The sequence below is a fragment of the Loxodonta africana genome, chromosome 6, assembly GCF_030014295.1.
Source record: "Loxodonta africana isolate mLoxAfr1 chromosome 6, mLoxAfr1.hap2, whole genome shotgun sequence".
Classification (NCBI taxonomy): domain Eukaryota; kingdom Metazoa; phylum Chordata; class Mammalia; order Proboscidea; family Elephantidae; genus Loxodonta; species Loxodonta africana.
Window position 1 is genome coordinate 35,677,598 of NC_087347.1, and position 277,657 is coordinate 35,955,254.

At 37.9% G+C, this 277,657-nt stretch overlaps 1 protein-coding gene across 1 annotated transcript; it reads right to left on the reverse strand.

The window, feature by feature from the left end:
- Positions 1 to 77,974: 77,974 nt before the first annotated feature.
- On the reverse strand, positions 77,975 to 211,455 carry CPS1 (carbamoyl-phosphate synthase 1). Its single transcript, XM_003406084.4, has 38 exons — positions 211,008 to 211,455; positions 186,683 to 186,792; positions 183,097 to 183,241; positions 181,881 to 181,970; positions 179,929 to 179,985; positions 175,947 to 176,039; positions 170,356 to 170,445; positions 168,362 to 168,490; positions 167,403 to 167,509; positions 166,411 to 166,549; positions 165,444 to 165,521; positions 163,499 to 163,597; positions 162,476 to 162,571; positions 158,794 to 158,983; positions 157,581 to 157,738; positions 155,962 to 156,090; positions 152,276 to 152,420; positions 150,363 to 150,573; positions 148,791 to 148,989; positions 145,056 to 145,232; positions 139,653 to 139,771; positions 117,197 to 117,338; positions 115,611 to 115,676; positions 115,092 to 115,155; positions 113,177 to 113,358; positions 108,778 to 108,972; positions 108,296 to 108,363; positions 106,565 to 106,640; positions 101,402 to 101,479; positions 98,594 to 98,701; positions 96,858 to 96,947; positions 95,210 to 95,380; positions 92,474 to 92,548; positions 89,592 to 89,690; positions 82,152 to 82,211; positions 81,285 to 81,397; positions 79,442 to 79,571; positions 77,975 to 78,710 (listed from the first exon to the last, which is right to left on the reverse strand). The coding sequence occupies exons 1-38, from the start codon at positions 211,131 to 211,133 to the stop codon at positions 78,612 to 78,614; spliced, it is 4,503 nt and encodes a 1,500-aa protein (XP_003406132.2). The 5' UTR covers positions 211,134 to 211,455; the 3' UTR covers positions 77,975 to 78,611.
- Positions 211,456 to 277,657: the final 66,202 nt, after the last annotated feature.

The following is a 277,657-nucleotide window of genomic DNA, read 5'->3' on the forward strand; positions in this document are numbered from 1 at the left end:
ACTTCTGAAAGGTCACAGGCTTAAAAACCCTATGGAGCACAGTTCTACTCTGAACCACATGAGACTGTCGTGAGTTGGAATCCACTCAACAGCAACTAGTAATAAAAATATCTCTTCAAATATGGTCCTATTATATAGCACATATCACAAGTCTTGCCTTGTTTTTAAATCACAAGTATATGTGTTTGTTTCACTGACTTGTGTTGGGTACCTGTTGAGTATCTGATTTTATTTATCTTTTACAGTTTATCCACAGAGGACCACCCCCTCAAAGGGCTTTACACAGGGTAGATACTCAACAGATGTTTGTAAATTAATTGAAATATAAAAAGCTGGAGTTATGGAGATATGAAAGGAAATCATCCTTTCTGATGTACTTTTTGGTTGTTTTTCAGTTGGTACCTCCTCCCTGGTTGCAGTTTTTACCACCCTGTGAACTATTTTACAAGATCAACATTATTTTGCTGTTGAATTACACAGGATACATTTTGACTATTCCATTCACCAGTATATCTCTTAAGAATATGAGGATGAGACATATATGTATACTGATGCTTTAAATAGAACATGGGAAGTTGTAAGATAAAAGCAATAACCACATTATATTAAAATTACCATGTAGTCTTTTTCCCTCATATATAATATCTGATTATATCACAGTATCTTCACACTTCCAACACCGACCATACCACAGAGCTTGACACTTAAGAGATACTCTTAAATATTAACAATTTCTTAATATACTAACAATCAGTAATAAGTCAATTGGAGTAAAAAACTGAACAAAAGATTGGATAGAAAACCAACACCTTCAAAATCATATTCAATAAAATATTTATCAAAAAGACTTCCAGGTAACCAAGATCATGGTGGCTGCCTAAATCCAAATCTCTTCATCCATTCTCCAAAAACTGTACAGATCAACAAAAATAACAAACAAAATCATACAAATTCCATGTCTTTGGCATAACCACTAGACAAAGAAAATAACAAACTCAGATTACCTGGAAGTAGAAGAATGAATACCAATTTCCATCAGAACTATTTCTTGACTTCATGCTACTACTTTTTGCTGAGAGGGGTATTTGGACAGACTGGGCAAAAGACAGTAGACAGAATTAGGATAAAACATATTCTCACAAGTAAAAAATCCTACAGATTTCAGACTTGCCAGCCCCACAATGGCATGAGTCAGTTTCATCAAATACATAAATGTATATTTGTTCTTGTTGGCTGTCAAGGTGATTCTGATTCATGATTACCTCATGTGTGTCAGAACAGAACTGAGCTCCGTAAGGTTTTCAGTATCTGATATTTCAGAAGTAGATTTTCAGGACTTTCTTTCAAGGTGCCTCTGGGTGAGCTTGTACCTCCAAACTTTCTGTTAGCACGCTAGCACATTAACCATTGCACCATCCAGGAACTGACTGACACTCAAGCACTCTCTTCTCTCTCTATATATATACATGCACACACATATTATTTATTGGTCCTGTTTATCTGGAGAAACCTGACTGATACAGGTGTCATAAAGAAAACATCAATGAACTCCATACATTAGAAATATTACAAACAACACTCTTTTATGAAAATAAAACTGAAAATTAATAGAAGTTTTTAAAGGCTCTTTGAAATAGAAAAGAACAACATATTAAAATAACTCTTACCTGATAGAGGAAATGTAAACCAAAAATATAGAATATCTAAAAAGCGTGATAATGAAATTTTTACATATCATAATCTATGGGCTACATTTAAAGGAGTAACCAAATGAAAATTCATAAACTGAAATGCATATCAATTAAAATGAAAAAAAATGAACTAAATGAATTCCCCAATTAAAAACCAGAAGACAACCATAAAGTATGCCAAAAGAAGCCACAGGAAGGAAATAAAAAGTAAAAATTGAGTAAGATTAGTGCTATCCAACATAAATTTTGAGTGTCGGTATACATGAAATGTAACAGAAACCAATAAAAAGGAACAAACTACTCATGTATGCAAACAGTATGGCTGAATGTCAAAAACATTAGGCTGCCAGCCACTAAAGAATAGGCAAATCTAATCTTTGGAGACAGAAAGTAGACCAGTGTTTGCCTGTGGCTGGGGTGATACAAAGGGACTGACTGCAGAAGGCATGAGGAAACAGTCTGGCGTGATGAAATTGTTCTATAAAATAATAATGGCGGTTGTTACTTAGGTATATACATTTGTCAAAACTCATTGAACTGCAACCTTAAAATGGGTGAATTTATATATGGAAATTATTCTTCAATTTTGTTTAATAAAAGAATGTATTAATCAGCTAATATAAATAAATAAACAAATAATTATGGTTCAATGAAAGCTTTTCCTTACAATAGACTCCAACTAACGTAGAACCGAAAATAAAATTAGAAAATTAACATTGGCATCATTATAATAATAATTGATGCAGGCAAGAAACATTGGATGATAATACCAATGGTTGAAAATTTTATGAAAAGCAAGCTATTTACATAGCTCTAAAGTTTCTTCTCACAAATTACCTAGTAATTACAAAGAGGGAAAGAATAACTTTCTAGGAGAGAAGCCTGGCAGGCACCATCTTAACCAAGTGATCAAAGTCATCATCACTGATAACGGTACAACCACTATCATGTGCTTTCTGACGTGATGCACTGAGGACGCATCACCTTTGTGGTGCTCCTGCCAAAAACCTATCTAAATCAAATAAAACATGATCTTTTTAAGATCATGATTTTGTATAAAATCATACAAAAATATTTTAAAAGATAAAAAGACATGTTTTTAGAAAAATTGCCTAAAACCAAAAGGTTGATATAAAAGCTGACATAAAGTGCTAAAGCATATTGAAATAGGAATTTAATAAAAAGGGAATTAATACACTGTCTTCCTTGCCAGGTACATCTCATTTAAATAAGCACACATGCCTCCTTGCGCTAAAGACCTTTAAACTTTGCTCATAAACTGAATCTAATGATGTGGAAACATCAGACAAACTCAAATTGAGAGCAATTCTACAAAGTAACTAGCTTGTACTCTTAAGAAAAAAAATCAGGTTAATGAAAAACCCATTGCTGTCAAGTTGATTGTGATTTATAGCCACCCTATAGGAGGGGAGTAGAGCTGCCCCATGGGGATCCCAAGGAGCAGCTGGTAGATTGGAATTGTCAACCTTATATGATTAGCAACCAAGCTCTTAACCATAGCACCACCAGGGCTCCAAGGTCACGAAAGACAAAGAAATACAGCTACTCCTTACTTATCAACTAACTTGTTATCCAGCATTTCGTATTTATAACAATAATAAAAAATTTACTATCTGACTATTTTACACATTAGCAATGTACATCTGGCAGAAACAAACACCAAGGTATGAGGCAAGAGTAACGCTGACTATGATGATCAAGGTTATGTGTCAGCTCAGTTGGGCCATGATTTTCAGTGGTTTGGTAGTTAAGTAATAATGTAGCCAACCTCCATTTGTGCATAACGCCAATTTTCACATTACAACTTGGGTTTTGGAACCTAACCATGGCAATAAATGAGGAGTTGGTATACTGAGAAACTGCTCTATATTAAGGACATATAACTACTAAACTCAGTGTGTAATCTTGGATGGGATCCCAGACCAGAAAAAAAAATATACCTGTAAATTATGTTTATTAGAAAAGACATAAATTAAAAGATTTTCTTGAGCTTCAGTGAAAGGGACCTTACCTGGCCCTTCTTACTAATCCTTGTGCCATTAAATTATAGGGAGTTAAAACTTAGATTCATTTCTCCCAATTAAAGAGAACCGTAGCACCTACCTGGAACGTCCAACCTCCTAAAGGACTCAAATTACAGTTTAAACGCCCTACTGACCAGACCCCCACGTGTCTGTCAGTTTGTCATACTGCAGGGGCTTGCGTGCGGTATTCAGACACAAGCAGCGTCACCCATGGAGGACAGGTTTCAGCTGAGCTTCCACACTAGGACAGACTAGGAAGAAGGACCCGGCAGTCTACTTCTGAAAAGCAGCCAGTGAAAACCTTATGAATAGCAGTGGAACATTGTCTGATATAGTGCTGGGAGATGAGCCCCCCAGGTTGGAAGGCACTCAAAAGACGACTGGGGAAGAGCTGCCTCGTCAAAGTAGAGTCGACCTTAATGACATGGATGGAGTAAAGCTTTCGGGACCTTCACTTGCTGATGTGGCATGACTCAAAATGAGAAGAAACAGCTGCGAACATCCATTAATAATCAGAACCTGGAATGTACGAAGCATGAATCTAGGAAAATTGGAAATCATCAAAAACGAAATGGAACACATAAACATTGATATCCTAGGCATTAGTGAGCTGAAATGGACTGGTATTGGCCATTTTGAATCGGACAATCATACAGTCTACTATTCTGGGAATGACAGCTCAAAGAGGAATGGTGGTGCATTCATCCTCAAAAAGAACATTTCAACATGTATCCTGAAGTACAATGCTATCAGTGACAGGATAATATCCATATGCCTACAAGGAAGACCAGTTAATATGACTGTTATTCAAATTTACGCACGAACCACCAGGGCCAAAGATGAAGAAATAGAAGATTTTTATCAGCTGCTACAGTCTGAAGTTGATCGAACATGCAATCAAGATGCATTGATAATTACTGGCGATTAGAATGTGAAAGTTGGAAACAAGAAGGATCAGTAGTTGGAAAATACGGCCTTGGTGATAGAAACAATGCCAGAGATCAAATGATAGAATTTTTTTTTTAATGACTTCTTCATTGCAAATACCTTCTTTCACCAACATAAAAGGCAACTATACACATGGACCTCGCCAGATGGAACACACAGAAATCAAATCGACTACATCTGTGGAAAGAGATGATGGAAAAGTTCAATATCATCAGTCAGAACAAGGCCAGGGGCCAACTGTGGAACAGACCATCAATTGCTCATGTGCAAGTTCAAGTTGAAACCTGAAGAAAATCAGAGCAAGTCCACGAGAGCCAAAATATGACCTTGAGTATACCCCGCCTGAATTCAGAGACCATCTGAAGAATAGATTTGATTCACTGAACACTAGTGACCGAAGACCAGACAAGTTGTGGAATGACATCAAGGACATCATCCATGAAGAAAGCAAGAGGTCATTGAAAAGACAGGGAAGAAAGAAAAGACCGAGATGGGTGTCAGAGGAGACTCTGAAACTTGCTCTTGAATGTCAAGAGGAAGAAATGATGAAGTAAAAGAACTGAACAGAAGATTTCAAAGGGCAGCTTGGGAAGACAAAGTAAAGTATTATAACGACATGTGCAAAGAGCTGGAGATGGGAAACCAAAAGGGAAGAACACACTTGGCATTCCTCAAGCTGAAAGAGCTGAAGAAAAAATTCAAGCCTCAAGTTGCAATAGTGAAGGATTCTATGGGGAAAATGTTAAGTGACGCAGGAATCATCAAAAGAAGATGGAAAGAATACGCAGAGTCATTATACCAAAAAGAATTAGTTGATGTTCAACCATTTCAAGAGGTGGCACATGATCAGGAACCGATGGTACTGAAGGAAGAAGTCCAAGCTGCTCTGAAGGGATTGGTGAAAACAAGGCTCCAGGAATTGATGGAATATCAGTTGAGATGTTTCAACAAACAGATGCAGCGCTGGAGGTGCTCACTCATTTATACCAAGAAATATGGGAGATAGCTTCCTGGCCAACTGACTGGAAGAGATCCATATTTATGCCTATTCCCAAGAAAGGTGATCCAACCGAATGTGGAAATTATAGAACAATATCATTAATATCACACGAAACCAAAATTTTGCTGAAGATCATTCAAAAATGGCTGCAGCAGTATATCGACAAGGAACTGCCAGAAATTCGGGCCGGTTTCAGAAGAGGACGTGGAACCAGGGATATCATTCCTGATGTCAGATGGATCCGGGCTTAGAGCAGAGAATACCAGAAGGATGTTTACCTGTGTTTTATTGACTATGCAAAGGCATTTGACTGTGTGGATCATAACAAACTATGGATAACACTGAGAAGAATAAGAATTCCAGAACACTTAATTGTGCTCATGAGGAACCTTTACATAGATCGAGAGGTGGTTGTTTGGACAGAACAAGGGGATACTGATTGGTTTAAAGTCAGGAAAGGTGTGCATCAGGGTTGTATTCTTTCACCATACTTATTCAATCTGTATGCTAAGCAAATAATACAAGAAGCTGGACTATATGATGAGGAACGGGGCATCAGGATTGGAGGAAAATTCATTAACAACCTGTGTTAGGCAGGTGACACAGCCATGCTTGCTGAAAGTGAAGAGGACTTGAAACACTTACTGATGAAGATCAAAGGCCACAGCCTTCAGTATGGATTGAACCTCAACATAAAGAAAACAAAAATCCTCACAACTGGACCAATGAGCAACATCATGATAAACAGAGAAAAGAGTGAAGTTGTCAAGGATTTCGTTTTACTTGCATCCACAATCAACAGTCATGGAAGCAGCAGTCAAGAAATCAAAAGACGCATTGCATTGGGTAAATCCGCCACTTCAAAGTGTTGAAGAGCAAAGATGTCACCTTGAATACTAAGGTGTGCCTGACCCAAGCCATGGTATATTCAATCACATCATATGCATGTGAAAGCTGGACAATGAATAAGGAAGACAAGAGAAGAATTGACGCCTTTGAATTGTGGTGTTGGTGAAGAATATTGAATATACCATGGACTGCCAAAAGAATGAAAAATCTTTGTTAGAAGAAGTACAGCCAGAATGCTCCTTAGAGGCAAGGATGGCAAGACTCCATCTTACATACTTTGTACATGTTGTCAGGACGGATCAATCCCTGGAAAAGGGCATCATGCTTGGCAGAGTACAGGGTCAGCAGAAAAGAGGAAGACCCTCAACAAGGTGGATTGACACAGTGGCAACAACAATGAGCTCAAGCATAACAACGATTTTTTTTTTTTTATTAACTTTTATTGTGCTTCAAGTGAACGTTTACAAATCAAGTCAGACTGTCACATATAACTTTATATACACCTTACTCCGTACTCCCACTTGCTCTCCCTCTAATGAGTTAGCCCTTCCAGTCTCTCCTTTCGTGACAATTTTGCCAGCTTCCAACTCTCTCTATCCTCCCATCCCCCCTCCAGACAGGAGATGCCAACACAGTCTCAAGTGACCACTTGATATAATTAGCTCATTCTTCATCAGCATCTCTCACCTACCCACTGTCCAGTCCCTTTCATGTCTGATGAGTTGTCTTCGGGGATGGTTCCTGTCCTGTGCCAACAGAAGGTTTGGGGACTGTGACCGCCAGGATTCCTCTAGTCTCAGTCAGACCATTAAGTATGGTCTTTTTATGTGAATTTGGGGTCTGCATCCCACTGATCTCCTGCTCTCTCAGGGGTTCTCTGTTGTGCTCCCTGTCAGGGCAGTCGTCGATTGTGGCCAGGCACCAACTAGTTCTTCTGGTCTCAGAATGATGTAGGTCTCTGGTTCATGTGGCCCTTTCTGTCTCTTGGGCTCTTAGTTGTCGTGTGGCCTTGGTGTTCTTCATTCTCCTTTGCTCCAGGTGGATTAAGACCAATTGATGCATCTTAGATGGCCGCTTGTTAGCATTTAAGACCCCAGACGCCACATTTCAAAGTGGGATGCAGAATGTTTTCATAATAGAATTATTTTGCCAATTGACTTGGAAGTCCCCTTAAACCATGGTCCCAAAACCCCCGCCCTTGCTCTGCTGACCTTTGAAGCATTCATTTTATCCCGGAAACTTCTTTGCTTTTGGTCCAGTGCAGTTGAGCTGACCTTCCATGCATTGAGTATTGTCCTTCCCTTCACCTAAAGCAGTTCTTATCTAATTAATCAGTAAAAAACCCTCTCCCACCCTCCCTCCCTTCCCCCCCCCCTCATAACCACAGAAGTATGTGTTCTTCTCAGTTTATACTATTTCTCAAGATCTTATATTAGTGGTCTTATACAATATTTGTCCTTTTGCCTCTGACTCATTTCGCTCAGCATAATGCCTTCCAGGTTCCTCCATGTTATGAAATGTTTCATAGAATCGTCACTATTCTTTATCGATGCGTAGTATTTCATTGTGTGAATATACCACAATTTATTTAGCCATTCATCCGTTGATGGACACCTTGGTTGCTTCCAGCTTTTTGCTATTGTAAACAGAGCTGCAATAAACATGGGTGTGCATATATCTGCATAACAATGATTTTAAGAATGGCTCAGGACTGGGCAGTGTTTTGTTCTGTTGTGCATAGGTTTCACCATGAGTCAGAACCGAGTCGACAGCACCTAACAACAACAACTGACCAGAAGTTGACAACTGCACAGATATGGACAGCTGAATCCAAGATTGTAGAACAAGATTCAGGCAGAATGCTACAAAGTTTGGGCTTTTAATACTTGATTTTCTAATCTTCAGTTTCCTTGTCCTTTTTCATCTATTACACACTTGCAAAATCATCTCATGGTAATTTTAATCACACTCTGTGTCAACTCTTAAGGTTATTTCATTCTGCTTCATACTTAATAGCCTTTAAAGTAGCTCTGTTTTCTAAGTTGGACTTTATTGACTAGTAAGAAGTTTCTTATTGTCCTATTTCTCATCTTTATGTCGTGTATAAATGTAGAAAACCTTATATACTTCTTTGCCTTTAGTATTACAACCATTTTCTGTTTTCCCTCTTAGCAACCACTGTATCATCCTTTATGTCAACAACTAAAGAAACCTACTTCCTTATTGCTGTAATTTTTATACTTTTTGCTCTTATACAATTTTTTTTAACAGATTTCTTTTTCATTGTGATATTTTTCTCAAAGTACCTCTTTCTTATATTCATAATTCCCATTGAGGCCTGGCCTGAAAATGTCTTTTTTGAACTTACTCAATTAGTGGCAAGTGCAGGTAATTTAATGCTGCACGCTGGGCCTGTCACCCTTCCCCACGAACTGCACATAAGAATTCTGATTCTTTAGCATTACCCATTTTCAACTATAACCTCATACCTGCGGCCACTGTGAATACCAGTGCCATAGCCAGACAAGCCATCCGCATCAAGTTATGGCATCCCTCTAATTCCACTTATCTTTCTGTACCTTTTTTTTTTTTAATCTTACCCTTGTATTCACCTATCCTGGTATAGTTTATGTTAATGAACATCCTATTCCTTTTCTCGATAACAATAGATATATTGCTTTAGTAGATTTTTGTAATGATCAGAATTCAGAGGCCTCATTTTTCTCCCAACTTAAAGAAAAATCAGAATTAGGAAACTTGGCCATTTGTAATAACTCCCATACTGAAAACGAGCTTAAAAAAGCAAATTGGACTATTTCCTTTCCCATTTTTCCAATAGGAATGGCAGTAAAGTATGCCCTTTATGGGTACATGTTCCTGTGTGGAGGATCAAGTTGTCTAGGAAAAAGATCCTAATGTTAAACCTTTTACTTGGGCCTTACCCTGTTTAGATGGATGGAGTATGAGTGGCCAATGTACCCTGGGGACCCTTGGAGTCCCATTAACTCTCCATTCCTATAATGAAAGTATACAATGGATTGACAAATGATTTAAAACTCTTCTCCCAATCCCAAAGAAAAATTATTGGGTCTAATAGAAATCCTATAGTAGAAAAGTCAGGAAATGGATGGGTATTCCTCTAAGCCCTCCCTATAGGTTTAAGGTATCCCCAAACGTGAAAGAACCTGTCAGCCACCATGGAGAAAATAGCTAATAATATCACTAATGGAATGGCCACTCAACAGAAATCTTGAAATCCCCTAGCCAAAGAGGTACTAGATGGTGGAATAATTCTTGATTTCCTCCTGGCACAGCAAGGAGACGTCTGTGCCATCGCTAACACCTCCTGATGTACATAAATAAATACCTCAGGAGAGATGGAAACAGACGTTAAACAAATACACCAGCAAACTGCTTAGCTCCATGTGCCTCCTACGCCTGAAGTTCCCTTTTTTTAACATCTTTGAGGAGTAAGATCTTGGATTTGCTGTATTTTACTCACTGGTTTACTGGTACTTATTGCAAATTTTATTGTTCTAGAAGTAATTAAATGTTATATGAAATCCTTTACAAATGCTATAACTCAAGAACTCAATTTAATGCCTATAAAAAACTAATGCATATTGAAATTAACCACCTTTCAGACAGAAGCAAGCTCAACCTCTGAGTTGGTCTCTCAGATGCCAGGCTATTCCTCCAACGTGGCCTTACCCTTTGCAACCCCTAACATACAAGCAGAGACTAAAGCTATGGCATGGTGAAGGCATTGGATGGTGCCCAGCTACAATTCCACATCTTATTATGTGGGGTCTTAAGAGCTTACCAAAGTAAGCAACCACCTAAAGAACGAGAAGAGACCAGGTGGTAGCCAACTACTTGAATAGTAATAGCCGGAGTTGTTACTGTATGACAACATACAAAAATGTAAATAAATAGATATGGCTATAAAAGACATTGTAGGAAATGGCAAAATTTGAATAAAGTCTATAGATTAAATAATATTGTATCAAAATTAATTTCCTTAGTTTGGTCATTATTACATGTTGTATAAGAATGTCCTTGTTCTTAGGTTATACACATTGACATATTTAGGGACAAAGGGATATTGTGTCTGCAGCATACCCTCAAAAGACCCAGAAAAAAATAATTTTGTGTGCATGTATTCAAAGAATGATAAAGCAAATGTGGTAAATGTTAGCAACTGGGAGTCTACTGAGTAAAGTGTACATGAAAGTTGTCTGCATTTTTTCAATTTTTATGTAAGTTTGAAATTATTTCAAAATAAAAAGTTATAAAAATATTTTTAAAACATATATTAAGTATACAGTGATAAATGGTATGACGTTAGGTGCTGCTGAATAAGGATATGGAATAAAAATATCAATAAAACTATTTCCTTGGTTAGAAGTAAAAAAAAGAAGAAAAAGTACTAGAACTGACCCTTTTCCATTGCCTACTCTTCTCTAAGATTCACCGAAATGCAATTTTCTAAGCATTTCAAGGTAGTGACCTTTCTTCTTTTCTCTTCCTCATTAATCTCTCCTGAAAACCATGTCGCTACATTGTTTCATAAGATTTTCTTGAGGGTTAAGTTACTGCACTTTCTCCTACTGACATCAATTTGTGGTAAAATATAGGACCATGGACACTCTAAGCATACAACCCCTTACTTAAAACTTAATTGGTTCCTGAATGGACATCTCAATTTGTGGCACCTCAAGTAAAACATTTATATTGTTATTTTAGTATTACAAGTGGGGTTTCTGATATAAGCCTATTTAAATCATGTAAAAACATGAAACATTAAAAAAGACAACAGATAAAATTTTAGAAACATTAATTGCCTAAAACTAAACAATTGATTAAAAAAAAAAGCTGTCATAAAGCACCAAAGCATACTCAAATAGTTTACTGAAGGGAATTTTCTCCTCAGCAGGTACATCTCACTTGAATAAGTAGGGATTCCTCATTGCTATAAGGCCCTTCAAACTGTGTTCAAAAGTATCATCATCTGTCTTAAAAATGTCATTGTCAATTTGATTTTCATGAATGTCTCTAAAATTATTTGAATGATAAATTCTAGGGTAGGGAAGTTTTCATGGCTGTTATTATTTATCTTAAATAATTCCTTCCTCCTATTTTATAGACATTAAATACCTAAAATAAGCAATAGCATGCCATTAATGATTTCAACTAAATTTTGCAGAAATAACTTTGGTGCTGCGATATAACTATGTGTAGCTTCTCAGTAGACTTTGTCACTATTCCACTCAGGATTTTTAAAGTCATCAAACACTCATTCCCTTCTCCAGCTGTTAGTTTCATAACAAAGCAAAAGACATTGATGTGTCAAAAGTGTATGGATTCAGTGAGTCTGAAGTCCACAAAAAATTAACGTTTTCACATGATGAATTATCCCGTCTTATTTTTTTTTATTATTATCTTATCACCATTGACTTAATTGATCAGGACCAATCAACTTCATTAGATACAGGTTTAGTGTCCACACTGGCCAATTTCTTTGGCAGTTGAAACTACAGGTTTTGAATATTACTGAAGAGGGTTCCAGAACCAATTGTGTAACAGTTTCCTGCTCTGAAACACTGGAAATTATCAATAGTGAGATAAGAACTCATAGCAACTCTATGAGTCAGAATCAACTCAATGGCAATGGGTTTGGCTTTTGGTTTGGTTTTTAAGATAAGAAAGTTGACTTTAAAAATGAATATGTATGGAGAAAACTTATATTGCAATAGGCAGAAAATCTACCAGTGTTGGCACTGATTGGTCCTCGTGTCACTTGTAGTCTTTAAATAAGAAGTAGAATGCTACCAAGTTTTAAAAAAAAAAATGAAGAGTGTTTTAGTTATCTAGTGCTGCTATAAAAGAAATGCCAAAAGTGGACGGCTTTAACAAAGAGAAGTTTATTTCCTCACAATAAAGTAGACTAAAAGTCAAACTGGCAATGACATTTTTGAGACAGATGATGATACTTTTGAACACAGTTTGAAGGGCCTTATAGCAATGAGGAATGCACACTTATTTAAGTGAGATGTAATTGGTGAGGAGACAATGTGTTGATTCCCTCTTTAGTAAACTCCTATTTTAGCAAGCTTCAGCGCTTTTTGACAGCTTTTATATCAACCATTTAGTTTTAGGCAATTAATGTTTCTAAAACATTTGCCAGGGTGTCAAGCTCCAGGGGAAGGCTTTCTGTCTCTGTCGGCCTTCTCATCAGTGTTCCCCCGAATCTGGTGCTTCTCCACTCAGGGGCCCTGGATCCAAAGGATATGCTCTGCTCCCGGCATTGCTTTCTTGGTGGTATGAGGTCTCCCATGTCTCTCTGTTAGCTTCTCTCTTTTATATCTCAAAAGAGACTGGCTTAAGACACTATCTATCTTGTAAATATCATCAACATAACTGCCACTAATCCATTTCATTAGATCATAGTGATAGGATTTACAACTTATAGGGAAATCATGTCAGATGACAAAATGGTAGACAATCATACAATACTGGGAATCAAGACCCAGCCAAGTTGACAGATATTTTGGGGGGACACAGTTCAATCCATGACAAAAAGCATTATATTATTCAAACAGACCCTGCACTTTCAAAAGGTTCCCATTTTGTCATTAATTTTCCAGCAATATCTGAGATTTTTATCAAAACAATGTAGGAGAGAGAGAAAATGGGTAGTGGTATAAACGAAAAAAACTGGCTGTAGCTTATCGTTGAAGCTGGGTGATGAGTTCATTTTAATATTTTTTCTACTTTTGTATATATTTGAAATTATCAATAATATTTTTAAATGAGGCAGTTCTGCATGTACTGATATGAAACTACATGCAAAATATATTTTTTGGTTAAAAAAGGGAAGGTAGAAAACATGGATAGTATGTTAACCTTTGTGCTAAAAAGGAGAGTGTAGGGGGAAGACACACAGATTTGTTTACATGTAAAAAAAAAATTATTCTCAAAAAATAAAGCTTAAAAACTGAATTGTCCCCCTTTGTGGTCCAATAAAAATAACTGGTTTTAAATCTCGTTTAAAAAAAATTTACATGTAAGACATTGGACCGGAACTACGTGACCACATATACAGTTTCTCCATAGATGACATATCAGAGCTTACCTCAACTCATTTTTACTGTTAAGAATCATGTACATAAATAACAGATATAAATAACAGTCCAATTATTTGCTGATATTAAGATCAAAGTAAAGCTAAGAATTTATCACTTATGGTAGAAGCTTATAGAAAATGGAGACCATGACCAAAGAACTGAGCACTTCATAGGTCAATACAGAGGCAATTCTGAACGGTTTGCATTTCAGCCAGTGGTTAAAAGCATGAAACCAGGCTGTCTCATTTCATTATCTGCCTCCATCTCTTAAGAGCTGTGTGGTCCTTGGTCTCTTTCCCTAACCTCACTGAAGCTCAGTTTCTTCATCTGTGTAATGGAGATATCATATCTCAGAGTTCTTGTGTGCTACATGAGTTAAGTCCCATGTAACTATTTTCTTTTTTTTTTTTTTTTTTAGTTTTCTTTTAATTTTTACCACAAAAGCAATAAACAGGAAGAGAAGAAAAATAATATAGTAAAAGTCAATATAAAGTCTTCGCTGAGAGCTCAGGTTCTAGACTTAGAAGGACCTGACTTTAAAATCTTGCTCGGATAGTTATTAATGACAGATCTGGGGCAAATTATTAAATTCAGTCTCTAATCTGTAGCCCTGGTGGCACAGTGATCAAGAGATTAGCTGCTAAACAACTGTCTGACACTTTGAATCCACCAGCTGCTCCTTGGAAACCCAATGGGGCAGTTCGACTAGATGGCAGCAGGTTTGGTTTCTTTTTTTTAGTAATCTGTAATGTACACATAAAAAACACTTAGTGGAACCCAGCGCATAATAAATACTCAATAGAAAGCTACTTCCAAAATGTATATCTTACTCATGCCAAGTTTGTCTGCCAAACAAATCAATCATAATATGAAATCGATATGCTGTAAAAAATAAGTACCAAAGAACTGATTATAGAGCCTTTTGCCAAATGACAACAATAGTGGTAGCACAGTTCCGCAGTCCAATATCTGAAACCCTTCAGCCACATGCCTTTCAGAATTCATAATCGTTCAGATCTAAGAAAGATGTTGTTCTTGTTGTTAGGTGCCATCAAGTCTGTTCCGACTCATAATGATGTTATTCGCAACAGAACGAAACACTGCCCGGTCCTGAGTCATCCTTACAATTGTTGTTATGCTTGAGCTCACTGTTGCAGCCACTGTGTCAATCCCCCTCGTTGAGGGTCTTCCTCTTTTCTGCTGAGCCTGTATTCTGTCAAGCATGATGTCCTTCTCCAGGGACTGATCCCTCCTGACAACATGTCCAAATTATGTAAGAACCAGTCTCGCCATACTTGCTTCTAAGGAACATTCTAGTTGTACTTCTTCCAAGACAGATTTGTTCATTCTTTTGGCAGTCCATGGGATATTCAACATTCTTCACCAACACAACAATTCAAAGGCGTCAGTTCTTCTTCGGTCTTCCTTATTCATTGTCCAGCTTTCACATGCATATGATGCTATTGAAAATACCATGGCTGGGGTCAGGTGCACCTTAGTCTTCAAGGTGACAGCTTTGCTCTTCAACATTTTCAAGAGATCTTTTGCAGCAGATTTACCCAATGCAATGCATCTTTCGATTTCTTGACTGCTGCTTCCATGACGGTTGATTGTGGATCCAAGTAAAATGAAATCTTTGACAACTTCACTCTTTTCTCCATTTATCACGATGTTGCTCATTGGTCCAGCTATGAAGATTTTTGTTTTCTTTACTTTGAGGTTCAATCCATACTGAAGGCTGTTGTCTTTGATCTTCATTAGTAAGTGCTTCAAGTTCTCTTCACTTTGAGCAAGCAAGGTTGTGTCATCTGCATAACGCAGGTTGTTAATGAGTCTTCCTCCAATCCTGATGTCCATTCTTCATCAGATAGTCCAGTTTCTCATATTATTTGCTCAGCATACAGATTAAATAGGCATGGTGAAAAATACAACCCTGACACACACCTTTCCTGACATTAAACCAATCAGTATCCCCTTGTTCTGTCAGAACAACTGCCTCTTGATCTATGTAAAGGTTCCTTGTGAGCACAATTAAGTGTTCTGGAATTCCCATTCTTCGCAATGTTATCCAAAATTTGTTATGATCCACACAGCCAAATGCCTTTGCATAGTCAATAAAACACAGGTAAACATCCTTCTGGTATTCTCTGCTTTCAGCCAGGATCCATTTGACATCACCAACGATATCCCTGGTTCCACTTCCTCTTCTGAAACTGGTCTGAATTTCTGGCAGTTCCCTGTCGATATACTGCTGCAGCCTTTTTTGAATGATCTTCAGCAAAATTTTGCTTGCGTGTGATATTAATGATATTGTTCTATAATTTCCACACATTCGATTGGGTCACCTTTCTTGGGAATAGGCATAAATATGGATCTCTTCCAGTCAGTTGGCCAGGAAGCTGTCTTCCATATTTCTTGGCATAGATGAGTGAGCACCTCCAGCGCTGCATCTGTTTGTTGAAGCATCTCAATTGATATTCCATCAATTCCTGGAGCCTTGTTTTTCACCAGTGCCTTCAGAGCAGCTTGGACTTCTTCCTTCAGTACCGTTGGTTCCTGATCATATGCCACCTCTTGAAATGGTTGAATATTGACTAATTCTTTTTGGTATAATGACTCTATGTATTCCTTCCATCTTCTTTTGATGCTTCCTGCGTCACTTAACATTTTCCCCATAGATTCCTTCACTATTGCAACTCGAGGCTTGAATTTTTTCTTCAGTTCTTTCAGCTTGAGAAATGCCAAGTGTGTTCTTCCCTTTTGGTTTCCCATCTCCAGCTCTTTGCACGTGTCATTATAATACTTTATTTTGTCTTCTTGGGACGCGCTTTGAAATCTTCTGTTCAGTTCTTTTACTTCATCAATTTTTCCTTTTGCTTTAGCTGCTCAACGTTCGAAGGCAATTTTCAGAGTCTCCTCTGACACCCTTCTGGGTCTTTTCTTTCTTTCCTCTCTTTTCAATGACCTCTTGCTTTCTTCATGGGTGATATCCTCGATGTCATTCAACAACTCACCTGGTCTTCGGTTACTAGTGTTCAATGCGTCAAATCTATTCTTCAGATGGTCTCTAAATTCAGGTAGGATATACTCAAGGTCATATTTTGGCTCTTGTGGACTTGCTCTGATTTTCTTCAGTTTCAGCTTGAACTTGCACATGAGCAATTGATGGTCTGCTCCACAGTCAGCCCCTGGCCTTATGTTGACTGATGATATTGAGCTTTTCCATCGTCTCTTTCCACAGATGTAGTCAATTTGATTTCTGTGTGTTCCATCTGGCGAGATCCATGTGTATAGTCGCCTTTTATGTTGGTGAAAGAAGGTATTTGCAGAGAAGAATTCGTTGGTCTTGCAAAATTCTATCATTTGATCTCCGGCTTTGTTTCTATCACCAAGGCCATGTTTTCCAACTACTGATCCTTCTTCTTTGTTTCCAACTTTCACATTCCAATCGCCAGTAATTATCAATGCATCTTGATTGCATGTTCGATCAATTTCAGACTGTAGCAGCTGATAAAAACTTCTATTTCTTCATCTTTGGCCCTGGTGGTTGGTGCGTAAATTTGAATAATAGTCGTATTAACTGGTCTTCCTTGTAGGTATACACATATTATCCTATCACTGACTGCGCTGTACTTCAGGATAGATCTTGAAACGTTCTTTTTGATAATGAATGCAATGTCATTCCTCTTCAAGTTGTCATTCCCAGCATAGTAGACTATATGATTGTCCAATTCAAAATGGCCAATGCGAGTCCATTTCAGCTCACTAATGCCTAGAATATCAATGTTTATGTGTTCCATTTCATTTTTGATGATTTCCAATTTTCCTAGATTCATGTTTCGTACATTCCAGGTTCTGATTATTAGTGGGTGTTTGCAGCTGTCTTTTCTCATTTTGAGTCATGCCACATCAACAAATGAAGGTCCTGAAAGCTTTACTCCATCAACGTCATTAAGGTCAACTCTACTTTGAGGAGGCAGCTCTTTCCCAGTCATCTTTTGAGTGCCTTTGAACCTGGGGGGCTCATCTTCCAACACTGTATCAGACAATGTTCCACTGCTATTCATAAGGTTTTCACCAGCTAAAGATTTTCAGAAATAGGCTGCCAGGTCCTTCTTCCTAGTCTGTCTTAGTCTGGAAGCTCAGCTGAAACCTGTCCTCCATGGGTGACCTTGCTGGTATCTGAATACAGGTGGCATAGCTTCCAGCATCACAGCAACACGCAAGCCCCCACAGTATGGCAAACTGACAGACACATAGAAAGATAGCACATAGAAAAGGCTGCATGTTGTACACCTCCAGTGAGTGTAATTCCACCTTGCTACCTAATACAACCTAAGTTTTCTCAAGTAACACCTCAAAAACACATGGATACTCTGTAGTGAGATGTATAAATGCTCAGGGTGAATGAGTCTGTAAAAAGATAAGTCACCTCAGCTCATTTGAGGCCAGGTTTCGTAGCAAATGACTCAAAAGAAATTTTTTATTTTTCTGATATTTAGGATTTCAGAGTTGTAGGTAAGGAAACATGGATCTGTATTTGCATATGCTACTAACAGGGCTGGGCACGCAGATAAGTCTTTATGTACCTGTTAACTGAGAGGGTGCCTGACATGAGAATATTTTCATCAAACATTCTTGTCTCTTTCAAAAGGTCAAATGTGCACATCACCCACATTAGATGGAACGAGTCAGCTATGAACTTCTGTGCTTTCCCAGACAAAAAGGTCTGGTAGGGCTATGAAACGGGGCTACTTATTCAGTAGGTTGCTTTACTAGGAGATCTGTAATAGTTTCTGTGTCTGGAGTGGATTCTCTTTAGGATACTCAGTAGTTTTGCTTCAGCTCTTCCCAGGTTCTTAAAATGCCAATGAAAAAAAGAAATAAAAAGGATTTCATTGAAGAAGAAAGAGAAAGCCCGTCATTCATCCTGTCTCATTGAGACTTTTTGCAGTTCTGATTTCACTCCTGAAATGAGAATTTTCTAAAGATATTGTCCTGTTTAAACTTTTTTTTAATGCTGTTAACATCAAAGACTATGTAAATTTTACCTTTGTCCAAGAAACACATGTCCAAATAATTGCCTAAATGTTTTTGCCTTGTAGTGTCTTGAGGAAATGAGTGATTGTTTTAAGTTAATAATCACGTATTGAGTTTTGCTGTTTCTCTAAATTTATACTAACTACTTAATTTTCCATGTATTTAATTAATAGGAGTAATCAGTATAATTCTTTGATTGTCTTGGGTGAAAGGTTTTATAACTATGCTGACAATTATTGTTAATAATCATGACAACAATTCAGTATAGTTTAATTTTACGTGTACTAAAATCAATAAGGAAAATCACATACTGAGCCTGCAAAAAACATTAATTATAATCAATTGTAATTTCTGTCACAGCAAATTCAATTTTTATTTTTTGGCATATATCAAAAGCTATGGATGTTTAAAGACCAGAAGTCCAGCAATAAAATCAAACAACTCAACAGGCATTTTTTAAGTGAGAAACATTTCTATACATAAGTAGAAATCTTATCCCTATCTCAAATTCCAGGTATTCTAGTCCAAATTCACTTTTAGGAAGATAACCAATAAGGAAAGCTTAATGTTGGGGGAAATTATTATTTTCCAAACATTAAAAAAGTTCTAGTAACAAATGTCATGTAGTACTCCTGTCAATATATCTATATGGGATTTTATCATCTTCCAGGCTACACCAATCAGCACTTAACATTAATATCAAGGAAGACTGGTAAATTTTAAACTTGACCTTTCTCTGTCTAATGACTGTACTAAAGATCTATGAGACAGATAATGAAAAAGTGGAAGTGTATTATCAGCAAACTACTGCTTAGGAAAAAAAGAAAGCAGTGTTTTTCAGAGCCTCATGCTTTACCCACTAAGCCTGATGGAAGGGATTACTAGGAACTGTACCCTGTGTTCCATCACTTAAATAGGTCTTTCAAGAGTAAAGTTACAAATTCAAAGAGAGAACAAGCCTGGTACTAGCTCTCTGACCAGGCTGGAAAGCACTTCTTTATCATGCTCAAAGCCCAGCAACGAAGCTTATCTTTGCCCAAACCAAAATAAATCACTCAATGCCCTGTTTGACACTAACTACAAAAGATTTTATAAAAGGAGTCAAGAGTTTCTTTGGGTTTGCTGAAGGAAAGGAAGCGGCATCTAATTCTTGTGAGTGCCAATTGCAAATGATTAATGAATCAACAGAAACTAGCAAGAAGCAGAGTAAATCAAGACAGAGTCAAGTGGGCCAGATGCCAAAAGGCCAAGCAAATAGGCAATTTGTTGTGATGTTTATGGAAGATTTGCCCAGGGAAGGTTACAAAGTACAGTGACTGCAAATACAAGGGGTGTGGAAAAGCCACTGGGGAGGCGCTGTCTGCCTTCCTCATGGACACACATGAGAAATATCTGTTTTTATGTGCTTGCTGGTTTTCCCGATAGAGAAGCAGACATCTAGAGAATGTCTTCTGTACACTATAGAGTTCTGCAGTAGATGAACAGATCCTAGAGAGTACAAGATGAATATTTAAAGAATGATGGAGAAAGCAAGTAGGAGGAATTCTGGGAGTGAAACAGAATCTAAGCCATTGTAAGCTGGTTAGTGAAGAGAAAATAAAAAGAAAATCTACATCTCTATCAAAAATTCAGACCTTTGCAAAAATGTTAATAAAATCATGAGATCTTAGTGTCCACCAAATATAAAGAGGGAGCCCTTAGGCCCTAGCATGAGAAAGTCTCTGCTTTATGCCTAGGGGTGAAGCTCTTTTGAGAAGAGGGGAGGCTGCATTTTGACCACTCATTACTAGACATTATTACTGTCCTGCTAACCACTGTGAGCAGTAGACCACTCTCCACTCAGATAGGAGTACGAACCACTTACCCATCATGCAACCTATCTGTTCTTCTAACTCAAGAAAATAAAAAAGATCCCTCAAAAAGAAACTTGAATTGGCTCTTTAATGTAAGATTTGATCTAGGATCCACAAACTCTAATCAGGAAATCCAAAAATCCTCCTGCCACCCAACAGACTCAATATAGTACACTAATTGGTATATCCATGAGCATTGTTCTGAGAATTGTTTCTCAAGCAGATTCCCATGAATCTATGACCTCTAAAGAGTGGTGGTTGTAGTTGTAGTTGTTGTTGTTAGGTGCTGTCAATTTTTGACTCATAGCAACCCTATGGAAACCCTGGTGGCATAGTGGTTAAGTGCTATGGCTGCTAACCAAAGGGTCAGCAGTTTGAATCCGCCAGGTGCACCTTGGAAACTCTACGGGGCAGCTCTACTCTGTCCTATAGGGTCGCTATGAGTCGGAATTGACTCAACGGCACTGGGTTTGATTTTTTCAGTTTAGCAACCCTATGTGACAGAGTAGAACTACCCGATTGGGTTTTCTAGGCTGTAATCTTTACAGAAGCAGATCACGAGGTCTTTCTCCCAGGAAGCCACTGGGCAGCTTAGAACCACCAAACTAGGTTAGCAGCTTAACTCTTGTACCATCAACCAAAAAAACTAAACCCGTTGCCATTGATTCAATTCCAACTCATAGTGACACTATGGGACAGAGAAGAATTGCCCCATAGGATTTCCAAGGAGTGGCTGGTGGATTTGAACTGCTGACCTTTTGGTTAGCAGTTAAGCTCTTAACCACTGTACAACCAGGGCTCTGTTATACCACCTGTGCTTCTTTAAAGGGACGTGTTATCAGGAGGGACCAGTCCCTGGAGAAGGACATCATGCTTGGTAAAGGATCATCAAAAAAGAAGAAGACCCTCTACGAGATGGATTGTCACAGTGGCTGCAACAATGGGCTCAAACACAACAATCATGAGGATGGCACAGGACAGGGCAGTGTTTCATTCTGTTGTACATAGGGTCACTATGAGTCAAAATCAACTCCACCTACCACTACCACCACTATTTAATATCTTTAAGGCCAGGATGAGGGGGGCTGAGGGGGCAGGAGTAGGAGTAGCACAGGACTGAAAGGAAAAAATGAGCAATGATCATTTAGGTAGCTCATCCCCAAATTTTTTTTGTTTCAATTTTATATGGTATGTGTGTTAGGGGGAAAAAATCGAGGCAAGGGTCAAAACTGCTGGTACTATATTGTTAGTATTAATAATCACACTGTTTTTTTTTTTTTTTTAATCAATTTTATAGCTGGGCAAAGAATTTTAGCAAGCAATAGGAAGAATTTCAAAGAACAGGGAGAATATATTAGGCAAGGCAGTTGTCGATCAATTAAAATGTCTTTTAATCAAAATTGAAAGGAAGAACAAAAAATGTTGACAACTCTATAGCAAACACAAGCACAGCATCAGATAAGAAACTGAAAGAGCATTGTGGTGATGACTAGTAACTCAAAAGAGATAATCATCGAGCAAATGCCCTTCAGATTTCATTGGTTTAAATAAAGAAATAACACGATGGATGCAATATTTTAGCTGCTAAGGAGCATATAGTTTGTATATTGTGCTCCCTTTTTATTCCGCTGGATACACCAGGAGCTAAATGACTTGAAATCAGATGTTTTCTCATGAAGTGTCTATATCAAAATCTTCTGTGGGTATGCTAAGTGGACAGTAACTCTTGCATTGAAAAGATTCCTGGGTTTTAAAACACTTAAGAAAAACAATGTTCATTTGAGAGAGAAAGTAAAATTATCTTGCTTTTGTCTTTCAAAAGTGAAAAACGAACGTTAAAATGGAAAGAATAGGGATAAACATATTTCAGAGGTAACTAAAGCCAAATATAATATTAGGTAGAAGAAACCGGTTATCTAGCTTCATTTACTGAGTCATTTGAGCCTGAGAAAATGGTAACTCATTAAATATTTCTCATCATACTTCCATAATGCTAACAGATATTATTCTCTCTGTATGATAATTAAAACAAAAAGAAGAGGGGAGAAAAAAAAACTTGAGGTAAAACTGATAGTAAAACTCAAACAAAATTTTATAGAGACCAAGAAAAGAGACCAAGCATCACTTACAAATTGGCATAAGGAATTTTGGGTGATACATTCTTTCTCTCTTTAATGCCCAGAGAATTTCATACTTGGCATTAGGAAGAGAGTAAGAGACTTTTTTCCTTAGGCTAGGTTTACAAACTCAGCACAGAGGCTCTTCTCCAGAATTTGGTAAAGCAGTCCAACATAACTATATAATCCAGCAGTTTCCATTACTGTATATATTATCACTGTTCGGGGCCAAACAACAAAAACCAGCTCTTGATAATTTAAGAAAAAAGTAGAAACTATTGAAAGGACATCAGAAGGCTCTCAAAATCAAAGGAAAGGCTAGAAAATCAGGCTTAGAAACAAACAGGAACCAGTATGTTCAGGTGTTTGGGGAACAGACAGTTCACCATAGTCTCTTCTCGAAAGGAGGAGCTGGAATATTCTTCTGTCTTCATGTCACTCAACTCAACATTCACATTTATGGAGAAAAGCCCTGTGAAACTACTTGGCCTCACAGTCAGAGAGGCCAGGGCACCTTAAGTAATATATCGCATGGAGCTGTATGTACTGAGACACAAGTAATCTCTCCCTGATAATTTGGGATTCTACAACTAAAAATTGAATGCCACACAATAAAAAAAAAAAAATTATATAAAGTAAAATCCACTGCCACTACTAGAAGTCTGAATCGGGTTTTAGGTGACAAGAATAATGTTAATGTTACCATTCTCTTGTTTTAAGTTTCAAATCTTTTTTCTATCTTCATTGATCATAAAAGCACTTAAATCATTCCTCAGAGCAGAGAAAGAAAGATCCTTGTAACTTTATTTGTAGGTAAGCTAAAGTCTGTACTACAAGTTAACATTAATATGAGTGCAAGCAACAGTTGGATCTACTTTATAGCGATAATTACTACTGTAAAAAATGGGAGAATCTTACACCATTTTAACTTTAGATTTCTTATCACTGATGGACCCAGGGCTCATTGTCAAGCTTTTCCTATGTAGATTAATTTGAATTGTGTGGTAAGTTCATAGATTTTATAATAGAAAGATGGCAAGATCTACTGTGAGACTGTGAAAAGAAAGGCTATTAACACCACAATATAAACCACTAAGAAGGGAAGTGGCTTTCTAGCTTTCTGCTGCCCTTACCTGGTGGTTGACTAGCAATTATAGTTTGCTATGGCGGAGGACAATTTTACGGCAGAGGACAGGAAAGGTGGGAGATATCCATCACTTACAAATGGAGGCTGTGGGGTTTTTTTAACAGAGCAGGGGAAACCCTGGTGGCGTAGTGGTTAGGTGCTACGGCTGCTAACCAAGAGATCAGTGGTTCAAATCCGCCAGGTGCTCCTTGGAAACTCTATGGGGCAGTTCTACTCTGTCCTCTAGGGTCACTATGAGTCGGAATCGACTCGACGGCAGTGGGTATCAGAGCAGAAACTGTTAGTAGTCCCCCAATGTGTGTTTCCCTTTCCTTCCTTAATAATACACCAAAATGATAGCCAAGTACATAGCTGGTCAGAATAAAGACTGTGTATCACAATCTTCTTTGGAAAGGTCATATGCCTAAATTCTGGCCAATAAAATGAAGCTTCATGAGGCATCTTGGGAACTCTCTTAAAAAGACATTTGCCAAAACTCTTTGCTCTTTTTTCTATGGCTTTTCTTTCCTACTAGCTGGGATATAAATATGTAAACATGAAGGTTGGAGCTGGAGCAGCTATCTAGGACCATGAGATGATTTTGAAAATGGAGTTCACTCACATCATAGCATCAAGATAGAACAAACTTGGGTCCCTGAAAACACTAAGAAGCAGGGTTGCAAATGAACTTCTATTGTTTAAGCCACTGTTGTAGTTCGGTCTCTGTTATTCACAGCCAAACCTAATCCTACTGTATACTTACCAACCAAGCCTAGCACATGGCTACATAACCCAGATTTGGCCCATTATAGTAGCCTCTTTCCCACACTGGTGGCTGGTCTAGTAATGAGCACATATTCCAAGTTGAACCAATCATAGGCTTTCCCTGGAATTTTATGTATATACTCCTAGAGAGAGAATTTCCCTTCTTCCTCTGGGTTTACTAATCTATGATGATGTAAGTATACCATTTGTGCAGTCTCTTAACTTGTCCTACCACACAAAGAGAATGTTTGCAGTAAGAAAGAATGAGGACAATCACAGCAAGAAACAAAGACAAGTGAGAAGAGTTAGCAAAATATCTGACGTCATGTAAGTTTCTGATACCTTCTATACCCAAAGACTTTCCCAGCTCTTTGAAGCACCCACTTAGGAGGTATTTTGAGTTGAATTTCTGTCGCTTAACCAGATAATAGATCTGACTAACAATCCATTTTACATAAAATGTTTAATCCCAACTACCAGTTGTTGTCAGGCACGCTACTTATTCCAATCCTCCTAGTTTATACAGATGATCTTAATACCTAAGTTATTGTTAGGAGAGGGTCCAGGTGGAGGTCATTGTGTAGAATCTTCCTCAAATTTTTGGACAAGCCTAATAGCACATGGTCAAGAATATTTCTATTCGCGATTATCCTTCCACCCTTTGGTATAATCACAGGAGAAAAGTTGCCCAACCTCCTTTCCCAAACAAATGTTCAATCTTTTTTCATTCATTTCTTTAATAAACATGTATTGAACACCTGTTACTGTGCACCAGGCGCTGGATTTGGCTCTGGAGACATAAGGAGGATTAAGACACAGCTCCTATTTTAAGACACTCACACTATAGTAGAGGACACAGATTTAAAAAAATGGGTAAGTGACAAATACTGTGTTAAGTATTTAAGTGCAAAGAAGACAGCTCTCTAATCAAATATGCAAGGGAGGGGAAAAGGAATGGGAGAAGAGTAGTATCTGAGAAGCCATAACAGAAAAGAGATATTTTAAAGGTAGAAGTTACACAAATAGGAAGAGAGAATGTTCCGAGCAGAGAAACCCACTATAGGGGACAGAAAGGCAAGAAACATCATGGTGTGTGCAGTGAACCAGATAATCCTGAGTTGGTAACAAAGTAAAGTTGAGTCAGAGAAAGCCATGAAATGAGGCTCTTTACGATCATTGTTCAAAAGACGTATGCATTGGGTATCTGCTGCTAAAGATTTCTTTAAAATGTTAAAAAGCAAAGATGTCACTTTGAAGACTAAGGTGCACCTGACCCAAACCGTGAGATTTTCAATCTTCTCATATGCATGCAAAAATTGAACAATGAATAAGGAAGACCGAAGAAGAATTGATACCTTGGGATTATGATGTTGGCAAAGAATACTCAGTGTACCATGGACTTCCAGAAAAACGAACAAGTCTGTCTTGGAAGAAATACAGCCAAAGTGCTCCTTGGAAGCAAGGATGGCAAGATTTAGTCTCATGTACTTTGGAAATGTTATCAGGAGAGACCAGTGCCTGGAGAAGGACACCATGCTTGGTAGAGGATCAGAAAAAAGGGGAAGATCCTTGATGAGATGGATTGACACAGTAGCTGCAAGAATGTACTCAAGCAAAACAATGATTGTGAGGATGGCACAGGACTAGGCAGTGTTTTGTTCTGTTGTACATAGGGTGTCTATGAGTCAGAACTGACTCAACAGCACCTAAAAGAACAGCAAAAACATGAGCATTGTAATAAATATAACAGGTATACTGTGTGAAGGGACACCACAGGGTGAAGTTGAGCAGAAAAGTGACACGATCATATTTATGTTTTAAAAGATCTCTCTGTATAGTGAAGAAAGAGTATAGAGGGTTGAAGCAGAAAAATTAGTTATAAGCCTCTTTCAGTGAAAGACAATATAACTTGGACAAGAGTGGAAGTAGTGAGAAATCTTCTGAAGGTAGGGTTCATCAGATTTGTCAATGGATTCAAAGTATAAGAGAGGAAACTAAAATGACACCACTTTTTGACCTGAGCAACTGGGGAAATGAAAATACAATTTAATGGAATGGAAAACACTGGGAGAGGAACAATTTCAAGAGAAACACAAAAACAATGGTTATGAGCATGTTATAATAAAGGTGGTAATTAGACATTCAAATAGAGAGAGAATATGGCAGTTGGATATGGGAGTCTGGAGTTGACAGGAGTAGTCAGGACTGTAGATGTAAATTTGGTATACATAGACTATAAATAATATTTGAAGATATGAAACTGGGTAAGATCATCCAAGGAGTGAGTAAAATTAGTAAAGAGGTCTGAGGACTGAGCACTAAAGCATTTCAACATTCAGAGGTTTGGGAGAAGGGCTTACCAAGAAGACTGAGGAAAGAGCTGCCTAGGAGGTAGGAAGAGTTTCAGAAAGAAAGGTGTCTCAGAAGCCAAGTGAGAACATACTTCCAGGAGCAATTAATCAAACCCTGCTGAGCGCTTTATTTCCAAATTTAGGTTGAAAATTTTTCCCAGTAATTCCATCCTACTCTTGTTCTGTGTCACCTTATTCTTAATGCCTGTTCTGTCCTATGGCATAGTTCTGACACCTGACAACAACTGGTCCTCTCCTAGAGCTAGGAAAGTAGCCCTTTTAATCCTTAGCTTTTGTTCCTGCAGATATAGTAACTAAATCATGTTTAATATGCATCGAGGGGCAATGGTTTAATAGTGCAAGAGATAGCAGAAGCAAAGAAAAACAGACTCAAAAAGCAATTACCTTGGACATAAAATTGGAAGTTGTTTAAATCAGGTGAAACACTTTGCAATCCTTTATGCTGTTCTAATTTTCTTGGCTCCACAATTCACTGCGGCAGCATCACATACAGCTCAGGGATTACCCCAATTTGGGAGTTTCAGTTCCTTCAATTTTGAAAGTAATTCTGATTGATAGTATTAATATTATAATATTGCATTGGAAAAGCTATCAAATATTCATTTTTACAAATGTGTACACCAGTTTTCATTACGTGGAACAACAATAAAAATTGCCTAGTACAGTACTGGTAATTTTGCAAACAAATTCTAAGATTGAACTAAAGTTTTGTTGGTTTTGCTTTTGGAAGCAAAGACCCAGTCATCCTGTCAATTAAAGAAGTGGTTCTCAAAGTATGGTGCCAGGAGCAGTAGCAGCACCTGAGAAATTGCTAGAAGGACAAATTATTGGGCTCTAAGCCAGACCTACTGAGTCAGACACTCTGGGTGTGGGAGCCAGCAACTTGGGTTTTAATGAGCTCTGCAGATAATTCTGATGTCCAGTAAAGCTTGAGAAACACTGAGTTAAAGGATTGGAAAGAGTAAGGACAAGGAATAAAGAGGAGAAGGACGAGAAGAAGGGGGTAAGAGAAAGAAAGGGGAGAGAAGTAAGCCAGGGAAGAGAAAAACCAGAGGGGGAACAGAACTAGAGAGAGGTAGGGAAATAAGGAGGGGTAATGGAGAGAGGAAGTGAAGACAAGACAGGAGAAAAAGGAAGAGAGGATTGGCGAAGAAGGGAGAAGAGTAGAAGGGAATCATAGGTACCCTTCAATAGTACCAAGCAATTAGAAGTCTACCAATTTGAAGCAGGTAATAATTACCTCACAGTACTGTTGTTAAAAGTTAATTGAGAAAATTAAAGTAAAACACTTATCCAAGTGCCCTGGCACAGAATGTTGGGAATAGCTAGGTAAAATTAAATAAAATTTATTGCCTATAAAATACCTCAGTATTAAATTAGCTCAATGCAGTTACTTTAATAATCCTCATTTTCCTCCACTATTAAAAATTAATCTATTCCCTCCAAGGCAAACACCTCCCAGAAGTTCTATTTTCCATTGAATTCACGTCTTAGATTTCTCCTTTTATTCAAGGTCCCTCACTGCTTCCTTGTAACTCCCACACAGCCTATACCTCTGCCAGCTGATTTCCAACTAATAGAAAACATTGAAAAAGGTACCAGTTGAGGAACGGTGAGACTTACACTACCATGTGTTCAAGTTCATCAGTGTGCTATGATCTTGGGAAAGAATAAGAGATGAGATGGAAATTGTTTCAAACTGGAACAGGAATGTCCTCAGTTTAAAAGAGAGCCTAAAAGAAGCCAAGCCAAATGTTCTTTAGTACCATTTGACTTCCTTATGGAGACCTGAACATTTCCTGGAGTTTTACTGCTAACAGAAGGCACCCGAGAGGCCAACTAATTCCAAATATTCAGCTCTTATTTGTTGTTTAATAAAAACCATCAAATCTGCCTGGCTAGGAGTTCTAGAGATTAAAAAAAAAAACAACTAATTAAACTTAATTGGGTCAGTCTGAGTAGCCTGATTACCCTGTTTGATTGGCCTCAGGAGAACACGATCATGGATTTACCAAGAGCAAGTTGGCAAAGGAAAGCCTGAAGTCAGGACAGGTGTTATATTTCTGTCTGACTGGAGATGTGATGTTTAGCAAGAAATCCGAAAAGAGGTTAAAAAAGGAAAGAATGTACTGAGGTATAATAAAATTAACCACAAACAAGTTACTCTAGACCCATTCTATTTTCTCAGAGTGGAGCAAAGGAAATCGTTTTGATAATTCAGACAACGGGCTTATTTTACAGGAGGCCTTGGATTTCTTTCATCTGACTTAACCAAATATATTTCATAAGTTTTCTTTGCAAGTTTTCTGTTGCTTGCCATCCAGAAGACCATCTGAGGAGAGCAATGTGAAGTGAATTGAACACATGAAAGAGTGAAATATGTCTGAGGGACCCAAATCACAATTTATCAAAACTAAGAGCACTAACCACTAGATTTTAACAACAATCTTGTTCCACCAACAAACATGTTTATGATAATTTCTTCTGGAAACCTTTATTTTGAATACAATAATAATTAATCTAGTAGACTATACTGATTTTGATTGTATCTGCATAAAAATGATTTTGCAAGCATAAAATGATCTGGCACCTAGAAAACCACTTTAGAATCTGAGTTTTATGTTTTAACAAAATACTTAAAGGACTGATTGAATTTTCCTTAAAGATATATAGACCCATGTTTCTTAGTCTGTGGAACACCTTCATGAAAATCATGGGTTAAAAATAGATATTTCTAAGCCCTAACCCAGGCTACTAAGTCAGAATCTCTAGCAGTGGGCCCAGGGAACCTGTACTTCCAAAACGGCTTCCCAGGTGACCCCTGGGCCATCCTCACAATTGTTTTGCTTGAGCCCATTGTTGCAGCCACTGCATCAGTCTGTCTCATTGAGGGTCTTCCTCTTTTTCACTGACCCTCTATTCTACCAAGCATGATGCCCTTTTCCAAGGACTGGTCCCTCCTAATAATATGTCCAAAGTATGGGAGACAAAGTCTCACCATCCTTGCTTCGAATAGCATTCTGGCTGTACATCTTCCAAGATATTTGTTTGTTCTTCTGGAAGTCCACAGTATATTCAATATTCTTCACCAATAGCTTAATTCAAAGGCATCAATTCTTCTTCAGTCTTCACATGCATACGAGGCAATTGAAAAGACCATGGATTGGGTCAGGCACACCTTGGTCCTTAAATTGACATCTTTGCTGTTCAACGCTTTAAAGAGATCATTTGTAGCAGATTTTTTCAATGCAATGTATCATTTGATTTCTTGACTACTGCTTCCATGGGTGTTGATTATGAATCCAAGTAAAATGAAAACCTTTGCAATTTCAATCTTTTCTCCATTTATCATGATGTTGCTTATGGTCCAGTTGTGAGGATTTTTGTTTTCTTTATGTTGAGGCATAATCCATACTGAAGGCTGTGGCCTTTGATCATCGTCAGTAAGTCCTTCAAGTCCTCTTCACTTTCAGCAACCAAGGTTGTGTCATCTGCATATCACAGGTTATTAACAAGTCTTTTTCCATTCCTGATGCCCTGTTCTTCTTCATATGGTTCAGCATCTTGGTTATTTGCTCAGCATACAGATTGCATAAGTATGGTGAAAGGATACAAACCTGACACACACATTTCCTGACTTTAAACCATGCAGTATCCCCTTGTTCTGTTTGAATGACTGCCTCTTGTTCTAAGTACAGGTTCTTTGCAATGTTATCCATAATTTGTTATGATTCACACAGTCGAATGCCTTTGCATAGTCAATAAAACACACGTAAACATCCTTCTGTTATTTTCTGCTTTCAGCCAGGATCCATCTGACATCAGCAATGATATAACCTGTTCCATGTCTTCCTCTGAATCCAGTTTGAATTTCTGGCGGTTACCTGTCAATGTAGTGCTGCAATCACTTTTGAATGATCTTCAGCAAAATTTTACTTGTGTGTGATATTAATGATATTGTTCAATAATTTCTGTATTCTGTTGGATCACCTTTGTTTGGAATGCGTACAAATATGGGTCTCTTCCGGTAGGTTGGCCAGGTGGCTGTCTTCCGAATTTCTTGGCACAGAGGAGTGAGCACTTCCAGCGCTGCGTTCTTTTTCAGAAACATCTCAATTAGTATTCCATCAGTTCCTGGAGTCTTGTTGTTCACCCATGCTTTTAGTGCAGTTTGTACCTCTTCCTTTAGTACTATTGGTTCTTAGTCGTATGTTACCTCCTGAAATGGATGAAACAATTCATTCTGGTACAATGACTCTGTGTATTCCTTCCATCTTCTTTTGAAGCTTCCTGCATTGTTTAGTATTTTCCCTGTAGAATCTTTCAATATTGCAACTCAAGGCATGAATTCCTTCTTCAGTTCTTTCAGCTTCAGAAATGCCAAGCATGTTCTCCCCTTTTGGTTTTCTATCTCCAGCTCTTTGCATATTTCATTACAATACTTTGTCTTCTTGAGCTGCCCTTTCAAATCTTCTGTTCAGCTCTTTTACTTTATCATTTCTTCCTTTTGTTTTAGCTACTCGATATTCAAGAGCAGGTTTCAGAGTTTCTTTTGACACCCATTTTGGTCTTTTTTTTTTTTTCTTTCCTGTCTTTTTAGTGACCTGTTGCTTTCTTCACATATGATGTCCCTAATGTCATTCCACAACTCATCTGGTCTTCGGTCATTAGTGTTCAGTGCATCAAATCTATTCCTGAGATGGTCTCTAAATGCAGGTGGGATATACTCAAGGCCATACTTTGGCTCTCATGGGCTTTTTCTGATTTTCTTCAACTTCAACTTGAACTTACATATGAGCAGTTGATGATCTGTTCCACGAGCGGCCCCTGGCCTTGTTCTGACTGATAATATTGAGCTTTTCCATCCTTTCTTTCCACAGTTGTACTCAATTTGATTCCTGTGTGTTCCAACCAGTGAGGTCCACGTGTAGAGTCACCATTTATGTTGCTAAGAAAAGGTATTTGCAATAAAGAAGTTGTTGGTATTGCCAAATTCTATCAGGCAATCTCTAGCTTTGTTTCTATCCCCAAGGCCATAGTTTTCAACTAACAATCCTCTTTTTTTTTAACTTTTGTATTCCAATATCCAGTAATTATCAATGCATCCTGATTGCATGTTTGATCAATTTCAGACTGCAGAAGTTGGTAAAAATCTTCAATTTCTTCATCTTTGACATTAGTGGTTGGCACATAAATTTGAGTAACAGTCTTCCTTGTGGGCATATGGGTACTATCCTATCACTGGCAGTGTTTACTTCAGGATAGATCTTGAAATGTTCTTTTTGATGATGAATGCAACACCATTCCTCTTCAATCTGTCATTCCCAGCATAGTAGACCATATAATTGTCCAATCCAAAATGGCCAATACCAGTCCATTTCAGCTCACTAATGCCTAGGATAATGATGTTTATGTGTTCCATTTCATTTTTGATGACTTCCTGCTTTCCTAGATTCATACTTCATATGTTCCATGTTCCAATTATTAATGAATGTTTGCAGTTGTTTCTTCTCATTTTCAGTCATGCCACATCAGCAAATGAAGGTTCCGAAAGCTTGACCCCATCCACATCATTAAGGTCAACTCTGAGGAGGCAGCTCTTCCCCAGTCATATTTTGAGTGCCTTCCAACCTGAAGGACTTATCTATCTTCTGGCTCTGTATCAGGGAATGTTCCACTGCTGTTCATAAGGTTTTCACTGGCCAATTTTTTTTCAGAAGTAGACCACCAGGTCCTTCTTCCTAGGTGACTGTTAGCCACTATAAGATCTGAAAACTGTACATACAGTATCTTGCAGAGTGCTACAGTCATTAAGCCCTTAAATGCCACCTCTATCATATCATGTGAACTTGGGCAAGTTCTTACATCTCTTTGTGCCTTTTTTCCTTGTTTCTAAAATGGGAATGGTAGGAGTCCCTACCTAAATTTTTGTTGCAAAGATTAATACATGGTAAGCATTCAGTACAGAACTTGGCTAAACAAATCTTGGCTCTTGCTGTTGTTATTAATAGTCACATTTGTTATTGTTGCATGCCACTGAGTTGATTCCAACTCATGGCAGCCCTATATGGCACAGTAGAGCTGACCCATAGGGTTTCTTATGCTGTAATCTTTATGGGACCAAATTTGCCAGGCCTTTATTATCTACATAAAAATACTAAGTCAATAAGAAAAGTGGTGTCTGAAAAAAATCCATGTGGTGAGACTGTTACACTGTTACATATTTGCAGTTCCTACAACATGCTAAACATTCTTCATTAAAAGCTGAGTATTGAAACTTCTCTTTTTTTCTCTTTTATTATATTCCTAACCCATAGTTAGCAATCAATTTCTTGATTGATTGAATGAATGAATTAATGGGAAAGGGTGCTTTCTACAGCATAGGGACATAACAAGAATAACATAAGAGATCTAACCTTTTTTAAGTGCCTACTATGTGGCAGGAATCTCCATACATAAGTGCAGGAGGAAGTAGGGATAGGTTCTATGCCCCCCCCCCACAATTACCCAACATAAAGGCTGATGGCTCAGAGAAGATAAAAGAAATTCTCAGATACAAGTCAAAACTGTATACATTAAATGGATTAAATAAAAATACACTAAAACAAAAATGCATTAAATTAGCTATGTATATGATGAAATACAAGAAGTCCTGGTGGTGCAATGGTTAAGAGCTTAGCTGCTGGCAAGGTCAGTGATTCGAGCCCACTAGTGGCTCCATGGGAGGAGAGACCTGGCAATCTGCTCCTTTAAAGATAACAGCTTAGAAATCATTATGGGAACTGTTCTACTCTGTCATACAGGGTCACTATGAGTCAGAATTGACTCGATGGCACACGATAAGGATAATATCATTACATATAAATTATGTTTCTCAGTCTTGGACGTGTAAATTTTTTCATCAAGAGAACAAAAACAAAGGAAGGTGATGAGTTCAATACAAAAGACCATATCCAAATTATCTGTGTTTCATCAGTCATGGTTTTTATGGTGCTCCTACAGGTTCACAAGCATTTAATTTAATTCTCAGAAAATTGTGCAAGGAAGCTATCCCTTTTCACAAGGAAGGAATCTAACGTTCAGTGAGATTAAGTAACTTGCTCATAGTCACACTGTGCACTCAAAGATTGGCTGGATGTTTCTGGCTCAAAGTCCTGCTCTTCATCACTTTGCCAGAATAGTAGTTACAAAGAAGCCTGTTGGGTACCCAGCACTGACCTAGGAGCTGGGGACACAGGGGTAACATCCACTAATAGAGTTTTCCACCTAGCAGAGAAGGCAGACAAAAAATACATCCTGATAGTACAGTAAGTGCTATGAATCAGGAAGTATATGGAGTTCTAGGAGCACAGAAGAGTGCCCTGCAGGCATAACAGTTAAGCACTCAGCTGCTATCTGCAAGGCTGGCAATTCTAACCCACCCAATGAGCCTGTGGGAGAAAGACCTGATGATCTGCTTCCATAAAGATTACAACTGAGAAAACCCTATGGAGCTCTACTAGGTCATACAGGGTTTCTACAAGTCAAAAATTGACTTGATGGCACCTGACAAGAAAGACAGGAGCATATTAACAGGGGGATTAATTTTACTGTGATGATGAGGGAAGGCATTCTTAAGGAAGGGACATTTAACCTGAGATGTGAAAAACTAGTCAGATCAGTAAAAGAAAGAGAAATGTAGAGTATTGGTGGTGGAGAGAGCATGCAGGAAAACTTGAAGCAAGAATAATAAGTGAGATACTTTGAAGGAAACGAATGATGTCCAGGAAGGCCAGAGCTCCCAAAGTAAGGCCTGGAATGGTGGTCAGGGGTAAAACAATGGGGACCTAGTAGGTCGTATAAGACTTTGGGAAGTCATCCTAACAGCAACAGTAATTCAACAAAGAGACTAAGCAGATAATGGGCATGAGGGGATTTTCCGATTTGAAAGGATCTCTCAAATCAGTTACTGACACAGACATATTCAAAGATCGGCTGGAATCAGGAGTTAGCGATATCTGCTCAACATTTTGAGCATTAGATCTATGGCTCTCTTAATCTTATACTCTTGCCAATTCAGCTAATGCACCCCACAAATACAATACGTACAATAAATACTTCGCAATTTCTACTAAGCTATAGCTCCAACCACTACCTCTTATCTTGATCTCAAGATATATATCAGCTGCTCCTCTCTTGGCTTATTGTCTGCAGCTGTGTAATGACAACACCCCGAACACCCATTAGAGTCAATTTTATTGGTAACTTCTGCTTACTTTGGAAGACCATCATCAATAAGCTTCTAGAATTCAAACCCAACCCGTCTTCCCGCTGACATATACTTGCAATACACGGAGTACTCGAACCATGAGGAAAGAGAGATAGAACTTTTTTTTTTTTTTAATCAGTACAGAGAGAGAAATAGCTTTTTTGTGCGTGTCATATTGATAAGCCACTGGCTGCCTTAATAATTTTTAGTTGGAGTCACTGCTGACTGTAGAATGAAATTCATTGTGTTAATCCCGAGTAATGCCTTAGCCATAAATGTTCCTTACAGCCTCTAAACTTTTCTTTTTAAAACTTTTCCTTAACTGATTAGTTAGAGATTAAGAAACAAGTATGTGAGTAAGCAACTAAACTGATTTTCTTTTTATCTGCTACTAAACTGTAAATAAAATTGCAAAGCCTGCCATTCTGTACCCTTGCTATTCCTGTTCTCCTTTATCTTATGCATGTATCTGTTTACTCAGATCTTCCCCTTGCTAACCCAGTCCTGCTTCTTCACACCTTCCCTGTTCCAAAGTCCTTCTTCTATAAAGATTAAGTTTAGAGCTAAAAGTTTTTAAGGATGTACCCAACTCATTGGAGAAAGAAATCACAGAATGTAAAAGCAGAAATGGAAACTAAATAATGCGAATCATAATTTAATGTTGTGAATCCCGTCAGAGCCTACCAAGCAAATACATAAGGATTGGGGCACTGCCCTAAACAAAGAGATTCTACATCTGGAAGTTTTAGAAGAAAAATGCTCAGCATGCTCTTCTCCATAAACTGAATCCACCAGACACTCCCTGGTAACCCTATGGTGCAGTTCTACTCTGTTCTACAGGGTCACCATGAGTCGGAATCAACTTGATGGCACGTGTGTGTGTGTGTATATTATGTAATTATATGAAACCCTGGTGGCCTGGTGGTTAAGTGCTACAGCTGCTATCCAAGAGGTTGGCAGTTCAAATCTGCCAGGCGCTCCTTGAAAACTCTGTTGGGCAATTCTACCCTGTCCTAGAGGGTCGCTATGAGTCAGAATTGACTCAACGGCAGTGGGTTTGGTTTTTTTATTTTATATATTATATACATATACATATGTAATACACATGTATGTACATACCTACATGTGTGTATATATTCTGGCAATGTAGTTATCACCTTCTTAATGGACTAATATTGTATTTTCTCCATTAGGATTTTATCTACTATTTAATTTTTGCCCCAGAATTTTTAAAGTATCTCTTTGGTTGGACGATAGACAGAGGGGAAATTTTTAATTACTTGGCCTCTTCATAGATATTTCTTTTTTCAATAATGCAGTAAATGATGCTAAAAACAAACACACAGGCAGGCACTGAGAAGTTCAATACAGCTTAGCAATATGGGATTTGCCCCCAAAGATTATGAGGCTTAGTAAATAGAGTCCATATTGCCCCTTCTGTGTCCAAATCAGTGATTAGCTCAATTCATTGTATTGGTTCTATTCATGCATGGAGCCCTGGTAGCATAGTGGTTAAGTGTTCAGCTGCTAAGGAAAGGTCAGCAGTTTGAATCCGCCAGACTCTCCCTGAAAACCCTATGGTGCAGTTCTACTCTGTCCTACAGGGTCACTATGAATTGTAATTGACTTGACGGCAATGGGTTGGGTTGGGTTGGCTTGGGTTGGGTTGGCTTGGGTTGGGTTGGCTTGGGTTGGGTTGGCTTGGGTTGGGTTGGCTTGGGTTGGGTTGGCTTGGGTTGGGTTGGCTTGGGTTGGGTTGGGTTGGGTTAGGTTGGGTTGGGTTTTATTGAGGCATACAACATGCCTCCATGCTGTGAGTTTACTTTAAGAGAGCCAATCTTTAAAATTAGGCTTATTCACCACTTAAAAACATTAGACCTGCGTTGTAGACTCACCACACCACATCTGTGCTTTTTAAGAAGAAAGAGGTTAGTCATTTATATTTAGAAAAAGAGATTGGAATATTTATTTTGTTATTGAAGCATTACGCTGTATTAAAGCAAGTAAATATAAAGAACACACTCAGCATTTCTCAAGCTGAAAGAACTAAAGAAAAAATTCAAGCCTTGAGTAGCAAAATTGAAGGATTCTGTGGGCAAAATACCGAACAACACAGGAAGTATCAAGAGAAGATAGAAGGAATACACAGAATCACTATACCAAAAAGAATTGGATGACATTCAATCATTTCAGGAGGTAGCATATGATCAGGAACCAATGGTACTAAATGAAGAAGTCCAAGCAGCACTGAAGACATTGTTGAAAAACAAGGCTCCAGGAGTGGACAGAATACCAATTAAGGTGTTTCAACAAATGGATTCAGCACTGTAAGTGCTCACCCATGTATGCCAAGAAATTTGGAAGACAGTTGGCCAACTGACTGAAAAAGATCCACATTTATGCCTATTCCAAAGAAAGGTGATCCAACCAAATGCAGAAATTATCAAACAATATCATTAATATCACATCCAAATAAAAATTTGCAGATCATTCAAGAGCAGTTAAAGCAGTCCATCAGCAAGGAACTGACAGAAATTCAACCCAGATTCAGAAGAGCTTGTGAACGAGGAATATCATTGCTGACGTCAGATGGATCCTGGCTGAAAGCAGAGAATACCAGAAAGATGGTTACCTGTGCTTTTATTGACTATGCAAAGGCATTTGACTGTGTGGATCGTAACAAACTATGGGTAACATTGCGAAGAACGGGAATTCCAGAACACTTAACTGTGCTCCTGAGGAACCTGTACTTAGATCAAGAGGCAGTCATTCAAACAGAACAAGGGGAAAATGCATGGTTCCAAGTCAGGAAAGGTATGATTAGGTTTGTACCCTTTCACCAATCTTATTCAATCTGTATGTTGAGCAAATAATCAGAGAAGCTGGACGATATGAAGAAGAATGGGGCATCAGGATGCAGGAAGACTCATTAACAACTTGTACTATGCAGATAACACAACCTTGCTTGCTGAAAGTAAAGAGAACTTGGAGCACTAATTGATGAAGATCAAAGACTACAGACTTCAGTATGGATTACACCTCAATATAAAGAAGACAAAAATCCACACAGCTGGACCAATAAGCAACTTCATGATAAGTGGAGAAAAGATTGTTGTCAAGGACTTTATTTTACTTGGATCCACAATCAACACTCATGGAAGGAGCAGTCAAGAAATCAAATGATGCATTTTATTGGGCGAATCTGCTACAAAAGACCTCTTTAAAGTTTTAACAAGCAAAGAAGTCACCTTGAAGACTAAGGTGCACCTGACACAAGCCATGATGTTTTCAATTGCCTCATGCGCATGCAAACACTGGGCAATCAATAAGGAAGACCAAAGAATTGACAGCTTTGAGTTATGGTGTTGGCATAGGATGTTGAATATACCACAGGCTGCCAAAAGAACAAACAAATCTGTTTCAGAAGAAATACAGCCAGAATGCTCCTGGGAAGTGAATGGTGAGACTTTGTCTGATGTATTTTGAACATGTTATCAGGACAGACCAGTCCCTGGAGAAAGACATCATGCTTGATAAAGTAGAGCATCGGCGAAAAAGAAGAATACCTTCAATAAGATGGACTGACATAGTGCTGCAACAATGGGCTCAAGCATAACAATGATTCTGAGGACGGCACTGGACCAGGCAGTGTTTCGTTCTGTTTGTACGTAGGGTCACTATGAGTTGGAACCAACTCGATGGCACCTAACAACAACAACAAAATATAAATAATATTAACCAATAAGACATAATTCCCTTAAAAAAATGTTCTTTAAGTAATAAATACCTAGGATGTATTTATCAGTAATTACTTTAAAAAACTAAAACGTGACCTAAGATTTTTTTTTTTTTTTAACACACATTATCAATATCAGCTTTTGGTTAAATTCCTGTCCAGAAATTTATTCTCAACCATCTGACTTTCTCAGTATTGGAGGGTCCAAGAGTCTGGTGAACTTTTCTGTTACAGACACATGCTCTTTATTTATCTTTCAGAGTGTTTATGTTAATTGAGGGGGGAAGTTTGCCTTTGTAACCTCCTCAAGTTTAGAGCCTCTGTATCCTTCCCTGCATATAGGAGTAGTGAAAGAGAAAATTTTACACTTTACCTTACATCTTATACTTAATCATAGTCATTCCCAGTGAGCTTACTTTCTCAAGTAGCAGGGTAGTCCTTTCTTTTTCCTTTACCATTTTTACCACCTCCCTCCCAACAGTTATTTGATATTTTACCTGGAACTAAAACTCAAAACCAAACCCGTTGCCATCGAGTCGATGCCGACTCATAGTGACTCTATGGGACAGAGTAGAACTGCCCCATAGGGTTTCCAAAGAGTGGCTGGTGGATTTGAACTGCTGACCTTTTTTGGTTAGTAGCCAAATTCTTAACCACTTCAGCACCAGGGATCCTACCTGGACCTAGATGTAACTTAATTGTTATGTATCCGTTTACATTTTGAAAATAACCTAAGATTTGTTGTTAGCTGATGATGTGATGACCACACGCAGAACTAAAGGAAACACTGCCTGGTTCTGTGGCATCACCATGATTGGTTATGTATCAGACCATTGAGATCTATAACGTTTCCTCTGGCTGATTTTTGGAAGTAGATTGCCAGGCCTTTCTTCTTAGTCCATCTTATTCTGGAAGCTCCACTGAAGCCTGTTCAGCATCATAGCTACATGCAAACCACCACTGATAGACAGATGGTGACTACACATGAAGTGTATTAGCCAGGAATCAAACCTGGGTCTCTAATGCCCAGCAAAATACTGCAGAAAAATTTTTAAAGCACCTATATTCCTTGGAAACTTTGTGGGGCAGTTCTACTCTGTCCTATAGGGTCGCTATGAGTTGGAATCGACTCGACGGCACTGGGCTATATTCCCCAAATGGGTCATAGTATCATGAGAACAATTTAAACAAGACTTTTAAATAGAAATACTGCTTGTCAAGTATGGCAAAATGCTGATGCTTATTGGACGTCAGAAAGATTCCTCGGCTTAGCCAACCACATCCAATGAAGGAATCAGACCCTCTCCCAGCTGATGGCAGTAGCGACAAATTGATGACAAGGCTGGATCATTAAATTCTGCTAATTAGTGGGATATTAGCCCTTCTATCAAATTGAAGTATAATTGATAAACCACTTAACTTTGAGATATGTCACATCAATTTATTTTTCAAGTCTTAATAAGTCTTTTCATGTTCTTAACACAGTTATTCCAAGATTGCAGATCAAGCAATTTATCAATGCATATTTCCTGAGGTCCAAAAAGGTGTGAGTTATTATGCTGGACTTTATGGGAGACACAAGGGAAGATAAAAATATCCTTTGTAACCAAAACCTGCCTTGCCATCAAGTCGATTCCTACCCATAGTGACCCTGTAGGACGGAGTAGAATTGCCTCATAGGGTTCCAAGGAGCAGCTGGTGGATTGTAACTGCTGACCTTTTTTGGTTAGCAGCCATAGCGCTTAAACACTGTGTAATCAGGGCTCCTTTATAACCAAGGTACTTAAATATTTGTTGGACTGTTGATGACTAAATATTTTTTTTTTAATTTAAGCAACATAACATGTAATAAAAACATCAACTGAGTGATTTGAATTTTTTTAGCAATGGTTGTCATATTTAGTACACACTGGGTTTATTACTCATAATGATCATGTTGGCTGCTCAAGCCTCCATTATCCTTAATGATAGAAATAAGAATGTTCTTATGTCTTTCAAAAATGAAAACTGCAAAACAGCCCAATTTCTAGCGACAGGGCATTTTCATTTTGACTTGTCACTATTTAAAAAAAAAAAAAAAAAGGCTTCTAAATTAGTCATGGAAATGTTCTTAAAGCATTTTTATAAGCAATTATTATTTTCTGCATTAGGCTGTCATTTTTAATTAGTGAATATTCTGATGACTATCATATAGACACATTTTTTTAAAATTTAGTCTGCTAAACCCACTAATCTACAAATTACAGAGTTGCCTGTACATCAAAACACCAGGGAGTAAAATGGTCACAATCTGGAAAAGAATTTTAAATATTAGACAATAAAAAAATATCTACTTGAGACCTAATGGTCAACATTTACTCTAAAGCAAAGATGAGAAGGTAATGTGGGGGGAGGTGGCAGAGAAACTAGATTAATGGAAACAGAGCAACCAGAATGGAAATAACCAGAATGTTGACACATTGTGAAAAATGTACCCAACATTACTGAACAATTGGTACAGAAATTGTTAAATGGGAGCCTAATTTGCTGTGTAAACTTCCACCAAAAACACAATAAAATATTGTAAATATATATATATGCAAATCTTTGCCTGCATATTCATGGCTTGATTATTTTTACTGCTCCTTTAAAACGAGGAAAATTTTTATACCAGGTTATTTAACTGATGGTGGGTTTGTGACCCTGTGTACATTTCGGTCTACTGTTATGCTTCTCTCCGCACGGTACTCATAGCCAGGGAACTGCTCCTATCTGGGAAGGGAGACACTGACCTAGACCTCCATTATCAGTTTCATCTCTACCCAGCATCTCTAGTAGGTGTCATATTATAATTCCTTCTTCAACCTCCTTTTAAATTTGAGTAAACAAAGAGCAAATATGTTGCTGCTGTGTAAGGGTGACACATTCATTAATCACAACACAATTTACAATTATGAGCTACATTTGTTTATTATACTGAAATAATAGCTGCCATATGAATAACTAATCTGATAATTAATATTCTATTAAGAGAATTCATTATAAATCTAAACTACAAAGAGGGTTTAGAGTGATTGGAGAAAGTTACTTTGTTCTGTACTAGGTGTTATACACCAACTATTGTCAGGAGACAGTCAACAGAAAATGCATAAGGCACCAGTTCCAGCTCGGAGATACCTGTTAAGTAAACCCAGAAAAGAAATCCTGCCTTTTATCTTTACAGCTCTTCATTTCAGTTATAAAAGCTGTTAAAGGGTACATGAAGGCTTAGGGCTATTAAAGCAATATGTTTTATGATATATGTGTAAAGATAAAAGTAACTACCGATGTCTGACTTCTAACTGTTGCTGATAGTTGGGGATTTTCTCTTTCTCAGGAATTCATGTTTCTTGTAGATAACAAGCTGCCCTGGGGAAAAGAGCCCTAGAGAGAGAAGGGTGATAGCTATTACTGGAAATTTACAAAGTGCTAGCCTATTAACATTTCTCATTGCCTTGAAGCTTGTCTCTGACAGTTTCCAAAACTCAGCACTAATGGAAAGGCTTAAGCAGGCGGATGGTGGGAGATTCTATGTTGCATTCCGGAAATAACACAAGTTTGAAGTCAGAGAAATCTGGGTTCAAGTCACTGCTCTGCCACCTACTGCCATGTGACACTAGGCAGATCACAAACCAACCCCTGAGTTTCAAGTTTCTTGTAAAATGAATGGAGTATTATTTACCATCAAGAGAAATTAATAGTGTATGTAAATACCTGATAAATCATAGGTATTCAATTAATTGTACCTAATATTCATTGCAGAAACCCTGGTGGCGTAGTAGTTAATTGCTACAGCTGCTAACCAAGAGGTCGGCAGTTCAAATCTGCCAGGCGTTCCGTGGGAACTCTATGGGGCAGTTCTACTCTGTCCTATAGAGTCGCTATGAGTCGGAATTGACTCGACAGCAGTGGGTTCGGTTTTGGTTTTTTAATATTCATTGCCACCACCCATCTATAAGCTTTCTTGTACTGTGGTGGCTTACATGTTTCTATGATGCTGGAAGCTTTGCCACCAGAATTTCAAATGTCAGCAGGGTCACCCATAGTGGACAGATTTCAGTAGAGCTTCCAGACTGAGACAGACTAGGAAGAAAAGTCTAGTGATCTATTTCTTAAAATAAGCCAATGAAAACCTCATAGATCACAATAGAATACTGTCCAATAGAGTTCTAGAATATGAGTCTTCTAAGTTAGAAGGCACTCAAAACACACAGTAGCTGCAACAATGGACTCAAGCATGCCAATTATCTGGAAGATAGCACAGAACCAAGCAATTATTTCGTTCTGTTATACATGGGGTCACCATGAGTTGGAGCTGACTCACTGGCAAATAACAACAGTGTTCATTGAAATATTTAATGCCTACTCTGGAGGCATAGTGGTTAAGAGTTTGGCTGCTAACCAAAAGGTCATCAGTTCAAACCCACCAGGCAGGCACTCCTTGGAAACCCTGCGGGGCAGTTCTCCTGTGTCCTACAGGGTTGCTATGAGTCAAAATCAACTCAATGGCAACGGATTAATGGGATGTGGCAGGCACTGTGCTGGGAAACAAGCACACCGTGTAATATACAAAACAGACAGAGTAACACATTGACCAACTGTCCCACTTTGCCCTGGACTTTCTCAGTTTTGGCACAAGAAGTTCCACCTCTCAGGAACTCCTCGGTCCCAGGCCAACTGGGAAAGTTGGTCATCCTACCAGAGCATTCAACATAGCAGACCACATCTAGATGCCATCAAGGATTTAGACTATAGTTTCAAAGGGCAAAGGGAAAGCAAAATTATCGTCAACAGTCCTGGGTTGAAGTGAACATAAAAATTAAAGAATGGATTTCAGCTCATAGCAACTCTATAGGACAAAGTAGAACTGCCCCATAGGGTTTCCTAGGTGTGGCTGGTAGATTGGAACTGCCAACCTTTCAATTAGCAGTTGAGCTTCTAACCGCTGCACCACCAGGGCTCTGTGATAAAGAAACTGATGAGAGAATCGAGAACTAGATAACAAACAGGGATCACCATGGAAATCAGGAGAGAAAACAGCTGACAGAGCCAAACAAGACTCATGTAAACTCTAAAATGTCCTTGATGGAACTTTTCATAGGGCATTTGTGGCTCATCTGCAGACAGGCAGACATCTAATGGAAAAAAAAAAAAAAATGGAAGAGGAAGGTAAAAATGGAGCCACTAGACTCTGAAGGTAACCAAACCACTTGGGGAAAAGCCAAGGTATAGAGCATTTTTGTTGAAGTTCTCAGTGTATCTATAGATAAAGCCTGACTAGACTACAGACTCAAAAACCAAAAAGAAAAAAAAAAAATTGCCTTTGAGTTGATTTTGACTCATAGCAATCCTACAGATCTGAAGTATCACATAATCTTGGATATACCACTGCGTTTAGGAATCGTGTGAAATAATGCTGTAGTCACTACCCTCAGCCTCATCTTCTAAATGCAAGCCTGCCTGTTTTTCCTTCCTTGCCTACCCTGTTATCCCAATACTGCTACAAGCTTTCTTCCCCCACTGCTTTCTCGCTCTCCTGACCTCCAACCAACCCTTCCCTAAGAAGTCTCTGAAACCCTCTTTATATTGTGGACTCTTGTCTGATTCTACTTCATCAGTACTACTCTTACTCATCCTCACCTCCCCATTTCATTGCTGCTGTGTTCATTCAGTCCTTTGTTGCTGCTCCCCTGAAATACCATGGCAGCTTCTAATTAGTCTTCTGCCTCTAGTCTACCCCTTTTTAAAGTAGCATCTGAAGCTGGTAAAGCCAGCAGCTTCCAAAGCTGCCAAAGAGAGTGTTTAAAATGAAAATCTGATCATGTCTGTTCCCTGCTTTAAAATCGTTGAACTGTTCCCCAGTATGTTCAGATGAAGCCCAAAGTCCTTAGTTTGCCCTCATAAGGCCTTTTCTACCATGCTAGCTCCCTGTTTCTGAAAGTGTACACTATGGAGCGCTATTTCTGTGTACTGGAAATGTCATATTAAAATAAAGGGTTCTAAGGTATATTTTTTTAAGGTATACCAATAAGTAGAGTATTAAGCAAAACTTAAACCTATAGGATTTCTGAAACTTTAAATATGATAATATCTTTATGAATCTCCACAGGAAGGTAAACTTTACTATTTCCCAAAATTAATTGACTCCAGAAACATTTTTGCATTGTTTTCGGAAGGACTAATATTCATCAGAACATTATTTTGGGGAGTGTTGCTCTAACCTCTTACCAACCCCCTACTGGTAATAGCCTTTACCCAATGCATACAGAACTCCTCGAACACATCACGCTCTTGACACCCTCACATCTTTCCATATACAGTTTCGTCTTCCTTAAATGTTCTGTTTTCACTTGTTGTCTGAGCTAATTTACACTGCATCTTCAAGACTCAGTTCTTATGCAATTTCTTAGGCCCCCTCCATTTGGTTTAGATACCCTTCCCCAGTCTCCAGAGAGCCCAGTTTATTCTACTTAAGTGCTCTGTATTTCACAGACTGGAGAGGTACTCTCTTATTTACTTTCGAGTCTTTGACTAGTCTAGTGTCTAGTAGGTATTTTCTAATTGTTGAATAAATGGGATGTTGAAGATGATAGAGGTAAAGTTACGGGACCAAAATTTTACGAGGGAAATTGGACCAGCAACTATAGCAACAGCCTGTCTGCAGAATTAATAAGAGGAAACAAAGCTGTCTTGCTCAAATGCTCTAAGTGCAGGAAAATAAACTGGACAACCTCTGGGGTTTCCTACTTGCCTTTGTGAAGTTCTGGAAAAATAATGCCTATCTCTATGAGTTTGATCTAGACCTTTCAAATGGATTTATTATTCTCTTTTTTAAATAATGCATGACTTACCCTTCTAGCTGAATAGCAATAGGAAAAACAAATCTGATCTCAGGATTCCTGACATCTCCAACTTAGAATTGCGTTCAAACTCAATGAGATTAGAAGATGTTAGATAAAAATTATTGGGGATGTTTCCTCACTCCTTTAACTGTCACTTATATGCTGTCTTTTTCATGTTTATTTTGACTTTCTAAATCCTCTTACAGAGATTCTAAATTATCCTTTCTCGACATGTTTAGTGAAAACATTTGAATCTACAGGATATATTTGTTGCATTTATAACTTTTTTCCCTGACAGATACATTTTTTTTTTTTCTTTTCCCATTCTTTTGACTTCTTTTTTCACTAATCCACTCTACCAGGGATTTTGGCAGCTGAAATATGTGATTAGTGCCATGTTATATCTCAATGTATGGATTTAAATTTAGTCACAGTGGTTCTAAGTTTTGATTCGTCAAAACATTTTAGTCACAAATGAAAGCCACCCACACGTGCGTTTTACAGGAACAATTCTTTCACATCCAAAAAACCAAAACCCATTGCTTTCGAGTCGATTCCAACTCATAGGAACCCTATATGTATTCTTTCACATACTTAAGCCAAAAAAAGATCTACATTACCTCTCCTTCTTAAAAATCCTGAATAGGTCACCTAGAGCTGCTGAAAACAATAGATTTCTTTTCATTCTCTATATTTCAGGCCTGGGTATATACACTAAAAATTTTCATGCAAACTGGTACTGACTCCACTAATTTTCTTACATCCTGCAAAGAGTTGTCTGCCCTCCATGTTTCTATGTTCTTATTCACTCTTCAACACACTCCAGTGTGACTTCCACTCCACCAATGCATGGGAATACTTTTTAAAATGTTTTTTAACCTTCATGACGTTCTCTAGCATTAATTGAGAGGTAGAGAAAGATAAATTAGTTAAAATTCTTTTGCAGGTAAGAAAAAAGAGAATTTTGGAAAAGTGGGACTTAGTCTCCAGTAATTTTTTTTTAAATATCTCTATATTGACCCCTTTACCTAAAACCCAGTGCCCCTTTACCTATGTCCTGCAATTTTTCCTTGACCAAAGCACATGAAGTATGTTGTCAACTCTTTTTAAAAGGAAATGTTACCAGAATACCGCAAAGCCAGAAATTGCTGAGTCTAATTTGTCATAGAGACAGTACATTGTAAAATATATTGCCCTAGAAATTATTTGTTTTTTAGTCTAAGCAGATTTGTATCTGTGAGGTTAATATTTGAAGAGTTAACACATTTTAAAAGGTTTAATGTAAATATGTGGAAACTAGCCCCTTGAAACTAAACTTAGAATATCATAAATTCTTTGCTAGCTGTGTACTACATTTCTTTTTATACTGTGTCTCCCACACAACTAGGCACATTTTAATATATAATAAGCACTTTAAATTGAATTTGAAGTGAAGAATTGAGGCAAATGATTGCATAAGTAATGAAAAAAAAGCAGGTATTAATTCCGCTCCCCCCCCCCTTTTTTTTTTTTTAAAAAATCTCCTTGCTGGCCTTCCCAGTCATTATTGCAGGGGAGATTTTGTTTAGAAAAATAAAATTACCTCAAATGGAACATCTAGCAGAAGAGATTCTTCAATAAACAGAGGGGGTTGAGCTGCTCTACAGAGATCAAACGAGCTTCCCTATTGTTGTTGCCATTGTTAGCTGTTCCTGAGATGGCCCCTGACTCATGGAAACCCCACGCACAACTGAACAAAGTGCTACCTAGTCTTGAACCATTCCCGTGATCAGTTGTGGATTGGACAATTGTGATCCACAGGGTTTTCGTTAGTTGATTTTTGGAAGTAGGTCACCAGGTCTTTTCTTCCTAATCCATGCTAGTCTGGAAGTTCCTCTGAAACCTGTTCATTATCATAGCAATATGCAAGCCTCCACTGACAGACAGGTGGTGGCTGCACATGAGATGTGTTGGCTGGGAATGGAACCAGGCCACCCACATGGAAGGCGAGAAGGCCAGAATTCTATGGACAAATGTTAATTACATTGAGAGAGACAACACAGAAGCTATTTCTGACAGGCTAAGAGGCAAGGGTTGTGCTTTAATCTTTCTTTTTCAAACAACTCCAAATTGCTGGGGAAAAAATAATGCAATTGGGCATACTTACAGTCTCCCAACTCATCAGAGTACCCAGTATTGCCTGGCTTACTTTCTCACCCTCTACAATGGTCATTTCAATCTTTCTACTTTCTCCTCAAACCTTTCCTCTTTTCTATCCCTGAGTATTTCAGAGGATGATCCTTTCTCTGATTATATTGAGAAATTAGATCCATCCTATAGTAACTTCTACAACTCCCATCAACAAATCAATATGCAGACCTACTCACGTAGGTACCAGGGTTTGCTTTGCCCCGTCTGTGACAGTGGAGAAAACATTCTTCCCCCTAAAAAGGGTCAGCTGTCTCTCTCTCACCCACAAACTTCTCATGACCCCATGGATATATGTTACGGATTGAATTGTGCCGCCCAAAAGTATGTGTTGTAAATCCTGCTATACCTGTGGTTATAATCCCATTTGGGAACAGGGTTTTCCTTCTTATGTTAATGAGGCAGTATTAGTGTAGGATGTATTTTAAGTCAATCTCTTTAACATATAAAAGAGCAGATTAACCAAGCAGCAAGAAAGCATGGATGGGGAAAGATAGATGTCATGCTACACGAGGTCTCCAAGGAACCAAAAAAGAGAAGCTGAAAAGAGACAAGGACATCTCCCTAAAGCAAACAGAGAAAGAAAGCCTTGCCCTAGAGCCAGTGCCTGATTCAAACTTCTAGCCTCCCAAACTGTGAGAAAATAAATTTTTGCTTGTTAAAGCCACTCACTTGTAGTATTTCTGTTATAGCAGCACTAGATAACTAAGGCAAAAAAAAAAAAAAGGCAGTAGAGATTATTTATTCTTATTCTATGCTTAATCTCCCCCTCTGCTAGATCCTATCCCTTAGCAATTAAACATGTTTTAATTGTCTTAGTTATCTAGTGCTGCTATGACAGAAATACCACAAATGGATGGCTTTAACAAAGTGAAACTTATTCTCTCACAGTCTAGGAGCCTAGAAGTCTGAATTCAGGGTGCCAGCTCTAAGGGAAGGCTTTCTCTTTCTGTCGGCTCTTGGGGAAGATTCTTTTCATCAACCTTCCCCGGTCCAGGAGCTTCTCAGCACAGAGATCCTGGGTTTAAAGTACACACTATTCTCCTGGCTCTTGTTTCTTGGTGGTGTGAGGTCCACCAGTCTTGCTTCTCCCTTCTCCCTTTTATATCTCAACAGAGATTGACATAAAACACAACCTAATCTTGTAGATTGAGTCCTGCCTCATCAGCATAACTGGGGAATCACGGCCTAGCCAAGTTGACACATATTTTTGGGGGGCACAATTCAATCCATGACAATTGTTCCATTAAAAAGTTACAAAGATAAGTATGCCCTGGACCCCACGTTCTTCCAAGCTACTCTTTTCTTTCCTTTCCTTAACTCTTGGAAAGAGTTCACTTTTCTATTCACTTTTCAATCCTTTCCAGTATGGCTTCTGCTATGCCACCTATTATGAAAATAAAAAAGAAAAAACTTCCCATAAAGTCAAAAACTTTTGTGACTCAGGGAAAGTTTTTATTCTTCATTTTACATGGCTTCTTACTGACATAATTGTCCCCTCTCTCCTTTTTAAAACACTTTCTTCCTTGGATTCTGTGACCCCACACTTAGTTTTCCTCCCACTTCCCTCTGACCAGCCTATCTCGGTTTCCTTTGATAAGTCATCCTCCTCTCCCCAGGGGGATCCTAGGGTGCAGGGATATTCTCATCTCCCTTGGACTCTGTCCCTAGCCAATCTCCTCCATTCCTACAGCTTCAATTACCTTCGATGTAATTATAATACCCACTATTAATACCTCCACCTCAGACTTCTCCTCTGAGACAGATATTCTACCCCACTGTTTAGCTGATATCTCTACACTGATGTGTTGTAGATACTTGAAACTCAATATGCCAAAACTGAACATACAATTTTCACCCCCAAACCTGCTTTTAGTCAAATATCTTCTATGTAACTTGAGCACTGTATCCTTTATTTTCCATGGGGTTGCCACATGTTATGGATTGAATTATGTTCCCCAAAAATGTGTATCAACTTGGCTAGGCCATGATTCCCAGTATTGTGTGATTGTCCACCATTTTGTCATCTGATGTGATTTTCCTATGTGTTGTAAATCCTGCCCGTATGGTGTTAATGAGGCAGGACTTAATCTACAAGATTAGATTCTGTTTTATGTCAATCTCTTTTGAGATATAAAAGAGAGAAGTGAGCATAGAGACTGGTAGACCTCATACCACCAAGAAACCAGTGCCAGGAGCAGATCACTAGTCCAGGGGAAGAGTGATGACAAGGACCTTCCCCCAGAGCTGACAGAAAGAAAGCCTTCCCCTGGAGCTGGCACCCTAAATTCAGACTTCTAGCCTCCTAGACTCTGAGAGAATAAATTTCTCTTTGTTAAAGCCATCCACTTGTGGTATTTCTGTCATAGCAGCCCTAGATAACGAAGACAGAATCTGGTACCAGGAGTGGGATGCAACTCTAACAGATTCTTAAAATATGGAAGCAGCTTTGAAACTGTAAATAAAGGCAGGAAGAGTTTCAAAGTGCCTGATAGTAAAAGCCTAGGTTGCCTTGAAGAGACTGTTGGTGGAATTAGAGACGTCAGACAATTCTGGTGAGGACTCAGAAGGAAATGAGGAGAGCCGTTACACTGGTAATGGCACAGATGGTGAGAAATGGCAGCAGCAGAGAAACAGCAGCAACAGCACCAGGAGATCAGCATGAGATGGCATTGAAACTGACCCATGGAGTGAGAGAGCCAAGTGCCTATCATGGATTAAATTGTGTCCCCAAGAAAATATGTGTCAACTTGGCTAAACCATGATTCCCAGTATTGTGTGGCTGTCCTCCATTTTGTGATTTTCTTATGTGCTAAAAATCATAATCTCTGCCTGTGGTTAAAGAGGATTAGGGTGGAATGTAACACCCTTGCTCAGGTCATATCCCTGATCTGATGTAAAGACAGTTTCCCTGGGGTGCGGTCTGCACCACCTTTTATCTTACAAGAGATAAACGGAAAGGGAAGCAAGCAGAGAGTTGGGGACCTCATGCCACCAAGAAAAAAGCACTGGGAGAAAACCATATCCTTTGGACCCAAGGTTCCTACATGGAAGAGCTCCTAGTCCAGGGGAAGATTGACGAGAAGGATCTTCATCCAGAGCAGACAAAGAGAGAAAGCCTTCGCCTGGAGCTGATGCTCTGAATTTGGACTTCAGGCCTACTGGACTGTGAGAAAATAAATTCCTCTTTGTTAAAGCTATCCACTTGTGGTGTTTCTGTTATAGCAGCACTAGATGACTAAGACAGTGCTTTGCACAGGAGGCTTCTTGGTAGAGTGGGGTGCCTATGGGCACTTATTGGTGGAGCTAGAGTTTTGGAACACTTGCCCCAGCAGGGCAGATGCAAGTGGTGAGGTCCAAAGGACTAAGGGGCCAAGGAATCATGAAGAAGAAACTTAAGAGATAAGGAACACAGGAAGCCTAGCCACATCAGTCTCAAACTGTGGAGCTGCCACTCAGATGGCCTAGGGGAATCAGGTGGCCCAAATTGTAGGGAAGAGAATTACTGTCTCAGTGGGAAGGCAGAGCTGAAGCTCAGGGCTGAGAGACCTCCACCCAGAATCAGGAGAGCATGGCCAACACCCAGAGTCTGGAGGGCAGGGCCATCACCTAAATGGTCTCAGAGAACAGAGGATTATTTTCAAGTCTTGAGAGTTAATGTAATATGCTCTGCTGACTTGGTGGCTGTTATGCTTTCTTTCCCTCCAATTTCTCCCATTTGTAATGGAAATGTCTACCTTGCACCTGTTCCACCTCTGTACTTTGGAAGCAGGTAACTTGTATTCTAGATTTCACAGATGAAGAGGAATTTTTGGATTTTGGACTTGGAGTTGGAGTTGATGTAAAAACTTTCGCTATGATATGACATGATGAATGTGTTTCACATATGGCAAGGACATGAATTTTGGGGGCCAAAGGGTGGAATGTTGTGGATTGAATTGTGTCCCCCCAAAATGTGTATCAACTTGGCTAGGGCATGAGTCCTGGTTTTGTGTGACTGTCCACCATTTTGTCATCTGATGTGATTTTCCTATGTGTTGTAAATCCTGCCTGTATGATGTTAATGAGGTAGGATTAGAGGCAGTTATGTTAATGAGACAGGATTCAATCTACAAGATTAGGTTGTGTCTTAATCTTTTTGAGATATAAAAGAGAGAAGTAAGAAGAGAGACTGGCGGACCTCATACCACCAAGAAAGCAGTGCTAGGAGCAGACTGCATCCTTTGGACCTAAGGTTCCAGCACTGAGAAGCTCCTTGACTGGGAAAGATTGATGACAAGGACCTTCCCCCAAAGTTGACAGAGAGAGAAAGCCCTCTCCTAGAGCTGGCACCCTGAATTCAGACTTCTAGCCTCCTGTCAGAGAATAAATTTCTCTTTGTAAGAGCCATCCACTTGTGGTATTTATGTCACGGCAGCCCTAGATAACTAAGATGTCATGATTGGGAATTGACTGGATGGCAGCATAACAACAACAGCCTAGGGAGAGGATAGGATAGTAAGGACCAAGAAGCAGTCTCACTGAACGAGTAATTATTTTTTCCCCACTGGCAATATATATATATATATATATATATATATATATATATATATATATATGCTGGTGATGGGGTCTAGGGTATGAAGTAAAATCTACCCTCTTCCTCAAATTGCCAAATCTATGCATAAAAGAAAATGCTAAATATACACATATAAACAAATAGCCCCCAAATTTCCAAAAAGTTTCTAACTTCAGGCTCAAATAAGGATTGAAAAATGGTGTATATTGTCTGTCTTCCCAAGTGCCGTGTAGGACATCACACCCAAAATCTTAGAGGTGAACAACAAGACCACATCCCTTCATCTGCATAGAGAACATATCATTTTAAAAATGCTTAAGGATGAAAGGAACAGGAAAAATAAGTGGCAGACCAGAAATACCATAACTAGAAAAAAAAAAAAAAAAAACGTTGCCACCAAGCAGATGAAAATCTTGGCCAGGCATATTGCCATGGATTCAAAATAACTAACTGAACTAATCAAAGAAGAACTACAAGAACTGAGAAAAATACATAATGAGACAACACAGGGACATGAAACAGAAGATTGCAGAGCTAAGAAATGAAAAAGAATCACAGAAATGAAAACTATCAGAGAGGCAATAAAAAAGACCAGACTGCTAAAAGCAAAGTAAGAGATACGAAGAAGAGGTTTGAGGAAAGCAATTAAAATGAAGTGGAAATGATATAAAGGAATAATAGAAATGATAGTTGGGAAGAGGAGAGAAGCATATAATACTAATTTCCTCAAATTTCATATACAGAATACAAAATATTCTTTAAATTTAATAAATCAAGTAAGGAGTATATGTTTATTTCAAGGAGGCAAACGAAGGAAATGGAAAAAATGTGATCAATAAAAATGATAGAGGGGGTAAAGGAAGGATATACATAATAATTTTCATTATGGTTCATTTTGAAGAGTCAATAAAACTAAAGTAGTAGAGGATAATGATATTTATGTCTATACATGATACAAATATATCTGTTTCTCTATACACGTAGAAATAGATACATAGATTTAATAGATATATTAAAGTAAAAAGAAAAAAAAAACAACCAACTCGAAACTGAAAACCGCCGTTTAACTTTTGAGTTAAAGACAAAATTAAGGTCCAAACTGCAGAACGCTTAGTAGATAACTAATATAATAGAAACAGGTGTATCCCATGGTAAAGGTCCACACTAGAACATCATAAAACAGAATTAAATCTTCCAAATCATTATACGGAGCTAGCACTAAAAAAAAAAAAAAAAGCACAGATCACATAAAAACCCAAAACAAACAAACAAACAACAAAAAAAAGCCAAACTACTGCCAAGTCACTTCCAACTCATAGCAACCCTCCAAGACAGAGTAGAACTGCCCCATAGGGTTTCCAAGACTGTCAGTCTTTATGGAAGCAGACTGCCACATCTTTCTTTCGAAACAGATTGTATAGTGAAATATAAATAATGAAAACAGCAACAAAGCCAAGAACATAACATACCACATAAAGACAAAACTAAGACCAAACTTATCTTTCAAATCAATAAATTTAAATGAGCTACACCCATGTATTAAACAGACTCCTGGTTTTGGCTGCAGTTTAGTAGTCTTCATTCCCATAACATCAAGAAAAAACTAAAAATTATTTTTCTTGGACCCATAAGAGAACTAAGGTCACAACCAAACTGCCACTTCAAAATTTAGAGACAAACACTTATAGAGATGTGCTTACCTGGAGCAGAAGTTGCTAGAACTATAAATTGTTTTGTTGTTGTTAGTTGCAGTACAGTTTATTCATATTACAGCTTCCAAACGGGGTTCCTTCTGATTTCAACCCCTGCTGAAATTTACATTTCTAACAAGTTTGGAGGTTATGTTAATGCTGCCAGTTAGGGACCAATTCTGAGAACGACTAGTAGAGTTGTTGTTCTTCTTCTTAGGTGCCATTGAGTTGGTTCCGACTCATAGCGACCCTCTGCACAACAGAACGAAACACTGCCCGGTCCTGCACCATCCTCACAACCATTGTTATGCTTACTAAGCCCAGTGTTGCAGTCACTATCTCAATCCATCTCACTGAGGGCCTTCCTCTTTTTCGCTGACCCTCTACTTTACCCAGCATGATGTCCTTCTCCAAGAACTGATCCCTCCTGACAACATGTCCAAATTATGTGAGATGTAGTCTCGCCATCCTTGCTTCTAAGGAGCATTCTGGTTGTACTTCTTCCAAGTCAGATCTGTACATTCTTCTGGCAGTCCATGGTATATTCAATATTGTCCAACTCCACAATTCAAAGGCATCAATTCTTCTTTGGTCTTCCTTATTCATGATACAGCTTTCATTGAAAACACCATGGCTTGGGTCAGGTGCACCTTGTCTTCAAGGTCACGCCTTTGCTTTTCAACACTTTCAAGAGGGCTTTTGCAGCATATTTGCCCAATGCAATGCATCTTTTGATTTCTTGACTGCTGCTGCCATGGGTGTTGATTGTGGACCCAAGTCAAATGAAATCCTTGACAACTTCAATCTTTACCCCATTTATCATGATGTTGCTTATTTGTCCAGTTGTGAGGATTTTTGTTTTCTTTATGTTGAGGTGTAATCCATACTGAAGACTGTAGTTCTCAAAATTTATTATATGTAAGAATCACCTGGGGATCTTGTTAAACTGTAGATTCTGATTAAGTATATCTGGGGTGGAAATGCAAATTATCAGCAGGGGTTCAAAGTGGAACAAACTGGTTCAAAGCCCTTATTTGGAATTATGTAGACCCCATGTGGTAGAAACACTTAAATGGTAAATTTGACAAATAGCTGCAGGCTGAATGTGAACTTGTTTAGAGTGAGAAATTCCTGGAGACCCCAGTCTTAGGGGGGACCCACTCAGGTTGATGAGTTGTACCTCCAGAAACCCTGCCATGTTCTCACAGTGAAAAGTCGAGAAAGATCCCCCCCTGGATCTGGCAGGGGGAGGGAAAAAGCAACAATTTTGAAATCAACCTAGAGCACTTTCCACAACAAAGGCCTATTCTTCAAGGGGGAAAAAAACTTTATCAGAGATTTATCCCACCTGGGGCAAATGCATTTAGCCCATAACAGCCTTTAGGTATAATTTATCCAGGGCCATGGCTTTTTAATTACCTCATATGCACACTAAAGCTGAACAATGAAAAAGGAAGACAGAATAGATGCATTCAAACTGTGGTGTCAGCAAAGAATATAAAAAAAAGACCAAATCAGTTTTAGAAGAAACACAACTAGAATGCTTCTGAGAAGTGAAGACAGCAGTATTTGACTTGCTTACTTTGGACATATCATCAGGAAAAGACGAATTGCTAGAAAAGGACAAAGTAGAAGGTCAGTAAAAATGAAGGAAACCCTCAGTGAGATGGACCAACACAATAGCTACACAATGGATTCAAACATGGCAATGAGCATGAAGATGGCACTTCTTGTCCACTCAAGGGGCTTGCTGGGACTGTCAGGAGCTCAAGTCCTCTTCTTTGTTGAAAACCCTTATCTGAACTAGAAAAAATTATATAACTCTTCCTCTTAAGGCAGCCTCTATATCAAAAACCAAGGACCCAGGATGTAGAAAGAAGACTTCTCCACGGGCTGACTTATGAGAAAATGAAGTCCTCTCTTTTACCCCAATGAAAAGACCAGTGAGATGGGGAGTATGTATATGCAGATCGTGTGTTTCAGTCATCATCTAAGAGTGGCCTCAGTGGATAACTGATCCTGTCACCTAATTACTGTCAGAAAGTGTGGCTTAATAATACCCAGTCTAAAGCTTTAATAATCATTTTGGCCAACCTCCAAAGCTTAATTGACTTATAGTGAACAACTTTATATCATAGGTCAATTCATTTAATTACCTAGGGGTATATTTTGTAACCAGTTTACCTTGGAAATACACCAGAAAATGCCTTTGAATAATGCTAGGCATTCTGTCATTACCTTATTGATATTTTTTTATGGGTACCATAAACAATTGAGAACGCCTGCTTTGATTTTTTTTTCTTTTTTCACAATAAAATTCTTATGAACGTGTTATATGGTTTCTGGCATAGAATTTTGGGAACTTGAATGCCCTTTTCTCTATTTTTTGTAATAGACCTGACACAGAGAAAATGCTTTGGAATCATAGGGCTTGTCAAATATTTTATCCAAATGCAGATGGTAATCAACTGTAAGAAGTGTCCCTGACTTTAACTGACTTTCTGACTTCCAGGTTTGTGCCAGATAATATATTCTTCTAACTATCTGGTGTTCAATTATTTTTAAAATGTTTAACCAGAAATAAAACTCAAAGAAGATCTCAGTTACCCAATTTAAGATATCCCAGATTGTCCGCCCTGCTTCCCATTGCCCTTAAAATACAATCCACATGTTTTACCATAGGTTACTGTGCCCATTTCTAATCTCATTTTCTCATTTCCTATGCTCCAGCCACACAAGCATCCTTGTTGTTTCTCAAATTCACCAAGATTGTTTCCTCTTTGGGGACTTTGTGGTTGTGGTTCTCAATGCCTGTGATATCGTTCATTGTCTGGTTCTTATCATTTAAGTGCATCTCAGATGTCATCTGCTCAGGGAGGCCTTCCTCATACTCCTAGTTATTCTCAATTGCATATCTCTATTGTATCATCTTCATAACAGTTATCACTATTGGAAATTAGGTTAGTTACTTGTTACTTATCACCCATTTTCCAAACAGTATGTCAGCTCTGAAAGTAGGATCATTCGTAAGTCTACGATATCTCCAGTACCTAGAACAGTGTCTCCTGCATGTTGTTCTTGTTGTGTACCATCAAGTTGATTCCAACTCATGTTGTTGTTAGATGCTGTCAAGTTGGTTCCAACTCACAGGGACCTAAGTACAACAGAACAAAACAGTGCCAGGTCCTGCGCCATCCTCACAGTCGTTGCTATGTTTGAGCCCGTTGTTGTAACCACTGTGTCAATTCATCTTGTCAAGGGTCTTCCTCTTTTTTGTTGACCCTCTACTTTACCAAGCTTGATGTCCTTATCCAGAGACTAATCCCTCCTGTTAACACGTCCAAAGTATGTGAGATGAATTCTCACCATCCTTGCTCTAAGGAGCATTTTGCCTATACTTCTTCCAAGACAGATTTGTTTGTTCTTCTGGCAGTCCATGGTATATTCCATATTCTGCACCAACACCATAATTCAAATGCAGCAATTTCTGCTTTGGTCTTCCTTATTCGTTGCCGAGCTTTCACATGCATCTGAGGCAACTGAAAATACTATGGCTTGGATCAGTCACATGTTAGTATTAAGTGACATCTTTGCTTCTAAACACTGTAAAGAGGTCTTTTGCAGCAGATTTGCCCAATGCAATACACTGTTTGATTTCTTGACTGTTGCTTCCATGGGCATTGATTGTGAAGCCGAGTAAGAGGAAATCCTTGACAAATTCAATATTTTCTCTGTTTATCATGATCTTACTTATTGGTCCAGTTGTGAGGATTTTTGTTTTCTTTGTTGTGATGTAATCCATACTGAAGACTGTGGCCTTTGATCTTCATCACCAAGTGCTTTAAGTCCTCCTCACTTTTAGCAAGGAAAGTTGTGTCATCTGCATATTGCAGATTGTTATTGAGTCTTGCTGCATTCCTGATGCCCCATTCTTCGTCATATAGCCCAACTTCTCAGATTATTTGCTCGGCATACAGATTTAATAAGTATGGTGAAAGGATATAGTACCTGACACACACTCAAAGTTCAAACTTGAGTATATCCCACTTGAATTTAGACACCATCTCAAGAATAGATTTGATGCATTGAACACTAGTGACTAAAGACCAGATGAATTGTGAGATGACATCAAGGACATCATACATGAAGGAAGCAAAAGGTCATTAAAAAGATAGAAAACACCAGAATGGATGTCAGAAGAGACTCTGAAACTTGCTCTTGAATGTAGACTAGCTAAAGCAAATGGAAGAAATGATGAAGTAAAAGAGCTGAACAGAAGATTTGAAAGGGTAACCTGAGAAGATAAAGTATTAAAATGAAATGTGCAAAGACCTAGAGTTAGTAAACCTAAAGGAAAGAACATGCCTGGCATTTTTTAAGCTGAAAGAACTGAAGAAAAAAATTCAAGCTACATGTTGCAATATTGAAGGATTCTACGGGCAAAATATTGAACAACACAGGAAGCATCAAAGGAAGATGGAAGAAATACAGAGTCACTGTACCAAAAAGAATTGGTGGAAGTTCAATCATTTCAGGAAGTAGCATAAGATCAAGAACCTATGGTATTGAAAGAAGAAGTCCAAGCTTCACTAAAGGCATTGGCAAAAAACAAGGCTCCAGGAATTGGTGGAATACCAGTTGAGATGTTCCAACAAAACGATGCAGTGCTGGAGGTGCTCACTTGTCTACGCCAAGAAATTTAAGACATCTACCTGGTCAACCAACTGGAAGAGATCCATATTTGTACCCATTCCAAAGAAAGGTGATCTAACAGAATGTGGAAATTATCTAACAGTATTACACACTAGTAAAATTTCACTGAAGATAATTCAAACACTATTGCAGTGGTACATGAGCAGGGAACTGCCAGAAGTTCAAGCCAGATACAGAAAAGGATATGGAAAGAGGGATATCACTGCTAATGTCAGAAGTATCTTGGCTGAAAGCAGAGAAAACCAGAAAGATGTTTACCTGTGTTTTAGTGACTATGCAAAGGCATTCAACTGTGTGGGTCATAACAAATTATGGATAACATTGTGAAGAATGGGAATTCCAGAACACTTAATTGTGCTCATGCAGAACCTTCCAACTCATAGCGACCCAATATGACAGAATAGAACTGACCCATAGGACATTCTAGGCTTTAGTCTTTATGGGAACATATTGTCACATCATTCTCCTTTGGAGCAACTGGTGAGTTCAAACCACCTACATTTCAGTTAGTGGCCAAGCACTTGACCACTGAGCCACCAGGGCTCTTTGTCTGGTGCACAGCAGTTGATTAATAAATATTTTAAATATTTCTTAATTGAGTAAATAAATGAAGCCAGATTACCAGAGTAGTGAACCTCATTGAGGGACACGTAGCCATAAAACCTGAATTTTGTATTATAGATATATTTTTGAGGACTTAATCCTTTATATCTGACACTATTCTTCTGAAGGATTTACAGGAGATATATTTTGTGCATATTTATATTCAAGAGCAACTTGGCTTCATGTCTCTTGAACTAATCTTATTTCTCCCTCTGGCTACAAAAACACTCAGGGCCAAATCTGAGATCTACCTCCAAAGGCCAGACAGAAATTTGTGATGCACACTTGGAGTCTTGGACTCATCCCCGAGGATCACTGCACAGTACTTTATCTGTTCTGTCATTTATTTTTAGCATGTTGTACTGTATGTGCAATTTTGTAAGTTATATCAAGTCCTATTTGGAATGAGGCAGGTTGGAAAAAAAAATAACAAATACATAAAATATGCCTAATTACCCAATATGTGTAGGTAGCCTAGCTCAGGGTTCCTTCCTTTGAAAATCCTTCAAGTGCCTTCCCTCCTGAGTGCTAAGGTGACAAAGTTCACTGCTTGCAATTTAGCATTTGATCATATACTCTGTTATAGCATGCTCTAGTTGTTTCATAATGTAGAGTCCCAGAGATTTTAAGTCCTTTGAAGTTTTGAGCTAGTTTATTTATTTATATACATTCTCTATAGCACACAGAATAGTGCCTGTCGTATATCATGTGGCTCAATGAAGGGATAAAACTGTTTTTAAAGCCTCTAGGAAAGGGCAAGATCAGTTCAAGCCTCTTAATGTTCTGGAATTATACTTATCAAAGCAATGGGAAATGAGGGAATTATTTTGTCTAACAGGTTTCTTGCAAGAACAAAGAAAGCACAGACAATATTCAGCTACATAAAAGACAGTCTATTCCATGCTTTCAATATGCAGAATTTTACTGAACAGAGATTCGTCAACTATGAGATGCTTGTGTATTGATTCTAAAGTGCTTTTTGGATGAACTTTGAAAGCCATTTGCTGAGTGTGGGATTTTGTAGGCTTTGGGTTGTCAATAAATGTGTTTGGCTGTAATTAATAACTATATGTTCTTGCACCTGTGGGGAAGATGAAACGCCTTTCTAATTTCATGTTCAGCAATAAACAGGAGAAACAGTCTTCATGATTCCTCTCTTGATTCCAGCTGCCAACAGTTTGGAATGCTTTGAGTCCAGCTAACTCTACATTTCCTCATTAGCTGGTGCCCCCATTTATTTTTCTGCCTAAATGGGTAGAGGAGTCATTTTATTCATCCAGACCTGTTGTGAAAAAAAAAAAAAAAAACCAGCAAATCAACACCTGTCACTTTTCAGTAAATCCTAAGAGAAACTGGGCTTTGTAGCAGATTTGCCTTGGCAGGAATTGTAATGCTGGAGGATTGCGGTAAATGACTGGATTCTATGAAAGTGCCATCTCCTCCTTTAAAGAGGGAAATAAGCACCAGCCTATTGTGGCAGTAATTATCCAAATCACTTATAAGACAATAAAATTTAATTATGGGTTCTTATAGCAACTGAAAAATCACCAATTATTGTTAATAGGCTTTTTTTTTTTTTTTTGATCATAGCTTGTGAGTCAAATTTGTTGCCAGCTATTTTTCCAATACTTATTTTTTTTTTTTTTAATTACTATATTGTTAAGTAGCTTTGGTTGATCATTGAACATGACCCTGTAGTGGGAGATACAATACATTCACTGACCTCAGTTTAGCTCCTGTATTTTGGAAAGCAATTTTAAGAACTAAATTCCTGGATGTGTCTTTACATAACTGGCTTTCTTTGTGCCTTAACCCAAAACCTACTTCAGTCAAGTCCATTCCTACTCATAATGACCCTATGGACAGGGTAAAACTGCCCCATAGGGTTTCCAAGGCTATAAATCTTACAGAAGCAGACTGCCATATCATTCTCCTGTGGAGTGACCGGTAGATTGAAACCACTGACCTTTCGGTTAACAGCCAAGCGCTTAGCCAGTGTGCCACCAGGCTCCTGCTCTTTGTGCTTTAGAGACCTTCCATCTTTATCACCTGTTCATAAAAGTATTTACCTTTCATCTCTGAACAGCTGGATATCTGTCTCTGCATTGATTTTTAGCTACCTTTGTGCTTGAGAGTGCAAACACAGCAAAACATTTCAAAATTCATTCTGATTTTGTCAGATCCAATAGTAGGTCAACTGTTCATTGAGAGTAAGATATTTATTACTTGAAAGTATACTAACAAAATCATCATGGAGCCAATGATCCTTCTATCTACAAAAGGTTAAACTTTCCTCAGAAATCAGTAGTTTATTCTTAAAAACTATTTATGAAAACTAGTATTCATTGTGGAAACACTGGTGGCATAGTGGTTAAGTGTTACAGCTGCTAACCAAAACGGTTGGCAGTTCATATCTACCAGGCACTCCTTGGAAACTCTACGGGGCAGTTCTACTCTGACCTATAGGGTTGCTATGAGTCAGAATCGTCTAGATGGCAACAGGTTTGGTTTTTGGTTTTAGTATTCATTGAGTTTTTGTTATGTGGCAGACACTTTTCCATAGTGCTTCACATGGATTATCTTACCTGCATTACAATCCTATGAGCTAGGTACGATTATTGCTCCCACTTTACCAAACAAGAAGGAGCCCTGGTGGAGCAGTGGATAAGGTGCTTGACTGCTAACCAAAAGGTTGATGGTTTGAAACCACCAGTGGTCCTGTGGGAAAAGATGTGGCAGTCTGCTTCCATAGAGATTTACAGCCTTGGAAACCCTATGGGGTCACTAAGAATCACAATCAACTCAACGGCAGTGGGTTTCATTTTTGAATTTACCAGTCAAGAAACTGAGGCACAAGGAGTTTACATAACTTGCCCAAAGTTATGCAGCAAGTGAGTGGTGCAGCCAGACCTTGCATCCAAGAATTCTGGGCTCTTAACAATTACATGCCAGTATTTTATTCTCACCTGACTAGAGAGTAAGATGAATGTGGACACATATACGTGCAGTTGTTGTTTTAACTTTTATCGTGTGTTTTATGTTAAAGCACTGTGATGATACCAAACAATCCTATGTGCATGAACAATTGAGGTAGGTGTCTCTTCCAAGAGCATATCCATAGTAATGGATAGAACCAAGCAGACAGAGTCTGTTCCCTCGTTCTAGCTATGCAACTGCTTCATAGTCTCCCACCTCTCTCTCTTCCAAACCTCGTCAAGATAAATCTTCCCAGCAACGATTCTCTGTTTTGCTTTTGAGCCATTCAAAATTACTATCATTACAGACCTTAATCCCAGTCCCTACTTTAAAGTACCACCTAGCCTACAAAAGCAACATATTACTTTGTGTTGTGGGGGAGCTAGGGATGCTTCCTTCAAATGAGAAGAAAATGCTGGTCATGCACTGCTGATGAGGCTTGTGCTGTGAATGTTGACTATGACGTCAATGTTGCTGTGATGGTGGCTGTGCACACAGAACTTTCAGGCCTTTGAAAGTATTTGCAAGTTTTTTAATTGGAGTTAGGGGCATGTAGTTGGTTAAATATGGTTTTAAATGCTTTGCTACTCCTCCTATTGAAAGGTGGAGTCTAATTCCTCTCCGCTTGAATCTGAGCTGGTCTTAGTGATTTGACCAATAGAATGTAGTGCTAATGTTATCAGTTGCCTTCAAGTTGATTCTGACTCATGGAAACCCCATGTGTACAATGTAGAACTGTGCTCCATAGGGTTTGCAAGTCTGTGACCTTTTGGAAGCAGATTGCCAGGCCTGTCTCCCAAGGTGCCTCTGAGTGGGTTCAAACCACCAACCTTTCAGCTAGTAGTTGAGCATTTACCCATTTGCACCACCCAGGGCTTCCCAATAGAATGCAGAGAAAATGGTATTCTGGGACTTCCAAAGTTAGGTCATAAGAAGACTTTCAGCTTCTACCTAGGTCTTTTGAAATGCTCATTCTAGGGGCAGTCAGCTGCCATGTAAGAAGTTTAGCTACTGAGTCTGCCATGTTAGAAAGGCCAAATGTAGGCACTCTGTTAAGTAGCCTCAGCTGGCCCCAGGCTTCCAGTCATTCTTCCCAAGGTCCTACACATGTGAGTAGAGCAGTATTAGAGCTTCTAGGCCCTCCTAACTGCCAGCTTAGAACCACAAAATGACCTCAGTAAATGCCAGAAGAGCAGAAGAATCATTGAATTCTTGTCCAAATTTCCAACCCACGTAAGTACAAGATATAATAAAAAATATTTTACGCCACTAAGCTTTGGAGTAGTGTGTTATGCAACAGTGGATAAGCACAACAGAGTATGAATTATGGCTCTGCCAAAAGGGAATCAAACCTGATATTTTAATTCTATCATCGCATAACCCCAAGTCCATGGACCCTAAAGAAGTTACTTATCATTTATAAGTAGGTTTCACTCCCACATGGGTCTCCACCTAAATAAGCATGGGCCCCCAACTCTCCTCAGACGGCGTCTTCTATGTATCCAGGAATGAGCCCTTGCAAGCCGGCTGTTCTCTGGGCAGACTTCTTTATCCTCTGGGTCCACTGAAAGGCCACCAGCTCCCATAGCTTCTGACTGCAACTTATATTTTGATTCACAAAAATCAGTTCACATGATTGAATGAGTATTCAGAAAACATCCAACTCTTCTTGCATCCATTTGTCCCTCTACGTTGCTTTCCTCTCTCAACACTTTTGATCTCCCTTAAGGGCTTGATCATTTTTTCCTTTGCCACTCACCCTCCCTCCTGGTCTCTCCACACCTCTATGTGACCTTGGGCAGTCATTTTTTTGAGGGGGGAGGGTTTAAGATTAAGCTTCACATCTGTAAATCAGGGATGTTGTGTGCATTAAAATGAGATCAAGTAATTAAAATGCTTAGCATAGTCCATGATACAGAGTGAGTGCTCTAAACATGTTTGCCATTATTAATATCATCACTAATATCCTTCAGTGGCCCTGCCAATCAATTCATGTCAATAAGCACCTATCTGACTACCTCCTACAACACATCATCACACCTTCTCAGAAAAATCTGAATTCCCTTTGGGCTCAATCAAGACCACCTCTGCCACAGTCAAAACCTTCAAGTCAATGTAACTCACTGCCCAGAAAACCCCAGCATGTCATAGTGTGAAGGATAATGTCTAGCATCATCATGCAGAGAAATCTTCTGCCAAACTGTCACTTCGGCCGTTCAAGAACTCCAAATTTGTGCCAACTAAATTAGTCTTTATAATTCTAAGATTTTGTTCAATAAAATTGTTATTTCTCACGAACATACCAAAGTTATTTTAAATTGGGTTAATCTGATCTTACAAAACATTAAAATTTTTGTCAATAACACAATGCTGAAATACCTTTTCTTATATATGAACCAAGAGCAATGATAATTTGTAATTTTGTCTCCTTAGAATAATTTTTATACAGGGATCTCTGAACATTTTAACACTGTTTCCATTTCACTTTTACATTGCTAAGAGGTCAGTGGTAACTATTTGGATTTCCCTTTTTAGGAATCTTTTATTTTTTTTTCAGAAGGTAACATATTCAACATAATACATACTTGCTAATAACCAATCTCCCTTTCCAATCTTTAAAACTAAATACACAACTGCCTACTAGATATCTGTATTTGGATGTTCCATAGCAATAACAATAATAATAGTGGCTAATACTTACCATAACGGATACTCTGTACCTAGCACTATTTGAAGTGCCTAATTTACATCTTCTCAGCCTAACTCTCACAACAACCCTATGAGATATTACTGTTAGACCCATTTCACAGAGGAGACTGAAGTATGGAAAATTTAGATAACTTACTCAAGGTCACATAGCCGCTCAGTGTCAGAACCTAGATTTAAACCCAAGAAGACAGGCTGCAGAGCCTGGCTTTGAACCACTGGCTATATACCATTCTACTCTGTCACTCACGGGTACCCGAAACTCCTGTGCATAAAACAGAACTTATCATTTTTAGCCATAAACCTGCTCTAACTACTGAGCCCAAAGGACCCAAAAAAAAAGAAATTGTGTCACCTGTCTCCTATTTGGCCACGCTAGAATGAGGAGCTCAATTTTCGTCTCCTCATCTCAGTCTCACGCACCACAACACATTGTGACAGTTCTTCCTCCCCAAAACTTCACTGGTGTCTCTTCCCTGCTGTAGCCCAGGACATCTCTTTCTCTCTCTCCCCTGGATCATTGCAATAGCCAGCTAATTAATCTCCTTGAATTTAATTCACTCTTCATTCCGCAATCAAAGTGAGATTTTCCAAAATGCAAAGGGAATTACTTTACCTTTTAACTTAAAAAACTTCAAAGCTTCCTATTATCCTTAACAAAGTATTCAAGTGCCTTAGCATGGCTTAAAAAGTTCTTATGATTTGTTGTTGTTAGGTACCATTGAGTCAGTTCTGAATCCTAGAGACCGTATGTACAACAGAACGAAACACTGCCCAGTCCTGCACCATCCTCACAATTGTTGCTATGTTTGAGCCCATTGTAAAGCCACTGTGTTAATCCACCTAATTGAAGGTCTTCTTCTTTTTACCTGACCCTCTCCTTTACCAAGCATGATGTCCTTCTCCAGGGACTGGTCTCTTCTGATAACATGCCCAAAGTATGTGAGACGAATTTTCTCCATCCTCATTTCTAAGGAGCATTCTGGCTGTGTTTCTTCCAAGACAGACTTGTTCCTTCTTCTGGCAGTCTGTGGTATATTCAGTATTCTTCAGCAAAACGGTAATTCAAATGCATAAATTCTTCTTTGTTCTTCCTTATCCATTGTCCAGATTTTGCACACACATGAAGTGATTGAAAATACCACGGCTTGGGTCAGGTGCACCTCAGTTCTCAAAGTGATATCTTTGCTTCTGAACACTTTAAAGAGGTCTTTTGCGACAGATTCGCCCAATGCAATACATCATTTGATTTTTTGACTGCTACTTCCATAGGCACTGACTGTGAATCCAAGTAAAATGAAACCGTTGACAAATTCAATATTTTCTATGTTTATCATGATGTTGCTTATTGGTCCAGTTGTGAGGATTTTTGTTTTCTTTATGTTGCCATGTAATCCATACTGAAGACTGTAGTCTTCGATCTTCATTACTAAGTGCTTTAAGTCGTCCTCACTTTTAGCAAGCAAAGTTGTGTCATCTGCATAGTGCAGATTGTTACTGAGTCTTGCTCCATTCCTGTTGCCCCATTCTTCTTCATATAGTCAAACTTCTCAGATTATCTGCTCAGTATACAGATAGAATAAGTACAGTGAAAGGATACAACCCTGACACACATGTTTCCTGATTTTAAACCATGCAGTATCCCCTTGTTTGTTCAAATGACTGCCTCTTGGTCTATGTACAGGTTCCTTATGAGCACACAATTCCTATTCTTCACAACGTTATCCATAATTTGTTATGATCCACACAGTTGAATGCCTTTGCATAATTAATAAAACACAGGTAAACATATTTCTAGTATTCTCTGTTTTAGCCATGATCCATCTGGCATCAGCAATGATATCTGTTATTCCACGTCCTCTTCTGAATCTGGCTCGAACGCCTGGCAGTTCTCTGTCTATGTATTGCTGCAACTGTTTTTGAATTATCTTCAGAAAATTTTACTTGTGTGTGATACTAATGATATCATTCAATAATTTCTGCATTTTGTTGGATGATCTTTCTTTGGTATGAGCACGAATATGGATCTCTTCCAGTCAGTTGCCAGGTAGCTGTCTTCCAAATTTCTTGGAACCAACCACTAATGCCTTTGATGCCAAAGATGAAGAAATTTAAGATTGTTACCAACTTCTGCAGCCTGAAACTGATCAAACATGCAAACAAGATGTGTTCATAATTACTGATAATTGGAACGCAAATTTGGAAACAAAGAAGAAGGATCAGTAGTTGGAAAATATGGTCTTGGTGAAAGAAATGATGCCAGAGATTGCAAGTAGAATTTTGCGAGACCAAGAAGCTATTCTTTGGAAATACCTTTTTTCAACTACACAAATGGTGACTACACATATGGACTTCACCAGAAGGAATACACAGGAATCAAATTGACTACATCTGTGGAAGGAGATGATGGACAAGCTCAATATCATCAGTCAGAACAAGGCCAGGGGCCGACTGTGGAACAGACCATCAATTTCTCTCATGCAAGTTCAAGGTGAAGCTGAAGAAAATTAAACAAGTCCATGAGAGTCAAAGTATGACTTCAAGTATATCCTACTTGAATTTAGAGACCATCTCAAGAACAGTTTTGAGGCGTTGAACACTAGTGACTGAAATCCAGAGAAGTTGTGGAGCAATATCAAGGATATCATACATTAAAAAAAAAGCAAGAGGTCAATAAAAAGATAGGAAAGAAAGAAAAGAAGAAAATGCATGTCAGATGAGACTTTGAAAGTTGCTCTTAAACGTAGAGTAGCTAAAGCAAAACGAAGAAATGATGAAGTAAAATAGCTGAACATAAGATTTCAAAGGGTTCCTTAGGAAGACAAAGTATTATAACAAAATGTGCAAAGATCTGGGGTTAGAAACCCAAAACAGAAGACCACGGTTGGCATTTCTCAAGCTAAAAGAACTGAAGAAAAAATTCAAGCCTTGAGCTGCAATATTGAAGGATTTTCTGGGCAAAATATTGAACAACACAGGAAGCATCAAAAGAAGCTGGAAGTAATACACAGAGTCACTAGTCCCAAAATAATCGGTCGCTGTTCAACCATTTCAGGAGATAGCATATGATCAAGAATAGGTAGTACTGAAGGAAGAAGTCCAGGCTACACTGAAAGCACTGGCAAAAAACAGGAATTTAATATTCTTTCAATTTAGTCCCTACTATTTCCCTAAATTCACCATCAACCTTCCCTCTATGCTCAATGCTCCAGTTATACTCAGCTTCTTGCAATTCTTCAAATACAATATGTTTTTCTTCTTCCTTTGTCAGGGTCCCCATGTGCATTGTTTCAACTGCCTAAAACACCACACTTCTTCACCTGGCACATTCTTACTTATCCCTCATTTCAGCCTATATTTTATTTCCTCTTGAAAGCCTGCTCTGATCTGCCCTTTCATGTGTTCATACAGCCTCCTAAGTTCCCCTTACTACAACATTGTTATAGGGTGCCAAAGAGACAATTCCAACTCATAGCAATCTCAGGTAACAGAGTAGAACAACTGCCATAATCATGGCCATAATCTTTACAGAAACAGATCACCAATGTCTTTCTTCTGCAGAGCCACCAGCTGAGTTGAAACTGCCAATCTTTTGGTTAATAGCCAAGAGCTTATCCTTTGCATCACCAGGGCTCCTTATAGCATTAATTAAGCTCTATTATATTATTATATTATAATATATTATAGTGTGTAAGCTTCATAACTCCGAAACTATTCTATTTTATTTAAAGTTGGTACTCAATAAATGTTTTGAAATTGATAAAATTTAGAATACAAAAAGACTAAAGAAAAGCAATATATAGATATATGTGTATGTAACTATATACTTCTAAATTAAATTGTCTATATTCTTTCTAAAAATGATAGATTTATTTGCATAAATATTATTTGTCCAATACTGCACAACAGGGAATTAAAAAAAGAACGGTAAGTGACCTTGAACAGACTACAGTGGAGAAAGAAGGAATAAATTCATGGATAAAGCAGAAATTTTTGAGGCCTGTATTTAATTGATACCACAGGTATACCACAGGTATACAGACATACATAATCATTTATTACATTACTAGAGCAATAACTAAGATCGGAGGTAACATATGTTGATCTAGAATAGCCTTGAAAAGAAAATTGTTTGAAGATTTGGAAAAGAATGTTTATTGGTATCTTCTTTATAAAGACATACGACCTGCCCCAGCCTCCTGAATAGATAAAGAAGTTGATAATGGAGGTCCAGTATGAATTCTGCTTCGAGGTACTTGTGACCAAGAGAGGAGATCAAAACCTGTAACTAAGAAGGGAGAGAACACAATCACTCTGATAAAGATTTTCTCACCACAATCGTTTAGGATTAAACTTTCATGGATTCAATTGTTTTGAACACCTACTATAATTTCGGTTCTGAGAATACAACTGTCAATAAAACAAATATGTCCCTACTTTTCCATACACGTGGGTAAGTACCTGAGACTCACAATTGGCTTTCACCTCTAGGATTCAGGTTGAAGAGAAGGGAAGCTGAAATGATCTTGAATTATTTATAGTGAACTCACCTTAATGGATCAGAGAAAACCATCATTGATTAGGACCAATCCCCTCATATCAACAGAAGTGATTACAATGAGTACAGTAAATGAAAGGCTTTGTAGCTCACATAATTCTGAGAATATCAATATAAAATCAGTCTTCCATAGCGACTAATAAAGCCAATTCAAAGAAGGTAAACCAGGGACTACTCCCAGATGTGCAGTCCACAAAGCACCATCTGTTTGAATTAAGAAGTCTCTAGGGCTTTTTTTTTTTTTTTTTTTTCAGGGCCTTAGGGCCTTACAGAGCCACAGATTTCAGTAGAAACATGCACTAGAGTTAGTGAGTCACTTCTGAAGCAAATGAGTCTATCAGGTAATACAGATTTACTAATAGGTGGATTTTTGCTCTGGAGGCTTGCTTCCCTAATGTTGGAAAAGTCAATTCAGTACAGTATTGCTTTGTCTTATTCTGACATGGTGAATAAAATGTGGGCCTAATTTACATCAGATAGGTATGCCTCATGGTTTTAAAATTCTCCAAACTCCTACTCACTCACATTTTAACTGCAATGTCATTTTTTTCCCCTCCAGATCCCAATATATTTTAATTATGAGTGGGAAAGAAAGTGCATCGAGCCTGGTGAATGATAATGACATTATGTCCTCAATTTAACTAGAAAACATTAAAAACAAAAGATCCTTATGTAAATTCTCTTGAATAGAGATATTAAAATAAATGTTACAGTCTAATTAAATTATTTCATATAAATTACAACTGCAGTATTCTATGCAGAAATTTGCAAGGAGCTAAGGAAAACCCTTAGCAGGATATTTCTGCTATGCTAAAGACCTCAAAACCCTGCCATATTTCAACCTCCAGGGTCTTGCATAGGCAGGTAGAAGAAAGACTACTACAGAAAATACTGAATGCCTTTCAATTTCAGAAAAGAAAGCTTTGTCACCTGGGCACTGGATATTAGAAATTGTCCTTTATTAATATAATAAAGTATATTTTTCAGGTTATTTCTCACTTTAATAGCAATGTTTCAAGTGTGTTTGATCCTATCCTCTCTGCAGGTTTATAATATCTGGTCTGTCTTCATTATGTACTAAGATTTGGGTGGGATATTGTCAGTTGGGGACACAAGCGTCTTTGAATTTTTCATGAGACTGCTGGTACTGCTTCCTTTAATAACAAAAGCTCCTCTCTGAGGTTTGTGTATTTCTTCTAGGGAACACCTTCAAGAAATAATTACCTAGACTAGTAGTTCCAAGAGAGAGAAAGTGGACCTTTCCTGCTACCAGATAATTCCACTTTTCCTTTTGGTCAATAGTCAATCGTTTTCTTTGTCAATATGAGTCCTTTAAAAAATATGTGTTTTAAAGACTTAAAAATTATCTTAAAGCAACAAGAAGCATGCACAAATGATACTAATTTTGACTTGCTGAGTTTTTTTAATCACTGCTTTGATCCCAACAGCTGTAGGTACTTAAACTTTCTGGAACCCTTGCACCCTACATTATGCGCAAGAGAAGAAGTGGGGACAATTACTACCAATTTTTCATAGAGCCCTGGGGAGCCACTCAGAAGGAGGATAGACGTTCTTCCTCCTGCCACGTTACCTTCACACTCAGTGACTGCAGCAGCCTCTCATGAAATGGCACAGTAAAATTCAGTAGGAAAAATAGCAATTTTAGATATAAGAACAAAAGGAAAAGAAACAGTAAGAGAAAGGAAGAGGAGAAATAGTTTAGCTAGTCCTTTTCAAGCTAAGGGTGTCTCAAATAATACGTAATGAAAGTTCTTTGTGGGTTTGATTGGGGGTGTGTGAGCATTTATGGCACCTGTGTCTGTAGGGGGCCCGCACCAGCAGCCAAATGGTAACATTGGTGTGTAATTACAGAGCACTTAACTGTATTCAGCCATGGCTTGTTTCTCTGATAATTTCCACTTTCATTGTTTAAGGGGATGTGGACACCATAGAAGCTGAGGTTCAAGTACCTGCAGCTGTTGAGATAAATGAATGTTGTAGCTGTGTTTTAAAAGTTTCCAGTAGGAATGCTGTTTAAGAGGAAAATTTGACAGAGGTACAGTTAAAATATTCTGCTTACCTTTCCAAACCCATAAAATCCTAAATCTGTAAATGGATCATTCTTTATTCCTCTTCATTTTTCAGCATGGCTGAGATTCTTCTCTCCCCACCTGGTAAAGCTGGCCCTTCTTGCCTGCTACTAAATTCTCAGTATGGAAGAGGCTACTTTGATTTTCTATCCAGGTCTACAGACATCTACAGGGTTGTCTGCCCTTGTGGTGTATAGCAGATGCAGATATTTTAAGAAGTGTTAACCTGTTTATATAAAAGGATAAAAATGTTCCAAAAGGATAAAACTCTGTCAATTCTGAACACACATCTTTTTTTTTCATTTTCTTGCAGTTCCTTCCTCTAAACTTGCATTCTTTGTGTTTAAGTCTTTTTAAAGTTTTTAACATTAAAAAGCAAAAAGATAATCACAGAAATTAATGAAATTCAATTTCAGCACCACAAAGAGAGTGTATCTTGTCTTTTGGCTTCCCAGAGATATTTTATTTCACCAATAAAAACAAAAGATTTATTTAGAAACAATGTTACTTGATTAATTATCATCACTTATCTCCTTGGACTGTATTTTGCAAATAGCCTATTCAAATTAGTATAAAATTTTGAAGTCTTTATTAAATTCTCACAATGCAAAAATTGAACAATTATCCCTCTAAATTTTTAGTAGTTTCAACAACCAATTATGTTTATTTTAAACTATGAATGACATTTTTAAATTAGCCACTAACAGCCTGCTCCTTTTGGTCAGTTTACTTTTTGTGTGTGTGAATACGTGTTTTGATAGACAGACAGACAGACAGATAGAGACAGGGCAATAATAAATAAAATGGGGATAAATATTAAAAATAGATTAATTTAGGTAAATGCTATGCCCTGGTGGCATAGTGGTTAAGTGCTACGGCTGCTAATCAAAGGGTCGGCAGTTTGAATCTGCCAGGTGCTCCTTGGAAACTCTGTGGGGCAATTCTACTCTGTCCTATAGGGTCGCTATGAGTCAGAATTGACTCAACAGCACTGGGTTTGGTTTTTTTGGTTTATACTGTTTTTATTTTTTTACTGTTTTAATTTTCTCAAATTTTTGTAAGTCTGAAACTGTTTCCAAAAAAAACGTTGAAAAACTTCCATCTAGTTTAAATATACAACTAAGAGTCCAGGCGTATCTTCTCCCCCTAGTCCTTTCTCTCCACACATATCTGAATTCCAGTCATACCAAGCCACCCAGTCATACCAAGTAACTTGTAGTCTCCTCAAATGAATGCCCTTACCCCCTAGTCTACCTGGGGAACTACAACAACAAAAGTCTGCCTCCTCAGGAAAGCCCTTCCCTGATTTCTGTTGTCGTTATTATTAGGTGTCTTCCTGTCCATTCCGACTCATAGCAACACTGTGTACAACAGAAATACTGCCTGGTCCTGCACCATCCTCGCAATCATTACTATACTTGAGCCCAGTGTTGCAGCCACTGTGTCAATCCATCTCTTTGAGGGTCTTCCTCTTTTTCTCTGACCCTCCACTTTACCAAGCATGATGTCCTTCTCCAGGGACTGGTCCCTCCTGATAACACGTCCAAAGTATCTGAGACAAAGTCTCACCACCCTTGCTTCTAAGGAGCATTCTGGTGGTACTTCTTCCAAGAAAGATATATTCGTTCTCCTGGCATTCCATGATATATGCAATATTCTTCACCAACACCATAATTCAGAGGCATCAATTCTTCTTCAGTCTTCCTTATGCACTCTCCAGCTTTTGGATGCATATGAGGCAATAGAAAACACCGTGGCTCAGATCAGGCATACCATAATCCTTAAAGTGAAATATTTGCTTTTTAATACCTTAAAGTGGTCTTTTGCAACAGATTTGTCCAGTGCAATGTGTCATATGATTTCTTGACTGCTGTTTCCATGGGCAGCCCTGGTGGTACATGGTTAAAAGACTGGCTGCTAACCAAAAGGTCTGCAGTAAGAATCCACCAGCCTCTCCTTTTAAACCCTATGGGGGCAGTTCTACTTGGTCTCATAGGGTCACTATGAGTCGGACTTGACTCAATGGCAATGGGTTTGTGGTTTTTTGGGATGGGTTTCCATGGGCGTTGATTTTGGATCCAAGTAAAATGGAATCCTTGACAACTTCAGGATTTCCTCCATTTGTCATGATGTTGCTTATTGATTCGGTTGTAAGGATTTTTGTTTTATTTTGAGGTGTAATTCATACTGAAGGCTGTAGTCTTTGATTTCATCACTAAGTGCGTCAAGTCCTCTTCACTTTCAGCTAGCAAGGTTGTGTCATCTGCATGTCACAGATTGTTAATGAGTCTTCCTCCAGTCCTGACGACGTTTACTTCTTCATATAATCCAGCTTCTCAGATTGTTTGCTCAGCATACACATTGAATAAGCATGCTGAAAAGATACAATCCTGATACACACCTTTCCTGATTTTAAACCATGCAGTATTCCCTTGTTCTGTTCAAATAACTGCCTCTTGATCTACGTACAGGATCTTCACGAGCACAATTAAGTGTTCTGGAATTCCCATCCTTAGCAATGTTATCCATAATTTTTTATGATCCACACAGTTGATTGCCTTTGCATAGTCAACAAAACACAGGTAAACATCTTTCTGGTATTCTCTGCTTTCAGCCAAAATCCATCTGACATCAGCGATGATACCCGTCATTCTAGATCCTCTTCTGAATCCAGTTTGAATTTCTGGCCCTTGTCTTTTGATGTACAGCTTCAACTCCTTTTGAATGATCTTCAGAAAATTTTGCTTGAGTGTGATATTAATGACATTGTTTGATAATTTCCATATTCTGTTGGATCACCTTTCTTTGGAATGGGTACAAATACGGATCTCTTCTAGTCAGTTGGCCAGGTAGCTGTCTTCCAAATTTCTTGGCAAAGATGAGTGAGGACTTCCAGTGCAACATGTTTGTTGAAACATCTCAGTTGGTATTCTGTCAATTCCTGGAGACTTGTTTCTCACCAATGCCTTCAGTGCAGCTTGGATTTCTTCTGTACCATTGGTTCTTGATCGTATGCTGCCTCCTGAAATGGTTAAATGTCGACTAATTGTTTTTGGTACAGTGACTCTGTGTATTCCTTTCGTCTTCTTTTGATGTTTCCTGCATCATTTAATATTTTCCCTGTAGGATTCTTCAGTATTGCAATTTGAGGCTTGAATTTGCTCTTCATTTCTTTCAGTTTGAGAAATGCTGAGCTTGTCTTCCCTTTTGGTTTTCTAACTCCAGGTCTTTGCACAATTCATTATAATACTTTACTTTGTCTTCTATAGCCACCCTTTGAAATATTCCGTTCAGCTCTTTTACTTCATCATTTTTTCCTTTTCCTTTAGCTACTCTAAGTTCAAAAGCAAGTTTCAGAGTCTCTTCTGACATCCATTTTGGTCTTTTCTTTCTTTCCTATCTTTTTATTGACCTTTTGCTTTCTCCATGTGTGATGTCTTTGATGTCATTCCACAACTTGTCTGGTTCTCGGTCATTAGTGCTCAATGCATCAAATCTATTCTTGAGATGGTTTCTAAATTTAGGGGAGTTATACTCCAGTTCATACCTTGGCTCTGTGGACTTATTCTAATTTTCTCAGTTTCAACATAAACTTACGTAAGAGCAATTGACGGTCTGTTCACAATTGGCCCCTGGCCTTGTTCTGACTGATATTGAGCTTTTCCATCATCTGTTTCCACAGATGTAGTTGGTTTGATTCCTGTGTATTCCATCTGGTGAGATCCACATGCATGGTCTCCATTTTTTTTTTTTTTTAAAAAAGGCATCTGCAACGAAGAAGTTATTTTTCCTGCAAAATTCTATAATGTGATCTCTGGCATCATTTCAATCACCAAGGCCATATTTTCCAACTACTAATCCTTCTTCTTTGTTTCCGACTTTCACATTTCAATCACCAGTAATTATTAGTGCATCTTGATTACGTGTTTGATCAATTTTAGACTGCAGAACTTGGTAAAAATCTTCAATTTCTTCATCTTTGGCCTTAGTGGTTGGTACATAAATTTGAATAATGGTTGTATTAACTGGTCTTCCTTGTAGGCTTATGGATTTTATCCTGTCACTGACAGTATTTACTTCAGGATAGATCTTGAAATGTTCTTTTTGACAATGAATGCAATGCCATTCCTCTTCAATTTGTCATTTCTGGCATAGTAGACCATGTGATTGCCCAATTCAAAATGGTTAATACCAGTCCATTTCAGCTCACTAATACCTAGGACTTCGATGTTTATGTATTCCATTTCATTTTTGACAACTTCCAATTTCCCCAGACTCAAACTTCTTACAACTCATGTTCCAATTATTAATGGATGTTGGCCACTGTTTTTTCTCATTCTGAGTCATGCCACATCAGCAAATTAAGATCTAGAAAGCTTCATTCCATCTACGTCATTAAGGTCAACTCTACTTTGAGGGGCAGCTCTTCCCCAGTCATATTTTGAGTGTCTTCCAACTTCAGGGGCTCATTTTCTGGCACTATATCAATGTTCTGCTGCAATTTTTTTCAAGTTTTTACTAATTTTTCAGAAATAGACCTCCAGGTCCTTCTTTCTTGTCTGTGTTATTCTGGAAGCTCAGCTGAAACCTGTCCACCATAGATGACCCTGCTGGTATTTGAAATAACAGCGACATAGCTTCCAGATCACAGCAACATGCAAGCCACCAGGATGACAAACTGAGAAACACGTGGGGTTAATATCTTTAGGCAAGTAAAATATTTTCTCCACTATGAGAAATATTTTTTTACATTGCTTTTATTAGAATATCAGCTATAAAAAATGAGCCTACATGTTGTGTGAACTTGAGTATATTACAGGATTTCTTCCTCCTGCCACATTACCTTCACTCATTGATTGCAATGGTATTTGGAGGTTACGGTATATACTAACAGGGATGTTTGAGGATTAAATGGATTAATTCATGTAAACTACTTAGAACTGCCTGAGGAATAGTAAGCACTCTGTAATCTAATGATGGTGGTGACTGTGGTGGCACAGGTGGTGGTGGCGTTAAGTAGCATAGTAGCAGAAAGAGACTAGACTCATAAGAATAGAAGTAATCATGGTATATCTACCTCCAAACATTGTAGCAACTCATTAGATATTTGCAGGTAAATGAATGTGTTAACAGGGTGGATGCTATTATAATACAGCATGGAAGAACTAATAAAGGTCTCAACCACATTGGTAATAATCGGGAAAGAAGGAGGAAATGCATTTGAAAGACTTTTGTGTAGATATATACTAAGTGGTAATCACTTGACTGGACTAAAATCTTTATGATATTATGATCTTCACAAAGATACATTTCAGTAGATATTTCCAGGATATGGCATCACCGTGACCAATGGTATTATCTTCATCAGGCCATATGGGTCAGCCTCTGATTGGGTTCAATTACTTTGCTCTGTGTTATACAAGACATTTGTTTAAAATTTTAAGTTTGTGGCAATCTTTAGTCAATGTGTGATTGTAGCTATGTACTTCAAAAGAATCCAGGTCAAAGGTGGTATATATCCACATAACCACACAATAAATTTTATACTGGGACTTATGAACAAGGAGGAACAAGAAAAAAAAGGTAAGAAATGTAACAGTCAAAGTTTTATTATTTTTCAAATTAATCTTCACATATCTTATATGAGATGATCCTTGCCCCAAACCCTGCTTTATCATAGAAGTTAATAGATTTATGTATACCAAGGTAAAAAAAAAAAAAAAATGCAACAATACAACTGTATTGTCTCATAACAGTATTTTATTGAAAAGTTCACAATTAAAGCACTTGTAATGACACAAAATGTTTAAAAGCAACGAAGGCTGCCATGTATAAAGAAGGAATGGGATACAAGTAGACAAAATGGGAACCTTGAGTTTAAAGCATATGGCATTCATTGTGTGTTGCAGGACTCAGTAGATAAACAAAATCTATAATATGTGAAGGGAGTAAACATAACTTCCAAGTTATTCTAAAGTTGGGGGAAAATTGAGATGGCAAAAATCTGAAGATTTCACTTAGCCCAGGTTGAGAATGAAGGATCAATGAACAACATGAACTAAAACACCTCAGTAGCTGAATGTCTGCCATCTGTTGTTATACTCAAAAAAAAAAAAGCTTGCAAACCAGTCCTTTGAAGAAATCAATACTTTAAGGACTTCTGTCACACTTCCCAAATTTAGTACCTTGGGAAGGGATAATGATATTCTTGGATGTACCTGACAGGTGAGAATGATTGCCAAAAAGAAGCAATACAGAAACATCATGATGGAGGGGGTTGTAATTTAAATCTATATTTCATTTTAATAAATGTTTATAATGTTCAGTCCTGTTAAAGTGTCCTGAGTGTGGCAGATGCTATTTAAGACCAATGACAGCAGTGTTTGTAAAGTATATACAGAGTTTAGAAGATAGAACAGCTTTTTCCACATTGATCATCAGTAATCAGCACCATAAAATGTTAGCTGCAAAAGGCATGTAGGTAAGCTGAAAAGTCTACCAAAAACAAGACATTAGTACATGGAGGAATTCTAATGAAAAACAAGTTACTTAGGAAGGACTCTTTGAGTGAGGTCTTGAAAGAGTGACTGACAAGAATTTAATTGTGAAAGATACAGAATATTAAGGCATAACAGAGTAACTAAAATAAAGTTTGGTAATGATATTCGTTTCTGGGAAACAAAGTTGGGAATCTCTTCCTTTAGATAAAACATGGCTTAGGCTGATTTAAGACAGAGCTGGTAGTGATGCTTCTAGGCCGCCTTCCCAGCACCGTACTGCCTGTAGTGGAAAAGACTCTTGGAGTCCACGTTGCGAGATTTCTGCACAGCTTCAGCAAAAAGTTTGGTCACCTGAAAATGTAATGGTAAGGACCTTAGTAACCCACATGACATAAAAGTGACTGTTTATGAAACAAGAATGAAAAGTCAGGGTTTCTGTTCCCAGAATGAAAAGAACAGAAATTTTAACTTAAAAATCCTATATCTCAGAACTCACCATGAATAAGCTTATTTCTCCATACCGCCATCCCCCAGTGGGAATTAAAACTGATTGGGGGAAAAAAATTATGATGGGCAGAAAGTTAATGATTATCAAAGAGGAGTTCTCCCTGTGATAAATACAGTGGGCTATGTCCAAGTGAAACTGAACGTACTCCATGCAATCATTTTCCGTGAATTGGACAAGTTGCTTGTATGGCATCTGGATTTTCAATTATCATTAACCTGTTGCTTTCGTATGGTGGCTTTCATTTAGAAACAATGGGATAGAAGTTCGTATCTCCATTCTGTGCCATGCCATCACTTTTTTATTTCAAGAATATCTGTATGGGTAATGAGATAGCCATGGCTATCGATGTGGCTTTTTGGTGATCTCCATTGCTTGATCATCAACTGTTCCATTTTGGGCTATAGCCTACCATGTCAGCATCATTATTTGGAGTCTATTTAAAAATTCCTCTCTATTCAGAATGCTAAGAGGAGGTGAAAGAGAGGTTTGCATTTACTAAAAAGCACTCTTAAGAAAGGCAGAGACATAAAAGACCCATGGAGCCTGTATCTGGGGAAAAAAAAAATGCACATACCTGGAAATTAGTGAGGAGAGCAATTCCACTGTCAACAGCTGTCCTCCGAATCACATAATTATCATGGACAAACTTCGTATTATTATTGGGGAGGTTAATCACTAGGTCAATGCTCCCATCTCTAATCAACCTGGAAGGATAAACAAAATAAATAAAAACTTGCAGTTGATTGTGTATATTTTATAATTAGTGTAAAAAATACTAACATAAGTCACCTTCTTAGCCATTCAAATCAAGCCCATACCGAGTTGGCTGCCACCCGCTCTCCTCTATTCCTAACTAGACTTTCAAATTACACTCATTTGGGGATTATAATTTTTTTTTAATTGTGTTCTTAAAAGCATTCTGGGGAAAGTCTGACTAATAGAATGAAAACCTTTGTTTTCTCTTTAAAGTGCTATCTATCCATGGAAAGAATTGGTAATTTGATAGGTATTTACTTATTTCACAAGGAGATGACCCCTCCAGGATTGAAGGCCATTCCACCCCCACGCCTACTGCCCTACATTAACTTTACTTCATTGCCAGCTTCTTAGCAGGTGGTATGAAAATCAAAGTCACCTAATTTTGAATTAAACCATTTCTTTTGCTGGGCTGCTACACATATTAGGAGACATTTACATGTCAAAGATCATGATGTTGTGCTCATTACTGGTTTGCAAAGACCTAAGCAAGGGACTTATATCATCCTTGGGAGCCTGCTGAGGTCTGAACACAATGCCATTCTTTTATTAATTTGATAATGATTTATATATTGACTTCTTAAGAGCCCTAAAAAAAATAGTATACGCATAGAATATGGAGCCCTGGTGGCACAGTGATTAAGGGCTTGGTTGCTAACCAAAAGGTCGGCAGTTTGAATCCACCAGCTGCTCCTCGGAAACCCTATGGGGTAGTTCTACTCTGTCCTATAGGGACGCTATGAGTTGGAATTGACTCATTAGCCATTCAGTAGACTGTAATATACTGGAGCAACTGAGGATTCTCTCCTAGTTACAAAAATGCCCTGGTGGCATAGTAGTTAAGAGCTGGGCTGCTAACCAAAAGGTCAGCTGTTCAAATCCAACAGCTACTCCTTGGAAACCCTATTGGGTGGTTCTACTTCTGTCCTATAAGGGTTGCTATGAGTCCAACTTGATGGCAATGGGTTTGCTTTTTTTGGTTTAAGGTATAAAAAGGAGCCCTGGTGGTTAAGTGGTTAAAGAAATCAACTGCTAACCACAAGGTCAGTGGTTTGAAACCACCAGCGGCTCTGCGGGAGAAAGATGTGGCAATCTCCTTCCACAGAGACTTACAGCCTTGGAAGCCCAATGGGTTGCTATGAATAGGAACCAGTTTAATGGCAGTGGGTTTGTTTTTTAATTTTTTGTATAAGGCATAATAACAAATATGATTTAGAAATGGAAAATTAGGAAATCCAACGAATACAATTATCAAAGTGCCACTATAGTCCACCATGTGCTCAATGACTTGACTCACTGATGCACAGCCTCAGTGAAATGCAGCTGATAAATCTTATACTTGATAAACATACACACACAATATGTTTAACATGAGATATGAAGTACTACATTACATTCTCACACCCTCACTAAGATCCTGGCATCCATCAAGGAAGTATTTTGAAAGATGTTATGTATCACCACGTACACCTGGGCATGGTGTGTTCTATAGTGATGGCAAGGTGCACAAGAGTGAAACGTTACTTGAATCCACAAAAATGTATTCATTTTAAGGGACTTAAAAAATTAGACTTGGGCTAAGGTGAACTATTCGTATCATATACTAGTTCCAATCCACTGCCTATTTTGTTATCTCAGAAAACAATCAATCCAGTTCTTACTTTCTGATGGAAGACAGGCTGGGGTTCCGTCCTTCCTGAGATGGCCAAGCCACCGGGGTGGCAGGAACATTGTTGGCATTGAGCCAGTCTGACGTGGCTTCTGTGGCGAAGAGCTGTGTTTAAAATGGAAAAAACTGGTTACTTTTTCATGGAGCAAAGGAGTCACCATTGAAACAAGAGGAGGAAGCTGGTAAATACAAGAAGTAATAGGGTGGCATGAGTAGAGATTTGGACTCAGAATCCAGAGACATAGGCACTTTCAATATTTTCAAAATATTTGCAGTGAGGAAAAATCTGAGCACCTTGATTGTAACTGCTTTTGTAGAGTAGAAAAATGTTAAATTATTTATGGTTGAGAATTCACTGTTATCAGGTCAGCAAAGACCCCTGGCCACAGGCCTACCCTCAGCCTTAGGAATACATAATTTTGTTTGACTGAACCAAGCTTTGTGTGGAGAGATTCATTGCAAAGAAGTTTTGCCTGTCACCATACCAGCTGGAAACTATGACCTCATATGGAAACAGGAAAAGAAAAAAGGAAAAATATATGGAAATGCACTGGAACCTTGTCACAATTCTGCTTGAATAAACTTTCTAAGTTTTTAGTAGGCAACTTCTATTGAGTTTGTGGCAATTTTTGTTAAAACTTAAAACCAGTCTTTCTAATTACTTTATTCCATTTAAGTTTTGAACCTACTAAGTTGGTTATACCTTTCAGGCGAAACGACACATTTAGAGCTATTTCTTTCCCTAAGTTTCTTGAATATTCAGGGCTTTTTTGTTTGTTCATTTGTTTTGTTTTTCTTTTTTTTGGACAGATTTCAATGTTGAGAGAAAACAACTTGGGAAAAAAAACATATAACATACCTTGAAACCTTCGTTATGTAATTGTTCAGCCACACCAAGGAATTTTGCACGGAATGATTGCTGAAAATAATTTAACAAAATTTACTTTCTAGATATGCATGCTCTTTATTTAGTCATAATAAACAATAAGGTGTTCCCTCAGACCATTAAAAAAGGCAACGCCATGTGTTGTTGGTTGCTTTATATTCAATGACAAGTTTTACCTTCCTATAGGGAGTATGAGTTCTTAGTTATTTTCCAATATAGATGATATTCCACCCATATTACCGTGACCTGTAATTATATTGTCTTACTCTTCACCCTGCCCCTAAATTCCTTCACTCCCTATTTAGTACACTTTGTCTGATACATGGGGTTGCCGTGAGTCATAATTGTCTCAAAAGCAACTAACAATAGTCTCTGTCTACAAGTGCAGACCCACCCAGGTTTTGCACATTTCCTTTTCCTAATAGTGGAGAATTTAAAAACACCTGGTTAGGAGCTCAACACCAAGTCAGCTTTGCTAGCTGTTCAACCTGCTTTAATTGCTTGGTTCTAACTTTGTACTGCCCTTCAATAACTAAGTCTAGCAGGTCATACGCAAGTCCCTATGATAAGTTAATATTTGGAACTCAGTTTTCCATCTACTCTAAGATAATGAAGTGTTATAGTTACGGGAACACTTTCTGAAGTCACTAAGTTACATTTCCAATTCTGGCTTTAAATCTCACTTGTTTTGTGTGCTTAGAAAATTTAATGCCTTTGAACCTCAGTTTTCTTAATTTTTAAAACAGGGATGAAGATAATTGTAGTATCTACTTCTTGGGGATCCAAAACTTATTAAACTATTTGACCTTGCACAACTTATTTAACCTCTCTCTAAAAAAGTTTTTTTTTTCTATGATAGTTGCCTCATCTGTTAATGCTACATCATAGCATTGTGAGCATTCAATGAGCTAATTTATAAGTAAGCACTATTTAAGTATTAGTACAATAACTTAGCACAGCTACTGGCCCATTAATTGTTCTCAATAAATATTTACTATTACTATAATTAAAACAATTGTATTTCAGTCTCCCAGAGTCTACATTCCTGCCCTGAACCCTAGTTTCTAAGCCTGGGTTCCTCTACCAACTGTCACACAACACAAACCACTTTCCTGCTCATATGTATGCATTTTACTTCTGGCCAGGCTCCCTTCATGTTCCATCTCGCTGTTCAGATATTTTCTTGTAGCCCATTGCTGTGACCTTCCTAGGGCGTCAACTGGACCCATCTGGTTGGCAGGTCCTGCCTGCCGTGAACTCCTGCCCATTGCCATTTGGGTTCCCCAGTTCTGAATATACCTCCTGTGATCAAGAGCCAGTATTTGTAAGACAGTGGTCAGGACAGAAAGAAAACAAAACTAACTGACCCACCCAAAGGTGAAACTCCTGACCTTGACCTAATTAACATGTTTGGATACCTGACCTAAAAGAAAGAAAGTCATACACAGTTAAAAATATATACATTCTTCTTTAAATGGGAACATTTTTGCTATTTTTCTTGGTAAAAAGTTTGCAAATAGGTGGCATAATTTGTTATTTTGGTAAATGTTTTTTAATCTTTCTATTTAGAAACCGTATTAGTGATAGTGGGAAAAAAATCGTGGATAATATCTTTCAGAGTCAGAAACTAAGAATTGTGATAACAAAACATATCAAGATCTTTGCACAATTGTGATCATGTTCAGCCCATAAAACCCCCTAATATTTATTTGCAGAACCTTTCGGAGAACAGGTCTAAATCCTAGGAAAAGACCTCAAAGACTAGGTTCAAATATAAAATTCTTTCAGATTCTGACCCTCTCAATCCCAGTACTGCAGTTTTATGAGAGGAAACTATTGGCAAATAGAAAAGATAAATGCAACTGGATGAGTCTCAGCTAAGGAAGGCTTAGGGGTTATTCATGGCAGTCTTCTAGTACATGAATTGCAACCATGCCCAGGATAGTAGCTTTCCATTTCCATTTAGCTCCAAACAGGAAAAAAGTGAACTCGGATGCAAGAAACTCATGGCTAGTCATAAAAAACAAAACAAAACTCAGAGAGTAACTTTAGTGACATTAGGACAATGTAATGAGGTATTTGGCAGTTTCTTTAAGAATAGGCCAGGCAAAGAGGACAATCATTTGGTCAAGGTTGATTTTGCTTGGAAAGCAAAGAGCTGAATTAGATGGCATAATAGGCTCTCTTCATGTTTTAAAGTACCTGGAAATCTAGCAAATATACCTGACATATTCAAAATAAACTATAGAATTTTGTTAAAATCCCTTTTATATGAAATAATACATTGAGACCTACTGGTAAACGCAGACCAGATTTAAGTAAGCACCACAGTAGAATTCTCAACATAAAAGGTATTCTATAAACACTTATTAATTGATACATTAATTATATACTGAACTAACTATTCTTAATCTCTTCAACTTTCCTCTAGCAAAAATTCACTGATTGTATATGACCATTGGTAAGATAACTTTTAACCAGGTTTCTAAAATAATAGCATTTTACAAGTATAGTGGTTCTCAGAGGGTGGTCCCTGGACCAACAGCAGTGTCAGCATCACCTGGAAACTTGTTAAACATAAAAATTTGGGGGCCCCACACCCAGTCTGCTGAAGCAGAAAGTATGGGAGTGGGGCTCAGGAATCTGTCTTTTAATAAACCTTCCAGTTGATTCTGATAGGCACTCAAGTTTAGGAATAGGAGGGAAGAGAAGATAGAAGGACCATCCTTCACTCATTTTGTAATTTGAGGTTTAGACGCTTTAACCTTGGCCAAAATCACAATGCCTCATACACATGTGAAAGCTGGACAATGAATAAGGAAGACTGAAAAGGAACTGATGCCTTTGAATTATGGTGTTGAAGAATATTGAATATACCATAGAATGCCAGAAGAATGAACAAATCTGTCTTGGAAGAAGTACAGCCAGAATATTTCTTAGAAGCAAGGATGGTGAGACATCGTCTCACGTACTTTGGACATGTTATCAGGAGGGATCAGTCCCTGGAGAAGGAAATCATACTTGGTGAAGTAGAGGGTCAGCGAAAAAGAGGAAGATCCTCAAAGAGATGGGTTGACACACTGGCTGCAACAATGTGCTCAAACACAGCAATGATTGTGAGGATGGTGCCGGGCCAGACAGTATTTTGTTCTGTTGTACATATAGGGTCACTGTGAATTGGAACCAACTTGATGGCACTTAATAACAACAACAACAAAGTCACAATGAAAAATGTTGAGGGAGGAGAACTAGAGTGGAACCCTTTTTCTTTACCATTTTAAAGTAAAATAAGTCAGCAAGTCCTCTGAGACCTGCAGACACCAGTCAGAACCTCATTATGGAGCTGTTTCAGTGCTGTCCCCCAAGTGGAAAAGATAAATATCTGACATGACAGTATTGGCAGTTCCCAGCCAAGGCACCACTCTGCCTTCTGGTCTGTGGTGTTGGCTTTCATAGCCAGATAGCCAGATTATAAACTTCTATCAAACACGTATTGAACACTTATGACATATAAAACAGCCTCTCTATAAAAAGAAATTACAGCTGTCAGCTTGCATCTGAGTAGCTGAAGATTCAAAAGCTGATTGAAAATACCTGCGTAAGAAATCATACGTTACGAAAGGTGAAAAGTACAAGCTGATTTATTTTCTAGGAAATGTTTATAAGGAAGAAAGTCCCTTCAGAAAGGAAAATATATATATTTTCTCCAATTATCATTTTCATATTAATACAACTTCTGGCTGCAGGAAAGAAAGCCAAGTTATGACTGTGTGATGCACGTGGACTCTTCTGGAATGTCTGGATTGACAACTCTGTGGTCATTCCTAACGATTCGGTATTGAAGATAAAAGGTTATTCATGTCATCTGGAGTTGTCTTTTTCAAATAAAATGCTTTGCTTCTGTGTTTCTGAGCAATTGCTGACGTGCAGATATCAGATGGTGCTCACCACTCCACGAGCATCACTGAATAGCCCAATCAGAGGGAAAAAAGAGTGAGAGCTCTTGATCTACTTTGGAGTAAATCGTTTATTGTTAGAAGGTGTTCCAGAAAACTTCAAAACAAGGCAGATTGCCTACTCACAGCAACTAAAATAAGTCCTGATGGGATGAAAGGTGGCTGGAAATATTGCAGAAAAATCAAAGATGATTTTGTTTCCATATAAACCTGCATTACGCTTCTTATATTAGGATCTATGCCCTGGTATATGGAAAGCCTCTTGGTAGAAACACAGTGCATGTAATAGTTAGCTTGACAAGGATCCTTTTGCAAAATCTAAATCTTGCTTATTTTTTCTAAGCCCTACTTAACAAAAGAAAAAAGTACTTAACAGATAAGGAATAATACAGGAAGAACTAATAGAGCAAATTAACTATAGCAGTGCTGGCTTTCAATGTTCTTCACTGAGTGAAAACTACATCCCAAAACCCAAACCCATTGCTGTCAGGTCAATTCCAACTCTTAGTGACCCTATAGGACAGAGTAGAACTGCCTCCATACGGTTTCGAGGCTATGTCTTTCTGGAAGCAGACTGTCACATACTTCTCTCTCGGAGCTGGTAAGTTCCAACCACCGACCTTTTGGTTAGCAGCTGAGTGCTTAACCACTGTGCCGCTAGGGCTCCTGAAGTCTACACAGCATCCTACTAAATGAATGAATGATTTAAGAAGTCTAAATGCAATTGTAGATTTTTTTCTCTTAGAACTTCATTATACAGTTCACCCTCAATTAGATGCTCTTCATGGTATTTAGTGGCCCCAACCCCTATAGGTATATAGACAGTAAAATTTTATGTCCATTTCAGTTCCGACTTCATATATTCAAATGAGTTTCTATGAATTCTTCTGACCAAGTGGAATCATGTGAAATAAAATGATAAAAAAAAATACGATGTATCCTGAAATGTGGGATGCTGGATACTTTTTCTACAATTGCTATGAAGCTTGGGTAAAAAGTTGAGATTAGACTTGGTCCCATTCTAACCAAGAAGATGTCCAGCAAGTTTTGAAGCTATTAGTTCTGTAGTTAGTATATTCTGTTCTATTTGCCAGTTTTATTTATAAGCCTAAGCATTTTTTAGTCACTGTGAATGAAAGTCCTCTATAAAGTAATGAAGAGACTACACATTAACTTCCATATAAAGTTGTTGTTGTTGTGTGCCGTTGAGTCCATTCTGACTCATAGGGACCCTATGGGACAGAGTAGAACTGCTCCATGGGGTTTCTAAGGAGCGATTGGTGGATTCAAACTGCCGACCTTTTGGCTAGCAGCCTGAGCTCTTACCCACTTCGCCACCAGGGCTCCTATATAAAGTAGGTCTAAAAAATGATTCGATTCTTCTTTTAGAAGGTTGAGAGTCCTGCTAATCAATTTTGCCAAAATTAAAATATTTTATTTACATTTAACATAACCACTAAAAACCCACTGCCATCACATATAACATAGACTTATGTTAAGTACCATTTTTATAAAATATTTCCTGTAAATATACTTTATTTTGTAATTAAAAAATATATTTTTTAAATCTCTAACATTGTATACTCATACACAGGGAGGAGGTTCTTTGTAATAACTCATGGAGCGGCTGGAACATTGATTTCTGTAAAAAGAATGCATCGATAGGCAGAATTTCAATGGGCAGAACCACATTGCTCTTTAGAGTCTAAGAACATACCACACTTTTTCTTCCTACCGAGCAATATTCTGTTCACTGGTGCCAAAATCACACAAATACTTCATAGGGATCAAATTAATTTTTGCTTCACATTCCCCTGAAGCATGGAACCAAACAAGGCACAATTTTATACATCACTGCCTTCTTAAACTGGTATTTGAAAATGTTAGCACTATTATGACTAGTTGTGAAGATAAGGACTAAGGGCATGGTCTCCTCTGAATGCCCCCAGGTCTCACATTAAACTTTAAGCCATAACTGAAGTTGGGCAAATGCTCTCATACTTGGGACTTAATAATTGTTAAAACCCATTTATAACATGATGAGCCTCTCATATGGTGTGATTTGTCTCTAAACTGCCATTAAGCTTCACAATTGCAAGTCATCTTGTTAGCCTCTGCTCTAACTGTTCACCATTGTCCTTCTGGCACCTTTATGAAGTAAAATTCCAAGTTACTGTCTGCAGAAACTTCTCCAAAGCCACTACCCATTCAGTCTCCTGAGTCTAATCTGCTGATATTAAGACACCCTAATGAGAAGGTATCTATAATAATCACCCACTGGCTTGAGAATACCTGGTACTGTTTTAATTATATTTGTATTGATTTTTCTGTAACCACACAGGGTTTGAGCTTATTAAAAGCACAACAGGGTGTTCTATAAGACCATCCATTGTTTTTATAGGACCCAAGAAGTACTAATCTCAAATGAAAGTAGATGACCAGTTGGGAAGCATCTAGTACTTTTTCAGGAAAATTATAAACAGAAATTTTTACACTCTTAAAATAATTATTCCAAGGAGTAATAGAATTTCCCTGGCTACCATTTTGCCCTGAGATTTACATTCTACTTGCAATAATAAGCTAATAATATTTTTTCATTTTATAAAGATAGTATTTTATAATTATTTCATCCTGCTTTGTCCTGGAAGACTTACGAACTAATTAAACTTCAAGAACCTCTATTGTATACAGTGGGATATGCTAAAAATTTTCTTATACCCATTAAATCACTGCCCTTCAGGAATTTTCAATTATTTGTAGAATGTCAGACTGAGAAAATTTCTAAAATAATGCCATGTCTTCTTCAATTTTGAATCCTTGGCATTTAGTAGAAATTGAAATTTGAAGGAATGAATTAATGGATTAAAAGAAGGAACAGAGGTCAAGAGGAGACAGATATGACTTCAGCCTGGGACATGCTGGGTTTGAGACATCCAATGGAGGTAACAAGCAGATTACTGGAAACATGGGATCCTGAGAATAAAGACTTAGAGGTGATGAGTATAGATAGGACAGTGGACACTACAGACATGGATGAGCAGGCAAGGGGGAAAGTCAAGATAGAGAGAGAGAGATGGAGAGACCAAGTCTTGCAGAAAATTTATATTCAGGGACTGAGGAGGAGGAGCTAACACCAAAATGTGTAGAAAAGTCAACAGGAATAGAAGAGATTCTTTTCAGGTAGGCTGAATTCTTTTCAGAACAAATAACCCTTTCACTAGAGACTTTTTCTTTTCGTCTGTCTGTCTGTCTGATTTTTTGTATTAGTTGCTACAATGACGAAGGCAAGAATCAGGGAAAAAAGAACAAATGTCCATTCTGTCTATAAGTTGCTGTTTTCTTCAGTGGAACTTAAAACAAGCACCGCCCCCCTTCTTTACCACAGTTAGTATTCCACCCCCCAGCCACCCACGTGTGCACATAAAGACACACACATACAGAACCACATACCACCTACCTGGATTCCAATCAGGATGCCTTTCTTGGGTATCTTAAACCCTGTCGAAAGCATTGCCTTCAGGAAGGCTGTATGAATACCTTCACCAAAGCACGCTACCTGTGTAGGAATAAATGAAAAAATAAAACAAAATGAAGCAAATAATAGTAACCACACTTTTCCCCAAAAAACAAATACAAGCAGAAAGCACTTTACCCACAGACGCCTTTCCTAGATTTTATCCATGTTGCCCAAAGACCATACAATTTGAATCCAGAGATTAAAAGGCAGGCTAGGGCAGATGTATCTTATGTTTTTAATTAAGCATAACGAATGAATAAGCAATTCTTTATCCAACAACACTCCACGGAGCAACATAACTGGATTCTACTGTGAGTTATCTGGATACAAACCAGAGCTTCTGGTCCATAATGTGGGGAGTTACCAAATGTTAATATGACTTAATGTTGAAATAACAGTGTATGTCCTGAATGCTATGCAGGAGTGCACAAATACACAGTCAGAAGCAGGAATGTGTAAGTGTTGATCGATCAGTTAGGAGCCATTTCAATCAGCTTATGAGAAATACTTCTGAGAAATGTAATAACTCCAGGAAAATCTCAAAGAACTTTTTAAAAATAATTTTCATAAAATGCACCAAAATACCCTGCTCCTAGTGCAGAATATCACAGCTATATGTAAAAAACTATATAATGCGAAGGTATACAGCATATAATGGTAAGGTTTACAGAAGCTTCATTGAGGGTAATTGTGCTACAATATAACTGCAAGTCAAATGGTCTCCGTAACTACAGAGCGAGTGGTTCCTATTTGAACATGGTGAGAGTAGGCTGTACCAGGTACATGATCATTTGGCACAAGTACACATCCACCATTATAGTAAATAACATTGATGACTAAAATTCGGTTTCTAAGCAAAGGACTCTCTTACTGTGAAGGGAAAGCTCTCATAATCATGACCTTCAGTCAACCAGCAACACAGGTTGCTTTTCATTCCACACTGAGCATTTTAATCAGTCAAGGACTGGCCAACTAACTTAATAGGACCCACATTCTACTGAGAGACACTGGGTAACCCTATCATAAATGCAAATACAACACATAAGAGGTTTCACTCGTTTTCTATGGAAAAAAAATAGAAAATAGTCGGAAACCCATTAAAAATTAGGATGAGCATTGCCACCTTATCACTAGGAGAATAAAACAGCTTCTACTTGGATCAAGAGTCAAAAGTTGATTGAATCCCAGAGCAGACCATTTGGACGCTGAGAATGACTCTTTGAAACATAGCTGGGATGTCATTAAGGTGGAATTATTACTCTGATTTCAGTTATGAGACAGATCTTGTAGCATCATACTTTATGACACTTGGGAATATGACTCTTTTAGCAGAAGAAATATTTTTCTTCATACTTTCAAACAGATACAACACAGAAGAAAGTGAATTTCTAAATCCTTCATATTTTAACAACTCCAGAAATGTACATCTGGGAGCAGAATGGACATAAGCACTAAAAACAGATTACCACACTAGAGAAAACGGCAGAGATCTCCCCCTGCTCAGAATTCTCTACCAACCGAAAATAGCCCCGCAATTGTAGTAACCATGGAATCAAGGTGGACTTGAAGGAAAAAGTAACATAGTGCCTTCATTTTCGAGTTAGATTTTCCCACCTATTTTATTAAAAGAAGCAGCTAGAGACTAAGAGGAGGCAATTATCAGTCCAAATACACACAGGTTAGCTATTTATTCCTCACTGCTCACCTTCCTGTCTCACTTGACTTCTCATCACAGATCTTGCTTGTAACCAGGCAACCATATAAAACATCATGTATTTGTTGCAATTAAATATCTTCCCTGTTCAGGGTTTCTTTATTACCAAGAGGAAACTCTGATGCCTTACAATCTGATGCTGCCACTCCAATGTGCACCGACGGGAATCGGAAGGTTGTATCTAGTAAGTCTGTCAAGGGCGAGGTGATTCATAAAATGTCCTGACACTGACATGTAGAGAACTTTCTAGAATCTGACAGTTCTCTACAAGAAACACATTTCACATTCTTAAAGAAACCTTCAGCTGACAGTGGCTAAGCACTTGGCAGCTAACTGAAACGTTGGAGGTTCAAACCTACCAGCTGCTCAGAGGAAGAAGATGTGGCAGCCTGTTTCCATAAAGATTTACAGCCTTGGAATACCTACAGGGCAGTTCTACTCTGTCCTGTAGGGTCACTACGAGGCAGAATCGACACAACAGTAGTGGGATTGGTTTTTGGTTTTTTGGTTCCAGCTGACAGAGTCCCAAGTGAAGAAGGACATCCAGTGGCCAATTCCGTTATAATTTTTAGATAATCACCAGAAAAGTAAGGTTGCTTTGAAACCGGCCCTAGGATTTTGTATATATCTGCAGAGTCTACAATATTTAGATTCATGATCTGTCTAATGCTATCATTCTACATTTTACTAGTAAAAATACAATAATCTAATCTCATGGCAGCAAAAGGTGGGGAAAAGGGGTAGGAGGGAGGTTGATGCGAAGAGACTGGAGAACCCCAACATAAAAAGAGACCCAGAAGGTATTTATTCGGGTATCTAGAGAAATGTTTCAAAGCTGTTGTCAGTGTGAAATGTATAAATGAATTACGAACACATGTATCACATTGATATGTTGAAATATAAGTAGGTGAGAAGACAGACACAAGCCCAAAAAAAGTAAAAGATTTTCTTCTGGTTCAAAATTCTTAAGACATTTGAGATTTATTCTGATAGCAGAAGAGGTTTGTGTTCGCCTTACTAACTTACTTACTTTGCTATATTCAGATCATAAACCCATATATTTTACAGTAGATTTAATGGAAGAGTTCATAGATCATCAACGAGTTACCTCTCCAGTGGAAGCCATCTCACATCGTAGAATGGGGTCAGCATCCCTCAGCCGGGGCCAGGAAAACATTGGAGCCTGTCAGAAATAACGGAGGGAAAAATCATGTGAAAGGTATAAAAGAATACGAATGGATAAAAATATTTAGTGAATCATCTCTCACAGGATTCATTTAGGTGATGGTAGACAAGTAAAAAATCTCTTTGATCCAGGCATTCGACTTAAAAAAAAAAAAGCTTTAAAATGCTGTTCCAAGAATTTCTTGAGTTCCTGGCCAAAACCTTGGGTGAAATAATCACAAATTATTTCTGTAAATAGGGCCCCTGTGACCAGTCTAGGCCAGTATTTCTAATCTGGCCTACACAAACTCTTGCTGGAGTGATTTCAGACAAAGTCCATTGGGCACTGCTCTTCCAAAACACAGAGTTCAAACACATTTTTTTTCATGGTAGGCTTTGAAACATTTCTCTTCTTGTTCTGATCATTTGAACTTGCAGCAAACCACCTTGCCAGAAATGGCTGTCTGTAAGTTGACTTCTGAGACATTAAACTGTTGTTGACACCTCTTAAAAAAGCCTTGAAAAACATTCTGCTTGGAAACGTTTTTGCCAAGAGCTTTCATAGGAACTGGAACATATGAGTGCTTCCTTTTCATTTATTTTATTAGTGCAGTTCACGAAAAACAAATCTCTTGTTTCTTGTATATATCCATTTATCTCGTCTAGACTATTCCTAATTTGACTCTGGCACCCTTCAGAATTACATGGGAATTGATTTGTCTTAGTTATGTTATTATATATTCCTGCACCTCAACATTCCTGTACCCCCATCTGTTGATACCCACCCACCTCACTAAAGTTGTATTAGGATTTGCTGTGAATAAGTAATTTGAAAAAAAAAAAATCAAGATTTACGTACAATGATAACTAAGGAAGCTGGAAAATACAGCACATTCTGAAAAATACGTACCTATCCATCAATATTGTATTTAGTCAGAAGCTGTTTCCTACACACATATGTATAAATATTATCTATAAACATAAAGAGAAACAAAAACACAGTTTTCTACGTCTATGGATAAAAAGACACATGAATTTTTAAAAATTCATATGTAGACTCTCAAGTGGAAAAATTTACCTCAGGGCCTACTAATTGTTGGTCTCAAACAAACAAACAAAAAACTCTATATACATATTCCCACTGAAAGCTTCAACAACTTATGTTTTTGCCACAGTCTCCAGTAATGAAATGCCACCACCCTCCAACATAAAATGTGACGTTTCATCCCAACCCATTATAAATTCCAAGACATCCCAAATTATTAAATGAAAGAAGGTGATTTATATTTTCCACTTATAACTTCTACCATAAAAGTCAGAAGTCAGGGTCTCAGCTGCAACACAATTATAGTTGAGATCACTAGGACATATAGCAACAGAAACCTTTTGAAGTCATCCACCCAAACCAAACCCACTGCCATCAAGTTGATTCTGACTTGTAGTGACCCTATAGACATAGTGTTCCCAAGGCTGTAAATCTTTACAGAAACAGACTGCCCCATCTTTATTCCATGGAATGGCTGGTGGGTTTCAATCTCACTGACCTTTCAGTTAGCAGCTAAGTGCTTAATCACTGCACTACCAGCACTCCTTTTGAAGTCATTCAGGATATGTAAATGTCACACAAAAATATTATAATATTTCACTGTGTCCTTCATCTAAAAAGTTCAGATATATTTATATAATATCTCATTTATCTTCATGTCTGTCCAGTCAAGTAGTTAAAGGACATAATTATAAATACTCTGTGTATAGGCACACTGAGGTAGCTAGAGGAACACAATGATTTTATTATTACAGTCTTATTTTTTTTTTAAGTATTAAAATTAGTGAAAAAACAATAAATTTTCCTAATCACTCTTCCTAAAGGTGCCTTCAGGGCCAACACCCTCAATCTACCACTGCGAACTGCAATTGCTATCGTAAGTTTTCAAGTGGAAAAATTGTGCCACTAGAGGAAATAGGAACCAAGCAAAGGTGGCCAGGGTGATAAGAATTCAACCAACACCACAGGGTGACGACTTTTATGAAAGTCATGCATTCCTAAAGACTTGGCACAATTCAAAAGGGGCCTAAGTCAAGCCGTATCCTAACAAAATATGCCTAACAAGCTGAACTGGCTCCGTCATGCGTCAAGTCCATAAACATGGTTTAATTTACTCAGCTGGCCAGTTTTGAACGTACCATATTTTTACCCAAATAACTCATGCCTTCTACATATGTTTGCTAACTGCAACTTCCCCTCATGAGGTATTTTCATAAGTGCACTATACTTATTTTTTTTTAACAGCAACACTTAAAAAAAAATGGCATAGAGGCACTTATGTAAATACCTCACAGAAGGAGGGTGTGGTTGACAACCAAACATAGGTGCTCATTATTTGCATAAAAATGTAGTACATAATTCTAGATTATTTTTATTTTCACTTTTAAAATATATGAGAGTTCATATTTTGTGCATAAAGTGATGCTTTGTTAATAGTTTTATTGCACTATTTAAAATTCATGTAATTCAAATTTGCCTGTAGTGCAACCACAGTGTGTTATTGAAAGGAAACATCATAAATCTCCAGTCTAGCACTTTAGTAGGAAGGCTCATAAAGTACTGAGATTCTTTCTGATGACAAATTTTTCCTCTAATTTCCTTGGCACTCACAAAATAGATTTTTTAAAATGTTACCTTAATTGCAACATAGTCAGCAGGAATTATGGGATTGTCCAGTGTTGGAAGAGGTTTCTCATCAATATTTTCTCCAATCATCACCTTGGTGGCCACATCAATGAAGTCTACCCCAAGAGTCTTGGACACGAAGGGGAAGGATCGGGAAGCTCTCAAGTTGCACTCTATCACCTGAAGAGATAACAAAGTTCAAAAGGAGAAAGAGGATGGTGAGAGCCAATGACAATATTAATATTCTCTCCACCACCTGGTTTCCAACTGTTATTCACTGGGGACAGCCCTTGTTTGCTCATCTTCTCCCCTTTCTTCCCCCTGCTTGGACTTTTTCTAACTGGTTTCCTTTTGGTCAGTATCTCTTAACTTTGACCTTCATCCATCTTCTCTTCCCAAATTCATTCCCACACACTAATGACAGATTTATTTTAATGTAGAGCTCAGATAACTCCACACCCTTACTACAAAGTCTTCATTTGATTTGGTGGCCATCATATTAAAGTCCAGTCATTGACTCTGATTAAAGTCTATCTTCTTGTCTCAACCAACCTCTCTAGACTTATTTTATACCACTTTTGCGGCCCCAATATTCCTTTCCAAGGTTACCTTCCACAATTTCCCAAGAAAAACAATCTCACAAAGCTGAACTATTCACTATCTCCTAAGAAATGCTGAGTTTTGAAGATGACATCCTACCTATGTGTCATGTCCTCTCCATCTTCCTCTACTTATCGAAATACCAGCCATTCCTTAAGGTCCATTTCACAATACAAAATCCTCCTCGAAGTCTTTTATGATCCACGCCAAACTAGGCATGTCACACTCATGTACTTGCTTGTGCACACATACGCTAAGAGATATTCTCTCCCTATTCCATGACTCCAATACTATTTTATTTGTGCATTTATCCCAGCAGCTATTAGACTTAATCTTATGTTATAGTTGTAGCTCTGATGGTGCAGTGATTAAGAACTTGGTTGCTAACTAAAAGGTCGGTAGTTCAAATCGACCAGCTGCTCCTTGGAAACCCTACGGGGCAGTACTACCCTGTCCTACGTTGTAGTTATCTACAAACTAACCTTACTCCCAGTTCTCACTAAATCTCAAGATCTTTGCAAGCAGGAACTGTGTCTTATGTATCTTTGCAGCAACCATAATACTTTGCATAGAAGGTACTCAATCAGTACTGATTACTGATTGGTTAAATCAGGAAACTAAACTAATTAAAAATAACCTAGTTCATTCAAGATGTTTTTTGTTTTAGTTTTAGTATATGGTATTCAAAACAGCACTATTTGCTAGGAAAAGAGTTAAGCAAAACTTCAGTGCATATAATTTATGACACGTTCAGATTACTTTATGGTATTCACTGTATCCATCTATGTGCTACAGATGGCATACAGTGATCTTCTTTCCAGTGTATCAGAGTGCTTTACAAAGCTGTGACTGACATATCAGTGGCACAAAGAGCCTGTGCCTTCAAACAAGGCAGTCATTATATGCTATGCAACACCCACACTCAGACACTAGCAGCTGCAGGGGTCTCAGTTGCACTTTGTCTTGTGTTCATAGAGAAGGAGATTACCAGAGGGACACAAACCAACATGACCTAACACAGCAGCTGTGTCCTCTCAAACACCTTGGCATTGCTTACCAAGACATCATTTCCCTTGACAAGAAATTGAACATTGAATGGTCCAGAGATGGCAAAAGCCTTGGCGATCTTTCGGGTCACATCCTTCACCTAGAAAAAAAAAAGGAAAATAGCATCTTAAATTTAGATTTCTGTAGTCTCCCTCTACAGAGAACTACATCTCCATTAATCATTTTTCTCTTCTCCATTATTAGCCTCCTATTAACAAAATAATAATATGCACTAAATATTCACAACAAGACAGTGTGGAAAAGAATGGATCATTTTGCAGGATGATCTCTCTGCCAAATGTCCCTATCTAGCCACAATTATATTATCTGGTTTTACTTTGAAGGTTAAATAGAATCTTTTCAGTCTAGTTGCTTCAGCACCAGAAACCACCATCCAAACTCTCTATCATTCTAATGACTTACCTGCTGAGAGGTGCAGACCCTGAAATTACATGGTACTGCAAAAAGACCAGAGAGATTTCTTTTATGTTGCTTTTCTGATGCCCTAGACTCTACAAGGGTAGATATTACAGTCAGAAGGAAAGAGTATTTCCCTGCAGGGAAGCCCTGCATGTTACATATAGGAATCCCTATACCCACCAGAGACAGAAGGTACCCAGGCCCAGAGGAGGGAGGCACTGATTAAAAGAAGCAAGAGCTCCTCATGCACTGCCCGTACAAGAGTGGCTCGGCAACTTAGTTGTTTATAAAAGGAAATGGAGTCTGTGGCACACTGAGCTCTGAGAGACTTGAAAAAATCTGAGTTCTTGAGGTCATTTATTCTGACATGAAACACTGAAGCACATTTGAAATCCAGGGACGTTTTCTTTTATGCTACTGGTATTATAAAGTATCCTGCTACCTCCATGTTCCAGAACAAAGTAAGACCCTCAGAATCCAGGCAATCTATGGCCAGACAGACAGGTCTGCATGGATTCTGATGGCAGTATCATTGGAATAGCTCACTAAAAACAAAAACAGAAAAAACAAGGCTGATCCAACATACCTAAAGACTAACAGAATATCCACTGAGTTATTTAAGATGAGAGTCTCTAAGTAGACATCACTTAGCATTGCATAGGGAGTATATAGGCACAGTTATCATTCCTGGGAAGCTCTTAAAGCAGAGGTTCTCAAAAAGGGAAACAAAGAGACAGATGAGAAAGTGCTGGTTTGAGGCACAGGTAGGAGGTAAGGGTAGAGATGGACAGTAAAAGCACAGTTTCCACCAGGTCCAGAGTGACTGCTGCACACCTGTCCCACATTCCTGCAAAACATTGCTTATATGCACCCTTCCTATAAGTGGGTCTCAAACATTAGAATCACCTGGAGCTGTAGTTCTCAAATTGTGGTTTCAGGTCAGCAGCAATATCACCCCCTGGGGCTTGTTAAAAATGTAAATACTGTCCATCCTGCCCCATCCACCCCCACCTCCCAGAATTACAGAATCAGAAACCAAGGATGGAGCCCAGAAATCTGTATTCTAACAAGCTCCCCAGGTGGTTCTGATGCACACCAAAGTTTGAGAACAACACTGCACTAGCGTACAACCAAGTAAGGCTTTAAAGGGTAACAAAGGAAATTATTTTCTTTAAAATACCCAGCTAATTCAGACCAAGGAAGTTCTCTTCATCATTAAATTTGACTTAGGACACATCCTACATTGCTACCTAGCTTTTTCGTTTTTATATATATTTTTTCCATCATTTGCTTTTTCCTCTCCTACATTTATTTATAAATGATGACCTTTTCAATGGCTCCTTGGCTGACACTTTGTGTGGGCAGCATCAAAGTAGCATCTCCTGAGTGGACGCCTGCATCTTCCACATGTTCAGAGATGGCATGAGAGATTACCTGTTCAAAAGAAAAATTTAAGAAGAGTTGTTAGGCGCTTGCTTCCATGAAGCTATTGCATTGCCCACCCCTTTGAGTCTGTCTCACCAAGGGTTGAGCTAAGTCAGTCCCTGATGAGAGGAGTAGAAAGACTGAATACAGGCCTACCAGGCACCCTGCACAGTGGCTGATTGCCTCTAGGAGCAATGGAGAGTGGTTGAGAGCTTGCCTCCCTCTTCCCCCGCTCCCCCCCCCTGCAAAAAATCTGTTGCCATACAGTGGATTCCATCTCATAGAGACCCTATAGGACAGGGTAGAACTGCCCCATAGAGTTTCCAAGGATCGCCTGGTAGATTTGAACTGCTGGCCTTTTGATTAGCAGACCTAGCATTTACCCAGGGTCTCCATGGATGAATAGTGGAATAAATAACAGAAAAAGAAGAAAACTAAACTAATTGTTATTGATCTATATAAACAGGACAGGAAACTGAAGCATTTGGGAGCAATGGAGGATATATTTGTCTTTCCTTCCAGATTAAGTTTTTGACGTTGGAAAAGAAAAGATGAAAGAAGTGAATATATAGCTAGGTAAATGGCATAACTTAGGTGGACTTGAAAAGAGACTTAAGGATCTGATCAAGAGAACATTAAATTAACAGCTGGGAAAAGAAGAAAACATTCTATTCTCTTTCACAGGGAAGGTAATGTGAGAACAAAGAACCGAAGTGCATGTGACTAGTATGTGGCTGAGTCAGGATTTTGGACCCTTATCTGTCAAAATTTTTTTTTTTTTTTTTATCTGTCAGATTCCCAAGTCTATGGTCTCAATCACTGTAACCCATATATCAATTAGATATGAGTCTTTGGGAAATAGGTAAAGTTGAGAGTGAGGGAGAATAATTGTGTGGCTATAAAAGACTTAAGTAAATTACGTAGAAGATTTGCTTATCAGCCTTATCAATGACTTAGAGCAGAGTGACATTTGAGTCCCCTCCCTCCTGCTGCTACTTATGAGCTCTGTGACCTGGGTAAGGTACTTTACCCACTTAGGAGCTCATTTTTTTCAGGGGGAAGTATACAGTGTCCTGAAAGGGGAAGACAATTGTCCCACTGAGTTCTGGACAAATCATAATATACTTAAAGTATTATCTCCATTTCTGAATGTGACAGTTTAAAAATTATGTGAATAATATGGAACATTTCCAAAAGAGGGAGTCCAGGGTGATAAGTAATGGCTGCTGTCGGAGAGAAGCTTAGGGCCAGGCCATATCTTGGCAAGCTGGAGCCCCAAATCAGGCCAGCAGACTAGTTTTACTTTGGCAGCACAACATCTGGAAAAAATATGGATGTCTCTAGGCCAGTCGTACATTCTCCACTTCCACAAACATATGATCACATTCTTCTTTTATATCTGTCTTCAAATACTTAAAATATTGAAAAAGGAGAGGGATTGCATTTATGCTTTGCAACTCTGGAGGCCAGGAGGTCAGGGTATGAGTGTTTCAGGGAATTAAACCTTAGTTCAAGATAAGGAATAACCAAGATGTCCAAAAACATAATGCTTTATCTTACAACTTTTTGTGCTCCATTTAAACAGAAAACAGATGATCCAGGGAAGCTGGGAAAGAAAATTCCTGCATTTGGTGTTGAGGTAGAGAAGACTGGAATAAATAATCTCTAAGGGTGCTTCAGGAAACTCTGGTGGTGTAGTGGTTAAGAGCTATGGCTGCTAGCCAAAAAAAGGTCAGCAGTTTGAATCCACCAGGTGCTCCTTGGAAACTCTATGGGGCAGTTCTACTCTGTCTTATAGGGTCGCTATGAGTCGGAATCGCCTCGATGGCAACGGGTTTGGTTTGGTTTTAAGGGTGCGTCAATTCAAGGATTACATAATTCTCTGGTAATAAAATACCATTACTACCAAAAAAAAAGGTACTTTGAACTGCTACTCTGGAAGATCAAAAAGGAATTTTTTTTTAACACTTTCTGTAGTGTTTTGAAGTATTTACAAAGTAGAAGATGAAGGCTTTTTATTTTTCTTTAAAGCATATGAAACAACAGCCTCCTAAAACATAACTTTCAATATTTCAAGATAATCACAAATGTCTTATTAATAGAACTAGCAAAATAAGAAAAGCATTCTTCACGTTTTCACTTCTCCTCAAGTTACAGGCATTCTTTGTATTAACAATACAAGATGTGATATGGCAAGCCAATTTTATTATCCTTATCCACCCTACTGTTCGGTTTTGCCTTTATTAACCCAATAAAAAGGAGAATGGTGGGAAATTAAAAAGAAGAAAAACCAAGGATTCAATTAGGAACTTCAGAAAGAAAAGAATTGGATGTTTTTATAATACCCATTGAAACATAAAAGGAAAACCACAGACAAAAGGAAATGAAGGAGAAAATTTACTCAAAAAGAATTATGAGTTCAGGATGATAATTAATTTGGAATATCATCAAAGACAAATTCTAACAGTATGAAACATAGGAAATATGATACCCATGATACATCAACAGAATTGTCAGTAAATTTTATATATATATATATACATATATATATTTTTTTTTTTTTTTAAACTAAGCAGCTTCTGCACTATGATTAGAGCCTGGTTCATACAAATCATGAATTCTAACCTGTGTTATGTTTCAAAATGGCTAAGGAAAAAAAAAACATTGAAGGGAAGGTAGGATGGAGGAGATCGGGCATAAAACACTTACTCTTCCATCTTTGCCAACAGCATCCATTTCCACTTCCCGAGCACCCTCAATAAATTTTGTCAGCACCACTGGGTGTTCCTGTCACCAAGGAAAATAGAAGAGAGGAAACTTTAGCTGAAATTACGTGTATGGTGTCAAGTGAGTCATGTAGCCTTAGTAAACACTGGGGCAATACTTGTAAAACCTTAATGCTAAACACACTACAGAAACCCATTAGCCAATCTCTTTCGTAAGAACAAGGTTTTTCCTGGTTACAGCGAGGCAGAGGATCTTTTTCCAAATTTGAGTGTTCAGTGAGCTGAATATAAATTCTGAAATCTCAAGTGTAGGCTTCTAGGCGATTTAGCAAAAAGAGAGGTTACGCATGGGGAAGAATATGGGTTTCCCCACTGCTTCCACAATCGTGACTATCTCTCTGTTGTCAGCTGCTGTCAACTCAGTACCAACTGCTGGTGGCCCATGTGTGCAAAGGAGAACTGTGCATCATAGGGTTTTCAAGGCTGTAACCTTTCGGAAGCAGGTCGCAAGACCTGACTCTGGATGGTTTAAACCAACTTTTCAGTTTGTAGTCCAGTGCTTAATCACTTGTACCACCCAGGGACTTGAATATCTCTCTACATTATCTATAGTTATATTATTGTTATTGATTCAGTGTCTTTCTTTTTACCCTCATCTTTTCAGAGCACTGCAACTTCCTAAATCAGTTCTATACTGATTTAGGAGACATGAGAATTGTGAAAGATTTGAGAAGGAGGGTGGCATTTTGTTTCCATTTTATTAGGCTGAAGATGAAATCTTTTACCTGGAATTAATATGTCTTATGTCACTTCTAATGAGCATACCAATTGCAATTGTAAAATCAGGGTTTTTTTTTTAATTTATTTATTGTGCTTTAGGTGAAAGTTTACAAATCAAGTCAGTCTCTCATACAAAAAGCCGTACACATCCCACTGTGTACTCCCAGCTGCTCTCCCCTTAATGAGACAGCACATTCCTCCTCTCCACCCCATATTCCCCGTGTCCATTCACCCAGCTCCTGTCCCCCTCTTCCTTCTCATCTTGCCACCAGACAGGAGTTGCCCACATAGTCTCATGTGTCTACTTGAGCCACGAAGTCCACTCCTCACCAGCATCATTGTCTGTCTCATAGTCCAGGTCAATCCCTGTCTGTAGAGTTGGTTTTGGGAATGTCAAATGCTTTTCTTTATTAATCTTAGGATGCTGCTCCTTTATCTGTTGTTACAAATCCCTTCTTGAAGTGCCTTCTATACTCACTGTCTGCATGACAATATTGTGATGTCCTATACAACCTGACCACAATTGCTTTTTCCAGACTAAATGAAGGGGTTGACTGAGGGTCTCCAGTATTTATATATCTCTTCTCTGCTATGCTTTAGACTCCAGCAATCTGGACCACTTGCTGTTTTCTGACTGGGCCTGCATTTTTCACCTGTAGCCATGCCTCCATTTCTTGTGTACACTCTGACTTTCCTCCCAGCTTCATCTTTCAACTCATACTTTAAGACCTAGTTCAAATACTACCTCTTCCCTAAAGCCTTTTGGCCACTACCATGCAATTCAGCATCTTTTATCTACATGTTATATTTAATATATCTTATCTTCTTTAAAAAACATCTTAATAGAACTTCATTTTGTGGAAAAGTCAAAATAAACAATGTTTTATGCCATTTATAAGCTTCTTTCTTCCTCAATTTTATTACTAAATGAGGCAAATTGCACACATCCTTTTCGTCAAAAGCAACAGTTGCAAGAGACATGCAACTGTTTATTAGCCTAAAAATAATTTGCTCCATCTCTGGTCCTTCTCTTTTGAATATTGGATATTTCTCATGACAGGTCTATTTCTATATAACGATGATAACAGCACAGCTTCAGAAAAAGGTAACATTTACCAGCTGTCCTAGGCAGTTTCCCCAGCCAAGCCTGAGATGGGGATTCTTGTTCAAGTCGTTTATCGATAGAACTGGAGAAGCAGGATAGGGCAGCAAGGGAAAAACTAACAAGTATGTGGCCTCAGATAGAGACTGGCTTCAGCCTGAGACCGGCTTCAGCCTGAGGGGAGCTCTGGAGCATGAACTGCACCACAGCGTTAGTCTCAACTTGAGATAAAGATCAGTCATTGGCTGGGGTTTTGAGGGTGGGAATGGAGTGAGAGGGCCTGCTTTCTAATTGAAAAGGCTCCCATTAGGCTAATGATAGTTATCCAGAGAAGACAGCAGCTGTGAGGCACTACTAGCTCTCACAACAGTTGGGGATAGGTGTTCCCACAGGTGATGGGATCTGGGTGGGGCAACTACAGCATCCACATCCTGGCCAACTGAATAAGCAAATAGTCTTTAGTGAGGGGGAAAAAAATCTCTTACTAAACGTTAGTCTTTCAGGATCATACTATGCTGACTCTGCCCTTCTTAAAACACTTTCTTCTTTTGGCATCTGTGAACCACATTTTCACACTTTTATTCTTGTAAATTTCGGCTCTTTCTCAGGCTCCTTTATGGTTCCATCTTCTCTATTCAGCCCTTAAATGCTGGTATTCCTCTGGTCTGTGTCTTAGATGCTTTTTTTCCTCTAGACTTTTCCCTCCATGATTGCTTCCACTCTCAAGCCTTCAGTTAAAATAGCAGGCTGTTTATTTCTATCTATATTTACATCTGTGTCTCAATCCATGATCTTGACCCTCAATTCCAGATCTATCTAGCCCTCTGCCTTCAAAGCATCTCCACTTGGACTCCTCACAAGAATCTCACATTCAAAAGGCCAAAAACTAAACATACGATTTCCCCCTTCCAAATGACCTCCTTCTCCAGAGTTCCCTATCTCAATAAGTGGCACCACCACCCATCCAACTGCCCAAGGCAGAAATTCAAGAGTCATTCTTCATCCTCTTTCACCCTCTACATCCTTTCATTCACCAATCCCTTCAATTTAGAATATCTCAGGGATGCATGAACTCCTCTCCACCTTAATGTCATTACCATGATCCAAGGCACTGTCATCTCTGCCTTACGTTGCAGCAACAGTTCCTAACCTCTTTCCCGTCTTGCCCTCATAACCCACTCTCTATGCTACAGTAGCATTAGCTTTGTAAAATAGAAAATATGATGAAAACTTAAGCCCATTACAATGGCTGACAAGACCCTCCTTTATCTTGTCCTTGTCTACTCCATTTATTTCTAATCAACACCCCCCACCATGTTTGGTGCCATAGGGACTCTTTATCAGTTCCCAGAAACCCCATGTTCTTTCTCACCACCAGGTCTTTACAAATGCTGTGTTTCCTTCCTACTCACACCCATAATGTAAGACTTTCACCCAATTAACTCTGAGTCAACCACCAAATGTCAATTTGGAAGTCCTTTCCTCAAGGACTGGGCCTCAAGACTTTTATATTCTCCCTTAGCTTCTTGTATTTTCCCTATTACAATACTTGGCAGGCTTAATTGTAATTGATAGCTGATGTCCCTGCCAAAGAAAGAGTTCTGTGAGGTCAGAGACTTGTGTCTACCTTTGGTATAAGTATAACCCTTGGTACTGAAATCAGTGCTATTATATAGCAGATGGTATATATGAATGAGAGGAGCTCTGGTGGTGCAGTGGTTGAGCACTCAGCTGCTAAATTAAATGTTGGTGGTATAAACCCATCAGCACCTCCAGGGAAGAAAGATGTGGCAGTCTGCTTCTGTAAAGATTTGCAGTCTTGAAAACCCTATGGGGCAGTTTTACTCTGTCCTACAGGGTTGCTAGGACTCGATGGCAATGAGTTTTGTTTTTTTGGGTTTTTTTAATATGAAGGAATACATAAGTAGATGAATGATTGACAGGGGGCTGGCTTTACTCTAGATTCATTGTACTGTATATCCCAGATTCTGCTGTAGTTTGATGTAGAGATTTGAACCAGAAAATATTCAATCAGAACAACCTATTATAAAACTTTGATACCATACAGCTTCTATCCATAGGCTAGGAAAAAAAAAATTCTTAAAGATATTCTACTGAGTGAACACCCTACAAAGCCCAGTGCTCCATGCAGACAAGAGAGGACACCTGCCTCATCACTCAGATGAGGCCAGCTGGGTCTAGCTGTTTGCTTCTCAAATAGGGAGCATTGCAGGACCTATGGCCAGGAATAAGAGGGAGTGATGGTTGGTGTCTCGCTCCAGAATGCATTAACAAAAACTATCCCCTTGAAGAGATTCCTCCTCATTTAACTGACTTTCAACGTGAATTCAAAACATACTTGGTTTTCTTTTTTTACACACATTGCCTTTTCTCTACCTTTATCCACTCTCTTCACTGCCCAGCCATCCACGGGGAGCAACTGCTATACAGAACAGGAATCTGGCTTCACGTGTGTGGGAACAATCCACGCTCTTTATTCCTCTTTGAAATGTCTCTGAATTCACTCTTTAGCTCCCTCCAAGCTCCACTCACTCAACATCAAACTCTTCTCTATGAGTTGTTCCTTTTTTTTCCTACCCCAGCTAGCTTTTGAAAGCTTTTAAAAGAAAAACATTACTTTCATCCTCTACAGTACAAGGTCTGCAGATCAATAACCCCACTGCGTAAGCCTTAAACGGATCACACTGAGGTAACACCAAATGAGAAAATAAAAGCTGGGGGTAGTGGAGGAAGGTGGATGAGTTGCCACAAAATTATAAACATTTTTATTAACTCACAAATGGAATGCACCAAAAAAAAAAAAAAAAAAAATCAATAGCTGAGTAAGGCAAGGGGACTTAGTGCTAAAGCTACACAGTTGAGTCAGGCAAAGTCCCTAGGTGTGAGAATTAAAAACGCTTTCACTTTCTGAAGATGAGCATGCTTGGGTAACCCTCAAGGCTGGGAATCCCAGGGATAACTTGACTAGTATCTAACTCACAGGCAAAGAAAGGAGTCTAAAAACATATAAATCTCTATTTTGATCAAATGTGCACTGGTCTTCCCTTTCTTCCAATAACCCTAAGGGTCTAAATATAATTAAATGCTTTTGAGTTTTCTCAGTCTCATAAGTAAAAGACTAGTGGGTTGATGAAAAAAAAGGAAAGCTTCCCTAACAATATAGTGTGAGAAGAACAACAGCACACAAATAAGGTAGCAATTAACAGTAGAGGTAAATGTTGCCACAAGGATGTCGGACACTACCTGAGAGACTCTAGTGGCCTCCTCCAGGAATTTTTTCATCTCATCTTCAGAGAATACCACATTCATGGCAGACCCACTGGGAAAAAAAGGAAACCAACAGGTCAGTTTCTTTTACGGCTTCAGAAGAAAAACATGTTAGACATGATTGATTCTCAGAATGGTTCCAGGTAACCGCTAGTTTCAGTCCAGCTGAGTAAGGCAGTGCCTTTTTCTAAACTGAGATTTTACTCCATTTAATCACCACGACAATCGACCTAAGTCAAAAATTGTTGGAGTTGGGGGTGAGAGTTGGGAACTAGACTCGTGATAATGCCCCCAAGAGAACTCTGGTAGCTCTAGATACTGTACTTCCCCAAGGTTTATCCTTTCTGGTTTGTTGTTTTAACTCTCTAGTTCCAGGTAATTCTTAAACCGTAATAGAATCCAGCCTAGGACCTAGTTTCTCTAATCCTGTTTCTTCAGAGTTCCTTACCAACTGTCGATCTTAAGCCACTGGTAAACTGTCAAAGCAGGCCATTCTACCACCTCAACCAGGTTACGAAATAATCAAATCTTCAGCAACATTGGCAAATGTAATGTAAAGTAGCTGACTGGAACTTGCTCAATTCTGTCATTCCGTCTAAGTACTTGAGAGAGAATGCTATCTGAAATAATTTACTCTGAATTCTGACATTTTCAAAATGAGATGAGAGAGGAAGAAAGGAGGAACAATGAGAGAAGAATAGGGGAAGAAATAAAGGGAAAAATATTACTTTTCACTCCTTTTAAAATGTAGTATTTTCTTGACCTTTTCTATTTTATTACAAATTTCTGCATAAAGTGCTTTCAATTGCTTCATCTGTTTAAAAGAGGCCAGCTAGAGCAATAACGTTGATAATTCACACTATAGGAAACTAGGACAAAGATATAAAGGAGAAAGGAAGCCCAATAGTCAAAGCCGTTTTCTGCGGTCCTTCCTTAAATGTGTGGGTTGTTTAAATTAACTTACATTAATATTTCAAAGAAGTCACGTTATTAGACCGTGGTTTACATAAAATGTCATTTAGATAAAAAGGAGAGTTTTCCACCTCATTTGAAATTTTTCATGATTTTAAAAGATCCCATCTCGAATTCTATTTATACTTCCAAATTGTGCACAGCTAATTGTGTTTCTCTTATTATCCCCTGTTCAGTGAAGAAGTTCCTTACATGTGGTAACATCTGAAGAGAATAAATGGTAATTCACAACTTCTCCTTTGATGACACAACTTAGTTTCAAAGTTTAATATAAAAGACCCTCACTGTCCATGTCCCTCACCATTATAATCCATCTACTTAAAAATATGACCTCGAATGGCTCAGAATTTTAAACCAGAGGCACCATCAGAAGGTGCTAGCAACAGTCAAAAAGATAAGCTGTCATTTCTGGGTAGCAGAAAATAGATGGCAAGAGAGATACCTCAAGTTGTTTTATACCTTGTCCTGTTGTCTAATATAAAACCACCCTCCCTCAGCTTGGCAAAGAGATGCCCTAAACCATGTGTCTAGATGTAGGACTGCAGTATCTTCATATCGTCACCCCCCTGATGGGAAAGTCTTACCCTGAAGGAAGATTCTCAATCTGGATGTGATGATTTGGACTTTGCTTTATGGATTTACAAATTATTACACATCAGAGCCTACTGCTATTAGCATACAACATACATGTCTATGTCATCAGATTTTTAAATCATTGTTTTGGAAAACAGTTACCTCAGAACATAGGAAGGCCTCAGCAAGCAAGGGTACCCCACAGAGTTTGCAAATTCCAGTGCCTCATTCTAATTAAGGGAAACAACAACAAAATGTATTAATACCTTAAAATATGCTGTAAAAGTGCAGAATAGTATCATTAGATCAAGTGGTAACCCAACTCTTTTTATTCTTTCTCTCAAAAAAGACACCATTAAAATGTAAATTGGACATCAAAATACATAAAGTCCCTAGTTTCTAATTCTAAATATCTAGTTCAAAAATAGTTTGAACTTCTTTTTCATCGTCTGAATCTCAATGAGAATACTCCTATCAATTTATAACCAGCATTTAACTACAATCATGGAAATACAGCAGCTTTAAAGTGAATTCACTGCGTACAATGCATTCGAGTTGCCCTGTAGTTAACATCCCCAGTAGTTAACATTCAGGTTACATCTCTGCAAAAATGAACACTAACAAACTTGTGTTTCTCTCCTTACCAAAGTATTAACAGCTTTCCATGGTGCCTGAGCCACCTTCAGCTCATCTAAGACAGCAGAGAACATGGAGCGATCCTCAGCCCTGTCAATCTGAAGAGGGCTTGTGCCCATGATCTTGACACCATTCTTGTACAGAGGCACTGCCAGGTTGTTTGGAATCTGTCCTCCAACTGATATGATGCAACCGCCACATGCCTGCAAAAGACATCCATAATATAGGCCACTGGGGTAACATTGTTGTGAACAGACAACTGTACTAATATTGGCTCCATTCCCTTTTTTGATAATGTTTAACATGGTTACGGTATTTTCATCAGTCTCATCAACGGATAACATTAAGTTATGCCACAAAGAGATAAAGAGACATAGCTCTGGCTTTCTAGACATTTACATACTAAAACATACGCAAGGCTTCCATACAGCTACACACAAGCACCATTTGTGACATTTGCAGACTTGGCCATTAGAAAAAGCCAGTAAAGCCAATTAATATTTTACCATGCACTCTACACTATAATCAATTAATTTCTGGACGACTGTTGTAATCTCCTAAATGGATACAAATCCCTTCCTCCAACACTCACTTCTCCTGTCCCCCTCAACCCCAGCACTTCGCATTCAGATTAATCAACTTAAAATTTCTTCACCAAATTACTCCTACACTCAGCATTCTCCAAAGGCTCTCGTTGTCTAAAGAATAAAATGTAAACTATTTGTGTTGAGATAAAGACCTCTGGAAAATTAAAACTTTCCAGTCTCATCTATCATCACATCTCTCTGCTCTGGGATGACCACTCTACTCACTGTCTCCAACTACATACATTCCCACTAGCAAGCTTTCTGCTGTTGTTGTTGTGTGCCATTGAGTCTATCTTCGGCTCATGGAAAATCCATGTGTTACAGAGTAGAACTGCTCCACAGGGTTTTTTTGGCTGTAATCTTCAGAGGAGAAGATTGCCAGGTCTTGCTCCTACAGAGCCACTGAGTGAGTTTGAGCTGCCAACCTTTTAGTTAGTAGCCCAGTGCTCAAAAGTTGTTCCAGCAGGGCTCCCTTCTGTACACCCTTCTTAACCTTTCCCCATCATTGTTTCCTTTCTTCTTCTCTCCTCTCCCTTATCTAAACTCTCACCAGTCCAGTTTATACTCCGCCTTCCATTTCAACAATCTAATTCACAGTTCTCGTTCCTTTACTGCTACCCCAGCGCTTGTCTATAGCACCCAGTAACTGATTTTCCTTTCTATTATCTAACTACTTGCTTTAAAAGCAGTCCTCGGATGTTAAGCCTGAATTTGGATGTTTGGTCAGTGTAATAACTCCTTACTCAAAATTGAATCTCCTATTATTGGCTGGGAGCCCTGCTGGTGTAGTGGTTAAGAGCTCCGCTGTTAACCAAAAGGTCAGCAGTTCAAATCCACCAGCCGCTAAGGGGCAGTTCTACTCTGTCCTATAAGGTCACTATGAGTTGGAATTGACTCAATGGCAATGACTGTTATTGGCTAAGATTAAAACAAAAACAAAGCCTATCAAATCTCAAAATCTCTTGAAACTGGTTATAGTAGTGTTGGTAAGCCAGTGTGGGATACTGGGGATTTGGATTTGGAGGTAGAATTCCTTTCCCATCTTGGTTCCCTCTGTGAACCTCCTTGAGGTTCTGTTTTCTTGTCTGTAAACTTAGGATAATAATACCTGCCTACTTCACAAGGTTGGAGCCCTGGTGGTGCAGTGGTTAAGAGCTCAGGCTGCTAACCAAAAAGCTGACGTTCGAATCCACCAGCTGCTCCTTGGAAACCCTATGGGGCAGTTCTACTCTGTCCTAGAGGGTCGTTGAATTGGAACTGACTCAACAGCAATGGGTTTTTTTTTGTTGTTGTTTTTTTATTTTTTTGGTTTTTCACAAGGTCACTGTGTAGATTAAATACAATGAAAAGATTAAAGGTCCTACAGACTATACAAACTTCACATTATTATTGGGAAATATAATGTTTGACGCAATTCGTGTTTGCCAGAAAGATCCACTAGTGAATTTTAGTGTAATAACTAAAGTGACTGTTACACGCCAAACGTATTTTATCATTATTTGGAATCATTCTGAAACACTCTTTAAGGGACAGAAATCATACTACTGCCTAAACAATTGAATATTTACATGTATTGTAAACAGTGCTGAAAATAATTCACCATTCTGCATTTTTATAAGTACACTTATGCTACTTTTATCAGCATTTTAAAATATGTTCTATACACATTTTCTCCAAAACCTTTAAAAAGAATTATTCTCATTACTACAATAATCTTTTTATTTGCTTATTATTTTTAGTTTATTACCAGCATTGCTCATATTTTAGAGGCTTAAAAACAAATTCTATGGTTCAATGTATACAAAATTCTCTTATGTGAAATACTTCAAAGTAATTTTTAAAAACTAAGGGGGAAGTAGCAACTGATGAGAAAAAGTTGGAATCGATTGCATTAAACAGGAGTTTACAGGTGACTAAAAAGGACTTTAATTAATAAATACATCAATGCTTTTCAAAATAGCTTTATGAAACTGATTTCTATTTTTTTAAGACTACCAATTTTCAAAACAATAATAATATAATAAAAAAATATATAGCTGTTACTATTTACTGAGGACTTTACTGTATATTCTGGACTATCTGGTTTGCCCTTCACAGTATCCCTATGAGGTGGTCATTACTACCCCCATTTTACAGAGAAGGAAACTTAGGCTCAATGAAAATGAAGTGACTTTACCATATCACTTATCTAGCAAATGCAGGGCCAGTGTCTGAACTTAATTCTACAGATTTTAAAGCAGTTACACTTAACTAATTTTAATGTACAAGTATTCTAATCTTCAGCTAACTGTACATTATTCTGACTGGTTTCAAAGGCAGCTAGTGTTTGAGGATAAGAGAAGAGCTATTTTTAAAAAATTGGTTTTGATAACGTGGAATTCAATTATAGTTAAAGAACCTCATTAATGTCCATGGGCGAATTCATCTAAAAGCAGCCATAGAAGTTTTTAATCTTTCCTTAAACCATTTCACGGGAAAACAATTATGTGTAAAACACCTGTGCCGCTGTTGCTTATAATGCTAGTTAATATGTTTTAAACAATTTTTCGTGTTTCACATATTTGTTATAGATCTCAATTTTGTTGTTAGTGTCTTGAAGGTAAGGACCTGGTTTTATAACTCTTTAGCCTGCCCAGCCAGGCATTTACCAGATGCTGAGGAAATATTTATAGCATGTATTTGCTTTGATTTCCAACTATCTATCTGAAATGAATATTAAGGAGGGTGATTAGAAAAACCACACCAGAGAAAGAACTGAAAAAATGTATAAATTCTACCTGTGGATAAATTTCATTATACTGAAAGATTAGTAGGCCAGGCCTAAATAGACAACTGATTTATATGGCCATCCTAAATCTCTCTACTCTTTCTTAATAATAGTATAATCATCACATTGTTCTGACACTATATACTTTACAATGTAATTTCAACCACAAATCTCATTTTACCTTCACAGTACTTGTGTGTAGGGTGCTTTAACACTCATATGATTCATTAAATAAATAAAACACAGAGAGTCAATGAGTTGTTAAGTCAAAACTAGAATTTAAGTATTGTGGCTCCAAGTCCATATTTTTTTTTTTCCTCTAAATGACCATATTTTATATATAAGGATGATTCTTTATGGTAGAGAATTAATTGTAAGACATGAAAAGGCACCACTACTGGACATTACTCTGAAATTGTCCAGTAGTTAGTTTTGTTTGTAAGATAATTTAAATTGTTCCACAGATTTAGGGTAATCTGGGATGATATGAATCCACAGTGAAGATACACTCAACAATATCAGAGTGGGGGCAGAGCAGCAACTATAAGAGAAAGCTATAAAGGAACCAGAATCATGCAGAATGAACTCATTGATCTTAAAGTGAAGACTAATGGCTTCATCGGATGGAACAGAGAATTAACTGGTCCTTTTGAACAACTGACTTCTCTCCTCTGGGAACTGTTCATCATTAAACAGCAATATCATAGTAACTAGAAAGAGGCTGTTGATTGTATGTCTAAGTGAGCAATTAAATCATTCGGCAATAAATTTATAAAGGGCCATCTTATACTAGTTAATAAGTGCCTGGCACATGTTACCAAGTTTCCAAGCTGGAACACTTAGAAAGAAAAAGTGAGTTGCATATAAAAATTAATCACTCTGTGCCAGGGCCTCAAAAATAAAAGGCTGGGGAGATTTTTTAGTTTCACTACAAAATTAGACAATGGAAGACATTGGCAGCTCTTTCTCCTAAGGGGAATTACAATATAAATCTACATACACGAATACATATATATAAAGTGTGCACTGCATATATTCTTTTTTTTTTTTTACCTCCTGATGGTAGATGTCTAGGATTCTCTCTAAAGACAACTCTTCAAAGTACAGTTTGTCACATTCATCAAAGTCTGTGCTCACAGTCTCAGGATTGCAATTCACCACCACAGTCTTCTTGCCAAGTTGACGCAGTGTGCGAATACTGGAGACAGCACACCAATCAAATTCCACGCTGCTGCCTGCAGAGACAATGAGATTGGGAAAAGAGGTAGGAGAAACATAAAGTTACAACACAAAGAAAAGCAGAAATACATCACCTGTTAGTCCAGCCTGAGGAAGTTAATACTCCTTCAATTCAATTTTTAAAACACCAAAATATAAATTTCAGACCCATGATGAACACTATATGAAGAATAGGGAAAACAGGGACTAATTAAGCAACGATTACATGCTATGTTCTGCACTAGGGAATTCTCATTTTTGAAGCATTGTAAACCTCAAAGTTAATGGGAGGTCATTTTAATGATAAAAATAACTCTCATTTACTGAAAAGAAACTCAGAGTGAACCTCTCTATACAAGCAAAAATAGTTAAAGTCAGTGATCACAGTACTTGAGCTCTTGTTTCAGTCCTTCCACTTCCTCTGCTGTCTGAGGGCTAAACCAAATGATCGCTGAGGCACCTTGTAAAAACCTGATTGATTGGAAAGTCCTGACCTTCCCAAGCATATCCTTCTAAGCTTGGCAAAGGCACCCCATGCAGAGTCAGTGACCTTCTATGGAGTAATTTGAAGTACAATAATGACCTAAATATCTGAAAATATCACCTCTATAGGGATGCCATCATAACTGAAAATCTTGGGACTTATATTAATCCTGTGAATCAAGACATTTTCTCCTAAAAGTTCATGTCAAAATAACATGTTAATTTCTATTATCAAGTATGCATATGTTTGATAATCAGCTCCACTAGCCCTCCCTGGGCTCAAAAGTAATGCAGATTTGTGTCATAAATTAGGTAAAATTTGAGGAGTTAGGAAGAAAGGTCCAGAGAGAAGGGTAGATGCTGGTGACGGTGTTCAGGGCATTTAGCCATGAGGTAACTAAGGTGGTAGGTGGTAAAGGTATCAATGCTTTTGGCCCACTTCGAGGTTTGGCCAAAGATTGGTAAACTAGCACATCCTGAAGTACTTATTTAATTAAATAAATAAATAAATAAATAAACTTTGCTTCAAAGCAATCAAGATTAGCCAAAAAAAAAAAAAAAACCCAAACCCAGTGCTGTCGAGTTGATTCCGACTCTTAGCGATGCTACAGATTACATGCATTTAAATCATATAATATTTTAGCATTTCCATGTTAGAATACTTTATAGAAACTAAATATTAAATAGACTTGTGGACTAATATTGTCCATTTAAATACATACCTTATAACCGTATTAAATCTTAATTCATTATTAAGTATCAAATTTTTAAGCGTCCTTATAATTTCTTGTAAGTATGTTTTAATTAGGTTATATAAAGCTTCGCCTTGGCATTAATGAGATGAGCTCTTTGCATTTGATATAAGCAGAAGTCATTGTGTTAGGTCAGAGATTGTATCTCTAAATGTAATTTCTGGCTGATGTATAAAGTCCATCTGCAAATGTAGATCTTTGTGAAAAATATGTTAGAAGAAAAAAAGTTAAAGTCCAATTTATTTTACAACCTCAGCAAGAGGCTCAATTCAGTTCCTGAGGATGTAAATGATAAAGGGATGACATGATGAAATTAAAGGAGATAGAATTTGTAGTTGAAAGCCAAGTTAGAGTCCCACCTCCAAGTTTCGGCTTTCTCTCTCTGAACCTCAGTTTCCTAATTTGGAAAATATGTAACACAACACCCACTTTGCATAGTTCTTGGAATAATGGAATTAACACATGTGAAAAGTACTATATAAACTCTAAAGTACTCTGTAAATATATCATTTTACCAATGTGATATGGACCACAGCCCAGCACCATCATTCCATGGTCATCAAAATTGATATCATGCTCCTGAGGGAGAAAAACAGAAGAAGTGGAAATTATTGTGTTATTCTTTCTTCTATTTCTCCTGTCTTTGAATGTGTCTTTCTCATTCTTCTTCATGCTGGCATGCACCCTCTTTTAGACTCTGGGAACCCCTAAGTATAATGTGTTATACAAGCTCTGCTTATTTGGAAAAAACAGATCTAGTTCGCTATTCTTTTAATTAAATAGTCATGAGAGAATTGTACGTTCATGTAACCATTCTCCTTATCATTTTTTTACTTGTTTGATTTCACCTTAAGGCAATTCTTAAAGGAGTGAATATAAAAACACATCATCACATCTGACCTGCATGAGGCCATTTTTATTACCAAGATCACTAGATAAGCAAAAATATATATATATACACATATTTACACACCCCAGGCAGACCATGTACTAAATCTAGAGATTTCTGCATATGACAGTTTGACAGTTCCTACCTGACCATTGTAGGTAACATAGAGATAGTTTGTTACTGATGGGTATTCTGCAGCCAGGGTATCAATCTGCAAGAAAAAATAAACAAGTAAATACATAGGAATGTCCCTCCCTTTCTCACTGTAACATTGTTCAAGATTGATTGTGCATCTTTTGTGCTGCATTCATATTCCTTTAACACCTGTTACTGTCAAATATAAAGACAGGAAAAAGGTAGGTACAACCCACCTGCTTTCTAATTCTGAAAAAGGGAGGGGAAAAAAACAACAAATAGTGATATTGTCTAGTTACCGCCTGAGCAATAAATGGCCACGCAGAGTAGTGGGCATCAGTGCACTGCTACACTCTACCTTTCATGAACACTACAAGTGGTCATGTAGTCAACGGGTTACCTGGAGAGCTCACCCAGCCAGACGTCTAAACAAAGCAGCTGCATAAAAAATTGGAATAAAATAACCTATATAAGGGTGTCTATAAATGTGTAAGATTTAAGTTACCTACGGCAAATAAATGTGTAAGATTTAAGTTACCTATGGCACTGAACGGAAACTCTGGTGGCGTAGTGGTTAAGTGCTACGGCTGCTAGCCAGAAGGCTGACAGCTCTAATCCACCAGGCGCTCCTTGGAAACTCTATGGGGCAGTTCTACTCTGTCCCATAGGGTCGCTGAGTCAGAATCGCCTTGACGGCAAGGGGTTATGGCACTGAACAATGATATGACACAAATACCATAAAACATGGGCAGGGAGCTGGGGAGCAGTAACTCATTAAATATATTTGGGACAAGTAAATCAATTCAGCTCTCTAGGGCCAGGAGCTCAGCGTAGTGAGCAAGCATGTGAGGCTGACAGGGCAAGTTAGTGCAAGTCAGGTGAAAAGGAAGAAAGATAATAATTGCTGAGTAGAAAATATTCAGCATCCAGCCTGGGACCTAAAGGTATGCATGTACCCCCTAGGGACCCAGGAAAAAGTCAATGCTTTTAAAGGACAAAAGCCAGCTGGTGGTACTTTAAGCTAAGGCATCTCTTACACTAATGGACAAAAAGAAAAAAGAAAAAATTACAAAGGCACACCTATGAATGTGCATGTGTGATTGTAATAAATACTAGAGGAGCTCATTACTTCCAGCCCTATCACAATGAATACTAAATGAACCATAACGACGGGGCACTTAAAATAAAGTATTATCCTGTAAAAAGTTAGTGCCAAAGGAGATAACTAGTCTTTTCAAGAGGGTCAGCCACCATGCTGGGGTATTTCAAGTCCCTCTATTACACTAAAGATTTCTCTTACTACAGCTATATTTGGACACAGGTCAAAAAGCAGAGGAGAGGTCATTTTGATTTTTTACTTCCACTTAGGTCCAGAAAAGCAGGTACCCACTCTCATATCTACCTCCCAGGGAGCCTGTGTCCTCTTTCTTTAAAGCATAAATCAATCCCATGCCGAATAAAGTTGGTGAGATCATAGCATCAATTGGACAAGTAAAGCCACTTTCTAATTTCACTCATCTTTTTGTTGGCAATCGCTTCTTGAGTTGGTGGCTATATTTCACCTGAGGAACACTGGGAAGAAAGAACCTTCTTTACCTGTTTAACCCAAGGGTGGATGTTTTTCTTCAACCTCAGCTCCCTGGTCTGGGCCTCAGTCAGCCCAAGGCATTTTGAAATCTGTTTGTCTGAGAACCCAATCTCCTTTGCCTTTTTCAGAGTTTCTTCTGTGATGGACTCACTAGAATTTAATGGAAAAAAGAGTCTCAAGGTTAGATCAAACACAGAAAGAACGAAGGAACTGTTCCATTTCAGAAACACCAAAAGCCAAAAAAAAAAACCAAACCTGTTGCCATCGAGTTGATGCCGATTCATAGTGACCCTATAGAACAGAGTAGAACTGCCCCATAGAGTTTCCAAGGAGTGTCTAGTGGATTTGAACTACCGACCTTTTGGTTAGCAGCCGTAGTACTTAACCACTACACCACCAGGGTTTCCAAAAACACCAAAGGCTCCTTATGTCTCATCTTCAAACATGTTTAGGTTGCCTTACCTTAGACAAAATATACAAATAAGTACGCCACTAAGTCCTCCAGCCTTGATGAAGTCTTCTACCTTTCGTAACGCTGAGCTTCTCAAACCCGTAGTCTGCTACTTACACACCATATGCATCCTCTTCCCTTCTCATTTCCTGATAAATGGCTTCTACATTGACTGTTCCAATGAATTTGCCCTTTCAAAAATAATCAGGGACCTCCTTCTTGCTAAATCCAGAAGGTTTTTCTCCATATTTATCTTCCTCAATGTCTGAGAAATGCAACCTCATAACATATGTCAGCATATGAAGCCTTTCGATGTTTGTTCTTTATGTAGTATCTTCTGAATTCCAAGAAACTGTTTCTTTCCCTACTTTATTACACACTACAACCATTTATTGTTTGTTTGTTTGTTTGTTTGTTTGTTTTCCAGAGGTTCTACCCTCTGTTATCTGCCTTTGTCTTCCTACCATCTCAATCTCTCTTAATTCATTCACTCTCATGGGCTCAAGGTTCTTAATTAGTTGATGATTCCCAAATCTGTGGCCCCTTTCCAGTGTCTGACCTGTGCTCTAGGCCTCTAGGTCTATGAGCTTTGAGAATCATCTTCACCTTGGAGTCCCAGTGTTGCATCAGACTGGGTATCCCCTTCATAAAATGCCTCTCTTTCCTAAGACCATATATCTGTCGATGTCGAGAAGACAGTTTTATGGCTTTGTGACTATTTTCCACTCAAGTTAGATCTGCCTCCTCATTTTCCCTATGTTTATTTCCATAGTGCAGACGTTGTTCATGCTGTCCTTCTCATCTGTAATGCCTCTGCTATTCCTTTTACCTACCCAAGTTCTAACTCCCAGCCACTCCCAAAAGGTCAACTAAAGCCAACCCTCATCCATGCAGCTGTCTCGGTCAGCTCTCACCACACTAATCTTGTCATCCTCTTAGTTCCTCTTTTGCTTAGAGCTATGGTCAAATTGGAACCATATGGTAGAGCATGTCATTATCACTTGATATTTTTAATATTTCATAGATTTCATTCACCAATCAGACTTTTTCTCTGCTAGGCTTAAGTTCCATGAGGTCAAAGAAGGCACTTGGCTCACTGACCAGACTATTCCCAAAGCCTAGCACAGTGGCCATCCCATAGACAGCACTCAATAAATACTCATGAATAAGACTATAATTCTCTAGGTTCTTTTTTAATAGTTAGAATTTAAAATGCACAGAAAAATGACTTGTAAAGAGCTAAGGTACAGAAGAACAAAACGCTACTGTAAAAGCATGTCTAATCAAACGCCTGTTGGCCCGCTACTTCAAGTCATAGTCAGTGTGATAAAATTTAATTATAATATTTTGATAGTCAACACAATGAAGGTAAAATATAACAGTGTCTTGTCAGAAGATCTAATTCATACAAAGTAAAACATTTTCAGTGAAATCCTGATAGAATGGAATTGAATTAAATCTACTGAATTTTGCTCATTCTAATCTTCAATCTATAGGGTCACTGTGAGTTGAAATTCATTCAACAGCAATGGGTTTGGGTTTTTTTTTTTTTTTTTTTTTGGTAATCTTCAATCTTCTTTATTTAATTAATTCATATTCTGAGGTTGGAGAAAAGAGATTCGAGCTAAGGTAGACAATGGCCTCCTCCAGCTTTCTGATGTTACTGTTAGTTTGGATTTTGCAGCTACAGCTCTTCCTAGTCAACTCAATTTTCTATGGCACCTAAATACCCCTCTGTCTCCCAAATCAATGTGCTATTTCTCCCAATGAATTGAATTCCTTCTTTTTTATTCCCATTTTGAATTTTTAATCTTCTCAAGTATTCTGTAAGTTGTCCTTCAAAGCAACACATTTCCCTGTCAAACTCTTGAGTACAACCTGATTATCAAGTATTATTAATTACTTGCTACGTGTGCCAAGCACTGTGCCACATGCTGTAGAATTGCACTCATCAATATGACAGCCACAATTGAAATATTAATTCAAATTGTTAAAAAAAATTAATTACTTAGATCTCCAGTCATACTAACCACATTTCAAGTGTTTAATAGCCACACATGCAGTGCAGATCATAGAATATTTCCATCCCTGCAGAAATTCTAGGGGAGGGTGCTACTTGAACAGATACAAAACATATTTGAGTCAAGACATACTCATGGAATGATAGTGAGTGATTCAAAACAGTTTATGGAGGGATAAACTATGTGGTAGTAACGATGAGTACAAGGTGAGGTCAGAGAAGAGAGATAACAGTGTGAGTAGCCGTACTTAAGAAATACTATGGTAGCGAGGGACAAGAACAAAACCATAAAGAAAGTTCAGCTTTATATAGATGAAAGAGTTGAAGGATGTACTATAGTCAAGGGCAACTGCATTTGCAACAATTCGAGGGCAGCAATAGATGTTGCATGTATAGGAAGCATGCAGAGGATTTACAGTCGGAAAGAGTTAACAGGAAAATGGGCGGTGGGGGTGGAGCAGTATCTATTGAGATTCTATCACAAGTGCTTTAACTAGTGCAGTGCATTTGGCCCTGCGCTAAGTATTTTCTAAGTATGCTAATGATGGACAGACATTACGTCAACTTCCGGCATTCTCGGAGGTTACAGTATATGGGATGCAAACAAATATCCACCGACATGTCTGTTCTGTGAGAGCTGCCAAGAGATGCACACAAGGCTTCAGTTGGTGGCTTAGAGAAGAGGCTCCCAGCTCCCACTGGGATGTCTGGAAAGGCTTTACCCAAGAAGTGACTGCTGAGATCGTGAGGGACTTTGAAACACCCAAGTTTATGGTTATATTTAATTCTGCAAACAAAAGAAAAAAATTGGAAAAAAAATAGTGGAAGGATTTTTTGCTGTTGCTGTTTGTTTTGGAAATGTATGTTTCTACTTTCCTTGCCAAGAACATGCTTCTAAGCAATTGCCCATTTGTCTACATGCAAGTGTGTATTCAGCCTCAAGGTGGAAGGAAGTGCTTGACAAAGAAGCTACTTTTCTAAATTAGAACTTTGGATGATGCTCTTTTAAAATAAATATCTCAAATGGTGACTTTTGTAGAACATCTAAAATCATGTTAACATTTCAGTCTTGGAGAAGGGCGACATATTTTCCCTGTGATCTGTGATTTTATTAAAAACGTTGGTATGAAGCTTAAGTGGAGAAATACTGTACACATAATATTCTTGCCTACGGAAAAATGCTACTTGCTTGAACAGTTTCTTATCGTCATGAGGTAGCAGTAAAAGAAAATAGAAGCAAAGAATAAATCTTCAATAAGACATTTCTTAATGCAAAAACTACCTGAGGCAAAACCCACACTACGTCATTGCATGGACAACCACATTAACTTAACATAACTCAGACCCTAACCCTGAACAACAGCTGCCCAGGCACACTTGAGAAATATCCCTCAAAAAGAACTATCACATCGGTAACTATGAATATGGAATAAAACCAAAAATCCAAACCTGATGCCATTGAGTCAAGTCTGACTCATGGCAACCCACGTGTTTTTGAGTAGATCTGAGTTCCATAGCACTTCCAGTGGTTATGATCTTTCTGAAGTAGATTGCCGGGACTTTCTTGAGAGGCAACACTGGGTAGATCTGAACCACCAACCATTAGATTAATACCAACAAAAACTAAACTAGTCGTTGTGTAGTCTATTCTGACTCATGGTGACTCTACATGTGCAGCGTAGAAGTGAACTCTATTAGGGTTTTCATGGCTGTGACTTTTTGGAAGCAGATTGCCAGGCCTCTCTTCTGAGGTGCCTCTGGGTGGATTTAAACCATCTATCTTTGGGTTAGTATCTTTGGGTTAGTAGCCAAGCTGTCAACCATTTGTGCCAACCAAGGACTCCATGAATATGAACTAAAAAGAAACAAACAAACAAACTCGCTGTCGCAGAGTTGATTCCAACTCATAAAGACTCTATAGGACAGAGTAGAACTGCCCCATAGCGTTTCCAAGGAGTGCCTGGTGGATTCAAACTGCCAACCCTTTGGTTAGCAGCCATAGCATCTAACCACTACACCACCAGGGTTTCCTTGAATATGGGCTAGGGCACCATAAACGCAAGTTTATTTAAGTCCAAAACTAAGTGAAAGCCATATATTTATCTTTAGCTACTTGGGATAAATTTTTTAATTTGTTTTTTTGGCCTTGAATGATTTGTTTTTATTTCTTCTCATATGGAATACCAGTCAACATTTCAAAGATTCCTATGTTGCTTTAAATGAAAATTAAAATGAATGGTTTAAACTAACAAACAAAAAAGAAACTACTTAGATTCCTCACATTTCTATTAGGGATGCAACAAGTTTGCATTTGTCTTGTCCACATTCAGTACTGCAGTCTTTGGCTGGAAAATGCAAAATTTCTTACTGTTTTCCACCAAAAGAGTCCCAATAGAGTATATTTAGACACCTCTAACAAATACACGAAGTCTCCCTCTTCTTCCCCCAGATAAAACTGAACTCTTACAAACAAAAGATAAGTAAAATAAATAAGAAAAAAAAAAAAAAGCTGATTGATATAATTGGCCTTGTACATAAAAACCCACTGCCCACAGCCCTCAAGTTGATTTCGACTCATAGAGACCCCGTAGGGTTTCCAGTGCCGTAAATCTCTATGGGGAAACCCTGGGTGGCATAGTGGATAAGTGCTATAACTGCTAATCAAGAGGTCGCCAGTTTGGATCCGCCAGGCGCTCCTTGGAAACTCTATGGGGCAGTTCTACTCTGTCCTATAGGGTCGCTATGAGTTGGAATCGACTTGATGGCTGTGGGGTATTTCCGGGTTAAATCTCTACGGAAGCAGGCTGCCACATCTTTCTCCCATGGAGCCGCTGGTGATTTTGAACTACCAAACTTTCAGTTAGCAGTCGATCGCTTTAACCACTGCACTACAAGGGCTCCTATGCATAAAAAAGTGAAGTGAGTTAACTTTGCTCTAAGTTCTGATGGAAAAAAAAATTGCTATCCATCATTAAGACGAATTCAACTGTTACTGCTCCCTTATAGCCTTCCCCCACCCCAGAGAGATTTTAGTGTTTAAGGGATGTCTGAGAAGAGCAATTAAAAAAAAAAAAAATGGAATCATTAATGAGAGAATTTCAGAGCGAGGGCAAAAGCTGTATTTCTACATAGTCTCCACCTCAAACCATACAAGGCAAGAGTTCTGAAACAGATGCTTCAAGCTAGATCTGCAGAGTAAAGGCTTAAAGCTCCCTAGCTCATTCTAGAACATCTTGCTGGTGAGCCAGGAGTCGCTTTAATGTTTGCTCACTATTCAAATAATTAGATCAGTAGCATGTTAAGATATATGAAATGCCTTGAAAAATAAGTTCATAATAAACTAGAAGAGCATACGAACACACCCATGTTCACTCACCTTAGCTTGAATGCAAACATTGGGCAGATGTCTTTATATGAGTCCCTTGGTGGTACAAACAGCTAACGCACTTGGCTGCTAACTGAAAGATTGGCAGTTCAAATCCACCCTGAGGCTCCTCAGAAGAAAGGCTTGGTGATCTACTTCTCAAAATATCAGCCATTGAAAGCTCTATGGAGCACAGTTCTACTCTGACACACACGCGGTAGCCATGAGTCCGAGTTGACTGGATGACAGCTAGATTTTTTTGTTGTTTATTTGTTTTTGGTGTTTATATAAAGTTGAAAGTGACATCTCTACTATTTCTTTCATGGCCTCTTTGATTATTAAATCCCATTCTTTAGACATGTCCATGAAATAGTGCAAAGCACTTTATAATCTCCCTTACTGGAAAAACAGATGCTGATGCTGACCCACCATGGCAATTAGCAAAGACAGACAAGTTAGATCCCTTCCTATATTCAGTTTTGCCTAATTCTCCAGGGTACCCTACTCCAAGACAGGGAGCAGACTACCTCTCTGTGTATTTCCCTCGCTAGCTCTCTCCCTGCTTCCGCATAACACAGGGCTGACTGGCATGCCATTACACATAGAGGAAAAAATCTACTTTATTCCCAACTTGTTCTAATACAAGATTTTATTTTATTTTTCCCATTACAATAAAATAAAAGAGGAGACAGTTTGAATACACGATTCATTAGTTTTGGGCCGGTGATTCAGACAAGGTTAAATCTCGTCAGAGTCAAATGTAAGATGGATAATCTTCGGTGAGCATAAATGAGTTCGTTTAACAACGCGGAGGTTCAGATACATCCTCCTGACCTTTACCTGCTCGTATTGGGCCGCCCTCCTTTTTGTCTGCTAAAAAAGAGTTTCTATCACGGTGAGTTTTTCAAAAACCAAGGTAGGTAAAAGCTCATTTTAACAACAGACTGTAATATTTCTACTTTTCTAAAGGAAAATGAAAGCCTTAATTTGGAACAGATTGAAAACAGAATAATTACTAAAAGAAACATAAATGCTGAATTTGTGATTCAGAAATGCTTTTTGAAGTCTCAATAGGGAATCCTCTGTTTACATTATACCGTAAATCAAGGGAACATTAACCCAAGCTATAAATGAGATCAGCTGACTGCAGCATATTGCCCTAAAGCACACAGTTTTGAAATATGTATTGTAAGACATTCTTCTGTAATTTAATGTACTTATTTTTTTTTATGTGTACTTGTATGTCTATCTGTACTTGTTTGAACATGTACACATTAAATACATACTTTATGGCTATACCCTCTAAGCTATGCTATATATACCACTTTTTTTCCCCCTATTTTTTTTTTTTATCAGCCTTCCTTGCTCTCAGAGTTCAAGGGCAAACTGCAGAGGTTACGCTTCATCATTCCATAACACAATCTAAACAAGAAAACAAAGAAACACCAAAAGACTGTGAGGCTGGCCTTTTCATAATTTTTAGCTTCTTTTTTCTCTACTTAGCAGTACAAAATGACAGCTTGAAGCCTGAGAGGGGGAAAAACATCTTAACACCAGACAGTCAGACTTTTACACACTCTACCATAATCTTTTAATGGTTAGCATTGCTCAGCTTCTATGGAGGGAAGTCTCTTGTGTGTTTTCTGGTTTATAAACAATGCAAGCCTTTCTCGCCTGTCTCCTTGACTTCCAATGTAGATTTTGTTGTTGTTGTTTAAAATTCTACCCTGTCATCTCTGCAACTTCCTCCACTCACACTTAGTCTTCAGTAATAAAGGATAAAAGGAAATGGAATAAATTTCCTTTAATGAGGAAATTTTCACCTGGCACAGAGGAGCTAGGGAAATCTAGGAACGACTGCAGCATCGCAATTACCAGGGGAGCCAGCTCACTGCTCACAGTCCTTTCTTCTACTTGTCTGACTTTTATCTGATCCACCAACTCGCCAATAATACTAAACAAATTTCCCTCCAGATTGCAGAAGCTCTCATATGAAAATGAGCACTCCATTTTGCCTGCAATTATGGGATGGGCTTTCAATTTTATTATTATCCTCTTTTTAAAAAAATTCCCCAAAAGTCAAAGGCTGAGAAAATACTAGGCCTGATGTTCAGTAATGACACCTGCTTTTATAAGAGGTCTGAGTACGAAGCATTTCTTTGCCTCGCAACCCTCCCTAGACTCCCCTGAGTTTCTCACCAACCAAATTTCTCAATTACCTGAGGTTTCTCAAAGAACACATATAAATGCACATGAATGCCCATTATGGCAAGAATTCTCATCTACTTGATACTGATGGCTATGTGTTGGAAGGACAAATTGAGTAGCTCACTCTTCAAGCTACCTGGAACAAAAGACGAGCAATTAAAACAATTCATCAGCTTAGGTAGGCAAGTATCACTGGACAAAATCTAGAATCAGCCTCCAACTATCCTGGAAAAACAACTCATCAGTCAGGTGATACTTGTCCAAGTATCACTGGACAAAATCTAGAATCAGCCTCCAACTATCCTGGAAAAACAACTCATCAGTCAGGTGAAATGAAGTGCTTCATAAATGAAAATACCAGAGGAAAAGGAACAATGGGAGAAGCAGGACCAGGAGAAGAAGACAAGGAGGAGGAGGAGGAGGAGAAGGGGCAAGAGGAGGAATTAAGCAGAAAGAAACTGGCCAGTCACTATATTTGCCTCCAGAAAACAGCTGCTCTCAAACTCTTCCCTTTCTTCTGTGGCATTCTTGCATCCACGCCTTGAATGCTGAGGGTAACCATACTTTTTACTCCCTACAAATCAAAACTGATCTTCTGGAAAGAATGTGCTCCCAAGTATTTATACTGTGGTCAAGAGGTATGGCCACTGTCTTACTGTCATGTGGCTAGACATAACATATTTCACCTCCAGGGACAGGCCCAGCTGCTTCACACCCCTGTAAAGGCATCCCAGGTATGAATTCCCAAAACCCAGTGCCGTCAAGTCAATTCCAACTCATAGCATAATTCATAGGTATGAATTAGCAGGTGAAAAAATTCTGGGGTTAGCAACTTATTACCTCCGCCTGTAATTACAGCACCGACACCCCATTTTTTTCAGATGTAATCTCAATTCTACACTCAGGACTTAAGTTTTACTCACAGCTGCAATGGCAAGGAAGATAAGACATTTACCTTTCAAAAACAAATATATATACACATGTATAAAAAAAAAAAATTTTTTTTTTATATAAAGAGTTTTTAAAATAAATAATGCAAAATTTTAAAAGAAAGTCTTTATCCTATGTCTCTGTATCCTTGAAAATCCTGTTTATCTCTTTAAAGATGACTTTCCAGGGCTTTCTTCCCATCAGACCTTGGTGTTTTCCCCACAACGGTTCTGGGAAGGGCACGTTCCTTACAACCCTTCCTCTCTTAGTGGGGTCAACAACTCAGGCAGGAAAGCCACGCAGCTCACAACTTTACAACTAAGGGGGAACTAATCTCCCACTGTCTGATTTAAAAGTCATATCTCTAAAAAGAAGCTTTTGAAAAGGGTTAGTGACTAGAATCAAAGGCAGAAGCCAGGGGCTAGATTCCCTGCTTTCCTCTGACTGGCGTGACATAAAGTACTCCACACACTCAGTGTGACTGTTTCACCATCCATAAAAGTAATGATATTTCCCACCTATATTTATAGTAGAGTTGCACCATAAGCTCACCAGAAAATATAGACACCTGTATTATAAATACTTCAAGTATATACATATATATATTTTTTTTATTTTTATACTTTGTATATTTATAGTTTATATATTTACATATATATATATTTTTTCCCCCATGTGTCTGTCAGTTTGTTGTACGGTGGGGGCTTGCGTGTTGCTGTGATGCTGGAAGCTATGCCACCGGTATTCAGTTACCGGCAGGACCACTCGTGGAGGACAGGTTTCAGCTGAGCTTCCAGACTAAGACAGACTAGGAAGAAGGACCCGGCAGTCTACTTCTGAAAAGCGTTAGCCAGTGAAAACCTTATGAATAGCAGCAGAACATTGACTGATATAGTGCTGAAAGATGAGCCCCCCAGGTTGAAGGCACACAAAAGATGACTGAGGAAGAGCTGCCTCCTCAAAGTAGAGTTGACCTTAATGATGTGGATGGAGTAAAGCTTTCAGGACCTTCATTCACTGATGTGGCATGACTCAAAATGAGAAGAAACAGCTGCAAATATCCATTAATAATCAGAACCTGGAATGTATGAAGTATGAATCTAGGAAAACTGAAAATCATCAAAAATGAAATAGAATGTATAAACATTGACATCCTAGGCATTAGTGAGCTGAAATGGACTGGTATTGGCCATTTTGATTTGGACAATCATATAGTCTACTACGCTGGGAATAACAACTTGAAGAGGAATGGTGTTGCATTCATCATCAAAAAGAATGTTTCAAGGTTTTTCCTGAAGTACAACGTTGTCAATCATAGGATAATATCCATACGATTACAAGGAAGACCAGTCAATATGACTATTCAAATTTATGCAACAACCACTAGGACCAAAGATGAAGAAATAGAAGATTTTTATCAGCTCCTGCAGTCTGAAATTGATCGAACATGCAATCAAGATGCATTGATAATTACTGGCGATTGGAATGTGAAAGTTAGAAACGAAGAAGGATCAGTAGTTGGGAAATATGGCCTTGGTGATACAAACAATGCCAGAGATCAAATGATAGAATTTTGCAAGACCAATGGCTTCTTCATTCCAAATACCTTCTTTCACCAACATAAACGGCAATTATACACATGGACCTCGCCAGATGGAGCACGCAGAAATCAAATTGACTACATCTATGGAAAGAGATGATGGAAAAGTTTGATATCATCAGTCAGAACAAGGCCAGGGGCCGACTGTGGAACAGACCATCAATTGCTCGTATGCAAGTTCAAGCAGAAACTAAAGAAAATCAGAACAAGTCCACGAGAGCCAAAATATGACCTTGAGTACATCCCACCTGAATTCAGAGACCATCTGAAGAACAGATTTGATGCATTGAACACTAGTGACTGAAGACCAGATGAGTTGTGGAATGACATCAAGGACATCATCCATGAAGAAAGCAAGAGGTCATTGAAAAGACAGGAAAGAAGAAAAGACCAAGATGGATGTCAGAGGAGACTCTGAAACTTGCTCTCGAACATCAAGCAGCTAAAGCAAAAGGAAGAATTGATGAAGTAAAAGAACTCAACAGAAGATTTCAAAGAGGGGCTCGAGAAGACAAAGTATTATAATGACATGTGCACAGAGCTAGAAATGGAAAACCAAAAGGGAAGAACACGCTCAGCATTTCTCAAGCTGAAAAAAGCTGAAGAAAAAATTCAAGCCTTGAGTTGTAATAGTGAAGGATTCTATGGGGAAAATATTAAATGACATAGGAAGCATCAAAAGAAGATGGAAGGAATACACAGAGTCATTATACCAAAAAGAATTAGTCGATGTTCAACCATTTCAAGAAGTGGCATATGATCAGGAACCGATGGTACTGAAGGAAGAAGTCCAAGCTGCCCTGAAGGCACTGGCAAAAAAACAAGGCTCCAGGAATTAATGGAATATCAATTGAGATATTTCAACAAACAGATGCAGTGCTGGAGGTGCTCACTCATCTATGCCAAGAAATATGGAAGACAGCTTCCTGGCCAACTGACTGGAAGATGTCCATATTTATCCCTATTTCCAAGAAAGGTGATCCATCTGAATGTGGAAATTATAGAACAATTTTATCATTAATATCACACACAAGCAAAATTTTGCTGAAGATCATTCAAAAACAGCTGCAGCAGTATATTGACAGGGAACTGCCAGAAATTCAGGCTGGGTTCAGAAGAGGACGTGGAACCAAGGATATCATTGCTGATGTCAGATGGATCCTGGCTGAAAGCAGAGAATACCAGAAGGATGTTTACCTGTGTTTTATTGACTATGCAAAAGCATTCGACTGTGTGGATCATAACAAATTATGGATAACATTGTTAAGAATGGGGATTCCGGAACACTTAATTGTGCTCATGAGAAACCTTTACATAGATCAAGAGGCAGTTGTTTGGACAGAACAAGGGGATACTGTTTGGTTTAAAGTCAGGAAAGGTGTGTGTCAGGGTTGTATTCTTTCACCATACCTATTCAATCTGTATGCTGAGCAAATAATCCAAGAAGCTGGACTATATGAAGAAGAACAGGGCATCAGGATTGGAGGAAGACTCATTAACAACCTGTGTTATGCAGATGACACTAACTTGCTTGCTGAAAGTGAAGAGGACTTGCACTTACTAATGAAGATCAAAGACCACAGCCTTCAGTATGGATTACACTTCAACATAAAGAAAACAAAAATCCTCACAACTGGGCCAATAAGCAACACCATGATAAAGAGAGAAAAGACTGAAGTTTTCAAGGATTTCATCTGGACCCACAACCAACAGCCATGGAAGCAGCAGTCAAGAAATCAAAAGATGCATTGTATTGGGTAAATCTGCTGCAAAGGACCTCTTCAAAGTGTTGAAGAGCAAAGATGTCACCTTGAAGACTAAGGTGCGCCTGACCCAAGTCATGGTATTTTCAATCACATCATATGCATGTGAAAGCTGGACAATGAATAAGGAAGACCAAAGAAGAACTGATGCCTTTGAATTGTGGTGTTGGTGAAGAATATTGAATATACCATGGACTGCCAAAAGAATGAACAAATCTGTCTTAGAAGAAGTACAACCAGAGTGCTCCTTAGAAGCAAGGATGGTGAGACTGCTTCTTACATACTTTGGACTTGTTGTCAGGAGGGATCAGTCCCTGGAGAAGGACATCATGCTTGGCATAGTGCAGGGTGGGCGGAAAAGAGGAAGACCGTCTGCAAGGTGGATTAACACAGTGGCTACAACAATGAGCTCAAGCACAACAATGATTGTGAGGATGGCTCAGGACCAGGCAGTGTTTCGTTCTGTTGTGCATAAGGTCGCTATTAGTTGGAACCGACTCAGCAGCACCTAACAACAACAATATATATATTTTTACCTCAACCTTCTCGGCTGGGTTAATTAAATTACATCCTTCACTACAGTTGTAAATATGGATGAATATTTCTCATGAAAACTTTTCAGAAAATTCACAGTTTTCAAAACCTAGAAAATTTTTTTTCCTAAGGTATATAAATTCTGCCTTGTTTTCAAGAGGCTATAGCGACATTATGATGTCCACGTAAGTATTACAATGCCATAGCATATGAAGTCTGTATTTGAGGGTACAAAACAATTAGAAAAAACTCCTTTTTATTATAAAATAGTTTATTCAGAGCCTTCCTAACAATTAGTAGAAATACAGCCACTTACTAAAAAAAAAAATAAAACCTACTACAGATGCTGATATACAATGTGTCCCAACACACAGTAGATTTATATCTTGGACTATATATTTTTTTCAATTAACAGTGCTGTGGATCCCTTTGACCAATCAAGAAACAATGCGTTTCTTACCAGGAACTACTCTTTATTTATTTCATTATTAAATTTTCATTCAAATTTTGTTGAGCGTTGACGCTATCCAAGGCACTGTATTCTGATTCCCAAGAAAATATATGGTAAATAAAGAATTGGAAGCTAATCATATTTGTTTCAGAATTGATTGCATTCCTTAGGATGGTGAACTCTATTCTGTACACACAAATCAACAAAAGCTCTTACTAAGAGAGTCCTATATTAAAAGTATATTAAGACACCATGGTATTTGCCCTAATGGAATTTATAATTTCATTGGGGGATGATACTATCATACGTGTAATAATTACAGAACAATGAAGTGAAACTCTATGGGTGCAACTATTGCACACAATGAGCAAACAGGTAACTTATCTCCACCTTAATTTATGTTCTTCAACTCATAGCGACCCTATAGGACAGAGTAGAACTGCCCCTTACGGTTTCCAAGGAGCAGCTCTGGATTGGAACTGCCAACCTTTTGGTTAGCAAACAAGCTCTTAACCACTGCATCACCAGGGTCCAATTTATGTTCTTAGACTAGCTCATAGTAAGATTGTTATTTTATTAAATAAAGCATAAATATGACAAACTAAGAGCAAACACAATTTGTCACTTCCTAAGAATTCATATACTTACCTACTTCTTCTTTCTCACTGTGCATTGGGTCCTTATAGTTTAGCTTCCACTCCTGCTACCCTATCATTAAAGTTGGTGGATTTGCCCAGTTCTCTATCTCTCTGCACCCCTTAAGCCATGAAAAACTGCTAAAAGTGTCCTCCTGTTTTATTCTGTTTTAAATTCTCCCTTCCTTTAGCTCCAGTAACACTGGAATATATTGAGGGAAGAGAATACTGTCCTTGGACTCAGAAAGTCTTGAACTCAAGTCCTGGCTCCAACATAAGCTAGCTGTTAAACCCTGGAGCATTTACTTAAACATTCTGAGTCATGGTTTCTTCTTGGAAGTATAGGTCAGGTGTGCCTACCTCCTGGAAAGTATTATATTGTGACTTACATTTGCTAACTTGTGCAAAGGTCTTAGGGCTTTTGCTTTTAACATCTTTTGAACTTTCATGGCCTTGCGTATCTGCCTCTCATAGAGCCCTTAAGCATCCTTTCTTGTGTGTATGTATGTATATATTTCATCTCCGAAAATAGATTACAAACTCACTGAAGGCAGTTTAATGACTGATAATTATTCATCTGCAAATAGCATTGAAGCTAGCATAATGCCTTGAACATAGTAGGTATGCAATAAATACTTAATGACTGAATAGATAAGCAAATACCATCTGGTCTAATGACAGTCCTAACACAGAGAAAAGCCATCAAGTAAACAACATAACTCATCATGCTGAGAACAGAACAATTGACTTAGGGATAATCTATTAATTCTTTACTATTAATAGAGGCATACACAGAAATTCTGTGCATGTGTTATTTTAAATCTATTTAAGATTTTTAGAATTTTCGAATATATTAGAATTAATATACAGAAAATACATAACACAATTTTTACTTTATGAGTGGTCTGAAAATCACTTCTGAAAACCTTTTAAGTAAAATATGCATCTTGTCCACGCCAGAGTCATAAGTACTACCTCACACTTTCAAAGATGCACAATTATTTTCAAAACAATAAAAATACCATTTTGTTAGTTAAAAAAAGCTGGTGGTGTCATGTCAAATCGATGACATCAGCTAAAAATCTCTACCTTATCACATGGAAGCTAAAGGCAAATTAAAAATGAAATGTATTTTCTGCATTAATTCACAGAGGCAAAGAAGTTCTCACAGTAATATTCCCCTTTTACAGAGAAAAAATAGAGCCTTTTCATGTAAGCCTCAATGTTTAGTATTTATGAAAAGATTTATTAGATGAACAGTTTAGGGTATGAAGACTAAAACCATTGAATGGCAATATGCAGTAACTTATAAAATTATTTTTCACTTGACACATAATATATACCCATTTAGCTGCATGGCCGTTTAGTTAAGAAAAAAAAATTTTTTTTTTAACTGGGATGAAGCTGAGTCTCAGAAGCTCAGTGGGAGTTAGTAGTGATGGCAGAGAACATAAGACCATTTCCTGCCAATCAAATCAGTGGGTTCCTCTAAAGTGTCCAACAAACTCCAGTCTCATTCTGTACCAAAATAATTAATGTTATCACAAATATACAGCATTGTAAAGTATCATAAATAACATATGGTTATATGTTATAATCATACATTTCTTTCTCTAAATTACTTCTATATTTAATATTTTAAGGCTGAAGTTATTTTTTTCCTACCAGAAAATATAAATTATCATCAAAAGATAAAGTCCTGACCTTTCTCTTCCTTATATCTAGCTTCTAACAACCTTTAGGTAATAGTCTTCTCCAGAAAACTTCAATCAAATATAAGCACAAAATGTTCTTTTCTAGTTTTTTCATGCCTTGTGAGCAAGTTAAATAAAAAATCAGTGGAAGCTAACACATGTAGGAGAGGACATTTGAATGTTCCAGCTAAGGTGACACCTGCATTATTACGTCTGCCCAGAAGTTTGTGGCTGCAGGGAAATGACCAACTTCACTGAGCTCAATTTAGCACTTGAATGCCCAGGCGGAACTCACCAGGCTTGCCCTAGATTGTTTTCCTAAGCAATAGGCACACCTATGATTTTTAGCACTCACCAATGGGTATAGTTTATTACATTGAACATAGCGATGTTCAGATGGAAACTGGGTCTCCGTGAGAAGAGCATTTTTTTTTTTCACTACATTGACCGTAGCAGCAAGTGGCATTGAAAGGGGAAGAGAATATTGATATTACCAGAATTGGGATGGCAAAAAGTACATGAAGCCCATAGAATACTGGGGGAAAAAAAATTACTGGAAAATTTATGTATAAATCCATAGTAAATTAAGATTATGTCAATAATTAATAGAGAAATGGATCCAGTTCTCAGCTTCCTATATTTATGTACTATAAACTATCACAATGATCATATCTTCTGCTTTTGGACATCTACAATCAATGAAACCAATTTTTTTTAATAGTATTTCTGCAATGGTGCTAATGTAAACAGCAGCATTCTGCATAAAGACTAGAAAGCAAAATGGACCATTCAAGGAAAATTGCCCAAATTGGATGAAATGCAAAAGAACAAGCGATCGTAAGTGGTGGAAACCCTTCTATTCGGTACTTCAGCATGATATATATAACGTATCCAAAGGCTGACTGTCTTCTTTAAGCTTCTCACTTGCAGGGAGGATTCTACACATAATTCAGCTTCGTTTTAGCCATTGAAAGAACAGATTTTTATAATTTAGGCAAGTTTAATAAAATTTTGGAGCTGAATAGGTCTGTCAGAAACAGCTAAAGAACCCAAAAACCAAAATAAGTAAATAAAATATTTGAAAAGAGGAAAAGCAGATGCTCAAAGACAGTAATTAGTACTCCCACATTTCCTCTTGCTTGTAGGTTTTTTTTTTTTTTTTCCCTGATGTATCATGGTTGTCTTTCAACCTAAAATTCCTAATTAAAATTGATATTATAAATAAAAATGGATGTGGTATAATATTCTGAAATAGTTCCTGATCACAAACAAGCCTTATCACAGCCAGCTTCCTTCTGTACTTATAACAAAAGGGGTTCAACTGAGGATCCTTGTACCAGTGCCTGTCTATTAATCCCTAACAAGTTGAAATCTTCAGTCTAAGGGATAGGCCTATCACCTCCTCATTAAACCAAAAGCGAAACACCAAATCTGTTCCCGTCAAGTCAATACCGACTCACAGTGAACCTAGAAGACAGAGTAGAACGAACCGACCTATTGGATTTCCAAGGAGCACCTGGAGGATTTGAACTGCTGACCTTTTGGTTGGCAGCCATAGCTTTTAACCACTATACCACTAGGGTTTCTACCCCCTCACTGGCTACTGCAATTGACTCAAGGGCACCTAGTAACAACTATAATGAAAATATCTATTATATGTAATTTTATTTCTTCCAGATGTTATCTCATTCACCTTTCCACATCTTTAAACATAGACATTTGAGGTGCTCTGCACTATTGAATTCAATCAAAATTCAAATCTCCGTGTTAAAAGATAGCATTCTATACTTGTATCAGGTGGACACTTGAGACTGTGATGGCATCTCCTGTCTGGAGGGGAGATAGGAGGGTAGAGAGGGTTAGAAACTGGCAAAACCGTCACAAAAGGAGAGACTGGAAGGAGGGAGCGGGCTGACTCATTAGGGGGAGAGTAAGTGGGAGTATGGAGTAAGGTGTATATAAGCTTATATGTGACAGACTGACTTGACTGGTAAACTTTCACTTAAAGCACAAGAAAATTATTTAAAAAAAAAAAAAAGAGCATTCTAAATCTATTCTTTTGTTACTTTAGGGGAATTAGCTATATTAGGAATACCTAATTGATGAAGATATTTGACATGTTTCTCTATTTGATTTATGGTTCTTGTACTTCTATACTCCAGGTCAGATTTCTTTGCATGACCAAAACTGAATGTTTCCATGTACCAATGGAGGGAAGGACTAGGAGTGAGAATTTTGTAATTTTCAATAAATAAAAAAAAAAGTATGACTTCCTTTTAGTGACCATTCAGGAAAATGCTACATGGGAGGAGTATACCATATTAAAAAGTCAGTGCTGGTAGGATGAGTGAGTATGGGAAAAACCCACATACTAACTAACATCTGGATACCTCAGTAGTGAAGGTCAATGGATAGAGTTTATACAAATTTTTCAGTTCCACTAAAAATTCTGACTTAACTTTTCTCAAACTCCTCGCAGAGTGATCTGAAGTTAATAAATCTTTTGTGACTTTCATACACCTAATTTTCAAAGCATATGCAAAATAGGCATCGGAAATCCTACAGGACCTAACTCCATCACATTGAGTAAAGAGAAGCTTTTCAAAACCAAAAGAAATATGTTATCACTCTAGATCAGTAAATGCCTCTACACCAGCTTATAAATTTGGGGAACTGCCATTAAGGCTAACTTACCTAGCATGCCCTTGAGCAGCAATAAACAATTAAAGAGAAAAAGGAGAAAGTCAGTGAACTCAACAGGAAAGAGAGATTTTTTGCTGAAGCTGTCTGAATAATGGTTATCACTTCGGTTGGTAAAACTGGATGTTGTTCTGGAAGTATCGTGAGGGTTGCCATTACTCCACCCATGTACTGGAGACTGCACACTGAGTTCTGATGGGCGCAAGCACTCAGAGCAAGGATGCTGGGTCGATTACTATTCTAAGACCTGTCTACCTTGCCTCATCACCCTGCAGAAGCCTGGGATTTCATCCATCATCCTGAGCATGATACATGGTTATCTCCACCCTTGAAGGAAAGTGTTTCTTATTATAATTTCCACTTTCTCACAGGCATGGAAAACTCATCAGTTATTTCGTAATGCCTTGTTATAATCTCCGCCCCCCATCCCACTCTGTAGATACTTGGGCATGTATTAAATATATGAGTATATTCCATTTGAGAGTCAAATTTTGGACTTTTTTTCGGATGACTACGTATATGTAAATACAAGTCACAAACTGGCCATCGATTTGAATACTTTCATTTTTTGCTACCAAGTGTATTTATTGGATTTTAGAAGAATTTTAGCATGATTAACAACTGTAGGAGTGGGAATTTTTATTCATTATCATAATGGTGTACTATTGATCTTTTGATAAGAATAGCATTTGCATCATTAGCTATCATTGCTTCCTTTAAAAAAAAAGGTCTTCTATTAAAATAAGTGACAATGTGTCATACAGAAAATTAAGAAATGATGCACTGCAAAATATATAAGCAAATGCAAATTGTGACTCTGAAAATGAGTCTCTCTATATATACATCTAAAATCATGAAATGCCCTTTATTAAAACAGGTGATTATTTTTACTTTCAGGGCAAAAGTGAGCAGAACTTCTTGAGCACCTACCATGTGCCAGGTCTCCTTTACACCTGTATCATTTAAGTTTCATAATAAAGCCATGAAGCAGACATTATCAGGAAGAATGTGAGGCTAGAAAAGTGAGGGAGGGAGTGTGCTCGTGACTCCATGGCAGGTAAGACTGGCATGGCAGTCATACTTAGCTTCATTGACTGCTTCTTCCAATGTACAAGGAGGAAATCAGATGAAACTTACCCCATGTCCTAATATTCCATATCTTATTCTCTCTTTAAGTTTCTCCTCTTCTTCCAAGTGAGGTACCCATTGCCTTTTTCCCCACAAGACTACATGGAAGTGTAAAGGGACTGGGGCACTTTGGGCTAGAAATATCCTGAGGCAGGAAAGCTTGGGGATCACCTCAAATCACAACAAACCTCAAAAGTCAGCCTTCCCAACACTGCAGTAGTTGAAATCTTGAAACAAAGTGAACCACAAATAAATACAAATGAAAAAGAAAAACTTATTTTCTTAACTTTCTCCAAACCTGCAATACATTATTCAGCTATATGCCAGCCCTGGTGGTACAGGGGTTAAGTTGGGGTGCCCTGGGGACCCCTGAACTTATGACTGGAATCCTAAAAGGGTAGAAGGAACCCCCAAAGTTGTACCCAACAGGACACAAAGGAAGGGACCCCTGGGAAACTCCTGAGTTTATGGCTGGCACCCTGAAAGGGTAATGGGAAAACACCAAGCTCGTAGCCCGCGGGTCAGCAGTGAGGATGTAGTGGGGAGTCCCAAGCTTGGACTGGCATCTGAGGTCCTGGGAAGACATGGCAGTGTGGAGGGCTGTGCCCTTTAATGCGTGAGATCTGACCTAGATCTGGGTGGTTAGGGCCAGAGGAAGAAGTGAAGTGCTGCATGTGCAGCTGGTGTCCGAACAGAAGGGCCAGAGAAGTGGGGATCTGATTTTTCCACACTCCTACACGCTGACGCCCCCTCCACACTGACGACCCCTCAGCTAGGCTATTCTTTCAACTTTAGACCTCCGTGTGCTACACAGAATGACTGATACAGGTAGCTTTAGCGCCATCTATTCTTGTTTGTTTTTTATTCTTTTTTTACGTCTATAACACCTCTTTTTTTTTTATAACACCTCTAAATAACAATAATTATTGAATTGCTGCATGTGCCTCTATGATATTCAAAAAGAAATGAACAACACAATTAAATGTCACTCGGAAAATAAAATGAGTTCAGGGGTCAGGTTTACTAACGTCTTGGATCATCCATTAAGCCTTTCATTCTGAGCTTACTTTAGCTTTCACTCAATAATAAAAAAAAAACCACTATCTTCCTGGATCAACAAAAACTATAAGGAAGATATATAGTTGGAACTGTATTTCTTAAACACTTTAAAAATATTAAAAGCTTTATACAAAGTGTCTTATAACGTAGATCATTGCCAACAATAGAAAATATCTCTATCTACAAATACGTTTTCCCAGAAAATGGAGACTGAAAGTATCAAATAATCAGTAAATAAATTCAACACAATGTGGAAGTCAGAAAGATATTATAAGAAAGCTAGATAAGAGATCTGTAACTGAGTCGTTCTAATCCTCCAGGGACCTTTTTCACTATTAATATACAAAATACCAATACTTAATTAGCATCTCAAAACCTGCTTTCTGTTGTAGCAAAAACTACTTAATTAAATCATCAAATTCACTCCAAAAACAGAATGTATATCAAGTGGAAATTTAAATCACAATGCCACCTGATATTTTTCACCCCCTGTCTCCCACACTGCTACACTGGGCAGACCGTAAGTTTCTAGCACCCTCATGTGGTCTAACTGGTGTGGTTTCATTCGCTTTTGAAATCACTTGCCTGAAACTGAAAACAGGCTATAATTCAGCAAAGAAGTTCTGCAGGCATCATAAACCAAGAAAGGAAATCTCAAGTCAGCAAAATTCTTAAGATAAATGTAGAAGCTCAATTCCCAACTCACCACTATCTAGTGTTCATTTATTTGATCACTAAGAAGGATGAGTTCTAGATAACTGTGGCTAGTTTCATCCTGGGCAGAAAGGGAATCCTGAATTTTCAAAGCTCAACATTTGTCTTGGGCAGTTATCAAACAGATTAAAAGAACCTAAATTTGCTTAAAAAGAAAGTCAGGTTTCTTTTATTACCCAGTTTGTGTACATCTTGATTAGGCAAATACGGCATCTCAGTTATCTATTAGAGTCCTCAAACCCTTGAGAAGTCCAGGCTTTGAGGTCTTTCCACAGTCCTCAACAACATTTGAAGTGATTTTTCCACATCCTCTCAAGCCATTTAAAAACAATTTATACAAACAAAATCCCTGCCCTTCCTAAACATATCCACAGGCTTGTAAGAGAGATATCTTCCAATGGTAGTGTATTTCCGACTCTTTGAAGGGGGGAAGGTAAAGGGGACTATGCTGTCTCCCTCAAATTACTAATAAATGCTCCTGTTATTAAAGATACCTCTTTTAAATCGATCTGGAACCTCACTAGCCTAAGGTGCCCCAACAAATGATCTTCTCATGAAAAATAAAAAGGTAGATGTTAAAGCACCAACATTATTGAGATATTCTGAACATGAAATGAAATTTTAAAAACAATTGGCTGTGAAGGAGATAAAAATGTAAATGACTGAGAGGTAAAGAATCTATTAGCAGAAACCCGAATGTGGCTTATCCGCATGCAGAACTGGAAGTACCAGTGTTAAAAATATCAGTAGAATGCGAGCCGAGTGCCTTTGCTCATCAATATATGGCAAAGTGCTGGCTGATATTATAGAGGAAAAAGAGGTTTCAGAACGTAGGAGAAAGTCTGTGGGAACAGGAGTCTTATTCATTTAATTATTGGTATATAAAATTAAAATCCAGGTAATGTTTGAAAATCAAATAACACAATATATCCATAAATATACACATACTTTTGTAAATTTAAAAGACAGTTCTAATAAAACCATCATTATGTTTGATGGTAAGGACAGTGGTAGAAAAGGATTAGAAGTATTAATAAATTCCTTTCATAAAATAAACATCTGAAAACTACCATTTGTCTTGTGACCATGACTACTGTTTTAGAACTTTGGCACTATTTACCTCATTGAAGCAGAATTTTAATCAAGAGCTTAAGGGTGAGAGGGAAAGTTGCACAGAAGATGTCTGGAGTTAATCAGAGCAGTATTGACTTACCTGTTGAGTCCTTTAAGTGTCTTTTCCATACTTAAAATGTCACGCATCTTATACAAAAACCACTTATCAATGGATGTGAGCTTCTCAATCTCATCGAGGGACATGTTGTCTTCTATAGCCTGCCAAAAGGTGAAGAGATACTATCTTTTACAAACATTTTATAAATGTCTTATTTGGCTGAAAACATATAGCAGTCTTTCCTTTCCATGTTATTTAGAGCCCTAGTGGAGCAAAGGTTAAGAGCTTGGCTACTAACCAAAGGTTGGCAGTTTGAATCCACCAGCCGCTCCTTGGAAACCCTATGGGGTAGTTCTACTCTGTCCTATAGTGTCAACAATTAGGAGTTAGAATTGACTTGGCAGCAGGTTTGGTTTTTGGTTTGGTTTGAGGCTATATAGACTGAGGTATGAAACATGAAATAAAAAACTGATATCATTGAGGTTCCTTCCAATAAGCCTAAAGATGCATCCAAACACACCCACAAATGGCATACAGAGGTGTGCTGAGTTCATCAGAGAGAGATGTGCTCAGAAAAATATCCCTAACAGGGTCTGTGTCCCTGGTTTGTATGTAACTGAGTTACCATTTATATCCTAAATTAAGCACATCTTTGAGAAATTAAAGAGACTCTCTTAAAACTATGTTTAAGCCAAATGGGTAAGAAAATTCGAATCAATGTAATGATCATTTGGCTTATATTTTGGATAATAGAATTATCCTTTAGAAAATAGCATATTTTATTACCCCATTCCACATTCACACAAATATCCATTCATAATTTTATTTCACTTATCTAATGTTGGGAAGACCGAGAAAATGAGTGTTGAGATATAGCATAGCTCATAATTTTGTTGACAAGAGTAAGATGACATCTAGCAGAGATACTCAAAACCATGTTCATTTCATAAGCCTATTAATGTTTCTTTTATTTAATTTTCCTTGTAATTATAGGCAGATTTCCAAAGACTTAATATTCTGTCCTATTTTCCAAGTGACTAAAGGTAGAATTATATGTTAGCTATCAACACTGTGAGGTGGATAGAACGTTGAGTTAGTGACTCTTTTGACAGACCAAATGATCTTTTCACACAGTCACACAATCACAATCACACACAATCATACACACAATCAATGGAGGGAGGTGGGGGCTAGAATCCTACAGTCCTTTGACTATGATGAAGGGCAACTACAATCACATTCACAGTTTCTAATAAAAACAAGATCCTGCCAGAGTCTTAGGACTTCATCATCACTGCAGCCTTGCTATCTCACAACATTGTCATGAAGTCCATAATGACCCCAAACAAATATGAGGTCACTTTAATGCTCCCCAAATCAAAAACAATGCCCTGGATTCTCCCCAAATCAAAAGAGGTGATGATCCAGTCATACTGAAATAAGACTGCTACAAAAATCAGACCTCAGAGAAAGTTGCCCTTTTCTAAGAATCATGAAAGCAAGTGAAGATTTACACTCCCTTCATTCTTTTTCCCGTTCAGCCTTCCACAGTTTTATACTCTTTGTCAAAATCACCAAGATCCCAGTTGCTGTGGAAATGAATAGTAATGATGACCTCTAACAAACAGAAATCAGTTCCTTCTCCTGGCATTCTGGCAGACAATAATTTATACCTCAGACTCAGCACTTCCTGTTTGTACATAGGATACTATGTGCAAGAAAGGCCTCCACACATTTTCCCTGAATTCTCATCCTTTATAAGTGTGTTAGAAAAGAATGAAAGATTTCCTTGAGTTTTACAGCCCAGCTGGGAACTTGGAAATGCTTCCCTTTTTCATCCTTCTCAAAATGGCAGAAGCATGATTACTAGACTTAAGAAAAAATCCATTTACTGCCCTTTGCCTGGGGAAAAGATATATATATAACAGATATGTGGGGATATATATATATATACATACACACACATATATGTATATATATATATATATATATACACACACACACATACACACACAGACCTAGCCTGATGGAATACCAAGGAATCAAACTGACTACATCTGTGGAAAGAGACAATGGAAAAGCTCAATATTATCAGTCAGAACAAGGCCAGGGGATGACTGTAGAACAGAAAATTGCTCAGGTGCAAGTTCAAGTTGGAGCTAAAGAAAATTAAAATAAGTCCACGAGAGCCAAAGTATGACCTTGAGCATATCTCATCTGAATTTAGAGACCATCTCAAGAATAGATCTCATGCATTGAACACTAATGACTGAAGATCAGACCATCTGTGGAATGACATCAAGAATACCATACATGAAGAAAGTAATAGATCATTAAAAAGACAAGAAAGAAAGAAAAAAACAAAATGGAGGTCAGAAGGGACTCTGAAACTTGCTCTTGAATGTAGAGTAGCTAAAACAAAAGAAAGAAATGATGAAGTAAAAGAGCTGAACACAAGATTTCGAAGGGTAGCTCCAGAAAACAAGTTATTATAATGAAATGTGCAAAGACCTGGAGTTAGAAAATCAAAAGGGAAGAACAGGCTCCATGTTTCTCAAGCTGAAAGACCTGAAGAAAATATTCAAGCCTCAAGTTGCAATATTGAAGGACTCTATGGGGGAAAATATTAAACGTCGCAGGAAGCATCAAAAGAAATTGAAAGGGTACACAGAGTCAGTGTATCAAAAAGAATTGGTTGACATCCAGCCATTTCAGGAAGTAGCATATGATCTGGAACTGATGACACTGAAGCTGCCCCAGTCCAAGCTGCACCGAAGGCACTGGGAAAACAAGGATCCAGGAATTGATGGAATATCAACTGAGATGTTTCAACAAACAGAAGCAGCACTGGAGGTGTTCATTCACCTATGCCAAGAAATTTGGAAGACCACTACCTGGCCAACGAACTGGAAGGGATCCATATTTTTAACCATTCCAAAGGAAGGTAATCTGGGAGGATGCAAAAATTATCAAACACTATCATTAATATCACACACAAGTTAAATCTTGCTGAAGATCATTCAAAAGCGATTGCAGCAGTACATTGACAGGGACCTACCAGAATTTCAAACTGGGTTCAAAAGAGGGCACAGAATGAGGGATATCATTGCTGATGTCAGATGGATCTTGGCTGAAAGCAGAGAATACCAGAAAGATGTTTACCTGTGTTTTATTGACTATGCAAACACTTTGGACTGTGCGGATCATAACAAACTATGGATAACATTCTGAAGAATGTTATTTGTGCTGAGAAGGAACCTGTACGTAGATCAAGAGGCAGTTGCTTGAAGAGAACAAGGGGATACGGCATGGTTTAAAGTCAAGAAAGGTGTGCTTCAGGGTTGTGTCCTTTCACCATACTTATTCAATTTGTATGCTGAGTGAATAATCTGAGAAGCTGGAGTATATGAAGAAGAATGCCATATCAGGATTGGAGGAAGACTCACTAACAACCTGCATTTCGCAAATGACACAACCTTACTTGCTGAAAGTGAAGAGGACTTGAAGCACTTACTGATGAAGATCAAGGACTATAACCTTCAGTATGGATTACATCTCAATATAAAGAAAACAAAAATCCTCACAACTAGACCAATGAGCAACAACATGATAAACGGAGAAAATACTGAAGTTGTCAAGAATTTCCTTTTACTTGGACCCACAATCAACGCCCATGGAAGCAGCAGTCAAGAAATCAAACAGCACATTGCACTGGGCAAATCTGCTGCAAAAGATCTCTTTAAAGTGTTCAAGAGCAAAGACGTCACTTTAAGGACTAAGTTGTGCCTGATCTAAGCTGTGGTGTTTCCAACCGCCTCATACACATGTGAAAGCTGGACAATGAATAAGGAAGATCGAAGAAGAATTGATAGCTTTGAATTACAGTGCTGGAGAAGAATATTGAATATACTACGGACTGCCAGAAGAACAAACAAATCTGTCCTGGAAGAAGTCCAACCAGAATGCTCCTTAGAAGCAAGGATGGGGAGACTTTGTCTCACATACTTTGGACATGTTATCCAGAGGGACCAGTCCCCGGAGAAGGACATCATACTTGGTAAAGCAGAGGGTCAACAAAAAAGAAGAAGACCCTCAGGGAGAAGGACTGACACAGTGGCTGCAACAACGGGCTCAAGCATAGCAAGGGGTGTAAGGATGGCACAGGACTGGGCAGTGTTTCATTCCGTTATACGTAGGGTTGCTATGAGTTGGAACCAACTGGATGGCATCTAACACTAACAACATATATATGGTGCTGATTTTTTTTAAAATGAAAGACTGAAAATAAAAACAGTAACAGGGTGAAATGACTTCCTTGCATAGTTGTTCATCACTAAAAATGTTATTTTCTATTACCTTGAAACGTAATGTACATCAAAACATACTAGTATCTCCCAGAATTTCAATGGGACTTAAACATTCTGCATTTAGAAACCCTTCTTGTGAGGAGAGTATATATTATATGCAATCCCCTTCCTCCTCCCCCTCTCTCCAGGACTCTCGATATATGGGCAGAAAAGTTTCAATGAGTTCAAAATTACTAACAGCCTTTTTCTGTTGCTACAAAGGTAAATTCCAAAGATGGCCTCTGGCTTTAAAGATAAAATTCACATTATCATACACTCATCCGTATACACATGCAAACACATAAAATGGTCAGCAGGACTTTGTAGCCCCAGCATGGCTTGATTCTGTTGGAGGATTAACTCCTGTACTTTCTTAAATGTCAAAGAGCCATTCACGGATTTCTGGCCAGACAGATCCCAGATGCCCAAGTCACCTTTTATAAAATCAGATGAGCGGAAGCTTCAAAACTCTAAGCACAGTAAACATGAAAGAAGATTAATATGGCATTAATTTGCATAAAAAGGAACTAGTGGGCGGAAGTGAGAAATTTGGGCTTTTTTATTCTAAAAGTAAGACCAATAAAATAACTACATGAAAAGGCCTATAATCACTGAGGTTCTTTATAGTCTGTTGTTGTTTAGCACAAAGAAACAAGCAAAGAAAGAAAGATTGTTCTGGAATCTTAAGTAGTAATACTATTTTATGCATGTTCCATTCTAAAACACGATTCCACACATTTTTAAGGAGCAAATAATGAGGGTGATAGGAAATGACAAATCAAGGTAATCAAATCTATTTAACAGTACTGATACCACTTCACAAAAAGGGAAGGGACATTTTATGTATGTGATCATCCTTTAAAACCATCATGTGTCCTAAGGCTAGGCCAAAAGTCAAATGAAAAAGGATAATTTTTCATCAAATATAGAATTATTTGATGAAATCTTTAGAAGTCTCTAGTTTATCACCATTGAAGAGTGTTTAAGAAATTCTAAAATTTTCTGAATTGAAGAGAGTTTTGTAATTCAGTTTTACTTAAAAGTCCGGGCTGACTATTCTGAAAAAAGCAGTAGCTCTGGGCCCCTTGTTGAATATTACCTTGGCAATGGCATAGATACGGATGCTGGATGGTTCAGCCAGCTCTCTTCTGAGATCTAGGTTGGATGGCCAGTCTTTGTTCATGGGCAGACGGGGAGTGAAACCATCCACAGACGGGTGGCACATTCGTAAAGCCTTCTGGAAACTCTCCTCAAAGGTACGACCAATAGCCATGACCTGTAACACACATTTAATATCTCATATTTAAAGAAAGATCTTACATATATTTTTAATCTGTAGCAGAATGGGGAGTGAATTTTTTTTTTCCTAAAAGACTTAAGAACAAAAATATAAGAATTCTACTCAAGTTTTAGACTTTTTTTCCCTTTCTCTTCTCCATAGTTTTGGCATAATCAGAGTCATTAACGTTAGTTCTGTTTTTTACCATTTAGGGAATTCAATTGTTTTTACTGAGATTGATGAGGAAATCACCTGTATCTGCTAGGGACCATAGTATTAAAATAAGGATATATAAACCCTTCTTTAGAAAGATCCTGCTTTCACGCTTTTAGGTAGATGTCCTTTAGAGAAGAAAGCAAATGAAGAGAAACAAGACATATATTAACACAAAATCAGAACTATTTCTAAATGAGCATCAGTTGGTATTCAAGTCAGTTCAGCTTTTTTTATAGCTAAGCATTAATATTAATAGAACCTTGAGAATCATGACAAGTACTGACAGATTCAGATTTTGAATGTAGGCGGAGACTAAATTCTCCATGACAAATTCCTTGTGTCTTCCCGCAATCTTTACAGCTGACTGTACACTAATCAATTAGAAAAACCATGTGGTGGTTTAGTTTAGACAAGACGCAAGTCAGTACTAGGACTGACCTTGCAGCCTACCTCGTTATTTTCCTTGGATAAACATTGTCTTTGAATCTTCCCGTGAAATGATAGATTACTATGCATTTTTGGTCTCCAATTCAAAATAACAGTCATAATCCTACCTTCGATAAACTTCCAGGATTTCTTAAAGAGACCCAAGCTCCCATTAGTGTCAGTTTAGGAAATCTTCATGTCAATTGTGTGACATGATTCATATTCAAAGATCACTAAACCCAAACAATAACCTTTTCACGCTGCTCCAAATTTAATTAGAAATAAGGAAAGATTCACAAAAGCAGGGATAAACAAAATGTTAGTCCAATTCAGATACGCAATTTGACAGTCACAGTGGCAACTTGAAAAGTTAGACATGTTTACAGATTTTTTAGCCTAGGCTGGGAGACACTGCCAAAAATAAGTTACCGTGCTATGCAATTAAGAAATACTTATGGGATATATAATAAAATTTGCATGTGACCCTTGTTCTGTCTCCAAATTATCTTTGAACTGTGATCCCAAAGTAAGTACTTCTACAAGTTGCTCACCATAAACCTTTATTAATTTTAAGCACATAGTACCTTAAAAAAACCTGTTGCCGTGGAGTCGATTCCGACTCATAGCAACCCTACAGGCCAGAGTAGAACGGCCCCATAGAGTTTCCAAGGAGCACCAGGTGGATTCAAACTGCCGACTTTTGGTTGGCAGCCGTAGCACTCAACCACTATGCCACCCGGGTTTCCATAGTACCTAAAGGTCCATTTAATAAAAGAGAAGTAGACATAAAAAAAAATAATAAAAAAAATGCTTAACTTAAAGTGCTCAAAATTTGTGTTTTTTTTTTAATATTATTTAATCTCACATTAATTTAATGAAAATTTTATCATTTTTCAGTGGAATAGCAATCATAGCCTTCCCTGGACCTACTCCACTTACTACATCCTCATAGCATCTATACGTAAAATGTTGTATTTTAGCTTTTACCACCATTTAACTCACATTTATTTGGTTCTGTTTATATATTCTAAACTCACCAGCTGCAGCTAATGTGTCACAATTATCCACAACTAAGTCTTTGTTTTATCCTCCAGTGTCTTGCACATAGTAAGAATTCAGGAAATGTTTCCTAACTTGATTTGAACTAAATGTAAGGTATTAAATATTCACTGATGACAAAAACCCCTCAGACAATAAGCCCCAAATGAAAACATTATAAAAGTCTCTCATTTTCTTTGGCCTATACATGTTTCTGTGAACATTACAAAAAGGGACATTTCCTATGAAATGTAAACCAAATTGCAGTGGTTTACCTGATTGAAACCCTACCAACACAGCTTTCTATGGCATTTGAGCTCCCATTCCACTATGAATAAAAAGGGATGATTGAAAAATTAAGATTTAACAACACATGAAGGAGGAAAAAATAGTACCTGGTGTTTTACAACTAGTAAGACATTTTAATTTAAAAGGTCAAGTTGTTTCTTATCTGTCATTACTTTAAAATCTTCCATTAATATCTTGGAAACTAAGGAAACCAATATAATAATAATTCTGCCTTTTATGTGTGAGTATGATTGACCAGTAAAGTGTTTTCTTTTTTTCCCTGTGTATTTCTTGTGATTAGTGGCACAGATTTCTGTAATGGCTGGTCTGAGTTTAGTCTGTAATCTCTGTCATAGGACAAATGAAGGACAAAATAAAAATTGAATCTATAGTCTTTTGTTCTGTGTTCTAACCACTTTAGATACCTAGACACAGACTAAGAGCTCCTATATTGGCCATCAGAGATAAAGATGAGATAAAGTAAGACAGATGATGGCTGGATAGACAGATGAATAGATACAGAGAGATAGATTCATGCATACTGGTACTCAGAAACTCAACACTTGAACCACATTGACGAATATAAATACATTAACAATACTGATGATGAATTACACTTATTGGAGGCATGCTATGAATTTACCTAAAGACATTACTTAACACTGCATGTATTAATGTTATGCCTTATAAGAACCTTGCTACATAAGTATTATTATCTCCATTTTGCGGATGGGGAACCTGAGGTGCAAAGTGTTGCCCAGGAGTTTCTAGCTAATACATGGCAAGGCCAAGTGTAAAACCCAAGTTCATCTGGTTCCAAAGCTCATGCTTTCTTCATTACACCAAAGCTCCTCAGTGAAAAGAGAGATAAGCCCCTTGGTGGAGGGTGGTAGGGGAGTGAATCTCAGAGGCAAGGATCTGAATTTCTTTCTTTTCTCCCACACAGAGACTTACTGAATCTTTGAAGGTGGAATAATCAAAAGTTAACTTTAGTTTCATGTAATATGAAATAGAATAGTATGAAAATCATCTAAAGAGGCTAAATGCTTAGAGGTTTTCAGTATAATAAAAGGGGGTTTAATATTCCACCGTGTTTTTTCCATTTAGAACTTAAAGCTAAAAGAGTCCTGAGAGGTCTTCTAATCCAGCCCCTTTCTTTAATAGATATGGAAAGTGAGGTTTAAGGAGGTTGAAGCCAAATCTTGCCTGAATGGACTAGAATTCTTAACCTCAGTTCAATGGCCTTTTTGGTATATCTTATATTATTCTACTTTTGTGATTTGTTTATAAAACACATGATAACTCAGTTATATTTATATGAATATCTGTTTTCATATATGTGCATATACTACATACCTGTATGCATGGCCTCTCCTTTTAAACAGAAGCTCTTAGAATCCAATGAAGTGATGACATAACATTAATAGTCAAATAGATGTTGAAACACCAGGGAAGAAATAAAATTACTATTTATCCTCCAATCAAAAACCCTATGTCCAGGCAACTTTAAGACATTCAATGGTGTTAAGGATTTGACAAAGTAAACTGAGGACAAGGACTAAATAGAAGAATAAATTACAGACTCACCTCTCCTACACTTTTCATAGAGCTACCAATTCGGCTAGAGGTTCCATGAAAACGGTCAAGATCCCAGCGAGGAATTTTGGTAACCATGTAGTCCAGACTAGGCTCAAAGCAGGCTGATGTTTTCCCTGATACAACATTCTTGATTTCTGGAAGTGGGATGCCTAGGGCAATCTTTGCCGCAATAAAGGCCAATGGGTAACTAAAAGGAAGAGACAAATTTTAACTTTCTCTTTGAGCAGCAAGTATTAAAAACAGCCTAAAACATAAATTGGTCTTACTTAGAATTTCTGGTATTATTCCACTTCAGGGTACAAGACACACCTGATTCTCTGTTCTATATGAATATTTAATACCCACTTAAAAAATAATGTGAGTCATGATAAAATTCTGGAGGTGTAGGTCAAGGAGAAATTTGCTCTCTATGCCTGGCAGGCATGGTTACAACTCCTAACCTTCACCTCTATAACCACAAATCAATAACTGCCTTGATAAATAAAGTGCTCACTTATTCAACTTCCACTAAGGTAAGAATCTGCAAAATATTTTTTTGAAAAAATATATACATGTGTGAACCTAGAAAGACAGTTGAGTTAGCTGGTACTGTGCGGGAAAACGCAGACACTGCAAATATGGTCCTTCCTGTGTCTCCAAATTATCTTTGATCTTTGGGCTCCAGGAACTTGACTCTTCTCATCTGGAGTGTCAGTTTTAATACTTGTATTTGATAAAATAATTCATAAAACTATAGAATTACAGATGAATCCTTTTAATCCCACTCCCTCATCCTACAGATGAGGTGACTGATAGAGACGATAAGTAATTCACCCAAAGCCACACAGTCAGTGGAAGAACCAGAATGAGACTCAGTTTTCCTGATTCCTGGTAGGGCAACATGTCTACCACCACTCCATGAAACACTTTGTAGCTACATAAAGTATCTATAGAGGTAAATATTTTATTAATTTGAATGCGATGTAATTTAAATACCAGATGCTAAATATAATAAAAGGAAATACATTACTTAAGCTTCTCTCCAATATCGTTTGCTAAGAGTTGTTCAAATAGATGGCAAATTTATTTATTGGGTTGCAACATTTATCTGTAGAAAAGTCCTACATTGTTTAGTCTTGCAAAGTTTTAGTAAAATAAAAATAACATGTACTGAATGCTTGAGCTTGAATCAAACCCAAAAAAAGGGAACTGTTAATTTGCTATAGGGCTACGCACCTGAAGAAGCCTGATGGAAGCTAAAATTAAGGATTAATTTTCACTTTTTAGCAACATCTGCAAAGTGCAGTTAAGAAGGAGATTTTTCACAGCCTGCTTTGACTAGCCAGATTTTGGTTAGTTTATGATTAGCCAGCAAACAAAGCCAACTAGCAAGACCATTTGCCTCAATCTGGCAGCAAGCTCATTAATAACCATGTCCTTAGGGTCCCACAAATGATTTGGAGCCAGCATACAGAAGTGGGGAGTATAGTTGTAAACACAGCACAGCTTTCCACTAGCTGTCAATTTTCTACTTCTATTTGCAAGGAATTCACCAACCCATAATCAATCTTCTGGTCTTACCCAGTAGCCTTTGAAGCCAGGGCAGAGCTTCGGGACAGTCTGGCATTCACTTCAATGATGCAATATTCCATTGAGGTAGGATGAAGGGCAAACTGAATGTTGCATTCACCCACAATGCCCAAGTGACGAACAACATTGATTGAAACACGCCTCAACATCTGAAACTCTGCATTGGAGAGCGTCTGGGCAGGGGCCACGACAACTGAATCACCTATAAAGCCAAGCAACACTACTTATTCGATGGTATAGCTCAATAACCCACTTTGGTGAATTAATCTATTTACATGATACAAAAAAAGACACGGAACAGTCTATGGGTTTGTTGGGAAAACATTATCTTAAGGAAACACATATAAGGCACGTAGGGTATTATTCCCCCTGATCCTTGTTTTGTCCATATCATCCTAACACATTACTTACAGAAACCACTCCAATCTTCCCACTTTCATCTAGCTACCAAGACTTCAGTCATCTACTCACTGGATTAACATAAACTTCTTCATCTTCCCTCCTCTTCATCTCAAATTCTCTCTCAAGTTCTTCCCTCCATAAAATGATATCTCCTCTTGGCCCAGACTGGCTCTTCCACTTGTTCTTTGAGTTTCATCCCTTCCCATTCCTTCACCCTTCCCCCAGTCACAGCCTCTTATATATCCAGTCTCTTAATCCATCTCCTCTGCCTACAAGCATGTTCATATCTCCACTGGCTCAAGAAGTCCCTCCTCAGCAATGCCAGGCAATCACGCAAACCTTCTCTCTCTCTTTGCATTACTAAACTTCTCAGAAGTTTGCCAATTCTGCTCATCACTCATTACCACATGTTGTGTTGTTAGATGCCGTTGTGTCGATTCCAACTCACAGGGACCCCATAGGACAGAGTAGAACTGCCCCATATGGTTTCCAAGGAGCAGCTGGTGGATTTGAACTGCGAGCCTTTTGGTTAGCAGCCGAGCTCTTAATCGCTGCACCACCAGGACTCCCATTATCACATAAGTCCTTTCAATTTGGTTCACCTAAGCAACTTTGAAGCATTGAACCTTCCCTCTTAAAAAAAAAAAAAAGTAGATATCTAAAAATTCAAGTTAAATCCTCATTCTTGACCTCTTAAAGTATTTGATACAGCCCAAAATAAAGTTCCTTTATAAAATATTTTCTTGCATTGGCTCATTTGACACTGCACTACTCTGGTTTTCCCCCTCACCCTCTATCACTCTCTTCTTTGTGCTCAGTACTAAAGCTTCTTATCATGCCTATAAACCTAAATGCTTTCCAAGATTCAGTCCTTGACCCTGTTCTCTTCTCTTTGTATACCTGTGTCCTTGAGTAGTTTGTCTATGCCTCCTGCTTCAATTATTTCCTTTGCGCCCATGATTTCCAACTCTTTATTTCTATCCTCTATTTCTTGAACTCCAGTGCCATTTTATTAACTCTTTTTCTTGAGAGTTCCACCCACACCTCAAATTTAGCATTTCTAAAACTAAGTCATCATCCTTGCCCTCTCCCTCTGAATAGGTTCCCTTCCTGAAACTCCTATTTCTATCACTTGTAGCTATTTTCTCACTCACTTGATGACTAACAGGCTTGCTTTAAGCCTCCCTCAACTTCACTCCTGACTTCTCATCACCAAGTCTTATAGATTTTACTTCCATTATATCACTTATATTTGACCCCTTCCCTCAAATAAGATCAGGATAAAAATATCTGCCTTATTTCATAGGTATTTTGTGAAGTTAAATATTTGTGAGAGTACTTTCAATACTGTAAAATATACTATCCTTGTGTAAAGTTTTGTCAATAATTTGTTAGCTAAGAATAGCAACTTAAAGGAAAAAAACTTTAAGAAGTCTGCTATGGACCATCAAAGATGTGAGTTGAAGGTATATTATTATCATTCTTGAAGATTCTTTACCTACCTGTATGAACGCCCATGGCATCAACATTTTCCATGCTACAGACTGTGACACAATTGTCATCAGAATCTCGAACCACTTCATATTCTATTTCTTTCCAACCTGTCACTGACCTCTCCACCAGAATCTGGTTGGTCATTGCAAAGGCCTGGAAATGGGTGACAAAAGACATCAAAGAGTAAGGAAGGGCATTGGTTGAAACCTGGATATTTGGCATGAATCCTGGTCAGCACTGAAGTCTCAAGTCCCGTCTGCATCCTCCCCTACACTCCAGAAGGCCCAATGTGTCAGGAAATCAGTGAGGTACTAGGAATAGCATCCTGCAGTGAATACGCTTGATTTACATTATTGAGGCTTGCCATTCAAAGTGCTGAAATGACATTAAAATCAAACTAATTTAGGAAAAAGAGAAAATAATTGAGCAATCAGGCAGAGGGAAATGAAATTATTTCAGCAGCTAGGCTTCTCTGAAACCAGAAAATATGATAAGTGTGAGTAAATGTGGAAAAATAGGTCTAAAGACTCTGGCTTTCTCTAAAATAGCTGAGGGTGCTTTGTACAGTGACACACACAATAAAAGTTAGTTGATGTTGATGAGGAGAAGAAAGGCGATGATGATGGTTGTAAACAGTTAGCCAAGATGGTGTACGAAACTTGGGAATTAAAAGAATCACATGCAACTATTATTATGGTTAATCATTGCCTAAGTGCTTAAACACTCTGAGCCATATATCATGTGTGCCTGATTAGACAGATATGAATTAGTACAATTATCATTTCGTATTTCACGAATACCCATGGAGGATAGAATACTGAACCCAAAATATGAAACAGGCATTCTCTGACCTGAAGACATTTAGTGGCTAAAAATCCAAGACAGAAATGTCCCTTTGTCTCATAATATATTTGATTTGGGATCACAGTGAAAGGAAGAAAAAGTAACTGGGGAAAGTAGTTTGAAAAAATTCAAATTATTAGCAGGCATTATAATAAAATAAAAACTTTTTTAATATTGCATCTCAACAATATTTTTTTAACTTCAGTCATCACTACAGATTGGGAGGCTTCAATGTGGCACCTTTGTTCCCTTGGAAAGCCTAGTGGAACAGTGGTTAAAAGCCAAAAGGTCCACAGTTCAAATCCACCAGGCGCTCCTTGGAAACTCCGTGGGGCAGTTCTACTTTGTCCTATAGGGTCACTATGAGTTGGAATCAACTTGATGGCAATAGGTTTTTTCTTTTTTTCTTGCCTAGCTGCCCATGATGAGGTTTTCAAAGTGGTTAGGAAACTGTGTAGCCAGTAACAACAATTTAATAATGATTAATTTGTATTAGGACTACTAAAAAAAAGAAATCTGGAAAACAAAGTGTACGAATTCTGGAAACCTTTTTTGTTTTGTAAAGAGTAGAATGGATGTTTGAGTAGAAAGACAATTGAGATCATCTAGAGAGACAACTGAGATCATCTTTACACATTTCCTCAGAAGTTTTTTTCTTTCAAGGCTCAGATTTTATTCAAAAAGTTAGGGACCTGAAAGAGTTAATGTATCTTCTAATGGTTTTAAATGCAATCTCAAGAGAATAAGGGAGTTGCTTTAGGACATAATAATATAACTAAATAATCACACCAGCAAAGCTAGGTTGTCATCAGCTACTGTCAGTAGGTAAACTATTCAATGGTCAATTGATTTTAGGAAATACAAACAATTGAAAACTATCACATCCCAAAATTATCTTCATTGTGTTAAAAGTAAAAATTTTCAGATTAAAAACTCAGTATTCAGAATAGATTTGTATACAGTAAAAAACATATAGAGGAAATGGAGGAGCCCCTGGTTGCCCAGTGGTTAAGCACTTGACTGATAACCAAAACGTTGGAGGTTTGAACCTACCAGCCACTCCACAGGAGAAAGATGTGGCAGTCTGCTTCTGTAAAAAGACAACGGTCTAGGAAACCCTACTGGGCAGTTCTGCTCTGTCTTACAGTCTCTCTATGAGTCAGAATTGACTCGATGGCAATGGATTAGTTTGAAAATATTTGAACTACTAGTGGGCAGTTTAATATATTATTCAATATATTAAATATATTTTTATTCAATATACTGAATATACTATTCAGTATAATATATTATTCAAAGTATATTTTGAATAGAGAAAATGTACACATTATCACTATTAGCAGTAAAAAAAAAATTGCTAATATTAAAAACATTTGGAACATCTAAAATGCCAGAGGAAATAAATTTTTATACCTCTATAAATATATTTTTATAACATTTTTGCTTTAAACACATGATTCAGAAAAGGAACACAAAATGTTTATATTAGATATGCTTCCCTTCTTTTTTCGCAACTTTAGAAAACCTGTCTTCAAGTTGTTGACATGTAAATCTGTCAGTATAGCCATTTAAATAGGTTTAACTGGATTTATCTGTTCTCGAAATGCTTTGTCAATAATTCAAAGGCCTAATTTTGTTTCACTCAAAAAGTCAGTCATGTAAAACTATAGCCTGTGCTTGGGTTATCTATTAAGCTCTCCCCAAAATAACTCTCACAGTAATTTTGTCAGATCTACTTCCATGGCTGTCATGTATGTGTGCCTCCTGGCTGCATATGTACCCATTTACTCAACAAGGGGTTCTTGAGCCCCTGGTATAACCAGACACTACTTTCGGCTGCGGGAAGGGAGAGAGAATAATCATTAATTTGAGAATGAGAACCATATTGAATTTTTAAATTCAGTTTAAAAATCTTTATCTCAAGTGAAATAAAGTTCTTTAGTACTGAATCTAACTTGGTATTACTTTGCTTTCCTAGAGCTTGCCTTCCACGATAATCTTTCGTTGTTTGAAGCATATCTTAGTTTTCTCAAGATTTTATCCCTGAAGAAAAGAACTGTTTATTAACATGTTAAACTTATTTTGATGTAAATAAATTATAAACACTCAAATCTGACCTTCATTTATATGTGCGTAGGGCAGTTAGCTAAAAGTTCACTCATTTTTGATACTAAGAGGTCTGTATGTATATATTTTAGACATACAAGTTTTGAGTAAAGTGAAAGCAGTCGATATATTTTGTTTTACTTTCTGGATATCATCCCTTTCATATTATCTCAGAAAAATGATGAAAAAATTAAACCTTATATTTTGTTTGTTTTTTTAACCATGAAAATATATTTTAACATTGTGAGCATCTTGGAGCAGATTTTGAAGCAAAGGAAGATGGAATTGGATTAAATTTACATCACTGAAGACATGAGAAGGCACAATAAAGGTGGACTTTTAGAAGGACTGACCATTGGTTTACCCAGGACAGTCCTGCTTAATGCCTGCATCCTGGCATACATAATTGCACCGTATGGTGGCACAGTGATTAAGAGCTCAGTTACTAACCAAAAGGTCGGCAGTGCAAAACCACTGGCTGCTCCTTGGAAACTCTATGGTGCAGTTCTACTCTTTCCTATAAGGTCGCTGTGTGTCAGCATCGACTCAGCGCCAAGGGGTATGGTTTTTTGGTTTCTTTCCCTCTTTTAGAGTATCATCTTTTGGACACACTTTTAGAGAGCATGATAGTGATTTAATAAATGGAGAAAAAGGTAACAATTTCTCATCTACATAACTTTCTCTAAACAAAAGGGTATATCAAGCTTTCCTGGTTGATAAGGACTCTGTGTATAAAAATGTATACCTTTGTGCTGAGGTCCAGTAAGATCTCCTTATTAGGGCAGATGCCTGAGCCTAACCCGCCCAGTGCATAGGCAGAACGGATCATCACTGGGTAGCCAATGGTGTCCGCCGCCTTCAGCGCATCTTCAGTCTGTCAACAAGAACAAGGATTCAAAGTTTTAAAAACTGACTACCCCAGTAGAAAAGACCACACCAAAAGAGTCTGTCAATACTGGTACATTAATTTAGCTGGGAAGAGTGAGTATGGAAATATTATTCCCTCATCTCCTTCTAGAAAAAAAAAGTTTTACAAATTTTAATTAAAACTCTAGGATTGTTGTTCCTTTAATTTTTTTAATATACCAAAAGGTCCTGCTACCAGCCCCAAGCTTTTGTGACAAATTTTTCTTGTTTTTATCTTGTCATCTAAAAATAAAACACGGCCAAATCAGAGAGAATAATCATTAATTTGAGAATGAGAACCATATTGAATTTTTAAATTCAGTTTAAAAATCTTTTTCTCAAGTGAAATAAAGTTCTTTAGTACTGAATCTAACTTGGTATTACTTCAATAAGCCATTACGAACACTATATAGAAAGAGAGTTTTCATTTTTCAAGTTCAGTCAGAGAGTAGTCCCAGAAGCTTGGATTTTTTTTTTTTTTAACCTTACAGAATACAACATATGGTGGCTATATTTTTTTGTCATGGAATATTATTACACTACCAATGGGAATGTAATTACACCTTTCCCATATGCCTGTTTCTCATCCTGAGGAAGCATGGACATAATTAAATCTGGCAATAAAAGAATAAACGTATGGCAGGAGCTTCCCAAAGTGTTCAGCAGAGCTATCCCGGGATTATTCCTGATTGGCAGCTTTGTAACGTGTAATGTACTTGGCAACATTCTTTTATGAAAAATACACAGCCCATTTTTAGTTGTTCCAGGAGTACTTGCCTTATCCCTAGGGATTTGCCTATTCCTATAATGGGAAATTTGCTTTAACAACTGCCTCCATCACTCCCACTCCACTGATTATATGTCTGAATTCAGAAATCAAGTAGGGGCAAAAGTTGTACAGCAAATTGACTTTTTCCTGGTGCCTAGCACTAGCATGTCAGTAGGCACAGGATACTATGGGAAATGAGTAATAGGGAAGCTAACAATCTATTATCTTTAAATATCTAAGCAACTGGTTTCTACTCATGAGTCTTACTGATTACATCCAAAGGCTCCTTTCCTAGATAATTCCATTCTAAAAAGTTTATTCCATTCTAAAATTTTTAATCCAATCAGTTGCTGTTTGCAGGCATTTGCACACTCAGGATGTGTGGCTGATCCCAGACAGCAGATCAAAAGCACTTCGGAGCTGCAGGTTGATGTGGTCCTTATTTTCAATTGAACAGATTTGAGATTTAGTGGCACTTCAACCACTGATAACCCACTGCATTTTTGAACTTATGTTTCTCTTTTCTTAACATAAGATGTTAATGCCTTTCGCTAGCATTTCAGCCTTGAATACTACAATTAATACATAATATCTCAAAGGTATAAGAGTTTTAATCATTATTATAGGGCATAACAAATCATTCCCAAAACAAGTAATGGCCTTGTTTCTCCAGAATAAAGATTCCTTACCGATTCTACTGCAAAACTTGGAGCAATCTTTTCACTAATCTCATTTAGCTTGTCTGAGAACAGTTGCCTATCTTCTGTGGCCATAATGGATTCAACTGAGGTTCCCAGGACTTTGACACCATATTCCTTGAGCACACCTCTCTTGAATAGTTCCACTCCTGCAGAAGTACAAAATACAATCAGTTTTGAAAATCTCAAACTCTTGATTCTTCTCTAACATATACCTGAATACAACTTGATTTGTTTTGTTTTTTTACTTTAAATTTGAATTGAAGAAGTCACCACAGTCCACAGTACAGTGGTACTTAGGGGAAAACAATTTTGGAAAAAAAAAAATTCTGAAGACATTCTAAAAAAATATGCTATCAATGGTGCTATTGGTATATCACCACCTTCTGCAAGTCATGTTTATTATCTTTATTAATAAAAATCACTATTATACAGAGCCTTAAGATTTCAGTATATTCTCCTTTCCTTCTAAGACCCATTCCTAAAATAAGATCCTAAGGAAACTCTGTGGGGCAGTTCTACTCTGTCCTATAGGGTCGCTATGAGTTGGAATCGACTCAACCGCACTGGGTTTGGTTTGGTTTTTTTATTATTTAAATAATCCCAGAGAAATGAATACCTATCTGGTATAAGAATTATCAAAATTGTGTGTCCACTAGCTTGCCATATAGCTTTGGCTAAGTTTTTTTTTTTTTTACATACAGTTTACATTACCAACTGTTTACTCCAACTAGTTAAAGAGATTCTCATTCACGATCTGAATAGTGTGAAAGCATGATAAAGAGGACAGAACAGTGAACTTAGCAGATACATGAAAGAATGGTAAAGAAACTGATCCATGTTACCATGAAAATATACGTGAAAGTAAGAGCATTCAATAAATGCTAATACTTGTTTTTCACTCATAAGGATTCTCAGGGTTTCCAAAATAAGCAGAGAAAAGCAATAGCCTGGGGTGGAGGACAGAGGCCGTAGAAACCTACTTGGCCACCCTGTGGCAATATGCTTTTTTGCCCCTCAGTTCTTCTGTGAAATAAACCAATAATATTCATCATACTTCATTTTTAGGTGGCTGTTTGCTAGCTGCTTCCTCACACACTATAAGAAAAGTTTTATGAATGCACCAAGAACAACTGTTAGATGAGTTCAAACAAGAAACAGGTGTATGGGTCAAAAATACGTAATTAAATTTCAAATAACTCACCACAGTTCAGAGCTGTCTGGCCACCCATGCCTAAAATTAATCCATCTGGCCGCTCTGCCTTGATGACCTCTGTGACAAACTGAGGGGTGATGGGAAGGAAGTAGACAGTATCTGCTTGCTTTAAGCCCACTTCATTGGTCTGGACAGAAGCAATGTTTGGGTTCATCAGGACAGTTTTGACATTTTCTTCCTGAAAGAAACAAAAGGATCAAGGTTCTGAATATATGGCATAAAAAGAGAATACTAAAAAAACCAAACCCACTGCTTTCGAGTCGATTCTGACTCTAAAGGACAGAGTAAAACCGTCCCATAGGGTTTCCAAGGCTATAAATCATTATGGAAGCAGACTGCCACATCTTTCTCCCATGGAGCAGCTGGTAGGTTCAAACTGCTGACCTTTGGTCAGTTAGCAGCTGAGCACTTTAACCACTGCACCATCAGGGCTCCCTAAGAAGAGAATAACCACGTTCAAGAAAAAACAAACCCATTGCTGTCAAGTTGATTCCGACTCATAGTGACCCTACAGGACAGAGTAGAACTGCCCCATAGAGTTTTCAAGGAGTGGCTGTTGGATTCGAACTGCTGACCTTTTGGTTAGCAGCTGTAGCTCTTAACCACTAAGCCACCAGGATTTCCAACCACATTCAAATGAAGATGTATTGAATAATAAAGCATTTACATTATTACTTGGTGGGCTGCGGCGATCAGAAATAAGACTAATGAATGAAAGTTAAAGGGAGACAAACTTTTAGTCACAGGAGAACAGAAACTGTATGAAAGTATCCACAAAAGAGACCCATGGTGAATTCCTTGTACTGGAGCTATCAAGCCTAGCTGGAGACCATTTCTACAGAATTTGATTAGAGGTCTGCAAATATTTCTTAGTTTTTTTTATATCTCAATCTACCTAAGAAGAATCAAATATGTCAAATTTATAAAATGAGTGAAACAGAAAATGGAACTAGAAATAACATAAAAGCTGCTTTGCTATCTACTGTTTGTCAGAGAACAACATAGAGAGGGCATTTAAAAGACAGGATAAGGTGTTCTCTTCTTGTTGAAAGCACTGAGAGCCTAGTGTTCATTTCCATTTTTCTAGGTTTTCATGCCTCCTGTAGTGCTTTCAGAAAAAGCATTATGCAGCTGTTTACACATATTATATATAAAAAAAGTGACCATATGGAACAAAAGTATTTATATATACATGTGTGTGTGTATATATATATATATACATACACACACACACATTTATACAAAGGTTCGTAGCCCTATCACTCTCTTAACATCTAGAGGGACCTTCAAAATAATTTTTCATGTAGGCTAGTAAGGATAATAGTTTTATAAACCAGGATGAGGGTGGCACGTGGCAAAATAATTATTATGAAATATGGCCAGATGTTTCTTATTATTTCATAGATTAGCATGTCAATTTTAAACTCCTATAAAAGTCAACAAAATATTCAGATGAAAGTATAGAAATCATCCTTGAAAGCCCTACATTTCCTTGGGGGAGGACATGAATGAAAAAAATAAATATATTTCAATGCTACTTTAAATTCAAATAGTACTTTAAGGCCTGTAATGTACTTTTTTATTAATTTATTTGATTTTTATACAAAGACTATAAGAGATATTTCCATCCTTCAGATGAAGAAATCGAGATTCAAAAATATTAAATGACTCGCCGGAGGTCATGTAGTAGACAAGTAGCAAAATTAGGATTCTAATTCAAGTTTTATGATTCAAGTCTTATGCCCTTTCCTCATCTCTCAAGACTTTAAGAAATTGTTCAGAATAAGCATATTATTATTAATGAAATATTTTTTAACAAATATATACAGATAAGCAAATGTATTTAAAATGTGGCTTGAAATTTAAATACTTGAGTCCAAAATGAGAATACATCACAAGAGAAGTTATAAAAAGTCTCACTGCTAAAGTACCAACAAACTTAAGAATATTTGTATTTTCAAGAATGTGCTATACATATATTTTTATAAATAAATTATATGAGAAAAGATCCCATAAATGCATATCACAAAAATCTGTTAAATTTAAACTTAAAAATAATTCTGAACCACTTTAACCAATCTTTAAATCTTTTTTATAATAATTGTTCTGATCACAAACATGCATCTAGTTTTTTTTACCTTCTTAGTTCATAAATTCATCTCTATAAATCTCCAAATGAATCCCAATCACACAATTAACACACAATTGCAAAAATTACCTGGTAATTCCTATTCTTCAGTTAAACTATGTAACTTAACCCAATCAATGCTAAAAAACCAAACCCATTGCCATCGAGTCGATTCTTACTCATAAAGCGCTTAAAAAATTCAAACTACAAAAATGAGAGTTAATTCTTTATAAACTACCATATAGGATAAAAATAATATGCTAGTTAAATGTACTGTAAACTCTGAACACACTTGTGTTCAGGGTGGAAATCCACTAATTTATCTATCTAAAGAGAACTTAAAACATAATACAATGAAGTAAAGAAGTATTTTGAGTGTATGTACAAAAAACTATTTGTGCACGTGTGTGTACACCCATGCATGTATAGGGAAGAACATTACAAATAAAAACAAATGGGAAGAGTAATATAATTGGGGACTATGTTCTACTCTTTTCAATAGATATCTACCAGAATAAAATACTGAAAAAAAGAACACTGGCCAACTATTTTCCATGTTTGCTGTCCTAGTCTTCTGTTGCCTTCTCTATGCTGTTCTCTTCTAGCTGGGTCTCTGGTGAACAGCACAGCCCAAGGTAAGGTCACAGAGACTCACACTGCCTCTGGATGGCCTGATTAGCATCAAGATGGGGCCTTCCAGTGAAATAGGACACCAAGGAGAAGCCAAGTTAGCGCTTCATCAGTATAGTAATATACAATAGAATTTTCCTTAAATCTTATTTTAATACAATAAGGACTGTAGAAATGCTAGAGAATTTAAAGAAACAGGGAAGATTCCTTTCCAACTTGGGTTCATATTTTCTTTTCTACTTGAAAATCCAGCCATACTATTCTGGTGTCCTATCACTAATGGGAAGGGGGTTTCCTAATGACAGTAAGAATTTCTAACGCTTCAACAAAATGCATCATTGCCCTAGCTTCCCCATTTCAGCTCAAGAGATGCCAGAAAGGTCCTGTAGAGCACGTTTCAACTACGTTAGAGCACCCAGGATGTTCCATATCCTCTCTTTCACACAAGAGACAAAGATATCTTCAAAGCTTACTGTCTCAAAAGGCTTTATATATTTTCAATATAAATAAACTGTAACTTAGATAATTTGGGAGACCAAGCGCACCTCCTTAATTTGCAGACGTGCACATTTAAGAAAGTTAACAATCTTGTCTGTGATCAAACTTCTTTTAATACAAGATGCGTAAGGAATAGTTGGAGCCCTGGTGGCACAGTGGTTAAAAACTCAGCTGCTAACCAAAAGGTCAGCTGTTCGAATCCAACAGCCACTTCTTGAAATCCTTATGGGGCAGTTCTACTCTGTCCTACAGGGTCTCTATGAGTTGGAATTGACTGGATGGCAACAGGTTAAGGAATAGTTAAAGAAAATAATTATAATGACTTTGAAAAGAGATGGGGTCATAAATCTATATTATGAAATACTAATTAGACTCATTAAAGGGAGCATATTAGCAAAAACCATAGCCTCTCACCTTCATGGCTTTTACAGCTTGAGATCCCGAGTAATCGAATTCGCCTGCCTGACCAATGGACAGACCTCCCGATCCTAGGATAAGGACTTTGGAAACCTACAAGCAATAAGTGAAAATACATTGCCTTTACTATTATGATGGTGAAAATAAGACATTTTCAACAGTGGGGGAAAAACTAAATTGTCTGTGTTTATATGATGATTTAAAACACAATGTTTTGAAAAATTTATAATATTTAGGGGAAAATACAATTTAAACATCTTTAATTTAAATGTAGTTTCCAAAGTTTTTGAAGTTTTCTAAATAAAAAATTTTTGGAAATGGTTTATATTTTATTTAAATATGAATTAATTATCTAAAATATAAATATATACATATATGTAATAATATACATTTATATGTATAAATGTATATATTTTAAAATACACTTATATTCTTCTAAAATTTTACATAACAATTGTATTTGTGTGCCCGATTTAACTATGAAGGAAATAGGTAGAACCTTACCACATTAACATACATATTCAAACAAATCAGAATTCAAGTTTTGTGATATGCTACTCCTTATCCATTTGTTCTTTAGAGGTTAAATAATATATTCAGCTCATGATGTTGAATAATAATAATTCTTGTATTTGAAACAGAAAAAAATTATATCATCTATAATGATTCTCCAGCCTTAATTGTATCTCAGGCATACACAGGACTATGGCTTATTCAGTAACAGAATGTATCAAATTCTAAACTAAATTAGACTTTAATCTTTATCAAATTATTTTATTGCAAATATTCTAGGATAAGTAAAATTTTGAAAATGTAATTTTAAATGAAAATATAAAAATTCCAGTGAACATCAAGAACAAGCCAGATAATTACATGCTAAAGTGGTGGGTGATTACAATAATTCAGTCATCTTTCACAGACATTGGTATGGTTCACATGGTTCACTTAAAAAAAAAAAATCATCACATGACAGAGAAAATCCAAAGTATATGAACAAAAATCAAGCTCACACATACTAACCTCAACTCGAGACGCAACCAGGGCCGGCTTTGGCAGAACTGACGTAATGGTGGTACCTTTCCCCTTTTTCATCAGTGAGAAAAAAGAATCAAACAGGTACTAGAAAAAATATAACCAACTAGTTAGAAGCTTCAAAACTCATAAGGTTGCCAGATAAAATAGAGGATGTTCAGTTAAATTAGAACTTCAGATAAACAATACGTAAAGTTTTTAGTATAAGTATTCCCATGCAATATTTGTTTTCGGGGTTGTTTATTTGTTTGTTTACCAAATCTAGCAAAACTAAGTATCTGCTGGTATAAGAATTAGATCAAATAAACACATCTAACTGTTCACTTCAAGTCCTATAAAAAGAACATCTTCAGCAGACAATCAGAATTTCAAATAGTGCCTTCTGTATAGCAAGAATTTTCTTGCCTCTTAACTATCATTTTATTCTTTTAAATCAAACTCTAGTTACACAAAAAACTGAAGTGATATCATCTATGCACCTTAAAGTTAAAAGTAACTGGATTTTTACATTTTTTACCAGCTCTAAAAAGATCTCTAAATATTATTCTTAAGCTTTATCATGACTTCTGTTTTGCCACTATAAAAACCAAACAAACCCATCACTGTCGAGTTGATTCCAACTCATAGCGACCCTAAAAGACAGAGTAGAACTGCCCCATAAGGTTTCCAAGGAGCGCCTGGTGGATTTGAACTGCCGAGTTTTGGGTTAACAGCCGCCACAGCACTTAACCAATACGCCACCAGGGTTTCCACCACAGATGTGAAATATTTCAGAGAAGGATATTCATTTTGCAACTAACTGGCAGGACAAAAGATGATAAAGTGATAATGGATATTATTACATATCTTAATTGGAATGTTCCTAATCTGAAGTACTGATAGAAGTTAACAAATTTAATTTTAAATAAAAAAAAACCTAGCACATATGAGATGATACATATACCAAACATTTGTTTATATGTATATATACACATACATGTATATACATTCACATATAACTGAATTTTACTTATAAGCCTCATCATGGGTAGGTAACATCATAATGATTTTGTCTATTAAGAACTAATATTTCCTAATAACATTAAAACAAGAACAAAATCCAAATGCCTGAAAAGGTAATTCAGGGATGAAGAAAAGAAGCTTACAAGGGGAAAATGCTTATTCGCCTCCTCGTTTCACCTAGATGTCTGTTCTTTTACCTAGATGTTTTTCTGTCTTTTACCTAGATGTCAATGAATTGTCAGCACTACAAAAAGAGGTCCCAGGGCATGGCAGGGGAAGAGTCACGTCAGACTCAGACTATTCCGGGTGCCGCCGAAAACTCTGTCTGCAAAGACGTGCTTGAACGTTGAACCGACAGCTCACAAAAAATTAAAAATATTTAAACTGAAAACACAACTCCTCTCAGCATTCCTTACGGTTCTTAAGCCATCTGGATCATACGTATGTGCATGCGTGCCCTCCTCCCCCATAGCCCTGCCCCTCTTCCTGCTCCTGCTGCTGTTTAGGCCCCCTTAGTGGCTACACAACCAGTTGCCACAGGGATTTTTGTGAAGTCACAGATGGGGGATTAAAATTTCCTTTCAGTTATGAGAAAGAGAGAGCAAGAGGGAATTCATTTGCATAGTACAACAATTGTAAATTTCAGAACTAAATATATTAGAATGATAATGGATTTAAATAAAAACAGCATCACATCGGGTTTCTCAAGGGCTTTCCCACTTTAAATTTTAAAAAAGGGTAGAAAATTTCTGCTATGATATTCCTGGGGAAATTTTAAGACAAAATGTATGTTACCAAACCACTCGTCTTGAAAATGTTCTGTACCAAGATTATCTGGGGTGATAAGTTTCATTTCTTAGTTTTCACATGAATATATTCCTGATAACCAAAAAAAAGAAAGCACTTAATAAGCCTCGTCTTTTGGACATACCTCAGTGTCTGTTGGCCCTGGGCTGACCTCTGGGTGGAACTGCACACCGAAGAAGGGTTTGCTTTCATGCATAATACCCTAAACGAATAAGAAACAAGAAGAAATTCCTTCTGAAACTAAGAATGTCAAGTGCAGCTCTGTATTATTTAGTGGACAATAAAGTTCAAATAAAAGACTGAGTTAAATGCTTTGAAATATTCTAGAAACCCACAATACTATTAAGTAATAGGATTGGCGACCTTAAGGACTGACATGACCATTTTGGTAGGAACAGAAAATAAGCCAGTGACGTCTCCTTAATAAAAAGCATCTGATTTGGACTTCAGCCTTTGGGACCTCTCTAGGCTCTGTTCAAAATAAACTCAAATCCTTATATCATCTCTCACTCCTAAATTACTTCTCCTAGAGTCTTCTCAAGGACTATGCTAGTCCTAAGGGAGTTCTAGAGACCCCTAGACTGGTATCTGCTACTTCAGATGCCCAAACAGATCTGGACCACTCACTACTCATTAACAATGAGTAAGAGCATAAGACAGTCATCATTTAAAAACTCAAATAGTGGGTCCTAATGAGTCAACTGGAAACCCTGGTGGCGTAGTAGTTAAGTGCTACAGCTGCTAATCAAAGGGTAGGCAGTTTGAATCCACCAGGCGCTCCTTGGAAACTCTAGGGGGCAGTTCTACTCTGTCCTACAGGGTCACTACGAGTCGGAATCGACTCGACGGCGCTGGGTTTGGTTTTTTTGTTTGTTTTTAATGAGTCAACTGATGAGAGAATAAGACAGAGAAAGATGACTTTTTAAGGAGCAGAGGGCTGTGGGAAATTACCTATAAAAGAGTGCTATCCCCCTCCCGCCTCTACACACACAAAATCCCACCTAAACAAAGGAAAGGTGAGTGTATTATAAAGTATTGAAAGCCTTGCATTTCTCGTTATCCACTGAACAGATTTACGTAGAGCAACTTACCTCATTTGTTTGATCATTGACATTTACGAAAAGTGGTTTCCAGCCAGCAGGGAGGGTGTTTTCCAGAGCATAGCCATGATTCTGAGCAGTAATGAAAGCTTGTCTATTTGTAATATTCAAAACAGGTTGGTTCTGTCCTCTGGAGAGAAAAGAAGAGAAACAGGGAGAGGAAAGGGTAGGAGAAGTATATAAACAAATTTGTTATGAAAGAGTGAATGAGAAAAGGTGATTAAAATTTGCAAATTTCGACTGCTTAGTGAAAATCAGTCTGTAAGAAAAGTCATGGATTGTTAATCCCAATAATTTTAGCAAAAAAATCAATTCAGGGGAAGCTTCGTTGTGCGTTAAATCTGGTGTCTATTAAACATCTATGACCAGTTTTAGCTAAGGGAAGTTTGCGCTCATAATAAAAAGTTAAAAGAATTATTCACTAGCTTCGCAGAAACTGATAAATATAGCGACTTATTTTATGGCAGATACCGTAATTTCAAAGCCAGAGGACATTTTTTCGGAGATAATAAAGAATGACTGCTCAGTTCTGAGTCATTTTGAATACCTTATGTGGAACAGCGGGCTGTGGGGAAAACTCAGTGTTGACTAAATTCACATCATTTGAAGCCAAGCAGTAAAACTGAAAGGTTCTGATGATGTCTCAGTTCTTAAGTCACGGTAAATTCTTAAAATGTTATCAATGCTCAGAAATCAAGCTTAAAATCAGAACAATTTCCCTTGGAATATCATTCCATTGAGTATTATAATCTCAATTTATGCCAGGGGAAGGTAAATAATGTTAAACTATACCAGAGTTAGTGTTAGAATTAGAAAAGGCTGCCTTTCAAAAATGCAATAAAGGTGGTATCTTATGATACCCTAAAATAGTTTATCTATTTATTCTAAAGAAAATGACACGTAATTCTAAGTCCACTGTGTTTAGTTACTAACAGTATTTCAGAGTTAGTGTGACCTATAAACAAAAGGCAGAACTGTCTTACCTGTTGGCCATGGGCATCTTGTAGGGTTTGGCACCAGCGGCTAGTCCTGTTATTAGATTTCCTGTACTGATTCCAAACAATGGTTCTTTGCGATCACTCTCCAAGATCTAAATCAGGGAGAATGAGAACTTTTATTAATCCAGTGGTACTGTTAAGACCCCATTAAAAAAACGGTTGCTGTCGAGCTGATTCCAACTCATAGCAGCCCTGAGGAGTGGTACCAAAACTGCTGTCTCTGAAGGAATGACAACGCAGCATTCTTGTTTTTTCCTTAATCAACATGGAAAAAAGAATAGCAAATGAGTAAAAAGTTAGCCTATGAATGTGTACCAAAACCAGACTTGTTTCTGTCGAGTCAATTTCAACTCACAGAGACCCTATAGGACAGAGTAGGACTGCCCAACAGGGTGTCCAAGACTGTAAATCTTTATGGGAGCAGACTGCCACATCATTCTGCAGAGAGGCTGTGGGTTCCAACCACCAGCTTTTTGGTTGGCATTCAGGTGTTTATCTACTGCGCCATCAGGGCTCCTCCTTATGAATACGTACATGATTGGCCAGTTCATAGCATTAGAATTCAAAGAAATGTACTTAACATTCAGAATAAACTAAATATAATTCAATATTTCTTTAGAAATGTGAAGGCCAGGGTCATGTTTCGGAACATCTATTGTCATTTTACAGTTGTAGGCAAAGATATATTTGGAGGTTTGACACCAGCTCCCTTAACACAAGGACACAATCCCAAAGTTACTTTGTCTAAAGAAAGGCTTTTTTTTTCTCTCCAATTCTCTCCTTGTTGGTTTCCTATGGAATATCTATATTGACATTGCCTCAGAGGTCACAAATTTGAGTATCAAAGATATCTGAATAAATGAATATATTACAGCCCTTTCAGCAGTATAGAGCAGACTCCCTCCACCTCACACACAGATGCACACTGCCCCCAGGCTCACTACCTTCTTGACATTCTGAATTAGTGGTTGTGCAAGAGCTGGGTTCCCAGGTCCTCCGGCAATTAAAAGTCCATCATACTCCATCTTGGTGAAATCATGATTCCAGGGAACCAAATGTACTTCAGCTCCTCGCTGAAAAAGAACCATAAGAATGATCAATTTAATAACATTTTTCTTTGCCAAAGTGTAATTTTACTGGACCTTCTCTTGACTAACCACTGTCTAAAGGGAAGAAAAAAAATAGTCCATCTCAAATAACGTTGAGCAAAAAGTTCTTTGGTGGCTTATTGTATTTTGTGTGATACAGATGAAGACAATGGTCAATAGAAAATGAAGGAAAAAAAAAAAGGGATTAAATTTTTACCCTGAAAAAATATATAACGTCCTCTTCTGCATTTCAGGAGAGGTTTCAGTGCCTAAAGGCTTCATGAGTGAACTCACAGAAGTATACAAAAAAAAAAAAATCTTCACTAGACCTGTAAAATTTAAGTTGGTCCATCTCTCATCTTTTCCAATTTTGCCTTTTTTGTCTGATCAGTACTACCTCCCTAAATTTTAATCAGTCTTCTTCCCTAGGGTTTTTTCATATTATCTAAAATATTGATATTCTGCTAGAAAAATATTAGCTCTTCTGTATAAAAATGGACGGAAACCCTTAGTGGTTAAGTGCTACGGCTGCTAACCAAAAGGTCAGCAGTTCGAATCCACCAGGTGCTATGAGTCCAAATCGACTCAATGGCAATGGGTTTGGTTTTTGTTTTTGTTTTGTTATATAAAAGTGGATAGGAAGGAGTCTTTGAGGGTTTCCCCAGGAACTTTTCTGAGACAAGAATTTGAAAGGAAGAAGTTTATTTGGGAGATTTTTCTAGGAAATACCAATAGGATGGAGGAGAAGTAACGCCATAAGATTTTCCAATCACGTGTGCATTATCAAGCAGCTACCACCACGGACTACTGGAGCTTAGCCCGTTAAGGCAGAATACTCACCGTAGAGATAGCCCACCCACAGGGCAAAAGAGCCAAACTACACATACACTGACTCTCTCTAGTAATTGGTTGAGGGCTGCGCCCAAGGATCATTAATTCCACAACATTTCCTCCTGGCCCAAATGCCCAGGTCAACCAAAGAAAGCCCTCAGGCAAAGATATGTAGATACTTGCAAGAAAAAAAAAAAAAAAATAGCATGGGCTAAAATGTAGAGCCAAAGGGGATATGGATAGGCCATTCACAGCATCTTCTACAGAATGGTCCATGTAAATTAGCGTTAATAAAACTGACAAAAATATGAAATCATGATTTGGATATTGGTGATATTCTCTAACAGAGAGAAGGTGAATTCAATAATTTCCCCAAACTCACGCTAATTTGGTGTTGGGGCAAAATATGTATGTCTGTGTGTATGTGTGTGAGAGAGAGAGAGAAAGAAAGAGGAGGAAAGAGAAAGAGAAAGAGCTCACAATTGCTTGTGGGGGAGAGGGGATTAGGGAAAATACCTAAAAAACAATACTTAAGAAAACATTATTACAGTAATTAAGCTGTCCTTAAAGAATTTTAAGGTTTAATTCTAATTAGTTATCTAAGAGTCTACAAAGTACTTGTGAAAGGGCGTACTGTATCAGAACATGATCCCTGCAAATATGTGGTACAGAATAGACGTAACCCAAATGGAAGAGCTGTTAGACTCGCTCTAGCTTTTGGTCATCTAGACCCCAAAGAAAGTGAATGTGGTATGTCACAGAACGTCGGTGAACACGTGAAAAGAGCAAGTATCACTTTCTTTCATGCTGCTGTGGCCCTTGAGGGTTTATTTTTTAACACATAATCTACATCTCTAATTTCAACAGGGATAAATGTGATAGTTGTAGATCAAAGGCAACAAGAAGAGAGGAGATAACCTGACCCTCTGAGGAATGCACAAGCTTTCTCTGAAACAGGAAATTAGCTCAACACTGACAGTATTACACACCCTCACCCCTGAGATGGAGAAATTACTTACCTTTACCAGTAGGCGGATTACATTGTTTTTTATCCCGCAGTCTACAGCCACCACTTTCGTGGGGTTTCCTTTGCCAAACACTTTGACATCCTGCCATTTTAAAAAACAGAGACTGAGATGGAAGTTCCAGCTATGAGCAACACACCAATATCATAAACACATCTGAAGATACTCTGCACTTATATTGGTAACAGACTGATGACTACTAAGGAGTGACTGACAGTTAACAATCAATTTATAAGGCAGGTACAGTAAGTGCCATGGACTGTATCTTTTTTTAATGAGAAAAAAGTATGTTGCTGTTTTATATAAAATGTTGATTATAGTAATAACAATGATCCCTAAGAAATTGGTTGTTTCCATAGTTAACAACCATATTTCCTGTGTTTTGCCTCATTAACAAACAGTAGCAATGGAATTTTCAAGTATTATTGCCTGATTCAGCACTAGACAGATGTGGTAATAGATACATCATCCTTTAAATGCCACTTTATCCTCAACTTGCAATAAAGACCGAAGAGGACAGAGTTGAATTACTATGTACTAGGCTTATGCAGTGGTTCCTAATCAGTGTGAGAGTCACAGGAATTGCTAAGGTAGTGTAGACTACTGGCCCCTTTAGGTTATGAACAATCATTTACATTTAAATGGTAGATTTCATAAGAGGATCCCAGAGCATATCATAATTGTTACCTACGGCTTAAGCACTGCTTGGAGGCAGATCCATTTTCACAGGCATTTACCCAAGAAGCAGTTCCCCAAAGTCATAAAAGGAGATATAATAAAAATGAGAGAAAGAGAGAGCACAGAAGACTGGGGGCTCGGCACTCACACTGGTGTCCGTTTCAAGAGTTAGCTGGCACATTCTGAATGCAAGACGGTTTGCCAAAGAGTTTGGATGAAAGTCACAATCTGGATATCTGAAAGAGCCTTTTACTTTAACAGAAATGTATATCTCTCCACAAAGTCTATAGAATGTGAAATCATAATTCTTAGACTGTACTTGAGAAAAAAAGTGTTAAATGAGTCTGCCATATTTTTTTTCTCCTGCTGACTATTCTGGAGAAAAAAAAAAAATACTCCAGTCTTTCCATGATTTGGGGGAATTACTGCTGAAATGTTATGGGTAATCTCTCCCCTCAGAGAATTTGAAAAAGTATAGATTTATTCTTTAACCTAGGCTTCTGCTCTAAAGCAAAGCAATACTACCCTCTGGTTGTAGCTCTATCAAATTGCAATACCAAGACAATGACGTTATCATCTGTTCCAAGAGGATTTAGCTGCTTGAAACTCACGGAATATACGTACGCCCCTGATATGAATAGACATATAATCACAGTTAAGACCATTTAGTTACACTGGCATTAAGGTACAGAGCCAGTCTTCACCATTACAGTCTTTCCCTTGGTTTGATACAGATCAAATGCATATATTGCATATATGCTCAGTTGTGCTGATCTCTGCCCAAACACACCACATACTCTCCACAAAGCATGCCAGAGGTTAATCAAGACCTCACAGAGGCTTTAATACAAGCATTTGCATTAAGGCTTTCCATGAGAAGAATATATTATACAGCATTTTTCAATCTAATTTGACCACAGAATTTTTTTTTTTGGTGGGGGGCGGACAACATCCCTCACATTTGAAGAATCCTGGTCTGGATCTCTAAGGTAGTTCTCAATTCTAAAATTCAATCATTCTAATAAGGGAAAGTAATGATAGATCTCTGTAATGCCACATCTTCATAGGAAAACACATAGAAACAAATGGAAAAGAGTTCCACATGATTTGAGTAGGCAAATCTAAGAGTTAAAAATCAGAAGTGATATTGCATATGGTGGAATCAAATTCCAAATATAGACATTGTTACATCTCTAACTTAAAATTCACTTTCTTTAACAACCCATATTTCATATGTTCCAGTGTGTCATGAATGCATGTCCATACACAATATGAACATCAAAACTTGGTATTGATTCCCAGAGATTCAAAGTCCTCGTCCCCTGTTTCCATGCAAACAGAGCCAGTTTGATCTCTTTTCCAACACCAATGTGTGTTTTCTCTGCATCTGATATGCTACTAATTAGGCTATTGTATCCCTTTCAATAATCTTTTAGTAAAAAAAAAAAAAAGCCCTGCTGCACCAAAGTCCTCACAACTGAACTCTTTGAGTTGACATTCTCCACACTCATTCTGTTTGGTGCTAAATGAAAACATGAATCATTTCACAGACGAGCAGTACCGATAAGTGGGAAAGCATTCTTTCTAAAGACCCTCAATGTGAAGGTGCTGTCACAGTGGGGAGTAGAATGCTCCATGCAACCAGAGTCAATTTTATAGTGTATCCATCATGTATTTCATCATACATTATGCTACGTCTGATCAGAAACTTAAGAATCTACATTTCACTAATGTAAAAGTTGGATGGACTGAAACAATTACAAATGTACTGAAATATTACTATGTGATAGTATGACTGTGGTTAGTAATTATTGCTAATGCATTGAAAAGCAGTATGAGATGTTGATTAAGAGGTAGAGACTGGAGCCAACCTTCCTAGATATAAGTTTCCTGGTAGATGTTCACCCTGAGAAAGTTATTTAATCTCAATCTCATTTTCATTTTTGGTGAAATGGAGATATGAGTATTATCTATTCCCATAGGATTTCAGTGAGGACTGAATAAGTTTATCAGCGTAAAATGTTTACAGTAATGCCTGGTACATAGCAAGGACTCAATATGCGTTATCTGTTTTATTTTTATTAATATAACTTATAATAGCTATTAGTAATAATCATGATTTTACATTAATAACAAAAATAATAGAACCATCAGAAATATCAACTAAAATAGAAATATGATGGCAAAAAAGAATCTACAGCTTCTTCCCAACAACTCTGACTACCAGTTACTGTCTTTGCCAATTGTTTTGTTCGTTTATTATTTAAAGCATGTACTGACAAGCACAATGGTAAGTGTTGGGGAGGCAGATAAGAAAGTTATGCCCTCTCTTCTCAAAGAACTAACTGTAGGCTAATGAGAGAAAGCATCCTTCCAAGGAGTTAAATACAATTTGATCCTTATTATAATAAAGGTATTTATAGAATAACATGGAATACAAAGGCTGAGTATTCGGAGAAGGCTTCATAGGGGAACAATGAGCTGATGCTTGAAGCTAATTACCTGAAAGTAAGAGGGGGAAAGAGAGAAGGAAAGGCATCCCAGGCAGAGAAATACAATATGCAAACATGTTGATTCTTCCAAATGTGGGTGGAAAAGGAAATAAGTTCACAGGGAGCCTTGAGGAAACTTCTTGGGTGGATGTAGTAGGATCCAAGAAATGGAGTTTTTCAAACAAACCACCACCAAAACAGAAGGCCAAATAACATCAGGTTAGAATCACCTGGGGATCTTATTAAACTCTATATTCTGATTCAGTACATCTGGGACGGAAATGCAAATTATCAACAGGGGGTCAAAGCAGAACAAACCATTTTGAAGCCCTGGGATAAGCACAGAGATCTTGGATTCACTCGAGTTCTGTTTGATGCTAGCTATGTAGCAGTGGGCTGGGTGGGCCATGTAACCTTGGGCAAGTTACATATACTTTTAAATAGATTTATTGACTAAGCCTCAGTTTCCACAGCTGTGAAATGGGTGATATTTTATAAGAATTAACTGTTCGAAAAATGTTAGCTATTATTATTTTCCCCTAAGACTACTCTGAACGGATCACGGTAACCATGAACTATCTTAGGCAAGAGAGTGTGTATGACTGTTATGCCTAGGAATAAAATTTCATGTTGAATAAATCTATTAAAAATCAAATTTTGTGTCCACAAGTACTTTTCCTTATGCTTCCTCTCCAAAGACCTCAATCACTTTTGTAGAAATAGCATTCACTTTTTAACTTTTCAAAATAGACTTCCACTATGAGACCCTTTTTTGCCCCACTCGTAATGGAACAGAAATTTGAAGACATATCTCCTACAGTGAAAATAAACCCCAAGATGGAGCCAGACCACCTCAAATGGGTTTAGAAAGGCATGCATTCTCCACATTTAAAGGACCGCCATGAGTTGGAATTGACTTGACGGCAACTAACAACATCAGCAACAAAGCACTATGGTAGCCAAATGCAGAATCCGAAGAAAATAAAATTCTGTTATATCTGCCATTTTATGCAGTAAAACCAGAGGGTAGAAATCTACCCTTTAAATTTCTAAGTGCACCAAAAATTTTTCTTTAAACAATGTTCCACCTCAATATCCCATAGGCATCTTGAACTCCCATTGAAATAATCACTGTGCTTGCCCAAATTATTGAAATCCTTAACTAAGAAAATAGGATGACCATTTACCTGGTCATATTCATCACCTCCTTCTCTCATTTCTCCAATCCACCTTGCTATCCCTTTTCCTGTTGCTACTTTACCGCTCAGTTCATGCTCTCATGAGTTCTGTCCTGATTAACTCCAATAACCCTCTGGTTATTTGTTCTTTCATCCAGTTGTACTTTGCTCCAAAATGACACCGAATGAGTTCTCAATAGTTTCCAGTACTGTTGATTGGCCAATCATACTAAATCCTCTATATCTAGGCCCAGTCAATCTCTCCAGACTTACCTTTGGCCACTCATCAATATGTGGAATTCCTTTGGCTCAGCCATACCAAACTACGCATAACTCTTCAAAACACACCATGTTGTTTCATATTCCTATGCCTCTTAACAACACATGCTGTTTCTCCTGCCTGAAACTCAGTTCCCCTAGTTCTCCATCTACCTAGCTACTACCTGTACTTTAAGTCTTAGAACAAGCCTACCTCCTCTGCAGAACCTTCCTTCAACCACTATTCCATTTTGATGCTGCCCCATGCGTGCCCTGTGGCTCCGTTGAACACACTCCAAGAAGAGTATCTATCATAGGATTTGTGCATGGTGATTTACTTGTTTTCTTCCTTACCAGGATCTACACTCCCAGAGGACAGAGAACTTAGTTCTAGACACTCATACCTACATTGATAGGTATTCAATCAAACCCAATGGACTTCTTTCTAAAATTTATTCTATACCTTCTTGCAAATGTACTCTTAATATATGTCACTTTGGGGTGACACAGTCATCATTATGAACTTTACTTTTTTAACTGAACTATAAATCTTCAGAGTATAGGAATATTTTTCGCTGCATGAAATGAGCCCAGACTCTGGTTACTGGGTCTGATTTCTACACAGTTTCAGTCTCTCAGCTTTCTAGCAGACTATTAGCTCTGACTCCTAATCATTACTATGCCCTCCAATAGCAATTTGATGCTTCTTTTATTTGATGTTGTTAAAGCCTTGAGCTGGAGAACCAGAAAGGGAAAAAAAAGCTCAAATAATAGTAAACAGCCTCTAGATCAGGGCATGAAGGTTTCCTCATAAGCAAAAGTTACTAACTTTAAATGCACTAATTTTGTGATATGTACTTTAGTTGGTATGAGATCATTTTTACCTCCGTCGAAACAAAGATTTTCATATTGCAAGAAAGGTACCATATGTCCACAGGCAATCAAATAAAAATAGCAAATACAAAGGAAAATCTCTTACCTTGGTTGAAACCTCAGCAATCAAGTTCTGCTTATTTGGGTCCACGAAATCCACAGACTGACCTTCAAATTCAATCTTCCCAAGCATGGTACCCTATCAAATTTAAAAAATAGACAGTTACAAGTGAGCTACAGTGAAGGCGTTGACAGGATAAACTCACAGGGACTTAAACAGCTGCTCCAAGACTTAGATGTCTTTATAAATAACTACTCCTATTTTTTTTTTAATCATCAGCAGCGGATCTTCACCTTCTCCAACTGGAAGGATGAAGTAATTTGCAAAGTACATTGTGGGAAATACAATCAGTATTACTAGTGCTGTGTCAGATGCCTGGGGTAGGCAAAGTCAAAAGGCACAAGAATCTGGGTCTCCAGATTCCAGGCAGGTTTGTATTGGAACGTGTAGAGTACCTATTCCTTAGTGCATATGACACATAGATATTTCATGGGAGAGGTGGACACAACAATATGTCGAGAAGAAAAAAGAAATCTAAAAATTGAAGAAAATTAGGGGAAAAAAAGGCAACATAACTCCCTTATGATACTAAAATTAATTCACACACACAAAAGAATGTAAAATCCAGGGCTTGGAACCAGTTCACTCCAGCTCATTTCCACTCCAGATATACTGAATCAATTTACATTTTAACAAGATCCCCAGGTGGTTCTTCTGTATAATTTCCTGGGAACTTGTTAGAAAAGCAAATTACCAGCAGGAGTTTGAACCAGACTGAACTGTTTCAAAGACCTGGTAAAATCCTACATAAACCATAAACTTTGAAGTGTGATGGTGAAAATGTTTATGGCTTTGGACATGTTAATGTCCAAGTGTCCCTAAGGGTAGAATTTTAAAGAATATTTAACCTTTTATGAAGTTTTCACATATTAGCCTCACTAGCTTAAACATGGTAAATGTTTATTAGCTGCATTTTGAGATTTATATACTTAACAAAGGAATATAAAACTTACTAACAAATAAAAATAAGTTAACTTTGATCTATTTGAGAAGATGGTATGTTATATATATTTAGTAATCAAGATTTTATTAAGGAAGAAAGTTAAAATAATTTATTGATTTGCCTTTCTACTAATAAATTATTACATTAAAGGACATAGAAGGAATCCTTTATCTTTTAAACTTTTTCCTTAGCAGAGAAATCACTTGTGACCAAGTGAGCGAGGGTAGAAAGTGCCACCATGTAATTCAGACATGATTGTTATATAAGCGCTATTGTTAAAACAGACTGCTGTCTCTAATGCTGGGAAAACTAACTAGAAACCATCTTTCACCTCCATAGGAGATTACTAAATTTCATGTAGGGCTTCAAACTGGTTTGTTCCAGTTCAAACCTCTGCTGAGAATTTGTATTTCTAACAAATTCCCTACTGAGAATTTACATTTCTGCCCCAGATATACTGAATCAGAATCTACATTTTACCAAGATCCCCCAAGTGATTCATATGTATGCCTTTCTGGGAACTTATTAGAAATGCAAATTCTCAGCAGGGGTTTGAACTGGAATGAACTTTTCTGAAGCCCTGAATTCATGGTGGTCTGCACTTACTTTTAGAATCCAAGCTGCAGAATCCCTGTGACTGTATTTATGAATTCCTAACTTTGGAATTTGATTCTCAGTTCTTATTTTCTTTTTCTTAAAGCATGGTGGATGAAATACAATCTTACTTTTCAACCTTAGCCTAACAGAAGTGAAAGTACACTATATTTTTAAATATGAATAAATATGAACAAGCACCTCGTAATCAAATATAGTAGGCAAAACTACTATTTAACAACCTGCGTTATGCAGATGACACAACCTTCCTTGATGAAAGTGAAGAGGACTTAAAGTATTTACTAATGAAAATCAAAGACTGCAGCCTTCAGTATGGATTACACCTCAACATAAAGAAAACAGAAATCCTCACGACTGGACTAAAAAGCAATATCATGATAAATGGAGAAAAGACTGAAGTTGTCAAGGATTTCATTTTACTTGGATCCACAATCGACACTCATGGAAGCAGCAGTCAGGAAATCAAAAGTCTCATTGCATTGGGTAAATCTGCTGCAAAGACCTCTTCAAAGTATTGAAAAGCAAAGATATCACCTTGAAGACTAAGGTGCACCTGACCCAAGCCCTGGTGTTTTCAATTGCCTCATATGCATATGAAGGCTGAGCGATGAATAAGAAAGACCGAAGAAGAATTGATGTCTTTAAATTGTGGTGTTCAAAAGTATATTGACTATATCATGGACTGCCAAAAGAGGGAACAAATCTGTCTTAGAAGAAGTACAACAAGAATGCTCCTTGGAAGCAAGGATGGCGAGGCTGTCTCACATACTTTGGATATGTTGTCAGAAAGGACCAGACCCTGGAGAAGGGCATCATGCTTGGTAAAGTACAGGGTCAATGAAAAGGAGGAAGACCCTCAATGAGATGGATCGACCCAGTGGCTGCAACAATGGGCTTAAGCATAACAATGATTGTGAGGATGGCACAGGACCGGGCACTATTTCGTTCTGTTGTGCGAAGGGTCGCTATGAGTCAGAACCCACTCGACGGCACCTAACAACAACTATTTTGTATGTGCTAAACTATTCAACCAAATATTGAAAACCTAACTGCCTTTGATAAAAGGACTGTTTACCTTAAATTGGCATATCACATGAACGAATTCCGTGTGGTCTTGTCAAGAGTTTTCTCTGATCATTAGGTCTGACTACCTTTTATTCAACCTGCCAAACATGCAGCCTTAATCAAATATCTCAATTTTATTCCTTCCCCACCCAGGTAGCCTCATCATTTTTTACTGCAACCATCACATCACTAGGTTAAGAAAATGCAAGAATTTACTAGGGATAAATAATCTTACTAGCATCTATTCTCAGAAAAGTCATGGGGGAGAAAATAAAAGCAGGGGTAGAGGGTAGAATCATTTCACAAAATCTCACTAGTTTCCTTTGGCCATGGTTATGTGTCCATGTCCTTAGTTTCAAAGCTGCTGTTTCTTCCTCTTTACTGAGATCCTGTGTCAATAAATATTCAAACAAGAAATCTACAGCAGATCTTCTTGAAGAATCTGTTTCATAGATGTACTTTCAAATTGTACCATGTATATTATTTTTTATGTAACATAATTCAGTGAGAAAACTTTCAGTGTATTTGGAGAATTTAACTAACATTTGTGAGGCAGAGGTTCTTTTTTTTTTTTTCTGATTTGAGATATGAAGTCTTCCAGTAAGGGAAACAAGAAATAGTGTCAATGTCTTATAACAAGAAGGAGCAAGCAGGTGGTGATCAAATATTCTCAGAGGAGGGGTCAGATGTTACAATGATGGGATATGAAAGCTCAGGTAAACTCTCTTTTTATCACCTTGGTCATTGGTACAACCCCAAGAAAAACAATGTCATTGAGGCAACTCGTTCTGTGTTTATCTGGCACACTCTCGAAACATAACTCACTAATTTCACAGATAACACCTTTAGGAGGAACAAGCAGATAACAGCACCAATACTGTACATTTTGGTTTCCATTCTTCAGCAAGTAGGTATTCAATTTAGACAAAAGTGTTATGCACGCAGTTACCTTCTCCACTTGTTCCACTAAAATGAGTCCTGTCACATGAGCTGAATTATAAATGCCTAGTTTTTTTTTTTTTTTTTTGGACAGAGTATTCTATTTCCCTGGGTTAGAGGTGGCTGGTACAGTGAGCACATAGCAGGCACTCAGTAAACTCCTGCCAGGGGAATTAATCTCAAAAAAAAAAAAAAAAAAAACCTCAAGGCCATCCAGTAATGAACATACCAATCAAGTATTCAGTCTTGAAAATTACGTTAGAAATACTAAAACAAAAATTACAGAGATCCACACAGCAGAAATGGCTGGATTCATTCCTTTATATATTCACAGATCCCTCAGGCCCTGAGGGGGCAAAAATATCTGTGAAGAAGCACAGATTTGGCTAAAGATGGTGATCGTACCTTATCCCGAATTATTTTAGTCAGCATTCTTGTATCCACTCCATAAATTGCTGGGACCTGCAAGAAAAAAATTGTAGTCACAGTGAAATTGGAGGAAATTAGATTCAGCATACTGTTTTCAAGCTACAAATTTAGCCTCATCTATCTTCTTGAGCAGTAAATAATTTTCCCACTCCTTCTTTCCTCTGACCCAGGGTGACTGTGTTGTCAGAACACGGTAAATTGCTTCTCCACTTTGGCACTGGAGTCTTCATACCAAGGCCCTTACTAGTAATAAAAAGTAAGAAATTCTGAACATCAATCTCCTGCTACTGCAGTTTTGTTACTTTTAACTCAGGATGTTAAATAAGCAGCAATATATACAAACATATATATACATAATGAAATCTGTGATCTTCCTAAGTGACCATATGTAAATCATACGCATATCCAAGTGTTGAGCTAAAATGTTCCTGGCATAGTATAGACACTCAACAAATATCTCTGAAGGACCTTATTGAGTAGTCAGGCAATACTAAAACTTGCCCATCCTACGAGCCGATAAGATGACACAGTTTCTTTGAGGAGATTGGTTAGAAAAAGATGTGGTATATTGAAAGAGCAATGAGTTAAGAATCCCAAAACCAGGTTCTAATTTCTACTCTGCCACCAATAACCTGAGTGATTTGTCCTCTCCTGTAATTAGAGGCAGCTGAACTGTTTCATATCTTAGACTCTTTCCTACTCTATGCTTTGGTGATCATGGAAGATTCAAAGTACATTTTAAAAAAACAAGCTAACAACGAAAGGTTTACCAATAAGGAAAGCATGGGTTAGACTTATACTAAAACTATTAGGTGGGACCTGAAGCAGCTATATAATATCATAGCAGCTATAATATCATGTGCCCTAAATAACACAAAGGAAACATTAAAACTAATAGTACCATAAAATAAGGAGTCTCCTGAATGACCGTTACAGTAATTAACTGTCTTGGTAATGGAGGTAAGTCCAGATAATGATTCAGAGAATACAGTAGTGGCCCAGGAGATGATATAGATGCCTTCTTCTCTCATTAAGATTTAGAAAGAATGAAAACCAGGAAGCCAAGATCAAGGTTTTTTGATGTGGCAGGAAGAGGCAATATTTAGCTGTAATACATAGATATTCATTGAAAAGGTAGAGCTCTTTGAGAATAATATCCTGTCAGTTACAGGCTCATCGGTAATTCAACAAAAAGCAGCTGCAGCAACACTGGAGATGAAGCAAAATCTAGCAGGTCAGTTGATTTTAAGTACTTGTAGCACTCAAACCAAAAGACTCCTCTTATTTGATTAGAAAATAATACTTAAAGTAAGAAAGGTATCAGATAAGGTTTCATAAAATGTTTTTTCTTTATTTCAAATGAAGTTATAGCTAATTGTTTACCATGCAATGGTTACAGTTAGCCAGAAGAGACTTAGTCATAATCTGTTTATGCTCACAAGTAACTAAAGATGAAGAAAGTATCGTATGAAAGAATTGCAGGAGCTGCACAGTCACACTTGAACCCATGAAGCAAGTTACATAAACAGATCCCAGATAAAGGAGGGACCTTAAATTGCTCAAGAGAGTAACTTCAAAACTAAAATTTTCTCTACTCCCTTTACCAGATGAGATATGCTACCGAGCATGTAAGAGTGTCACCTAGTGGTTAAACTGAGAATAGGTGGTACTTTTTTGGGTAAAGGTTTGGAAAAGGGTAAGCCCAGATAGCTCTGCCTGCAGTAGAAGAAATATCTCTCTAAGAGAGATTCCAAATGAAATAATAATAATAGTAGCAATAAAATAGAGCATCTGTATTCATCGACTGTGAACCAAAAACTGTACCTCATCTGCTTGGCCCTTTCAAATCTACATACACCTTGCCAACTTTCCAAGGGTACCATCAATCAGTCCTTAGTTGATGCTAGATGCCTCATCATGTTTCTCACCTTCTCTTCCTGTAGCCATTGCCCTAGAGTCTTGGTAGCCAGCCAGTGGTTGTAGTCATTACTGTAATTCAGGACCAGCAAACCTGCAACCTAGAAAGACAAACAGTTATTTTAAGGTGTGATCACAAAATATTTTCCAACTTTTGTGATTAGTCTTGAGAGTTGATTTGCATTTTTAAAGGCTTTATTAAGTCCACTGATGTAAGGCTAAAAATTTTGGAGGCTTAAAGAAAGAAAGCTAAACAATAATTTTGTCTTCATATGTATTTTTTTTTCTCTTAATTATCATATGAGGGACCAGGCTTATCTGGCTTGCTTAGTTCCCAGACTAAGTTAAGGTAGCCTTCTTGGCACCCTGTAATTAGAGGCAGCTGAATTGTTTCATATCTTAGACTCTTTCCTACTCTATGCTTTGGTGATCATGGAAGATTCAAAGTACATTAAAAAAAAAAAACAAGCTAACAACAAAAGGTTTACCAGTAAGAAAAGCATGGGTTAGACTTATACTAAAACTATTAGGTCTGACCTGAAATTTACCAATAAGCTACTTAATAACTAGTTGTGTAATGTACATGAAGTATAAAAGTTTGTTTGTTTTTTTTTTAATCTACACATACGGGAGGCTGAGCACTTCATTAAAATTTTTGGGAAATGTTGAGAGCTTAGCTAAATGATCAGTCCAGAATAGGGTGGTGAAAAGAAAAACAGAGAAGAAAAAAATAGAGTGAGGAATTTGGAATACAAATTTTCAAAATTGTTTATATGGCCCACATTCCTAAGATGTTACCCAAAGTTGTCTTGACTAGGAAAACTTCATGTATTTACTTTCAAGCAGTCATATAAGCTATCATTTATTCATCCCCTAAAAAAGATTAGACTAAAAGGCAAATTGCTGGTACACTGTTGATTACCAAACTGATTTTAAAAGATGACTCATCACCAGTTCCTTTACCATGTTATTAGGACTTATAACAACATTTTTCCAAATTTTAGCCAACACATTAAGAATGAATGCAAAGTGTTCAGAGAAATATTCTCAAAATAATGTCAAGCTAAAGATTATTCTCATATACCTAGGAATGAGGTTGAGAACATGAGTGTAATTTTTTTTTCTACAATATCAAGGGGGCAACTTTGCCCTTCTTAGATTCTTAAAAAGGAATCAACTATATACTCCCCACATTGAGACTATTTAAACTGCCTTCTCTGTTACTACCTTAATGCCATCAGACTCCAAATATTTGCTCAGTCCCAGTTCATCCAGTGCAGCAGTGTCAGGGGCTCCACCATTCCCAATGATAGGATTGGCCATTGTGAGAATCTGTCCCTTGTAGGCAGGGTCAGTGATAGCTTCAGAGTACCTGGATAAAGATGCCAACAATTATCAACAAGAAATTTATAAAAATATAAAACTGCAATCTACATGCATGCTCTGAATTATCGGGCTCTTATAAACTAAAAGACATAAAGTTAAAATCCCACAGACTTATCTCCAGATTTTAGCAAATCTAGGGAAATTTCCTGATACAATATGGACATTTACATCATGATATGAATGATATGAAAAAGAAAAAACAACTCAGAAGTATTAGAGAATATTCTCATACAATTTTCATTCCTTCAATTTCTTTCATTTTTTTAAATTCCTTAAAAAAAAAAAAAAAACCCTCCATAGTTTCTCTGTTTAAAGTCTCCAGATATCCTGAAGATTCCCCTAGCCTACCAGACGTCTCTGAGTCCAAAGTTTCATTTGCAGTTGAAAGCTGCCATTTCCAGCAAAATATTAACTGTCAAAAATTGGGAAGTTATTTTTAAAATATCTTTTAGAATACTGGAGAGTATCCTGACTGTGATGGTGGTGGTTGCACAGGTGTATATATTGATTAAAATTTATTGAACACTTAAAATGAGGGTGTTCAATTATGCAAAAGTATGCCTCAATAAAGCTGGTTTTAAAAATCTTTTCGTTTTAGAAAGTAATATATAAGTTTGGGAGTTATTATCAGCTTAGAAAAAAAAAATTGTCCCACAAAAAATACCAGAAGCATCTCTGACTTCTAGGTTAAAAGATTTTGAGTAATTATTTTAAAATAATAATGTAGAGCTAGGGAGCAATGCGGGAAGGATTTATTTCAAAGTTTTGAATATATATATATGTGCATGTGTGTGTGTATGTGTGTAAAATAAAACTTAAGAAACATTATTTCCATAAATACCAGGGGCTATCTACATTAAAAAAAAAGGGGTAAATCGGCTGCAAAGGACCTCTTCAAAGTGTTGAAGAGCAAGGATGTCACCCTGAAGACTAAGGTGCACCTGACCCAAGCCATGGTATTTTCAATCACATCATATGCATGTGAAAGCTGGACAATGAATAAGGAAAACCAAAAAAGAGTTGACACCTTTGAATCGTGGTGTTGGCGAAGAATATTGAATATACCATGGACTGCCAAAAGAATGAACAAATCTGTCTTGGAAGAAGTACGGCCACAATGCTCCTTAGAGGCAAGGATGGCGAGACCGTGTCTTACATACTTTGGACATGCTGTCAGGAGGGATCAGTCCCTGGAGGACATCATGCTTGGCAGAGTACAGGGTCAGCGGAAAAGAGGAAGACCCTCAACGAGGTGGATTGACACAGTGGCTGCAACAATGAGCTCAAACATAACAACGATGGTAAGGATGGCACAGAACCGGGCAGTGTTTCGTTCTGTTGTGCATAGGGTCGCTATGAGTCGGAACTGACTCGAGGCACCTAACAACAACAACAACATCTACATTTATCCTGTGCCCCAGAATGTGTTTCAGTTGAGTCCTCCTCGCCCTCACCCCACTTACATTTTCACTTTCTGCAGAATGAGTTAAACCACATCTTTCATGTGGATTACTTCTGAAAGTGAATTTAGGTGCTGAGGGGGACAGAATCGACAACCTTGAAACAGTAAAGTTCAGCTCAGGCAGCAGTCAACATGAATTCTTCAACCCTTTCCAGATTAGCTCCTATCAGAACTAACTTTGTCAATAGAATGCTTCGTCTTTTGGCTCAGCTCTCCCTAAGGTGACTAAAGTGCTGCAGTATTTATCCACAATCCCCATCAGCTAATTTCTCAGATGCCTCTCCTGTCAGGAACTAATCCGTTTTTAACCAAGTTTTATACACAATATAAATGCATTTCTTGAAGATGAAAACAAAAGTAACTCCCTTAATTATCAACCACCTCACTGAGTGAGACACATAATGAATGAAAGCATTTCTCAGTGGGAAGCAGGGTCTATGGACTAATCTTACAAATGAAGGCCTTCTTCTACATCAAAAAAACCTTTAATTAATTTAATTGTATTTCCCTTTCTTCTTTTTCTGCATAAAAGAACTGGCCATCCCCTTTAAACACGTGCTCATAATACTCTCTCCAGTAAATGAATAAACACAGCTTTTTTTTTTGTCCGAGAGTACTACAGTGTCGGAGGCAAATTAATCCATCAGGTCCTGTTCGCCTTTTGTGATGTGACAAGATTTATTACCAGTAATCTATCACAAGAAAGAAAACTCTAGTGCCCTCCATCATTCTGATCTATATTAAACAGTTGTTTGCTGGCAGGTATATTAACACAGCTAGTAATTAGTGCTGTCGAAAAGCTGAAATAATTACCTTCTGAAGCAAAACTTTGCAAACAGGTTTCATACACTGTAATCTAATGTTTTCACCAGTGAAACTACTAAAAAAAAAATTATCTGATATTCTTCACACAGAGAGCCAAGAGTTTAGAGAAGGATGTATATTAATATAATGAAAGTTCGGTCAGTCAATTATCTTCAGCATCAGCTAACCCAATGCTTCCTTGTCTTCAAAAGTTTCCTAAAAAGTATATCAAATATTTTATAGAAAGGTTAGTCTACTGAATCTCTAATGGAAAAGCCTTGAAATGCTTAATCTACTTATTTTTAAGACTCAATTTTTTGAATCCCCAGCTATAAATTACTATCTAATCCAGGCCCATCACTTTTTACATGAGGAAAGTAGGATTTAGAGAGATTACGGTAAATGAGTTTCTCAATCTCACATAATGATTTATCATTGAAACTGAGACCAAAACTTCAGCCTCTTGGCTCCCAGATGAACAAACATTTGTTGACTAGGTAAGACCAGCTACATAATTTCTATACCAACTCTTGCCTTAGTTGTTATACATCTAACAACAGATTTTAAATGCTAAATGGAGTAACAACTGATAAATCCTGAAAACACTGTATCTGTGTACCTGCTCTCCCATTGATTATTCTAAAACAACAAATGTATCTGCTATTGATCCTTTCTTATTAAAGTGCAAAATTATATAATATACCAAACACATACTTATCTCCTTACAGTATTTCAAATTATATGTGCAATGTTGACTCTTAACTTTCTTTAGTAATGGAATGGCACTACAAAGTGCTACCTAGCCTCTCTCCTGCCCCAATTTTCACCCTATTCAGAGTCATCCCTCTACTTGAGAAGCCACTCAGTGAACCCATATAAACTGTGCCCTCTCAACATAAATTGCTAGAATTAATGTTGTTCTTCCTTTCAGGGGCCCATCAGAGTCGCCACATTCTCTTTCATTTACAGCAGCAGGGAGTTCACGTCTATACTCCTTTCGGGATGGCTGCAGTAAGCTATGCACAAGGCACCATGCAATGTCAGGACAATATGTAATCTTGTTATTGTGGGGTGATTTCAAGTTCCCATCATGAGTAAGCTCATCCAGTTATTTTTTTACGTAGAGAAAGAATAGAATCCTGGAATAGAAGCATGACTTACCCCCCCAGGCCAGTATTAAAAACCACTTCACCAGCAACCGAGGATGGATGGCCAAAGGAGTAACCTTTCATCTTAGTTCCATCTTCCAGGACAATGTGCGCTGTCTGTGCCTAAAGAAACAGTTTCATAAATCTTATCAGAATACAAAATATAAAGCACAACTAGTCGGAAAAAAAAACTCCAAAAGTACAACACTCAAGCATATTAAAAAAGTGCATAACCCACCCGCTGCCATCGAATTGATTCTGACTCATACCCACCCTACAGGACAGAACACAACTGCCCCGTAGGGTTTCTAAGCCTGTAAATCTTTACGGAAGCAGACTGCCACATCTTTCACCCACAGAGCAGATGGTGGGTTCAAACTGCTGAACACTTTAACCCCTGGGCCACCAAAAAAAAAAAAACCAGGGGTCCTTAAATAAGTGCATAGTATATCGAATGACACCATACTGCCCAAATTTGGAGTTACTCTCCTAATACTTGTTACTTTTCTTCAAATCAATGTCTTTTGTCACCGGCAAGTGTTGGGTTTGGTTTTGCTTGAGAAAGGAACAGAAGTATGTCGATACATCATCTGTTTTAAGAGTGTTAATAGAGTTATTGACAAGCCGGAAATACTTCAACTTAGCTGAAATGCTGTGTGTCTATCTTCTCCTCCATAATATTCCCTAGCTTTGCTCAAGCATAGCTTTAAGGCAAGTTTATGAGTTTGCAAAACATCCGGAACTATAGCACACAGGTCATCAACATTTTTTTTTTTTTTTTTTTTTTGCTCAAGCATAGCTTTAAGGCAAGTTCATGAGTTTGCAAAACATCCGGAACTATAGCACACAGGTCATCAACAATCTGAAGCCCAGAGCTAGAAGGAACATCCCAGGTTTCCTACCCAGTCACGTCCCAGAGAGCTGTGTGCCTGATGGAGCTGCCCCACAGGCTGCCCTCTCTACAAGGGTTCTATGTTCAGGAAAGCATCGAAACTTTACTACCCTAATAACACTGATACAAAACCTTCTACGTAGAGGCACTGCATAACATTCTAAAAGCATATCCTATTTTGTTCTTTATTACATAGTTAATTATATCCATGTTTTGTTCCTGCTTTAGACTACAGGCTTGCTGAGTTTGAGTACTTTGCCATATTAATCTTTGAACCAGATTCTGCAAAAGTCTTGGCTGAGAAAAGGGACAATTAGAGAAATTTATCTGAGAAGCAGCCATCATCCTTTCATCGTAAATTCTCTAAATTCTATTGTGAAAACAATGTAGATATAATTCCCAATTTTCATAAAATTCAGGAGACAGAGAAATGTATTAAATCTTTAGGTACAAAATCTAGACATTTTAGGAAATGCTATAGGACACACTATTTGGTTTCTTCAACAAATTAATCACATGGAAAATTAAAAAAAAGCTAAAGTGAGAGAAAGGAGCCCTGGTGATGCAATGGTTAATGCTAGGCTACCAACCAAAAGGTCAATAGCACTGGTTCAAACCCACCAGCAGCTCCTTGGGACAAAAACCTGGCGATCTGCTCCAACAAAGACTGATGTTGTTGTTGTGCGCTGTTGAGTGGATTCCCACTCATAGCACCTTATAGGACAGAGCAAAATTGCCCCATAGGGTTTCCTAGGCTGTAATCTTTATAGGAGTAGATCTCCTAGTTTTTTCTACCACAGAGCCACTGGTGGGTTTGAACCACTGACCTTTCAGTTAGCAGCTAAGCACTTAACCACTCTGCCACCAAGGCTCCTTCCTGTAAAGATTAAACCCACTGCTGTCAAGTCAATTCTGACTCATAGTGACCCTGTAAAGATTACAAGGCATGTAAAGATTACTGCCTAGGAGACGCTACGGGGCAGTTCTACTCTGTCACATAGGATTGCCATGAGTTGGAATCAACTTGACACCACATAACTAGAAGAGATAGAGAGGGAACCAACATATAAACCAATTGCAACATATAGGCCTTAAATGAAAAGCAATTAAAAAAAACTATGAAGAAAAATATCTTTGAGATAATTGATAAAATTTGAATAATAAATTGACATTTGATGATACTAGTATTGTGGTTCTACTTTTAAGTGTCATTTTTTTTTAAGATATATATAGGGATATTTAAGAATAAAATAATACAATGTCTGAGATTTGCTTCAAAATAATCTGGGAGGAGGTCTAGGTAGGGATATAGATGAGCCAAGTTTGGCCATGAGTTGAAATTGATGAAGCAAGAAAGATTGTCATGCTATTCACTCAACTTTTGTATATATTAGAATCTGTTTGAAATAAAAAATTAATAAGAAAACAAGATGGAGCCCCAGAAAGTTCCTCCTTACGTGTATCATTAATTTAACCCTTACAGAAATGCCTTCTTCAAGCTAATAATATTCCCTATCTTCTATAAAGGCTCACTACAAAAAAATAGCTATTCAAGTTTGCTGTTGAGATAAGGTTTTGTTTTATCCACAGCCTTGGAACCAGTGTTTGAGGTCTCAAGCTTGGCATTTTATCTTTAAATAGTTACTGTTTGCCTTCTAGCCATTAAACTGAAAAAGCTTTTGGCATTACTCAGTACAAAGAAAATCACAACAACTAATCAATTGAGTATGAGCAAAGACAAAACTTCCCTGGCAGAGATCGACTTCACACAAAAGTTCTGAATTCGGCTTCTGTATCTAGAATCGCCACCATTGCAGGTCACTTCTTCTAATAACATGATATTCTTATTCTATATTTTATTTTAATTTGTCAATTGTTATTTGTCCTACTTATAATTCAAGACAGGGATTGATGACTTTAGAAAATAAAAGTGATAACATTTAGTGTATTTCCCAAACTACCTATCATAGGCTATTCAGATATCTGTGGTGATTTCTCAGTAGGTATGTGATTGTTGGTAAAACACCCCAAGTAAGTCTGAAATGTCTCACTAGCTGAAAATCTTTGATCCAAGTAGTAAAACTTCACTGTCAAAAAATATTTTTTACTGGAAGTATTCTTTTCTGTTCTTAAGGAAGTCATGTGTAGCCTACTTGCTTTTACAAAATAGAAGGAAGGAAAGAAACATTTTCTTAAACAATGTGTAACTTTGATGGAACTAACTATACTTAATTGGCAAAGTTTGGACTGAACTGTGAATTTCACTTGTTTTCTATATACTCGTTTATCTAAACCCTGCTCTGAACCAGCACTCCCTAAAATATCACCTTTGTTTCTGTTTTTGTCTTGCTTTTCTCTAACCTCTTCTCATCTAAGAATTTCAAATTGTCTGCATCAGACACCATCTAATTATTTTAAAGAAAGGTAAAAATTAACAAAAACAAATCCAAATCCAACTGTTGTTAGTCTGTTCCTACAATTCTATTTGTTTTTGTTTTGGGTTTTTTTTTTTTTTCTCTTCCTCTCTGTGGGACTAGTTTTGTACTTTGCTCTCCTCCTTCAAAAGATATATTTGAAGAAGAGACATTTACTGTTGCCCGAAATAGTCCCTGAGATTGTATTCAATATGTCTTTTTGCTCCTTTAATTATGGTTTTTTTTTTTGGATAGCTTTCATAGATCTTCCAAACCTCTTTTCCACTACATATTATATTGTTACAAGGCTCTATTTATTGCCTATACTACCCTTTATGTTCCTCTTAACTACACTGGCCTCCAACGAGCTTAAAATGATGAGTGCCAATTGACTTATCTATGAATTCATGGAGGAACTCTGAACGAAAAGCTATTATTTGGAATCCCTTTTTCTAGCTAACAGTTCCCCAAATGCTATTTCATTCCACTGAGTCAAAGAGAAATCACCTTGTTATCATCGTCAGATATTTTAGTCGCTTCAGTCCTATGAGAAAGAGGTCCATAGCCTAGGAATTGGATTACAATATTAAGTTATAATTTAGGTGCCTACTGTCAGAGCGCTTTGATACTTTGAAAGCTGAAAGTATAAAGGAAGCTTTAATGAAGAAAAGTAGGTAAATTTTGTAGATGTCAGAAAAAGTTACCAAAGGATTCTGTAAATGTAAGTCCTATAAAATAAAGAATCTCTATCATGACAAATATCAGAGCCCTGGTGGTGCAGTGGTTAAGAGCTTGGCTGCTAACCAAAAGTTCAGCAGTTCAAATTCACCAGCTGCTCCTTGGAAACCTTATAGGACAGTTCTACTCTGTCCTATAGGGTAGCTATGAGTCGGAATTGACTCAATGGCAATTTTTTTTTTAATCACGACAAATATGTTTAATAAAAATGTATATGCCAATAGGATAGTTTAGGCATTCAATTTACAGGCATCATTGAGCTCCTACCATGTGCCAAGAATCTTGCTAGGCTCTGGAGATACACAGATAGATGTCCCCAGTCCCCCTGTTTAGTAAAGTAATTACATATGTGCATGCATTGTAAAACAGAGGAAACCTCAAGAAGAGTATCACTGAAACACCCTGGAGACACAAAGATAAATAAAATATCAGCCTTTCCTTTGGAAGCTTTCTCTTTAATAAAAAGAATCCACCCTTTCTTTTTCATCCATGCCTTAAGCAATAAAAATTAAAAAGAAAATTCATGTCAAATTTTGAACTTAAATATAAAGATTTCTTCAAGTCTTTGCTCATCTTCCTGGCAAGGCCTACCCTGATACCCCACTTAAAATTGCAGGACATAGCACCCCCATCTTCTTAGTGTGTTCTATCTTTCTTCACAGCACTCACTGTCTTCTAACATAGTACGTAATGTCTTATTTATTATCTATCTTACCCCACTAGAAACTGAACTTCATGTGTGTAGAGAATTCGATCTGTTTTGTTAACTGAACTGTTCCTAGTGCCTAGAAAAGTGTACAGAGTAGAAAATCAGACAATTTTTATTAGATGAATAAACGAATACATTGAGTTTCAGTTTAAAGGAAATAACTTATAACAAAGAAATGCTTCAGAGAATTATTACAGGTTCTGTTTTTACGTTGCTCTAGGAACAAATTTAAAAATCAGCAAATACCTGTTGTGAGTTGCCTTTTCATTATGTTTAGCCAACACTGCCTTTTCATAATACCTTAAATGTGGACTCCAATGTGAAGATACTATGTTGGGAGTGTCATTGAGGAAGAAAAGGGTAAAGAAAGGAAGGGTTGATGGATGGTTACACCACAATATGCATATTGAGTATGCTGCAGGAGAGGGCCCAAACATGTACTGGGCAGAGTGAAAATCAATATCAAGTAATTCATAACAAAATACTCATTTATTTCAATTTACTAGGTATTTCACATGCAAGAGGGCTGACAGTGCTTGAATTAGATAGCAAACCGTCTCATTCCCTATTTCACTTTGCAAATATAGACAAGGTACAAAGAAGCTCTTCTTACCTCACGTATTCTAGTGTACGGGGATATGGGACTAAAACACTGTAGTCTTCTATTTAGTTTTAGAATAACTTGCACAAATGAATCATGTAAAATTATTATTTTACATTTCTCATATTGTTCTGACATTTTTGTCACAGCAAATTCAACAAAAAGAACTAAGTAGAAATCAAAAAGATCAGAAATTACTTTAAACTCTGGAAGCTACTCATTTCTCAATCACCAAAATTGGTCAAATAAACATTTATCACTCACCTTGCTGAATCTGAAATTTGAGTCTAACTTGCTGCAGCCTGTCTCTTAGTCAATCAGGAAGCAACAGCAGGAAGCAATAAATTCTAAGGTGGGTCTAATCTGACTCCCTCTTTTTGAAACTGAGAAGAATTTTAGTTTGGTTTGCTCTCACTAGACATGGTGAACAACTGTTCTTCCAAATTATAAATACATATGTGAGTATTATTTGCAGATGGTGGAATGAATCTGCTCTTTTTCTTGACCTGGAGCAAAGGTTGATTATTTTAATACTTCCTTATAGCTATTCATTTTACTTTTTGTCCTTTGGGTCTTTTACTAATATTCCAATAACTTTTCTTAGTAAAGCCTTCATATAAATTAAAGTCCATGTGTGATAAGATCTACTTAGTGATTTAAGTTTGAGTACTCATTTTCATTATAATTCTTCATTATTAATTAATTGCATAAGAAATTACAAGAATAGTCTTCAAATCTAGACCATTATCAATAAAAATACTTTAACTTTTAATTCACTGTCTAATTAACATTTACACTTAAGAGCCTCAAAGAACTATTTAGATTTTTGTTGTTGTTATTGTTACATTCAATTCATATTGATTCAACCAAACTGACAATAAAATGCTGAAACATAACAGGGAAGTTCTAGGTTAAAGCTCTGCTCTTTTAAGATTAGCAGTTAAGAAATATTTAAGCTGATTTTATTAATCAAATGTTGTAAATCAGTGCTTTTTCCTCCACTCAATGTTATTTATCAATCCAAACATACATAGCCTACTAAAGGTAAGGTGGGCAGGAACCTTACCACAAGGGGCAGTGGAAACCTCATTTCTATTAGGTCAAAAGCATGGGGCTAGGCAAATCAGATCACAGATTTTGAAAGGCAAAATAATTCACAGATTTTGAAAGCCAAAATAATTATCCGATTGAAATATATATATATATATATATAAACACTATGCCCTAAATAACTATTTCTCAAATTTGCTTATATAACCATAATGTAAACTGCAAACCAGTGTAGAAAAGCATTTCAGAATCAGAGCAGAGTATAATTTTCTGTCCAACCAGTAGAGGAAACATTTTAAGTATAGAGAGGACAACCTTCTGGACAAAAGCAGTGAGAAGTGCATATGCTTTAAGGAAAGATCAGAAATCACAGATTGCAGCCTATCGCTCCCCTCACTCCGCTCCCATCCGTTTCAATCCATGCCTGGCCCTATCCATTCCTGACTGTTTGAAATCGTGCTCTGAGAAGGAAGGCAGACAATATAAATGAGGTTGGGCTGGAAAGAGAGCAAGTGTGACCATTCTCTCCCATCCCCTGCCTGGTGAAACATAGATTTTACTTAATTTTTTGTTTGAATAGTTTTGATTTTGGTTTTATACACTCAGTTGTCATGTATTAAAGGTCAAAAGCAGATGCCTTTGAAGACTTTGTCAGAAAAATAGGTTTTGCAAAGCCCTAGGTGTAATGATTCAGGTGGGCTCCAAGTTCTTAACCTTATTCCTGCCCTTTTGTCTCTCCACCATCCAAATGCTACCTCTTGTTAGAACCCCAAACTTTTATCTTTGTACACTGACAAAAGAAGCAATGAAGGACCTCACCCTTCCAAAGTTAAGGCTTAACAAAAATTAACACACTTTGCTGTCCCATATCCAAGAACATGACTAGTTTCTCCAGTTAGATTATAAGCTACGGCAGACGATGTCAAGGACAGAGATATCCTGTCTGCTCATCCAGCATGGTATTGCCAGTACACAGCAGTGTCTGACACATTGTTATGCTTGAGCTCATTGCTGTAGCCACTGTGTCAGTCGACCTCGTTGAGGGTCTTCCTCTTTTCTGCTGACCCTGTACTCTGCCAAGCATGATGTCCTTCTCTAGGGACCGATCCCTCCTGGCAACAAGTTCAAAGTATGTAAGACGCAGTCTCACCATCCTTGCTTCTTAGGAGCATTTGTTACACTTCTTCCAAGACAGATTTGTTCATTCTTTTGGCAGTCCATGGTATATTCAATATTCTTCACCAACACCACAATTCAAAGGCATCAATTCTTCTCCAGTCTTCCTCATTCATTGTCCAGATTTAACATGCACATGATATAATTGAAAATACCATGGCTTGGGTCAGGCACACCTTAGTCTTCAAGGTGACATCTTTGCTCTTCAACACTTTAAAGAGGTCTTATGCAGCAGAGTCACTGAATGCAATGCATCGTTGGATTTCTTGACTGCTGCTTCCATGGCTGTTGATTGTGGATCCAAGTAAAATGAAATCCTTGACAACTTCAATCTTTTCTCTGTTTATCATGATGTTGCTCATTGGTCCAGTTGTGAGGATTTTTGTTTTCTTTATATTGAGGTGCAATCCATACTGAAGGCTGTGGTCTTTGATCTTCATTAGTAAGTGCTTCAAGTCCTCTTCACTTTCAGCAAGCAAGGTTGTGTCATCTGCATAACGCAGGTTGTTAATGAGTCTTCCTCCAGTCCTGATGCCCTGTTCTTCTTCACAGAGTCCAGCTACTCGTACTATTTGCTCAGCATACAGATTAAATAAGTATGGTGAAAGCATACAACTCTGACGCACACCTTTCCTGACTTTAAACCAAACAGTGTCCCCTTGTTCTGTCCAAACAACTGCCTCTTGATCTATGTACAGGTTCCTCATGAGCACAATTGAGTGTTCTGGAATCCCCATTCTTTGCAATGTTATCCATAATTTGTTATGGTCCACACAGTCGAATGCCTTTGTATAGTCAGTAAAACACAGGTAAACATCCTTCTGGTATTCTCTGCTTTCAGCCAGGATCCAGCTTGACATCAGCAATGATATCCCTGGTTCCACGTCCTCTTCTGAAACCAGGCTGAATTTCTGGCAGTTCCCTGTGGATATACTGCTGCAGCCATTTTTGAATGATCTTCAGCAAAATTTTGCTTGAATGTGATATTAATGATATTGTTCTATAATTTCCACATTCAGTTGGATCACCTTTCTTGGGAATAGGCATAAATATGGATCTCTTCCAGTCAGTTGGCCAGGTAGCTGTTTTCCAAATTTCTTGGCCTAGACAAGCGAGCACTTCCAGCACTGCATCTGTTTGTTGAAACATCTCAATTGATATTCCGTCAATTCCTGGAGCCTTGTTTTCTGCCAGTGCCTTCAGATCAGCTTGGGCTTCGTCCTTCAGTACCATTGGTTCCTGAGCATATGCTACCTTTTGAAATGGTTGAACATCGACTACTTCTTTTTGGTATAATGATTCTGTGTATTCCTTCCATCTTCTTTTCATGCTTCCTGCGTCATTTAATATTTTCCCTACAGAATCCTTCACTATTGCAACTCAAGGCTTGAATTTTTTCTTCAGTTCTTTCAGCTTGAGAAACTCCAAGTGTGTTCTTCCCTTTTGGTTTTCCATCTCTTTGCACATGTCATTATAATACTTTGTCTTTCTGAGCTGCCCTTTGAAATCTTCTGTTCGGTTCTTTTACTTCATCAATTCTTCCTTTTGCTTTAGCTGCTCGACGTTCAAGAGCAAGTTTCAGAGTTTCCTCCAACATCCGTCTTGGTGTTTTCTTTCTTTCCTGTCTTTTCAATGACCTTTCGCTTTCTTCACGGATAATGTCCTTGATGTCATTCCACAACTCATCTGGTCTTCGGTCACCAGTATTCAATGTGTCAAATCTATTCTTCAGATGGTCTCTGAATTCAGGATATACTCAAGGTCATATTTTGGCTCTCGTGGACTTGCTCTGATTTTCTTCGGTTTCAGCTTGAACTTGCATATGAGCAATTGATGGTCTGTTTCACAGTCGCCCCCTGGCCTTGTTCTGGCTGATGATATTGAGCTTTTCCATCATCTTTTTCCACATATGTAGTCAATTTGATTCCTGTGTGTTCCATCTGGTAAAGTCCATGTGTATAAACCCAGTGCCGTCGAGTCAATTCTGACTCATAGTGACCCTTTAGGACAGAGTAGAACTGCCCCATAGAGTTTCCAAGGAGCACCTGGTGGATTGCTACTGGTGACCCTTTGGTTGGCAGCCATAGCACTTAACCACTATGCCACCAGGGTTTCCTACATGTGTATAGTTGCCGTTTATGTTGGTGAAAGAAGGTATTTGCAATGAAGAAGTCGTTGGTCTTGCGAAATTCTATCATTCAATTTCCGGCATCATTTCTATCTCCAAGGCCATATTTTCCAACTATTGATCCTTCTTCTTTGTTTCCAACTTTCACATTCCAATCGCCAATAATTATCAATGCATCTTGATTGCATATTTGATCAATTTCAGAATGCAGCAGCGGATAAAAATCTTCTATTTCTTCATCTTTGGCCCTAGTGGTTGGTGCGTAAATATGAATATTTGTATCAACTGGTCTTCCTTGTAGGTGTATGGATATTATCCTATCACTGACACCGTTGCTCTTCAGGATAGATCTTGAAATGTTCTTTTTGACGATGAATGCAACATCATTCCGTTTCAAGTTGTCATTCCCAGCATAGTAGACTGTATGATTGTCTGATTCAAAATGCCCAACACCAGACCATTTCAGCTCACTAATGCCTAGGATATCGATGTTTATGGGTTCCATTTCATTTTTGACAATTTCCAGTTTTCCTAGATTCATACTTCATACATTCCAGGCTCCAATAATTAATGGATGTTTGCAGCTGTTTCTTCTCATTTTGAGTCCTGGCACATCAGGAAATGAAGGTCCCGAAAGCTTTACCCCATCCACGTCCTTAAGGTCGACTCTACTTTGAGGAGGCAGCTCTTCCCTAGTCATCATCTGAGTGCCTTCCAAACTGGGTGGGGGCGGGGGGGGCGCTCATCTTCCAGCACTATATCAGACAATGTTCCACTGCTATTCATAAGGTTTTTGCTGGCTAATGCTTTTCAGAAGTCGACTGCTGGGTCATTCTTCTTAGTGTGTCTTAATCTGGAAGCTCAGCTGAAACCTGTCCTCCATGGGTGACCCTGCTGGTATCTGAATACCAGTGGCATAGCTTCCAGCATCACAGCAACACACAAGGCCCCACAGTACAACAAACTGACAAACACATGGGGGGAATGAATGGCTATGAGGTGATAAATGAGCTGAATAATTCTACTTATATTTCTCTAGCGTAACAGATGGGATTGCAAATTCTAATCCTGCTTTGCTCCCAGTCACTGTTTTAATGTATCCTCTTAGGTTCTGGTCACAAAGGTGAGAATCAGTGGACAATCAACAGCTGCAAATCTAATTCCATGTGATTTCTTTCCTGGGAGACCAGGTAAGAGAATAAAGAACAACTGCTTCAATAGTATTTTCTCGTCTGTATTCCACAAGGTAGAGATGGTGGGTCGGGCAATTCCTATTTTGAAAGCCATTACATAAGGAAGCTTTATTCACACTTCAGTGAAGTTATTTCAGCCAGATAATCTACTGTCTAGCAAAGTACTGGTAAATGATAAAATAATGAATTCAGCAGAATAGGTAGTTACAAAGCATAAAAATATAGGCATATGCTATTCTACTCCACACCCGTCACCCCAATATTTCTTTCAATAATGAAAATGATTAAGAAGCCTTGGTGGCACAGTGGTTAAGAGCTCAGCTGCTATCCAAAAGATCAGCAGTTCAAATCCACCACAAGCTTCTTGGAAACCCTATGGGGCAGTTCTACTCTGTTTTATAGGGTTGCTATGAGTGGGAATCAACGTGATGGCAATGGGTATTAAGGATTTACTTTCATTTCACACTTAATATAATTTTTATTATTAAACACCTTTCAAATTCTTAACTCATTTGTCTTAATTTTGTTTGACCTGCTTTTGAAAATATAGATTTGTAATTCAATATTTCACCAGTAGTGGTAAATTTTACAAATATTTCAAACGCAAAGATACTCAGTTCCTTGGAGTTTGAGTTTCTTTTTTGGCATCTTTTCCTAACATCTCTTGAACTTTCAAATTACATCTGGTCCTAAAGGTTAGATAATAAAGTTACTTAAATAATTATTCCTCACATTAAAAATATTTTCACTTCACACAGTGTCTAAAATTAATAATTATTAGTAGTAACTAATAATAGTGATCTATTTTCTTTGGGACATTGGTGGTTCAGTGGTAGAATTCTAGCCTTCCATGAGGGCGACCTGGGTTCGAGTCTCAGCCAATACACCTATGTCAGTCTATCAGTGGTGAATTGTATGTTGCTATAGGGTCGCTATGAGTCGGAATCAACTTGATGGCAACAGGTTTGTTTGTTTGTTTTAATCTAGGGTTGCTATGAGTCTGAGTCAACTCAACAGTAATAGGTTTGGGTTTTTTGGTTTATAATGATTTCACTTCCCTGGGTGGCACAATCAGTTATGTAATCAACTACTAATCAAAAGTTTGGCAGCTTAAACCCACTCAGAGACACCTTGGAAGAAGGCCTGGAGATCTGCTTCCAAAAACTCACAGCCTTAAAAATCCCATGGAGCGCAGATTTATTCCATACACGTAGAATCACCATGAGTTGGAATCAACTCGGTAGGAATTGGTTTGGTTTTTTATTTGTTTTGTTTTTTATGATGCTGAACAGGTTTCAGCAGGGTTTCTAGGCTAAGAGTATAGTTCATGCTACAGGATGGAAGAATGACTTGCGGCTGGGTGGTGACTATTGCCTACTAGGCGCTTCTAGACTTTCCATACCTACTTGGTATCATATAGCTAATGCCTTCAGAAGAAGAGTGTAGAAGATGATTTTGAATCTTTATTCTTTGGTTTTCCTCATGAGCTTTTTTTTTTTTTTCTTCATTATTAGTATCAATTATTTTCTTACGTAAACAGAAATCTAACTCTCTGCCCCTTGGGAACAGAAACAAAACTGTATTCAGTAATCATTATCTTTTCTCCCTTTACTTTTCATCTAAAATGCTTGCCAAATTTTACTTTATGTCAGTTGTCAGTTTGTTTTCATTCACTAATGCAGTCTTGTATTTACAATACTATATTTTTAAACTAAGTTCCCAAATATTTTATAACTAAAAATTAGTCCATTTTTATCCTAGCCAAAAATAAACCTGAAGCTGTTACATTTGTATTATTGTTGTTACATTACACATTGTTTATGTATAGTGCTGGCACCTACCTGGTACTCAATAAATGTTTGCAGAATTAATTTTGAAAATAGTTAACTAAAGATAACATACATACTTTAATTTTCCTTGAGTTTTGAGCCCATACATTAAAGCACCCCCTGTTGTTGTTATTGTTTTTTAATTCTACAATAATCCCTATATTTTAAAAAAGTAAAGCATTTAGTGATTTCTTTAGCATATCATATAGAAGTAGATTGACCTGCCGCTGTCCAATTGCTATGCTTTGACTTCAATGAGACCTTATTAAGACATAATAGACATAAACGAGGTTGCTTATATAGTTATCTATGTGTGCTAAAGTCTACACACAGCTGCACAAATAGAGTATTTAGATTCGAGTAATAAATTTCTACTGTTCTGAAAAATGTATCTTACTTCAAATAAAATCATGAAGCCAAGTTCGGAAAATATGATGTGGGAGCACACTGCCCTCGCTGAGAACTCCATCCTGGTCTCCTTCTTTAGACATCATTAACAATAGCATGTATGTGCTAGGTAGTGTCTCTAAAGCTACTAAAGATTTTATCTAATCCTCACCAAAAACCGATGAAGTAGATGGTATTCAGATATCCATCTTACAGATAAGCCAACTGAGCCCTAGAGAACTTAAGGTCATTCTACCAGTAAATGCAGAAGCAGCAGTCTGTGAACCCAGGTAGTCTGACTTACAGTTCACAATCCCTCCTCATTCTACCATATTATTTACCTTAGACATGACATGTGCAAAATTCCAGTTTAAACTTAGTTAAATATTAGCCTTTTTTTCTAAGCTTGCTTCTATTTTTGTTTTCCTTTTTTTTTTTTTTTAAGTCGCTACTTAATGGATCCTCCTTAAATTTATTTCTAAGAACTTTAATTCAAAACTTGCCATGGAGAAGAATCAATATGCCCAGGGAAACCCAGAGTTACTTATCTATAAATTGTCAGAGTAAAATGTCAAGTCATTAATCATATTTTATAATCTCAGGAGAACCAATAGTTTTTGAGAACGAATCACACTGATTCCAGGTCATTAGATACTCAAGTTCTGAAGAATGCTGGGACCAACAATGCTATAGCAGACCCAAAGATGCACCTGTCTGTTCCCTTCCAGAAAGTACTTGCTGTCCAGCTGCAAGAAATGAGGTCAGCGAATGATGTCCAGCTATCAACTCTCAGGGTCTGCCTCAGCTGCATGCCTTGGTCCATTCCTTCCTGGTGTAGTTCACACTTAGGGACTGAGCCAGGCAGGGATATAAAAGCCCAGCCATCTGGGCCCAATACAGGACACTGGTGGGCAACAGTTTCCTGCCAGGTTGATTGTATCACAGTTTGTCAAACCTGTATCACAATTTACTTCTTTGCCCAATCCTGCTTCCTGAAACTTCCTTTCACACAAGTTAATCCCCCATAAACATCTTGCTTCCCAAACATCATCTCAGTGTCTACTCCCAGAGAACCCAACTTAACGACAGATGTGTATTCCAAACGAGTCTGGATAAGAATCCAAAAACTTCAAGAAATGAGAGTCTGCTATTTATGGGGGTCCTAATTCAATCAGAAGCTACTAGATGCAAACAGAACACTGGGGGACACTTGAATAGTTTCCTTTCTTCAGGAACCCCTAAAATGTAAGAATTAGCCTTCCAGGTAAATTTGACACAGCAGCTGAAGGTCAGTCAAGGTCCTTAGCCAAAGCTAATGCTATCCCCCAGGCTGCCCTGTGTTCAAGAGTGGAGGCCTTATGTGGCTGTTCACTGTATTTGGAACACTAAGCACCACTTTAGCATTCAACTGCCTAAAATAAAATTCACACACACACAGATTTCTCTCTGCCTTCTAAAACTCTCTTGATTGACCCTGAGCCATTGTTTAAATTGTATCTGCAATTAATAACATTATCCTCACCTATTCAAAATAACATTTGTCTTCTTCCACCCACATAATTATGTTTGCAAAAGATGCAAACTACCAAAAGGGAAAAAAAAAAAAGCCAAGGGTTTGTAGCCAATATGAATATCAAGACAAATGTATTCAAGTTAGTTTATACTCATAGTTTGACTTCTTTTATCCCTGGAGTATATAGGTATTATGAATCTGGGAGTCATATTATAAAATAAGAACTCAAAAATTTTTGGTTCCTTGTTACTTTATATGACTCTGAAGATTAAAGATTGAAATTAGTAGTCTCCATAGCCATGGAAGTAGCAGTCAAGAAATTAAACAGCACATCGCAACAGGAAAATCTGCCATTTAGACCTCTTTAAAATGTCAAAAAGCAAAGATATCACTCTAAGGACTAAGGTGCACCTGACCCAAGCCATGGTATTTTCAACCACTTCACATGCATGCGAAAGCTGGAAAATGAATACGGAAGACCAAAGAAGAACTGATGCTTTGAATTATGGTGTTGGCAAAGAATATTGAATATATCATGCACTGCCAGAAGAATGAACAAACATGTCTTGGAAGAAGTAGAGCCAGAGTGCTCCTTAGAAGCAAAGATGTTAAGAATTCAGTTCATGTACTTTGGACATGTTATCAAGAGGGACCAGTCGCTGGAGAAGGACATCATGCTTGGTAAAGTAGAGGGTCATTGGAAAAGAGGAAGACCCTCAACCAGATGGGTTGACACAGTGGCTGCAACAAGGGGCTCAAACATAGCAACAATTGTGAGGATGGCACAGGACAGGGCAGTGTTTCGTTCTGTTGTACATAGGGTCACTATGAGTCAGAATTGGCTCGATGGCATCTAACAGCAACAACAAAAATAGCCTAGGAATTACTTTTATCTGAAGATTTATAGGAGGAACATCCGTAAGTTGTAGATTTTTATACATGCATTAATATCTGTACAAGATAAGGATTAAATGAGCTAAATCTAAATTTTCATATATATATGTTATTAGTCTATTCCTAAATCTTTTACTTTTCAATTTTAATACTTCTTTTTTTTTAATTAAAATGAACTGAATTATACAAACATCTATATGATCCCCATTCTTACATTACTTTAAAAAATAGGCATTTTAAACTGACTTTAATAAATTGAACAATCATTGGATGTTGTGCTTTCTCATATCTGTAAAACCTAGAATTATTTCACAAATTGTAAGTAAACTGATGAAAATACATTTTTGTGAGGCAGTTTTGCATACAAATGGATATTCCAATAATTTCTCAATGGTTATTTGTTGATGTGTCTGTTGTGGACACTGGTGGGGTTGTTTTGTCCTATCATAAAATATTTTATTTTTCTTTTAATACCATTACAAAAATATGGTACTGCAAGCAGATCTGACATTGTCCCCAAACATCTCATCTATTTAGGGCTTTTTGTTTTTCCTGAAAATTAAAATTTATCGTATATCTACATTTATGAGTCTATTTTCATTTCTAGTAAGATAATTGATTAGTTTTATGGGACCACAAATAAATTAGCATAATTTTCCTCTCTAATACTCTCAGTTCGAGAGCAAGTTTAAAAGGGTAGATTTTTCAAAGCACTTTCCAGGGTAAGAACAGTGCCACAACTACTAATGGGTGTCACACAGCTAACTTCCCCTTCAAAAAGCTTTGAAAATATGTCACTGGTGCTATGCTAAACTGACTTAGAGGGCTTAGACTTAGGAATTAAGAGTCAAAATTCAAACATAGTTTATAACTTAACTTATAAAAGTGTTTGACACAGCCTAGTGTCTATTGTTGTTGTTAGGCTTTCCCTCTGTGCTTAGTATTATGTTCTTAAAAACCACCAGCTCATTGTTTATCATTCCACATCCCAGCCTCATTCTGTGCTAACTTCGAGGCTATTGATACTTGGCTTTGAGCCTCTTTCCTTTGGATCCTTTATTGCAAGACACTGAAAACAAGTCAACGTGAGACTTTTCTTTGAAGTCTAAAATGTATTATGGTAAACACCTATCACATTAGACTTTTGCATATTTGTATCTTACAGGACTAGAAGAGAAAGAAACAAATTCAAAATTGAAAAATAACTTGTTACAAATACATGACAATATTTTGTTGAGGTGCAAGAAATACATCAACTATAAGTAAGAATTGCCCCAATACCCTATCCTGTACATCCCGCACATGTCTGTCAGTTTGTTGTATTGTGGGGGCTTGTGTGTTGCTGTGATGCTAGAAGCTATGCCAGCGGTATTCAGATACCAGCAGGGTCACCCATGGCAGATGGGTTTCAGCTGAGCTTCCAGACTAAGACAGACTAGGAAGAAGGAACTGGCAGTCTACTTCTGAAAAGAATTAGTCAGTGAAAACTTTATGAATAGCAGCGGAACATTGTCTGATATACTGCTAAAAGATGAGCCCCCCAGGTTGGAAGGCACTCAGAAAGAAGTCAGGGGAAGAGCTGCCTCCTCAAAGTAGTGTTGACCTTAATGCCGCGGATGGAGTCAAGCTTTTGAGACTTTCATTTGCTGATGCAGCACGACTCAAAATGAGAGGAAACAACTGCGAACATCCATTAATAATCGGAACTTGGAATGTCTTGGTAAAGTACAGGGTCAGCAGAAAAGAGGAAGACCCTCAAGGAGATGGATTGACACAGTGGCTGCAACACTGTGCTCAAGCATAACAATGATTGTGAACACGGCGCAGGACCGGGCTGTGTTTCCTTCTGTGGTACGCCAGGTCACTGTGAGTTGGAACCAACTCCATGGCACCTAACAACAACAACATCCTATTTATAGGATTATTAGCTGTCTTATAAAACGTGAATCCTTGTGAATTATTGATTTAAGCAGCCTGTTCTCAAAATGCAACAGGAAAAGTAAAGAATATATAATTTATGGTGTATAAGGTCATTATGAGTCAGAATTGACTCGATGGCAACAGGTTTGGTTTTGGTTTTTTATCGTGAGAAAGTGCAACACAAAAATTGACCTTTGAGTAAACAATAAAATTACAGTAGGAGACACAATCTAGAACATTCTGAAGCTAGCTCCAATGGTTGGCTTCAGGTCTACACGCAAAACAACGAAACATCAAATTAAAAATATCTGTCTGGTATTTGAGGCCTAATTAAAATTCTAATCATATTTGCTACATGGATATTTCACTTGGTATACAGAAGAAATAGCCATGTGTCCTTGTGTTGGCTGCAGCATTTACACACCTGTGAAATGGGAAGAACAGCACTATTACTTCTCCTGGGTGGGAGACTCCACCAATAAAAGGTTCTGGAGGTAAAGCCTCAAGCTAGTTTAGCAATAAGTTCCATAAAACATTTAAATATTAAAAAAAATTACAGCTGCAATAATCCCCTTAAGCTAGTACTGAAAATGAAAATAATTTACTCTGGGAATCTGTCTGTATTGCTGTTGAATCATTTATCTATGTAAATTATTTGTAAATCCGAAGTGTTTATTTGTATTTTCACCATGGCCTAAAGCTATGTAACATATTTGATTCCCGGCCTACCTGGTTGTTTCTTAGCTATTAATTCATCTCAGTACTCAACCTCTTAAGAAATAAAATAAATCTGAACCAAGTTTTGAAAACTAGGAATCTTAAAGCCAGAATTTATTTCTGATAATGATTGTATAAATGATTTGGTTTAAAAGTTAAAAACTTGAAATGCTTTTTATTGGTACACGAAATCTTGTTTTTCATTCTTGGAGTTATACTAACAAAATACGGATATTTAAAATTCAGAATTCCAGCACAATTTGTTATGTCTTTAGAATACTTAATGAGACTTCCCTGTAGTTATAATGTATTTCAGGATTTCAAAGTACTGTTACAGCAATAATCAGTTAAACCTTACGACATCCTAAGTTAATATTAAGTCATTTGCCTTTGGTTAAACATGAACCAATCTTGGGGGGAAAAAAAAAACAAGGTTAATTTACATAAATATTCTGGACTTTCATAAACAAAAGAGTTTGATTCATGAGTAATATTTATTCCAGCTATGTGTCTCATTATAAACTAAATATAGCATTTAGAAATTTTTATAATAAATTATGTCCATAAAGTGTGGGTTTATTAACAAGCACTTACTGAGTATCTGCTCTGTGTGATAAATCGTTCTGAGTCTGAGAGGGAGCTACAGTCTAGTAAGCTCAGCATTACTTTATGGTAATAAATTAATATGATCTTATATTTAGTCCTAGATCATGGAGGAAATTCGTTCAATAAAATTCTTTAATGATATAGCAATCCTGTTGATTCATTCTTAAGAACTTCATATTAGCCAATAATCTCCCTATGAGACTTGAAAGATCAATGTATGGCATTTAGTGAGTTAAAAAAGAAATAGTCATGAAAATATATTCCATCTGTTGAACATTTTAGACCAGATGAAGAAAATCAGGTGTAAGCTAGAGATCACCGGGACTGAAGAGTTCAACGCCAAGTTTGACATTGTCCATTGCAGTTTCATCAATCCTCAATCATTGTAACTTGAATTAAAAAAAAAAAAAATTGCCTGTGAGTCAATTCAGACTCATGGGGACCCCTAGGAAATACCAGTCACATCAAAGGCAGTCAGCCTTGCTACCAAACTCCTCCCAAAGCCTTGAAGTGAGCTCTAGTGTGACCACTGTTTTCGAACATCTCTTGAGAGATACTGAAAACTCTCTACATATCCTCTCTCCTTTGGTACAAGTCTGAAATATGAAGAAAGTCTAATGGAGATGTGAAGGCAAAAGAATATTCTCCATTTCCAGAGCAGTAGGGCCTAATTTCACCTCTAAACCATCAGAAAGCCTAGCTATGCCTGGGCAAATTGGGACTCAATGTGCCATCAGAGGGAGAAGGGAGCAAGGGTCCAAGACCAGGGTCAGTTCTTTAGGCACTTGCCCTGCCAAAACTCATCTGATTCAGGGAAGTAACTAAGGGCAAGCAGTGAGGCTCCTAGGGTGCAAAATTTAAAGAAGCACACCATGACCCTAACAGTAATTATCTCCTTAAATACAGCACCCTAGGCATCTCACTCACCTCATCCTACCTTTCCTTTTTCAAGGGTTTTATGTCAAGAAGCTCAAAATCTCAAGGCACTGTTGATGACAAACAAGTGAGTCTATGCTTTAGAAAAGGAGGATATAAGAAGTGGAGAACATAAAAATGTTCAAAAGAGATGTCACCTCCCAGTTAGAAAAATATTGTCCACCAAAAACGTATAAAGCTGTCACTCATCCAAATGAATTCTGCATCAGTTTATTTGGGATTGGAACATAATCTATAACTTCAAAAACCTGGATTATTATGGATGAAATCTAACCTTAAAAACTTATCTACACGTAGTAAAAGTCTAATACAGTAGTTATTTTTAAAGGCATGATGACCTTATCCATAACCTTACCTCCAGTATATACAAAGAGGCTCCATTATAATGAATAAATTCTATTTCCTGTGAATGTCTTTAAAGCTACTACAATCTAACTAAATGATTCTAATGGTAGGAGTTTTTATAGTTTCCAATTTCTAATCAAATGGCAATAACTCCTCAAGTTTCAGCCTATCGATACTGTTATGCTAGAATCTGAATACAAAATCTTACAAAATACAAATCTTGCAAAGGGAATAATGACTGCTGGGACTCATTCCTATCTGAAGTACCAGAGACAAGGACACTTGGACTGTAGGCTCCTGACTTAATTGTAGCATAGGTCACCATTTTTTAAAAATGAGTAGATTAATGTTAGAAGCAGTGCTTATTGAATGTTTTCCTATTCACAGAGAATCTAACCTTTTCAATTTAATCACTTTGATTTCCAAATTCATTTGGAAGTAAAAATAAAATGATTCAGTCTTGGTGGCCTTCCAAGGCTTGTGAGCTCAGAATTTTTAAATGTACAAGTTTCTTAAAGTCAGAGACTATCCACTTATTACACACTTATCTCCACTTATTAATCTTCCTGAATAATCCCATGGTAGAGGAGCTAGGTTTATTTGTTGAATGAATGAATGAGTGAAATGGAATTATTATGGTGTACATCTTGACTCTTAGAATTGAATTCACCATAATGAAAAATGATCATTTGCTTTATGGTCCTTGGGTCTAATTCAATATAAGGAATATCTTCCAAGAGATATTAGGACAAAGAGAAGAGAATTACCATTATTAATATTTGAGAATTATGATCAGATATTTTGTCATTGTAATATTTAATTTGTAGACCATGAAAAACATAAAGAAACTCAGATCCAATCCTTCCACTAAGTCTTTCTACTGAAATGTATAGAACAGACTTTTTTAAAGTATCTAATTTGTGCCTTTATTTTATTCATTTTCTAAACATCGATCATATGTGATGATCATTGCAATCCTCTGAGTAAATCAAAAATCATTTCTATTCTACCAATAACAAAATTTAAGTTCAGAGAGGTGACCTGCCCAAGTCGCAGTATTAGTAAAGGCATAACTGAGGTTAGAATCCAGATCTTTTTATTCTTGATCCAGAGTATTTTCCACTACATACTTACAATTGGCTGAGTGTAATAGTGAACACTGGACAGTTTCAATACTCATAGAAAAAGATTATGGTCTCTAAAACTTCTCTGTTTTATGGTTGTTGATCATTTATAGCCTTGATACCAACTCCTTCTAAAATACACACCTTGGCATTCTTTCCTGTTTCCTCACTATAAGTGAAATACAATTTTGTCTATGGACAAGGCATGCTCCATAAACATTAGCCACAAACAAATATGCAAGGAAAGGCCACATAAAAGTACATGTGTCACTGCTGTCGTCAAACCCACCCTCTCCGTCTGTTGCCGCGGAGAGAGGAAGAGTGACCTCTAAAGACTTTGAGAAAGCAACCTGGTTTACAGGACAATGCTTATTGATCTGATCACAGGGTGTCTGTCACAATCCGTTTACTATATAACCAGTGGCGTCACCAGATTGGGGTCACCCAGTGCAGTAACTCAGGGTATCACCACCCCCATCCTGTGCTAATTACCACAATGTTGTAGCTAAAACACCAGAAAATTTGGCAAAACCAGGAACTATAAAAACACCAGCAGCAATGAAAGCAACAGTGCATGCTTGTAGCACGTGCAGATGAAACCACGCATTTTGAAGCGTCACTGTAAGTAGGTAATAATGTCAGCTCTGACCAGTGCATTAGAAGGTTCAAAAAGTAAATTAGCATAGAGTTTTAGCCTTGTAGGTATATTGATACATGCAAGCTGATACTCTTTTTTTAAAAGTAAAGTTGGATATATCTTTCTAAGACAGTTGAGTTTTAAAAATGAAGGCAGGAAGAAAAGTAGGTAGAGGACTGTTTCCAAATAAGTGAATAATAACACGAGCCCCCTTGGACTACTGCGTAGAGTTTTAATTCACTATGGTGAAGTTCAAGAACTTCCATTTTTCATGCCTGGAATTCCTCCAAAATTCTGGCCAGTAATGATTGAGAATGAGTAATGGCCTTTACACCCTACTAAAAAAAAAAAAAAAGTTTTTTTTTTTTTTTGATGGTTTATTCCTTCTAGGAATTTGTCATTCTTAGCCACGAACTGTGGCAGAGGCTTAAGACAGATCTGCCACCATGAGCTGGAAGAACTGCTTTCCCCGTAGTCCGTCACCATAGCTAGACCATTTTGTTGTGGTGGCTGTGGTAGTTGTTACTGTTGCTGTTGTACAGAACACTGAATGTGATCTTGGAGACGTGGCTTCTAATCTCAGCCACATCGACGCAATCTTAAGTAGCTACTTAATTTCTCTCTTTCTGGTATCTAAGGAAGATACACCTACCTCCTGCCTACTTCACAAGACTTTTGTGAAAAGAAAAAGTTATCTCAGTGACACAGCTTTGAAGTCTTAGAAGACACATATAACCCTAGGTAATATTATTTTCATTACTCTTTTTTATTCTCTCTGAGGTGATATATGACTAAAAGAAAACCAAACCTGTTGCCATCAAGGAGATTCCAACTCATAGCTACCCCACGTGTTAAAGAGTAGAACTGCTCCATAGGGTTTTTCCTTGGATGTAATCTTTATGGAAACAGATCTCCAGGACTTTCTTCCATGGCATCGCTGGGCGAGTTTGAACCAGCAACCTTTAGTTTAGTGGCCAAGCGCAAACCATTTGTACCACCCACGGACCACCCCAGAGGTATTAATAACACTAAACCTAATCCAAATATTCGCCCTAATAGCTTATATCTAGCTCCTGTGTCTTGGATGATGGTTCAGAAAATATTTGTTTTTGAGCTATTTTACTACAACTAAACCAAATTTTAAAAAAAGGTTGTTTCTGGGTTTTTTAATTTAAAATGCTATTTCTTACACTTCTGTTAGGATCTCCTCAGTGTCAACTGGTGAAATTGGTAACATGCCACTAATGTTTCTCTTGGGATCTTATGCTAGTTCTCTCTCTTTGTTTCTCTGTCTCTGTCTCTCTCACTCCCTCCCTCTCCTTCCATCTCTCTTCCTTTGTCTCCCTGTATCTCCCTCTCTTTCCCTTTCCTTTTACTCCCCATTCATTTCTCAGTTATATCAGTGGAGGTCACAAGAATCTAGGGGCATTGATTAGCCCTGCAGGTGTCACTCAGGACTAAATCCCATTGAATCCTGACCTGAGCAAACTAACCCGTAGAAGCTATGGAAGCATCTAGAGGATTTATAGTCAACCCGGTAAGCCTACAAAGTATAAACAGAATACTCAAAACTATTAGAACATATTTTTACATCAATAGATGTTGCTTTTTTTTTTTTTTTTTTTTTTTTGTATTTCACCTTTTACAGCTCTTACTACTGAAGAAGTAGTATATTTAAAGCTACGGTGATTACTTAATCTTCATGTTCGCTAAAGGTGATTTTCATTGCCGAAGTTCCCATGAAGTAATTTCAGACTTCTCTGGTAATACATGTCTTCATAAAGTTATAGAAAGGACCGGAGGTTCCAACTGGAATTTTGTAATTCAGTGGCAGGAAAGGGGCTTAATTTTGCCTTCCTGAGTCTGCACTTCAGTTATAGATAGACTTGGAGGGACTCAATTGTCAGCTATTTGCCTCAGTGTCTTAATCTATAAAATGAAAATAATAAAGTTGGCCCTCTAACGGAAAGACTAAGGAGGGTACAAGAAAAAGAAAAGGTAGTATCTACGTTATAACTAACTTGCAAATATCAATACTATGTAGTTATAGTTTCTTCCAAAAAAAAAAAAATGACATTTCAAAAGAGAAAATTCTCCAGTGAACCAATATGGAATAAGAGCTTAACATACTGTACACCATGATGTGACTCATATGCATATAAGCAACTCCATTTTTTGAACCCAAACTATAAGCAACAGTGTCTGGGCACAGACAGAGCTCAGATAGATTTAAATAATATTTGTTTTCTAAAGAGTACGCATAAATTTTACATGTTTACAGGAATCATGAACCTTCCTTATGTTGGGTTAAAACTACTGCAATTTTAACCCAGAGCAGAAAAAAAGAAAAAAAACGAGCATTTGCTGAATCAGCAGGCTCTATGGTAAAGCAAATATTAATCAGTTAGCACTCTGAAAAAAAAAAAACTGTGTTTAAATCTGTATTTGCTTTGCAAGTGACACCTTTGCTACACTGTTAAACTACACCCGTACAATTTTATCAGAAAACATTAAATATGGGAATATTACCTTGACTGAAAGCAGCCGGATGCCAGGTCTTGAAAATTTCCATTGATGGTGTGCAGTCACATTGGGAAAGCAAAAACCAGTCTTCAGTGTCTTCACCACTTTGCAAGCTGTCAAAATTCTCGTCATTTTGAAGACGCTGATTTGCAACTAAAATTAAATACAATTACATATATTTAAATGATTTTTTGTTATGAGATTTTTAATTAATGTGAAAGAAAGCTGGGGAGCAGTTGGATGTTTAAGGCTGACTGCACGGTGAGTGGTTTTTGAATTTCCATTCATTCTGTCATTAAATATCTTTAGTCATAGCTCCTCCTTCTCTTTAGCCCCTCCTCCTAAGGTAACATCTGGAGATGTTCTGTGGATATGCAATACAAATTGCAACACATCAAATACTATCTTCTCCTGCTGAGATAATGCCAGTGTTGTAGAAAACCAGTCATCCATCAAAGAATTGCTTATGCGACTAAATAGACTGACCTAGAAACAGTGGACAAGCTTAGGAGCTACAAAACCTTAGTAGCTACTAAAAAGTAGCAACTTTCCAAAAATGCTAAGGATCAAAACCTGTACTTGTGTTAGAGGCAATGCCTAATTTGCCTCAAAAAAGAGATTTGGGGATTTCCAAAGAAACCTGAAGTTTTGCCATTTTGTTCTTGGGAAAAGACATTGGAAACCACACATAGAATAAAGTTCATCAGAATAAACTTTTCTCCACAAATATTGAGTACAGCTGTCTACATCGTTTTCTGGGTTAATGTATTACATTCTTACTCTATAGTGCATTTTTCTTCATTCTAAATTGTAAAGGAATCAGCAATGTCAGGTAAAACACAACTGGAGCGAAAACAGCCTATTAATGTCCTACTTAGGCTCTTAATTGTGTAAGAAGTACAGGAACAATGGCTAACACTGACTTTAATATAAGAAGTGCCACATTTTCTTTAGGTATTCAATGTTACATCTCAAATTCTGTAAATTTGAGCCTTGATGTTTCAATCTGAGTTGAAATTGATTCACTTTACCCTTCAATCATGTGTTTAATCTGGTGGCCAAAGGGTGTCATTGGCTGGTGGAAGCTCGCACTTAAGTCATGTATCTACGTAGAACAGGAAGCTCTGCAGTATTATCCTTTGACACCCTTGCAAAGGTGGTCTAGAAATAAAGGCTCACTTCTAGGGCTACCCATAACAGGAAAGGCGACATCAAATGACGTAGAGATTGTAAACTTTTCTGACCTATGAGAATCAGTGCTGTGTGGGAGTAAGGAGGAAGGAGGATTTTTTTAAAGGAACAAACCTTAAGCTGATGATCTTCACATGTCTTACTTACTGTATTCATGTATAAACATTTTTCTAAAATCAAACTACCTCACTGTTCCTGGGGATGGCAAGCTGAACAAAACATGGTCTCAATGTATTCTACATAAGTAATTAATAAAATAAGTAATGTCACAGTAGTACATCCAAATACAATGGCAGAGTAAATGAATAAGAGAAAAGGAGAAAAGACCTGCAAATATCAACATTATGTAGATACATTTCCTTCCAAATTAAAAAAAAAGAAAGAAAGAAGAAAAGATGGTAACCTCCACCTATGCAATTTTTCAGCATTTCTTAAGAATAAAAGATTCAGCCTTCTAAGTCCCTCAGAGCACTTCATGTGATAAGCTTGTCATTGGGATATCTTATATTGAAAATGGTGGTATCAAGTACTATGTGGGATTTATTTTCATTTGATACTTAAAGAAATTTGGAAAATAAAGAAAAAACAATCACCTGCAAACATAACCTCTGTTAATAATTTAGTGTATTTTCTTCTAGCATTATTTCTATGCACAGATCATAGTTTTGGAAACTGTGATCAGTTTGCATTATGCTTTTGTCAGATAATAAGTATGTTAGATATTATCATATTTTTATATTTTATAATATCATTATTTATATTTTATTATATTTTCTTAAAAACCTTAATTGAAATGCTGTTAAATATTCCATTTTCATTATTTTTCTTGTTGCTGCCAAAATGCCTAACAATATTGCCAATTTTGATCAATATTGCCAAATTTATTTCCAAAGAAATTGTCATATATGAGTTTCCCTTTCAATACATGCTTACCAACATTAGATATCATCTTGTATTTATTTCTTTTATATGAACAGAAATTTGACCAGAAAATAGCATTTTGCCTTCATTTAAACTTTAAATTACTAGTGAAGCTGTTCCATATGTTTTAATTAGTTCTATTTTTTTATCCACTACTATTTACATCCTTTTGTTTCCATTGATTGACTCACATGAATGATTATGAAAATCTCTCCAAAGGAACAGAAAGAAACACTGTTCGACAGCCTGTGTCCTAACTAATTTCAAGGGTCCTCTTCACTTGGAAGGTCCAGTGACATAAGTAAGAAAAGTCCTGCCTGCTATGAATTGGGAAAAAATATGTCCAACTGATTCTGGTGAATAAAGGCCTCAGGTTTTGGAATGAAGGGAAAATAATTTTTTTTAGTTAGTAGTACCTTCTTAAAAGGTACGGACACAATTGTCCTCTAAAATGTGTCTTACTAGGTAATGAATCAAACGCAACTCTAAGAAAGTGATGAATCTATCAAAAGGTCTTTAATATAGCAAACATACAAGAGATGCTTCTGGAAAAACGAGCGAATGAAAAAATGGATTCCTGTGTAACTGAATTCCTGACTGCTGATGTTTATTTAAGGAGGAACAAATAAAATTATGTCAGATGAATATCAGAGAACATAAAGGTGCTTAGGAATAGAAAAAATCAACCATCAATTAGGAATTCTATGAAGGCTATTTTAAAGAAATAATGTTAAAGCAAGACGCAAGCTATGCTTGGAGAATAAATAAATTCAAAAGAAAAAGAGAAGCAACAAGCCCTCAAAGAAAGTTCTACTATTTTGTGTTTGAGCACTAACGTATGAAAACAGAATATAAGAGGTAGAAGTGTTTATTATGGTTTAACACTATGATTTTTATTAGCCTAAGTAATATAACAAAGAACACTGTCACAAAATGAGGATATAGATAAAGAGGACTGCTCTTGACAGAAATGTAGTGTGGATTTGTACCCACATAAAAGGCATATACTTTCTTCTACACAGAATCCATGACAAGCTGGAAGAAGGGTTCCTCCAAAAATTTTTTGCAAAAGACATAAGGAAAATATAAGCCCGATAGACAGAACGGGCCACATAAACCAGAGACTCCATCAGCCTGAAACCAGAAGAACTAGATGGTGCTCGGCTACCACCAATGACTGCCCTCACAGGGAATACAACAGAGTCCCTGATGGAGCAGGAGAAAAGTGGGGTGCAGAACTCAAATTCTAGTAAAAAGACCATACTCAATGGTCTGACTGAGACTGGAGAGACCCCAGAAGACACGGCCCCCAGACTCTCTGGCCTAAAATAGCCTCCAGACCTAAAATAGCCCAGAACTAAAACCATTCCAGAAGCCAACTCTTTAGACAAAAATTAGACTGGACCATAAAACATAAAATGATACTGGTGAAGAGTGTGTTTCTTGGCTCAAGTAGATACATATGAGACTAAATGGGCAAAACTCCTGTCCAGAGGTGAGATGAGAATGCAGAGGGGGATAGGAGTTGGTTGAACAAACTTGGGAAATACAGGGTGGAGAGGAGAAGTGTGCTGTCACATTGTAGGAAGAGCAATTAGGGTCACATAACAACGTGTGTATAAGTTTTTGTATGAGAAACTGACCTGAATTGTAAACTTTCACTTAGAGCACAGTTAAAATAATATTTTTTTTTCTTTTTTTGCCAGAGAGAAGACAAAGTTGTTTGACAACCCTTCCAATATTCAAGGATCAGTAATGAACATAGACATGGGTTTTTAAATAACCAGATGTCTTTGGAAATCGAATCAAGTAAGACACATTCGTTAACATCCAATTGGCATTTTGAGGGGTAGAAAGTGAGGAACCAATTATGATGGATGTGCTTATCGATCTAACATTTCATAACATAAAGATTGAAGTGATACAAAGGAACTTGAAAAATGAAGCTAGAGAAGAGACCTTGTGAAAATGGTTTCATACGTTTAAATATACATGTGATTTTTATCCTACGATAATAAAATGGCTATCATTTATAAGACCCTATCTGAAAATACCTTAAAGAGAACAGGTTAGTCAGTAAGGGCAGGATGTACTTGTACAGAATAGGTATTGTCGTACTAATTTGTCTTAAAAAAAAGAAAAACTACCACTAGGCCAAGTGGAAATGTTAAGTGCAATCTGCCTTAATTCAAGAGCACTGAGTATATATTCTAGATCAACATTAGGTGTATACACATTTTCTGGAATGTATGTGCAAATGTAAAAGGACTTAGGGAATTAAGCAAGCTTTTTATATGTTTGTGGGATGAGAAGAGCAAAGTGGACAGAGTCTTAAAAAGTTGATTTAGAACTTACAGTGACCTTGGCAAATCAAAGACATAGTCAAACAAAAACCTAGCAAAGTGTATGCAAATTGAGATCAAGTATAAATTAGTGGATTTCTTTATAGGAAACCCTGGTGGTGTAGTGGTTAAGTGCTATGGCTGCTAACCAAAATGCTGGCAGTTCAAATTCACCAGGTGCTTCTTGGAAACTCAGTGGGGCAGCTCTACTCCATCCTACAGGGTTGCTATGAGTTGGAATCGACTCGATGGCAACAGGTTTGTTGGTTTTGTTTTGTTTTGTTTTGTTTTTTATATAGACACACATATACTACTTTATGTCAGTAGGTGTAAATAGGTATTTAAAAAGATCAATTTTAATGGTTCCAACAATAGTAGTTATGGTCCTGTGTGAAAGCTAAGATACTTGCTTGCCCTTTGTTGTCCACAAAGTGCCAGCCCTTCAGCTGGGTACTTGGCATGATTTATTTCCTAATCTTAAAAACACCCCCCAAAAGTAGCTAATGATATCCTCATTTCACAGATAAGGAAAGTGAGTCCCAGATGGTTAAGTAATTTCCCCAAGATCACACAGCTAATAACTTGCAAAGCCATGATCAGAACTCATCTCTTAAGCAATGGCCATCCTCTTTCCAGAAAGTCAACTATACCTGAGGAACAAAGGCAACAACATGAAATGACTTGGAAGAGTGGGCTGCTTAATATCTGATTTGATAAATAGAATATAAGATTGTAGTAAAAAAGGCTGGATTTCTGATGCTCCAAATTGTATCTGACATGACCTGAAAATAAGTAAAAAGTAACAGCAGTAAAACTAAAGCAATGAGAGAGAAGAAAGTACCTGTAACTTTTCTGACTTATTATTAGGTTAAAATAAAAATAATATAATTAGGAAGGTAATATAGAAATAAAGCTATCAATTTTTCCAACAATCTACCCAGTAGAAATAATTGCCTGGAGCCAGCTGACTAACTTGATTTGGCTGGACTTACCTAAAATGGCATAGGGTATTTTATGTTTTCTTATCTTCCATCCTATTGTTTGAAGTTACTTATTCCAGGACTATGGAATCTAAGTAATTCAATATCATCGCATTTTCATGATTTCTCAGAAGTAAAATCTAGGATTGCTAAAAAAGAGTAATGAATTTAGAAGTATTTATTGAGTACCTTCTATGTATTAGGCACTGTGTATCAGAAAACAGAATTATTTTTTGCTGAAAGATGAGTTGTTGGAAATTGAAAAACTTTCGAACAGATTGCCTAAATTCTCAAGAGATAAACAGAAAAGATCAATAGATGATAGATAGATAGACAGACAGACAGACAGATAGATACAGATAGTTTAATACAGCTTGAAGTCATCTTCTCCAGCTCCTTTGTTTTATAGATATTTAAAAAAAAAAAAAAACTGGAATATCTAAATAAGCCAAAGTCATCTCATTATTCTTGAGTTATTTAATACTGTATCTAAAGCCTTTAGTAGAAATCAGCCTAGGATCTTAAGTTTGGAACAATTACTACATTTCAAATAGAACTAATTTTGTAAATTATAGAACAATTAGTGAAAGAAACTAACAATTACATAAATCAAACTCTACACTTAATGTTGGCCTAAGCATTTTCTTAAGATCTGGCCTAAACAGTCCTACAACAATTTCACAAAATAGAGTGACTAAATCATCGGGCAATTGTTGGTTCTGAATAGTAAATTATTTCTTTAAAAAAAAAAAAAATTAGTTTGCCATTGGTCTTTTTTGCACAGGGAGCATCACTGCAACAAAACCACTTTCTAACGTACAGAACAGAACAAACAGCTCTCAGTGACTGTTTTCTTGGCTTTTGCTGAGAGTCAACGCAAATGATTTTGCAAGCTTCTGAAGAGCAACCCTGGCCATGAGGAGGGGTTATCTATGATAATCCAGGTCATTTGCTTGGAGACTATCAGACTCTCTTTCAATTAAACATATTTGAGGATTACCTGTTGTGCAACAAGTCTTGAAGTTACTGACCTAGTGAAGTCAGGAACAGCAGGTTACATTGGAATGACGTACAGGACCTTTTTTTTTTTTTTACTCTAAAACCAGGTCACTACGCACATTCCTACTCCACCTCCTTTTATGTACACTTGTTATTTAAATCTGACTTCTTCCATGGCCTCCTATCCTCAGGGGAATTTGGTCCAGGAAGATGTCTTCAGCCCCCCTGGCAATCAAGGCCACCCCCCTTACAAACACTAGGTCCCATCTTTCTATAATTTTTATTGTGAATCTCCATGAATGGACCACACAGCTATGTTTCCCTCCAGATTTGTTGATTTCTGAGTTGTATCCACTGTATTATGGATGGCGTGGTGGTTAAGAGCTGTGGCTGCTAACCAAAAGGTCAGCTGTTCAAATCCCCCAAGCACTCCTTGGAAACCCTATGGGGCAGTTCTACTTTGTCCTATAAGGTTGCTGTGAGTCAGTATCCACTCCATAGCACTGGGTTTGGGTTTGTATTTTCTTTTTAATCACTATAAAATAAGGATGCCTTTTCTTATTTTTATAGAGGTAAAAGTTTTTTTGAAGAAATTGTACTGCTTTGGAGGGAAAAGAAGCAGAAGAAAAAGAAGGAGACTGAGAAGAAAAGGAACAGGAAGAAGAAAGAGAAAGAATCCTGAGCCTTGAACTCTGCAAACTGCTAACAATTAGTCAAAGTGCCTACTTGGGTTTCAACTCCTACTATGCCTCCGGGTGTTGGAGAATTAAATGTTTTACTCTGGTATTCTTTATTTGTTGTAAATTAGTTTTAACCTATACTTGCCCTCCTTCGGATCTTCCTCAGCAGATCCAAACCAAAACCCACTGCCGCTGAGTTAATTCCGACTCATTGAGACCCTACAGGACAGTTGCACTGCCCCACAGAGTTTCCAAGGAGCACCTGGTGGATTCAGACTGCCGACCTTTTGGTTAGCAGCTGTGGCACTTAACCACTATGCCACCAGGGTTTCCCCTCAGCAGATAGGAAGAGAAAAATATGCAATGTTGTTAATTATACTTGGATTAGGAAATTGATTATTTCAAGAGAACATTTCTGAACTTTCCAAACTAAAAATGTAAAGGACAGAATACCATAAAAGCTGGAAACTGTCAAATTTATTTCAAAAACTTATTTTTAAAAGTTAATTGGCTGATATAGTCTCATCAATAAAAATAAAATAAACTTTTAGAAAAAAAGTTAATTGGCTAATAGAAGTTGAAGTCAAGCAGCAATAACAAAAACTAGGAAAAGAATGATTAGACATACTGTCAAAAGTAAGACAAATGAAAGAAAGAAACCTGCATAATGGAAGAAGTATTAGTACTGTGCTAGTTACTCTGATGGTGCCCCCAGTGTGTAACTTGGAAAAAGAAAGATTTCTCGGGTTAGAGTAACAGTTGGACTAAAAACAGTGACTGCATTTCTCAAATTATTAAAAACCGTGGCTCAAAAAAGTCACTTATACATAAATGTTTGTTTTTCTAGCATTAATTCACAAGATTAATTAATTAGTACTTGATTAATTAATCAACATTTCTTTATTAAAATCCATATATTCAAACCAAAGTTAAATGCAGGGTTTTCAGAGCTCTAGACTATAATATATGAATATGAAGACCCAATTATAATATATTGCCACTCCCAACACAAAGGATCCTCTCATAAATATGTCTAGTTCTCCGAATTTGCAAATAGATAGAATCGTGCATTCTCTAGATAAACTGTGTGATAAACCTTAAAATAAAAGACAAGACCTTTTATTAGACATATTTTTTTCCTTTATTTTTCTGTTCATGACAAGGTTCGAAGGCTTAAAACCTAATTTAAGTTACCTACATCTTCAACTGAGAGTCCTTTGGGAAAAAAAAGTGTAGTTTAATTGTGCATTCTGATTCACACTGGAGCACCGCTAATGGTCATTCTGTGAACACTATATTATTATATGAAAAGAATTGCTACCCAGAGAACCACGTAACTCTTTCATTTCTAATATACAGAATGAGAAAAAATGGGAAATTTCTTTATTGTGATGGTATCCCAGTATTTGTCCTGATCATATTAAGAAGCAAATTGAAATACTACAGTGAACTGGGAAAAATAGAAATCTCAAATATGGGAATAAACTTTTCTTTAATAACACAAAGTTAAGGTCCTGAATTGTTCACATTTTTGGAAACTGCCTTTGCAGCTAACTCTCTTGGCTTAGAGGCCAGAATAGACTTCAATGAAAACCAACCTTTTAAAGATGAAGTGCTTTCTTTCAGTAATATTTACATTTAAATAAAAGTTAAGTTTGTGATATTAACTGATAAAAAGTCAGCAAACACATCTAATAAGCACCATCATTTTTTTTTTTAACTGTTATTTTCAGTCCTTGGCATCTATAAGCAGAATTGTTGGCTCCAGGCAGACACAATGGTTTGGGGCAGGGATGGTAACAGGCAGAGATGGTTCTTGAACACTGAAGGTCAAGCCTGTCCTCTGGCAGGGACTGAAGTCCACCCAATGAGCTGGTTCAGTTCTGCTGTAATGGTCTCTCACCGTCCTTCAGCTACCGCAGCCGGCTAGAATCCTAAGTATCTTATTACTCCCCATCTACAACTACTTTCTTCTTCTTGTCCTGTCACACATATTTTTCCAGATGAAATGCTTAGGACAGGATAAAAGCAGTACATGGAACAAGACAAGAGACAAAGGAGGAATGTGAGATTATAAAACAATACGTTTAAAATATAGAAGCGAATCAATCTCATAGTGGCTTGACACATACCCAATAGTATCACAGACCACTGATTTCCATGTATAAAGTACAACTGATAAAATTATGAGGAACAATTAATAAAACAGACTGTGAATCATTTAGCCAACATAAAATGATGCAATGTTCTAACTGATGAAGAAATCTGAAGCTGAACATTTGTTAGAGTAATTTTTTTTCAATTTATCTATATCTTACAATCCTTCAAGGCCATGTCCAATGATACGTTCTTTATGAACTTTCTGTACATCTTGTTTGTACCATACAGCTAACACCCTATTCACATATTCTTATTTCATATATTGATGCTCTCCTGATTAAAATGATTAAATAGATCCACACTGTTTACAGACTGTAGTCCAAAAGCAAAAACACAGTACCTACACTTTTCCAAAGCTTTAGGTTCTTTTATGCCTCACTTATGTTGTATGATCCTAAATTAGTCTCTTCACTGTCTCAGTTTTATATCAACAAACTGGAAACCATAGCAACTGTCACCTCTCAGAGGTCGTAAGTGATAATTAATGTTCTCATTTCTTCTTTCAACATTTATTGAAGGCCTTTTACATGCCAAGCATGGTACTAAATCCTGAAAATACAAATAAGACTTACAGTTTTGCCCCCCAAAACCTCACTGTTGAACACCTTTCAAGATTACTCTTAGCAGCAGACACAACATATAATTTCTACTCTCAAGACTGAACAATAAAGAATAACAAAAAGAAATGAAGATCTAAGAAACTCAAGACCCACAACACTCAAGCATAGCAGGCCAAATCAATATTCCTCTCCACAGCTCTTACAGGATGAAATGTGATCACCTGCTGATGTACTTTACCAAGCAAAAAGCCCCCAAGTCATCTTTCATACCCCAGAGGAGTTGACCCGTGTCCTAGGAGCTACTTCAGACACAACATCTCAGGGAGCAAAAAGAATCATACCAGCCAGTTCAGGCTAAGAGATCTAGTGATCAACACTGCACAAATAAACTAGAACAAAACTGAATTACCTACTACATATGGAGCTACACCAAGGCATAAATCACAAAATCTCACAACTTCTCTACTAAAAATAAATACTATCTGAAAACACATGAAAGGTGAAATAATTCATAGTAAAATACATTTTAAAATGAATTGAGATTAATATTGAATGTTGTAAGTATATAAACCGTAATATAAAAAAGAGTAAATCTTAAATGAAATAAAACCCAAAAGACATCAAAATACCTATGAAATTATAAATCTACAGCTACTAGTACATCCAATAGCAATATCAAAATATAATGACTAAAGCAAATAGAGAAAAGAAAAAGGTTCATATCAAAATTAAAGTAACAAGTTTTTAAGACTGAGGAATAATAAAATTTCTCAAGAACTCCTCATCAGAACCCAATGAATTACTCAGCTCACCACTGTTCCTTCTTTTCCAAATCTTGAATATAAGTAGTTAAGAAAAGATGAGCTACATCAAATTCAAAGCAAATAGACTTTTGACTGTTAAAGCTTATACACAGGAAAGCTGGAACCGGGATTGCCATGTCCAGTCCCAAGTTAGTAAAATCCTTTCTAAGAAGAGTAATCTTTTTCTTCAAGCTTGAAAACCCTGTGCTATGTTTGGGAAAATACTCCACTACCTTGATACTGGACTCCGTGTTTCTTCCAGACCTAAGATAAGCCACTTTTCCTTATCTTCTCTGAAGAAAAGACATGGCTTCAAAGTCCAGCAGATAAGTCGTTTTCTAATACCAATAGGATTAGAGGCCTTGCCCTATCACCTGACCTAGAATTAGTATGGGTGAAAAAAAAAAAGTAGTAGACACAACAATCATATTTTAAAAATCTCTAAACTAACATATTTCCTCACCAGATAGATGCTGTAACTATCTTAGTAAGTTCCAAAATTAAATATGACAACAGTTCCTTTACACACTTAATGAGTTACATTATACTGTGGCATACCGCACATTGAATTAACCAGTAGAATTATACTCTAAATTTTATTTGTGATTCTATTTCAGTCTTGACATAATTTTTTCTTCAAAGAATATCTACACACTCAAACTACCATGAAGGAAAATCTAAGTAAATCCAGTTGAAAATAATTTATGGCTTTAAAAATATTTTAATTAATATTTATATGTATGAATGATATATAGTTAAATAAATTGTTACATTAAATGTTTCCTGGGGAGAGCTCAAAGCACCCTGGTTCTTATTACTCTTCCTTAGGTATATTTAAATTTTAGCAATCAGCAGAATTAGGATTTTTAGTATTAAATGCATTAAATGGTTTTCAAATGAGAAGAAAAAAGCATAGCTGTGTGTTTATAAAAGCTCACTAGAAACCACAGAAATGCAATCTGTGGCATAGCCTTGACAGGAATTCATTCTGTCACAGCAGCTGAGTTACTTAACCTTTGGGTGTATTATTTTCTCATAGGGAAACTGAGAAAGATTAATGATCATGAAAAAAGCGTTCTTGGCTTAAAGGTATATCCATCCCATCATACACGCTATGTGCAGAGGAGGATTATTTCCAGTAATACATTTCAGAAGGAAGTTTCCAGTACTACACACCTATTGATGTGGATTTATTCTTAATATAGTCTCTTTAACTACTAACAAGCACACAGCACGCTTGACTAGTCAGGAAATAAAGGTAAATTCTATCCCTGACTCTGTCATAAATTCTATCTGTAGCCAAGTCAATTAACCTTTCTAAATCCTAATTTCTCTAAAAACTGGGCAAATCAATGCCACATAAGTAGCAGGGATGTATAAGAGTTAATGAGATAACATCTATCAAACTATGATCTCTGAAGAGAGCACCACAGGAACACCAGTTTGATTAAACATCAAACGGCCTACATTGATGATCTTAGTACAAATGTTAAGGAATAACTACAGGAAAAAATTAATGTTTCTTGATTCGCCAATTATGTCTGTCTAATTTATCCATCATTTACTTATCATCTTATTTATTCACTCAATGAATTGAGTATCTTCTACTATATACCAAATATGACATTAGGCAATGGTAAAATAAACTGCCATCATCCCAAACATCGTGATAGCTCATTTTAGGTGTTCAGTAAATATGAATGAATCAGGATTTCGGTGTATCAAGATAGATAAGAAATCAACCCCACAATATACATTACAAAGTGTATTACAATGTATAGTTACAAATTTGCAGAGAAAAAAGCAGGGTGTATCACTAGAAAATAATAGTGGGGAACAAAATTCAGATTGGCGGGCTAGGAGCAGTCTCTCTGAGGACATGATATTTAAGCAGAGATGTGAATGATAAGTATTTATTGAATGAATAAAGTGGGAGGAAACGCATTCCACCCAGAAGAAACACCATGCATGAAGGCTTTGATTTGGGAACTGATGAGACCTTCCAGGAACTAAATGGTGGGACAGGAGGATAGTGAGAAAGGAAGGAGTATCACCAAGAGATATATGAGAGGGAGTCAGACTTCAGATCCTATATGACTTTGTAAGACATATTAAGGAACTGATATGTTATTCATAATACAATTAGAAGCCACCGAAGGATTTTAACATAGAAAATAAGTAATTTACGTTATAAAATGATTAACCTGATTGCTGTATAGGGAATGCATTTCATGTAAGGTATATCCATGTGAGAAGCCAACATGGGTAGACCTGTTTGGGTCCCCTGCCAAGATTCCGTTTTCCAGACCAGTGCACCCATTTCCCAGCCACTGTGAGCGCTGGCTGCTAATCATGCATACCTGATACCTTCTCTGGACAATTGTCCCAACTGGTGAATGTTGCCTTGTTCCATAAACCCGTTGCTGTTGAGTCGATTTCCAACTCATAGTGACCCTGTAGGAGAGTAGAGCTGTCCCATAGAGTTTCCAAGAAGTTCCATTACAGGTACATAAAAGGCCAAACACATTTACCTCAAGAAGAGACAACTCTGCCACATGGTTTGTACCCCTGAGCCCTCCCCTGTGGGATCAGACCAAGAATAGAATTTACCTGAGACCACATACTTGTTTGACTCTTTGCAACTCCCCGTCCTTTTCACTCCCTTCCTTAAAGGTTTTTCCCGAAGAGCTCTTCCTCACTAAATCACTTTTACCCAAATCTCTGTTTCAGGTTTCTTTCTTGAAAAACTGAGTAAAGACACCATCTGTTGTGATCTGGCTGAGACATGATGTGGGCTTGAGCTATAGTGAAGAATGGAGATGCAGAAAACCTGATAGTTTTTAAATATACCTAAGAGGTAGAATCATCAGGGCTTCGTGACAAATTGAGTCGGAAAGTCAAGAAGAAAGGAGATATAAAGATTAAGTCTTGGGTGTACAAAAATGTATGTATGAAGTTCAGAATCCTGTAGATTTTAAAACAAAGAATCTCTGTGATTTATTAATGGTGCTGTTCTAGCTATGTCAGATGATGGGTGTTCCTATTTCCAAAATGATCTTTAAAATAAATCTGTTAAAATGCTTTAAAATTTTATTACCTGATACAAAACTTTGTCAGCCTTCTAGAATTTTTTTTTTTCTTTCTTACGTTTTACTTCAAAACACAATGGATTTCAAATTCTAATGGACTCCAGGCTTTCTGAAGTCATGGAGGCTGGGTGAACCTCTGAAACTATTGCCCTGAGATAATCTTTAAATCTTAAACCAAAAATATCCCCTTAAGTCTTCTTAAAAATACACAATAGTTTAGCTTAACTAGTAAAAAAAAAATATCTACCTTGAGCATTATGCTCTTTAAAGAACTATCTATATGGGATCAAATTGACAACAGCAACTCAAAGGGTTAGATAAGAACCTTAGGGTACAGTGAGTTCATATTAATGAGAGAGGAACAGCATCAGAAAGGAGGATGACAATGGTTGCACAGCTCGAAGAATCTAATCAATGTCACTAAATTGTACATGTAGAAACTGTGGAATTGGTATATGTTTTGTTGTGTACATTCTCAACAACAACAAAAAAAAACGAACACACAAAAAAAACCACAATTGATTTAATTTTTACAAATAATTATATGAAGAATAGATAATCTGAATTTGTGCACGTTACATTGTAGTTGTAACTTTTCTAATTCAGGATGAATCCAAGGTGGTCAAGATTATACATTGTATCAATAAAGTTCAAAGAATTTTTTTTTTTTAATACAGTGTGAATCATGTGTTCCTGGAAAAAGGAAAGAAGTGGATGCGGGCATCACTTAATAAGATGGGGCATACCCAGAAGGAGAAGATGGAGGAGTGTGGGAGAAAAAAATAAATATTTTTAGACATTTAAGTGTTAACTGCTTGCAAGTATCCAAGTAGAGATACAAAATAAGCCTCAGGAGAATACGACATTACAATAAAGATTGACACTGAGAATATAGATTAAAAAGTTGTTGAAATAAATATTTATAACCATGGGGATTAATGAGATCTCAAGGGAAAGAACATAGAGGAAAGAGAAGAGAAAGCTAACATTTAAAGACTGAGTAGAAAAGAACTAGCCAGCAAAGGACAAGAAGAAAATTAGTAGGGGGTGCAGTCACCAAAGCCAAGAGAAAAAAAAAAGTTACAAGAATGTTGCTGATAGGTATAGTAAGATGATGCGTAAAAAGTGTCCGTTGGATTTAGCAGCATTAAAGTCCTTGGAGTCCCTGGCAAAAGCAACGTTAGTTAAGTGATGGAGGCAGAAGTTAGACTGAAGTGGGTCAAAGAGTGAATAGGAGATAAGGAAGTGGAGACAACATGAGAAGAAAGCAGTGAAAAAGAATAAAAGCTGAATGAGAATATGAAGCAAAAGAGAATTTTATTGCTTTATGTTGTTGTTGTTTTCTAGATGGAAAGTGACCAGGGCATATTTCGATGCTGATGAGATTAACTCACTTGAAAGGGAGAGATACATTTGTATGAGAGAAAGAGTGTAACCAAAAAGTAAACACTTTGAGAAGTAGAGCCCAGAAGAAATCTAGAGAACATGGAGAAGGGCTGGCTTTTGATAAGAGGGGAGACAAATATCCCTTGTCCTGCTGAAGATTTATTGACGTGGTAGTGTGAAGATGAGAGTATGGTCACATGATGGAGGTGCTCACTTATCTATGCCAAGAAATTTGGAAGACAGCTACCTGGCCAACCAACTGAAGAGAGTCTTATCTGTGCTCATTCCAAAGAAAGGTGATCCAACATTATGCAGAAATTGTCAAACAATATCATTAATATCACATGCGAGTAAAATTTTGCTGAAGATAAGTTCAAAAGAAGTTGTAGCAGTACATCAACAGGGAATTGCCAGAAATTCAAGTCAGATTCAGAAGAGGATGTGGCACAAGGGATATCATTGCTGATGTCAGCTGGATCTTAGCTGGAAGCAGAGAATATCAGAAAGATGATTACTTGTGTTTTGCTGACTATGCAAAGGCGTTCAACTGTGTGGATCATAACAAATTACGAATAACATTGTGAAGAATGAGAATTCTGGAACACTAATTATGATCATGAGGAATCTGTACTTAGACCAAGAGGCAGTCATTCTAACAGAACAAGGAGATACTTTTCAGGAAAGGTGTGTGTCAGGGTTGTATCCTTTCACCACACTTATTCAATCTGTACGCTGAGCAAATAATCTGAGAAACTGAACTATATGAAGAAGAACACGGCATCAGGATTGGAGTAAGGCTCATTAACAACCTGTGATATGCAGATGATGCAACCTTGCTGAAAGTGAAAAGGAGTTGAAGCACTCACTGATGAAGATCAAAGGCTACAGCCTTTAGTACGGATTACACCTCAACATAAAGAAAACAAAAATCCTCACAACTGGACCAATAAACAATATCATGATAAATGGGGAAAAGATTGAAGTTGTAAGGATTTCATTTTACTTGTATACACAACCAATGACCATAGAAGCAGCAGTCAAGAAATCAAATGATATACCGCACTAGGCAAATCTGCTGCAAATGACTTCTTTAAAGTATTAAAAAGCAAAGATGTCATTTTGAGGGCTAAGGTGCGCCTGACCCAAGCCATGAATTTTCAATCACCTCATAACCATGTGAAAGCTGGACAATGAATAAGGAAGACTAATGAAGAATTAATAACTTTATGAGATCAAAAGCAAAGACAAGAAGGCAGGAAGGGACAGGAAAACTGGACATGGAAAACCCAGGGTGGGAAGGGGGAGAGTGTGGACACATTACAGATATTGCAACCAATGTCACAAAATAATTTGTGTATAAATTTTTGAATGAAAAACTAATTTGCACTGCAAACTTTCACCTAAAACACAACTAATAAAAAATTGATGCCTTTGAATTGTGGTACTGGTGGAGAATACTCAATACAGACTGCCAGGACAAACAAATCTGTCTTGGAAGAAGTACAGCCAGAAAGCGCCTTAAAAGCAAGGATGGCAAGACTTCATCTCACCTTCTTTGGACATGTTATCAGGAGGGACCAATCCCTGGAGAAGGACATCATGCCTGGCAAAGTAGAAGGTTAGCAAAAGAGATGAAGGCCTTCAACAAGACAGACTGACAGAGTGGCTGCAACGATGAGCTCAAGCATTAGCAGTGATGGTGAGGATGGCGCAGAACTGGCCAGTGTTTCGTTCTGTTGTACATAGGGTCGCTACGAGTCATAATTGACTTAACAACACTTAACAGCAACATTTTTTAATGAAGTAGGAAGCAAAGTTTTCAACTGAGGATGGAATTAAAACGTTTAAAGTAATTCCTGTGAAGATTCTCAGTAGACAACCATAGCAAGAAAGTCATCTGACACTGGCAATCATGAATTTATGGTGACACCAAAATGCCCGTGTATGTGATTCCATCTAGCCATGCTCAACTACATGGGTGCCGGCAAAGAGAAGAAGAATTGCTCAGCAAAGATTTGGGTTTTACCAGGCCAGTTAGAGAGAAATAAAAGTGCAGATATTGAGGGTATCTGCAAAGAATGATTATAGTGGTAGACCCTAGAGTCTAAGCTAGATAAGAAAGGATGCTCAAAGAACTGTTAAGAGTGGGTTATAGTTGAGCAGATGAGGTAAAAGAATAAGGGAGGGGTTAGGTGGGAAGAGGGGTTAGGTGGGAAAAAGGATTTTAAGTTTTGGAAATGGTCCAGTTTCTGGTGAGGAGAAGTCTAGACATAACCATGGAGTTGGTGACTGAAGTCTAGGTTAAAACATGGGAGTGGAATGTATTACCAAAGTTGCTTTACATTATACCATTTGGTTCATGTAACTCTGGTACCCTGTGTTCAACCAACATCTGCCAAATAACATGAATTCTCTGTACAAAATTCATTAGCAATCATTACATTTTAAAGCAATCTGGATGAGTAAATTGTACTAAGTGAACACAAATATTTTCCTATTTTTCCCTTTGGGGAGACTTAACAACTTCACATCATAGAAATACTGGTTTAAATAAAGTTCTAAAAACTCTTTGTTTTTCAGAGGTTAATAGTACTAATGTGGCCTTGGACTTCTCTAAGTCAGCACAACTGATCAATCAGCAGTTCACTGATTGCTTAATTCCTCCTCCTTTACAGAGAAGGGGGAAAAAGCCCTTGCAAAATGTGTTTGTTCTGCTTGTTATCCTGGACAAAGCCGATAACGAGTTGCAGCTGCTGTACAGAGTGTACTGCTTGCCGAGGCCATTGCTTTAACTTATAGCTAGAAGCAGAGCAGCAGAGATGTGCCTGGGGCTGAAGCTGGTTCTGTAAATAGGACAGCACTCTCCAGCTATGGTATTCGTTTCACCATCCAACCATTCGCTCTGTGAGGATAGTTTGATTGGCCAGGCAAGAGACTCAAAAAGGGAGATTTTTCAATACCGCAACTCAGCTGAAAGAGTTCTTCTGTTTTCTGACCAGAGGAATTGGTTTCTGTCAGTCTCAATAAAGATGCCTGTGACAGGAGGTGATGAGACTCTGAAGGTGTGGGTCTCTCTGGACGCAGCGCATTCCTGATGACTAGCGTCTCAGGGCTATGCCTCAAGCCTCACAATTCCTGGTGCTGAGCTGCTTGCATACCCAGCCTTTCATCCAACCTTGAGTTTTAGTCCTCTTTTCCTGTGTAGCTAATGATTGTGAGTCAAAAATATGTGAGGTAAACTACTTGTTCTTGACCATTAAATAGGGGTTGAAACTGAGGTAACTAAGGAAATACCACCTGTCCATTAGCATTTTCTGTTTTGCCCTAGATCATTAACAAGCACATGCGGAAAACACTAGTAGTCAATTAGAAACTTGAACTCAAAATAGAGCCATATTTCTGGAATGGAATGACAAAATAGCAGGCTTTTTATGCTTGGTTTGAAAAGATTCCCAAATTACCTACATCTATGTGACCTTGAGCAAGTTGCTTTAACTCTTTGAAGCTCGGTTTCCTCACATATAAAATGGGATTGATAATAGCTGCTATGGAGATTTGTTGAGAGAATTTAAATGGAATAAGTTATGTAAACTGTATGGCATAGGTGGGGAAAGGATATTTCCAGTTACTCATAGTGGGAGTATAATTTGGTCTAGTCACCTTTTAGCCCAATTCGGCATTATATAGTAAGATGTAAAACGTGCATACACTGTGGCAATTAAATTTCTCTATACATACCTTGGAGCCCTGGTGGCACAGTGGTTAAGAGGTAGGCTACTAAACAAAAGGTTGGCAGTTCAAATCTACCAGCCATCCCTTAGAAACCCTATGGGTCAATTCTACTCTTTCCTATAGGGTTACTATGAGTTGGAATCGACTTGATGGCACCTAACTTTAGAGAAATACTAAAACATGTGCACAAGTAGATAGACAGATGGGAAGAGGGATTATTGCTAGCTAGCTAAAGCTAGCTAGCTAGATAGGTAGGTAGATACATAGAGAGAGAGAGAGAGATTCATTGCAGAACAAATGAACCAATGGGAATAATATTTTACATGTAATAATGTCATTTTTTCCATTAAGATTCTTTTTATCGACCTTCTCCACACACACTCCCATTTCCTTTAGGGTGGTTCAGGATTATTACAGCAGGAATGCAAAAAGAAAAGCTAATACTCACCTTTCAGCATACCAATGGGATTTTGCAGCAAGACAATAGTCCTAAAAATGTAAGATTTTTTTCAAGGAGATTTTTAAAATCCTTGAACTACTAATAAATTATCAGGACCCAACGTAGAGGACTCAGAGCACATCATTTTCTTTCATATTACAAAGAGCCCAATGGTTTCTTTTAGGATTGTTGGGCACTGAGGCTTCCTGCCCTGAAGTAGAAGGTGATTGAGACATAGAAGAAGCAGACAGCCCTAAGCCCAGCACTTTTAAGCTGAGGTATGGTAGAAAGAACAATGAAAACATAAGGGGAGCAAGGAGGTGAGGTACCAGGGTCCTTTTTTCCCATTTCTCACTCCCCATCTTATCCAGAACCCACTATTCAAGGAAGTAAACGAGTTGTTGTTATTAGCAAAAATGACAGAAACAAGCTGGTAGATACATGACCCTGAGACAGAACTCATTGCTCTCCAGGGCTTCTATTTAGGAGGCTAACCCAAAAATGAAACCCACCGCAGTCAAGTTGATCCCAAATCATAGCAACTCTATAGGGCAGAGCTGAACTGCCCCCATCGGGTTCCCAAGCCTTTAAATCTTTACAGTAGCAGACTGCTACATCTTTCTTCCGGGGAGCAGCTGGTGGGTTTGAACTATCAACCGTTCGGTTAGCAGCTCAGTGCTTTAACCACTGCACCACCAGGGCTCCTTACTTAGGTGAGTAAACCAAAGAAAAAACCAAACCTATTGCCATCCATTCAATTCTGACTCACAGTGACTGTATAGGACAGAGTAGAACTGGCTCATGGGGTTTCCAAGGTGCTACTGGTAGATTTGAACTGCCAACCTTTTGGTTAGCAGCCAAGCTCTTAACCACTGCACCACCAGGGCTCCACTTAGGAGACTAGGGACCCAGAATTGCCCAGGTCCTCAGTGAGACAATGCAGAGGTTCTGAGAGTACCAGAGAAATGAGAGGTCTGGCATTAAGATGAAAAGATAAGACACAAATGGCCAGAGCCAGTATTATTCCCAAAACCAAATAGAACATAGCACCATAGCAGGTACCAGCCCAGAGAGTAGACCAGTTCAGCCCTCTGTATCAGGTACCAATGAGCAGCTGGATGACACTACTCAATCTGGGTATTCTACTGAGACAGTTAATTTTATGTGTTAACCTGGCTAGGTTTATGGCTCCCAGCTGTTCAAACAAACACTAGTTTAGTTGTTGTCATGGAGTAGTTAACATGTGATTAATCAGTTGGCCTTGGGTGAGTCAGATTACTTTCCATAATTAAATCTAATGTGATCAGTTATCAGTTGAGGTCATACCACTGTAGGGTGGATCCTAAACCCAATCACTTCAGATTATGTTCTAAAAAGACCAGAATAGACACACACACACAGAAAGACAGATGACATGTGAGGATTCTGTATAAGCAAAAGAACACCAAGATTCACTGCAGACAACAGAAACTAGGAGAAGGGCTCTCAGAAGGAATCAACATAGCCGAGACCCTGATTTAGACTTTTAGCCTCCAGAATTGTGAGAAAATAATTCTTTGTTTTTAAAGCCACCTGCTTGTGGGATTTTTGTTACATCAGCACTAGATAACTAAGACACCTTCCCTTCTCCACGACCAAATCTTGTAAGTCAAATACCCAGATGCCATCTTGAAGAGGAATAGCATGAGCAATTGGGACTTGGAAAAAGTGTGCATTTACCTGAATCGCCCAAATAGAGTCAGAGTTACCTAAAGCCAGTGTTTGAATTGCTGCATTGGACAAAGTTTAGTTTAGATTAGGCTACAGTTTAGTTTTTAGTAGGGGCATAGATCAGATCAGTGATAGAAAAAGAAATAAGCTACATTTTCTTTGCACATCTGAGCCTGCTGTGGGTAATTTCAAACCTTGCTACAAACTAAACAACAGAGATATGACTAAATCAACCAGTGTGCTCATTTTGTGGACTGTTTTGCAGTAGAATCAAAGGTGAAGGTAGATCTCTATACACTAAGGGTAAGAGCAAACACTGATGGCACTTTCAGGCTGTCACACTCTGTTCTGAATGTATTACCTGTGTTAAACCATTTCATCCTCCAAACGATCTGTGAGGGAGGTCCTGTCATTATTCCCATTTTATGTATGAGGAAACTGAGGCACAGAAAGTTAAGTTGTCTACTCAAGGTTCCACTACTAGTTAGTGATGAGCCTGGATGGAAGGACCTCTAAGGCAAGCTGAAAATCAATAGGTACAGCATAACATTAATAAAACACACAGGAGCACAAACATTATATAATTTTTGCCTCTAAATTACTAGAAAAATATCTGAAAGAATATCATAAAATTGGTAATATGATTCTCCTCTGGTATTAGAAAGGGGTTTTTATTAGAGAGAAATGATGTCAAAGAAGATTTTAGCCTTATCTGAAATGTTTTATTTTTTTCACACCGAGAATATAGCCATGTACTACTTCTGTTGCTAAGCACTGATAAAATATGCTTAAAATGGTGGTCCAAGAGCATGGTGATTTGCAATATTTTTTCATTTTCTACTTTATCTGCTGTATGCTTACATTACAGAAAATTATTTTAAAAAACAAGTAAATGTATTAGGTATCTGAAAGTTATTAACTTGCACACTGTTTGCCCTACATTCCCCACAGGATGTCAACAGACAAATTTTAAATCCTGCAATAGTAGTTAAATAGGGATCGATAACAATCTTTCAAGAACACGAACATAAACAAAAATAGGTACTATAGACAAGATCGTTTCTATTCCAAATAAGAGAATGGAAAAGAAATTATTAAAATAAAAATGCATATCTTTGCTACAATGCATGAGAATATCTCATCTTAATATATTGAATAAGTTTAGCCAGTATAAAGTTCTATTTTCCTGATTTCTTTCAAAGGCCAAGTGAATCCCCACTCTGGGCTATATTGTGCAGTCTGCAATACACAAAAGTAAAACATTTCAAATGTGCCATCATTGTTCGTTGTTAGGTGCCATCAAGTCAGTTCTGATTCACAAGGACCCTATGTACAACAGAATGAAACACTGCCTGGTCCTGCACCATCCTCACAATCATTGCCATGCTCGAGCCCATCATTGCAGCCACTGTGTCAATCCATCTTGTTGGGGATCTTCCTCTCTTTTGTTGATCATCTGCTTTACCAAGTGTCGTGGATTGAATTGTGTTCCTCAGAAATATGTGTCGACTTGGTTAGGGCATGATTCCCAGTATGGTGTGGTTGTCCTCCATTCTGTGATTGTAATTTTATGTTAAAGAGGATTAGGGTGGAATTGTAACACCCTTACTAAGATCACATCCCTGATCCATTGTAAAGGGAGTTTCCCTGGGGTGTGGCCTGAACCACATTTTGTCTTACAACAGATGAAAGAGAGCAAGCAAAGAGGGGGGACCTCACAACCCCAGGAGCAGAGTGCATCCTTTGGACCCGAGGTCCCTGTGCTGAGAAGCTCCTAGACCAAGAGAAGATTGATGACAAGGACCTTCCTCCAGAGCCAACAGAGAAAGCCTTCCCCTGGAGCTGATGCCCTGAATTTGGACTTCCAGCCTACTAGGCTGTGAGAAAATAAATTTCTCTTTGTTAAAGCCATCTACTTGTGATATTTCTGTTATAGCAGCACTAGATGACTAAGACACTAAGTGTGATCTCCTTCTCTAGGGACTGGCCCTCCTGACAACATGTTCAAAGCAGGTGAGACAAAGTCTCGCCATCTTTGCTTCTAACGAGCATTCTGGCTGTACTTCTTCCAAGACAGATTTATTTGTTCTTTTGGCAGTCCATGGTATATTCAATATTCTTCTCCAACACCGTAATTCAAAGGCATCAATACTTTGGTCTTCCTCATTCATTGTCCAGCTTTCGCAGCATGCATATGAGACAACTGAAAATACCATGGCTTGGATCAGGTGTACCTTAATCCTCAAAGTGATATCTTTGCTTTTCAACACTTTAAAGAAATCTTTTGCAGCAGAATTGCCCAATGCAGTATGTCATTTGATTTATTGACTATTGCTTCCACGGGTGTTGATTGTAGATCCAAGTAAAATGAAATCCTTAACTTCAATATTTTCTCAGTTTACCATGATGTTGCTTATTGGTCTAGTTGTCAAGATTTTTGTTTCCTTTATGTTGAGGTGTAGTCCATACTGAAGCCTATAGTCTTTGATCTTTATCAGTAAGTGCTTCAAGTCCTCTTTGCTTTCTATAAGCAAGGCTGTGTCATCTGCATATCACGGGTTTATAATGAGTCTTCCTCCAATTCTGAGTGTCATTGTTATATGGATTGTATGCCTAAATGTGTGGGGGGGGGGAGATAATAACACAGGCTTTATTTATTCACTTATTTATTTTTAAACTTATTTTGTTGTTGTTGAGACTATACACAGCAAAACATCCACCAATTCAACCGTTTCTACATGTACAATTCAGGGACACTGATTATGTTCTTCAAGTTTCGTAACCATTCTTACCCCTCCTTTTCTGACTTATTCTTTCCCCAATAACATAAGTTCACTGCCCCCTAAATCAAACCTATTGCCTTTGAGTCTATTCCAAATCATAGGGACCCTACAGGACAGAGTAGAACTGCCCCATAGATATTTCCAAGGAGTGGCTGGTGGATTCGAACTGCTGACTTTTTATTAGCAGCCAAACTCTTAGCCACTGCACCACCAGGTCTCCCAAGATTTCTATCTAATCTTTCAAGATGCTATTGTCACTTTGAGCCCATGCAGATAGTTCTTAAAAGATCATAATGCTCAAGGCAGATATTTTTACTAGTTAAGCTCAACTATCGTATGCTTTCAAGAAGACTTTAGGGGATATTTTCGGTTTAAGTTTTAAAGATTATCACAGGGCAATATTTTCAGACATTCATTCAGTCCCCTCGGCTCCAGGAAGTCTAGAGTCCATGAGAATTTGAAATTCTATACAGGCTTTATTATAATAGGGAAATAAAACTAAAAAACCAAACCCATTGCCATCAAGTCGATTCCGACTCATAGTGACCCTACAGGACAGAGTAGAATTACACCATAGGGTTTCCAACGACCACCTGGTGGATTTGAACTGCCCTCCTTTTGGTTAGCAGCCATAGCTCTTAACTACTACGCCACCTGACCCTATAAGACAGAGTAAAACAGCCCCTTAGAGTATCCAAAGAGAAGCTGATAGATTTGAACAGCTAACTCAGTGTGTCACCAGGGCTCCTAATAGGGGTATAAACCAAAACAAAATCCATTGGCCTAGAGTCTATTCCAACTCACAGCGACCCTATAGGACAGAGTAGAATTGCCCCATAGAGTTTCCAAAGAGTGCCTCGTGCATTCAAACTGCTGACCTTTTGGTTAGCAGCTGTAACACTTAACCACTCTGCCACCAGGGTTTCCAACAGAGACGCAGGCCCTTGTAAAGTTCGCTATGCCCTTTAAAGCTTGAATAACATATTGGAACAAGATAGAAAATCTGAAAACGGTACCGTATTAATCTTGAAGATAATTTCATTATACAGCTACATAATCTCTGTCATTATTTCAAATCCTGCCTCAAACAAACAAAAACAAATACAATAGACAAAAAAACAAGCTATGTCACCCTCCCCAAGGCTAGAGGATCAAAGCAACCATATTCCACGGAAGAAAATCCATTGCTCATTACCAGAAAATTACAGTTATATAAAAGTTAAACATTTAAGTTTCACCACTTACTCCTGGTCTTTATAAAACATCGTAAATAGCCTACAGTTCTAATATATATTTTTCTTCTCCATCCTGAAAAGATTAGTAGTTCTGGGGAGTGTGGGAGAAGAAACAGCATGTTCTGTAGGAAAACAAACTGCTTTAGCTTCTTTGCAAGGCCAGACTAGACACAAGCACATCACCCGTTGACAGTACTCAATGAATCACACCACCACTGACCCTAAAAGAATCATTGCTGTCTTACAATTTTCACAAAAAATGACACACTGTTCAGGGAAATGTGGTAGCTTACTGAAAATGGATTGTATAAGAATGTCCATCTTGGAATCAGGATATCATCTTTGATTAAGACCACGATTGAACAGCAGTGGAATACCGCTGCTCGAATACCTAGAGAACACTCAGGTATGTCAACCCTCAACACCTCAGAGGGCTGTTTTGGCAGGTGTGATTTATGTTATTTATGCGCCGCAGACGCACCACTGGAGGAGGATGGCAGTTCCATGCTAGAGTGAACTCGCCGTCCTGTATCTAAAATCTTTACTAACCCCATGCCTATCACTCTGACCAGGCTGAATTAGGCAATTGTCATTCCTTCCAGAACACATAGAAAATGAAAAATAAACAAAAACTATTCACATGGTAAGAATTTTACTAACTCTTAGTGCTTCCTTCCCCACCCCTTCCTTACCACGAACCTTTCTTCCCACTCATTGGTTTGAAAATTAACCCCTTAGCAATGTACCCTAACTGAATCTGGTGGTGATTTGAGGAAACGGAAATCCGAAGCCCATAATTCAGCTTTAGATAATATATGATATGCCTCTGCAGCTTATCAGCATTTCAAAGTACAAGAGTTTAAGAAATTCCTATTAAAATGCGTCTGGTGTCATTAAGGAAGGGAATGGTGAACTTTATATCTTTCTGGGTTTCTGGTGGGTGCATAAATACGATATAAATTTATCACAGACTTTCAACTGCTAATATTCCAACCACTTAAAACAAACAGCGAAATCATTTGTTAATACTATGCGGGCTTTTCTCTCTTCATGTTTATTTATCTGGTACTATTATTATTTTTTAACTTTAGTTTAAGAAATAATCTAAACCCCTGAAACTATTGCCCTGAGATAATCTTTAAAACTTAAATCAAAAATATCCCTTGAAGTCTTCTTAAAAGCAGACAATAATTTAGCTAAACTAGTAAAAAAAAAAAATCTGCCTTGAGCCTTATGCTTTTTTAAGACCCAATTATTTTCTGCTTTGAATTTTTTGTTGATACCATGTGTTTTCAGTAGTGGAATGCATGCTAAGTCATTGAGTATGTTTAAATTTTTGGTTGGTAATATATATTTTGAGAAATATAATGTGAAAATACACGATTTCTGAGTTCCCATCTGTACCACCTGTCTTGGGTGGCAGACTTTATTGTGGGGCACATTCCTTTTGGGTATATGGGGTACCTCTAGTTTTGCCTATTATCCCAGGTATTTTTCTTCAACGAATGTTTCTTTCACCTTTCACCATTACACAAGTCCCCACTGGTGGGCATGAAATACTTTCAGTGGAAAAAGTATATTCCCAAAGAACACCAGAGGCATAAAAAGTGAGAGGGATATCGTATGTTTCACGAGTCATGAAAGGGTTAAGACATGTCTAGATGGGATGTAAATGACAATAACTCAAAAGATTATATAGGAACCTTAGGGGGTGGTGAGTTTATATTAATGGGGAAGAAGCAACTCAGAAGAGGGTGAGAATAGTTGCACAACTTGAAGAATGTAATGAATGTCACTGTATTATACAAGCAGATATGGCTGAATTTTGTTGTGTATATTCTCAACAACACCAACAAAATAAAAAGAAGTAATCTAAAAATTATTCATGGTTTCCAGCCAACAATTGATTCATATGTTCTTTCTCCCTTATTTTTACTTCCCTCTTAAAGGATAGGAGATCTATCAAATTGAATTCTTTTCTACAAAGGTGTTAGGACAGTAGCTACCAACAGTTAGTATTTTTAGTTTCAGGGTTTTTCAAGACTCACTGGCTTATTTCAGATTGCCTATCCACTGGTTTTATATCTAAAGAAATCTTACCAATGTGAGGTACCTAAGAACTATTGAAATCAAAGCGTATTTAAAAAAAAAGAACTGAGTTTACTAGTAACTAGAGAACTGATTTTCTCCCAAAATTAAAAGTTATATGTACGTATTTTTTTAATTGAATTCATATAAAATCCTTTTGCAGTAACTTAATCTGCACATAGTATATTCAGGATGGATTTAGCTTAATTTATGCGTGATAAATCTGAATTAACTCTTTGGAAATGGCAGCATAACATGAAGTTCAGAAATTTTAGCTAAGAAGTTACAGACCTGAGTTTGACCATCAGCTTTTTCACTTACTAGCTGAGTGTACCTGGATGCAATCTGTCCAAATCTGTTTTCTCATCTGTAAAATGAAGTTCATAATAGCACCTCCCTCATTGTCAGGTCTATATTGAGGGAAACAATTTGATTTGGGGAATCAGGAGTGAAGCTGTGGCTGCATACAACTTTACCAAATCATGCCAAAGTTTCAACTCCTTTATCAAAAAATGGAGAAGGGAGGAGAGGTTGTGCTTTTTTTGTCCTAAAGACATGCAGTAAAAAGTGAAAGTATTATAGCTGAGATAATATTTTTGAAACATTATTTGATGTATTTTCTTTCCAAGGAGTCTTCCAAATTTCCTAACCCACCCACTGAATCAAACAATAGCATTCCTTACATCCAAACTAAAAAAAACCAAACCTATTGCCCTCAATTCGAATCCAACTCATAGAGACCCTATAGGACAGGGTGGAACTGCCCCATAGGGTTTTCAGGGTATGGCTGGTGGATTTGAACTGCTGTCCTTTTGGTTAGCAGCCTAGCTCTTAACCATTGTGCCACCAGAGCCTCCTTATATCCAGGAGAGGATAAATACAGCAGAGAACCAAAAGTCATTCCTCAGCCTGGATTTTTCAAATCTGGCATTTTTCGAAGCCAGTAGCTGAGACAACAGCCTGGAAAGCAAAGCTTTCATTTGTAAGCACCAGGTGCTACTGTTGAAAAAAGTGGATTTATGGGCCCCAGTGAGCCAAAGCTTAAATGATTCAGCATAGTATTTATAGTATAAACTTTAGAACTATAATGAACACATACAGTTTTTCTAACACCGAAAGGTCAATAAAAGCCTTCCCTGGATTTGCAGGTGGGGAGGCAAAGGGAGCAAGCCAGGTGAGAGTCTTACACAGATTGGGTATATTGTAGTACATTGATATGGCTGCATGCCTAACGTGCCCTTACCCAACCACCTACCCTACCATGGTCCAACTGCAGAATAAACAAGTAATGAAAACACCCAGAGCAAGGGTGTTAATGCTTCATTTCTCAAAGCATATCCAGAGAACACTACGAGCTCTTAGGAAAACCCCTCATTCAGTGTGGCACCAAAGCAACATAGCTCAAGGGCCACCACAACAGCTGTGGAAGGTTCTAGACAGATGGGTCAGAGGAAAGCCCTCTAGAGTTCCTTAGAGTTCAGTTTTTCACAGAAAGCCGCCAGGACTTCTTGAATATTCCATTAGAAAGAATAGGGAGGTGTTCAGAGGGCCTGTGGCCTAAAGAGATCTGGGGTCAGGAAATAGCTTGCACAGCCTGAACCTCCAGACCAGAGGCCTAGCCAAGCCCAAGTACATTAGGACTCGTTGCTGCGCATTACGCCCAAGGGCTAGAAGAGAGACCTACCAACCTCACTAAAAGCCAGCAAGGTCCAGAGAGCGCCAAGAAACAAACCTTTCACCTCCCAATGTTGGGATGACCTATAAGCCACCCAGCAACTTAGACCCTCTCTAGAGAAAATCAGAGAAGGAGACAGAGAGAGAACACTAAATTTAACTGAATAAACTGGAATTAACTAAGCTAAACAGCAAGAGGAACTGTTTTCACCAATTGAACAAATAGTGACTTGATAGTAAAATTAGGTTCAGTAATTCAAAAATAAACAGTTTCATTTCTGTTTACCTAAGTTATGACTGTATATTTTAAATCTTTTATAATGTCTTATTAATGATATGTTATTGTTGTTGTTCAGTGCTGTCAAGCTTATTTTGGCTCACAGCAACCCCAAATGACTGAGCAGAATCGCCCCATAGGGCTTTCTAGGCTGTAATCCTTATAGGCGCAGATCGCCAAGTCTTCTCACACAGAGCCACCGGGTGGGTTTGAACCACCAACCTTTCAGTTAGCAGCCAAGCGCTGAACCGTTGCGCCACCAAAACCAAAAGTCCATTCTGACTCATAGCAACTGTTACGGATTGAATTTTGTGCCCCAAAAATATGTGTATCAATTTGGCGAGGCCATGATTTCCAGCACTGGGTGATTGTCTACCATTTTGTCATCTGGTGTGATTTTCCCACATGTTGTAAATGCTGTCTTTATGATGCTAATGAAATGGGATTAGTGGCAGTTACATTAACGAGGCAGAACTCAATCTACAAGATTAGATTGTGTCTTAAGCCGATCTCTTTTGATATATAAAAGACAGAAGTGAGCAGAGAGACATGGGGACCTCATACCACCAAGAAAGCAGCACCAGGAGCAGAGCACCTCATTTGGGCCCAGGGTCCCTTGCCCGAGAAGCTCCTAGACCAAAGGAAGATTGATGACAAGGACCTTCCTCCAGAGCCAGCAGACAGAGAAAGTCTTCCCCTGGAGCTGGTGCCCTGAATATGAACTTCTAGCCTCCTAGACTATGAGAGAATAAATTTCTTTTTGTTACAGCCATCCACCTGTGGTATTTCTGTTATAATAGCAATAGATAACTAAGCAATCCTGTAGAATAGAGCAGAATTGCCCCACAGAGTTTCCAAGACTGTAATCCTTACGGAAGCAGAGTGCCACATCTTTCTCCCACAGAGTGGCTGATAGGTTCGAACAGCCAACCTTTTGTTAGCAGCCGAATGCTCAACCACTGCACCACCAGGACTCCTTATTAGTTATGTATTTCCATTTAAGCAGAACCACTGAGAACTTTTGGAAATGTACTGCCAATTCCTTCTAAGATAATTCCAAGTTAACAAAAACCTGCACTCAATGCCTCATACTGAAGTCAATCACATGTGGAACAATCCTGGAAATGTACAGATTCATTCTACAGCAATAGGTATTAATAGTTTTTGATAGTTGTTACAAGAGTGGACAGTCATTTATCTTTCCAGAGTGAGTTTGCATGAAGCAGAAGAAAGATGAAGTGATTATGTATGGTCCCTCCTTCTTCAAAGGTGCCCTTCATCCCTTTCCCAGCACAACTGAAAGTACACAGTACACCTGAAGGAAGCAGAGTGCCCATCAATCACTGCAGGGCTGGCTGTGTGCCTAACCACATGTGCCTCCACGGGCAGCCCCTACACAAGCCCTCTTTTTGCCGTTGAAACATTGCTTATTTCCCCACAGGATATCCTAACTCTGCTTTTACAAAGCTGTGTGACAGCAGCAGCAGAGTGCTAACTCATCAGAACATGTGGCAGGCACGTCCAACATGGCTCTATCACTCAAATTATACTTTGACAAATCATGGAGAGTCCAGAAAAGGGCAGCTAAGGACGACAGCTTCATTCAACAGTGAACTCCAGTTAAACCAGGCAAAGAAAGAGTTCTAGAGGTTGGCTTCCCTATTTTTCAATGGCTTTTCTTTGAAGAGAAAAAGGAACAAAAGAACATTTTTGATTACTCTGAAATGAACTTCTTGCCACAGTGTTTATTAATGATCATCTAATTAATACTCCTTGATGGGCCACAATCTGGTGTGTGATCTTTTAGGTTTCCTCCAAGAATAAATTTAGAGACCTCCCAAGAAGATCCTAAATTGCAGTGCTAGGAAATACTCAAATAACTGGTTCCTTTCCAGAAAATTCTGAGTTTTATTTGGTTTTGGAGAGTCATTGCTTCTAGGCTTCTGACTCTAGGTGTGTACAACTTGGTACATATATATCTAAGGAATTTCATTTCTTTATGTATGTTCTGTCAGAGAATATGGACTCAGAAGCCTGCTTCCTTGGTTCAGATCCTGGCTCCCCCATTTCCTAAACTGTGAACTTGGGAAAATTACTTACTTACCTTCTCTTTATATTTCTTCTAAGATTTGATAGCACCTAATAGCAACAACCTTCTCTCTGTTCCTCATTTTTCCATCTGCATAATTGTAATAATGGCATTACCTATCTCACAGAGTTGTAATGAAGATTGCTATTGTTGCCAGCTGCCATCAAGTCAACTCCAACTTATGGCAACCCCATGTACAACAGAATGAAATGTTGCCTGGTCCTATGCCATCTTTACAACTCATTGGTATGCTCAAGTCCGTTGCTGCAGCCACTGTGAATTTTCAGTGCCTTCCAACTGGGGAGGGGGGAGGCTCATCTTCCAGCACTATATCAGACAATGCTCTGTTGTGATCCATAGGGTTTCACTGGCTAATTTTCAGAAGTAGATTGACAGGTCTTTCATCCTATTTTCTTAGTCTAGAAGCTCGGCTGAAACCTGTCCACCATGGGTGACCCTGCTGGTATTTGAAATCCAGGTGGCATAGCTTCCAGCATCATAGCAACACACAAGCTGCCACAGTATGACAAACTGACAGTCAGGTGGTGGTAGTGAAGGTTAAGTAAGCAAATTTTACATACAGTGCTTACAACAGTGTATAGCATATATTCACCCAAACCAATATTGTCATAAATGTGTTAGCTACTCTTTACTGTTGTTGTTATTATTTTCAAAATCTCAAGACTCTCTACTCATAAGAAGTCTTCAGTTTTCCAAAATTCTAACCTAAGTTGAATCCTTCAGAAAACTGGAAACCTTAGGGTCTTCTTTGAGTCCGTAAGACTCCATCCCTCTGAGATAGTGTGGGGGTAATGACGGCAAGCCTCACCAGATGCTATTTCTCTGTCCTTCCTAGTCATGCTACTCTCCTGGAAATTTTTAAGACAGAAAAGTTACTTTCTTCCTCTCTGGCATTGCTCTTATCTACCTTTCTAACTTAATTGGCCTCTCAGTTTCCACGTGTTGCCCACTTTAGCATGATAATAACTGAGATTAGTTTTTGCAGGGTCATCTTCTTGGAGATCTGTTTAACCTTGAAGACTTGTTCAACTACAGGCTGTGATCTCTAAGACTGAGTACCGTGTTCTATGAAAAAGATAAAAATTAAAAGCCTTCACATTTGGCTCCGTCAGGTTGGTAGAATAGCTTATCAGGAATAATGTAGCCTGAATAGGAACCTTTTTGTTAACATTTAACTCATCGGTAAACACGTGTTTTTATTTAGAAATAGCTATCTCCTAAGCTAAAGTCTTAAGTAAATAATTTCAAATTCAACTTAAGCAATTTAATAAAATAACTCAGAATTCTGAGCATCAGAATATGTGCCACAACATGAAAATGTAAGAAATTTGGTTATCTTTCTTGACCTAGAACCCTTCAGTTTAAAAACCAGGCATAAGCTATTAGTTATTGATCGTGCCAAGTTTCTCCTTCAAGTCAACGCTCAAGCCCTAAGAGGAAACAGCAGAGAAAGACAGAAAAACTTACATCTACCTCAGTTTTATATCTGACTATTTCAAAACAAGAGTTATTTAGAATGTAGGACTGCTAAGTATAAAGCCACCTCTTTAGCATTTTAGCAGTTTTTCTCTTCATTCTTCAGAATAATTTTTTTTTAATCTAATACTTTCCAAAGAACATATTCCCCTTCCAATAGCTCCAAGGTCAAAGACTAATTAACCTTTCCTCTTTAAATTTGGCAATGAAACAAACCTTGTTACCTCTTTTTAAAGTTTGCAGCTGTCTTAGAACTCTCCAAATTTAATTAAACACTCTCTAAAATGCCGCACAGTTTTTTGTGATCTAGTCAAGATGAATGAAATGCTTGAACTTTCACCCCAGGATCCCTAAATGAAAACCATGAGGCAGAAATGTAGTGTTAATCAGAGACCTAACTAAATAAGATTACCAGAGAACGGTGGGGTTTCCAGTATTAACAAAACTCTCTTCCTGGGCTGAGAACATCATGTGAACCAATCAAAAAGCCTTATTTGTCTCGCTGACCTCAGGACTTTAAGCTGCTAACTTAATGTCAGAGAGTACATTTTTCCAGTAATTGAAAAGGGAAAAATTATATTTGGACTCTACCTCACAAGAAAAAGGCAGTCTAGAAAGCCATCTGCCACACAGAGGACCAGAAAAATAGGGTTATAACTATCTATTTGTGCTTTAATTGTAACATTCAGGACATCCTACAACATGGCTAAAATTTCACCTCATATGAAAGCCAAATTATAATTTTGTTCCCAAATCCTTTTTGGTGGTGGATTGTAAACAACTTGAGCAAGCCATCTGTTCAAAGAGCATTCTACTAAAAACTCCTCCCCATAAACGATCTTTTGTTCTGTAGCTCAAAGTTACCAGAAATTCTCTACTCTTTTTTGTCTTTTCTCATTCACTGGGCCAAATGAAACTGAGCTTGTAGGCATAACCTCCTCAAATCTGAACAAATACTTGAATGCAAAGCTTTGGGTTGGATTGCCTCATTAAAATGTTCCCAATTGATTACTTTTATTGTTCACTTTTTTGGTAGGCATAGAATGATAAGTACGAAAGACATAGAAATCCTAAAATAACTAGTAAATCACTTGACAATTGAGGGACCATTACACAATGCTAAATAGAAACCACAGGAGCTAACGCTGGCAGAGGAGTACTGTTCAAAATTACAAACTTAACAGAGAATTATCTGTTCTGCAGAGTTCAGGCTTTTTCCTCCCCCATCTTTGCCTGCTATGGCTAAAATTGATTCCCTAGGGCTTTCAGCCCCAAGGCCATGATCTTTCAACTTGCATACAAGTTGCTCTTCTGTCATCAGTTTTCCTAGATCAGAAACCAGAAATTTTAAGTCATGTCCTGGAGAGCTTTCAAAACTTGTAACCTTATTCAACTAGCGACATGGAGGAATTTTTAGGACAATATTACCGATTTTTTTTTTTTTTTACCGATTATTTTTTAATATATATATACATATGGAGCCCTGGTGGCACAGTGTTTAAGAGCTCAGCTGCTAACCAAAAAGTTGGCAGTTCAAATCCACCAGCAACTCCTTGGAAACCCTATGGGGCAGTTCTACTCTGTCGCATAGGGTCACTATGGTTTGGTTTGGTTTTATATATATATATATATATATATATATGACTTCAATAAGAATAAATATTAAAAAGTTATTCTCTCGCTCATGAACATTTTCCTGTTATCAACTAAGGCAGTTGTTTTCCAAGCTTATTGTACATTACAACTACAAGGAATAACCTATTGCCATTGAGTTGATCCCGACTCATAGCAATCCTATAGGACAGAGTAGGACTGCCCTATTAGGTTTCCAAGGCTGTAAGTCTTCACTATTAGGTTTCCAAGGCTGTAAGTCTTCACAGGAGCAGACTGCCACATTTTCTCCCACACAGCAGATGATGGGTTCGACCTGCCAACCTTTCGGGTAGCAGCCAACCACTTAACTACTGTGCCACCACGGCACCTTTACCACAAGGAATACTGGTTTAAAATGCAGACTCTTGGGCCTCACACCTACTACATCTGAACTTCTACAATTGAAGCCGGGCAACTTGCATTTTTAACAAACAATCCAGTTGATTCTGAAGTTGGTGGTTGTCAACTACATGCACACCACAACTACTGTATGAGTGGAAATTGGCTAGAAACCAATAAAGAGGCAGCATAGTCACGCTGTGGGAAGATTCTGGAAGCTGGTTTAATTGATGACTTTACAGCCACCACTTGCAACTTCTAATTCGGTTTAGCTACAAAATCTTCCTCAGCCTCAGTTTCCTTATCTAAGGACTGAAAATAGTACTACCTACCTTTCAGTACTGTATTAAGGATGGAAATGCCCACCACAGTACCATAAACACTCAATAAATGACAGCTACTGTGAGGAACAAATTTTTCAGATAAGCATGGTTTTCTACATTTCTCTACTTGCTGGCATCTTTAGGCATAAGAACAAACCACCCCCCCACCCCCCACCCCCCCACCCCCACTGAGGCCTGATGTTTGTTAGTAAGATCAAGAAGATATAATTCTGGGCTAACCACTCCCCCTCCTCAGGAAGTCAGGGAAGCATGATGCGGTAGGATATTCATTAGTGTTAAAAAGATACAATTAGTCACTTAGACTGGGGATACAAAATATCTGGGAGAGGAAGTGTCCTTGGTCTTCTCAGCTGTGGTGCAGGTGGTGCACCATAGCATAAGCCTACAGCCCACTTAGGTGAATCTACCTGGCCAGGGGGAGACCAGCAGCAGGTAGAGTCCCATTTAAGCCCCTCACCCATGGCACAAAACAGGGTGTGCATGGAAGATTCACCATCTCTGTCCAGACAGCTTTTGAGGGGAGACTGCTCATTAAGGAACTTTTCCAGTTGTATGCTGTCCAATTCTTGCAAGTAATAATAGCTACTTTCCATGTGCTAAGGTGTGTTCAGGCTCTGATAGGACGTGATGTTTATAGAACAATCCTTATCAGCTATTGGTGCTCTTTTTCTAATGGCCTCCTGGCTATCTAGAAATCGGGTACAACCTGTGAGCACCACACAGATTTAGAGGGTTATCTTACACTTAAGGTGTGGTTCAAGCCGTATCTTTGTCCTACAGCAACTAGAATTCAGCTGCCCTATAATAGAAAAAAAAAAAAAAAAAAACAGAATAAATGGTAGGCCAGAATAAATAATCCTTCCTTCAGGAACTGCGATTTTTTTTTTTTTTAATCCTGTGACTTCCATGTATATACCAAACACGTATGTACTATCTTAGAAATGGAAGCCAGCAGTGGTTAAAAAATCAGGCTCTGGAGTTAAACCATATGAATTTAAATATTAATCATATGACTTACTTCTTTGAGCGAATTAATTAACATTTCTTTTCCTTGGTTTCCTAAAAGGATAAGGACTACACACTTATCTGCGATAAATTCACAAGGGAAATATTAGTCTCTCAGCCCTTGATGGAGCCTTGGTGGCGCAGTAGTTAGGAGCTTGGCTGCCAATCAAAAGGTCAGCAGTTCAAATACACCAGCCGCTCCTTGGAAACCCTATGGAGCAGTTCTACTCCGTCCGAGAGGGTCACTATGAGACCTTTTAGTCACTGCCTGTCATCCCTCACCTCCACCCCCCTGCATCAAATTTCAAATTCTATATAATTCCCCTCAAAAAATCCCTATTCATTCACCAAATATTCTTGATCCTTTACTACCTGTCAAGCACTACACTAAGTGATGAAGAAATAATAGGCAGAAAAGATAAATAACAACTAAATTATCAGTAATGTTCTCTCCTTTACCAAGAATGATGTGTTGAAGTTTCTTACTACTATTGTGGAACTACCAATTTCTCTTTTCAGCGCTTCCGGAGTTTGTTCTATGTATTTTGGAGCCCTGTCTTTGGGTGCGTAGATATTTTAAGGTTATGTCTTCTTGGTGGATTGTGTCTTTCATCATTATATAATGTTCTTCCTTGTCTTTTATAGTGGATTTTGCCTTAAACTCTATTTTATTTGAGATTGGTAATGTCACTCCTGCTCTTTTTTGGTTAGTTTGCTTGATGTATTTTTTCCATCTTTTGCTTTTTAATATACTTATGCCTTTGTGTCTACGAAGTGTCTCTTTTAGATAACATGTTGATGGGTCTTTTTTTTTTTTTTTTTTTTAAAGTATATCCACTTTGCTACTCTCTCTCTCCTTTACGGGTGCATTTAAGTCATTTACATTCAGTGTGATTACTGATGTTGTGTTGTTAACTGCCATCAAGTTGGTTCCAACTCATAGCAACCCTACTGGACCACAGAAGGAAGCACTGCCTGGTCCTGTGCCATGATCACAATCGTTGTTATGCTTGAGTCCATTGTTGCAGCCACTGTGTAAATTCATCTCGTTAAGAGTCTTCTTCTTTTCCACTGACCCTGTACTTTACCAAACATGATGGCCTTCTCCAGGGACTGATCCCTCCTGACAACAAGCCCAAAGTATGTAAGACGCAGTCTTGCATCCTTGCTTCTAAGGAGCATTCTGGTTCTACTTCTTCCAAGACAGATTTATTCGTTCTTCTGGCAGTCCATGGTATATTCAATATTCTTCGCCAACACCACAACTGAAAGGTGTCAATTTTTCTTTGGTCTTCCTTATTCATTGTCCAGCTTTCACATGCATATAATGTGATTGAAAATACCATGGCTCAAGTCAGGTGCACTTTAGTCTTCAAGGTGACATTCTTGCTTTTCAACACTTTAAAGAGGTTCTTTGCAGCAGATTTGCCCAATGCAATGTGTCTTTTGATTTCTTGGCCGCTGCTTTCAAGGGTGTTGATTGTGGATCCAAGTAAAATGAAAATCCTTGACAACTTCAATTTTTTCTGTTTATCATGATGTTGCTTATTGGTCCAGTTGTGAGGATTTTTGTTTTCTTTATGTTGAGATGCAATCCATACTGAAGGCTGCAGTCTTTGATCTTCATCAGTAAGTGCTTCGGGAAACCCTGATGGCACAGTGGTTAAGTGCTACAGCTGCTAACCAAGAGGTTGGCAGTTCGAATCCACCAGGTAATCCTTGGAAACTCTATGGGGCAGTTCTACTCTGTCCTATAGGGTCGCTATGAGTTGGAATTGACTCATTGGCGATGGGCTAATGGGCTAGTAAGTGCTTCGGGTCCTCTTCACTTTCAGCAAGCAAGGTTCTGTCATCTGCATATCACAGGTTGTTAATGAGTCTTCCTCCAATCCTGATGCCCCCTTCCTCTTCATATAGTTCAGCTACTGGACTATTTGTTCAGCATACAGATTAAATAGGTATGGTGAAAGAATACAATCCTGATGCACACCTTTCCTGACTTTAAACCATGCAGTATCCCCTTGTTCTGTCCAAACAGCTACCTCTTGATCTATGTACAGGTTCCTCATGAGCACAATTCAGTGTTCTGGAATTCTCATTCTTTGCAATGTTATCCATAATTTGTTATGATCCAGACAGTCGAGTGCCTTTGCATAGTCGGTAAAACACAGGTAAACAGTCTTCTGGTATTCTGTGCTTTTAGCCAGGATCCATCTGATATCAGCAATGATATCCCCTGTTCCATGTCCTCTTCTGAATCCAGCCTGAACTTCTGGCAGTTTCGTGTCGATATACTGCTGCAGCTGTTTTTGCATGATCTTCAGCAAAATTTTGCTTGAATGTGATATTAATGATATTGTTCGATAATTTCCACGTTTGGTTGGATCACCGTTCTTGGGAATAGGCATAAATATGGATCTCCCCCAGTCAGTTGGCCAGGAAGCTGTCTTCCAAATTTCTTGGCATAGACAAGTGAGCACTTCCAGCACCGCACCTGTTTGTTGAAACATCTCAATTGGTATTCCGTCAATTCTCGGAGTCTTATTTTTTTGCCAATGCCTTCAGTGCAGCTTGGACTTCTTACTTCAATACTGTCGGTTACTGATCATATGCTACCTCTTGAAATGGTTGAATGTTGACCAATTCTTTTTGGTATAATGACCGTGTATTCCTTCCATCTCCTTTAGATGCTTCCTGCGTCATTTAATTATTGATTATTGATAGATATGCATTTATGGCTGTCATATTGTTGTGCTTTTTTGTGTAGTGCTGATGTTTTCTTTGTTCCTCTTACTTTCCTGTGCTGAGTTCCTTTTGTTTGTGGATTTTCTTTGCATTTCTTTCATTGTTATAGATTTTGTGTTTACTGAGTTTTTATATTTTTCTCTTTTTATTTTGATGAGTAGATTTGTTAACATTCCTTGTGGTTACCTTGAAATTTACCCTTATCTTCCTAAGGTTAAACCAGTCTTTTATTAGTTGGTATTGCCTTGACTTCCTCTCCATTTGAAAGTTCTATATGTATGTCATTTACACCTTGATGTCTCTGTTTTCTTTGAAATCTTTTATTTTGTTTTATTCTTGAGAGCTCTTTACCTAGGTTGGTATCTGGTTGATGCTGTCCTATGGCCTAGACTTCGGTAGTTGTCCGATGTTGGTTCTCCATCCAAAGGACTACCTTTACTATTCTTCTAAGTTTGGTCTAGTTATTACAAATTCCCTTAATTTCTGTTTATCTGGAAATGTCCTAATTCTGCCATCATATTTAAGAGAGTTGCAGGATGTATTATTCTTGTTTGGCAGTTTTTATTTCTTTCAAAGTTTTATATACATAATTCCATTGCCTTCTTACCTGTATAGTTTCTGCCAGGTAATAAGAATTTAGTCTTATTCTTTCTCCTTTGTGACTTTTAGTTTTTCTTGAGCTGCTCCCAGGATTCTTTCTTTGTCTTTGATTTTGGCAAATATGATCATATGTCTTGGTGACTTTCTTTTGGGGTCTATCCTATATGTGGCACATTGAGCTTCTAGGAGGGTTAGTTTTTCATCTTTCATGATATTTGGGGAGTTTTCTGCCAGCAAATCTTTAACAATCTTCTCTGTGTTTTCCATTTTCTCCCCCCATTCCAGAACTCCGATCACATGCAAATTTTTGCTCTTGATTGTATCTCACATAATTCTTAGGTTTTCTTCATTTTTTTCTCTGATTTTTCCTCAAAGGATGTCCATGGATTTGTCTTCAATCTTGCTGATTCTATCTTCCGTTGTTTCAAATTTGCTCCTAAAACTGTCTATTGAGTTATCCATTTCTAAAATTTTGTTTTTTATCTTTTGGATTTCTGGTTGCTGTTTTTGTGTGATTCCCAATCATTTATTTATTTTGACTTTTTGTTCTTGTACTACTTTCTTGAATTCTTCTATTGCTTTGTGCTTTCCCTGGTTCAGGCTATGTTTTTGTTGGTTTTGTCTGTGTTTTCCATGATTTTGCCTATTTTTTCCTTTGTTTTGTCTGTTTCCCTTGATCTCCTTCCTAACTTCTTAGAGACTACTAAATATTAGTCTTTTAAATTCCGTATTAGGTAATTACACTGTCTTTCCTTCTACTAGAAGGTTATCTTATTATTTTGGTCACTTGCTGAAGCCATCTTGTCCTGCTTTTTTATATGTTTTGACATTATCTGCTGTCTCCTAGACATTAACATCTTATTTTCTTTGTTTATTGATTGTACATTCGTTTTTGTCCTGCTTTTTTGTTTTGATATGTTAGGGCAGGCAGGCTAGACATGCTTTGCTTCTTCTTGCTCATCTGTGGGAATGATAGCTCTTACCACCTTGTCTGGGTGGGCAGGGCAGCAGCAGGCAGGGTAAGCCCACTTTGCTGTACACTGGTTTGGTGAGATGGCTGAGGTCGACCTGGGTGGGCACTGTCTGGCTCCTGATGTTGGTCCTGCAGTGTGGAAGCATTCACAGCCAGATGGGCAGGTTGTCAGGCGGGAATTGGTATGGGCTCACTTCTCACTATTCAGCACCTGGTTGAGTGGCAGGAGGGTAGGGAAGGGGCAGTGTGGGGCACTCCACCTGCAGCAGCACAGCTGGGGCCAGCAGGAACGTGGGGAGGTAGGAGGGAGAAAATAAAGGAGAAAGAAAAAAAAAGGAGGCATGGTGGTAGCAGGTGGGGACACAGTGGTATCAGGGGTTGGTGGGAAGAGGGGAGGTGACAATCAGGGCTAGCTGGGAAGGAGAAAGAGAAAAAGAAAAAGGATATGGTGACACAGTGGGGGCCAGTGGGTGGAGGCAGGGTGGACCTGGGACAGCAGCGGGCAGGCACACTGATAGCACTCTATCCGTGGCAGCATGGCAGGAGATGTTGCAAAGGGGGGAGAGGTAGTATACAGGACTAAGTGGGAGGGAGAGGTGGTGTTTGGGGCTAGGTGGGAGGAAGAGAGAAAAAGGAAAACTGGTAGTGCTGTGGGGGCTGGTGAGTTAAGCAGACCTGGGTGCCAGTGGAAACGCAGGGGAGGTGGCGTACAGCGCTAGGTGGGAGGGAGATAGAAAAGGAAGAAAGAAAAAAGAAAAAAAATCATGCAGCAGGAGGGGGGACCATTGGGCCCGGGGCGGGGGGGCTACTATTGTGGACCCCAGTGACAGGGGCTGTAGGGATGGGGGTTGGGGGTTCTTGCTTCTACTCACCAGAAGGGTGAGGGGTGGGAAAATGTGTTTTCCTGGTTACCATGTACCCTGTCTCCTTTTGGGAGCTCCATGAAGTTGCTTTCCTGTACTCCCTGTCTGGGGTCCTTGGCTGTGTTTCAAGATGGTCGTGCTGTACCATGTTAACTGGCAGGGGATCTGCACTTCGTATCTCTCCTCATTCTGTTTTCTGTCAGTTTCTTCTCCTATTTGGTGTTTAATCTAGTTCTTTATCCCTTCATTTGATGCTCAGAGTTCCAAGTTTCACATTTGTATCTGTTTATTTAGTTTTTTGGGTCTTTGCTGCACAGGGATAGCATCGTACATCTGTCTAGGGTACCAAGTTGACTCTGTCTCCCCAAGAATTTGTTAATATTAATAGTGAATGTAACAAAAAAGAAACAGAAGGTGCTATTATGGCCTATAACAGGGGGACTTATCCTCTGGGGTGGGGGAGGATATCAGGGACGGTTTCCCTGGGGAAATTAGATTAATGTTGAGGCCTGAAAGACAGCTCCAGGTTCTTCCCTCCAAACCTTTCTTTCCGTCACTGCCAGGCTAATCTTTAATACAGCTTTCAACATTTCTCCTCTGTTCAAAATCTTTATTTACTAGGAAAATAATTAAACTGGAGTTTTATCTTTGGGAATCACCAGGCTAGTTGACCCCTAAGGTCTCTTATAAATTTAAAAACGCTATGATTATTTTTGGTGTGTGCATAATGTTCTACGATTAGCTAGATCTGTATTTATTTACCTAAAAAAAGGGGGGGTAGCATTTTTTATGTAAGAAAAATAATTGCAAAAAAATGTATATGGCTTATACCACTTTTAGAAAAATGAACAAAAACTTTGTATAGGTGCTTCTGTTTATGAACATGAATTTTATGAACATGAAGAAAGATGTGGAGGAAAACACAAACTATTAACAATAATTTCATAAGGGCAGAAAACAGATAGGAAGAAAAAATGGCTGAGGTATAAATAAAAAAATATGATTTTATGTTAAGTACAAATCTGAATATAAAAGTCCCAACTATACCATTTCTACAAATGTGTAAAAATTTAAAAAAGTAAAGATTTTGGTCTTCACCAACTAGAAGGTATCATGAACAAATGAAAATATTGATTGATTATGGGACGAGATTGTAACAATTTGTGTCTTGGGTATCTATTTCCATTTTAACACTGTTAGCAATAATGTTTACACTTTTTTGTAGTTTAAATACAAAATTTTCTACCCAGCTTCAAAGGTTCTCTTTAATCCAACTTCATCCTGTTTCTGCAATCAATTTTCCACTACTCCCCAAATGCATGCACCAAACACTTTTTATCAGTAACCTTCAGCTTTATGGCTTTTGTGATAGATTTCAAGATGTGAAGGGCTGAGGGCCAAGGGAAAAAAGATTTCTTGAATTCTGCAAGGTCGTAGGCACCATACTAGGTGCTTTACATTCATAAACCCATTTAATCCTTACAATAATGCTAAAATGGAGGTATTGCTACATTCTCTCTTCTACAGATAAGGAAGCTGGGTTAAATAATTTACCTGAGTTCTCAGCACCAAAGGGGTAGAGCTTGAATTTTCGCACAGGATAGCCTAATCATAAAACCCACCCTTTTCACACTATCTACTTTTGTTCTCCGTTGACCTTTCCATGCTCATCTTCCATGAGTCCCCCAATGGACAATTCACTCCAGCCATACCATTATACTGGACTACATGCATTTTCTAGTACAGGTCATTTTTCTCTCTCTCGCTCAGTCACTCAGTCACTCACTCAATTCCTCTCTCTCTCCCCCCTCCCTTCCTCCATCTTTGTTTAGAATACTCTACTTCACTTGTTTGCCCCTATTTGCTCCCTAACACTCAACCCAGTCATTTTCTCTTTATGGAAGTCATCCCTGGCATGGCATCTGCAGACTCAAGAGCTCTTCAGTGCTCCCTTTGTACCTTTTTTAATACTTCTATTTTTTATACCTCTATTATTGTCATAATTATGTGATTACTTAGCCATTACCCACTGAACCACCCCCCACTCCGTGCCAACTGTGAGTTCTTGTCACTGTAATAAGTTCTTTTTTGTAATTCCAGAGCCTGATACAGGAACTAGGACAGAGCAGAAACTTAATAAATGCACGCTAAACGAATAAATAAATGGATTGTTCCCTAGTGTTCAGTACACAAATCCAGTGTCATTTAAAGAAGATAGGTGAGTGAACAAGAAAAATAAACATGATAGTTTGCCCTCTGTTCTTAGAAGACAGCATAGACTCTCAGACAAGTTAACTGTCTGAGGGAGGTTTTGCATCACAATACTTAGCTAGAGAGTACAAAGTTTCAGAGAAATTATATATACTTATACATACTAAATTTTATGTGGTACACCTATACAAGCTGAACCCTAACACGGGATGTCCAGTCCTACCAAATATTTCCTTGTCCATGGTATGGCAAAAGCCGCTGGGTGGAACAAACAGCTAAGTGCTGGGCTACTAACCAAGAAGCTGGCTGTTCGAACCCACCCAGAGGTGCCTTGGAAGAAAGGCTTGGAGATCTGCTTCCGAAATGACACAGTTATAAAAACTCTACGGAGGGCAGTTCTAGTCATGGGATTGCCATGAGTCGGAATTGACTCAAAGGCAACTGGTTTGATTTTGGTTTTTTTGGTGTGGCACAGAAACTGGGACATTAGGTATTTAAACAATGACCCATGTGGACAAATGACTGATGATGACAGGAGCCTCCTTAGTTCTTATACCCTACAGAGAAGGAAAACCCCAATAAAAACTGGGATTTGATTTCATGGCAGCCCAGTGGATGGGAGCTAACTGTTAACAGAAATAAATGCAATATTTCCCACTTTTCCAAGTTTAGTTCAGTTAGGATTATCAGGTTCCAAGCAACATAAAATTACACTCAGTTACTTAAACGAAAAACAACAGTGGAGGATTTGCACAGAAGGAACAATCTAAGAATAAGGTCTTGGGAACCAATAGGAACTAGTGAAGCCCGGAGGTTCTGGGTAACAGGAGTTAATGGCTTTTGTCATTTTTTGAACTGAATTTGCTCCAGCCATATTCAGTCCTTTTGTTGCTCAACCTGAGAGGGCATTTTCTTCGTCCAGAGTAGTCACGCATCCACAAATTGGCTAACAGAGATTGGAGTAATTTGAGGGATAGTCCTATCAAGACTGTGAATTTCTATACCCATAGAAATATTGTGGTAAAGTTGCCAGGAAATGAGGAAATGGATAAATGGATTTTGTGACACCAAAAACAACAGATATCCATTACTGATTCATATGCCTACTTTTCACCATTTAGAATATAAGCTCCATGGGGACAGGAAATTTAATTTGTGTTGTTCCTCGCTGTATCCTCATTACTAGAATGGTGTCTGCATACGGTAAGCATTCAGTAAACATTAGTTAAATTAATTTAATACATTGTCTCTAAATAAATTGCCCTTTAGTTCTACTAGCTAGTTACTAGTAGGGCCAAGAAAGAGAAATATACACAGTGGGTAAATTTTAAGGAAGAGCAAAGTTGAGAAACGACTCAAAACCAGAGGAAGACTAGTTGAGAGCCTTGAGTGAGCAGAGGATCATACGAAGGTCCCACATGCATATGAAAGATCAATGACATAGTACATGTTGGGGCAAGGGATGGGGAAGTAATACTTATTCTCTACTTTCTCATAGTTGTTTGATAGGAACTTTTATATATGCTGCCCCACTAAATACGGTGCACCAAAACTTTGAGGGAATATCCAAGACTACCCCAAAATTCAGACTTCATTTACTTCATAAATGTATGTGCTGCTGGCCCTTGGCCAGAGATTCCTTCCACAGAGCACACATTTGTTTTGCACAATGGGGCCCTTGGCTCTGGCAAAGAGCGAAGGGTCAACACCACTGATTAGAAGAACAACAATCTTTCCAGCCCATCTCTGCCCCACTCTCAAATACACCCACCACAGGGATTAATGCCAAGCACTTTATACATACCAACATAAGCATTCTCTCGTTAAATGTGTATAGACATCACAGAGAGCTCACCTTTTTAGAAGTGTCTTTCTCCTCCAGGCTTGAAATGCAAAGAATCCAGCTCTGTCTGTCCTAAAATAATGACTGCTGAGATTTGAGATAGAAAAGTTGTTTCCAGGTAGTTCTCTATATTGACAGATCTAGAAAAACGCTAAAGAATGCTACAATATCCAATCCATGCTTATTTTGCAGATGACAAAGCAGAAGCTCAGAGAAAAGCTAGTTGCCCAGTATCTCACAATTGGTTAGTCTCAGGCTCATGACTTGACCCTGCATTAGTTCTCTTCCTCTTTCACCAGAGTTTGCTCAGTTAGTGGGATTCCATGGTAGCTTCTAGTTGTTTACTAATAAAGTAGTAGATTAATGGTCTTATTTATAGGTTAAATTATATTTTTTCACTTAATTGAATATTCATCTATATCTCTCAGGACTGTTTTACCTCAATCCAAATGATATCCAATATAACAGAACATTTTCAGCTTCTCTTCAGGACACTACAGACCAAAATCCTGGGTTTATCACAACAGGATTTAATTTGGGGGAACTCTTGTCTACTTGAGGCCTCTAGAGCATTATGATTTGCTCTTTTTTTCTAATTCTCTGAAGTTTTGATGAGGTCCTTGGACCCAAGAGCAACATCTAATGTCCACTACTATCTCTGGAGTGTTTTAGATCAATCGTCCAGATAAGAATGTCTCATGGTAGCTAAGCCAATAGCACCCTCTGGTTGACAGCAGCAAAGGCAAACAATCAAAACTATAATGGGCCTAAATAAACTGTCATGACTCCAGAATATTTTCCTCTCATTTTCAATTCAAAATCTCCTGAGTGGAAATGTAACTCTTCTGTTCTTCTTCCTCAATTATCATATCAATCAAGTTTCTTAGTTGTAAACAGCAAAATTCACCCTGGCTACTTTAAATAGAAAACTTAAAAATTTTAAATGATAAGACCCTTGTTGTCGTTCTTCTTGTTAGGTGCCGTCGAGTCGGTTCCGACTCATAGCAACCCTACGCACAACAGAACGAAACAGTGCCTGGTCCTGTGCAATCCTCACAATCGTTGTTATGCTCGAGCCCATTGTTGCAGCCACTGTGTCCATCCACCTCGTTGAGGGTCTTCCTCTTTTCTGCTGACCCTGTACTCTGCCAAGCATGATGTCCTTCTCCAGGGACTGATCTCTCCTGACAACATGTCCAAAGTTTGTAAGACGCAGTCTCGCCATCCTTGCTTCTAAGGAGCATTCTGGTTGTACTTCTTCCAAGACAGATTTATTCGTTCTTCTGGCAGTCCATGGTATATTCAATATTCTTCACCAACACCACAATTCAAAGGCATCAATTCTTCTTCGGTCTTCCTTATTCATTGTCCAGCTTTCACATGCATATGATTAGATTGAAAATACCATGGCTTGGGTCAGGCACACCTTAGTCTTCAAGGTGGCATCTTTGCTCTTCAACACTTTAAAGAGGTCCTTTGTGGCAGATTTACCCAATGCAATGCGTCTTTGGATTTCTTGACTGCTGCTTCCATGGCTGTTGATTGTGGATCCAAGTAAAATGAAATCCTTGACAATTTCAATCTTTTCTCCATCACGATGTTACTCTTTGGTCCAGTTGTGAGGATTTCTGTTTTCTTTATGTTGAGGTGCAATGCATACTGAAGGCTGTGTCTTTGATCTTCATTAGTAAGTGCTTCAAGTCCTCTTCACTTTCAGCAAGCAAGGTTGTGTCACCTGCATAATGCAGGTTGTTAATGAGTCTTCCTCCAATCCTGATGCCCCATTCTTCTTTATACAGTCCAGCTTCTTGGATTATTTGCTCAGCATACAGATTAAATAGGTATGGTGAAAGAATACAACCCTCACGCACACTTTTCCTGACTTGAAACCAATCAGTATCCCCTTGTTCTGTCCGAACAACTGCCTCTTGATCTGTGTAAAGGTTCCTCATGAGCACAATTAAGTGTTCTGGAATTCCCATTCTTCACAATGTTATCCATAATTTGTTATGATCCACACAGTCGAATGCCTTTACATAGTCAATAAAACATAGGTAAACATCCTTCTGGTATTCTCTGCTTTCAACCAGGATCCATATGACATCAGTGATGATATCCCTGGTTCCACGTCTCCTTCTGAAATCGGCCTGAATTTCTGGTGGTTCCCTGTCGCTATACTGCTGCAGCCATTTTTGAATGATCTTCAGCAAAATTTTGCTTGAATGTGATATTAATGATATTGTTCTATAATTTTCCACATTCGGTTGGATCATCTTTCTTGGGAATAGGCATAAATATAGATCTCTTCCAGTCAGTTGGACAGGAAGCTGTCGTCCATATTTCTTGGCACAGATGAGTGAGCAACTTCAGGCTGCATCCATTTATTGAAACATCTCAACTGATCTTCCATCAATTCCTGGAGCCTTGTTTTTCACCAGTGCCTTCAGAGCAGCTTGGACTTCTTCCTTCAGTACCATCAGTTCCTGATCATATGCTACCTCTTGAAATGGCTGAACCTCGACTACTTCTTTTTGGTATAATGATTCTGTGTGTATTCCTTCCATCTTCTTTTGATGTTTCCTGCGTCATTTAATATTATCCCCATAGAATCCTTCATTACTGCAACTCGAGGCTTAAATTTTTTCCTCAGTTCTTTCAGCTTGAGAAACACGAAGCGTGTTCTTCCCTTTTGGTTTTCCATTTCCAGCTCTTTGCACATGTCATTATAATACTTTACTTTGTCTTTTCGAGCCACCCTTTGAAATCTTCTGTCCATTTCTTTACTTCATCAATTCTTCCTTTTGCTTTAGCTGCTCAACGTTCAAGAGCAAGTTTCAGAGTCTCCTCCGACATCCATCTTGGTCTTTTCTTTCTTTCCTGTCTTTTCAATGACATCTTGGTTTCTTCACATATGGTGTCCTTCCACAACTCGTCCGGTCTTCGGTCTCCAGTGTTCAATGCGTCAAATCTCTTCTTGAGATGGTCTCTAAATTCAGGTGGGATATACTCAAGGTCATATTTTGCCTCTCGTGGACTTGCTCTGATTTTCTTCAGTTTCAGCTTGAACTTGCATATGAGCAATTGATGGTCTGTTCCACAGTCGGCCCCTGGCCTTGTTCTGACTGATGATACCGAGCTTTTCCATCGTCTCTTTCCACAGATGTAGTCAATTTGATTTCTGTGTGCTCCATCTGGTGAGGTCCATGTGTATAGTCACCGTTTATGTTGGTGAAAGAAGGTATTTGCAATGACAAAGTTGTTGATATTGCAAAATTCTATCATTGGATCTCCGGCATTGTTTCTATCACCAAGGCCATATTTTCCAACTACTGATCCTTCTTTGTTTCCAACTCTCGCATTAAAATCACCAGTAATTATCAATGCATCTTGATTGCATGTTCGATCAATTTCAGATTGTAGCAGCTGATAAAAATCTATTTCTTCATCTTTGGTCCTAGTGGTTGGCGTGTATATTTGAGTAACAGTTGCATTAACTGGTCTTCCTTGTAGGCATATGGATATTACCCTATCACTGACAGCATTGTACTTCAGTATAGATCTCAAAATATTCTTTCTGATGATTTATGCAACACCATTCCTCTTCAAGTTGTCATTCCCAGCGTAGTAGACTATATGATTGTCCGATTCAAAATGGCCAACACCAGTTCATTTCAGTTCACTAATGCCTAGGATATCGATGTTTATGCATTCCATTTCATTTTTGATGATTTCTAATTTTCCTAGATTCATACTTCATACATTCCAGGTTCTGATTATTAATGGATGTTTGCAGCTGTTTCTTCTCATTTTGAGTCATGCCACAGCAGCAAATGAAGGTCCCAAAAGCTTTACTCCATCCATGTCCTTAAGGTCGACACTACTTTGAGGAGGCAGCTCTTCCCCAGTCATCTTTTGAGTGCCTTCCAACCTGGGGGGCTCATCTTCCAGCACTATATCAGACAATGTTCCACTGTTATTCATAAGGTTTTCACTGGCTAATACTTTTCAGAAGCAGACTGCCAGGTCCTTCTTCCTAGTCTGTCTTAGTCTGGAAGCTCAGCTGAAAACTGTCCTCCATGGGTGACCCTGCTGGTATCTGAATACTGCTGGCATAGCTTCCAGCATCACAGCAACCCGCAAGGCCCCACAGTATGACAAACTGACAGACACATGGGGGGATAAGACCCTTAGCTACATGAAAATATGATTCATAAAATTTTTAAGTGAGTAAATGGATTTCATCAAAATTTAGAATGTTTGTGCTTCAAAATGCATCATTAAGAACATGAAAATATTAGACACAGGCTAGGAGAAAATATTTGAAAATCATATTGCTGATAAAAGATTTCTATTCAGAGTATATTAAGAACTCCTGAAACTGAGTAATAATAAGAAAACCCATCTAAAAATGAAAAAAATAATTAAACAGACATTTCACCAAGAAGATGTAAAAAAATATCCGTAAGCAAATGAAAAGGTGTTCAATGTCTTTAGTCAGTAGGGATATGCAAATTAAAACCACAATGAGCTACCACTTGATGCCCACCTAGGAAAGCTATAATCATAAAGATAGACAATAATAAATGTTGATAAGAACATGGAGAAACTGGAAACTTCATACATTGCTGGTGGGAATACAAAATGTTATAGCTACTTTAAAATCAGTTTTGCAGTTTCTTAAAAAGTTAAACAGAAATTAACCATATGACCCAAAAATTTCACTCCTAGGCATCTACTCTCCAGAAATAAAATAAAATAAAAACATATATCCTCCACACAAGGATTTGTACACAAATATTCACATAAGTAATATTTATAATAACCAAAATGTGAAAACAACACAAATGTCCATTGCCTGGTGAATGCATGAATCAAATGTGGTATATCTATACAGAGGGATATCATTCAGCCAAAAAAATTAACAAATTTCTGATAAATGCTACCACATGGATAAACCTTAAGAATATTATCTGTCCTTTTTCCAGATGCAAAAGACCACATGTTGCATGATTTTGTTTGTATGAAATATCAATAAAAGTAAAGCAGATTAGTAGTTGTCTGGGCTAGGGGTAAAAGCAAAGATTGATTGCTGATGGGTGTGAGATATTTTGGAGTTGATGAAAATGTTCTAAAACTGGATTGTGATGGTTGCAAAACTTTGTAAATTTACTGCAAATCATTAGATTGTGCAACTGGTGAATTTTACGTTCTTTAAACTATAACTTAATAATGTTCTTCAAATAAAATGATAAGACCTCCACTTTTGGTTAAAGTGGTATAAGAGGGACTGAATACACCCTCAACATGAAACAACAACAAAAAATACAAAGCATATATGAAACAATTGTTTTCAAGACTCAGGACACCAGGAATACAAGGACAGGGGTACCAGATAGACTGGATACAAATGATGGAAGCCCTACTATTGCTCCAGTTTTCTGTTTTGAAAAATTTCCAGGCTGTGGCTCAGGCAGGCAGGATTGAAGTAGGGCCTGTGAGTTGAGGATAGAAAGTGGAGAGTCTGGAGAGGTAAAGACAGCTGGAGTTCTAAGGATAGAGTTATCAGAGAGTCTTATTCATAGAACTTTGGAGATCTATACAAGGTTCCCTTTGAATATTCAGCAGAGTGTTCATCAGCTTTTGCACATAAGGAAATGACCCAAGACCAGGAAAAGAACCACCTAAAAAGATTAGAGAGAACAGCCATACTAAAAAACCTCATAATTCATGGAGTATTAGGTAGTCAGAAAGATCTTGCCTTAACAGTGAGAAATAATTAGCCCTAAACTAAACATAGCTCTTGTTCCACCTAAGAAATCATGAAAGGAAGATCCAAAGGGATCAAACTCTTACCAAGTAACTTTGTCCCACAACAAAGCTCAGGAATATTTATAGAAATATAAAAATCACGAATACCCAAAAAGGAAAAAAAATTACAATGTGTTGAATCCAGTAAAAAATTACCAAGCATGCAAAGAAGCAGGAAAATATGGCCCATTATAACAAGAAAAATGAATCAATCGAAAATGACCAGAACTGATACAGATGTGAGAATTAGCTGACAAGGAAATTGAATCAGTTATTATAACTATTCCATGTGTTTAAAAAGTTAGATACATAGAAGATATAAAAAAGACAGAAAATAAACTTCTGGAGATGAAAACATCAATGTCTCCTATTAAAAATTCACTGGATAGGCCTATGGGCAAAGTAAGCAGATAAACAAAAGATGGATCTACGGACAACAGAATTTTATCATTCATAAAGAGAAATGAGGTTCTAATACAAGCTACAACATGGATGAACCTTGAAAACATTATACTAAGTTAAATAAGCCACAAAAGGATAATATTGCATGACTCCACTTACGTGAAATACCTAGAATAGGCAAATGCATAAAGACACACAAAGTAGATTAGTGGTTAACAGGGGCTGGGAGGGGGCGGTTAGGGAGTTATTGCTTAGTTGGTACTGGGTTTCTTTTTGGGGTGATGAAAAAAAACTGAAAATGGTGATGGTTGCATAACAGTGGGAACGTAATTAATGTCATTAAATCGTACACATAAAAATGATTGAAATGGCAAATGTTTTGTTATTTATACTTACATTTTACAACAATAAAAATTTTAAAAGAAATAAGCATATAGGTAAGCTGCCAGGAACATGACACAGACATAGGCTGATGAAGAAACCACAACTGCCCCTGACACCTCCGAGCACTACATGCTTGAACTCATCTTTGTTGCTATCACTACAATCACCAGAACCAGTGTCACTTTTTCATAAGAAGATTTTCAATAAATCACTGCCCCTCTCTAAAGCCAAATACCTCAGCCAACACTCACATCAGAAAATGAAAACTTCACTGATGCCTCGTGTTGCCCATTTTTGAACTGAATTCTCATTCAGGTACATCTGATTGGTGGGGCTTGGGTCACATGCCTATTTCTTAGCTGCAAGCAAGGCTGGGAATTTAGATTCAGAATCCTTGTAGGACAGGAAATATTCATGATATATTAGTTTCTCTACATATAGAAAGGCCATTCAGAAGATAACAGGTAGCTACGAATAAAATAAATGTCTACTACAATCATTACTCAGAATAAGCCCAAGCCAATAACACAACCATTTCCCTAAACATCACTTTCTGAGATAGGAAAGTTGTTAACTTCAACACTTCAAACTTTGGATATAATACTTTTTTAAATTTAATGATAAATGATACTAAAGAGATGGGTTATACAGTTTTATTTTCAGAATTCCACCAAAAGATTACAAAATATACTAGGACTATCTTATATTCACATAGTCTTTAGGTTTTTCGTTTTTGGGGGGAGGGGGGATTTTCACATAGCTTATCTGTAACTTCAGAAAGCAGCAGATCACACCTATGGCAAAATGCAATCAGGCCTCCAGAAATTGAATTTAAGCATTAAATAACAACTGTGTCTGTTGAAACAGAATTAATGATTAATGATGCAGAAAAGATGGGGTAGACGTACAAAGCGCAGGAGACAATTTGACACAACTTGATAAACACACTTAATTTTTAATAGAAACTGATCAAGAAACTCTACCAAGAATGTATTCTAATTTTGCAAGACCATTCCAGGAGAAAATTTTCTTGACTATGGTGTTTTCTCTCACTTAAGCGGTGAAAGAAGGAAGCAAAATAAGGATTTTTCACGTTTTTAGCTTAGAATTTACAGAGATAATTAGGAGTAAATGGGGCCTATTTGGAGGGGAAGTTAATGAGTTCAATTTGGTAAATGTTAGATTTGAAGAGCCTATGACTTTTTTTTTTTTTTTTTAATGACTTATCTACATAAAGAGATCCAGTAATAAGAAATTTTGATCTGGAACTTAGGGATCATGGAATCATTAGTTTCAGTCCTCAGCTTTCTTCTGTGTGAATCTCGTAATGAGAATTAGGTTTAGAAAAAAATAAATAGTGGAAGCTTAAACAAGATAGTAAGGTAATTCTCTCTCATATCTATTAAGTCCAAAAGTGGAGCTGGTGTGGAGCTCCAGAGAATCAGGGACCCAGATCCTTTTGTCTTATGTGGTTTCCTTTCCCAATATTAGCTCATGGTCCAAGAAAGCTGCTGGAGCTTCAGCTATCAAGTCCATATTCCAGCCAACAGGAAAAACAAAATAAGGAAGAAGAGCATGCCTCTCCCTTTAGAGACACTTCCTGTTACCTACACATACCAATTCAACCTTCATCCCATTCGCCAGAACTTAGTTAATGGCCACACCAATTTACAAGTACAGTTGAGAAATACAGTCTTTATTCCAAGCACCCATGTGTTCAGCTAAAAACATCACAACTTCTTTTACTAAGGAAAATGGGGAAAACCAATATAGGGAAATCATTAGTATTTAACACAAACACACCAAATGGCTCTAGTGGTACTGTCTCTTCCACTAATGAAAGTAAGTGGTAGCAACAACATCATCACGGAGATGTCTGAGAATGCAGTATAATTTATGAAACAGCAAATCATTCACAATCTTTGGTACCTTAATAAATATTAGTGACAAATTGCCTGCAGCATAATGAATCACAACATATCAAAGCATCGAGACATCACAAGTGCCGAAGCCACATCAGTGCCAATTAAGCTGTCACTGCATAACTGTCTGAGGGCTCTCCTTTACAGGGGCAAATGGGCAAATCACGGTCACATATATATCATTATAATGTCCTGGGTCTGATGTATAATCGTGATACAAAATCATAAAAGGGGGCTTGCTGGTGTCAAAAATACAAACCTCTCATTTTGGATGATCGTTTGTTTCACTAGTTTAAAATACAGCCTGGCCAGAATGTGTTTCAACAAATAAATTTATTTAAAACATTCTTCTAAGAACTGAATGCTGTTTTGTATCACGTAGTCCTCTAGAAAAACCTCAAAAGACACATGTTCCTATTAGTCAGGTACGAAAAGAAAATTTGGGAGAAACATCAATGAGGAAGAAAAAAGTCTAAACTGTGTAAATGGAATAACTGCTATCATTTTTCTTTGCCATTACCTTGACAATAAAAGCTTAGTATGGACGCTCCTGATTTATGGTTCTTACAAGCAGTCACTGCTGAACAAAGCTACATTGATTTTCAAAGATCCAAGGTGGGGTAGTTCAAGGCCACTAACAATTGCAACTCGCTCTTCTATTGGTTGAATATCTGTGAAATGGATCTGACCCAGACCAAATTTATGAATGGCACTGCTCCTGGCCTACCTGTCTTATCACGGAAAAATATAAGCCTTTACCTTACAATAAATCATAAATAAGAGCGCACCCTGGACTTCTGACCCATTCCCACGCTAGCTTTCTCTTTTGGAGACCTTAACGCTCTCTTTGAAGATTATGCACAAATAAAGTACACTAATAGTTGATACGGCCACACCTTTAACCTCTGAGAACAGAATTAGGAAGAAAACTAGGTTAAAAGAATTAGATAGAGAAGTTCAATGTGTTTTTTCCTGGGTTTTCCTTAGCTTAATTTCATTAATAAAGTAGGATTAAAAGTTCCTTTATGAAATATTTCCTCTTTCACAAAACATTATGGCGAAAATACATAGAGAAAGAAAGTAGGGATATAAAAAAGAGTAGACCAAAGCTTCATTTCAATAGACATATACTAATCTTTGTCTACACATAAAGGTAAAGAATAGAGACAGAAGGAAAGATTATTAGAAATAAATACAGCTAATATTTTAATAAATAACTGATAAACCACCAAACCAAACCTGTTGCCGTCGAGTCAATTCCGACTCATAGTGACCCTATAAGACAGAGCAGAACTGCCCCGCAGAGTTTCCAAGGAGCGCTTGGTGGATTCAAATCGCTAACCTTTTGGTTAGCAGCCATGGCACTTAACCACTACTCCACCAGGGTTACCAATAACTGATAAAGAGTAAGAAAAACCTGACATCAAAGACATAGTAAAGAAAGGAATTGGAGAAATATTTAAACAGAGAAAAATTTGAATCTTAATTGTTTTGCTGAGTGTATTATTTTTTAAATATATCTGATTTGAAAAATTAATTTACTATTTTCAATAATCTTTGACAAAACCACCTGCACAAATTAAGTTAAAATCATAAAATTAAACAATTTTATCCAAAAATTATTTATTTCATACTATGAAGAAAACTAGAAGAAGACACTTTACATTAAAAAAAGAAGTATGGTACCTAAGTCAAAGAAATTAATTTTTTCTACAAAGGTCTCAATATCGTACAGCACTGAAGACTGATCAGCAGATTTTTAGAAAAGTGTATATGGTAGCACACGAGATAGGTAGTCTCAGACTGTACTTCAGATGGAGGGAAATACACAATAATGTACTGAAATTATATCCAAATAACAAAACAATAATCCCATCTATAAAGCAATTATTGAAAGCAAACGCACAATGATGTAATACCAAATGTGAGAGTGGTCCAAAATACTGGAATGGTAATAACCATAAAGAGACTCAAAAGAAAAGGATGCCTATTGAGAAGAGCATAAATGATTAAAGAGATCACTCCAGAAAGATCAAGAACCTAGAAGAATGTAAGATCAAAAGATAAATAAATAAAAATAAAACAACGCTGAATCCTATCTTCATGTGTTAATTGAAATTGCCCAGGAGACAGAGAGTTCGCTCAGATGACCTGCAGGCAGCATTTACCTCATTCACAACACATGCTTTTCCTGTAACAATCTATTCTTTCTTTCATTTATTTATCCATTCAACAAAGAATAATGCTAGGCACTCTGCTACATGCTGGGAATAAAAGTCAAACCAGATGAGAAAAGTAGAGTCAAGTAATAGAGACAGATAAGCAATATAATACCAAATGATCAAAATTGCCATAAAGAAGTGTACAGTGTATTGTGGAAGCCTGGGTCAAGGCTCGAAAGCAGGGAGGTTACTTAAATAAGACCAAAGTGTCAGGGAAGGCTTCCTGGAGGTGGCATGAGTTTTGAAGGATGAATAGGAGACAGCAGAGAGAACAGCATATATGATTAAACAAAAATGTGACACAGCAACCCACTTGGGAACTACATACAAAGAGTGGGGGTAGGCGTAGAAAAGCAGAGAGATGGCCAGAATTTGAATCATCAAGGGTTTTGTGCACTAAAAACCAAAACCATTGCCATCAAGTCAATTCTGACTCGTAGCAACCCTATAGGACAGAGTAGAACTGCCCCCACAGGGTTTCCAAGGAGTGGATTCAAACTGTTGACCTTTTGGTTAGCAGCCAAGCTCTTAACCACTGTGCCACCAGGGCTCCTTGTGCACTAAGGCAGAGTTTAACTTTATTCTGAAAGCTCTATGGGACTGCTGAAGAAGTTTAGGCAGAAGAGTAACATGATCAGATTGGTAATTTAGAAAAATCACTGAACGAAAGTGAAAGCTACATAGGAGTGGGGTTAGAAAGGACACAAGACAATAATACAGGTGATAAATGAGAATGAATTTAAATAAAGACACTAGAAAGAGGAAAAGAAGATAGATTGGAGAAGTATTAGAAGATAGAAATGGTAGGGCTTACAGATTGATTGGATGAAGCGATGAAGGATAGGGAGAAGTTTAAGATGATAGCATCCACATTTCAGACTTGAGTAACTCAGTAGCTAGATTTTCCATTCACTAAAATATGGTTTACCAGAGGAGGAAGAGGTCTGGGGAAAAGATAATAAGTTCAGTTCTGAAAATGTTCAATTTGAGCTGCATACGGATCGTTAGGAAACCCTGGTGGCGTAGTGGTTAAGGGCTACAGCTGCTAAGCAAAAGGTCAGCAGTTCGAATCCACCAGGCACTCCTGGGAAACTCTACGGGGCAGTTCTACTCTGTCCTATAGGGTCTCTATGAGTCGGAATCACTTGACAGCAGTGGGTCTGGTTCTTTTTTTTTTTGGTTTATGGATTATCAACTGTGTGCCACCAAGGCTTCTTTGATGATCCATGTTGTTGTTGTTAGGTGCCATCGATGCAAGGTTTTTTCTCCCTTTCTCTTTCTCTTTAGTGGCTGTGGTCTCTTCTTGATTAAGTCAATGGAAGGGATTTCAAAATCCTCAGGAGCCCTGTTGGTGCAAGGGTTAAGCACTTGGCTGCTAAATAAAAGATTAGCAGTTGGAACTTATTCAGCGGCTCCCAAGGAGGAAGACCTGGAAATCTGCTTCCATAAAGGTTACAGCTTAGAAAACTCTATAGTTTCTATCCTGTCACATAGGATTGCAATGAGGAGAAATCAACTCAACACCTAACAACAACAGTGATGGTATGAGTCTCTTCCTTCTAGCTTCCCCATTTGCAATGTTATTAAACGCCCCTGAAAGAGCTCATTCCAAAAACTATTACTGTCTGATCTCTTCCTGCCCAACATCACATGGATTACACTAAGAACACACTCTCCTCAGCAGAGATGAGTGATTGCCACTTTCCTCTAGACCTCTCCTGGCCAAAAGAAATTAGTGTACAGCTTAGTCGGGAAAAGTCAAAATGCCATCTGTTTCATATATTTTGGTCAGGATCATCCTACCAATTAATCACTTCCTACTCATATTTAGAATGGTGTAGACATAACTGCACAATGCCAGTCTACTCCATGTGTGTCAGAGTAGAACTGTGTTCCCTGAGTAGCACAAATGGTTAAGCACTCAACTACTAGCCAAAAGGTCAGTAGTTCCAATCCACCCAGAGGCTCCTTGGAAGACAGGCCTGGCAATCTGCCTTGAAAAGTAACAGCCTTGAAAACTCTATGGAGCAGTTCTGCTCTGCACACATGTGGTCGCCATGAGTCGGATTCGACTCAAAGGCAACTAACAACAGCAACAAAAAAGTAAGTTTCCCTTCTCTTGATTGTCTTACCAATGAGAAGTGGGTACATCACTATGCACTTAGGTTCTCCTGAACAGGGAAGACTAAGTTTGGGGCATCTGTTCAATCTTTCAGGAAACCTGGTGGCTTAGTGGCTAAGTGCTACAGCTGCTAACCAAAGGGTCAGCAGTTCAAATCCACCAGGCACTCCTTGGAAACTCTATGGGGCAGTTCTACTCTGTCCTATAGGGTCACTATGAGTCAGAATCGGCTCGACGGCACTGGGTTTTTTGGGGGGTTCGATCTTTTACCAAAGGAAATATAGCCACATTAACAGGGAATACACTCTTTCCTAACGACAGTCCAACTGAGGAATCTACCCTTTATTTCATAAACAACTCCACCTAACCCTTTAGAATCCAGATGCAGGGTTAAGAGAACATGGGTTCTGGTACCATGTGGCTTGTGCCCAGAACTTGACTCAGCTACTTACCAACAGTATAGCCCTGAGCAATTTACTTAACCCTGTTCTTACACAGTTTTCTCATCTGTAATAATGGGGATAATAACAGGATCTAGCTCATGGCATTGATATGAAGATTGAATGACATGATATTATGCCAAGTACTTAAAGCAGTGTCTGGTACACAGAAAGCATTCAATAAAGGTTAGCTATTAATCTAGAAAAATACGTTTTCTCATGTTTCTTGTATGGTTTTCAGTTTTTTTGGTTTGGCTGATTGTTTTGCTTTTTAATGAAGATTGGAATCTGATGCTGCCAGATGGAAACCAGAGAAAAGTAAACAAGGGATCTTCATGGATGGACACACACCATGCTTTGCTCCCCTGTTCCAGGCAGTGACCCGTCAGTACATGTCACTCATGGCAGAAAACAGCACAGGGGTATATCCTGGCACCAAGAGCGTAGCGTCTCCCTGAACGACAAGCAGCTGGGCTGGAACAAAGCCAGGGGAGGAATGCAATCTCTTTAGAAGAAAAAAAAAATCACAACACATCTTCCTATTTTGACAGGCAAGGGGAAACAGGCAGCTTTATAGAATGAAGTAGCAAGTGCTCTTTGAGATCTTCCAATGGAAGCAGTGGAGAAGCACACCCTATTATTACGCAAAACCTCTATTTTTGCGTACACGCAGAGCTTTGGGCCTCACCGGATCTCTGTGTAAAGAGGAGAGGATTATGACTGTTTTTCCCTGAGAGGACATAAAATTCTTTCTTTCTGGTTTTGGCTGGCGCTGCCATAGCTGTTAAGAACAAACGTAATATTGGAGAGGAAGTCCCCCTAGTAAGAATTTTCCCGTGTTGTGTAGGAATCTTTTCTGGAGTCCTAAAATTTTTGTCATCCACAAAGGTAGCAAAATAAAATTTAACCTACCATTGCTTCATTACACCCAGATTTTAAGAAGTGGCTAGAAGGCCAAAACCAAGAAAAGGAGGAGAGAAAAGAAAAGAGAGGCCAACAAGAGAGAAGACGAGAGCGATACAGAGAAGAGGGAAGGCGCACACACCTTGTGGAAATTATAAGAAGAAAACTGTGAGCCAGTATGTACACAGGGGTTCACCTTCTCTCTCCCTTCAGACAATAGAACGTTATTTACTGTATATCAACTCATCAAGCAAAACAGCTGCACCATCTGGGCCTCTAGCTCAGGAAAGGGAACTAAGGTGTCATGTCCTCACAAAGCTTCCTAAGCTAGGTGTCTCAAGTATTCTCCGCAGGGAAGGCAAAAATCCCAAATAGCCAGACTCTCCTCCATCCCAAGAATTACCTGCGCCATCTAGTGGTTGCATGTAATAAAACCTCTGAGAGGTTATCCGCGGAATCACTGAAGTTTACGTCTTTTTCTACAGAGTTTAGTGGGTTAATTAAACCAGCTGCCATTTAATCGGTTCCAACTCATGGTGACCCCAAGTGTGTCAGAGTTGAACTGTGCTCCACAGAGTTTTCACTGGCTGATTTTTCCACAGCAGACTGCCAGACTTTTCTTCCGAGGAGCCTCTGGGTGGATTCGAATCTCCAACCTTTTGGTTAACAGTCAAGCAAGTTAACTATATAACCCAGGGACTCCTCTATAGAGTTAAACCAAACCTGTTGTGGAAGACCTATATTATTCACCCAATCACAGGATGTCAGTGTTGGAAGGGACTCTAGTGAGACCAATGATCTCTACTCTGGTTGTGCAAGAGAATCACCTGGAGAGTTTTAAAGACCACACAAGTGCCTGGGGCACATGCCAAGCAAATTAAATAGGAATTTCTAGGATTAGGACCCTGGGTATTTTTTTCAAGGCTCTCCAGGTGACTTAAGATGAATCCAACCTTGAGAACCACTGAGCAAATCCAACCTCTTATTTGTTTTAGAGAACAGAAAGGAGGCATAAATTGCCATTTTGTCATTCATTTGCTAAGGAGGCCAGACAGGAGCCCAGGGCTTCACTCAAATCCTGTGACCTTGTTAGACCAAGTTGAAAACCATGAGATTGTGAAGGGTCAGGAGGGAGGCAAGAAGCACCACTCAGACCCAAGCACTATGACATCCCTTCAGAATGAAGTTTTTTCTTTTCACTTAACTTTCCCTGGTCCTGAAATCGGCCCCCAAAATGTAAAGACTAAACTTATTTACATAAAGTTGTCCTCATTTGCAAAGATGCTTTTTCAAAATAAATAAAGTGTGTTGCTGTTCTTGTTAGATGCTGTCAGGTTCATTCTGACTCATAGCTACCCCATGTACTATAGAATGAAATGCTGCCTGGTCCCACGCCATTCTCATAATCTTTGCTATGTTTGAACCCATTGTTGTAGCCACTGTGTCAATCCATCTTGTTGAGGGTCTTTCTCTCTTTCACTGACCCTCTACTTTACCGTGCATGATGTCCTTCTCCAGGGACTGGTCCCTCCTGATAACATGTCCAAAGTATGTGAGACAAAGTCTCACCACCTTCACTTCCAAGGAGCACTCTGGCTACACTTCTTCCAAGAGAGACTTGTTCGTTATTCTGGCAGTCCATGGTATAGTCAGTATTCTTCACCAATACCATAATTCCAAGGCCATCAATTGTTTGGTCTCCCTTATTCATTGTCCATATTTCCCATGCATATGAGGAAATCGAAAAATACCACATCTTGGGTCAGGAGCACCTTAGGGCTCAAAGTCACATCTTTACTTTTTAACACTATAAAGAGATCTTTTGTAGCATATTTGCCCGATGCAATACATTGTTTGATTTCTTGACTGCTGCTTCCAAGGATGTTGATTGTGAAGCTGAGTAAAATGAAATCTTTGACAACTTCAATCTTTTCTCCGTTGATTATGATATTGCATAATGATCCATTTGTGAGGATTTTTGTTTTCTTTACTTTGAAGTGTAAGCCATACTGAAGGCTGTGGTCTTTGATCTCCGTCAGTAAGTGTTTCAAATCCTCTTCACTTTCAGCAAGCAAGGTTGTGTCATCTGCATAATGCAGGTTGTTAATGAGTCTTCCTCCAATCCTGATGCCCCATTCTTCTTCATATAGTCCAGCTTCTCGGATTATTTGCTCAGCATACAGATTGAATAAGTATGGTGAAAGGATACAACCCTGACGCACACCGTTCCTGACTTTAAACCACGCAGTTCTATTCAAACAACTGCCTCTTGGTCTATGTACAGGTTCTGAATGAGCACAAGCAAGTGTTCTGAAATTCCTGCTCTTCACAATGTTATCCATAATTTGCTATAATCCACACAGTTGAATGCCTTTTCATAGTTGATAAAACACAGATAAATATCTTTCTAGTATTCTCTGCTTTCAGCCAGGATCCATTTGACATCAGCAACATCCCCCGTTTCCTATCCTCTTCTGAATTTGACTTGAATTCTGGAAGTTCTCTGTCGATGTACTGCTGCAACAGTGTTTGAATTATTTTCAGCAAAATTTTACTTGTGTGTGATATTAATGATATTATTCAATAGTTTCCACATTCTGTTTGATCACCTTTCTTTGGAGTGGACATAAATATGGATCTCTTTGAGTTGGCTGACCAGATAGCCGACTTCCAAATCTCTTGGCATAGACAAGTGAGCACCTTCAGTGCTGCATCCATTTGTTGAAACACCCATTTGATATTCTGTCAATTCCTGGAGTTTGTTTTTTTTAACAATGCTTCCAGTGCAGTTTGGACTTCTTCCTTCAATACCATTGGTTCTTGATCATATGCTACCTCCTGAACTGGCTGAATGCTTACCAATTCTTTTTGGTGTAGTGGCTCTGTGTATTCCTTCCATCTTTTGACGCTTCCTGCATCGTTCAATGTTTTGCCCACAGAATCCTTCAAAATTGCAACTCGAGGCTTGAATTTTTTCTTCAGTTTTTCAGCTTGAGAAATGTTGAGCATGTTCTTCCCTTTTGGTTTTCTAACTCCAGGTCTTTGCACATTCATTATAATACTTTACTTTGTCTTCTCAAGCCACTCTTTGAAATCTTCTATTCAGCTCTTTTACTTCATAATTTCTTCCATTCCTTTTAGCTACTCTACTTTAAAGAGCAAGTTTCAGAGTCTCTTCTGACAATCATTTTTGTCTTTTCTTTCTTTCCTGTCTTTTTTAAGGACTTTTTGCTTTCTTCATGTGTGATGTCCTTGATGTCATCCCACAACTCATCTGGTGCTGGGTCATTGTTGTTGTTGTTGTTAGATGCTTTTGAGTTGGTTCCAAGTCATAGAGACCCTATGTACAAGAGAATGAAACACTGCCCAGTCCTGTGCCATCCTCACAATCGTTGTTATGCTTGAGCCCATTGCTGCAGCCACTGTGTCAATCCATCTCTTTGAGGGTCTTCCTGTTTTTCACTGACCCTCTACCAAGTATGATGTCCTTCTCCAGGGACTGGTCCCTCCCGATAACATATCCAAAGTGTGTGAGACATAGTCTCACTATGTTTGCTTCTAAAGACCATTTTTGCTGTACTTCTTGGAAGACAGATTTGTTCATTCTTCTGGCAGTCTGTGGCATACTCAATATTCTTTCCCAACACCATAATTCAAAGGCATCAATTCTTCTTCAGTCTTCCGTATTCATTGTCCAGCTTTCACATGCATATAAGGTAATTGAGAACACCACAGCTTGGGTCAGGAGCACCTTAGTCCTTAAAGTGACATCTTGCTTTTTCACAGTTCCAGTCATTAATGTTCAATACTTCTAATGTATCCTTGAGATGTTCTCTAAATTCAAGTGGGATATACTCAAGGTCGTATTTTGGCTCTCGTGGACTTATTTTAATTTTCTTCAGCTTCAACTTGAACTTGCATATAAGCAATTGATGGTCTGTTTCTCCATCTGCCCCTGGCCTTGCTCTGATTGATGATATTGAGCTTTTCCGTTGTCTCATTCCACAGGTGGAGTCAATTTTATTCATCTGTATGAAACCCTGGTGACATAGTGGTTAAGAGCTATGGCTGCTAACCAAAAGGTCAGCAGTTCGAATCCACCAAGTGCTCCTTGGAAACCCTATGGGGCAGTTCTACTCTGTCCTATAGGGTCTCTATGAGTCAGAATCGACTCGATGGCAACAGGTTAATAGGTTATGCCAGCTGGTGTGATCCATGTGTATCATTGTCATTTATGTTGTTGAAAAAAGGTATTTGATATGAATAAGTCCTTGCTCTTGCAAAATTCTATCATGCGATCTCCACCATCATTTCTACCACCAAGGCCATATTTTCCAACTATTGATCCCTCTTTGTTTCCAATTTTCCATTCCAATCATCAGTAGCTATCAATGCATCTTGATTGCATGTTTGATCAGTTTCAGAGTGCAGAAATTGATAAAAATCTTCAATTTTTTCTTCTTTAGCATTAGTGGTTCATGTGTAAATTTAAATAATCGTATTAACTAGTCTTCCTTGTATGTATATGGATATCATCATATTGCTGACAGCATTACATTTCAGGATAGATCTCGAAAAGTTCTTTTTGGTGATGAATGCAAAGCCACTCCTCTTCAATTTGTCATTTCCAACATAGTAGACCATATGATGGTCTGATTGAAAATGGCCAAAACCAGTCCATTTCAGTTCACTAATGCCTACGATATCGATCTTTATGCGTTCCATTTCATTTCTGATGACTTCCAATTTTCCTAGATTCATACTTTGTACATTCCACATTCTGGTTATTAATAGATGTTTGCAGCTGTTTTTTCTTATTTTGAGTCATGCCACATCAGCAAATGAAGGTCCCAAAAGCTCTACTTCATCCACATCATTAATGTCAATTTTACTTTGAGGAGGCAGCTCTTCTCCAGTCATATTTTGACTGCCTTCCAACCTGAGGGGTTCATCTTCTAGCACTAAGGTTTTCACTGCCAATTTCTTCAGAAGTAGACTGCCTAACCTGTCTTAGACTGGAAGCTCCACTGAAACCTGTTCACCCGGGGTGACCCTGCTGATTATTTGAAATACCAGTGGCATAGCTTCCAGCATGACAGCAACATGCAACCCACTGGAGTATGACAAACTGACAGAAGCATGGTCGAAATAAAGTGTAAGGCCCCCAAATAAATAGAACAGGTATATTTTTATTACATTGATTAAACTTTTAGCACCTACTATGTGCACACATTTTCCTGGCATTAGGAGATATAAAGATGAATTTTTATTTATTTATAACTTGCCTCACTTCAAAAATGATTTGGGACAAAAGTAGATAAAAAACAGTAATAAACCAAAAACAAAATTCACTGTCATTGACTCGATTTCAGCTCATAGTGACCCCATAAGACAGAGTACAACTTCCCCATAGGGTTTCCAAGGCTGTAAATCTTTCTGGAAGCAGAACGTCGCATCTTTCTCCCATAGAGCGGCTGGTGGGTTCCAACCGCCAACTTTTTGGTTACCAGCTGAGCACTTTAACCACTGTGCCCTCCAGGGCTCTTTAAAATAGTAATACATTTCGTAAATATTTAAATCAGAATGAAAGGCAATGAAGGCCAAGTAGGGAAATGAAGGCAGGAAGAGTTAGCACACAGAAATATATTCCTTAATCAGGTTTTACAAATTTTGCTGAGTTTATCAGTGCTAACAAAAAAGGAAGGTACAATCAGTTACAAGATTCCCATTCTCTATTAGATAATAACAGATCAGTTGCTCAGAATAAGAATAGCTTTTCTTGACAGAAAATAAATAAGATTTAAAAAAATAACACATTGAATTAGAAGATGATAAGGGCTATAAAGAAAAATAAGGCAGGGAAGGACAGGGAATGGAGGTGGAGGAGGTTGACTACTGAAGAGGATGGGCTGGGAAGGCATTCCTGAGAAGAGAAGTCACAGAGCCAAGCAGCTATCTGAGGGATAAGCATTCCAAGGAAACAGGACAGCAAGTACTAAGGCCCAAGAGACGGACCAGGCCCGGCTTGTTCTAGGAACAGCAAAGAAGCTAATAAGAGGGCAGCAGGAAATGAGGACAGTGAGCTAATGGAGGTCAGACCATGTAGTGACCTACAGACCATTACAAGGACTTTGGTTATTTCTCAGGATGAGAAGGGAAACCATTGGAAGGTTCTGAACAGACAGGTGACATAAATACAATTTAACTTTACTTGGCTCACCTGTCCTGAAAGTGGCAAGGGGGGCCAAAGCATTGTTTAAATAACACCAGCTGCTAAAACAACCAATTCAATTTCAGCGCCTAGCAAAATAAATGTTGATTTCTTGCTCACATGAAATTCCATGCAGATCCGTACGAAGGTATTGCTCCATATAGCAATTCAGGGCACGAGGCTCCTTCCATCGTGTGGCCCTGCTCTTCCCCAGGTCCTCAGGGTCCTCTCCTTTCAGCTGGAGCATGTGGAAAGACAAAGGGGTACACTTCTCTGCCTGGAAGAGACAGGCATCATTGGCTCTCATCCCTCCGGTGATAACCAGTCACAGAGCCCCACCTAGATGCAGGTAAGTGGGCATCAGAGAAGAAGGAAGAACATGCATACGGGTTAGTATTAGCAATTCCTACCCACAACCAACTGGGAGGGTACTTCAATAATCCAAAGGAAAATCATGGTGATTGTGTTCAGGGTGATAACAGTACAGAATACGAGAACAGGAAGGATTCTGGGTATATCCTGAGTTAGAGTTGGCAGGACTTACTGAGGAATTGGATGTTGGATGAGAGAGCACTAGAAAAGTCAAGCTTAGAGATAAGATACAGGAGCTTCTGAGGTTCAGACATTTCTGCACAGAGGCTTCTTGACAGGACTTGACATGCCTGAGTAAATTCCTATGTTGCTTCTTATTTGTGGCCAGAGAAGGAGAAAGGTTTTATTCAAGGACACCTGAGGAACCGAGGCAGGAAATGTCAGTAAAAAGATGGCAGCTTCTCCCTAGACCAGCTCTTCTGAGAGATAAGTGGAGCAGAGCTAGAAGGACTTGTTTCCACTTAGGGTCCTAGAAACACAGAGACATACACAGTTTTGTTCATTTTCCTAGACAGCAATACCACTGTGGAGTGGGAAAGCTGAGCATTCTCCCATGCAAACTATAGCACCCAAGAGGGGCAATGGATGCCACAGACACTTCTAGGGCATTGGCAGTGCCCTGCTGGGTTCAATGTTTTGGTGAGAAACCTATATTAAGA

Coding starts and splice junctions, on each gene's coding strand:
- CPS1 (XM_003406084.4), bottom strand. CDS start 211,133: ATGACGAGAATTTTGACAGCTTGCAAAGTGGTGAAGACACTGAAGACT. Junction 152,421..155,961: donor TACTGGACCTCAGCACAAAG/GTATACATTTTT, acceptor ACCCATTTCCAG/GCCTTTGCAATGACCAACCA. Junction 92,549..95,209: donor CTGACTATGTTGCAATTAAG/GTAACATTTTAA, acceptor TATTTCTGACAG/GCTCCAATGTTTTCCTGGCC.